The sequence below is a fragment of the Pseudochaenichthys georgianus genome, chromosome 7 (genome assembly GCF_902827115.2).
Source record: "Pseudochaenichthys georgianus chromosome 7, fPseGeo1.2, whole genome shotgun sequence".
Classification (NCBI taxonomy): domain Eukaryota; kingdom Metazoa; phylum Chordata; class Actinopteri; order Perciformes; family Channichthyidae; genus Pseudochaenichthys; species Pseudochaenichthys georgianus.
This window is the reverse complement of record NC_047509.1, coordinates 12923207-13211564: the sequence shown is the minus strand read 5'-3', so window position 1 is coordinate 13211564 and position 288358 is coordinate 12923207. Positions and strand designations below refer to the sequence as shown.

The 288358-nt window shown below is 41.6% G+C and overlaps 11 protein-coding genes across 28 annotated transcripts in view; 6 read left to right on the top strand and 5 right to left on the bottom strand.

Moving 5' to 3' along the window:
- LOC117450136 (protein bicaudal D homolog 2-like) overlaps nucleotides 1-1535 on the bottom strand; it is a 48128-nt gene extending 46593 nt beyond the window's left edge. Inside the window, 2 exon segments of the mRNA XM_034088184.1 lie at nucleotides 1005-1171; nucleotides 1174-1535. Coding sequence (XP_033944075.1) covers nucleotides 1005-1171; nucleotides 1174-1225 — 219 coding nt within the window. The 5' untranslated portion in view covers nucleotides 1226-1535.
- Nucleotides 1536-8153: 6618 nt separating this feature from the next.
- ptpdc1b (protein tyrosine phosphatase domain containing 1b) lies at nucleotides 8154-11585 on the top strand. The gene is made up of 9 exons (XM_034087745.1): nucleotides 8154-8199; nucleotides 8598-8787; nucleotides 8890-8970; nucleotides 9079-9197; nucleotides 9275-9412; nucleotides 9496-10508; nucleotides 10916-11098; nucleotides 11183-11293; nucleotides 11403-11585. The coding sequence occupies exons 1-9, from the start codon at nucleotides 8154-8156 to the stop codon at nucleotides 11541-11543; spliced, it is 2022 nt and encodes a 673-aa protein (XP_033943636.1). The 3' UTR covers nucleotides 11544-11585.
- Nucleotides 11586-11679: 94 nt separating this feature from the next.
- fbxw12 (F-box and WD repeat domain containing 12) lies at nucleotides 11680-16044 on the bottom strand. Its single transcript, XM_034088222.2, has 10 exons — nucleotides 15889-16044; nucleotides 15740-15777; nucleotides 15335-15501; nucleotides 15125-15249; nucleotides 14218-14424; nucleotides 13763-13927; nucleotides 13363-13573; nucleotides 12590-12771; nucleotides 12332-12462; nucleotides 11680-12180 (listed from the first exon to the last, which is right to left on the bottom strand). Exons 1-10 carry the CDS (start codon nucleotides 15985-15987, stop codon nucleotides 12081-12083), a joined length of 1425 nt encoding a protein of 474 aa, XP_033944113.1. The 5' UTR covers nucleotides 15988-16044; the 3' UTR covers nucleotides 11680-12080.
- A 973-nt stretch (nucleotides 16045-17017) lies between these two features.
- Nucleotides 17018-23803, top strand: LOC117449754 (protein Wnt-7a). Its single transcript, XM_034087621.2, has 4 exons — nucleotides 17018-17103; nucleotides 17760-17986; nucleotides 20557-20828; nucleotides 22844-23803. The coding sequence occupies exons 1-4, from the start codon at nucleotides 17033-17035 to the stop codon at nucleotides 23324-23326; spliced, it is 1053 nt and encodes a 350-aa protein (XP_033943512.1). The 5' UTR covers nucleotides 17018-17032; the 3' UTR covers nucleotides 23327-23803.
- A 30597-nt stretch (nucleotides 23804-54400) lies between these two features.
- LOC117449975 (fibulin-2-like) lies at nucleotides 54401-79086 on the bottom strand. The gene is made up of 17 exons (XM_034087911.1): nucleotides 78994-79086; nucleotides 75277-76729; nucleotides 68528-68642; nucleotides 67938-68067; nucleotides 65974-66175; nucleotides 64149-64367; nucleotides 63321-63431; nucleotides 62671-62772; nucleotides 61771-61902; nucleotides 59227-59364; nucleotides 58289-58429; nucleotides 57959-58087; nucleotides 57258-57383; nucleotides 56655-56771; nucleotides 56430-56558; nucleotides 55937-56060; nucleotides 54401-55579 (listed from the first exon to the last, which is right to left on the bottom strand). The coding sequence occupies exons 2-17, from the start codon at nucleotides 76625-76627 to the stop codon at nucleotides 55222-55224; spliced, it is 3624 nt and encodes a 1207-aa protein (XP_033943802.1). The 5' UTR covers nucleotides 76628-76729; nucleotides 78994-79086; the 3' UTR covers nucleotides 54401-55221.
- A 7298-nt stretch (nucleotides 79087-86384) lies between these two features.
- On the top strand, nucleotides 86385-121169 carry nup210 (nucleoporin 210). Of its 2 annotated transcripts, none has more exons than XM_034086955.1 (40): nucleotides 86385-86977; nucleotides 87351-87490; nucleotides 94020-94151; nucleotides 94762-94858; nucleotides 95107-95257; nucleotides 96398-96530; nucleotides 96736-96894; nucleotides 97122-97190; nucleotides 97303-97409; nucleotides 98879-99019; nucleotides 99152-99289; nucleotides 99480-99635; nucleotides 99928-100126; nucleotides 101030-101175; nucleotides 102511-102729; nucleotides 102968-103141; nucleotides 103353-103545; nucleotides 103845-103951; nucleotides 104337-104441; nucleotides 105182-105283; nucleotides 105465-105593; nucleotides 105838-105965; nucleotides 106047-106182; nucleotides 106270-106332; nucleotides 106801-106980; nucleotides 107069-107149; nucleotides 107288-107419; nucleotides 107685-107843; nucleotides 108161-108252; nucleotides 108359-108533; nucleotides 109131-109306; nucleotides 112614-112834; nucleotides 113582-113718; nucleotides 114446-114560; nucleotides 115606-115752; nucleotides 116978-117228; nucleotides 117725-117929; nucleotides 118643-118762; nucleotides 119307-119381; nucleotides 119988-121169. In XM_034086955.1, exons 1-40 carry the CDS (start codon nucleotides 86811-86813, stop codon nucleotides 120089-120091), a joined length of 5661 nt encoding a protein of 1886 aa, XP_033942846.1. In that variant the 5' UTR covers nucleotides 86385-86810; the 3' UTR covers nucleotides 120092-121169. The 2 variants fall into 2 exon arrangements, with proteins under 2 accessions (XP_033942846.1, XP_033942845.1); XM_034086954.1 differs by having other exon boundaries at nucleotides 118640-118762.
- Nucleotides 121170-132449: 11280 nt separating this feature from the next.
- Nucleotides 132450-237973, top strand: LOC117449601 (IQ motif and SEC7 domain-containing protein 1-like). 10 transcript variants are annotated; one of them, XM_034087365.2, is made up of 16 exons: nucleotides 132450-133047; nucleotides 161524-161553; nucleotides 169598-169705; nucleotides 223226-223505; nucleotides 223736-225015; nucleotides 225426-225587; nucleotides 225758-225880; nucleotides 226194-226360; nucleotides 226520-226659; nucleotides 228398-228427; nucleotides 229959-230084; nucleotides 230179-230278; nucleotides 230509-230670; nucleotides 231256-231432; nucleotides 233044-233093; nucleotides 234381-237973. In XM_034087365.2, the coding sequence occupies exons 1-16, from the start codon at nucleotides 132788-132790 to the stop codon at nucleotides 234897-234899; spliced, it is 3714 nt and encodes a 1237-aa protein (XP_033943256.1). In that variant the 5' UTR covers nucleotides 132450-132787; the 3' UTR covers nucleotides 234900-237973. The 10 variants fall into 10 exon arrangements, with proteins under 10 accessions (XP_033943256.1, XP_033943257.1, XP_033943264.1 ...); XM_034087366.2 differs by lacking the exon at nucleotides 161524-161553; XM_034087373.2 differs by lacking the exon at nucleotides 233044-233093 and having other exon boundaries at nucleotides 234381-234485.
- A 541-nt stretch (nucleotides 237974-238514) lies between these two features.
- Nucleotides 238515-240303, top strand: gp9 (glycoprotein IX platelet). The gene is given in 4 exon segments (XM_034087776.2): nucleotides 238515-238756; nucleotides 239076-239350; nucleotides 239353-239482; nucleotides 239484-240303. Coding segments are annotated over 3 exon segments (699 nt in total). The 5' UTR covers nucleotides 238515-238756; nucleotide 239076; the 3' UTR covers nucleotides 239779-240303.
- A 105-nt stretch (nucleotides 240304-240408) lies between these two features.
- LOC117449872 (haloacid dehalogenase-like hydrolase domain-containing 5) lies at nucleotides 240409-244354 on the bottom strand. Its single transcript, XM_034087775.2, has 8 exons — nucleotides 243965-244354; nucleotides 243099-243302; nucleotides 242852-242964; nucleotides 242661-242754; nucleotides 242519-242552; nucleotides 242255-242429; nucleotides 241943-242131; nucleotides 240409-241478 (listed from the first exon to the last, which is right to left on the bottom strand). Exons 1-8 carry the CDS (start codon nucleotides 244082-244084, stop codon nucleotides 241082-241084), a joined length of 1326 nt encoding a protein of 441 aa, XP_033943666.1. The 5' UTR covers nucleotides 244085-244354; the 3' UTR covers nucleotides 240409-241081.
- Nucleotides 244355-244988: 634 nt separating this feature from the next.
- On the bottom strand, nucleotides 244989-248829 carry cnbpa (CCHC-type zinc finger, nucleic acid binding protein a). Of its 4 annotated transcripts, XM_034087639.2 has the most exons (6): nucleotides 248723-248771; nucleotides 247637-247699; nucleotides 246761-246971; nucleotides 246485-246550; nucleotides 246069-246267; nucleotides 244989-245977 (listed from the first exon to the last, which is right to left on the bottom strand). In XM_034087639.2, exons 3-6 carry the CDS (start codon nucleotides 246966-246968, stop codon nucleotides 245860-245862), a joined length of 591 nt encoding a protein of 196 aa, XP_033943530.1. In that variant the 5' UTR covers nucleotides 246969-246971; nucleotides 247637-247699; nucleotides 248723-248771; the 3' UTR covers nucleotides 244989-245859. The 4 variants fall into 4 exon arrangements, with proteins under 4 accessions (XP_033943530.1, XP_033943529.1, XP_033943532.1 ...); XM_034087638.2 differs by lacking the exon at nucleotides 247637-247699 and having other exon boundaries at nucleotides 248723-248829; XM_034087641.2 differs by lacking the exon at nucleotides 247637-247699 and having other exon boundaries at nucleotides 244989-245941; nucleotides 248723-248829.
- Nucleotides 248830-250921: 2092 nt separating this feature from the next.
- Nucleotides 250922-263429, top strand: raf1a (Raf-1 proto-oncogene, serine/threonine kinase a). Of its 5 annotated transcripts, none has more exons than XM_034086840.2 (19): nucleotides 250922-251372; nucleotides 253675-253731; nucleotides 253817-254043; nucleotides 254153-254265; nucleotides 254389-254491; nucleotides 254588-254745; nucleotides 255211-255300; nucleotides 256983-257136; nucleotides 257532-257591; nucleotides 257802-257826; nucleotides 258462-258577; nucleotides 258857-258974; nucleotides 259123-259207; nucleotides 259372-259548; nucleotides 259634-259680; nucleotides 260899-261017; nucleotides 261131-261262; nucleotides 262068-262202; nucleotides 262303-263429. In XM_034086840.2, the coding sequence occupies exons 3-19, from the start codon at nucleotides 253843-253845 to the stop codon at nucleotides 262441-262443; spliced, it is 1974 nt and encodes a 657-aa protein (XP_033942731.1). In that variant the 5' UTR covers nucleotides 250922-251372; nucleotides 253675-253731; nucleotides 253817-253842; the 3' UTR covers nucleotides 262444-263429. The 5 variants fall into 5 exon arrangements, with proteins under 5 accessions (XP_033942731.1, XP_033942729.1, XP_033942730.1 ...); XM_034086838.2 differs by having other exon boundaries at nucleotides 257532-257651; XM_034086839.2 differs by lacking the exon at nucleotides 253675-253731 and having other exon boundaries at nucleotides 257532-257651.
- Nucleotides 263430-288358: the final 24929 nt, after the last annotated feature.

Here is a 288358-nt window from a genome sequence, read left to right as displayed (position 1 = left end):
ACTTAACAGCCATACTTTTCTCCTTCTAACTGCTGCTCAAGTGAAGAAACGTGGACACAATATGATACAACAGTAGGGAATAAGTCAGGCCACTGTCCTGAAAAAACAGACACAGGCTTTATCCGACTCTTGAGCCCAGCTTGAATCGTCACTCTTAACATTCTTTCCATTCCCAAAGGTCATAACTTGTCTGGTTTGGTTTCATCCCTCTTTTCTACCGAGCGGGAAGGTTTAAATTCAAACCTACTCCCGCCCCTTTCAAACTAAACTAGTAATTCTTGTTCACAGAAGAGGGCCGAAGCTGAGAGACACTTTGACAAGATAATATATCATACCAATCATACATTTACATGTGTTTTTTTTAATGTCAACTCTCCATGTAATGTACATTTAAAAAAGGAACTTAGACTAAACACTCTTTGACCAAGAAACAACAACATATGATGCAACTGAATGACTGATTGGTTTTGATGTTCTATATCAAGCTTGCACAGCAACGTATTGCAGATACACAGTCATTATGTATCATATAGTGTACAGTCAGTAGATACTCATGATTAAGACATAGAAGAAGTGGGGTGGAAACACTAGGCCGAGACTAGCTGAGAGTCAGACAGGAATGTCTTCAAAAGAGGCCAGAAGAGCTGTATAAATAAATAAAGGTGGCAGTGCAATGGGGGACACAGAGTAAAGAGGGGGTGGGGGTGTGGAGCAGCTGAGAGGGGAAGCATCCCCTCTTCATTTAGCAGTTTTGACCTTGTAGGATAAAAGACAGATGCCAAATATCACAGTCCCTATAGAATACTGGGATGACACTATGCAAATAAGAACATTAAATTTAAAAAGCTCAATGTAAATCTGTTCTCATGGTGACACAAATATGTATTCGCCCAAACATAAATATAAGGGTTTTAGTGTGTACGCAATGTTGATTCGTATGGCCTATACATAGAATATGGTGATTCATCTTAAGTATATTCTGTTATTTTCAAAAATCAACTAACCTCTTTGAGCTGGTCCGCCTCCTGTCTGACAGCCTCGTACTCGATCTCCAGGTCGTCGTACTGCTGCTTGAGCTGCTGCTTCTCCTCCAGCACCGCCAGCCCGTACTCAGCCGCCTGGATCTTCTCGTTCGTGGTGTCACTCAGCTCCCGGGAGAGACGCTCGACCCGGCCCGCAGCAGCAGCAGCATAGCGTCGGGGTAGCCCTTCTCTTCCACGGACATGGTCAGTACCGGTGATGATCAACCAACCAGCTGATCTACGACAAGGGGGATGCTGGGGCGTCTTCAAGCGATGTAACCTTGAAGAAGAAGCGGTTGCTTAAATTCGTCTATATTTAAATTGCATGATTGTTACGTTTGCGTTTCTCGTTGCCAGTCCTGTTTCTTTGGTCATGTAGATGACCCTGTTTAATTATCTCCGACGGGGGAGCTCGTCGTTATCTCTTAAAAGTGCTCCATCGTTGAGCTTCTGCGGTTTCTTCACCTCTCCCCGGCTCGTTGGAGCAATTGCGCCTGATCAGGAGCACCAACTGCCCAGCGCAACTGCCAAGACAGGAAAAAAGGATGTACAACTTCTGGTTCTTAATTTCAAAATAAAACCCTTGTTCGATAAAATAACGCTCCAGATTTTACTACACATGTGGTTGCGGGTTTATTGTTGCTTTGTTAAAGTAACAAAATGAAATTGAATATATTAGAGGAAGAATATATAAGTGTAATTGATAAACTATTGATTATTTTCCAAGGGTTGAAAACTTTTATTTTGAAGGCATGGACGATTAAGTTCCGGTAAATGAATGTTATCAGAACCGGCTTTTTTTTAACAGCTGAAAGGTCCGCTTGATGAAATGTGACGCACCTACGCAACCAGCTGGGATAGCTCCTACAGGGCCATAGTGTTTGTTGGGAAATGTAGTACTTCTAGTACGTGAAGCCAACTGAAAGGGTCTAGCGACGCTAGGAAAAGAACTCATCTCCCAATAGGCTTTGTTTATTTGCTTATGTGGAGCACGGAAATCCCTTTCCGAAGCGTTTGTTGGAGCTGCTGCATAGTAGTGGCCAAATGTATATCTGCTGCCATCTGTCGGAACATTCATGAAAGAATATTTTTTAAATGAATGCTGGCCACGTTATTGACACTTCTTCACAGAAGTCTTCCTATTTCAATTACATTTCTATTAGCTCCCCCCTTCACAGTCAGGTTTTATCTTCTAAATTGGTATAATTATAGGCCTATTACATATACCCCTATTTACATAATATTTAGATACCCCTATTTACATAATGCAGTGTATCCAGGGCCGGTTCTAGACATGTTGGTGTCCTAGGCGAGATTATGATTTGGTGCCCCCCACAACTCTAAACACCCATATGAAAAAGATTGGTTTACATTTTATTAATCAAATAAGTATGTGAACATAACCAATAACCTACCATAGCCAATAACACATACATGTAACTTATTTTATTTTTGTATTTATATTTTATTTATGCATATTTTTTAATATCTCCAGTTTTAAACGATATTTTTGGTTTACTGTCCTATAGTATACATTGGAATAATTTCAAACCTGTTTTTATTTATCCTAATAATTATTTATAAAGGAGTGCCTTGGAAATATTTGTTTACATAAATTGTGACCAAACCGTTTGAGACCCACTGAGATAACTTAGGCTAAAGTGAACTATCTAAACACTCAAGAGTCCTTTACCTCACTGAGCTGTAGTTATCAGCCTCAATCCAACAACAATCCGCAGTACCGATGCGCGCCCTCTTTCTCTTGCTCGCTCGAAGGCTCGCTCGCACTTTGGCTTTGAGCTGCAGGCGCCTGATAAGTCAACATCCCCCACTTTCATCACTTACAGCGCCCATAGTACAGGGCAAATTAAAAGTGTAACCGGGGTAGAAAAGGGTGTTACCATGACTTAATTATGAATGTTGTTACATCAAGGCTGAAAATTAGGATGAGCCAAACAGTCAACAAATATATTTCCCCCCCCAGATCTGGCGCCCTAGGCGACCGCCTATGCCAAAAACCGGCCCTGAGTGTATCTCACCTAGGAATCAACATCTAATAGCACTCTTTTATAGCCTACAATTTGAGGTGTCTTTTCAGGACAAGCTCCAGTGTGCTTAATACAATTAATGTTGGCCCTGGTCAAGCACAAGCTGCGTCAGTGCATGGCTTTGCTCACTTACTGCACGTGGAACAGAGCCATTGTTGATGTGATTAGTTACACCTGTGATTTTACAGCTATGACACAGGCAAAAATGTCTGCTGTGAGGGGGGGGAGAAGCTGGGAAAAAGCAAACAGACAAAATAATAACTAAACTTACAGGCTGAAAATAATTTTAATTCAAATGATAATCATATTAAGGGGAAATAAAACAAAAAAATACTTTTACTTTATTCTCAACTTGCAATTTAAAGTGAAAACTACTACGATTAACTTAGCATGTTTTGATGCATGCATCAACAATTCAGTATGTTTGTCTTAATCACATGGTTGGCTCTTGGCTCTGCAGCCCACTGTGTTTGTCACGGTGAGACTGATGAGATAAGCACGAACATGTTATGCATGGGTTTTTCGCTGTCCCCCTATATATAGTACATGTCATGCATTTAGCTTAGTAGTTTTGTGTTGACGGAACGTTTTGTCCTTGTTCCTATCTGTTACTGAGGGGGTTTTAGAATTATAGTTGATTTTGCTGTCAATGTACAGACCAATCAAAGATCTTTAGAGATGCGAGTAAGTATTATATGTCTCACAAGTTCCAAAATGCGTAATCAAAATGTTGCCTAATGTAATACATATCACTTTGATCAGTCCGCATATGATGCATGATATATGCTTTTGTGAAATTATAGTGACTATTCATAATATGGTGTCACTTAATTGACATGAATTATTAATACATTAAATTAAATGTCACTTGTTAGACGCTTTTATCCAAAGTTACTTACATACTCAATACTATGGTGTGGGCAATCCCCACAGGAGAAATTTGGGGTGAAGTGTCTTGCCCAGGGACACAACGACATGCTGACTGCAGTGGGGTTTGAACCTGTGACCCCCTAATCCAAACACCAACACACAACCCACTACACCACACGCCTCATAATAAATAACAGTTTTAGTAAGGATGAACATGCAATAATCCACACATGTAGGCAAAGATATGCATGCAAAGGGTTTCAGTTGACAGCTCTATGTTGACAGCAGCATTTTAGTATTTCAATGGGATTATTGACTTTCAGGTCTCTCCATGTAGTAGTAGACAGATCTCTCCCCTCTAACCTAACATAAACTGCTTTAGCAAAGTGCAAGATAAGCCAATCAGTTTTCATCTACTTGCTCTGTCAATTAAGTGTAACTATTTGTAGCCGTATGGTGTGAGGGGTTTAACTGTTCAGAAGTCTTCCAAACTCTCATGATAAACATACAAAATCTGTTTGAATATATTCACAACAAAAAACATACATATTATCAATCAAATGCATAGAAAAACATGTCAGAAATCTGACCAGGTCTATACCATCTTTTAACTAGAGAATGCAATTCCTGAAGAAATTGCTAGTGGGAATGCTTTATGCTGAAAAGCTGACGCTAAACTGCTATGCTGAAATGTAATGTGTAAGAAGAAAGTGAATCATTTAGATTAAAATGAAATGTGTAAGAAGAAAGTGAATAATTTAGATTGAAATGAAATGTGTAAGAAGAAAGTGAAGAATTTAGATTGAAATGATACATGAACACTGGGGGCTTGAATGTGTGATGAGAGAAGAAAAGAAAGTAAAAAGGCTTGGAAATGCAGCAGAATATTTGAACCACAAACTTCTGAACTAAGTTGATGGCGAATGATCTGTCGCCATGGCAACGGCATTTGATGACACCCCATAATACGCTTAGATGCGTTGATGGCTGCATCATTACCAAACCTATGAAGTCTTGGGCTGTTTGGAGTAATTTCACCGAAGTTATGAGAAAACCGTGTTTCAAGTCGAGCATTGTGTTGCCATGGCAACGGCATTTTGAAGAAATCTCAAAACTGTCCCGTAGATGTCTTCACGGCTGGACTGTTAGCACACTTGTGAAGTTTGATCACTTTTTGAATAGGAGTTATAGCGACATCATGTTTTATGGCGAGGGATGCGTTTCCATGGAAACGGCATATGGTGAGATCTCAGAGTTGGCGTAGAGCTGTTGAGGCATGGACCGGTGATATACAAGTGAAGATTGGGGGACGATTGGACCGTGTCCATTGGACTTATATCGACATCATGTTTTATGGCGAGGGATGCGTTTCCAGGGAAACGGCATATGGTGAGATCTCAGAGTAGGCGTAGAGCTGTTGAGGCATGGACCGGTGATATACAAGTGAAGATTGGGGGACGATTGGACCGTGTCCATTGGACTTATAGCGACATCATGTTTTATGGCGAGGGATGCGTTTCCATGGAAACGGCATATGGTGAGATCTCAGATTTGGCGTAGAGCTGTTGAGGCATGGACCGGTGATATACAAGTGAAGATTGGGGGACGATTGGACCGTGTCCATTGGACTTACAGCCTCATCGTGTTTCATGGCGAGTGGTCTGTCGCCATGGCAACGTAGGTCTCCCTTGAAAAAGAGATCTATGATCTCAATGGGACCAATCTGGTTAAATAAAGGTTTGAAATGAAATGAAATGAACGTCATTTCATGACACCCCATACTACGCTTAGATGCATTGATGGCTGCATCGTTATCAAACCTGTGAAGTTCTGGGCTGTTTGGAGTATTTTCACTGAAGCTATGAGAAAACCGTGTTTCAAGGCGAGCATTGTGTTGCCATGGCAACGGCATTTGAAGAAATCTCAAGGCTGGACTGTTGAAGTCTGCTATCTGAAGTCTGCTGCTCTGAGCATGTCAGTTGGAGTGATGACATCATCGTGTTCCATTACACGGGTGTTTATAGTTGAGCTAACGAGCTCTGTAGAGATCACAGGTTTCCATTGTTCTGAATGAGAGATGAACCTCTTACATGTGAACGTTTTGTGGAAGAACCGTAACAGATATCTGTGAAATTTCAAAACGTGAAGCATGTCAAGGAAGTTGAGTATCCGAAGTGCAATTTGTGTGTACTTTCGGGTTAATAATGTGGCCTTTTTGGCAGTTTAACTAAAGGTGTGCGGCTGCTACCATGAGGAAATATCTGCCTGAAATTACAATGGGCTTCAATGGAGGAATTTTGAAAGTTTTTGTCACTTCATGCCCTCAAGAGGCATTTTGTTGAATTATTTTTGCTTAATTATTTGTCATTTTTCAAGCTACGAGATGTTTTCCTACATTTATCATGAAAAATTATGTCCCAGGAATGTAGGGTTTGGGAATTATGGCAGTTTTAAAAAACGAAATGAATGCGAATTTCAAGCTGTCCTGCACTCTAGCTGTGACATCACGCACTCTAGTTAATGTTAAAATGTGAATAAAACCTCTAAAACAAGGTCTGAACAAATGTTAATATCTCTAAAAGTAAGAATCAGATTTAAAAGTTTTTTTACACGAATAGTGTCAGAAAGATTTTTAACATTTTAAAGTTAGAATGAGGTTTCTGAGTGAAAGTATGAATGAACAGTTAGCAGTTGAAGTCGCATGAAGATTTGTTGAAGTCTGAAGATTTCCTCCATTGACTTCAATGTTAAAAAGCTGATGTATTATGGGATGTATCTCTGGAATTATGAAAGTTATGAATGAGAAAAGTAATAGCCATCGATTCCCGACCGAGCTGAACGTTTTGATGTTTGAACGGAGTTTCTGCGATGTTCAATGCGGGAGGGCCAAAATACCGGCGGAATAATAATAAAAATGTTGTCCGTAGAAGAACAGTTAGTTGGAATGCTGTAAACAGCATTCCCACTAAATAATGGGCATTCATAGACACAATCATAGTATTTCAAAACAGACCAGCAATGTGGATATAGTATTACATATCATTTTGTTAGATGCTTTTATCCAAAGAGACACAGTACATTCAGTACTGTGGACAAACCCTACAGGAGCAATTTGGGGTGAATTGTCTTGCCCAGGGACACAACGACATGCTGACTGTAGTGGGACTTGAACTTGCTATCCCCTTATTTGAAGTCCAGCACACTAACCACAGCCGCCTGATATAGCATAAGATTTTGTTAAGGACTGGTTGCTCTCGTTTTTAACTACAGTAATAAGATTAGTAGTCTAATCCAACTAGACTCTGGAATAGCCCTACACTCCCCCCAGAGCCACAGGCAGGAGGAACCTTTTCATGGAGATTATTACAAAGCACACAGCTACCTTTCAACGCATTCTTGAGGTTAATTAATTCACATGCTTGATCTGTCATCGTTGTGGGATAGATGACTTTCTACAAAGAAGCGCACAGGATCCTTTAAGTGTCTTGGATTGCCCCACCGGGATAATCTGAGACGAATCAAATCAAGTGAGGCCAAGGGATTGACTTTCCACAGTGCGGAAAGGAGAAGACAACGTCAGCGCTGTGGAGATTGATTTCAGAAAGGTTGGAAACTGCAGCTGTGAACCATTTGTGTTTGTAGATGGTGGTTGCAAGCATCTCGTCTCACTTACTACAGGTAAATATCTCTTCTTTTTTTATCAAATGAAATGTTTTTTGTTCTATTTTTTACATAAATTAAAAGCTGATTATTTTGCACATTGGTCTTGAAGAAATTAAATAAAGGATGTACTGTGATGAGCTACTAAAACTAGCAGCTAAGAATAGCAGCTTGCCGATTATTTATATGGCTGCTTTACATTTGACTGAATACTTGACTGAATATGATTTTAAATGTTGATCTTTGATATAATGTCTAATCTAATTTGGACTAATCTAACTTCTCTTGACGTGTATAAAAACATAATGATGACTTAGGTTTATAAAGTTCAAAAATAAAACAATCCTGAGCTCTGGTAACTTATGAGATGCCTTATCCATCCTGTTATGAAACTGCTAATAGGACGGTTTTTCAGGCTTACGAGAAGGCTCTAAGCACATTTTGTGCACATGTTTACAGATGCACATGATAAAGTGTGTAATATAGCATAACTAGATCTATGTGCTTCCAGGCTCTGCTATGACTGTGGATGTGAGTCTGTGTGACTGTACATATGGCATCCCATGTAAAGACAACAGCTGGAGCTCTGATGGAATACAGTAAGTAAAACGGGTAGTTGGCCATCAATAAAATAACGTATCTGTGAATGACTATATAAAAATGGATTTCAAAAGTGCCTGTGGCTATTTTTATTGTGATGCCTGGATGATAGACTACTACTTTTATTGTGATGCCCAGATAACATACTTGCAAAGCCAAACAAGGATTAGACACCTCTTCTGGAGTTAATTATTTAGATGCTACAGACCAACCTATTTGGAGAAGTGCTGTTGAATAATATGGAAGCTGTAAGAGGATTAAAATAGTATTTAATTCAGCCGAGAAAACACTTAACTAAAGCTTCCAGTTTAACTTTGAGAGTACATTAAAAACAATAAACAGCTATCTTATAGTTATAATAATTACAATTTTGGATTTAAATTGTGTGTAATAACAGATGTCTCTTTGTTGTCTCTTCCAGTCAGAGCCCCCAGGGCAAAGTACACGATTGTAGGGGAAGCTATACGTTACGTCGTCCCTGGACATATGCAATGTTCAATAGGCTGTGGAGGTCCAGCCTGCAAATATGACAACCCAAATTACTGGAGTGATAACCAACAGGCCATAACAGGCCTCTACTCATCATGGTAAACATGTTTCTCTTTAGTAGTAGTCATAGTACAACATAATTTAATAGCTTTTGAAATGATATTTTTCCATGTTAATATAACCTTTTTCTATTGCTTTAGGATCACTGATCATCTTCTGGCAATGTCCAGACCCTCAACAGAAATCATTAAGAAGTATCACATCGTCGATCAATTCAGAAGGTATAGACAATTTTGGTTTTCAGCAGCTTCCTGGCTACGAACACACAGCACCCGAGGAGACGATAATAATGAATTTTCATGTCTCTGTTTGTGTGTGTCTGTGTCAAGGGATGGGATTAAAACAGTGATCAACCTACAGATACCTGGTGAACACGCCAGCTGCGGAAACCCTCTGGAGCCAGAGAGCGGCTTCTCATACCGCCCAGAGGTCTTCATGGAAAGCAACAGTAATTGCTCGATACAATAAATCTTGGTTCATCTGTATTGTTGCTCAGATTTAACTGCCAACATCTCACCGTTTCAGTTTATTTCTACAATTTCGGCTGGAGTGACTATGGAGTGGCCAACCTGACAATGATGCTCGACATAGTGAAGGTAATGGCCTTCGCCCTGCAGGAGGGAAAGATAGCAATCCACTGTCACGCTGGCCTCGGCAGAACAGGTATATATTCAAGGAATGCTTTAGGAAGTGTTAAGGACCGTTATTCCTATGAAATACAAGGGTTTCCTCTTTCTTCCCTGCAGGTGTGCTGATAGCATGTTTCTTGGCCTATGCTACCAGGATGACTGCTAACCAGGCTATTCTGTTTGTTCGTGCTAAACGCCCCAACTCCATCCAGACCCGAGGCCAGTTAGGATGTGTCAGAGACTTTGTCCAGTTCCTTGCCCCTTTGAGGAGTGTGTTTTCCTGTGCTGAGCCCCGATTCAACCCAGTCACCCTGTCCCAGTACCTGAACCGCCAGAGACACATATTGCATGGCCATGAGAGGAAGGAGCTGAGGCACCTGCCAAAGATCGTCCGGCTAGTGTCAAGGCTGCTGTTGGACATCGCAGAGAATCGACAAGTGATAGAGGAAGACATTCTGGTGGCCCCTGATGTTGAAGACATAGAGATGACTCTGAGCGTCATTGAGAAGATGGGCCCAGAGTATTTTTTAAAGGAACCCCGCTTACCAGGTGTGCCCACATTACCAAGGCATTTTCACGAACCACCCATTTTCTACCATCGCAAAAGTCTGAGCTACAGTGAGTCTGACTTGACACGACTCAGCTCACAGTTGCACCTTCTCACACAACCTTTAGGTCCCATGTCACGGAGCAATGTTGAAATTTATTTTTCTCCACCGGACCAGGCAATCCATATTAAAGGTTGTAAAAGCAACGTGTCTGACTTTTCACACGGCTCAACAGGCTCACTCTGGCAAATCAAGAATTCAGAAAACCAAAAAGATGGATCCCGTCTACTGCAGAAAGCCCAGCAGAGCACCATCCAGCGTACTGGGTCTGTGGGAAACAATGACTTTACCGAAAAAGGTAGCTTTTTATACAGGTGGAATAATGAGCAGAGGGACGGAGTAGTAATGAATGGGAAGAAGCCTGGAGATAAGAGAGAAGAGGAGGTATCAGAGGTGCCCTTCATCACCCTGCAGTCGGAGCTGTCCCCGGAGGCCCGGAGGCTTCTAGTGGCTCAGGCCCTGGCAGTGGACTTTTGTCTTGATGGTGGAGAAGAGCATAAGAGCAGCATCCTTGCTTGGCAGGTAACTGACAACTTGGTAGTAGTATTTTTAGAAGTGGAGGGCATGCAAAATTACGTAAATGCTACACTTCGTCCATCAAGGCTGATGTTATACTTTAATGTAAGTTCTGTCAGCGGTTCATGACAGACTACAATTCACAACAACAACAAAGGCCTTATTGCATGCACCCTAGTGTCAAATTTTTCATATTTTCAGTGACATAAATCATATTTTGAGTTCGCACTTTGATAACTTTTCTTCATAATATAAGACAAATCTCAGATGCAAACTAAATGATGCTCTAACTTTGATCGCTCTTGAGATAACATTAAAAAAGACCACGCCCACAGACATGCTATCTTTCTAAAAAGTTGCCTCAGTCACATAAAGGCAGACGGGGTCTAATACGAGTGCCTGAATGTGTGCAGGCAGAATTGAACCTGGGAGGTGGCTGGGAGAGGCTGTGCATGGAGCGGGACCCCTTCATCCTCACTGGGCTCATGTGGTCCTGGCTGGAGCAGCTCAAAGAGCCGGTCATCTCCATCCAGGAGGCCAAAGCCCTGGACCCCAACAACACTGACGCTCAAACTGTCCTCAACACACTGGACAAGGTCAGTGCTGATTCGTATTTGAAAACTAATTCCGTGGATCCTTCAAATTTACATTTGAAATATTCTTTGTTTATCTCTTCCCAGGCCTGTTTACAAACATTAACTTGCATACTAGATTGTATGGCTCATATGCAGCAGATACCAGAAGAGGTTGAAAATGCTTTCCTGAATCGTACAATCAAGGCTTTCACCTGGGTAAGATAGTCCATACACCTAACTATTTGGGATTTATTTCAGCAAATGTATTACTTTCTTGTCATTGGTTTTGTTTTAACAACTTGAGAGTTTATTTGCCTTTGAACAGATGAGAAATATCTCAGAAGATGATAGCAAAGTGTACGAGTCCATGATTGCAGTCCTAAGATGTGTCCTTGAGGACATGAGGAGAATCGCCAAAGAACAGGAAGAGATGCAAGCAATGAGTCCAACGTTTTCCTACACTTAAACATATTTACTACCAGTCATGCTGCACTGCCTGGACTTCCATGTGGACGCATGAAGGAGGAAAGGATGCTTTTGTGCCTTAAGGATTAAATGTGTAATAATAATAATAACAGCTCTTTAAATATATTTTGTTGTTTTATTTTATTTGGTCTTAGTATGAATGTACAGTAAATGGATTATTGTCATTAATGCAGTACACAATTCAGTATGTTCTTACCTCAGTAGTGAGTGGAGCTAACATATTGAAGAACAGGTGAATATATTTTGCACACATCATGCCTTTAGACCTGGTCATATCTAACAGATCCAAACGCATAGTGGAAAACATTATCAATATACCTTTACCAATGCCTTTCCCATAACATGGCGGGTGTTTCTAATCTTTAATAAGTGTTATATTCTGGTGTCTCTGAACATACACTAACCAAAGAACATCCAAATGTCTGCATATATAAAAAACAATAATAAAAGCAAATGTCACTCTTCCCAGTATCTTGTGCAAACTGCTTGTCGGCACCTTTATGTGAAGCAATGTCACTCAAGAGGTGAAAGAATATGCTTTCAAGACGTCTTTTCCGTCGGTCCCTTCTGCTGAGGCCGTGATGCTGGAGTAGTCGCAGGCGACATGCGTGAACCCTCTGGACAACAGCGCACAAAGCATAAAAGAAAGCAACAGGTTTAGGAAATTACTAATGAGGCAACATGCAAATACTCAGAAAATACTTATATTCAGGCTCTTCCGTTATTAGTAAATTGGTTGTTGTTGATGCAGCACATAGGATAATGTACCTGGACATTGTGTGAGAGCCTCCCAGTAAATGGTATTGGCTCTCTAGGGTCAACCCATGGTCTCTGTCCTTTCCCCATGTCAACACCCGTAAGGAAAGATCCTGAGATGCTGTCACCACACGAAAGCTATCCTGTAAATATAAAATACACTTTTAGTAGGCTCTTTCACACATATAGTACATTATACTGTATACAACAAAACAAAAATCAACAAGTGAAGAAATATTTATTTTGATTCCAAATATGAAAGAAACCTACCACGCTTATAGAAGAGATAGACATGGTATGCTCTTTAAAGTTAGCAATCAGGGCTCCTTTCAGAGAGTAGACATATAGCTCCTGCCCGGCTGCCAACACCAAGCAGTTACTGTCAGCGGCCTCCAGAAGGACCTTTGAGTACTGGCTGTTCAGTGTCAAAGGGAAGGACTCCACCTGCTGGACTAAAATGAGAAGACGCTCAAAATTATACCAGCACAAGCCAACAACATTTAGGAACAATCCATCTAAATACCTGTGACTGCAGATTTCAGGGATTTATTCTGAGATATTTTGTTGTCATGTACATTTTGGGGTACACACTTTCAATCCGTTTTACTGTTTAAATTCATATTTACCTACTTTTTTATAATTTATTCTACTATTTCACAATATTAGACAGTTTACACATCCAAAAAACAAACAAAAATTACTAGAAGCGTGAGGGCAGAAAGCAAGGCTTATACAGAAGTAACCCTCCCGTTAGTCATCCTGATTGCAGGATAAAGTAAAAAAGGATAATTCCGTATAACAATAATTCCACTTTCTATATGTTTTGAATCGTTTTCATAAACAGAAATAAGAAAGATACACAATGACAAATGGATCCAATCTGGCAGATTCTACACCAGCTGCTTAACAATATCTGCAGAAAATAGAGATAGATCTGCTTAGAATAATTCAAAGACTCACTACAACTTTTTAAAGGCTAAATTAAGATTCTGCATCCAATTTAAAGCCTCTGGAAGTCAATCTGCAAATATCTTAATCCTCACCCTGGATCTCGGACTTGTACTTGGTCTTTTTAATGCTGACATCGAACACAGTGAGGACTTGGTTGCTATGGAGCCCGTTGTGGTGGATGAGGGCCAGTCTCGCAGGCTGAGTGGGGATGAAGACAGCGGCCTGGCAGCCTGTGACTGGCAAAGACTGGCACAGAGGATCTTCGTCCTCAGACGGTGAGGTCAAACTCTCCGTGTAAATCACCTGCCAACAAAGCAAACACCAAAAATCTACAAAATGTGTATGTAATCGTTCATTGATCTTATATATAAACACCTATTTCCCGCTGTGTCATTCGAGCTGAGGTAATGTGGTAAAAAACAAACACATGATTGCAGAACAGAGCAGGAAACACACACAGAAAGTCAGACTGTCAAACACAACAAGAAATACCTTTGGACTTAAATCATCCTTGTCCTTGGTTCCAGCAGTGATCCATTTCTTGTCACGTGAAACTAGGAGAGTGTTGACTTTGAAAGAGTCACACACCATCACACTGGACTTTTTAGTCAAAGCTGAATCTGCTAGTGTACACACAGATCCCTGGCTGGTTCCAACCTGGAAGAGAATAAGATAAGATAAGATGGACTTTTATTAATCCCTCGTGGGGAAATTGTTTCTCTGCATTTGACCCATCCTAGTGTTAGGAGCAGTGTGCTGCCATTTTGAACGGCGCCCGGGGAGCAGTGTAGGGAACGGTGCCTTGCTCAGGGACACCTCGGTAGCACTTGGTCTTGCCGGGACTTGAACTGGTGACCTTCCAGTTCCAGAATATATAACGATGTACTAGAAACAACATACTACATCATTTATAGATTTACAAACCCAACAAATCTGAAGTTACTCACAGTCAGAAACCAGTTGTTGTTGATGTTATACTGTAGTAATGAACCGAGTGGAGAGCCAGTAGCAAAAGAGGCCCCCTCCTGGCCGCTTTCACCCTGCCAGGTCTTGATGAGGCCTGTGGAGTCTGCTGTGATCACAACTTCACGCTGTTCATCACCAATAATCGCTGTGAAAGGACTCTGAACGGGACTGCACCACAGGAGCTCACCCTGAGGGAAGAAAGCTCAGCCTCAGGCCTCTGTGAGGGAATATATTCCAGTGGCTGTAGACTTTTTTAACCAAGAAGAGGGAGCTAATTTAGAAAATCTGTTTCAGTGGGATTAGGTGAAATGCATACGTGTTTTGCCGTAGAACATGACTTTAGCACATTTCAATTAAAGTTTTGTGTAGATAAATATCTGAAAGCAGTATGATGCCCGCATTCAAACAATGTCACCAGACACTGATAAGGACTCTCAGCATGTGACACTTGACACTTGAGTTTAACATGTTTTCTGAGGCATTATCTGTAAAGTCAAACAATCAATTTAGGACAGAAAGGTACTCATAGAATTATACAGAAATCTGGATTAAACGTCTTTAAATTATGTGCCTCATAACAAGCACTTGTACAAATACTTTACAATATTGTAAAAGTCTACAAATGATTATACTGAGAAAGCAGCATGATACCTGCATTCAAACAACAGCATGTAACACCAGACACTTATTTTGAGTTTGACATGTTGTGGAGGCATTATCTGTAAAGTCAAACAATCAATTTATGACAGCAATGTACTTTGTATGTTTGGTTTCATCTTCTTTAAATGCTGTGCCTACAAACAAGCATTTCTACAGATACAATATCATACTAATTGTACAAATACTTAACAATATTATACTGGGAAGACAGGGTGAGGTGTCACTAACATTTTGGATGTCCCACGCTCGGACTGTACCATCAGTGGAGGCGCTGCACACTGTGGCACGGCTGTTCCAGAGGTCAGGACTCCGGGCTGAGTTCCCCTGCAGGTACACCAGCCCTACCACTCTGCCTGATGGACAGCATGTCAGGTGTAAACATTTAATGAGAGACTACATGAAGACATGCAATGAAGATCTCACAGAGAGACAGCATACCTGCGTGTCCTCTGAGGCTTTTGCAGGTGTAACCTCCTGACCTGCCTGTCGTCATCTTCATCTCTAAGTGGCAGCGTTGCAGGAAGTATCTCTTCCATGAGTGATTTACGTGTTCACTCCCCAGGACAGCGAGGTTACAGAAACTCCAGCGCTGCAAACACATCTTCCTGAGGGGACAACAGGATTGGACATTCAGATATGTTCACAGATCACAGGAGCATCATCTGCTTGACGTTGGAAAAGACAGAAACAAAAGTACAGACAGGCATGCAAGGCTAGTTTATTTATATAGCACCTTCACACAAGGCAATTCAAAGTGCTTTACAAAAATGAGGAGCATTAGGAAATAACATGATAAAATGGAATTTAAAAACATTCAAATCATTAACAAGCAAGACAACTCACCTCCACAACCAAGGTGTCTCTGCAGCTTCATTCCAATCCTAAAAGATACATTTGTTAAATGTTATCAAACACAAATCAGACTTTTGGGGAATAATAATAGACTGGCTTCATGGCACACGAGCTACTTCCGCAAGTTAGACACTCCTTACCTGACACACACTGGAAGCAGTAATTACATCTTCCTCAGTCAGGAATGTAAAAATATGAATAAGGCAATCCCGGATCAATGGCGGCGGATGGAGATCCATACTGATGTTATTAATTTTTCCAGCACTAGCTTTCTCCCTTCTGTGCGTCAACAACACGCAAACTACGGAAACTAAACAGGGACAATAAGGGTTGTGTTTTTCAGAACACAGCCTGAAAGGTCTTCACTGCGCCACCAGATGTCGCTATTATAAAAGGTAGATGATCCAAAGGAAAGTCCATGGAAGAGAGACGCACTAAGGGGAAGTGCGTAGCAGATGATTTATAAAACTGAATGAAGTGGATAAATTATTCTTATAGTAGCATATGAACAAAAAATCTAAACAATTATTAAACTATAATCAAGTAAACAAATGCGTATTAGATATGATCAATGTTTGATTCAACCATATGGGAACAGAGGGAAGGGAGTATAATTTGTCTAGGTTACAATGCATCTACTTTTTTTTTTTTAAGTCAGTGCCTTTTGTATTTGTTTTAAGACTGTTTATCTGCAGCTTGTGTGGAAACATATCGTTAATTTCGGTGTTAAACTGCGTAAAAGTAAGCTTATGTCCACTTTACTTTAGGCCCTGACCCACTCACTGACCAAGAAAAGCCAATCAGTCAAGGTGAATTCACAGCATAAGGTGCATGTGCGCGCACGCGTACTTGTATACTTGTGATTGCGTGTGCGCGCTAGTGCGTGTGTTGAGATTCAGCCCTGGCGGGATTCTTCAACATGCAGGGCCCCATGTCTCATGAGAACACGCCCCAGATAGATGAGCCAGATATATAGCCAGGACCTGCGGGTAGTAGAGGAACTGTGAGAAAGAGATAATCGCACTTGCTCACCCCAAGGGTTACCTGTGACACCCTCGCAATGACAACAGGGCCCAGCCATAGCGGGCCACGTAAAGGGAGTTTGGATGATACCTTAACCGGAAATTTGTAAACAGTTTTCCCGATCGTGTGCTATTTTTTGATGCTATTCGTCATTTTGGAGTCCCTTTGGAGTTACCTGGGCTGTGATCGATCGGAGACTAAGCGAAGCGAGTTACTCATCAGCTCTGCAGATCGTTGCATGAAACTGAGAGCGGGGCCGCAATGAGTCGGAGAACAAGACGCTGGATTTTAAGAGTTTTACTTTGTCTGGGAATTGTTTATTTGAAAATTGGGTGAGCTACGGTTATTTTACCTTTCATTAGTTTTTACGTTCTTATTAAACTCAAATAACTCTAATAACTGACGAATAACTATCAAACGTTTAATCATTGTTAATCCTTTTGTAGATATTTGAACTAATATTAGCTCAAAGGCAGGCAGGTGAATTTACAAACGATATATCAAAGATAAAGGGAAGAGCGTAAACCTGTCTTGGACTGATAGCAGCCGGTTTTACCATTATTTCCACACATTTTATTTCCTTCATTTCACAATTAAAGTCTGTTAAAACGCATAGTGGCATACTAATTAAGTCTTATCTGACAAATGTAATATACTTGAATTAGCAGAATTAGTTTAGTATTGCACCTTATCAAAATCATGTTATAAAATATTTTTCTAAAGTGGAAAATCATTATTTTTAATGCTATACTGCAATTATCCCAGGAAAACAGTATATTTTCAACAGTTATATATTTACATTTGAATTATGACCATGTATTTCATTAACATCACCACTATTTAGTACAAATAATTGGTGGAATGTATCTGATTTTAAAGTGTAAAGTAAACTATATAGAGTAAAAAAAAAAAATGAAACTAACAACCAAAAAAAAAGAAAAATGGTTGATGGTACTTTTTCTCAGTCATATCCATCTTCCATTCACAGTGGCTTCTCGTCGGTGGTGGCCCTAGGTGCGAGCATAATCTGTAACAAGATCCCCGGTTTGGCCCCCAGACAACGGATTATCTGCCAGAGTCGTCCCGATGCCATTATCGTCATCGGAGAGGGAGCCCAAATGGGCATCAACGAGTGTCAGTTTCAGTTCAAAAACGGGCGCTGGAACTGCTCTGCGCTTGGAGAGAGGACAGTCTTCGGAAAAGAGTTGAAAGTGGGTATGTTGCTGTCTGTTAACATTTGTTTACAGCTTGATTTTTTTTACACAACTGTATTTTATTATGCGTATGTGTGTGCGTAAATTGCGCACAGTGTTTGTATCTTGCTCTTTTGTGATTCCCCTAAAAAATGGTTAATATTTAACCAAAAAAAAATAGGGTTCCAAGGTGTATCAAGGACTTCATTATAATTACTTAATGCCCTAAAGAATATATGTTTTCCATTTGCGTTTGGGTCCATAATCTCCACCAGACAACACCCACTTCTTCACCACATAAATGATCATTTGCCCTGCATTATTGCATCCATTCAAGGAGCATCTCATAAACAGTCCGTGTCAATTACATCAGGCCTAGTTTTGCTCCAGACTTCACATTGAGAAGGGCTTTTCTACAAAAGGTATCTGAAGCCAGCACCGTAACAAAGCTTTAGTGACTGTTGGCAGCCTTCTTTTGAGCCCGGCAAAGTCTCTGGAGACTCATTTTCTCTGGTCTTTATCCTGTCTAGTGATGGGTGCTGTGGCTCTCACTGTAAGGATGTAAATCTTACCACGGGTATAAGTTACAGTGGGGCAAAGCCAAGAGGAAAGCAAGAGCTGAAAGTACTAAATTAGAGAAAAACGAAGTAGTTCAAATCAACATGCTTACTGCTGAGACAAAGGTCTTCTCCAAGGAGAGCCGGCCCGGGACAGGGGATGCTGTAATTGTGGCTGGGGTTGTGTGGCCTGTTTGTTGGCTAACTATGAACTAAAGATTAACGACTCTTAGAAATCGAGAATATCAGTAACAAAAGATAAGGTTTAATGAAATATAATTATATGATGTCTATGATACCCCTTTGGCTGCAGTCAATGTAAATAGTTTGATAACAGAGGATGCCTTGTAAAACCTTTCAGATAAAAACCTTAATAGAATTTCTGTATGTGTTAGTTCACGCCCCAAACTATTGATATAAACCAAATAAGCTAAATACCATTTCACACAATGGCCTGGACCAGCTGTGTGAGGCCATCCTGCCTGCTGCAGTTGGAAAGAAAGGATTATCTCTTTATGCTGTCAAACTGAAATAAGCAGTGTTTGACAATCTGTTCCTTGGTGGTTTTAGTCCGTCAAGACTCTTGGTTTGTGTTTCCAAGACAGGAGTTTAAGTCTACGGCTTGGACAGCCATACAAAATAGATTGGTTTCACTGATCAGATTAGCGCAGAAGGCCAATAGTTGTAAATGAATGCCATTGTTGATGCACCGGCCGAGTGGAACTGTGGGGCTTGCAATTGTTCTTGAAAGCGAAGGAGGAATGACCCGTAAAGTGACATAATCCTTATTGGTAATGCAAGGTGCATCAGCTTTGAGCCATTTTAGGCCTCAACTGTGTTTTGCTTTTGAACTTTATAGTTACACTAAGCTGTATGAGACGAGGTCCATATAAAGGGGTGCATGACTCTGCAGAGATGAAAGAGAAACAAACATGGCAGAAGAACAGTGAACTGGCACTTTGAGTTCAAATTAAACAGGTGTTTGGATTTTTAGTCCACTATCTTTTTTAATATCTTCCACCTCACATTACAAAGTCAGAAATAATTCATACCATGTCTCGCGGTGAACTCATGCACTCAGAACTGGAGGGGAAAAATTAACAACGGTGAATTCAGAACTGACAGACACACCTTCTTTTTTGGCTCGTAGCCCGTTGAGTCTATAAAAACGTCCACATAATTGATGCCTCAATATGAGATTTTCTTTTCAATGGCAAAGGCACACATTTAAGATGTTTATCAAAAACATGGCGGCTTTACACAGTCAACCTGGTGTTAGGAGGAAGGACAAAGAAGGTATGATGTTTGTCATCAGATACAAGAGGAGTTTGTTTACACGTAGATATAACGGATGTTATATTCTGGAGATTCCTGTTTGCACGATAGTAAATCACAGATCTGAAAATAAAAACAAGCTACTTGTCGATCATGGATATGAATATAACCACTGATTTTACATTGCATCAAAGGAAAACATATTGCTTTGTTTGTATTATAAGGCTCTGAAAAATATGCTTTGTAGTGTTTCTTTCTCGGCTTTTTATTTAACAAGGGTTAGAGAACTTGCTTCAGGATCTGTCTATATAAATCCTGTCAGATTAACCTTTAGTTATTTGTCGATATTTCCGTGTGCGTGTAAATGATTTGTTACCTGGACTTGGTCGAGATAACGGCAGGATGAAGATTCTGATGTCAGTGCCTTATGAGTTTACACAGAATGGGACAGTTGCTGAGCGGATCAATAGCTCTTACTTGCCGACAACCCTCTTATTCATACTGCTTTGTTGACTATACAACCAGTGGCCATTTTGGTTCATGGGCAGGACAGTTTCCAGGTCAGGTTTCAAAACACTGCAGCCCTTGAGGGATATGACAGAAAGACTGTGATGTTAGCCTACAAACAGTTAATAATTAATCTCCTGTGTCATACTTATTGGATATCACTTGAACACAGGGAGAAACATTCTTGATTTCAAAAAGTGTCAATGTATACCTGCAACATTTTATTCATCCCTCTCTTTTTCTGCTCTGCTAGGCAGTAAAGAGGCTGCGTTCACCTACGCCATCATTGCCGCAGGGGTGGCCCATGCCATCACAGCCGCCTGTACACAGGGTAACCTGAGCGACTGTAGCTGTGATAAGGAGAAGCAGGGATACTACAGTAAAAACCAAGGCTGGAAGTGGGGAGGCTGCTCGGCGGACATCAGCTACGGCCTGGGCTTCTCCAAAGTGTTTATCGACGCTCGGGAGGTCAAACAGAATGCAAGGACACTCATGAACCTCCATAATAATGAGGTGGGACGCAAGGTAAGTGATCATGAATGGTGCCTTTGTTAAACACAATGACTTTAAAGAGAGAAGAAGTAAAGACTAAATGTCATGGTGAACCAGTGGTTAAATAGTCTAAGGCTAACTGTTAAAAGTATCTGGCATGATGTGGTGTGGGCGCACCTTGCCAAACAGCGGGGGCCAAGAATGAACAAGCAGTGGAGAAAAAGGCTGCTTTTAAGGGAAGAGCTGTGTAAGTAGCAGGGTTAGATTACAACCCAGATCTCTGCACTGAAAACAGATTGACACTGTACAAAAATGCATTAGCCCAGTCCCTCCCCCCTCCTCATTCCCATGGGATTTGCTCCGTTGGGACAGTATACAGTTACCTTTATGACAATCCCCACCCAGAATTTCAGGTGCATTGTGCTTGTACATGCACCACAGGGGTGTTTACTGTTTGGTTACTATGCTTGAGCATCGGCATGTGTCTCTCCTGCTGTATAGAGGAGTGCAGCACCATGCACTCCACCTGCATACCAACTCTAATCCACAGATTTAATTCAGTTCTAGGCATACTGTAGGATCCACTTTGGATCATCACCAAGACAAATTCAATGTTAATATTCAGGGAAGTTGGCAAACTATCCGTACCTATTGTACCAAAAATGTGCATTACAACATAAAAGCAGCAAGGAAACCTGATAAGGAAAGGTTATTTTTTAAATTGTGTTGATACCATTCGATGCAGATCACAGCGGAGTGACAAAGAGACTCCAGAAAGTCTAGAGGTTAGAGATTGAGTAGAAAAATGTGCCAAACAGCTAAAGTGAGGTTGCAGTTAGTGAAGAATAAAGAAGGCGATTTTCCCAAAGTTAACTCATATCCTCTCTTTCTTTCACTATGTCTCACCGTGCCAAATAGCCTGATTCACACAACCAACACGTCCATCCCCTCACTGGCTGAAAAGCCTCCACACACACAATTGTACCCAGTAGATCATTGTCAACGTGCGTTTAGGGACCATAGATTCAAATTGGCTTATCTGGAAGGCTAAATTGCCTCCCAGGAAAAGAGATTGTACTTGCAGATTCAAACGTTGCTACTTTGTTTCCCTTCTTTTTGCTAATAAATGGCCTCTCTGTTTTGATAGCAACCCCCTCCTCCTTTATTTATGCTAATCAAAAGCAGTGACACTGAGCAGGAGTGCCGTTCACAGCTCCCTGGTCGAAGACGTCCAGACAAAGCCTGTCACAAGTGTTGGTCACAGAACAACTGATGGATTAGCGAGTTAAAGCCATGAAGTGGTTTGCTCAGGGAAAAGTCTTTTTTTGTGGTTCTGGTTCACACGTCTGTATTCAGGTTTTATTGTTACAGTTTACTTGCCAGGAACGCAAAGGCATAAATATCTCGTCAAAGCCTTTAGGGGACCATATCGCTTACCAAACTCCTGGCATTTTAGTTAAAGGAAATTGCAATTGACCTTGTTGCTAAAGAAAATTCCAGTTTCAGTCAATGGCACTTCTCATTGTCATCAGTTCAGGCTTTAGCAGTAATCCTAGTCAATCGGCGCCTTGTACAGTCACTCTTGACATTTGTGTGTTGTGTGTGGTAACTACACTCACAGAGCCTGAAATCTGATACATTATTTTGGCTTCTGTGTATATGGTATCACACAGCTATGTGGTGGGGCTGTATTTAATCCCCAACCATGGTGTATTTGTCAGTCACATTGTTATTAAGTTGTACGTTTTTCATTTGCCTTGGAGTTCAAGAGTTGAATGGGAATTGAAACACTTTGAAAATACATCAGGGGTTTAGAATATATAGCCACAGCATGCATTGTAATGTAACATTTAGAAATGTTAAATTCTAAATAAAAATGTAACATTATCATATTTATCTAGCAGATACAAATCATTATTAGTAAACTGCATGGTAAATGGTTTTAGTAATCTAATATGGCTGTTATTAAGCTATCATCAGAGTGTGTGTATCTCTCATCGCTGCAGTGTTTTTACAGTTGCATTACTAAGTTGTTTTTGCATGTCTAGGTCTTGGAGAAGAGCATGCGACTGGAATGCAAGTGTCATGGTGTCTCGGGCTCCTGCACCACCAAAACCTGCTGGACTACACTTCCCAAGTTCCGCGAGCTCGGCTACATTCTCAAGGAGAAGTATGCCCAGGCGGTGCACGTGGAGTCAATCAAAGCCAGCCGTAACAAGCGCCCTAAATTCCTCAAGATCAAAAAGCCTTACTCATACCGGAAGCCTTTGGATACAGACCTGGTGTACATAGACAAGTCACCTAACTACTGTGAGGCGGACCTGGTGTCGGGGAGCCTGGGGACACAGGGCAGGGTGTGTAACAAGACTATGATGCAGCACATCAGCGGCTGTGACCTGATGTGCTGCGGCCGAGGATACAACACACACCAGTACTCCCGCGTCTGGCAGTGCAACTGCAAGTTCCTGTGGTGCTGCTATGTCAAGTGCAACACCTGCAGCGAGAGGACAGAGGTGTACACATGCAAATGAGAATATTTATTGGACGGTGCGTGTCGTGTGTCTGATGACGTATGTGAGCGTGTAGGTTCATGTCTTTGTGTTTTCATGGACAAACTGGAACTGTTAAACTTTACAAGAAGGCTGTATAATGAGGACTTACTGTACTGTGTGTACGGTGGGCTGGAGATGGGGCGTCATGATTCTTTTGCACACAGAGCTCTTCACCCCTCTTCTTGGACTGTTGTGTTTGTTCGGGTGCCACGTTAAAAGAGTGTGACTTGACACCGTTAAGGGAAAAACTGTACCCTGGCATGTGGGACCAGGTGCTAACAGTGGGAGCCAGTGAAGCAAGATTTCAAGAATTTTAAGCTAAATGAACATTTAGGAAATGGACTTTGCCAATGCAAATGAATGATGGTGGATGTGATTGCTGGGAAGGACACGCTGCTGTGGTTCTCACACTGTGTGCAGATGAAATGACACAGCCATTGTCAGAATATTTAACATACTGTATTTAGAGAATGAAAATAATTAATATTAATTTATTCTATAAAAAAAACACTACTGATGTTGTCCATTATGGATAAAAATAACTAAATGTTGGGATTTAGTTTATTAAAGTAATCCAAGTTTGTCCATACACTTGTTAACACACTGGATTTGAAACTGCCTGGAATAAGGTTTTAGAATAATGTTGTTCCAGATGAAACTGCTGTAGGCTGCTCACATTGACCTTCTGACCCTCTCATGAGTTTGTCTTCCCTCTGTTTGCTGCTAGTCTAGAGAATCCCACTTGTTGAGGTCGAAGGCTGTACGCTCTACTGACTGTCTTCAATGGCATTGCTTACTTCAAGCTGATTTAGCTTAACAGGATTTATTCACTGATCAAAAACACAGGCACATTTTTCCATTTTTGGTAAATATTGGTTCATAGAGTATATTTTGTAAAAGCCTATTTTTATATGAATGTCTTATTTATATCTTTTGCATATTCAATGTCAAGTTCTGACTGGCACCTGTTTTTAAATCCCTGTGAAAAAAGCTGATATATGTAAGTTGGCCCCTGCTGTCACTGCCATAGTTGTATATTGTAAGTGATAGAACTTGTTTATTTGTGTCTGTGCTCAAATGTCTGTGTTTACTGCGTTTCATGACTACTACTGATGGAATACAGGAACAGAATAACACTAACAAGACATGATTTTGCTTTATTGCCTCCTCATATCTACACGTTTTATCCTGATCAACACAAAGAACATGGGAATATTTTGCCATTAAGAAAAAACATATTAATAATAATAATGCATGACACTTATATAGCGCTTTTCTAAAAACTCAAAGACGCTTTGACAGGGAATACAATTTATCATTTTTAGTTAAATTCAAAGTTGTAATGTGCTGTAAATAACTAGATTGCAATAAAAGTTACATAATGTATGACACAATTGAACATTTGGGAAGAGTAATATTAATCTTCACTTTTAATTTCCATAAACAAGGATAGCAGTTGAGCTGTTAAACTTTTATGACGTAAATGACCTTAATTGTTGTTTATGTAGGAATTAATTAACTGTTGAAGCCATTAATTACACTTTGAAAAAACAAACGTAATTGTAAATCTTTATTAATGTTAGCTTCATTGTGGTTTACATCATCACGGGATAATTATATAATCATAAAATAGGGATAATTATTCTCGAATATCAAATGGTGGCTATGGATGTAGAAAAAGGTTCTCATCCTACAAGTACAATGTGTGCAATACTGGGCCGCAGAAAGAAAGACGTCCTTTGAGAGGCGAAAGTTATTCAGGCTTAATTGAGGGTCCATCTTGCAGACTGGGAAGCAGTTGAATGTGTCAGGGGAGAAAAGTGTTTGTGCTCTAATGGTAGGGTACCAGAGTAATTGATGAGACTGGTTGAGCAGACTGTCACGGAGATGACTTGCTCAGTCGGGGGAGTGGGAGCTGTCAGGTGATAGATGACTCGCACATCTGCTTCATTCACTTCTGGGCCACTAGTTGCTACAACAACTCCAGTGCCGCAGAGAAAATGCAGGGCAGTCTCCAAGAGAGGCCGGCCGACGTGTCAGGGAAATGTTAACGATGCTAAAGCCCACAGTCGTTACAGATTCCACTCTCATCGGCCTGGAAGTGGAGAGGGAAGACGGCCCGGGGTGTTGACGGAAAACCTGCTCCCAATAATCTCCTGGGATTGACAAATGTTCCCTGTAAAATTTTCACCTGTGCAGTTTTCTTTTTTTCCATTCCCACATGAGCTTTTTCCTTGTAAAACGTCCCTTTTCTCCCCATAGAAAAAGGGAGGATCATTTAAATGTGATGCTCAAAGGATACAAGGTGTTCTTAGGTTCCACTAATGCGGATTAATCACGAGGATTTCCACCATCAAACAGTCGATGCTATCATTTAAAGCACAACACGCCTTTTTTCCCAAACAAACAATGTAGTTTAGCTACTGTCCCCGCTAATCCACCTGCAGTGTTTTCCAGTCAGGTGCGAAAACACCACCACACAGAGGCCACAGTCATTTCATCCCTATTGAGTCACAAGCATAAAATACCACCTTCTTTGATATTGCAGCCTAAGTCAGACACCCTTCAGGATCACTCAAATGCTAATTATACTCTTAGCTGTGTTTCTCCATAAACAGGACCGGGCCCATGCCAAGATGTTCAGGGGTGTAATATCCATGTTGCTGTGAAGTGGGGTTGCGTTACCCTTTGGAGTTTTGTTTATAAGAACACACACACACAGACACACAAACACACGCACTAACCCGTCACCTGCAGTGGTTGGAAATTGGTGGTAGCAGTAGATTTATGGTTGGTAGTCTGGCTCGCTCCCTGTGTTATTACTGGAGGCCTGCCACAGCTTCCCTATCTGCTCCCATGACCCGTTACATCAGGGCGGCCCAGCCGTGTGCTCCAGCCAGCAATTAGCGTCAAAGACAACAATGAGTCTTTAAACAGCAAGATCCATCCTGCTTTTCGTTTTATCATTAGATCGGCCTTGACTGCACTAGGGAACAGATTTATAACTCAAATTAAAATTGAACTGATGGTATAACCACTAAAACTATCCATGATTTATTTCCTATTCATTTAATGACCATAAACCTATTGGCATACAAAGTGTACTTCTGTGTCTGCATGACACCTTATTCAGAGAATTAAAGTTATCCATGAAACATAGATAGCATCTTGTGTTTACTTGTCCAGAGACAACTTTAAATATACCACCAATGAAGAAGGAAATGACTCATAATTTCACAGTAAAAGAGCTAAATCATACATCTTACAGGGCCTTCATTAACAGAAGGCACTGTCTGCGTGTGTGTGTGTGTCTGTGTTTGCGCGTGTACTATTCCGTTTCAACAACTTCCAACATTTCACTCAAACAAGTGGACAGCACTAAAGACAATAATTTGAAGGAGGAGGAGGGGCGAGAAAATGTGCTCCCCACTTTTTTCTCTCCCCTTCGCTCTCTCTGACCATAAATCTTCTGACACATGATTATGTCAGTCATACTTTTGTTTTTCCTCTGGTTGAGACATGCACAAGCACCTGAGCGCTGCACAGTAAATTGCAGAGCACAAGGTTGTCTTTATGTGATTCCAGAGATACTGCAAGGGTGCACAGCTCATTCATGCACTCTTAACAGAGTGCTGTTTGAGACTCTGCGATGGAAGCCAGAGATAGCAGACAATATCCACTCCCCGCAAGAGAGATCCACAACTGTTTGGCCCTCACAGGGGGCTGTCTATCTGACTTCCCATAGCCTATCTGATGTTTGCAGGTAAACACAGTGGTCAAATAGCTTCAAGGTATTGTCAGCGGCATTAAGGCAAGAACAAAGGTTGGATCAGCTCGTTGTTTTGGAGCTATTTACAATGATTTCGGTGAACATACCGGCCCGCTTAACCTGCCTTTGAAAGCTTTCGAAATATGTAATCATGAAACGGTAATGCATCTGAGAAATGGGGTAATGAGAACTTTCAGTGAGTGTGTTAAAAGCTGCCTTTGATGGTATCTTTAAATGATCTGAGCACCCCATATGATACTTTTCCTTGTTTTTGGAGTGGTTCGGAGCAGGGCTATGGTGGGCCCTCATACCTGGCCCCCTCCCTCCTCCAGAAGACGTCACCTGAGCCAAGCTTACAGTAATCCTCCGACGTCTTGGGCGTCCTGACACGGGATGTTTTGAACAAAAACACCAAACTCACTACAACCCCGTAAGACTCAGAGACGCTTAGGAAATATCACTGATCTCCATCCACGTCATGACACTCCGACAGCCCCCCTCTGCCCTGGCTGGCATCTATTTGATTTGTTTGTTTCTATTGGTTTGACAAAAACGTCAGGTTTATTATAAGCCACAGTCTTACGCTCCTCAGTTATCTCTCGATTATGAAACCATTTCCTCATAAGCGCTAGTTTTACCAAAACTTCTAAACAAGAATGGAAACAATACTGAAATCAACTCAGAACATAGCCAGGTATGCTCCTTTCCATCTGCATATTAGGCAACCAATTACCAAAAGGAATGGTGCACAAACAGGTAAACAGGTAAACACGCTGCGTGTACTTTACTGATGGTGTCATAGCTTCCAAGCTCCTGTCTCTTGGCTGAACCTGTCCAGACACGCTCCTAAATGTATCATTGCAGAAAGCTATGAAACAATTTGAGCTGATGCTGCCAGTTTAAATAACTAAACCATGTGGTCAGAGCTATTATACCATTAATCTTCTCCTCTCTCCACTCATGCTTTGCCAAGAGATGGAAACACCCTCACCCTCAACCCAAAAGAGGTAAAGAGATACCTGAAAGTACTTCTTTTGATATATATCCCACAATGCAGGTGACGAGAGTGTTTTGAACAGACCTTTTCAATCATGTTATCTTCACTTCATTCCCTGCTGCTGGATTAGCCAAAATGTAACCTTTCAAAAATATGTTATGCATAATTAAAATGTGAGTGAATAGGTCACAGCATGGTAGAAGCATGTGGTTAATTGCATACACAGATGTCATGAACTGTAATAACCACTTGTATAAAGTTTGTCTCCCTGTAAATAATAGCCAGTGTTGGCTGTAAACAAGGTAACTCTGCTGAGATGTCTGACAGGTGGTATCTTAGGTCATTCTGTTCATTCCTCTAAACACATTTTTCCATTCGTCACGTATTCCCCTACAATACTTGAACAATCACGATCAAATTCCTAATCCACCTTGAAAAAAAACCCGAAGTAATGTGCACCGAGTGACCTAGGAGTCATTCTGTGACAGTGCTAGATGATCCTACAGTTCAGGGCAGGGTCAGAGGTTTCTCTGTAGGGCAGGGGAACACAGCTGGATGCTCTGCTCTGAGGTCAGCTTCAGTGATGGTAATGAGATAAAGAATAGGACAAAAGGGAAACGGGATAAAGAGAGCGATGGAGGGGAGAGAATCTCACTTTCACTCACCCTTAATGATTTTACAGAGGCTTTATACCTACAGTGCGTTGATTTATGGTTATTGTAATGTTATATTGCTGTTGTTGTCTTTACAATACTAACAACAGGCAATACAAATGGAATTTCTTTTGGCTGGCCATTCATTACCGACTGTCTCCTCTTGGCCTAGTTAAATCCAGATTGAAAGGCTGATGGGTAGTGACTCCTTATACTGTGCCAGACAGTGACAAACACCCTGAGGGGTTTCTGGCAGGGAGTCTTTAGGTTCTTTGCTCTTTTGCAGTCAACGAAATGACCCTGCCATGCACTCACAGGATCCAGAAGAGTATCACATACAGTTGCCACAAGGTAGAAGATTATAAATATGATCCGGGCTATGATCTGATGTCACCTGCGACTCATGAAGAGGAAACAAAAGCAGTCGAAGCTTTGTCATTTGGCACAGATACCAGAGCGATCGCTTCCATAATAAATCACCGCTCTTTGAAAGGATCGGTGTCTGGTGACGGGACGAGTAGGACGAACAATGCGATGTCAGAAACTCACAGAGTTAAAGCGGTTCCTTGTACCTGATGGTTTCTACTGAGAGGAAACTGGCAGAGCAAACTGAACAAAAAGGGCCTAGTTTAAAATCGGTTTCTAATGAGTTTTCCTTATCTCAAGGAAGCTTATCAGGGGATGATGTAGGAAACTCTGAAAACTGCGAGTGATCATTTTCACTTTTGAAATCTTAATACAAGTCTTTAATAGTGTGTATTATGCTGCTAACTAGGCAACAACTTGTGTAATAGATTGTTTTTGTAACATTGACAGTATTTTAACTGTTACCTTTGACCTTTGTTAATGTAGTTTCATTGTAGGATGTTTGGAAAGGATGAGAAGGTATTCTGTCTGCGCTTGTTTGTGTTTGTTTTGGAGACGTGTGATCTGTTAAACTGTGATCGACTAGATGGCCTTGATCTGGGAGACGGAGATCGATTGCTCTTGTCTCCGCCCACATATCTGGGGTATTTTGCGGTACTTACCGGAGAATGAAACCTCTTGTCAAAATTCTTCCCTTTTATCAGGTATGTAGACAGTGGCGTAACAAGGTTGTGATTGGCCCCGGTGCAAATATTTTTTTGGGCCCCCCCCCCCCCCCAACTCAGCGTTGCTTGCTTTTTTTTTTCTCTCTCTCTCTCTCTCCACTTTCAAAATCTATTTAAAACTCATAACAAACAAACAAAATTCCCAAAGTTGTCTTGAAATTAACTAATTAATTAAATGAAACGAAAAATATAGCCTACTTATGCAAACAACATAAAACGGAGCATTATTTATTTCTACTTGAATGTCGCACTGCACCCGCTTTGCGATTATGTAGATTATCTCATTTTGAACAGCTGGACTCAAGTATTTCACAGAACCTTGTGGTCGCTCAACAAGTTCTTTCAGAACCGGATCGTAACATGCTAAAAGTTCTATCATATTGAGAAAGTTTCCACTGTTGGGCTGTCCAAGAATCTCCCTATGTCCTCTAAAAGCCAAGTTACAAGTGGCCAGAGTGATTGTAATGTTGACAATATGCTCAAGTACCTGTCTCCAGTAATTAGCAGCATTCCTTGCATTCCTCTCCATGTTTGCATCGATTCTCCTGTTTTTCTTCCACTGTTCATATATGACACACGCTCCGACATGGACGCTCCGACATGGACCTGAGATTGTGCATGTGAGTCAATCCTCGCAGACAACGCATGTCCACGCATCACTGTAGAACGGTGCACCTCGGTCTGCGAACAGCCAGCACGGCTCACAATAGGCACAGTCCAGGGTGGGGGAGTAACACAGCCATGTCCGTGGCAGTTTGATACCTGCTCTGGTAGTGGTGGTGTAATACATCTCGGAGAAACACCCGTTTCCTTGATGTGTGTCTCTGGGGAATGGGCCGATAGGCCTACATGGACCGGTTGCTATAATATAGCCTTTGATCTTGGCGTCGGGGGTCTCAATAGCGCCATAGAGTCCCCTATCGGTTGGGGGCGGGGCCCTTGCGGGAACTGTAGGACCACTGCCGGGCACAGCCAAATCCATCCTCTCCTCCTGGCTCATGGCTGGAGAAGAAGGTCGCACAGCCACGGATACAGCTTCACTTGTGGAGCTAGATGATGGTGAGACAGGTGAGCTATCATTAGCCTCCGGCTCCGGCTGCCGCTGCACGTCAACATTACCAATGTTAGCATTCGATTTCGAGGACGATGTATGACAAAAAAATCTAGTCTAAAGTCTAATTTTGTCAGTTTAGCCATTACATCTCCTTGTTCTCTCTTGTCCTTTCTCTTTTGAGTGCCATTCTTGTGTTTTGGTTTGCTGTACATTATAAATGCAAGCTATTCAATTTGTTATAATTCTGCCGATCTTACTGCTGCTATAGCTGTGTAGTACATATAACTTTGATGTTGATTAAACGGTTCGCTCGTCATGCAAGGTATCACATGACATGAAAGGGAGCAAGGTCATTGGACAGACAAATTAAAAATTAATTTAGGTTGCTAGGTTACTTTGAAGACTGCGTGAACCAGTCAATGCCATTGGGGCCCCAAAAAAAAAAATATATTAAAAAAAAAAATAAATAATAATATATATATACATTTTTATTTATGTTTTGCATGGGCCCCTGGACGGCTGTGGGCCCCGGTGCAATGCACCAGCTGCACCGTCGATAGTTACGCCACTGTATGTAGATAGTACAAAACCATAACAAATTGGACCAAACTATAACATAACATGTGTAAGGAGTGTTTTAAAGCGGTTGTGTGAAATATTGAGTGTGTTATTATTACGTTTTATCAGCTTGGGCTGATGTGTGTGATAGCCGAGAATGTGTGTAGTAACGTCTACATGGTTACATGAACAAACACTGCGTAGCGCGCATTTGCCGCCATCTTGTGTATTGTGTATGCACACAGTTATATGTAATATGTTGTCTTTATATTTAATTAAATAATTCTGTGAGGGTTCTGCTATGTTGTCAATTATATTATCTTATCAATGATATTGTGGTAATTAAGGAGTCTCATGATTGAAATACAGTGTTAATAGCCAAGTTGTATGTGCTATTGAAAGGTGTTGCATTTGTTGACTCACTCGAGTAAAGTACCGGAGAATGAAACCTAACTTTGACTCTTGTCAAAATGCTACCCTTTTATCAGGGGCGTAACACTTGCTCAATGCATGTTCATCTAAAATTAACGTTTCTCTCTTTCTTAGCTCAGTTTTGGTCTCCACCTGTGGATACATACTGTGGATTTCTTAAACTTTATGCTAAGCCAGCTGCTTGCTATGGCGATAAATAGTTGTATACGAGTCGAGAAAATGACAAAGCTCAGGCTGTCTGACAGGTTGCATGATGCATTATAACGTTTATAAATAATATGAATTCCTTGAAGAATCCAACAAATAACTTGTAAAGTACATGCTGAAGGAAAACAATTTAGCTACAATGTTTACAAGATAAATCAGTAGACGTCCTGTAACAGGTGGAGCGTTGCTGCAGGTGGCAGGCCTTCAAAGGCAGCAATGGGAGATGCCTTAAGACATCAAACAACTGAGCTGAATCAAGCTGATCTTAAAATCACGAGCACCCACAGTGTTCGTGAGTTCCAGACAGACAAACAGTCAAATCTTCTGTCTTGGTTTTAAATACAAAAGCTGCAAGGAGTATAAAAACTCCTGAGTAACCTAAGCGGACAAACAACAACTTAATATTTTTATGAGGCATCAAATGTAAAAAAAAAAGGAATGGTCTCATTTATCATCAGACAGTGAGAAATGAATATTTGCCCCCTAGAGTCAGAGACCATTATAAACAAGAGCCTGCCCCGCTGCTCATGTTGCATTGATTGGATCACAGAAGTATTCTCATAAATGTGCCCCATTTCTCCGAGTAGGAATAAAAAGGAAAACAGAGTCAGAATGTGACAGGTTCGTCTGTGCTCTAATGACAGGTTTATCTTGAAGGGAGACAGAGACAAACATTACCTCAGAGCTGCCTACTTCAGTTGCTGCTGCAGACTTGCCGCACACCTCTAAGACAGCGTCAGTTCACTGAGTCCGTACTGATCTGTCCTGGGGGAAATTCCTTTCTACTACTGTCCCTCTCTGTAACAGACTGCAGTTGTCAGCGTTTCGTCGTATGATGATATATTTGTGTATTTCCATAATGGAAAAATTCCATTATCGTGAACACACGCATGAGCAGCAAGGCTGAAAGCTTGAACTGAATCAACGAGCAGGATAAAAGATGGGGACGAGACAAGAGAACACAGAGCTCAGGTGAAACCTCGGTGGATCGGTAAAGCTATATTGTCAACAGAAGACAAAAGACCAAAAGTCCTGGATCATATCAGCTCTATCTTTTACAAAAGAACACTGTTTCCAACATAAATTCTGCTATAAGAAATAATCATCAGGGGCGACAAAACTGGCCAAACGACTGAAAGTCAAACAAGTAAAATAACCTTTAGCTTATACCAACTGGTTAGATGTACTGTACAATGTAAGAGAGACATGGTCCCTCCTTTCACAAGCTGCCTCAAAGCCAGTCAGGCAGGTTTTCTGTAACTACATGAAAAATGGCTTTGGTCCCTCCGGGGTATTTGGCCACATCAGAGACAGAAGTGTCTTTGCATGCTTATATATATATATGTGTGTGTGTGTGTGTGTGTGTGTGTATGTGTGTGTGTGTGTGTGTGTGTGTGTGTGTGTGTGTGTGTGTGTGTGTGTGTGTGTGTGTGTGTGTGTGTGTGTGTGTGTGTGTGTGTGTGTGTACCTGCGTGCGAACACTGAGGTACAGAAGAAACGGTGAGGGGTTACTATGGTCATCTTTCATTTTCTTATCTGTCTGTTTGATACCAAGGCTGGGAAGTTTTTAACAGGTTAAATCTGACATAGCAGTCAAATTGGCTGTCAGCCTTTGTTTGATACAAACTTAATCAGTCAAAGCTCAATTAAGATATCTGTCAACATCACCAATAAGACCATGTTGCAGTGTTGCACTCTGTTTCAAACTGCGTACAACTCTAAATGCCACTGGCAACACACATCCCAGTGGTTTATTCACAAAGTCTTTCATGATTTGTGTTAAATTGTGCGAGATTCCTCCCTAAATCCTAGCGATCAATCAAAACCTTTCGAAAGCAAGCCTTGGGCAACATATTCAGGAAAACCCCTGCAGTTTCAAGGTTGCGGAGGAGATGATGAAGATGGCTTAGGTGAGTACGAACCCTCCTCTCCAGGGCGAAGTTGATTAATCTAAGTTGTGTCAACAAAATCAATATTTTGTTCTGCACAAGATACAAGCTATTGCAATTCACAATATAAGCTAACTAGGCTAATCTACAGCCCAAACAGATGTCTGTGGTTTGATAGATTTGGGTGAGAGCAGAATCTGTCTGGAGCTCAGAGGCCTGCCAAATGCTTCTGTATCAACACCTCTTTTATCACCTGAAGAAAGTCATCATGCCAACTATGACAGTAATTCCATCTGAGAGGGCCACACTGACAGAGGTATCACCTCAGCATGGATGAGTAGGATTGACTGAGTGCACACATTTACATTCGGTTACATGATTTCTGAGAATGTTCCTGTATGGTGAGCACTGTCGGCCAATGTTTGGACTTCCTGAATTTATGCATTCAATAAAAAGAAGAGCAGCACATTCCTTTAGAGTTCTGTGCCAACCTGCATAACTGTATTTGTACATGGACGCTTCTTTTCATGTGTAGGAGAACAGCAATAAAAGGGCTGCCAGGTTAATCCTCCAATATTAACACCCAAGAACACAATGATTTAACATCAAAACTCCAGATGCTTGCTGCAAAAGGAAAAAGTCAATAATCTGTCTGATGACTTTAAAGTAAACACATTTTCGTACGATAAGAAAACACATGTTGTTTAACACTTGTCTGATTGTACAAACAGGCATGAAGTGTTTCTAATCATGTGGCAAAAGACAACATGTAGTGCATGGAACGTGCCAAAGTGCAGCAATGTGCTTTAAATAGCCCCAGGTGTTGAGATGAGTCGCCGTGTGCTTTGTTTTATTGGAAACTTAAGCTCCAAGGCACACAGTGTGACACAAAAGATGGATTTGGCAGCTTCTCATTACATTCACAACTGATAATCGATATGTGGTAAACACTTTTGTTTGTATATCAATGTTTATACTCTTCTCACTCGTGCAAATAGCAGAGTTTGCAAGTTTGTTTAAGACATACCTGTCACGTCGTAACTTCACCGCATGTGGTGATTCCTGCCTGTTCTTGTGTGCTGGAACGTCTTCATTTTAAAAGGGCCATCATTTAAAAGAAGAAATGCATCCAATTCAAGCCTAGAAAAAAGAACAGGTATGTTGTTAGTGAAGTCTAGCAAAGGTAAGTGCATCAGACAAGACATTTTAAATCCCAAGAACAGCCAAAATGGAAGTACATTGTCAAACAATCATGGATAGAAAACAAAACAAAACTTCCAGATAGTAGGAAACAATAAATTACATTCAGTCAGAAAGGCAGATTTATATGCAATGGCCTTTCTCACTAAATATACTTGCACAGATATAAAGCTTAATCTGGAAATAATCTATCAAATCATATTGTGTTCCAACTTTACATTCAGTCATACTATTTTTGGATTCTGGGTGTGTTTTTTGACTGACTGTATTTTCCAGAATGCCAATAACAAATCCCTCTCAGCTTTTTCCTTTGAGTACAACATGCCACAGCACAGTCCACAACTGTACTGTATGACGATTGCAGCTTGAAGAGGAAACATGCCTTTTGAAATAACAAACACTTGAAGCCAACTCATTACTTGGGTGACATTGTTTCTATCAAGGCAAGCCTCAACTCTTCATTATTACAACTCTGCCCATTGCTCACCCACAGAACATGTATTACCCTAACTCAAATACACTTAAGAGTAGACATCATGCATACCATAGCTGGTTGCCCAGGAGAGCCCAGCAGTCTGTGAGGAATGCCCTCCGCCAGCTGAAGAGATGTCAGGTGTGAAGCAACACACACATAGATTATTGCAGGTTAACAAATGCAGACTTTGATTGACACAAAATGATACCATGTGTATGTGAAGCATATTGAGCAAGACTTAGAGTCTACAGACACACAATAACCTCTTCCTGTCTTTGGTTAGAACACTGCTTTAAGCTACATGCTAACATCCTCAAGCTAACATATTCATTTTGAACATGGTAACCGGCAGAAGTTCAGTTAGAAATATGATAACAATTTTCACAATTCATTTACTCACTTCCTCTGCATGCTATATGGCAGGTTTCAACTTGACTCGACTGAAGTTGCTTGGGTTTTTTGTTGGCAAAAAGTTATTCAAAATACCTGGTCCTTTTTCTGGTATCATTCGATATGGTTCCACTAGAAGTGAGCCGATACTAAAGAGTAAAGTAAAAAACACTGCAGTCGATTGTTTGGTCAAAGAGACTAGCACGACATGGAACATCCTGCACAGACCCATCATTTTTAAATGCCAAAAAAAGGGCTGCATTTATTCTATTTCACTTGAAAAATACAGCTTCATCCTCTGGGGACCAATTATACATGTGCAATTATGTCATGGAAAACTATCCAAAACTTTCTGAAATATTTCTAGTTTGGTTCAACGTGGCAGACAGAGTGACAGAACAGCATTTCAATGTAAAGCCAAACTGCTAGCATGGCAAGATGTATGTTAATATAACAATATGTTTTTTTACATTGTTAGCTTCTAAACTCCGGAGACGTTTCTCTCTGGAGTGACTCTTATTTACACTAATTTAGTTGTCTTCATAAGCTTTTGTTTTTTGCATAACCGATTTGAGTTGGAGGGAACGTGACTGGGCGTTGAACAGTGCACACATTTACCTCAGGCCCCTGGGGCATTTAATGTGGCCCAAAGTGCAGAAGACAGAAACACAGCTGCCTTGTCATTTTATGAACGCCTCTGTTTTGTATGTTTGCTACTTTTAACTTTCCTTGACGTTTTGATTAGGGTCCGTAGGATTAATCACAACAAATGCAGTTGTTTCAACCACAAAGATCTGCATTCTCATCATGCATCTTTGAAATCATTTTGAGTCATCAGCTCCTGTGAGAACAAGTCTGAAGATAACCCATTCAGGAAGCCCATATTAGAGTCAATGAGGCAGAGTAGAGCGAAAACATAGAAACACAGCCCTGCAGGTAAAAATATGAATGTTAACAGGAAGCTTGAAACTGGTTCGATAGACTGCCTTGCAATAAAAGGAAAAGGCCACATGTTAAACAACAACAGAACAGGAAGGAAATGCACACGCATGACTTAATGTCACCTTAACCACCAGGTAAGTCACTCAGACAAACAACATTTCTTGTGTCAGAAGTCATAAATCTCACTGAGCTGTTTGCTGTTGAAAGATTTATATGCCTCACAAACAACATGGTGACTTGATTTGAAAAGCGAGGACAAACATAACATAATAAACAAAATGTTTCCAGAACTGCAACTTCAAAGCCTGACTGAGATTGACATACAGTAGATAGGCACAGTTGTATATCCATGTTTTGGCTCTCAGGAACCTTAAGGGCCACCCAACTGTTAACAAATATCATCAAGATAGATAAGCACCAAGCCAAGGTAAATAGGTCTGCATCATTGTTTTTATTTTTCTTAGTCTTTTCTTCAGATGAAACCGCCTCATGTAACTTGGTTGTAACTCACGCACAAAATCTAAAAGTATTTGATTCACATTAAGCGGGACACTGATTCTTTACAAGAGGTAGTTTTTATCAGACGACGTCAGGTAGCACCACCGCTAGGAACGAAAAGTAATATCAGCAGCCGTGTAGAACTGCAGACATGATGTTCCCATTCAAGTTAAATACAATTCATAAATTGGTTTGACATTTTTGATAAATACATACATGGGAACGCTTTAGATAACCGTACGCAACTATGCTTATTCACTTTCTTGCCAAGAGTAAGATGAGACGATTGATATCACTTAAAGTTTGTAAGATAAATATGAGGCTACAGCCGGCTTAGCACAAAGACAGCCAGCCTGGCTCTGTCCAAGCTAACCAAATTTGCGTAAAAGCACTTAAGCACATTAATTACCACGTTGTATCTTGTTAGCTTAACCTCATGTAAACAGTATCACAACGTAACATTGTCCTTTGATCAGGGCTATGTACTTCATTCACAAAGACTCCCCTTCCAACCAGAAAAACAAAAAGTCACACTATCACAAGCAGATCAGTGAGAAGCCTTTCCAGTATTTTGCTGAAAATATTCTCCAGTCAACAAGTTTCAGGTTTTGAAAATGTATTCAGGTGAAAGAAGAAAATAAGTAAAGAACCTGGTGCCCCATGCTTTGAGCTGAACTGCAGTCTTAAACTGGGTGAGACTGGCTGAGTCTGGCTGTTTAGGGTGTCTTGCATCAATGAGAGTGTCCTTTTGTTACATACTTCTGACCTTGGTCACCAACCTTTTAGCTTTCACCATGCAGCTTATTTAGTGGGATTTTGAACATGACTCAAGTTTAAGCTAATAAAAACATTCCTACGTTTTTGCTTGTGCAGCCCATCTGTTGTCTGGTCAATTACAATGTTCAGCATTTGAATGCAAGTACAATCAGGTGTTAACAGGGTTGTGAGCAGATATGCATCTGCAGGCTCTGGCCACAGTGCAGGGCTTCATTTCCACTGAATTGTTGGCTCAGAGCTGCCCTCTGTGTGCATACCTGTGCTTGTGCATGAGTCTCAGCATGTGTGTGCGCGTGTGTGTGTGTGTGTGTGTGTGTGTGTGTGTGTGTGTGTGTGTGTGTGTGTGTGTGTGTGTGTGTGTGTGTGTGTGTGTGTGTGTGTGTGTGTGTGTGTGTGTGTGTGCGCGCGCGCACGTGTGTGTGTGTGTGTGTGTGTGTGTGTGTGTGTGTGTGTGTGTGTGTGTGTGTGTGTGTGTGTGTGTGTGTGTGTGTGTGTGTGTGTGTGTGTGTGTGTGTGTGTTCCCTGCACCAAGACTTCTGCACATGGGCAGCAAAGGAAGATATGTACATCTGGTTTCAGGCTCTCTTGTATTGCTACACAATGTTCTTCTTTATGTAAACGATATAGAACATAGGTTTATTTGCTGTCGAAGGAATATTCCACTAGTTTAAGCACGGTCTTTAACTACATCTAAAATCAGCTCTTATCTTTCATCTCTCAACACGTTTTTCATACTTTCCCTTGAGCATCTAAACCTTCAAGAAATCAGCATTAAAGCCTTTACATTTCCCAAAGGTGTCATATGACATCTACCTTGTTGTAGTTGTGATTTTGATCATGGAATGCCTCCTGCTCATCTCTGATCAACTAAGTGCATACAAAAAGATGAGACTTCTCTTTTAAATCAGGCAGAAAGGAATGCACATTTACTCTCAGCTAGCCTTGGGGCCTTAGCCTGCACCTAACATGTCTTTGGAGAACAGTTGAAGACTAATGGCACCTACTGGGAGCTCCCACATGCACACAACTGTATTATACACTGCTATAATGCCTAGCTATCAAATGATCCTATGAGACTGCATTTAAATGTTATGGTATCATGTACACATTATTAAGAATTGGCCAACAGTTGTGTTAAATGTGCTAATAAAAGGGTAGACTAAGACAAATGTACCGTAATCAGGTCATTGAGAACATGAGAACAAAATAATTGATTTTTTTTATTTACTTTGCAATTGCTGTAATGTTATTGTTATAAATTACCCCATAATTAGTTATTATCTGTGAAGATTTGATTATAATCTCAGAAAATGCTGATTATTTTTTCTGGAGCTGACTTTATAATCCTTTAATGAATCTGTCCTTTCATTTTAAAGTCAAAGGAAATACCGTCATGCCCTTGTTGTGTGTTTGTGTGTGGGAGATCACATGAATGCAAGTGGAGGCATGAGGGTTTATGGACACTTTCACCAACTTTTCTAAAATATCCTCCTGCTCCTGGCTGTTTCTTGTGTCCGTTTACCAACAGAATCCTGATCCACCAAGAAGATGTCTACACATCTCAGTGATTACTTTACAGGGTCCTTTGTGGTGAACTCAGCTCTATCCAAAACATTCACAGTTCAATTGATCCTTTTGCAAAAGCTGTAAGTGAAATAGAGAAGGCACGCAGCCTTCCTGGCACTGTCACAGCTTTAGGAGCCTTCACATCTTAATCTTCCAAGGAGAAGTCAAAACTAATGATAGACTACCTTAATGAAACAATGACTAACGTTCTCAAATGTAGAATACCCTCTCTCATTAAAGACTCATAACTAAGATCCAATCCAAACACCATCTGATTCATCAACTACTAAATTATGCCAAAACAAGGGGGGAATTCACAACATCACACACAGTCAATTGAGTCACTGTTTTCATGGGAATGATTGAAATATTGAAAATAACAGGGATGCGAGTATTTATTTTCTTGTGTTCTTAGCGTCGGATCAATGATGCCACCTCTAAATGAGCTAAAGCCCTGATAACAAAGGTTGAAAGGCTCCGTCAGCTTATAGCCTTAACCTTAATAGTGGCACTGTGGGGACACAACATAGAATTAAATGTAATTATGAAAAAATGTTTCCAAGCCAAGAGGTGCCTGTGAGAGGGGAATCAGAGAAGCTGTATTCATTTCACACAGCCCCCGGCTGCAGAGAGGATATGGCAGTCCTTTTCATATTGGCAGCTGTTTGATCAGACTAACAGCGCTCCTTAGCTGAACCATAGCTGCAGGTCTGATCTAAACTCCTCATCAGATTCAAAGGAGACACCGCGTCTCCCATGCACTCCAGGCTCTTTCCATAAACACAGCTGAATTATTCCTTTTAGCGCCTTAGCTTGATACTGGCCTCCATTTTCTTTTAAAAACATAAGGTGTTTTAACAACGGACAAACCTCAACGATATGGGATAATGCTACCCACAGTTTCAGAGTGTCACCGTTATATCTGCCAGCGAGGGTGTGAAGTTTTGCTGTGAGTGCAGCTGATAGCTTGTAGATCCATTTCAGCTGATAGTCTTCTCCGTGCATTGTGGGACACAACAGGGAAAGTAGAGGGCATTCAAAAGAAAGAGAGAAAGAATTCACCAGACACTGACAGTGAATGGAGGGGCTAGCTCACATGTGTTGTGCGTTGATTATGGTTATCAGACCCATAGATGACTGATAACCGAGGTGTGGCGTTGTGTAAGTGTGTGTGTGTGTGTGTGTGTGTGTGTGTGTGTGTGTGTGTGTGTGTGTGTGTGTGTGTGTGTGTGTGTGTGTGTGTGTGTGTGTGTGTGTGTGTGTGTGTGTGTGTGTGTGTGTGTGTGTGTGTGTGTGTGTGTGTGTGTGTGTGTACCTGTGTGTACCTGTGTGTACCTGTACGATCTGACTGACTGCACAACAAAGAGTCTAACTGGATTTAGTCAAAGCTCAAACTCTGATGCAGCTGCATTCCATGAGGTTTATGATGTGAAACACCAAAGGAAAGGAAACAATGATCACATTCATGAGATGTCATTTTCTTCCACTTTTATCTAAGGAATTTGTTGGGTCCCCCCCCCCCTTTTGTTTCATAACGTAATGTGTCCACCTCATCCAAAGTGGGTCTTTGTGGAAGGCTTTGTTTTGGAAAGATTGACCTCATCATTCTCACTAATAAGGTAGTTTATCTACCTCTACAGTAGCATCTGTATGTTATACAAATTGGCTTACATTTCAGTGTGAGAGGCTCAAAGCTTAACATTTTTAGAAAAATGCAGTAAATCAATCAATCAGTCTTTTTTTAGTTAAAGTTCCCCTTGGGATTATAATCATGCTGACCTTACATCTAAAGTAACTGTAAACAAAACTTCTTCGGAAGCCGATTAAAGTCAAATGCAATTTACAAGTATGATGTGAAATGTTATGCCTGTAGTTGAATACACTTAACTTTGACTCAATTGGACACACACTATTTACATATTCGTAAAACCTGGAACTTTCAATAAGGGAGAAAGAGAACAACTTAAAACAGAAAGTGAATTTATTTTGTTGAAAATAAGACACACATTATCATTCCAAGTAGTGTATTTAAATATCTGGAGGAGAGCTTTTAATGCCCAATGACTTATGACTGAATCATCTTCACATGCTCTAACAGCTTGATCTATTTAAGGCGAAAACATGGCATAATCCTATGATCTCAGACTACAGCAAACATTGAGAGACTGTTCGGCTGGCAAATGACTAACCAAAAACAAACAATACACAAACAATGGAGGACCACAGCTCATCAAACTTGATTTATTTATTATTTTATGCACTTTGTATTGTTACGAAGACACAATTTGTTATTTGGTGAAATAACACAATTTAGGCCCTGCATAAACTCTCATGTTGGCAATGGTAGTGTCGTACAAAGCAAAGAGCAGAAAGCCACTGAAGGTTGTTCTGTGGTAATGGTCGCCCCAAACCTTTCCCCTCAGTTGTACTGAAACAACATCTCCCACTTCTAACTGCAACACTACACCATTGGATACATTGTCCTCAGCATCATTTGATCCATATGGTCACCTGAGGTAACTATAAGATCCTCGTTCATGAACATTTTCATTATCATATGTCAGAGTGCTAGATGGCCAGTAAATCTGAAGTAATACACTCCTCTTGCTGGTGCAGTGAAGTAACCTAAACACAGACAGAAAGAAAAGTCTCAACTGATAGAAGTGGAGAATTAGACCAAGTGGTTAATTTATTTTAAAAGGCCAAATACCTGTGTCTAGGTTGTAGTGGTTTCCAATGTTGGTAAATACATTTTTGTGGAGGAGTGGAGCATCTTCTTTCTCTGTGTTACCCTGACCAGATGTCAGAAGGGAGGCAGAAAAGGCCAGTTTCCTCACTGTGGCAAAGTCAAAAATACAAAATCAATTCAGAATGTGTTCTTTCTGAACACATTCTGACATATAACAACATTTTGCACAAAACACAGAGAGGAAAAAATTATTTACCTATGTTAGTATTTTGAAGTTCCTGGATGTCCATCTCTTGTCCTAAAATCACGAGCCACTCATTCATAACCATTTGCACACAAATCACATCACACATATCACAATTAATATGTCACACAAATGATAACAACAACCTTAACCTTTACCTTCCCGCTGTTGCTCCAGCTCCATGATGAGGACCCTCACTGACGGTCAGTCTTAGCTCCAGAGTGCTGAGCTCCTGCTGAGCGACTGCAAGCTCTGTAGCTTGAACTTAAGGGACATAAAAATAGAACAAAAGCACAACCATATTGTTAAGGTTTAGTCAAACTCAACAGAGAGATTGAAATACCATTCTAAAAATCCCGAATACAAATATATATAAAAATATGTATATATATATATTTATAAAACGGACAAGTCAAATCAAGCAATCTGATTGGTTCTTAGCCGTGATATACTGAGCGTATACCACGGGTAGAATTGTAAGTTACTTTTCACAACAAGTCAGTATCCCTCCGCGTCTGAGAAAAACAGTATACCGTTGGGCTGAAAAGCAAACTGCCTGCTTCGCGTCGGGCCGAACCACGCCCCTTAGCTGTGATATAATAAGCATATACCACGGCCTTCTTAAGCTATTGCTTAAATATACACAATCAACAGACACATTAAGACATAAATAAAAGCACAACAATCAATATATACAAAATAACAGTCACTTAAATATATCTTTGACAAATGTACATTAGTGCAAGACTGTCCATTTAAACCTCAATTATTCAACACAAAAATGCTGCAGATAAATGGGGTAAATACATGGCACATGCACAAAACCGTAGTATTGTGAGGTTCACACTCTGCCACACACAACAGTAGCTACATGCACAAAGTTCATAAACCTTTCACATTACCTTCCTGTTGTTTCTCCAGCTCCTCCACACGTTCCTCACTGACTGTCAGTCTTATCTGCAGACTGCTGAGCTCCTGCCACCATGTCTGAAGCACCAGCTCATTTTCACTTCCTTCAGCTTCAGTCCTGCAAAGAGAGCAGACTACCAGTAAGAAGACCAAGGAAGCCTTCATCTTGTTTGGAAATGATCGGCGTCTGTTTGCTGTCTGTAGCATAGCTGTGCACTGGATCAGCCATTTATGTGTGTATTCAAGGTCAGATGTGGCAGGTGCATGGTGATCTGCCAACGTTGTGAGAAAGCACACCTGTTGCAAGTGGTGAAAGTAGGGCGACTTACTGGTAGAGTTGTATCTTGGAGTCCTTCCATCGGTCCATAAGTCCATCTAACAGCTTTTATACCAAAAATAGTTGAACATGGTAAATACATGTAGGCTAAAAACCTAACAACAACTTCATTAATAAACCTATGGGTGAATTAACACTACTTTGACAATGTCAACATACATTTTCATATTGTGATACAATTGATATCATAATATACATTATAATCTTGAACCTAAATGTAGGATGTGTGGCACATTTGTTGTATAAAAACTTTTTTTTGTATCTGTAATTTGGGTAAATGTCGGTTTAAATGTAGTTTTCATTAACACGAACAGTTTTCAATCCCACACACAAACAGCATATTATTTTGTCATTGTTCACATTGTGTCACGGAGGAAACCAGACAGGAATCAGACTTCATTTTCTTTCTCTTGTTGTTGATGTAATCTAGAAAAATGGTTTTATGTCAGGTGAAGCTGTTTTTCAGAATTGATTTTGAAAAATCTTAAACAACTTGAGTGCAAACATCCGTACAGTTCCCTCAGCTCCCCGCAAGTCATTGTGAAGAGTTTGGGAAATGTCCCACTGCAATAAGACCATTATCTGGGCGTGTTGCTTGTGAGTCATAAGCGTGTGCATCAGTGACAAGTTAGACAATTAGCCAGAAATAACATCAAATCAAGCTGTCGTTAAAATAATATTTCTCGAAGCATATAAAGTGCAATGAATGACATGATTTATGCTGATTGCTGCTTGTGTTTATGAATACGAAGATTGAGCATCTGTCTGTCAGAATAAAACTGCGCACTGCCACACACAACAGGGTTTACACAGATAAACACACAGGCATCAATCTCTCTAACAAAACACTGCCAGTGCTCAGGTGGCGTGTGAGAGAACACAACTGAGTGTTGTCTCAGTGCAACAGCAGATAATACTGTGCTGTTTCATAATCACTCAAGAATAAAATACATAACACAATCTTTCAGAATCCTGTATTCACGCTGGTTTTTATAGATGATATTCCTGTCATAAAAAGACTTTGCTTTGGGGGTAAACACAAACAAATGTACATATTTCACAGAAGTTTTAAAGAAGAGTTTTTTCGGGAAAGAGAACACAGGGTTTCCTATCCTGCATGGTGCCGGAGGGGGCAGAGATAAAGAGAGTAATAGTTAGACTGCGGTCACATTGGTATGCAGACAGTCATGAAAGCTGTACAGTACCTGTTGCATCTTGCAAATTCATTTTGTGGAATATTGTGAAATATCACCACTTAAATTGGGAAGGCCTATTTTTTTTATCGCAATTCAAGGGATAAATGGCGAGGTTAAACTAACAGAAACGGTTTGGATTACATATTAGCTACTGGTGTACAGAGGCCTACTGATAAATCACTCACATCATCATCAAAGAGGCTAAATAAAAATATAATTATGATGTATAGATGTTGAAGATTATAAGGGACGGCTATCTTTTATTGAAAGCTTCCACATAAGCGTTTGCCCTGTATAAACTTTGCAATGCTTTTATCTTGTTGTATTCTTAGAATTACAGTATTCTTACATGTTTAAACAGGAATGTATAAGTCAACTAGCATGCATAAATGTATCCCTGGTCTCAACTGTCTACAGCCACACACCTCATGACCCTAGTGCTTCACAGCTGTGCTCTGAGCAGCATGATGCTCACAATGTTAATGCAACTGTAACTATGATAGAGAATCATAGTTACTCATCTTTAATTATTGAGCATCTGTCTGTCAGAATAAAACTGCGCACTGCCACACACAACAGGGATATTAATGTCTTTGCCATTTAATGTAATCCATTCATAGTTTTTAGGACATTTTACTCAATCCAAAAATGGCAAACTCAGAAAGGCTGACCGAAAACGTCAGATAATTAACAATTATTGAAACAAGGATTAATCATCTGGGAAACATGAATGTCAAAATGTAGTCCGAGGAAGAGGAACCGAAAGGGCAAAGAGGCCATTGACTCCCCCACTTCACACCCTTCAGCCCGATTCGGTGCCATGACGGGTGGGATCTGATTGCAGGATGGTCTCCTGTCTGTAACAAAATGATCCGTCTCTGTGTTTGTATTTGGGAAGAAGAACGGAGTTTGCGTGGTTTATAAAAAGTCACGGTAAATTTGACAAATATTGTCATTTCTACTTACCTGTCTGACCTGTTTAAACCCCACCACTATCCTCCCATTTACGGTGGAACAAAGAACAATCTGGAACAGCATCTCCTTTGCTGATACAGCATATTACATTTGAAACAGATGAATATTGAAGGATGACTAGGTCCGATGGTGTCATTCCGCGTAATAATATTTAGCTTGGTGCTTCTTAGAGCACGTACATTATTTTCAGAGTAACAGACCGGGTTTAATGCAAAAAAAATTGGGACTTTTGGGGTTATTAATAGGCTGTCCTCAACTGCTCCTCCTGCTCAATGCAATCATTTGAATGAGATGAAATCGGAAACAGACAGCTGCCAGACTGCTGCCTACTACTTAATGGGTTTTTTTAAATGTTGCACACAGAATGAGCATTTTCACAACGTTTTTTCCCGTCTGAATATTTCTGAGTAACTTCATTCTACATCTACATGGATTTAAACAACTTTGAATTGGTGAACTGACCGGATACTGACACATTTCATACTTCACAGTTTCACATATAAGTCTTATTTTTCTTATTCAGAAAATGGAAAACATAGTTTAAAGGTGTCAAAAGCCACACATGCCGAACATGTCTGGCATTACATTCTGTCAAAATGGCAGTTTACAAGCCAACGCATTATCTGTGCCTCCTCTCCCATTGGTCAGAGAAACTGTTTCCAAAGTGTCGACCTGTGATTAGGAATCTAGTAAATCTTCCCTCCCAGGGAGCCTTGGAGAAATCTTTCCTTCAGGTCAATCCACTGCTGCAGGGATGAGCCTGGCTCTCCTCTGTAGATGCCCTCTGGACTGAATCTCTAACAGAGATCTCTTCCTTTCTGACCTTCTCACAGGTCAGACAGGAGGCAAAAAGTCCATTTTAAGGGATTGGTTAAATTCTCCATGCATGCAGCTTGATCAATCCCATTCCTAAACAAGGAATATTAGGTATATGGTGCAATATCTGCTGAAGTGAGATAAGATGACACCTAAGCAGAGCTATCAGGCGCCTCGAAGTGACAGGCAACTTTACATACCTTCCTTCATTCACCTCTCAGGCAAATTCCTCTCTTGCCGTCTTTCTCTCTGCATTTCTCAACTCTTCATCTCTCTTTTTTTCCATGGAAGATAAGACAAACACGATCGCTCATTCTGTACTTCATACCCGTTGTTTGTTTTTTACGTTTAATCTTACTATTTCCTTGTGATTGCCCAGCAGGCCAAAATGTGATCCACTCAATATCTTAGCTGTAACTCAACTCATCAATTGGGTTTTTCACTGATTGAGTTCTCACAGCCAACTTTATTGTCTCATAATGTAATTGAGGTGTTCTGTCAATGATCAATCATCATACCCCATTGTCAATATAATTACTTATAATCGAAATGTTGACACATAACATCATCTACTACTATAATAACTATCCATGGTGCAGGTAATCACTCCGAAAAGAAACCAATCACAGTCCTGTGTTTCAAGATCTGACCCAGCAAATCATACAGAGCAGTTGGGTTGAGTCTGTAACACACACACACACACACACACACACACACACACACACACACACACACACACACACACACACACACACACACACACACACACACACACACACACACACACACACACACACACACACACACACACACACACACACACACACACACACACACACACACACACACACACACACACACACACACACACACACACACAAAGCTACTGTACTGTATGATGAAGGCTTGACTGCAGGTAGTTAGCTTCAGCCTAATCTAATGATGCATACTTCCCCCCGTTTATGGCAGCCAGGGAGCAGGGAGCGCTAGCCTGTGCTTGTCTGCTGCTGAGAATGCCCATTAACGCTCTTTTCCCCTCAGGTGATGACCACCTGAGCTATCAAAGACAAGCATGTCTGTATAACCACCCTCCCCCTCCTCTCCCTCTCCCACTCCATCCCGCCTTTTACTCCGACCTCCACCCAGACACATACTGTACAGTCCCTTGCATAGTAGTTGTTTTTTCCCTCCAAAAATTGCATTTAGAAACCAAACAGATCACCCATTCTAACCATGCCTCATATCCCTCTATTTCACTTCCTGTTTCAAAAGGGCTGATTTTGGGTATAAAGCTTTAAAAAAAAAAAAAAAAAGATTAGAAAAAGAGGGGCTTATGCCTGCTCATGCTGGAGATTCTACCGGCAGATACTGCCGTGATGATACGCCATATCATGGATTATCAAGGATTATCTCTGAAACAGTATGGAGCTCAAAGGCTTTCTCTCTTGCCGGTTATATCACAAGGTGAGTTCCTTTTTATTTCCTGCTTCTTCACACACATGCTCTCTCCAGTATAGGTTAGCTCTGAGTGTTAGCGATGCTAATGTAAACACCGACCTATTACATCCAAAACAGTCGGGCATTGTTTCTGATAGCAACGTTTCTGATAGTGCTGTGGGTCTGCATTGCCGATGACGTCATATCGGACGTAAATCTGGATCAGCTCCGTTGTACCCCCGTTTTTAGAGATTTGGGTACGGAGGAAAAGAGAGAGGGTTTTATTTTTCTGACGCTGCATGAGTTCCCTGACGCACCGGGGACACATATTTACGTACAAAAGACATCAAAAAGTGCATTTTTCATGATAGGTCCCCTTTAAAATGTAAGAAATGACTTAACTTCCAGACTCAACTATAAAATTCAAACACATTGTTTTACAAATATATATTAAAAAAACAGTTTGAAGAGCGTTGCAGTTTCATATTTCTTTTTAGCTTTTGAAGAAATCTCAAAGCCACGTATCATATGGATCTTTAGATTGTGATGAATCTGTTGATATGACATGTCGGACCATTTTAAGGGGAAACAGGCTCCCAAGTTGAACCGTCTTAACAATGAAGTCCAGGAGAACTCAATGATTGCTTCTTAATAACTTCTAGTATCTGATAAAAAATCCCCTTCTTAGTGAATGACTAGTACTTAAGTAGTGCTCTAGGCAGCATCAGCAGTCAGTCAGCTCATAGCGGCATTATAGAGACACATTCTTGTGCACAGGGTCGAACATAACCATTTTGCACCTGTTTTTCATTTCATTTCATTTCAAACCTTTATTTATACAGATAAATCCCGTTGAGATCATTGATCTCTTTTTCAAGGGAGACCTGCTCAAGTAGTTCCACATGAAACATAAAAACATAAATAGAACAACAAAAGGACATCATACAGCATCATCTACATAATTATCCACATAAGCAGGTACCAATAGCTTCCGATTGACTAGCATCCAACCGAGCTTTAAAAACATTTAGTGGCACCAGATTGTTCAGTTTCCATTTAATTTGCAGACTGTTCCAAGACAGAGGAGCTGCGCATCTAAAAGCTGTCTTCCCTAAGACAGTCCTAGCAGTTGGCACATTTAATAAAACCACAGCATTCGATCTCAGGCAGTAGCAACTTACAATTCTCCGTGAGATCAGGGAGCAGATATAAGATGGAAGTTTCCCTAACATGGCTTTGTATATAAAAATGTACCAGTGACTGAGCCTCCGTACAGTTAGTGAAAGCAAACCAGCCCTTGCATACAGGGTACAGTGATGGGTTAATGCTTTACAGTTTGTCACAAATCTTAGTGCACTGTGATACGCAGCATCTAACTTGACCAGGCAATTGGCAGGTGCATTCATATAGACCAGATCCCCATAGTCCAGCACAGGTAAAAAGGTCACAGTGACTAGCCTTTTCCTGGCCTCAAGCGAGAAACAGGACTTGTTTCTGAAAAATAAACCTAGCCTAACCCTCAGTTTTTTTAGCAGGTTATTGACATGAAGTTTAAAAGAGAGACAATCATCAAGCCAGATACCAAAGTATTTGTAACAGGTAACCACTTCAAGTTTTATTCCTTGCGTATTTACAATATCTAAAACAGGCTCTGATGTCTTTTTAGCTTTAGAAAAGAGCATTACCTTGGTTTTCTCAACATTTAAAAGAAGCTTTTAATGGTTTGGAGGAAACAAAGATGTATTGATTCTAGGCTTTTTCTTGTTAGTGTGTATATCCTTCTGTTCTTCCACTAACAAAACATCTACACTGGAGCAATATGGATTGAGTGCCTTGCTATCACAAACGTTTACGTCACTGCAATAAGAACATAATAATAATTGTAAAGTCTTCTTGGAGTAGAAACATTCAGTGAATGCTTTTTTAAATTAAGTAGTTTTAGATCCTTGTTCTTTTGTGTGTATATTGTTATACTAGTATGACTTCCTGGGTAGAGTTGATGTGTGATCATGTTCTTATCTGGTGACAGACTCCTCTGTGGGGAAACCCTAGGTACCACTTCCACACCGTGCACCAGGCTAGGGTCTATGTTGTGGTTAATACACAAATAGAGCAGAATAAGTTATTCTGTTGTCTTTCTGTTTTTTAACATGATACGTCATAAACCACTTTTTTTTTAAATGTAATTTATAACCAATAAGCATGTATAAACAGCAAGATCAAATTTACTATATAATAAAACCACAATTTCTATTTAAAAACATTTCTTTTTTATTCTAGCTATTTCCCCCTTTACTAATTATAACCCTTTGTATACATATGAATGTTCCAGCTAAAACATGAGTGTGTATTTAATTACCCCTTCCTCACTTACTCAACATTTTTATAAACAAAATCAGTACACTGTTTTACAAACCATTACAAAGTGTTATCTCCCCTTAAACCAGTGGTTCTCAAAGTGGGGGGGATGCAGAGGCATGACAAGGGGGGCGCGAGATACCAGGGGGGGAAATGGTTATTAAAAAAAAAAGATAAAAAAAAAAAAATCATATTTTGAAAAATTATTGATTGAAAATAATATGAATCATACAGTACTATTACGTCTGGGTCTCTGTGTTTCATTAAAGCTCGGCTCTGTGTGTGTGTGTGGAACGAGCCATTTTGTGTGCGTGCATGAGCGAGAGAGAGCACACCGGTACCGGAGACCGTAGTTGTTAGCTTCTGGTGCTAGCGAGCTACGCTAACGCATATACTGTAAGGAGTTGTTTCAACAACAAAGTGGAGGAGAGTCCTCTCCTGTCAGACTGAGAGACTGAGTGAGCTAAAGGACTCTCTCAGTGTTATCTCAGTGGGTCTCAAACGTTTTGGTCACCATTAAGGTAAACAATTATTTCCGAGGCACACGTTTATATGATCATTATAGTTATACAAAAATAAGAGAATAAATGAAAAACAGGTATGAAATACTATGACAGTAAAAAAAAGAATAAAGTTTAAAAGGGGAGTGATTTGTAAAATATCCATAAAGAAAAAGTAAATCTGTTTCCAGTTCTGTTTTATATGGGTGTTGAGAGAGGTATCTATATATCTCTTCATTTTGCTCTCAAAGTGCACCAGATTGATGCTTTTAACTTCAATATTTAAAAATCTTCCCAGGGGAGCTTGCCCCCGGACCCCCCTATGTGAGGTCCACACACCACCTATAAAAATAGCACTTTACCCCTGCTTACACCTATATGCCTCGAGCCTTCATTGTAACTGTCACACTGTGTATTTGCGTGGGGAGTGTTGCAGTAGAAAATTCCACTGTAGCGACCGGTACATTAATGGGAAACCCTAAATGTTTGAGCACCCTCTATGAAACATCAAGCTACCCCACAGCACCCCAAAATAAATCTCTGGCGCCGCCACTGAGCCTGACTATTTGTGTTGAGGGGGCCGACTTTTTTTTTCTCCAAAGGGGGGGCCTGACAGAAAAAGTTTGAGAACCACTGCCTTAAACCAAGAACATCTTTATTGTTAACATAATAAATGCAATGCACCTTTATTGCTTCACCATGCTGTTAGCTTTTTCCAAAACCATACAACAAACCATAGCATTTGCGATTAGCACTATAGCCAACGTTAGCAATTAGCTATGCAATTAACAATCAGTTAACAACATCGCTACAAAGATATAGTATGCATCAAATTGCTGGCGTTGGGAAAATGCAGGTAACCCTAATTGCAGTTAATACTTTATCTTCATTGAGCACTGAGCAGTAGCCTAAGTAGTGCTACTTTCTTCACATTGACAACAAACAAACAACACGAGATTGACTCAGTTTGAAACATTAAACCCGGCACAGAAACTGTCTTCATTTCGCTCAAAGCATCTGATGACATATGGAAATATGTTGCGTTTCAGCAAGTTTACAGTAAGCATCAGCCACCGGAAGTGAGTTCATCTGCAACATGCGCAGACGTTTTACTGAACACCTTCAACTGCTTCTCTTTTTTTAATCTTATTATTATTTTTCACCTAGAATAACAGAAGTATTTACAAAACAACTACTTTTTACAACAAACATAAGTAATACTTAGGCAAATTGAAAGGAACAAGAACAAATAAATAGTTCATTTGTATTAGAAGGGACGGCAACTACTTCTTTCAATGACTTACTGGGCTTTAATAGCCCTTTTTAAAATATACTACACTGTGTAGACAATCTTCTAGTTACAGTCAAGCATTTATAATGTTACTTAAATAATTGTAAAACATTGATTGCATTTAAATATACTAAAAGTATCAAATAATTGTCATACTTGTGCATGCATTCATGTGTTCATAACCTTATGTTGCATTTAGTAAAAGAGCAGCTTTGTATGTACTTATTTATTTTATACAATATAGCCTGCCACAGATTATCTTCAACATTTCTCTAAGAGATCAATAAACAAAAAATAATATTTATTATATGTATTATTATTAATCTGAAAAAAAAGTTAAACAACAAAACAAACAAATGTGATTCTTGATTTTCAATTGTAATGCAGTACAAAATGTAAATACTCAAGTAAAAAAGTATTAGATCAACATTTAACTTTTATTCACCACTGCCTTTATTTAATATATAGGTTACATGTAATTTACCCTCAAGATTTGTTTAAAAATTAGATGTTAGATATTTTTAGAATGTTGGAACTAGTAACAAATCATATTTTTGATATCACCTATAATACTGCAGGCCAAATAACTTGCTTTATATATCTGTCTCCTCTACTATCGAGTCCTATAACCCTCTTCCTTTACCCTGGACATTTCAACACTTCCTGTCAGTGTCCCTAAACCCATAATAGATGTGTGTATCTTCCCCTGTCTGGGATGTGTGATTCACTGTCCCTGAAACACAGCACCACCTAATCTTGAAAAGCAGATAAAGCTAATTAGAGGAAAGAGACATCAATCACAGCTCCAGGGCTCGTTATGTACTGTACCAGAGTGGCATCTCAGTCACTGGGTGTGTTTGAAGGCTTGATTCTGTCATACACACATAGCTATTATTATGAGTTAGGTCAGGAGGAACGTCTTGAAGTCGAAGAATGACGAAACTGTATTGAATGTTTCCTTGTCTCATTTTGGGAGTAACCTGCTGTTATCGTTGTTCACCTAGCATGGAGTGAAGGACTAACATTAGTGCAGAAATCCCAGAATTCACTTCTCTTTTGTTTAAATGACCTTTGACAGTACAACTAGAAAACTGGCGAGCAGCTCTTTTTGGACAAACATCATGCATTAATACAGCTGTCACAGACACACACACACCCTTTCCGATGATTACAGCAGGTCCTACAGGTTCACTGAACTCTGAGAAGGTGCAGATTATTTTAAGAAAAATGAAATCTTCCTAATTCATTTGTTTATAAAATGTTATACTTAAAATTCCTCAACCTTTTTCACAAATAATAGATTCAGTGCACCTTTCTGAATGCTTTTAAAGACTGTTCTGTTTTATAAGAAATGGAAGAAAGCCAGAAAATGAGGGTGTAGGACTGCATCTATCCTGTAGGTGGGAGTATAACTCTTTCTATGTTACTAAAGATGGAGTTTATTTCTGAAGAGTATATAAGATGTTACACATACATATAAGACTATAATAATTGTATTTCAGAAATCAAACATCATAGATTTGATTTGTCGTCATAAAATGTGTGCGTGTCAAAAAGGCGTGTGTTGAAGGATGGTGCTCATGTTGAGTTCACTAGCAAGGTGTGAACAGGTATGTAAATAGGCATGTATTTACTGTGTGACATGTCCTGACATGAGCGGATTATATACTTTATAACTTCACTGAGGAATATTGTTCACTATATAGAGTGTATGAGAAAGAATTGGTGCATCAAACAGGTCTGTCAAGTGAAAATAAAAAATAATATTCTTGTTATAAATAAAATGAGCCAATACTCACCAAACCACATTGGTATTTGTTTTATGTTTTACTAAAATACTTTGCAACTTTAAATCTAACAATACAAATAGAAACATCCATCAATAAGGTGATTGATTACAGGAGTACAAAAATACATCACAGAGTAATATACAATTATATAAGAGACAATACTTTGAAGACGAAACAATAACAGCAGCACAGGGTAAAAGAGAAATGGAAACTTTTACAAAACAAGTTCTTCTGCTTTCACCACAGGGTTATCAACCTACACATCATCATCATCATCATCATCATCATCTGATAACAGGATTATATGAGCAGAAAACTGGGATACCAGTCTCTCAGTGTGAAGAAAATAAATGGACTGAAGCTAGAAGCTAGTTATCACTTCTATGCTTTACTCACATCTGGTTTAGATAATCAAAACAATGGCAAATGGTATGATTTAAGGGCTATAATAAATATATTAATATATTTGTATCTCAGATTTTGTTATCTTGGATTGAGATTTGAATGGGTTTTGGTAAAAGTGTTTTGAATTGGTATTGCAAGCCATGAAATGACTTACATGTAGGATTGCAATAACATTTCAAGTGAGAAAAACAAAAATAAAGATAATTCGATATTATAGGGTTTCATTCCAGTTGCAGGAGCATAAAAAGACACTGATGTACAGCCTCAATTTGATTATTCCACAACACTTACAGCAATGTTTAAATATTCATTTCAACTGGACGCGGAATTAACTACTCAAACCAATCAAGACGGACAGTGGTATACTTTATGACATTGTTAAATAGTGATATGAAAAGGTCCATAGTGGCCACAGCACACCTCGAACTGTTAGAGTAAGTTGGATGTGATGAAGACGAAGATCTTGGCCTGGAAAGTGGTAAACGTCCCCTGTCTCCAAAGCTTCATCTCCACATTGATGCCCAAATCCCTCTGAGCCTCAACCTGTCGATTTAAGTACACAGCGCCTGTGTAGGCATTCAGCTTCCGGGTGCTGAAGTAGTTTTCCTCATTTCCCTCCGTGATGCTGACAATGACGTTGTCTCCAGAGTAGGCTGGGGAGGGTCCGATGCGGAAGATCTGAGCTGGAACGACGATGTTGGATTGGAAGCTGAGATAATAGTAGGTGATCCTCAGAGGAGAGTTCTGACAGTCCAGGTAGTTAGGACAGTTGATCCGCTCACAGCGCCTGCAATGGACACAGGAAAGGAAAGGCCATGTGAGGCAACTTTGATTTGTGGTGCGCTTTTCAACAACAATTCCACATGCAAAAGCTATTGTCTAGAAGCAAATATATTTGTATTAAGCAGGTTCCCAAATCCAAAGTGGAACTGATGCCATCTAATGCTGATTTCCAAGTGGTCCTGATTTACCCACAATACATTTGTTTTAGATTTTACTCCTCTCCTTTTTTATAGGAAACATTACAAAAATGGATCCTTCTTAGAACCTATACATCTTAAAAACCCCTTCAGAATGTCATCCTGCTGTCTGATCAATGATGTTTCATATTAAACATTGGTTGAAAACTAAATTCACCACTTACGTGTCAGATACTTTGCGATAGTTTGGTGGACAGTCGAAAGAAAGGCAGCGGTACGCTCCTTGGATGTTGTAGCAGGTCTCAGCCAGAGAGCAGTTATGGGCCCCTGTGGCACACTCATCGATATCTAAAACACACAATGCACAAGGGCTGGTTTACTGCCTGGAGACAAGGAAATGCGCGTTAGCCACAGCTCAATTGAACTTTGCGGAAGAGCCTCACTGCTGAAATGTGTAAGACAGTCCTTGTGGGGGAGAAACTGCTCAAGTAAAAAATTCTAATTAGCAAGACAAGATTTTTAGGCCAATAACGTTTTACAGCCTGTGTAATTACTGAACCACTGTAAAAGTACCAATTATATTTATCTGAGCATAACCTTTGCTATACACTATATGTAGAGTTAAATAGGGTGAAAGCTGTATTAAAAATGATGTACGCTTGTAATGAAGCAGCCGCAGAATATTCAGTTGGTTTCGTTTTTGAGGGGAGTATTCACCTCTGCAGGAGCGTCCATTCGCTGACATGGTGTATCCATATTCAGGACAGGCACACTGGTAACTGCCAGGAACATTCACACACTTATAGGTGCACAGGTGGCCGATGCTCTCGGTGCACTCATCGGTGTCTGGAAGAAACAGGAGAAAGGAAATCATGTGAAATTGATTCATCAGCTTGTCCAAAAACACATGTGGTATTTGTGATGTACAATAGTGTGCCCCACCGTCACAGGTGTGCCCATCCTCCTTGAGCTTGTAGCCCGTTCTGCAGTAGCACTGGTAGGAGCCGAAGATGTTGGCACACTCCTGGCTGCATGGGCTGGCCAGACACTCATTCACATCTGGAGATGAATGGTTAGAGCTCATTACTGTCACAATTCACTTGATCAAAGGATTTTCAATTGTGTTATCCTAACCTAACATATAAACACAATGTTGTTATTAAGCCAATTATGTTTTTACTGTTTTCTGCTTTAAGGCATGGTATGATATACAGTGTAACACTAAAACCCCTCATTGCTTTTCAGCAACATGCTGTACAGTGGGCAGCTCTGCTATCAGCTCAGTCTAGGAATCTGCACACACACACACACACACACACACACACACACACACACACACACACACACACACACACACACACACACACACACACACACACACACACACACACACACACACACACAGACACACACACACACGGCACACAAACAGGCATATTTTCACACACAGATTCACAAAAAACCTACAACCACATGCACCAACAAGTACACATTAATACACACGCTCTCGTACACCCTTGAAGGCAGATGTTAAAACACACACACCTTCACAGGTCTTGCCGTCGCCGGATAAGCGGAAGCCAGAGGTACAGGAGCATGCATAGGAGCCTGGGGTGTTCTCGCAGGTCTGGGCACACAGGAGGCCTTGGTAGCGCCAGCATTCATTTACATCTGAGGAGGGGAAGAAGAGGTGCCGTTGTACCTCTGTAAGTGTGGGTTGAATTTGTGTCTTTGCACCCATGTGTGCAAGTGCACCCGAGCAACCGAGCATGAGCGGGTTTGTTGCCCTGCACGACCGCCTATGCGTGTACATGCCTGTGTGTGTTTCGGTGCATGTCAAGGAGAGTGTGAGGGGACCAGCTGCCTGCTGATAGTCTAAACACTTGAGCAGAGTCCATTATTATGAAAGTCACAACACAGTGAATCACAAACAGAAGCAGCAGCAGCGGCGGCAGGGGCAGAGGCAGAGCTCTGCAGCAGGAGACGCGATCATCCCACTGGCTACTGCAGAAGCCAGCAGCAGAGCCTGGGAAACAGCAGCAGCTCCCCCCCGCAGAATAATAAACAGGAGTGGCAGAGTAGGAAGACAAAGAAGAGGGGTGGATGTACAGTGAAATGTTGAAGAGCAAGGTGTATGGCAGGAGAGAACAGAATGAACACGAAACGGAGAGATAGGAGCAAAAATCAAAGCTCTACTTTTGTTTCTCTTCAAACTTGCAAACAGCATGTAGAATGTACCAACATACCTACACACATCCTCCGGAAGGAGTCATATTGATAGCCTGTCTGGCATTCACAACGATAGGAACCGGGCAGATTGTTGCACAGCTGGCCCTCTCCACATCGATGCAGACTGCTCTGACACTCATCCACATCTACGAGACAAACATGAATGGGAGAAAGATGGAAACAATCAATACAATGACATTCAGCTGCCACCAAAAGGAATGAATAAAAGTAATTGTGTCGTATTTATTCAATCAAAATGATGTTTTTTTTGGTTTAGTCACATGTCCTCATACCTGTAAATAATATCATCAGATATATTCTTTGTGTGTGAAAACTACTAATCATACCAATACACCTGGATCCATCAGGACTGGCATGATAGCCACGGCTACATAGTATCTTCCTATGGCAAATGTAGGATCCCACTGTGTTGATGCAGTTAAATCCCAGGCTACACGGCTGGGCCGAGTTGCTGCACTCATCAATGTCTGTTAGAGAGACAGAGGGAGGCAGACGAAGATGAAGAAACACAGAAAAGGAGTGAAGACCCAAAGGCACAAAGGCAGGGAATGAGAGACCAGAGGGCAACTCTTTAACCCCACCGTGAAATCAAAGCGAACAGACATCACAGTCACATTCCCTCGGATAACTTTGTTGTGTGTGTGTCTGACATTTTCTCGATTTTCTCATTTCTCAGAGCATTACTTTTACACTCCTTTCTACAGGGGCGTCGGCTGCCTCGACATGCCCCAGTTCCTGCCCCTGGGGGCTAATTCCACAGCATCAGTTTGTTCTGGAGGAGGACAGAGGATTGGCTTTTATCCACCCCTCTGCAGCCCCTTACAGCAACCTGTCTGATCTCCTGTCTGTGTGGCATTTAACCCCTCTGTCACTGCAGCCGCGCTGATTCACCTGCATGGCGTACAACCTTGTGTCTACATGGACTATGATTCAACTCGGGGGAATTTTGTGCTTGGCCTTATTCATTAACTAATGCTTTGGAACAAGATAGAGAATCTCTAAAAACAAAAACAATACCGACTGTTACATAAAACAAGGTTGAATACCCTTATTTGCTTGTTATAGATTTAACCCTGATACAGTACTGAGTTGGATTTCCCCCCAAAACAAACACTTATTTTTCTTTATTTGAACAATTAAATGAAACCCCCTACACATTAAGCCTTCAATCACTTGCCCAGGACTGGGAACATGTCAGACCCTGCTGCAGTGATAGACATTAGCAGTTATATAATCATCCCAGTGAGAAGGTGACTCCCCTTACCTAAACAGTTGCCCTGTGCGTCCCGGTTGAAGCCCACTGGACATTGAGGTTTTGGGTTGCACCGGAACGAACCCTCGGTATTCACACACTCAAAGCCGAGCCCGCAGTTATGGCTCAGCTGCACACACTCATTGATATCTGAATAAAAGAGCATATGAAGAGTAATAAATTACGTATTGCAAATAAATCACACATCGCATGTAATTAGTTTCAGTATAATAATCCTCTACATGTGTTTACAGTGCATCGTTCCAGATACATACATGTAATGCCATATTTCTCCACTGGATGGCAATGTGGTTAAATGGCAGATTGTACAGTTACTCCCTTTTACTGCTGTTCATCCACTTTTCCCTATCAATACTCTTAAAGGGAATCGAGAGTAAAATAACTGTCTTTACTAATAACTGTATTAGTTGCAACTAAAATGGCCTGAATGTTTAATAATTCTGCCAAATAAATACATCTAGGGTTAGGGTAGAGTCAAACCAGCAGCAGTCACATGCAGTATTCCTCTTGAGCATTGCTTGAATAAATCTTGCGGTATATATTCCCAAACGGTCGTCTTACACTCCTGTCAATCAGCCTTCCACACCTGCTTCAGTAGTATGAACCAAAGCTGAAGGGAAATCCCAATCTCAAAGGAGAACTAAATGAAATGTGTGTGTCTGTGTGTCTGAGTGCCTTGTTTTGAGGTTACAGTTGACCACTGTAATTGCTGTAGAGAGGCCTAAAACAGCTCTGGCAAGCAGCCCTGCTGATACAGGGTGGGTCTCTAAACAGCAGATAGTGATTGAGCACCTTGCTCCTGTCACAAGCCCGGTGGAGTCGGCAGAAGCTGAGTGAGCCCGATACCGACAGAGACAGAGAGAGAAACGCCAGGAAGCAGGATAAATGTGATAGACTGGCCATGACCTCCCGTTTACATTTAAAACCTTGACTGTTGTTTTTCATCGTTTAAACACACTATATTCAGAGGATTGTGGTACGGTCACGACATGTGTTAGCAAGAGAAGTGATGTATTCTTAATTCCAGAATGGTTTTGGCTGAAATGCCATTAAGATGCTATGTATGGATACTTTATTTTATTTTTTTAGCAGGACATGCCCAACTATTGTTCGGTTAGTTGGTCTACCATTTTAAAATAAATAAAAATAAATTCATTCATTTATTTATTTGTTTAAAAATGTGTTATTCCCAGACCAAGAATCCTAATGACTTTTCCTCTAGCACCACCATGAGGTTGAGATGTGATTCTGAGTGACATTTCTCAACACTCGGTTGGACGGCTTGCCATGACATTCATCTTCCCCCCAGGATGAATTGTAATAACTTTGGGGATCGTCTGACCTTTCATTGGTTCCTTTCCGGTTTTGACTAAACATTTGCAAAAATAAATTATATTCCTATCAGCATCAGCTGTGTGTTGTGTTTCGTGTTAATAACCAAACGTTAGCATGCAAGCAAACCAAACTTATATGGTGGACAATATACCTTCTAAGCATCAGCAGCTTAGCAATGTTATTATAAGCATGGTGGTGATTAAGTACAGCGTCACAGAGCAGCTAGCATTGAGGTAGACTCTTGGTATTTTTTGCCTATATTTCTTCATAATTTCTCTCAATATATTTATTTAATTAAGTTAAATATAAATGTATAGATTAATACCTGGTGTTCCAGGTATACAAAAAACGGTTTTATAACATAACAAGGAGACATTTGTACGGATTAACGAAGCCAATTCTTCACCTAATATTGAGTACATTGAGTGTGAGTACAAATATGTCAATGTGGTGTTAAATATTAAACACACTGAGTTAGGGAGACAGTGAATATTGATGTAGGATTGCACAGCTAACTCATTGTCTTAATTGAGTCATTCTGTTTAAAGGTTGGAGAGGAGGACAATCCAGTTTCTCCCTCTGGAGTAACTTTAAAAAAAGGAGATAGGAAGATGAAGCTGTTTGGATAGGGTATTCTTAAAGTTCTTGTTAAATACTCTGAACATCTTGCTAGGATCTGCAGTTAGGTAAGTCTCCTTTCTTGAAAACCATCTGCAGTGGCAAAAACTCATCTTGGGGGTCCCTGTTCCTGAACACTGCGGCTGCTTTATGAAAGAGACCTCTGCACGGGTCGGGCACAATTGATGGTATGCATGGAAATAATGACACGTATTGGGGGGTTTACTATAGCATCTTAAAGTTGGATCCCACCCACAAAGTTAAGACAGGCAGCTCTCAGCTCATACTGAGAGTAGACTGCATCATATACCATAGAATTGGCTGTCTGGATGAATACTTCTTACTATCCCCCCTGTTCTGTGTGCTCAGATGTGAAATTATATGATCACTTGATTGGACCAGTGAAGAATACAAATCATTTTAAAACATTCTCTCAAGGGTTGTTCAAGTGATTGTGTGCCTGAACAATGTGCTTTCCTTATTGTGAATATGAAGTTATACAAATGCTCTCCTGCTGGTGCATATTACGACATATTCCCCATGGGTGGAAGTGAGTACATTGATGCTGATTGTTTGTTGTACCTTCACATATGTCGTTGTTGATCTGGTATCCCGCGGGACAGGAGATCGGTCTCTGACAGATATAACTCCCTGCGGTATTCCTGCAGTGCTCATCAAGCTGGCAGGCACTCGCAGACAAACACTCATTTATGTCTGTTTTTTTTTTTAAAGAAAGAAAAGACAAATGTGTCAGTGTGAAAAAAGAGAATACATAATGGAGAGACGATGGCTGGTGAGAAACAGAGATGTACAAAAATACTGAGCCGTGGTCTTTGTGTAGCAGCCATCAGTTAGAGGCAGATTAAAGAGACAGGGGAGAAAGCTATGGGGCAAGGCCACTTGGTAAAATATCCACACAATGAGAATGTATGCTGAGCTACTCTGTGTCACTGCTATAGTTTGCTTCTGTCAAGCAGGAGACAGACCATTGGTTATAGCTTAACCTAAAGATGTATCCCCAGAGAGACAGTTTAGACACATGTAGCCGATCACCTTGTGATAATAGAGATTAAGGGTACATGTGGGCTAGAATTGGTAAGATACATCCTGATAACACATGGACAATTGGAATGATGCCCATGACTGCAGTGACACTCAGTTCAGGAAAAAGATGGAAAGAAAGTCTCCCATGTATTTATTTGTTTGGTGTGCACAGTGTGATGCTTAAAGTGAAGCCGATCAGTGCTGAATCTCCTCTGCACATCTTGAGGTGCTGATTGGAGAAAAAAGCAAATCAGTTGCAGGCAGTCGTGCCAATAAACTCTCCTCAACTGGAACCAAAATCCTCTAGCTGAAAAAGTGGAATGAGGGCTGAAATTGTGGGCCATTTTTCACTTCTACGATCGCAAATAAGTCCACATGTTCCCCTGGTGTGATGTGAGAAAATGTGCTCAGCATTATAACTCGGTTTTAGTTCCTTACCCTCACAGGAGCGTCCATTGTCCATGAGGGAGTATCCTGGGAAACAGGAGCACTGTGGCCTTCCGCCCACTGAGGTGCAGTGTTGCTCACATGGGCCGTTCCCTGAGAAATGATAATGTATAGTGAGATCAAATGAAATAAACCGTACAGTACTTCTACTCCAACAGTATGCAGGGTGAAACAGAGGAGAGCTTTGTGGCTCTTGGTGGGAGAAAAAACATTATTTACTGTATAGCCATTCACTCATTTCCTTTTTCCAGGTTGATCCCTGACATGGTCATATTGTATATCCTACTTTTGGCACACCATGTGTTAGGCCTCCACCCTGGTGTCATGGAAACCAAACTCGACAAACAAAATGTGACCAAACACAGATTTTGATGTTGGGAAGTTGTGAGAATGAGTGTTCAAAGCTGAAAACAAACCAACCTTTGATGATACCATCTCACCGCTTGTGTTTGACATTTGCAGCACAATTACATTTCTTGCAAAGGGCGAGTTTGACACAATAACATCACTCTGAAGCGGCCTGTGCTGGCTTCTCCTCTCAACATATTCCACTGCATCAGGATGCATGTCTTCCATTAAGACGTGAGGATGAATGAAAGTGTTGGTTGTGTTCTGTCAGACCCCCTCATTGTGTTTCTAACCTTCACAGGGGTTGAGTGGGACAGAGGGCTGGGTGGGGGGCGGAGGTGTTGAAGTGGGCTCCACTGCCACTCTGTCATCCTCCTTCAGCCTGTTCTCCTCGTCCAGCGTCTCTGCAGGAACATGAATAATTGCCATCACTGTATTACACTGTAATCAAGAAATCCACCTCCCAATCTACTGCAGTCTTAGTTAGAGGCTTAACACTTGTGCAACTCCTACATCTTCATCCAACGATAAGAGGCTGAGGATGAAAGTTGTAAAAGCAGTGAAAGTGAGACAGGAAAAAACTTTGCCTGCAGACAAACATTTGGTTTTATTATTGAGCCTCAGCCCTGACTGTAATTTGCTGAGAGCTCTAGCATTAGTATCCTGTTGAGACAGGCTGGTGTTGGTGAAAGCCACTGTTGATTAAAGTCTGGTGCACCGCAGACAACATTACCTGGAGATCTTCCAAAACACATCCGAGTGGACCTTCAGTTTGAATGATTTTCAAATAGTAAAATATTTTTTCTTTAGCAAATAAGCATTTTGACAGCAGCAGAGGTGTGATTAGCTGAGCATTGCAGTCAGTTCAAGGGAAAGGATGTTAGTTATTTTGATTAAAAGAGCTATGATTATGCAGTATCAGGGCCTGCAGACAGGAAGGAACTCAAAGAGACCAATAATACACCGTGAACGTGTAGACAAATTACGACAAATGGGATCTTTCTGACAGGAAGGCAGACTGTAAATCATATTTAAAGAGCAAATGGCACAGTAAGTCGCTTTCCTGTATACCCTGTCTGCTCGCACCGTGGGATGATTGGTGGTGGTGGTATTCGAGTTACCTGGAGCACAAGTGAAAGTGTCCTCCTGCAGCACGTATCCTGGAAAGCACTCGCAGCGGTAAGAGCCTGGTGTGTTGACACATCTGTGGTGGCAGATGTTGCCCTCATATATCAGGCACTCATTCATGTCCTCCACCTCAACACCACCCTCCACTGCATTCTCCCCATCCTGCTCCTCATCGATGGAAAAGGCCTCTTTAGGGTACCGGCTGTCAGATACTACAGAATATGGAGAGAGGGAATACTGTTCTCACAGGCAATAACACGGTATGATATGCACATCGTAAAAAGGTTGGTGGAGTCCTCTGTTAGATTGGCTCTTAAACAAATAGCCATCCTAATGCACAAACTGTAAACCATGTAAATGTATATATAATGTCTTTTAAGGCCCTGTCACACTGTCCCGAAATTGACACCCGATGGACACACGATAAAGGAAATGTTCAAATTCGGCTGTGATCGTATCAACATCGGGCCATTCGTGAGGGCATCTTAAGCCATCGTATGACCGCCGGTGGCGTTTCTCAGGCTCCGGCAGCAACTTCATGAACGGCAACTTCGTAAGGCACTCGTGAGGGCATCTTGTCAAATCGTGTCATCTTCGTGTTATCATCGGTGCATTCACCCTCACTCTGATCGGGGCGAATGCCCGATGGCACCGAGGATAACAAGATGCCCTCACGATGGCCTTACGAAGGGCAACATTGACACACGAATTCAACACGAAAATGAACCTTCGCAAGGTCCTTCGGCAATTTTTTGGCATGCCAAAGATTTTGCCACCGCTCACGAAGTTGCTGCCGGAGCCTGAGAAACTCCACCAGCGGTCATACGAAGGCTTAAGATGCCCTCACGAATGGCCCGATGTTGATACGATCACAGCCGAATTTGAACATTTCCTTTATCGTGTGTCCATCGGGTTGTTTTATTGCACAACAAAATCATGTAAACATATTATGTAAATAACCCAATTTGTGTTACTGTGAAACTAAAAAGGATATAATATATTATTTTGAAGGAGAGTTGACAGGAAGTTGTTGTTGCTATGGAAACAACATTACGGAGAAAACGTAATATTTTCTACATATAAAGACGGAGAAAGTAAAGAACAAAGTCTGAAGATATCAGTACAGTATCATAGTACTGTAACATAATTGTTTTTGGTACTTTCGTTGCAGTTGTATGTCTTAAATGTAATGTAAATGTTGCCTTCGTGTGTGGTTCGGGGCCATCTTCGTGCGAAATTCACAATTCCATATTCGTGTGTCCATCGGGTGTCAACTTCGGGACAGTGTGACAGGGCCTTAAATAAAAACTTTGTGGGAATGAAGAATGTCTTGCTTTATTTACGATGTTTCATATGCAGCAGTGTCTAATTCAGAATGGGTTCGGCAAAATGTTTGTCATGAGGTGGAAATGAAATGTATTCTTATAAATAACCAACTAACTAACGGTACAAAAAAAAAACATCTGAATGAAAATAACCTTATCACTCTTGACCACACGCTTTTCACCTTTTAGTGGCCAAACCAAATTAGTACAAGTTTCCTAGCAACACAATCATTTATTGCAATGCCAAACAGGAAGACATGCTCTGGATCTCTTAGAATGACATCACAGGGGTGAAGTGGGTATATACTTTGTTCTGGAAATCCAACAAGGCTTAACACATCTTAATACAATGCTTATTTATAACTAAAATCATTGTCTTATTAAATAACTCATGCACCACATGCCCACAACAACATCCCCTCTGATGTGGAGCATGCAATGCATTCACATTCTGGATTGTGTGTTTGTGTGTGAAAATGTTTGTTTACGTTACCTTTTTCTGGTTGTGGAGTGGAGTTGAGGGCGGGCCTCTCTCTGACGGAGTGCCAGACGTCTTGGTTCTCCGGCCTGCTCTCCTCCCCCCCGCAGCACGTTACCAAGACGTGTCTGCAGTGGAAGCCCAGGTTCTGGTGGGCCTCACAGCGGAGCCCCTCGCGGCGGAGCTGCAGCCCCAGAGAGCAGCAGTCACAGCACTCCTAAAGGTCACACAGTCAGCCTTTACACATGTAGTCCTGGATAGAGCAGCTGCTAGACATTTAATTGAAAGATTAAGATTAAGATGGACTTTTATTAATCCCTCGTGGGGAAATTGTTTCTCTGCATTTGACCCATCCTAGTGTTAGGAGCAGTGTGCTGCCATTTTGAACGGCGCCCGGGGAGCAGTGTGGGGAACGGTGCCTTGCTCAGGGACACCTCGGTAGCACTTGGTCTTGTCGGGACTTGAACTGGTGACCTTCCAGTTGCCAAGCCAACTCCCTGAGGTCTACACTTAGTGGTCCATACTGTACAAAGGTGTCTTTTTATGCCTGCACGGCTTTAAGCTGGCCTGTCAGTTCGTTCACGTTTGTCAGGAGTTAAATATCCAACTAGCGGATTGCTTAATAATTGAGAACTGACTTAATCGATAGGGGATTAAAGACTTATCTCAACTCTTCCACCACCGCCGCTATGAGGCTTCTGATTTGTATTAACTTTCGTATCTAATTATTTTTTATTTTGTTGTTTTAAGTGAAATATCCTGACCACTTATGGATGGTTCACAACGACATTTGATACAAACAATTATGTCTCCATTAGAATAAATTGTAATTTCAGCCTGACTTAACTTAACTTCTTCTTGCAAAGGGTTTTAAAGTGGCAAGAGGTGCTCCCCATGGGGGGCTTAAACTGTTTCAGGAAAGGCTCAGTAAATGGCAGTGAAAAAATGTAAGTTTTTATGAAAAGAAGATCACATACAGTAGGATAGACTAAAGGTGTGTGATTTGGTTAAAAAGCTGTTTAAAGATACTGTAATTTGGGGGAATTTCACTGTTTCCCAAAATCAGAAACTAATAAATGCTTTCTTGGCTCAATTGTTGAGTGTCTTTAGGATCAAATAACATATCTATGATCCCATAGTCATCCAATAATTGAGCGTGACTGCACACTCTTCCTAAGCATGCATTTGCGGTGACTCTCCTCTTGCTCACAGCACTCTGTTCCTCTGTAGCTCTCTGCAAGATCACCACTTAAGAGTGCACAGGGGCAGTGACACATACAACTGAAGTAACGGCCGCTGTGATGTACTTTGGTTGTAGATGGAATAATAATACTAAATCTACAGGGGTCCAAGCACAAGGTGGTGAAAAGCAATATTTAACAGCTGTACTGCAGACTAGAGGGCTGAATGGCCCCATGCTGCTCAAGGGCCTCTGCGCAGGTGAGTAAGTATCCTTCAGCACACAGGTCAGAAAGCAAATGAGAGGCTCTGGTAATCTGAGCATACACGATGGAGTTACAGTCACCGTGACTTGACCCTCATTGACCGCCATAATAGCTTCGTGTCTACCGCTGCTACCACTTCAATTATCAGTCCGTGTTTCAGAGAGGCAAAACAAAAAACATCCGACATTTCCAACTGCTGAGTTCTGCTTTGAAGATAGTAAAGCTTTAGGCATGTGGAAAACTTCAGTTCAATTGGCCGTAAATAATTGTCTAAATTAGATAAAGTAACTGAATAACAGGGAATTGGAACCACAGCAGTTTTGCTCAGAGGAGATAGAATAAAGTTGCTCGTACACTGCAGAGAGACTCTGACTGCAGACAACACGTGTTTTTAATTCTGCTGCTGTGACTAATGCGTTCATCAATTGCTAATTTAGAAGGTATTAGGCTTAATTTGAAATGTACAATGTCCGACTTTGGACCCATTGAACTCAGCTTTCCCTTTGCAGGGAGTATCTTGTCATTGACGCTTGCCTTATAAGAATCGATTCCACATTTATCGCTGGCATCCTCTTGACACATATTTCCTGTTTTGGCAGCACTAATTCCCGCCGAACACCGACTTCCTCTCAGGGAACCTCGGCAGCACTGTTGTTGGGCAGTCCTGGCAGAGAAAAGCAGACGAAAGGACAATTAAAGAGTTTGAACGGCAACGGCTGCAATGAGTACCAAGGCTGTTCGTCGCATGATTGCTTCCACAGAGCTGACTGAACTATTATTTCAAGTTTTTATATATTTTAGTACAGATAGAAACTGAAACCGAAATCTGGATAATTTGCCAGGAGTCAAAACTCTGAGGGCCAGTCGGTGTTTCCAAAAATTAATTCATTTAAATGTAATTGATCTAGCAATAAAACCTCCAATAAAGTATGAACATTTATTTGCCATAATGTCTTTTGCACATTCAGATTATGTCCGATTACTAATCTATCTTCTAGTTCAAGTGACAAAGAGTGCAATCAATTGCCTTTTCGCAGAAGAGAATTTAAAATAATTTACAGTGTTGTATATAATTATAAGACTTAAGCTAAATGATGCGAGCAGGCGTTTAATAAAGGCCTTACCAGCAGATAGAGTGCCTATCTCTTGTGGGTGGCTCCATGTTGTTGCAGTGACCATTAGCTGAAGCCCATTTCTCTCCTGTCTCGCAGCAGGTCTTCACCAGCTCCTTGGCAGACACTATAATGAAACACAAACAACCAGTTTATCCCACTCTGTGCAGGCAGTGTTTCAGAGGAATTACTTCGAATTATGCTTACAATGTGTATTCAGCTGGAAGAGTATGGTGAACACATTTACCATCATAGATTCCCATCAGGGAGTCGCAATACAATGTGGTTACAGGATATGTGTGTAATTGATTTCATCTTTGGTGGAACACTTAGAGAGCTGGTTTTGGTGACTACTCGCTGAGAAAAGCAAGTCACATATGTGTTTTTCTTTTCAGACTCCTCAACTCTGCTCTTACTTTAATTGGCAGGGAGAAATATGTAACCCAAAACTCCATACAATTTCCTTCAAAGTAAAATGGTTCTTTTATGTTACATCCTGGCTAATCAGAGCTGGAGCAGAGTGAACAAGTAACACATTAACATTTCATTTCCAAACCGGGTCAGGAAAAATACAGAGCAAAAACACATTATCCGGTTTACAGGGGAACAAAATGTACGTGTTCCTTCAATAACAGGGCCGCGCATTCCAGCTTTGATTTGTGGCTCCTGTATAGCTGCAGAAGACACGACTCATGACTGATATGTCTTCTCAGTCAATCACACCGTACAGGACACACATGTGTGTTCAAACACGTTTCTTTTGCCATTGAGTGTTTTAACTTTGTTTAGGTCATTTAATCAAATCCTTTTGTAACTAGACTTGACCCTTGTACATTTAATGAAGTAAAAAAAAGTATATTTAGTCAAAACATTGTTATGGGAGAAAAGTGGAATGATGATTTGTCATTATCATATTAGATTTCTATACTATAAAAAACAATAAAAGAAAAAAGAACCAGACCAAAACCATCCTCTAAATATATGCTAGTGGCGCTTTGCGCATGCACACAGACACAGAGGTGCTCAATATCTACCAATGCCAAGATGTATTCAACCATAACATTTTCTGAGTATCTCTTAACACAATGTACAGCAGAGGCTAATGGGAAAGGCATGATGATGGCGCTGGATGAAGTCCGGATATGAGCAGAAATATTTTACTATTTGAAAGTCATTCAAACTGAAGGTCCACTCAGATGTGTTTTGGAAGATGTTCAGGTAATGTTGTCTGCAGTGCACCAGACGTTAATCAACAGTGGCTTTCACCAACGAAAGACAAGTCAGGGCATCACAAAAGTCAGTAGAGTGTATCCTATAGAGATCATGACAATCTGTTAAAAATGTCAAGATAATCCATCCCATATCGGCTGAGATATTTGAGTCTGGACGTGGTGGACCAAATGACAGACAGACACTGACAGACCGACATCACTAGCCAAACCGATGTGATGATGTGAACAACTTCCCAACGTTTTAATTGGTCCCTCACAGCATGGTCTGTTCCAACTTCAGCCTTACATGAGAGTGCAGGTCACACAGAGGGAGACAAGAACTCTTATTGCAATTCCTAATTTATAAAACTCTGGAAAGACATCTGAGAGTGCCTAAGGTCATTCTAACATTTCAACTTCCCCCTGCACTTTAGTTTTGTTGTAATACCTCTTCTTGATTTACCTTTACATTTAAGATCAAGGCAGCTACTCAGAATAGAACAAGTGACTGCTGCAGTGTGCGTAATTTAAAGGTTAGAAAGAGGAACATCTCAAACTTGAAAGGCAAATGACTCTACATATCAACAGTATCTGTGTCAGCTGTGCAATTAAACAAATCCCTTTGAACCTGAGTGTATATTAAAAGACAGAGAACATAATCATTCATCCTCCTCCTTTAGCGTCCTTTTCATTTTCTCCAGGTGGAATCAGTTCACCAGCCCTGAACATTGCACAAAGTTGCTCAATGTGTCTATTGAGAATGTGGGATGTTTACAAAGTCAACACATGTGGAGTTTTTCACACTGTTTACAAAGGATTTAGTGAAATAAATGACGTTGGAGGGAGATTGTGTTCCACCAAAATAACTACTAAGGGTGAAAACAATGATAAACGATTTTGGCCGAGCTATATCGGACTCTGAGTTGAACCAGATCTCTTCCTGTCTCTTTCCCAGACCTTCTAATTAAGACTTTATCGGAACTGGTTCCATTCAGCTGTACAATAATTAGCCACGTTGATTTATTTAACTTGCACAATGGACTTGAAAGGTGGCGGGGGGAGCGTCTCTCTGTTCCAGGTCTGTCATTATATATTTCCATTAGACTAGCATTGACACCAGATGCTTTGCTCTTGTCAAAATCCAAAACTGGTGACATCACACGCTTTGAAAATATGAAACTAGAATAACAACCAAAAAGGGCAACTCTCAACATGTCTGGAGGTGTCATAAAGAGGTGCACTGCCACTAATCAAGGCTCCTGTGTCCTTTTTTTTTTAACTCAACTGTGATTTATAATACAGGTGGGCTGCAGAGAACATGACCCACAATGTGAATAACAGCACATGCCAAAGGTCCATGGCATCCAAACTCATGTGGTCGAACATGTTAGGTGATTGATGCTGAAAGCTGAAGGTATGTCTGTGTATGTGTGTACTGTATGTAAGTGTGTCTACAGGCCCATGCTAAGCTTGGGAGGGAGCGACACAACGTTCTTCTCACCTTCTTCATGAGTACTTGCAGAGATATCGTGACTTTTGAAACACATAATCACTGTCCAAGAACAGCTGGATGTGACATAAGAAGGAGGTCTCTCCCGCTGTAGCCATGACTTCATTTCCAAAGTTCAGGTTTCAATTATTGACAATTTGTGTCTTAATCTCCCTGAGAATTGTGAGCCAACATTCCTGTGATCAATCTTTTTGTAGTTTTAATTCTGTTGAAAGATAGTTGATACGAGCCTTGAGGGCTTGCCTCAGTATTTAATTGTTTGATACAGTAACTTCTAATCCATTTACACCTCCTTGTGGCTGGATAACCTGAGTGGAACATTACATTTAATTGCTAGATTTATTACTGATGGTGCAATGATTTACGGCAATATAAAGGCTTGATTTAACTAAGGATGCCACAAATGTCCTTGACACACCCAAGCATTCACAATGGGATGTTTTGCAACTTTCCCGCTAGGCAACATCAGCATTTGAGATTATTTGTTGCAGAATAAGTATATTAAATGTGTTAAAACCTGTGTTTTACGTATCAACTGCAGGATAATGTCCACAGAGTTGTAATCTTAACCTGTTTCTCATTGCCTTGTAATGCTGTATTTATTCCAATGTGTGTTATTAAACAAGGGAAATGTTCTAATGTCTTGCCAGAGGAAATCCTTCCAAATCCTGATTTTGAATCTGATGTCCGAATATAACTTGAAGAATAATAAGACCTTATTGGCTGTCATTAAAAGCGCCAGTAACAGGAGCTATTTTTACTGCATTCGAAATAACTGTATCAATGAAGCATGAAGTTCAATGTCAGAGTTTTACTGTATTTAGTTTTTGGAGGAGAAATCATGAGTCTGAAAACATCTGTACACAGCTGCACTTTGCTAGTATGTTATTGACAGACATACCAAAGGCTAAGAAAGACAGATCTGTTATTGTGTTGTAATTTATCATCAATCACTCTCTACTTATGCAGTTGGTCACTTTTATGAGTGGTTTTCTGCAGTTGGAGCAGATTTTTTTTAATGTATAAGCATGGGTGACATGTGGAAGAGGCGGTTTTCGATAAGGACATGCTGCGGATGGGAGAAACGCCAGAATTCCTGGAAGTGACCTGGAAGGCACCCTAGATTAACCAGAAGGAGTAATCTTCTTAGAACTGGTCTTTGGTACAGTAGGAATTAACTCTCACACAGCTCTGGAATTCACCCTCCTTTTCAAAATGACACACACATCTGCTCAGCCCACTCACATATGCAGCATGTTGTGACAATACTGTGGATAAAATCAAGCCCTTCTTTAAAATGATTCCACCTCATTTTAGAGCCTTTTTATCAGTTTCATTAATGTATTGGTTAAATGTTATGGTTGGTGCTTGGGAAGGTAGAAAAGGGAAGTTACTGAGAAGTGAATGTGTGGAGGTGATTACTGGGAGGATTGGGAAACCAGCGGCCTCACGGGAGACGGGTAATCACACCGGCTCATGAGGGAGCAATGAGTAGCGTCTGGCAATCAAGCCACAACAGTGGTCTCATTCATCACATGGGTATTATGCCGCTCACAGGTACAACCCCCAAGAAATCCTATACCAGGTCCAGCCCGGCATCAAAAAGCCTGAACAGCCCCATCCCCCTTCTGAGCACACACTCTGTGTCTGGTTGGAACGAGAGGGTAAACGAGCAGGAGTTATTGACTGAAAGAAAAAAACATTTGTCTTGGGCTGTGTCCCAAAGCAAAGGCGGACCATTTGTAGAAAAATGGTTGTGTTCTTTCTTTTCCTCTCAAAATAATCTCCTGCTAATGGCATTGATAACAGGATTTAGTCGAGGCTCTTATCAGCTGAGTTTTTCCTGTCTGGGTTTTAACATGTCACCGCTCTGGAAATCTTCCCGAAGTCCAACGACTTTCACCAGTCAGACTGCACAGTGTCCTTCCATAAACTGAGCAGGCAGACCTGCTTAATCCAGGATTAAAAACATGTCCAACTTTGACTTTCAACTCCATACTGTAGCTATATTTCGAAACTATAATTTACAATTGTACATCTGGACTTCATCCTTATGTACTTATGGACCTTCTGGATAAGGCTTTACACACACTGTTTAAAGTTGTTAGCCAAACTTGACCTGAGTCTGTAGCTCTCCTTATCTAAATGTGTCATGACAGAAAGCAACAGACAGTTAATTTTCTAACCTATATTTTCCAACTTGATGCCAGTAAGTGAACTTGACAGGTGCCTCTGGAGTTACCTCCCACAGCAACACACCACACATGCATTCAGCCTATACTATACATACCTATGGAGGCCAGGTGCTGAAAGGAAAGAAAAGTCCTGACAGGTCTCGACAAAATTCATAGTGTTGTAAAGTAGGTTAACCACACACCTCCAGATTGCATTTTTGCCGGAACAACCACTAATAATAAGAACGAGTTGTCAGGATCCTTCCTTTAATTTGGTCTCTACAGTGAGGATAAGGATGAAATGACAAAGCTTATAAATGTCACTCCTTAATAATTTAGATAACTAGTGATACTACAATTAGGCCATAACGAATGGGGAATTATGATGTAATTAGATTTTCCCTGGCAGGAGGTGTATTAATCATAACATTTATAAAGCTGTGTTAAATCTAATTCATTAAAGCAACTGCTATGAGATTAAGATTCTGAAAATGTATTGTATCTGTGTACGTCACGTATTTTTTCTGGAATAAGATACTTTTCTCCAATTCCCCGATGAAGTGTAACCCATCTTCTTGACATCCTCGTAATCACTTCATTATCTGCTTTCCCTCCTGGTGCCTGCCGTCGATGGGCCTACATGCCCCGAAGGATGCTCATTTCATTTAATTTCAAACCTTTATTTATCCAGGTGTATCCCATTGAGATCATTCTCTTTTTCAAGGGAGACCTGCTCAAGTAGGTTCCACATGAAACATAAAACCATAAACAGAACAACAAAAAGGACATCATACAGCATCATTACAGGGATTTACAATTTACATAACTATCCACATTGTTAGGGAAATAATTGACCTAGACTCCTAGATATGACGTACAGGACCAACCCTGACGTCTGTTTATCTCCCCGAGGACATAGGCTGCTTCAGCCATAATGTTATTGTTCCCATTCTGTGACTGGTCAACACTAGGTCACAGATGGTCTTTGTTGTGGGTGCACTGGGACACTTCCTTTTTTGTTGTTTGTGGACTCCAGGGTATGACATCTTCGAGGCCATAAGTGACGGACGCAGGTAACTCAGTGTGCCCAAACTGTCTAAAGCTATCTTGTCAAAACATGTTGATTACTCTTTGTGAAACCAGTTAAATGGGCTAGCAAGAGAGAGGCGCTCCAGAATTGACGTGGCAACCCACCCGTGCAGTCTCACCGTGACTGCTGTGATTTGTGATGTGAATGCTCCGGCCGAAACTCCAAATAAATCATCAGTGGTCTGACATCAAAGCTCCCGCTCTACCTTGTCTCCTTCTTGAGTCGGTGACTCCCACTGCATTGCTACACAGAAGTTTCCTCTACAATAACTATCCACATGAACAGGTACCAACAGCTTCCGATTGAGTAGCATCCAACCGAGCTTTAAAAACATTTAGTGGCACCAGATTGCTCAGTTTCCATTTAAAAAAATGCTGATCTGTTTGAGAACATGCTGATAATCTCAATGTATACAATGAAAATGAGCCTATACTGTAAGCTTAGTATAAGTTATTTTCTTTTTTGAATAGATAGATCAATGCTATCCAAGAATACAGACTTTCCAGTGTTTTTCATGGACGACTGCCAGCTTTAATTGAGTGATTATGGATACTTCTTCAAAAGACAGGATGTGAGAGAAAGAAAAAAAGGAAGATGTCTCGTGAAAAAGTAACAACCTTTCCATGCCATTACTGGGCTATAATTCAACACACTGGGATGGACTTTAATGTATGGGTTAAAGCATTTTATGATTCAGATTTCTTTTCAATTCAACTGCCTGTAATCACGTAATTAAACAAGAGTTAGAAAAGTGTTGATTATAAATTCTAACGTACCTTCAGTGTCTCCCTCCAGGTCCTGAGGCTGGTAGTTGAGGATGGTTTGGGGTTGTCTTCGGGGCTGCTCTTCATCCTCCCTCATCCTGACTGGCACTCTGCTGGTGGGACTGAACTGTATTGTGGGAGATGAGGCCTGCTCATCTTTGCCGAGTGGCTCTTCATGCTCCACTGACACTTTGTCTTGTTCCTTATGAACTGCAGGACTGAGGTCGCCATTATTTCCCATGCGATTAGCTTGACTATGTTTGTGATGTCTGGCCCCCTTGTTTCCACGTGCTGTGTGTGTTGTGTCTTTTAAAGGGTCCTCCACTCGGTTTCTACCACTGTTATGTCTACTGTTCCTTTCACCAACTTCCTGCTGCGGACTGCGGTTCTCTGCGGTCGCTCTCTGTGTGGTGGTTGTTGTAAGCAAAGTAGATGTTTCTCTCTGAGCCCCTGTAGTGGTTGGATCCCAGTGTTGTGTGACCTCAGCCTCACTTCCTCTCTCTGAATCAGAGCTTTTTTGTGCCTCCCTCAGCTCATGTCTCCTGTCATCATACAAGCTGAATGAAGTGGAGCTTGACTCTGGTAAATGTGGCGAGGTTGTAGTAGATTCCAGTGGTTGGGCCAGGTCTTGGATGGTGGAAGACATCGACCCTGCCAATACAGAGTCATAATCGTCTCGGCCAAAACTGGGTGGGTCCTGTTTATACAGTGGTAAAGTATTTCCCAATGCCAACTTAGAAAATGGCTCTCCAGGACTTGTTTGTCTGTTGTCATGGCGGCTGCCTATGTCTCTCAAAGGGCTGTTGTTCTCAGTGGTGGTAACACGCATGTGCTTATTAGAACCATGAGGGTCACAATCCGGGTTAGGCAAACACATTAACTTTCCCCCATCATTCGGACAGTGGCAGACCTGGCACCGCTCCACCTGAAAGGAGTGCCCCGCCTCGTACTTCTGGTTGCCATGGGTGCAGCCGATTCGACGACATTGCAGACATCTATCTGCAGGTTGTAAAACATCAATGCAGTTTGGGGGGATTTCAGGGCACGGAATAAAATTGCACTCTATCTTCCCTCCTCCCGCAGGACAAGAGCATTCAGTGCTTCCGAAATCCACAAAGTAAGATTCCCCTTCTGGGACTTTCCCCCTCTGGAAGCCTGCTTGGACGCAGTCATAGTACTGGTAACCCTCACAGGTGCAGCCCTTTTGTTTACAGGTGGGACAGCAGGCATTGGTCTCTAAAACCGTTTCGATGCAGCCCTGCAGATCCTGACAGTCCACGCCTGTGCAGTCTTTCTGGCTTAGACAGATGTCCATGCACAGAATCATACAACATAAAAACAATGATGCCCTCTGAATGCTCATTTTTCCTTTAACAAGTGAAATATTTAAAGTCAGTTCTTCAAAGTAAGTGTCTCTTCAGGCTAGATTTGATTCCAGATGATGAATAGTTGTATGTCCTTAAGCCTGTGAAAGTAAACAACGGTTAATGATATATTTGCAGTGTAAAAGTTGTCTGCCGTTCAGCTTGATAACAATTAGTGTGCTATTTATTTTGGTTTGTATTCACAGTTATTATCAAAAATCACATGTGTTAACTTAATAACCTGTCTGCTATAATTTGGCCACCCGCCAAATGTACATTTTTCCACACTTGGGCACTACAGGGGTGGAAAGCTGTGGTTTATATTTGATTGCACATGGAAATTTGGCCAAATGTAAGATTGACTGAGGAGAATATGTACACAAATATACATAATAAATGTTGCCAGGATTTGAAAAAACAATGCTGAAATAACAAAACCTCCCTTCTATGACAATAGCAAAGTTTGCAATACAAAAACAGTGTGCTAATAGTTTTGTGCAGAGAACTGTTTATCCGAGTTATCTTTTTGCAGCATGTGTTAGTGCATTCTTATGAAATATTTTGCAAATACAGTCATTTGAGTCCATTGTTCATGTTTTCCTATAATAGCTGGTGGAACACAAACAGTTTCAGCAAACTGTGCTCTTGCAGGGATAACACACCCCTGATAAACCAGCACACATAACAAATTATAGGATATATTAAATATTGTAATGAATAATGTCATATAAAGGATATAATGAATGGATTTGATGAAGCTCTTCTTTGTGCGTGATACTGGCAGCGCAAACTCAGAATGTGACAGGCTTGATCCAGTGAGTAAGTGATGTGACTTCAAATCAGCACTCACATTCAGAACCAGGTGTTTTCTATTTCACTTTTCCTGTTTTTCTTCGCTGCTTTCTTTTGTGTGCAATTGCAAGAGACTTATGTGACATTTCATGCCTTAAAGTCTGGTCCAAAATCAGAGATTAACTCAGAATTGTTCTGCATGACAAACTTGTCTGAAGACATTTCCTCCTGAAGTGTTTCTGACTCATTTCAGTGGCGCACTTTCCACAGACTATTTTGTGATCACATTCTTCCCAAACTGCATGTCCTTGGAAAGGATTTCCACCAAAAGAGGAGCAGCTACAGAGGATACATGTTTACAGTTTGTTCAATAGAAACAGTCTGTGGTATTGGAAGAATGGAGCTCTTGCTGCAACATAGTATTTGCATGTAACTAGGTGTGACGTAAAATGCCTGATGCCTTTTGACCATTACAAATAAATGCAGGAACCTGGTTATTTCAAATGCATCTACCTGACTGTGCACCAATATTTTGGAAACTGATGAAAGTCCTTGTGCTGAGCAAAACATGCAGTCCTTCAATATGAACAAGTCCAGAGTCATGTTACCATGATCTAGGGGTCATCAAAGTATAAACATAACATTTGCAACTCTGTATTATTTCATAAAGCAGGCAAGAGTTGCAAAACAACACACAAGTGCACGGTTGCTCTGTTTAGAGAATCAATGATGTCTTTGTGTGCTGCTGGTACCAAATCATTTTACCAGATCTTGAAGTCTTTAACAGGCCCATGGCCCACTGCCAGTGTGTGTTTGTCTACAACATTCATTGAGAGAAAGGTACAAATGTAACACAGGTATAAAAAAAAAAAAGGCCACTGGGTGATAATGAAATATGTACACTGAGAATGAAACATCTGGTTTTGACCATAGGTTTTGACTTTAAAGACCTTAGGGCGATTTTCTGTGAATGAAAAGTAGTCTGTGTTTGCTCAGCTATCAGCTCAGGGAATGTCCTACAAAAGGATTTTAAACAGTGACTGTGAGCATTGCCATCCCAGTAGCCAAAATGTGACCTTTATCCTTTTTGCTAACTGTGACACACGTGCACACGCACATAGGCACGTGCAAAACTTTTTATGAATTTACTTATTCCTGAACCTGAACGCTAAACGTCATTTTCTAATTTGTTTAGGAATGTATTAAAGAATAACTCGATTTTTAATTGGAGAGTATAGCAACATTTAGGGTGTTCAACAAGATTCAAGCCTTAGAAATAACATATGAACGTCACAGTATAGCCACACTGTAAATAGGGAATATACCCTGGAAAAATAAAGCGATTTAAAGCGTTTATTTATTCCTTCGGGATAGGATCGTAGTACCAGGAACAGTAGATTCAGCAAACAAGAATTTGACTCTCAAGTACAAATGAAACACAATTGAAAACTATGACAGTTTTCGTCACATAACGTATGATCTAAATATCTGTCTCTGTTAACATTTGAAAATTAAGCCGCTCAATATATCAACCGGGCATTTGTATGTTTTTTAGCCATAAAAATCACGTTACCTTGCGTCTCTGACCTTGCAGCGTTGCTGTGCTCCTGAAGGAAACTTGTGCGTAAAGTTTTTGCCCCGACTCCAGTTTTGGGAGGCTGGGAGCGCCCTCGCTCCCCTCTTTTAGGGAGGGGGGGCGGGACAAACTTCTATAGAATTTCATCTCCCGAAATGCTTTCTGTTCCCTTTTCTGCGTTAAAATCATCAAAAGTACGAGAAATGACTCATGGAGAGACGTCAGTGGAAAATGTGTTGTCCACCTAAATAATTGTGATGATCTAAACAGTTTATTAGGATACTGTGTATAGGAATGATTATACATAATACATTTTTAAAAATGCCTCTGGTTTTATAATCTTGTAAGAACATGTATGCTATACTTTTTATACTTGGTATTTTGGTATATTGAACATTTTCGACACAGCTTTTCATTAGCTGCTAAATTGTTGGCTGATATGCTGTTTTCAAGCCAAAGCTAAATCAAGCTCATACAAGAATCATTAGACATCACATGATGTTCGTGATATTTGTCAACAGAGCTTTTTAGTTTAATTATGCTGCAAGGTACAGGTCTTTCCCAAACAGACTGCAGTACATATATATTTTCAGTATCTCTTCGCCTTTCTCTTGGTTTATCTTCAGGATCCCCAGTGAAGATAAATATAGACAAAAGCTGCCTCATGAATAGACTGATCAGACAGGCACACAGGCACTTGGGCCATTGATCACTTGGTTTCAGGGGTCTTCCTTGACTAATCAATGACAGAGATGAGTCAGTGGCCCCATTATTTTTCTCTTTTCATTATAATCAGATTCATGCCCAACTGCACCAGTCACACACTAGAAAGACCCCCCAGATTCGCATGAATGTCTTTCCTGATTAAATTAAATGTTAATCTCTCAACTTGTTCACAATTCAGATAAAAAAAAATGACTCTATTTTGCATATTTGTGAGAAGGGTATGGATCAAACCAACATGAATAACAATTTTCTAAAGCCTTGATGACAGAACATATTTCCTCCAAGCATGTCTACATCTATGGATGTGACCTGCATAATAACAACTGTATTGATTTATTCTGGTTCTATTTTAAATGTTATCTCAATCTATCCTTTGCCTTTAGGTCAGGCTATGTTATATAGGAGGCACACATGTGTGACGCAGGTGCACTGAACGCAAATTCAACTCATAACTGACCCACTCATATGGTCATTAGTTACCTGGACACATGAGCTTAGTGGCCCCAGGAGTGTGAGACACGTCTGCCCTGCTGTGGAGCCTAAAAAGCAACCAAGCGGTACCCATAATCTGCTTCCCCACAGAATGATAGGCAAGTACTAAAGGATATCAAATTTGACTTTCTTTCACACATGTGTCGCAAATGACAAAGATTGCATTACACACAATAGCCAAGGTCACTTGCAGTAACATGTCTGATGTAATTTACTGTACTATCTTTTGTTAAAAATAGCACTTCAGAAGTGAAATCCCTTGTGCCATTTGAACAACTATACAGGCTGCTTTCAATTCTGAACCATTTCAACAGTCTCAAAATAAAAATAAATCATCTCTGTTATAAAAATCAGCGGTCAAACAGAAATAGATCCCTAAATGCCTTTTAGGGTTGGAACATGTAAGGTCCTCTGGCCTCCAGATAGATGTCCTCATGTCGCAGGCAGGGACCAAATGGCCTTTTTTATCCCTGTGTAAAGGGTAGTTGACCTCCCGTTAGTCTGCTGGTGCCAGAAACCTCAGTCCAGTAACTGCTCTCAGCCTGTGAGATAATGTCATCTGACACGCTCTGATTTGGGAGATGTAATTGCACCCCACACTGTTGTAATTTCTCATTCATGCATGCTCGAACGGTGACTTATGCCACTACTAATTGCCCAAGCCCATTGACTGCAACCCTGCCACATAATGATGTACCTTAATAGGCACTTTCTTTGTTTCACAAAAATATTGAACTAAAGATTAAAGTTTAATACACTGTGTTTATTATTTGTTCTCTGAGCAGAGTGAAGTCATTCTTACCTCAGTGGACAATAGAATGGCTTTAATATTCTTCAGGGTTTTCATTAAATCCGATGCCAGTGATGGTGACATCATTGTCTACTTGGGCCCCAATGCAGCAGGCGTTAACGTTATCTGTCTATTGTGTGATCCATTGTCCTGATCTTCTGCTTTTGTTTAAACAGGTGGGTACAGTCTCAACGTGTTTGCTGTAGCCTTTATTAGGCTAGAGAGACAGTGTGTGGGGGGTTCTAAATTGATATATTATGCCTGGGGCCCTTCTCTGTTAATTGCAGGAGGGATTTTAAATGAAATATAATATGAAATAATTTTTTTACATTATCAAAGTAGAGGATTCAGCAAGGAATCATGCAAAAATTGCAAGAACAAGTGCATACGCATACAACGTGCCAGATGTTTAGTCCTAATCTTCTAATAGTAGTGCTTTGGTTGCAATGTACCTATGTGGTTTATGACCAATAAACACATATTCTCAAAAGTCTTTTTTACTTATGTACGCAACAATGTTCTCCAGCAACACTTCTGTGGGTCTTGAAATGAAGTGAAAGCAGGAAGTCTTTAAAGCAAACCAGCCAAAACAGGCCACTGTGGCACTGCAGGGGATACTCTCTGGGAAATTAAGACCCCAAATGTAATGTGGTGAAAGTGACTCCCCACCTGTATCTTGTAAAGACTTTCCAAGCTGTAGTTAAATGGCATGTCTGCTGTGGGGTTGCAGTTCCAGCACAACAGCTCTTGGCTAAGCTGGTAATACGTTTAGTGAAGCTAAACTAAGGCATTGAATATTTAACACATGTAATGTGGTCTGATATTACTTGAAGAGGTGGTTAAACTCATCTAATGTCATTATTTATATCAAAAGAGCTATTATTATTTTATTTTATATGAATTTAAATGATAAATTAATCTCTTTATGTGGTGTAGAAAAGTTCGTATAAATTAAATGGGGGGCACGTGAAAGCATTTAGGCCTGATTACAGCCGCATAATTTGACCGTGGTCATTAATGCATAAAGCTACAAATACAAACCCACTCAGCTGTGTCCACCTAATGCCTTCACCATGGAAATTGCAAGGGAATTTACAGCACGTAGTAAAGACTGTGTAAAGGGATTTGACACTTGAAGCACAGCTTTGTAGAACCGCCCTGTTGTACTTACTGTAGACTAACTTTATCTGGAAGTTAATATAGAAGGAAAATATAGTATTCTTTTCATTATAATTTATATACATTTTTCCCAGCATCAGATTGCTGTGAAAACTGCAGAGTCATGATCCTCTGGACATGTGTAGTATAGTCACACACAGAGTTGTTCCATCTCATCATTTAAACTAGTGCTCACTTTGTTGTCACTTTTTACACTCCTCGGAACACACATAGGCTAAGGCAAAGGCTGATTTCACTGGATAGTAACACCTTTTATTAGACCTACCTCCAGCAGTTTTTACAGTTTTTACTGTGCCTCACACCCAAGGGACCTTTAAGCTGTACTTCCAGAAACAGTCACCCTTCCAAAGCCTATTACATTTATGTTGAAAGCCGAGCCCCCAGCTGAGAACATTGCCATTGAGTAAGAGTTTAACTTAGCAACATGGCCTTCTGCACCCACTTGTTTGGACCAAGCCAGGAATGGTGGCCAAGAAAAGTTCCCGACTTCACACCAGGAAGGATGTGACTGCTGATGCATGCCAGATGAGGAGACACTAGATGGAATTTTAAAGCAGTTGCAGCCATTTGCCACATAGGAAAATATTTGATATGGGTGTTTCTGCATTATTTCAGTCTAACAGCAGAGGTGAAAGGCTTTGATGGTTTCAGGTGTGGTACACATTGCAACATCATTGCCCAATATAAAAGTGGATGGCCGTTAAATATATTTCAGATTCAGATTCCCATATTGCATTGGATATAGTTAACGGTTGCTGAGTTAAGTCTGCCAGATTTGGACTGAGGAATTCAGACAAAGATCTATCCAAGGTCCATAAACAACACTACAAGAACTTTTCAGACTGCACATGTTGTCGTCTAGACCCAAGCCTCTATGTGAAGTGCTGGAGAAGCAGAGCGTGACATTAAGGTATTGTTTTCCATGTTCTTAGACATTACATCATTGACGCCTAACATCATGCACTGCAGAGTACAAAGATGAAACGAAATGTAGGGCTGAAGCCCACACAGCTTTGCCAAAAATAATTGAAAGCTGTGATGTCTTCTCAGGGTTCACTCTCCACTGCCATCATTGTACTGAAGAAATATGCCTCGTTTTATTTCAACCCAAAATAGCCTGAAAAAGTCACACTAAGTTGAAACAGCTGTCACTACACAACGGTACCTTTGTAGTGTGAGGATACAGAACAGTACGTGTAGATTGCAGCAGTTGCAACTATATGGTTGTTGTTAGGGAAATAATTGTCCTAGACTCCTAGATATGACGTGCATGACAAACCCTGACGTCTGTTTATCTCCTTTAAGGACATAGGCTGCTTCAGCCATAATGTTATTGTTCCCATTCTGTGACCTGTCAACACTAGGTCACAGATGGTCTGTTGTTGTGGGTGCACTGGGACACTTCCTTCTTTGTTATTTGTGGACTCCAAGGTATGACACCTTCGAGGCCATAAGTGACGGACGCAAGTGACTCAGTGTGCCCAACTGTTTAAACTATCTTATCAAAATATGTTGATTACTCTGTGAAACCAGTTAAATGGGCTAACGAGAGAGAGGCGCTCCAGAATTGACGTGGCAATCCACCCGTGCAGTCAGACCGTGACTGCTGTGATTGTGATGTGAATCCTCCGGCCTTAACTCCAAATAAACCTCCAGTGTTTGACATCAAAGCTCCTGCTCTACCGTGTCTCCTTCCTGAGTCGGTGACTCCCACTGCATTGCTACACGGAAGTTTCCCTTACAGTTGTCATCAAAGACAGTCATTTGCGACACAGCACTAGCCAGTGATGGGCTTTCATTGCTAATGTATTCTGACTCAAACAATATGTCACCTCTGGCACGAAGCAGCATGTAAAACACTTCAAAACCACAGTGTATTTGCTAATCAAGCTGTGCATCTCTCTGTGTCTGGAAAAATGAGAGGCACAGACAAGGAGGAGAACATCTGTAATCACTTCAAAGCGGATGAAAGAATGGATCAGAAGTAATGCAGCCAATTTATCTCAGATTATAATTATAATAATAATAATAATAATAATAATACATTACATTTATAAAGCGTTTTCCTGGTGCTCAAAGCGCTTACAGGCAAGTAAAACAAAATAACAACAAAAGTAGAAAGTGCTAAGCTAGGAGGAATAAGGGCAATGGGTTAGTTGATTAGGAGTTGAAGGCAAGAGTGAAAAGGTGAGTTTTGAGGGATTGTTTGAATGATGTGAGAGTGTTGGCGGATCTGACGTGGCTGGGGAGGGAGTTCCAGAGTGTGGGGGTGGCTGCTGCGAAGGCCCTGTCACCCCAGGTACGGAGCTTTGTCCTGATGGACTGCAGTAGGTTAGCTTCAGCAGACCTGAGGCGACGGGTGGGGTTGTGTCGTTGGATGAGGTCACAGAGGTAGGGGGGGGGGAAGGTTGTTGAGGGCTTTGAAAGTGAAAAGTAATATTTTAAAGTCAATGCGGTGTTTGATGGGGAGCCAGTGGAGGTCATGGAGGATAGGGGTGATGTGGTTGGAGCGTCGGGTGGAGGTGAGCAAGCGGGCAGTTGAGTTTTAGACATCTTGAAGTTTTTTTAGTGTGAATGCAGGTGATCCAAGAAGTATGCTGTTGCAGTAATCCAGTCGGGATGTTATAAAGGCATGGGTCAGAGTTTCAGCAGCGGTCGATGAGAGGGAGGGTCTAATGCGGGGATGTTCTTTAAATGGAAGAATGCGTTTTTTGTGACCTGGTTGACGTGAGGGAGGAAAGTGAGGGTGGGGTCGAGGATGATGCCAAGGTTACGGATGTGAGTGGAGGGGTTGACAATGGAGCCATCGATGGTAAGATAAAAAATGTAACTAACATTCACATTCTATCTCAGGAACAATTTTAAATCCAAAAATGATCTCACACACAAACAAGAGTTGTTCACAGCATTACACTGTCACACATGTCTCATAATTATTTGCCAATATTCTTAAGCCCTTTTATGTTTTGGTAAATATTGCATTGTTGAAGAGCACTAGTGATATTTAAAAAAAAATGTTGCCATATCTTATAATAAATTATCTTTTTCTCTTTGCAGTCATCACCCTTGCATGGGTGAGGTAGCTGTCAGTGACACCTAGGGGTGAACATTTGTAGACTCCATGTTCTTGACTGAATGCTGAAGTCCCAGACAGCCAAACTCTGGGTGTACTTAAACATTGCAATGCAAGAATGACTGGCAACAAAACGTTCACATTTTTACAGTTTATTATTAAACAATACAAATACCAACAATAACTAAATCAATCAAACTTTTCACAAATGATTCAGTTACTTGTGTCAGCCAACTTCTAAATGGTCTTCTCTTCACAATTACTCACCATGCAGAGCAGACATTTCTTGCTTGGCTTGTCCTAATGTCTGTCATTTATCTTACGTGGTTGGAGTCAATGGACAGGTAGATCTATTGGCTGAGTGTCAAGGATTGACTGAACCTTTAAGTTATAACTCGAGCAAATGTAAGCAATGAATCCTATCTTTTTTACACTGTGTAAGTGAAGTGTTTAACCTAAAGGTCATTTCGATGTATGTTTTTGATGGTGTTGTATTTGATTGCTTTTGTTGTTTAAAACTCTGTCTACCACTAATTATAGTATAAGAGGGACATTATATTAGAAACAAGTAATTGTATATGACACAGCACCCCTACAAGAGCCGTAAATCTACACACACCTCTGAATCAATTAAGGGCTTTTGGGTTGGATTTTAATTGTATATGTGTGCCTATATGATGTGGTATCTAAATGGCCTTGAACCTGAATTGGAGTCAATTTACTTGTTCCCTACTACATCCCTGGAACGGATTATGCCAAATGGGGATACTATGCTTATTGAAAGCAACATTTATTTAAATAATGTATAATTCTATAATCCACACCTCTGACAGGGCGGCCATGGGGCAGTTTCACTAATAATGTAAAAGCCTTGCATGTTTAATGTTAACTTTTGTAGTTTAGTATTGCTTATTAAATAAGATACCACAAACACAACAAGCTGTTAACAAAGTGCGCCTTTTCAGGAACTATTCTAGACTATTTAGTAATCATGTCTTGCAATATGAGTTTTTTCCAATTTATTTATTTTGTATTCACTCAATTCAGGAAATAAAAACATACCCTGTACCTTTAAGAAAGAGCGTCATCCTCCATGTTGCTCACATTGTCGATGACGTCGACCCAGTACTCCCGGCATGCACACTGAAAGTCCAATTATTGCTAATGGCGCGTATTTGTATGAGTATTTTAAGCTATTGTAAAATAGTGTAAACATTAATTTAACACTGGGATTTGAAACTGGTCGCTGCGTATTTCAGGCTGTCTTCAATGATAAACAGAGCGAGGATCCTGAACTAGAGGACTGGTAACTGATCATATTCATGTGCTTTCTGTTAAATCTGACACAAACTGAAACTGAACCGGAAGACGGCGTGTGTTTGAAATAGCTTCAGTAGCGATGTTAGCTCTTCTAAACCTCCGTCCCAGAGCCACAACTTTAAAACCACTGCACCACTAGCTACATTACTGTGACGGAGGAAGTTTAGCTAGTACACAAACGTGGTGTTCATTCATTCGACCGTTGGGATCCCTGCCAATAAATCTTGGAATGTAATGGAAATGATTTCGTTAAGACTACCCGTGTCGGTTTTGTTATTATTAATAACCGTTATCCTAGTTAACGGTTCTTCAAAATTAAACATTCCCAAAGTGTTGCTACCGTTTGCCAGAAGCACGAGAATCAACTTCACGTTGGAAACTACTGAAGGTTGCTACAGATGGTGAGTAGAGTGAAGTAGAAGGGGATCTGAGGGCATGCTTTGTGAAGGAGTGTCAGATTGCACGGGGCATGTGAGGCCACATGGTTAGCTATCCTGTATACACTGTAGTCACTTCCTCACAGTGTGTGTGGGCCTTAAAAGAGCTAAACTGCTTGAATATCAATTTCTGATTTCCTCTTTTAGCTTTTCTTCTGTTTGCATATTTAAGCCATCCAGGTTTACAGGAAAGATGGAACTCCTCCCCATTATGAAAATGTATTTCCTACCTTATAATGATCATCAAGTGCAACATTGTTACTGTGAGAAATACATAACTATATGGCTTCTCCACCTATGTACATAACCTTATTGGTTTATGGTCCTATTCTTCCAGGTCTTCCACCAGACCAGAGGTGGCCTCCATCCAGGCTGTGGATGAGGAGATTGGGAGAGGCTGCTCCAGGAAGGCTGTCCTCCAGGCTCTCTCCACCCAGCACTCCAGACTGACCAGCATCATACTGGCTGAGGATGTTGGTAAATACATGGTTGCTATACAAATAATATGCAAAGCTATTTACTTCCTGTCTGCCTTCTTCTGTTAATTTATCTGAAGTCCAGTGCTCCGTCTTATAACCTATTTTTCTTTCTTTTTCTTGATCGTCCTTAGCAGCGGTCATTATAGTCCTTGACAGCGGTCTGTTCTACTGTATTAACAACGTGTCACATGTTCTGAATTGACCAATCAGAATCGAGTATACAACTAAGCCGTGTAATAAACGTTATTAAAATGGTTACTAAAAGCTAATAGTAGGTTAAGCCACGGAACATGAGTCTACTATTCCGGGTGCAACGTTAGCAAAATGGTGTATGATGAAATATGTCCCTTTTCTTTCATAATTTAATTTTGTTCCCCTTATTCTGTCTTTGCTATTGTGTAATACTTCATGACATCTGTTGCATGATGTTGCACTGGTGGACAGTCATTGATAACTTGCAGCTTTGTTTTTAAATCAGGAAAATCAGACCCATTGGCTGCACTGTACGGTGGCCCTGAAGTGCAAGACACTACAGCATTTCACAAAACACCACAGCATTTCACAAAACACCACAGCATTTCACAAAACGCCACAGCATTTCACATTGGACGGAAAGGGTATTCCTTTAGGGAGAACACTTCTTGTTTGTGATTGGACAGAGCCAGCCAGAGAAGCACTAAGGTGATTAGGGCTGTGCATCTTCACTGGTCTCACGATTCGATTACGATTATCCTGTCAACGATTCGATTCGGTTCGATATCCCGGTGCATCACGGTGCATCACGATTCATACCAATGCGTTGCATCCTCAATTTTCTATATTACTGCACATGGCTTATTTTTCATCAATGCATACATGCAGTAAATACATATGAACTTTCTTTTTATTATTTAGAAAGTGCTTCAGAAATCAATAACATAAATGTCTTGACATTAATTTATAAACCAAAATAAATGAATTGTATAGGTCTAGCCTCCATGTGTGAAGTTGTTCCATCCTCAAAAACAAAAAGCTAATGCTTCTGCAGTCAGAAGTCTTTACACTGGCTTCCTGTGTGTCAAAGAATATATTTCAAAATACTGCTGCTGGTTTATAAAGCACTGAATGGTTTAGGCCCAAAATACATTACTGACCTCCTGCTAAATGATGAACCATCCAGATCTCTCAGGTCTTCAGGGACTGGTCAGCTTTCTGTCCCCAGAGTCAGAACTAAACATGGTAAAGCAGCGTTCAGTTATTATGCTCCAAATATCTGGAACAAACTCCCAGAAACCTGCAGGTCCGCTGCAACTCTGACTACTTTTAAATCCAGGCTGAAGACTTTTCTTTTTGTCGCTGCTTTTAATTGAACTATTCATATCTTAAACTGCACTGTAACTTTTATCCATGTACTTTTTCTTGTAATGTTTAATTGAACTATTCATATTTTAGACTGCACTGTAACTTTTATCTTTTTTAATGCTTAATGTCTTTCATTTTTTTTTGTAAAGCACTTTGAATTACCTTGCGTTGAAAAGTGCTATATAAATAAACTTGCCTTGCCTTCTGCAGTCTAGCTGCAGCTTCTAGCAACGGCCTTCTGTTAAAGAAAGGACACTGAATGTCCTGAATGTGGCATCACACACAGGACTTGAGTCTGAACACAGCAGACAACAGGAGTATTTACAACAGCATATACAAACAAAAATACTGCATGTGGGTGCACACTTACATTCTCTGTTTTACTGTTACATAAATCCCATGAATGTATGAGATTAAATTAGCTTCATTATATCTCAGTGATTAAGTGAATAATAAAGTTTCTATCGGGTCACTATCAGCAGGTCACTCATTATTTTCAGGGAGGGGGCGGGGCTTGGAGGAACAGAGGAGACGGTGATCGCGGAAGCTTTTTTCCTCCTGCCTTCACAAACTTTATACACGTATATATCGTCTGGAAATTGCTAGAGGACATTCATACTTTGCAATCCAAGACTTAATTAAATCCACCAAAAACCTGACATGATTGTAACGCGATTATGTTTGAAAAACATAAATCCCTGTCTGTGTCTCTGAGCCGCAGCGACAAGGAGTGATTCAGAGCGGGTCCTTCTGCTGTTGGTTCTGGACTGGTGTTCTTGTGTTGGTGGATAAAGCAGACTGCTCCGTGTTCGGTGTTGCTGTGCCGCTGTCACGTCTGTTCCCTGATCTCTGCGTCACCGACCGATTTGATATTAAAGTGACAGAAAAAACGTTATAGTAAAGCCGCGGCCGGAAAATCAGGAAGCAACGTTACTACTCTATAACCGATTATCTTCCGTCACTGCATCGAGACTGAATCGTCCACGTCCGCATCGCAATGCATCGTAGAAACGATTATTTTCAACACCCCTAGCTGTGATTGGTTGTTTTTGCTGCCAGTCAAGAAATGACGCTTCGTGATTGGTCAACACCCGACAGCGAAATATGTCCCAACACATCAGCCGTTAGCACACACTAAGCTGATGTGCTTAGCTCACAGCTCACAGCTCCTCATATCTGTTCAGAAACTGGACAAAAGTTAAACATGTACAAACCACAGACTGTCTGTGTCATGGCGAATACAGTCGCTGCTTTATTTATGTCTGTATGAGGTTGTTGTTGTGGACGGAGCAGCTACAGGTTAGTTTAGCCTGATGGATCCGATTCTATTCAGAAAACACACATTTTAAAAGCTTTTCGCCTGCCGTCTTATCTGCAGACTTGTCAAAGCGTTAATTCATGGTTTTTACTAACCGTTATCAGTATGTAGTTACTTCGGCATCACTTTGAAACGTGTATTACAAATAAATCTCGGTAAAATATGTTCATTTTGTTGTAGTTGGTATCTCCCATAGGATTTACATGGAGATATGCCCCGCCCCCTCTCAGCGCCTCTTGTTTGAATGACAGGAGCAAACACAGCTGACAGGCACGGTGAAACTCGAGCGATTAGAGCGATGCGAATATTGGGTGGTCTACCATAGTATTTACATGGAGATAAGCCCCTTAAAAACCATGAATTAATAAAGCATTAATTCTGTGTTTGCTCCTGTCATTCAAACAAGACGCTGGAGAGGGCGCGGGCCGTATCTCCATGTAAATCCTATCGGAATCGGATCGATCAGGCTAAACTAACCTGGAGCTGCTCCGTCCACACTCACAACAACGTCATACAGACATAAATAAAGCAGCGACTGTATTCGCCATGACATAGACAGTCTGTGTTTTGTATATGTTTAACTTTTGTCCAGTTTCTGAACAGATATGAGGAGCTGTGAGCTCTGAGTGTGTGCTAACAGCTAACGGCTGATGTGTTGACCAATCACGAAGCGTCATTTCTTGACTGGCAGCAAAAACAACCAATCACAGCAGTGCTTCCAGTGTGCGAAAAAGTACACGTCCCACCGTCCGGGACGTGTTATTTACAATATCGGACAAGTAGATCTTTCAATTGACTTGTCCGGCGGACAAGTGATGTTTTTCGCCCTGATTTATTGACAAATTATTGATACATTCAGTTTACAAAAGGCAGAACTCATTCGCAAATTGTACGTGTCCGCCATTGTTCGTTTAGAAGTGTTAGTTTCGGTTCTGCTTGTCGATTCCTAAGGAAATGCATCTCGCCGCTTTCTGTACAGTTAGATGGGGGTGGGGCGGAGCGGACGGGAAGTGTAGCACAGTGGCAGGGTTGGGAAGCAAAACTCGGTTCCGAGTAGGAACAAATAACAAATGTCCGGTACCGGGATTAATAAGAGTTGTGAGGACAGGAGCCGAGGCCGAGCCCCGCGGACTGCAGCTCTCTCTCTCTCTATGCTCCGTATCAGCTGATCGCTGCACGGTTACGTTATGAAGTGAAGCAGCCTCCCTCCCTGTCTGTGTCCTCGCGCTGTCCTCACATCCCCGGACCCCCAGACTCGGAGGAGCACAGGGATGTCAGTATTGTTTATGAAGCAGGGTATAGAAAGTACATTATTGAAATGAAAATACTATTTATTTACTTTTACAAACAGTGAGCAGCTGGGCAGCTGCAGCTGTGTGTAGCAGGACATGTGTAAGCGTGCAAGCGTCTTTGAGTTGTAGAAAAGCGCTAGGCCTGTAGGCTATACATATAATGTATTATTATTATTATTAGGTTATATCCTATGTGTTGGACATGTGTGGTTGGACTGTGTCTCACAGGCAGGTTGCAGTGTAACATCAGAGGACACTGGGCCAGTTGTACTTTCTCAAACTGCACCACTTAGAACTAACTAAACAATACAGAGATTATTTTTATATAATTGTATTCAATAACTGTAAGAAATTAAACGGTATGAAGTGATTTGTAAATAGGAATACAGATTTGACTTAATGTTTTCATAAATATATTTTTCTCCCAGTTTGACTTATTTTGACCCTCTCAAAGAACCGGAATCGAGAACCGAAAATAACCGGAATCGAAAAGCAGAACCGGAATCGTTAGAATCCAAACGATACCCAACCCTATGTGTAATGCAGTAAAATCTTACCGCTCACTTACGTTGAGCGGTGTCGTAAAAACCGTGGTAAAATGTAAAATACGATGACGAAGAAGAAGATTCCAGTGGCCCCGATTTTTGTCCATTCTGGACGAGTGAAAAATGTATTCGGACAAGTACATTGCCAAACTCACTTGTCCATGGACAAGTACTCTCTAAAAACTTTTTCTCACACTGGCTTCTATGGTTGGCTCTGTCCAATCACAAACAAGAAGTGTTCCCTAAGGAATACCCTTTCCGTCCAATGTGAAATGCTGTGGCGTTTTGTGAAATGCTGTGGTGTCTTGCACTTCAGGGCCACCATAGAACTGCATACATCTTTAAAAGTATTTTTTAAACAAACCAAACAAAGTCAGACTTACTGTTCGGACTCCAATTGCTGAATAATGTGGCCAACTCGCTTCACCTTTTTTAAGTTTTCCCAAACATTACCTGATATAGTCAGTAATGCAACAGCCCACTTAGCAGCCTTTTAAAAGCCACAACATTTGACATGATTGATACCTGTAGAGTGCAGCATGCTTTGTTGCTATCAGCCTCCATTGCTATTTCCATACACTTAGTCGCCCGCAGGGGCAACGTGAGTCGCCCGCGGGGCATGTTCTGAAAATAGCTCGCCAAGCAAATCCAAATTGTAAAAAATACACAAAGCAAAAAAGGAAATGTAATTAAAAAGAATCGACCCAATGCATAAACAAAACCTCAATCATAGCGAACTCTATCTACTTACTACAACTCTATATCTATCTATCTATCATCCCTCCTCCCCCCACCCCCACAATGAATATCGACCAATCACGTTCTTGCTTGATTTGCGGGACCAGTGTTGCAGTCGGGAAGAAAAGCAATGTGGCAGCTCACCGCTTCATAAGGAGTTTGACCGTGATTTTCCTTCTGGCAGAATCTACCCAACACATCAGCCCCATTGAACAGCCTAGTCATGCCAGCCTATACCACACATGAGGGGCAGAGTTTTACTGTGTGTGTGTTGCAACTTGCATATATATTTATTGCACTTGACGCACACACACGCATGGCGTAATTTCCACTGGGGACAGGGGGGACATGTCCCCCCCCATTTTTCGAAATCCCGTCGAAATCCCACTTTACAAATATGTTTATTATTATTTTTTAACGCTAGCCGTCATCGCCACGGAGGAGCACACAGCCTCTGTGAGTGAACGAGACACAGAGAGAGAGCTAGGGAGAGCACACCTTTATCTATTTAATAGAGATTTATCTATTTAATATAGATAAAGTAAGAAATCATTCTAATGTGTACTATAGGACAGTAAAAAAAAAAAAACAGTTTAAAAGGGGAGTGATTAGTAAAATATGCATAAATAGAAAGAAAGAATGCTAACTAGGTAAGATAAGAATAAACAAGTTTAAATGATTTGTTATTGGTTGTGATCATATTCTAAAGATGTTTGGATTATTGAAAAGTATACAGCTCCCTTTCACATGAGTGTTGAGAGCTGTATACAGAAATTCATTTTGGGCTGAAAGTGCACCAGATTGATGCTTTTAACTTCAACAATTTAAAAAAAAAAAAAAAAAAAAAATCTTCCCGGGGGTGCATGCCCCCGGACCCCCCTAGAGGATGTGAGGTGTCCCCCTCAAATAAAGCAGGTTCAAATAATTAAATAGCTTACACTGTCTTTTAGTAAACACTGAAAACGGGTCCCACAGACCCAAACAGCACACAAAGGTTAAAGGTAAGCATATAATAATGTTAAAATGTGCTAAATATATACACTGCAAAAAACAAAAAAAAGAGGAGCAAAAGTAGCCCCTGGCTTGTTTTATTTTTTTGAAAGTCGCTCTCATCCTGAAAAAGGTTGGTGACCCCTGCTCTAGAAGAATTACTACTGCTATTTTAAAATTACTGTTCAAATAAGACACTTAGCCATTTCATTCTGGGCTCCTCTTGGTTTGGTGAAAGTGCAATATTATTGTCCTGTTCCATATTAACTGTGTATGTGATGTTTTGTCCCCTCAACCATGCAGTTACAGGACAGGTGCTGCGTTGTGACGCCATTGTGGACATCATCAGTGAGATCCAGATAGTGTCGACCACCAGAGAGCTTCATCTCGAGGACTCACCACTGGCACTCAAAATTCATGCACTGGACTCTGAAGGTGACATATGCTGGCTCACCACGGGATGACGTAATAGGGATGATTTAAATAATATCACCTTATGTTTAACAGCAATACTGTTATGTTATTCAATGATCCTATCCTTAAGTCCACAGCACAAAAGACCTGTCAGAGTGACGAGTGAGCTGGCTGTAGGCAGCATTTTCTTTCCCCTCAGGCTGCTACTGTGAGGTGGCTGCGTTTGTTCTGTTCAACCGGTTTCATTTAAGCCAGACACACTTAGTTCAATGAGCTGTAGCTATAGCCTGATTCTTTCTGATGATATCTCCAGGGCCTGGTGCTTTGTTTTTGTTTGCTTTGCCTTAAGAGTGCATTTTATATTCCTCGGATGAAGTAGATTGCAAAAGCACAGCAAGTTTCCCTTAATGAAATGCCTATTGGTTTGATTTTGGTTAATTCGACTGCCAGGAGCCTTAGACATTTGTGCTCAGTAGACATTATACATTTTAGCATAATGTGACCTCAGGCTTATAACACAAGTTGAAACGTCTGTGTAGACATCCTCTGCTTCTTACTAAATTGCAAATACCAATGTATTTAGATAAGAAAATTCTTAAAATGTCTTATTCTTGTCTTGTTTGTGTTGCAGGAAACACCTTCAGCACCCTTGCAGGTCTAGTGTTTGACTGGTCCTTAGTGAAGGATGTAGATGTGAATGGAATCTCTGACTCTTACAATTCATTACGGTAGGCTTTCCTGTGTTAATACAGCACTCTCTCTTTACTGAACAGACTGTTTTCAGAGTTATCAACCGACATTGACATTCTAACCTAACCATAAAACCTACAATATAGTGACCCTGTTGTTTTATCAAAGTCGTGTCAAGTTCATGTTTTACTTCTTGGTTCGTCTTCTTCTGAAATTGAATATTTCTTGAGGTCACATGCAAATGACCAAACTGAGTTTTCTAATATGTCTCTTTTCTCTTCTCAAGGGTACTTAAATTCTCAGAGTCCACCTACACTCCCCCTGCGTACATATCTGAAATGGAGCGTGTCGGGAAACAGGGCGATATTATTTTGGTGTCAGGATTGAAAACGGGACATGCTAAACTAAAGGCCAAAATACAAGAGCCATTGTACAAGGTAAGCTGTTAAGAGGATACAAAGGATCTATTTCTTGGCAGTTATAGACGGTCTAAGAAGAGTACAAAAAGTTCTAGTTAGTTCTGCCTTTAGTGTGATATAGGGATGGGTATCGTTTGAAATGTATCGATTCCGGTTCTGCTTATTGATTCCGGTTCTTATCGATTCCCCGTTTCGATTCCAAAATTGTAAAATAAAGGGGTCAAACCTTTAGATAACAACAATATCTTTATTCTTTTAAGCTTTAACTGACATTTTTACAAATAAAAAATATACATGCAATCAGAGGTTGCGCTAGACCTTTTCACTGCCCGTCATTTTGACGGACAGGATCGTAAAATTTCCATCAAAATTCAGTATTACCTGTTGGCCTTTACACTCTGGGGGGGGGGGGGGGGAGAGAGAGAGAACTGTCAACCGGGGGGGAGAGCACGTTTGTGAACTGTCAACGGGGGGGGGGGAGCACAGTCGTGAACTGTCAACGGGGGGCTCGTGAACCGTTAGCGAAACTTTGGCGCTGTTCCGAAATTGTTCTAATCCGTCAAAATGACGGACTGCTTTCATATTTTCCGAAAATATTCGGTTAACGCGACCTCTGCATGCAATACAAATGTATTGCACAATAGCTGTGCCACGGCGGTGACGGACCCATGGCGCAGATGGACCCGGTGGAATACAGGGTCTACCGCGTTTAGGAACCGTTAAGCAGAACCGAAATTGTGTATTTTGTATGGGTACCCGGCATTTTCTTATCGGTTCTCATCTGGAACCGAGTTTCGGTTCCCAACCCTAGTGTGATAGCTTATCTCCTAAGATGCACACGTCTAAAAATAGCAAAAGATTGCACTCTAGTAACGAGACCCTCCCTGCCTCTGTATATGATGACACAGCAGTAGTGACAGTTAAGCTGGTTTTCCATTTTGTTAAATAATTGTCGCCCACATTTCTTGTTATCATGCTATGCCTCTACCTGAGTTATACAATCATGAAGCTGTTGCCCAACAAAGAAGTTAATTTCAGTAATAAAATATTCAAAACTTAACCAACAGATGTATATGATTAATTTGACCACTGCAGCCAGTTTGTTAAGGCGGGAAGCTAATGTTGTGTTTTACTGTAACTACGGTAACTGTGCCACAGGATGTGGGTGCTGCGGAGGTGAAGCTGCTGATTCTAGAGAACATCCTCCTGAGCCCTGCACACGATGTCTACCTACTGGCGGGAACTTCCATCCGATACAAAGTCCTGAAGATAAGACAGGGCACGATGACAGGTCTGTTCAGTGATGAGTCAAATCCATATTTTACTATAACTTAACCTACTGTTCTGATTCTGTTTAATTTAAATATGACACAAAAATGGAGTTGAGTCATTGATTTCACTCCCTGTCACCAGATGAGTGAAGAAGCTAGGCCCTTTTTTTCAGTTTCTCGTACAGAGGAGCCAGCTTTTAAACTAATGTGTGTTTGTTCCTCCAGAGCTCTCCATGCCCTGTGATCAGTATGAACTGCACGTCCAGAACAGTGTGATCGGCACTAATGGAAACCCAGACGTCTCTGTGGCCAGTCTGGATCAAAGCACTTCCACAGTTACAGCAATTCAACTTGGACACATCAACGTGGTGCTGGATCACAAAAGTATCCTTGCTGCTCTCTGTAGCCGTTATGATGATGCTTTAATGTCATGATTTTCGCTTTCACATCTTCTGCTAATAAACTGGGAACTTGTCTTACCTGCAGCGATAAAGGTGTTTTACAATGAAACTTGTTTATCTGTTACCAGTGGAGTAGTACTAATTGGAGTAGGGTAATGCATATGTGTGCATATTGTCTATGAGTGACATTTCCTTAATAGCTATCCTCAGGCCTTCGAATGCAAGGAGTGTCTCGCCTACCCAACAGCACTCTGTATGTGGTTGAACCAGGATACCTAGGTCTGTTTCTCTCTCTTACTGTTTAAAAACATGAACTTTCTAAGAATGATTTCAAAGTTAAATTGTTTTGAAAGATGTTGCTGATCTTTATTTCTCTGTTTGATTTGCTCAGGGTTTAAAATTCAGCCAGGAGACAGCTGGGTTCTGGAAACAGGCAGAGTATATGATATCGTCATCGAAGTCTTTGATAAATCTGGCTATAAGATCTACCTCTCTGATGTAAGTATGCTTCAGTAAAACCACTGTTAAATTGTTCCAATGTTTTTCTGTCTGTGAATGCTGTATGTATTGCTAGATAATATGACATTACAGGTGAAAATCAGAAAGTGTTCTTTGACCGTGTAGCCAGTAAATCTTTCACGTATCATTATTACTACAACCTCAGTTGACCAAAGTGCTTTACAGGGAACACATATAAAATAATAAAACAATCATTAAAAACAAGATAAAAGCACAATAACTAGAAACATATAAAAACACATACAAATATCAAAATGTTATGTTCAACTAGTATTAAAAGGCAGTGCAAAACTTTAAGACTATATATAAATATATAAAATAATGTATTACATTATTGCGTCTGCATTGTAATATTATTGGATAGTGTAATAAGTTCATCATTAACTACGTCTGAAAAGTAGAAGTCTAGGGCAAATAATTGCAAGTCTCTTCAGTGTGCATGTCACAAAATGAGATGCATTGTGGGACATTTTGTTACGGTACATGTTTTTGAGTCACTATAGGTGGTGGGCGTGTCATTGGATTTGTGTGATGACATTTGCGGTTGTATCCGGTTGCTTTTACCTGCGCACTTTGTGATAGATGGAGGGGGAGTGAGGGGGAGAAGGCAATGTTTTGTTGACCGCACGCACGCATAAAAGAATATACGCATATGGATATGGACTATTTAATGTTTGCTTTGGAAATAAAAGGTCAAACGCATACTGGTGGAAAGAATGAGTTTTTGCGCATCCACAATGTTTTTCTCTCGTTTAATCGCTCGCGGCACTTTGTTTGGAATATTACTGCTGCGATACACATAATTACATAATAATTAACATATTATATTCTATCTTGCCACATGCAAGCTCTTGCGGGGCCACATACAATGAAGTCGAGGGCCGGATTTGGCCCCCGGGCCTTGAGTTTGACACCCCTGACTGAAAGACAGGACCAGCCTGAACAGCATTGTTAAAACCTGCTCCAAGATCATCGGCGTGAAACAGAGAGACTTAAATTCCTTCTGAACCAACAGATTCTGCGGAAAGCAGAGAGCATTCTGAACTCTCCAGGTCATGTTCTTTCACATGAATTTCGTCTGTTGCCATCAGGGCGTAGATATGCTCTACCTGCTCTAAAGACTAATCGCTTTTCAAAATCATTCATCCCTTCTGCACTCAAACTTTTAAATTCTTAAAAGGCTTTTAACTTGATTATTTATTTATTATTGTGAAGCTATGAACTATTTATAGTGTAAATTGGAATTATCCACATCTGTGTGTTTTCTTCCTGTATGTTCCTGCCTGTGTACATGACCTAAGCTGCTGCTCATAACCAATTGCCCCTTGCGGGATTAATACAGTTGTTGATTGATTGATTGATTGATTGATTGATTGATCCATGGAGTCCTCTCTAGAGTCATACGAATGCAGTAGTTAAACAATCTGTGTGTGTTTTGATTTTGGCAGAATGTCCGCATGAGCACTGCTTTCCCCTTGGAGTACTTTGAACACCTGGAGTCTTCTCTGAATGGATCCTATAATCGTGTCAAAGCGCTCAAAGAAGGCCTCACTCTCATTGATGCTACTCTTACAGTTGTTGTGGATGAAGTGAGTGAACTTTCTACCATTTCAGTCTGTACTTCAACAGGAGAATCATTTTTTGCATTACCCTTCTGCTCCTTTCTTTCACTCCAATAGAGCAAGCCAGATTGTTTCATGTGGCCTCTGTTCTTTTTTCAGAATGGAGGAGTCCACCCACTCGCCAACCCAGTGCACAATGAACAGGATGTAGAAATCTATAACCCCATAGTTCTTAGTCCCAGTATTTTGACATTTCCATGGCAGCCCAGGGTCGGAACTTATCAGTACACAATAAAGGTAATTATTCTCTTTCAGAATACATGAAATTCTGGTCCATGAATGGTACAACGTGTCACTCATATGACACTTTCTGTATGGCTTTCTAGCTTTTACTCTTATTCACACTCTACCATAACACTCATGGCTGCTTTTACCACTAAAGAGGTGTCATTCAGAGGCATGTGATGACTCCTTTTTCCTGCGACAGGCGACAGGAGGGAGTGGAAATTTCAGCTGGTCTTCGTCCAACACAGCTGTGGCCACAGTGACGGTGAAAGGCGTGATGACAACAGTCAGTGACATCGGCGTCAGTGTCGTTTACGCTCATGATCTACGAAACCAACTACACTTCGGGCAGATGAAGGTAAATTGGCAGAGAAAACTGTCGGATTTCTAAACAGCAAACTGCTATTTAGTAACGTTATGGCCCAAATGATAATCCTAATTACAGATTTTTTTTTCAATTTTATAGTCCATGATGTCTAATTTTCAGAAAACTCAATTATTCAATTGCACATTACACCATTTACATTTGTGTTAAACTCCATGTTGTTGTTGTTGTTGTTGTTGTTGTTGTTGTTGTTGTTGTTGTTGTTGTTGCCCAGATTTAAGCCAACAGCGTCTTTACATTGTTTTATAATCCTGTTTCCTCTCAGGTGTATGTTGTTGAGCCTGTTGCCATGGACTTCGCCCCCTGCCCCGTGGAGGCCAAGGTGGGCTCGGTCCTGGACCTCCCTCTCAGGATTTTCGGCCTGTTGGTGGAGGTGGAGAAGGAGCGCGTCATGTTGAGTGACTGCTCCCACTTTGACCTGCAGGTCGAGGAGGAGAACAACGGCATCTTCCAACTACTAAGCGGTGAGTCCTGCTCATCTGATTTGAATTAATTCATGAACACGGTAGAATAACATTTGGTTAAGGTCCCTGCCAAAGGATGCTCAATCATCACTTCTTAATGACTCTCTTTAGTGCTGTTTAGTGTTAATCAATACACGTTATGACTGATATTGACTCTTAGCTAGTGAATTTCCAATTAAACCAGAGGCATGCATGTTTTGTGTGTATTGTTTATTTAGCAATACTGGATTGAACATGCATGTGCTTGAGGCTTATACTGTACAAGGAGGTTAATTAGCTTGTTGACTTCATTTTAATTGAAATGTGTCATCTACTTACTGATATAGAGCTTTGTTGGGTCCAGTGGTGGTGCAGGAGGGGCACCCTTTGTTTTCTCTGTGGTTGTTTCAGTGATAACTGATGCAATATATAATTACTGTAATTTTGTAACTATCCATACAAATTCCCATGCAAGCATTAAGTGCTGGGAACTTTTTAATCAATTCAGTCCTCAACTGCAGTGGTAAGAATAGAGATATTAAAAATGTATGTAACTATCCGTAGACACTTAATAGTTGCCCAGCTTAATAACACCAAATACATAATACTGGTAGCGAACGTATAGCTCTGAATCCTCTCCAACTCTCTCTGAAGGATTTATACTTTTTTATGGCTTTCAGAATCTTCATTAAAACATTTATCTCTTTTAAGATCTCTGTTAGCAAGAGCTACCGTTTTTCATTTTGAAATCTTGTATTATTAATCAGAGGTGTGGGCTGGGACAGATAGCCGGATCTTTCTGTACTCCAGTGCGGTTTAAGAAAGGAAGATAAATGAGAACACCTGGGTGAACTGTTGTAGTTATTTGTTCTTTGTCATCGTATTGCATTTTCTCTCTTACTCTTCTTGGCTTCTTCAACCCAGGGAGGCTGGCTCCAGGCCAGGAGCGCTGCAGTGGGGTGACGGCCAAGGCCCTGGCCCCCGGGTACACCGTGCTCACCGTGAGCTACACCCACGGCAACGTCCATCTCAGCGCCAAGATCACTATTGCTGCTTATCTTCCTCTCAGAGTGAGTCCAAAGGCTTCATGCTACCAGGGCTCATCATAAAAGTCATTTCAGTTTGCCCTCTTAATAGATATTCTCCAGGCATCCAGAGTTACTTTTCTTGTGGGTTGTATTTATTTGTTTATTTAATTTATTGAATGCCATGAGGCATCTCTGCCCGAAGTATTTGTTGTGATTTGATTTTTATTCTTTTCATCTCAGCAATTAGCTTTTGTCCTTGAAGAAAGTCGTGCACATTCATACACGTTCATGCACACAGTCTCTCCCTATAATCAAGGCAGAAAAGAGATGATCAGCGAGTGTTAAAGATTTCTCCTCCTGGGTGTTACTCTATGAATTTTAATTATGTAACACGGATTTGTTTTCTAGGCCTAGACTCTAATAATAATTCCTTACATTTATTATAGCTCAAAGCGCTTTACAGATATTACACATATTTTTTATACATGCAATGGTCACTGTGGACAATACCCACAGGAGGTGAAGTGTCTTGCCCAAGGACACACCGGGTTTCACCCCTTGATCTGATGATCATTGCACAGCGCACTGCGCCACACCGTCCATCTTCCCGCCTCGCGGTCATCGAGGCGCTTTTACAAGTACACATTAGTATCATACATGTACTGTGGACAATACCCACCGGAGCAAATCCGGGTGAAGTGTCTTGCCCAAGGACACAACGGCCTGACGCAGTGGCGGCAGGAGCGGGTTTTGAACTGGAGTTCCCCAGCACCCCCCTTGATCTGATGATCAGATGCACAGACCACTGCGCCACCCGTCCCTAAGACTCTAGTGCTGCACAGTGACTTTAAATGTGGTAGAGTAACTCATTTGACAGTATGACCTCCTATCATTAAGCATTGTGTCACTCCTGAGCCACAGATATACTGCTGTGCTCTCCTTATATTAAGGTTATCAGAAGAGTAACATGCTCTTTGATGCACTACAGGCCATGCATTTTTTACTTTGGAAGTGAGTGGCATTCTTCAAAAATATTGCAGACGTTTTGTGATGTTTCTTCATTTCTTTTGCCCTGGCAGCTAAAGTGTGACCCAATTTATTTTCTGTGAAATGCTGAGGATTTTAGCTTCGCATTTCCCAGCCAGCAAAGTTAAGATCCTCTTAACACTAGAATAGCCAAGCAGATGCACAAAAACCTGCTTTTATTTTTTAATTCAGGGATCTTTCCTTGGTTTTAAAATGGTCCTTCCATGATCATTTGCACACGTACTTCTTACGTTATTACATGTTGGTTCTCCATTAGTTTGACATTTGTGAAAGCATTTCTTATGAGTGTCCTGCTGTAAGTTTGCATAATAACTGAATGTTGTTTGGCAGGCGATTGACCCTGTATCTGTCGCCGTGGTGACTCTGGGATCTTCTAAAGACATGTTGTTCGAGGGCGGGCCCAGGCCTTGGGTTTTAGAGCCCTCGAAGTTCTTCTGCAACCTTATAGCTGAGGACGATACCACTGTGAGCCTAACCCTGACCAGCCCCTCGTCTCACAACTATAACCAGCACTGGGTCAGAGCAACCTGCAGGGCCCTGGGAGAACAGGTGGGAACTCATAATGTCTCTATTTAATATGCACGAAGGAGCCAAATTAATTGTATGGTTCAATTTCACCCCTTTTTATTTCTTGTACCCTGACTATAAATACAATTTCTTGAAATCCCACCTTGCATTATCTACCTTATGTCCTTTCTGTATGACTGTAATGGCTCTCAGTAGTTATAGAAACAGCACCGCACTGTAGCATGTGGCCGTCGGCTTCAGTTATTATGTCATTCTTCAGGTGCTGGAGGTAATGGTGGGGAACAAGGCCAGTGTGACCAATCCTTATCCCGCTGTGGAGCCGGCAGTGGTGAAGTTTGTGTGCGCCCCCCCGTCTCGCCTCACCCTGCTCCCTGTGTACAGCAGCCCACAGCTGGACCTGACCTGCCCGCTGCTGCAGCAGAACAAACAAGTGGTGTGTATGTCGTCAACAAGCCTCACTTGATGTGTTTAGCTGCGTACATTTACTTTTTAAACCTGGTCTTTGTTTTACACTGATTACTTACCTCTTGTGAAAATATTTCAAATAATATGAACACATTTCAGGCTCCTGTAAACATAAAAGGAAGTATCTTTAGCTGACTGATTTTAATTGTTTGTTCATAATTCATTCAACACTTTTCTAGGTACCTGTTTCAAATTACCGTAATCCCATTTTGGACTTGGCTGCTTTTGATGAACAAGGAAGAAAGTTTGACAACTTCAGCTCTCTGAGCATACTGTGGGAATCGAGCATTGTGTCGCTGGCCAGCATCGAGCCCACTCTGCCCATGGAGCTGCAGCCGTTTGAAGACGGCAACAAACAGATGAAACTCCACGGTAAAGCGCTGTGACTTGACTTATTTTTTCTTGTTGTGTTTTTCCGAAAGAGTGGGTTATCGGCTAAATGTAAGTCTTTTGTTGAGACATTTGGAAAAGTAATGAGGCAAAGCTCGGAGGGAGGCTCAGGCCGAATTAAATTCTAAGACTGCGGAGGCAGACGGGGAATTATCCATTCACCTATTAGTGGGAGTACATTTTTTTTAGTTGTGTTTCCTCTCTCTGTTTTTATAGATTAGTTTAGACAAGTGTTTGGATTGTTTGTTTAATTACGTTTTGTTTGTTGTTTTCTGTTGCAGGGCGACAGACAGTGCTTGTACATCACCAAACAGGCACCGCTGCCATCACTGTGACAGCTCTGGGTTACCAGGACTTACATCTCACAGCAGCCAAAGTTCCCAGTCCAGTAAGTGACTCAACCACTAAAACATGTCCAAAAGTGTTGCACTTTCCTTCTCTCTAACAGCCAAAGCAGCTCAACGTCTATCCAAAATATCCCTAAAGTATATATACTCTTGATCAGTAAGCATTTAGCTCAAACTCAGATCAATATCGGGTGTTTTTGACTGGATCCAACTGTGATAGAAATGTTATTTATTTGATTCAATGTGTCGTTTGGAGTCGGAGTGCAGGTCTGACTTTTATCAGGGATGCTTGGTTTCCAATAAACTTCACTTTAGCTAACTCTTTTTCTATTTTAAACCCACCTTACTGTATTGGATGTTTGTATATTATTTAAGTTGTAAGCATAACACTAACTTGGTTTCAACTCTTCTTCTCTTTCTAAATAGTATGACCCTTTGACCCCAGTCTCAGCCACTCTGGAGCTGCTATTGGTGGAGGATGTGACAGTCTCTCCTGAGATGGTTACCATATACAACCATCCAGATGTGCGGGTAAGAGACGGACACACACACACTCACATACATGTCACAGGGTCCTGTCTTAGCAAGGGTGAACATGGACTCAAAACATGTTTTTCATGGCTTGTACTGAAAGTAATTTTCAATTGATATTTTTGCCATTATTCATACGTTTTTTTTGTGTGCCATTATTGATATGTTTTTTAATTACATTTTGCAGAAAAAAACTTTAAATTGCATCACCTTCGGTCACAACTGAATGAATTGAAAAGTGAATAATGATTGCTCTGGGCACCGTGATAGATTATCCCCCTCAGTGGGCCCCCCTCTCCTAATCCTGTGTGATATAACAGCGGTGTTTGGCGGGTGTGGGGGTTAAATAACAGTTAGTGACCTGTGTAAGAGGATTTTATAGTGGGAGTGTGGTCAGAGGTCCTCTTTAATGTCTTATGCAAGGCCAGATGCCTGTCAGAAAGAAATGACCGCAATATGTAATCATTTTGAGCTGTATTTCGACTCCACTTCGAGCGATAGAATTACTAACAAAGCACTTATATACTAATAAAGGACTGGCTTATCTAAAGCCAGCTGAGTAGCACTTGAAATGTTTTTGCTCTATGAAGCCTGATGTACTTTATGATTCTGTTTTCTTCAAGTTTGTATTTTGTTGGTCGAACGCACTTATTGTAAGTCGCTTTGGATAAAAGCGTCAGCTAAATGTAATGTAATGTATTACTATTTTAAGCCCTCACCATGCATGAACTGTTTTTCAGGCGAACCTGGCACTGCGAGAAGGTTCAGGCTACTTCTTTGTCAATACCAGTATGAAAGGGATCGCAAACGTGCTCTTTCAGGAGGCCCAAGGAACAGCTCAGGTAAGAACGGCCATCTAGACTGTGATGGGAATACACCATTGTTTTAACGACAAACTGTACTGTTGATTTTGACAGAGAACGCAAATGCATAACCTGACCAGGATATTGATTCAAGTACACAACTACTCCATTGAATGCAGATAAATGTGATTGTGATGTATCACTTTGATTTGCTGCACAGGTCTCTCCCATCCACCCAGGGGAGGTGAAGGTGATGGTTCATGACCTTTGTCTGGCCTTTCCAGCGCCTGCCCAGGCCACAGTGCACGTTTCTGACATCCTAGAGGTTTATGTGAGAGTGGTCGACAAGGTGAGTTTAGCACCCCATAATCCCTCATATTAGATGGCACAGCCACAGCTTGACTAGATTATTATTATCCCTATCATCAGTAACATGCGTTCCCGGAATGTCTCAATGACGTAAACACACTAAATATGGACTTTTTCTTCTAGCACTTCCCTTTGCAATTTTAATAGAAGTTGGCCTGTCGTTAAGTTTGCCCTGTGAACCAAAATGATTATTTCCCTTATGGTTTGTGTCTTCTCTATTACAGGTGGAGATTGGCAAGTCTGTGAGAGCGTATGTCAGAGTCTTGGATGATAATAAGAAGCCTTTCCCAGTCAGCTTTTTCCATTTCATGAATCTTAAACTCACGGCAGCTTCCGCAATCGTCTCTCTGAAGTGAGTAATGTGAAACTTGTTGCTTAGGATGAAGGAACTTTTAAAGGCTTCGTGTAAATGTTGAAATGTCTTTTTTTCCAGACCATTAGCGCAGGCCACAGAGGTGGATACAGCTGTTTTCGTGGTGAAAGGCGCCTCTATTGGTCAGACCACTCTGTCAGCTGTTGTTGTGGACAAAAATGGGAGGAGAATTGCATCTGCACCTCAGCAAATTGAGGTATAATTGTGTGTGCATTTCTAAAATGTTAACTCGGGCATATGTCTTCCACATGTTGTAACTTGTGTTTCTCCTTTTAACATCTAGGTGTTTCCACCGTTCAAACTCATTCCACGGAAAATGACGCTGTTAATTGGAGCAATGATGCAGGTATGTATGAAATTGATTCTTTAGCTGTGTCTGGAGGCAGCTGGCCTCAGTTTGTCTTGCCAGAAGAGTTCATCTGGTCCACAGTTTATATTCCAAAAGAGCCCTCTGCCAGAGCTCTCCTGGAACATGACGTTAGACTAATTGCTCTTGCTTTAAACATCCAGATCGCCTTTCATTTTGCCTCCGCTCATGCTTCAAAAAGAAAGCTATGACCGTCTATCCAAGAGGCCTCCTAATGGCTAAACATACAATTCAATAATAAACATGCCTTGCACATTCCTTGTGTATTTCACAAAGGATAATGCCCTTCAACAAATTACTATCAGACCTTGCTTTGATGAACGCTATTGACTAAAGCGTCAGTATTGTTAAGTTTAAACATGTAGGAGTGATGCTCATTTATTTGTTTTTTGTTTTTTCTCTCATCCAAACTCTTAATCCTCTTTGCAATGCTGCTCTCATGTATAGATCACATCAGAGGGGGGCCCTCAGCCTCAGTCCAATATCCTGTTCTCTATTTCCAATGAGGACAAAGCTTCTGTTAACGGCATGGGCCACGTGCGGGGTGTTGCCATCGGTAATGTCACCGTGACTGGACTGGTCCAAGCTGTGGATGCTGAGACGGGGAAACTTGTGGTCGTGTCTCAGGTATATCAATATGTAAACATCATGTGGACTAGTTTATCTTTCACCTGCATTTTACAATGAAAAACATAATCTCTTCTTGTGTCCACAGGATCAAGTAGAAGTGGAGGTTGTGCAATTGACAGCCATTAGAATCAGAGCACCGATAACAAGAATGAAGACGAAAACACAGGTATTTTCAAGAAGAACTACAATGTACACATGACCACAAATCAAAGAGTAACTGCTTATAGTTCGCGGCAACAATACCACATTTTGAGTACTTTTAATGCGCAATATTGTACTTAACTCATCTCCTTTCCTTTTGTAGATGCCTGTTTATGTGATGGGTCTGACCAATAGTCAAACCCCCTTCTCCTTTGCCAATGCCATACCTGGCCTCACCTTCACATGGTCCACCACCAAGAGAGACATTCTGGATGTCCAGCCAAGACACAATGAGGTACCCTGCCCTCAGGATTTTTGACGTTTCATTTGGTAATGAATACCGAGTCATTCCTATTTAAGGCTCCTGTTGTCCTCTCGATCCTTTTATCAGATGAATCTTTAAGATGTGCTGTCCCCTGCATTGCATTATGATTCAGACAGCATCTGCCTTTCCTCTGCTGTCTTGCCAGCCTGTCCCTGCTTCCTCGTCATTGTTGCCTTTTTGATTTGATTTGCTGCTGCTATTTTTGCCATTGCTACAAGCTGTCTGTCTCCTTCAGGCTAACGTGGAGCCCCAGCCGGCGCACAACTTTGGTATGATGGTGACGGGAAGAACGAGAGGGCGGACAGGGCTGAAGGTGGTGCTCAGAGTTACTGACCCGGAAGCTCTGCAGCTATTAGGACATCTACAAGAACTCACAGATGAGATCCAGATCCAGGTACAGCACTGTCAATAAACCACTGCTTTAGATATTTGTATCTGTGTCATTAGTACCCGTATTATACATATTGTTAACATAAATGTTTTAAAAGCCCCTTTTATGGACTACTTATCGTGTTCATATCCCCCTGCTGTTCCTTCATGGTGGAGATGCTGGCGTTAAAGGAAGATGCTGAGCTTTGGAGATTATATCTGAGGCTGATAAGACTGCAGCTTCAGACTGCATTAAACTATGACACGTTTCTTTTCCCGAAACATCAAAGAGCGATCAAAGCCCTTTAATAATTGGACTTTCAACGTTTTGCTTTGATCAAGGTCTATGACAAGCTACACATACTCAATCCTGAAGTAGAGACTGGGGAGCTACTGATGGCTCCGAACTCAGTCCTCAAACTACAAACTAACAGGTGAGTGCCTTTTGTCTCTTCTTGCATGTGAACAGACACTTTCATTGCAAAAAGACACACAACATAACTTGGATGAACTTAATGTGACTGTCTCTCTGTCTAATAGGGATGGTGTGGGTGCGCTCTCGTATCGGACTCTGGATAGCCCTGACCAGGCTGTTATCGCTCAAGTGGACGATAAGGGCTTCCTCTCCTCTGGCTCTCTTACTGGCATCTCCTCTCTGCTGATCACCTCCCAGGAGACCTTTGGCATCAATCAAACTCTCATCCTTGCTTTGAAGGTCAGTTTGAGAGCCACTGCATGACACAATTGTTGGCTTTGAAGGCTGCATCTTATTAACATAGAATTTCATTTCCATTACCTCTTGCGTGTAGTTATTATATAAACTGTCTGCTGCTAGGTGGTTACATGTCCAAAATACACCGTTTGATAAATGTTGTTCCAATTCAACATCAGTTTGTGATTTATGACAATGTGCCGCAGCACAGCTAAATCAACAGAAAACCTAATAGTGCCTCCCAAATGGCAGATGTTTGGAGAATTGTATTTATGGAATCCATCCTTCAGACTTAAAAGTGTGGCGGACATGGCTTAAAAGAAAGGTTTATTTTCGGTGTATATATTGCTGCCAAATTTAGGTTATAAAAAGTCCTGTGGAAGAATTTATATTACTTTGGTGATGGCATAGATTTTCATAAAGCATCTGTCATTCTGATCAATTAGCTCCCTGTTTAGCTACACCTGCTACAGGCGCTATTCTCAGTGAGGTAAGGCCACTCACTGTGTTTGTTAACAGTAGCACTGACCATGAAAATGACAGTTGACATTGTCCCTGCAGTTACTGAGTGTGACACCGGTCCTTCCCTTCATTTCTCAGGTGGTGCCTGTGTCCTATGTGCGCTTCAGTACCAGCCCAGTGCTGAACACTAACACCAGAGAGAGCCTGAAAGCCTTCCCCCTGGGCATAGTGCTCACCTTCACTGTCCACTTTCATGCCGGCACTGGAGAAGTCCTTCACAGCTCCAACTCCCACCTCACGTTCTCCACTAACAGGTAAACAGCAAACAATCTATAGATCCTTTAACACTTTTCACTATGTGGCTGTCCTTTACATAAATAATGTATGTATTTATAAACAGTGTGCCTCAAATCAAATCAAGTTTTATTTATATAGCACATTTTTAAAATGATTTTTGGTCGAGCCAAAGTGCTGTACATATAATAATTACCTTACAGTAAGGACACTATACAGTAAATACAACGGCACAGTTTGTGCAGAATATCAGTATGAGAAAACGACCTGAGAGGATGTCAAACCTCAATGAGTAGAATGCAAGCAGAGGATGAAGGAGAACATTGCAATTTGCCTAGGGCCCAGAAGTTGAAACCCCATCGTCCTGCTGATCTGGGCTAAATATAGATTTATAGAGAGAGAGGCAGAGAGAGAGAGAGGCGCAGAGGCAGAGAGAGAAGCGAAAGGCAGAGAGAGAGAGAGAGAGGCAGAGAGAGAGAGGGAGGCCTTGGTTCTCTCTCTCTCTCTCTCCGAGTTGTCCGCTCCTTCACCCTCTCACACAGCCTTGCCTGACCAAATGTCTCCCCCTATTTCAAATGATGCCTGACATGTCATGGCAACCCACTCACTACTCACCCTCTACCAGCTGAGAAATATATATTATTTGGAATGTTTTTATCAATATCTCCAGATTTGTACAAGTTTAACATTTGGAAAGATGTAGTCTTGATGAAATATTTATCATTTGAATGTATGACATTTATTTATTTTAATACCTATTTTATTCAGACCTGCGTTTGTATTAAGTGTTCTTGTAAATCAGGGGTGGGGAACCTCCGGCCCCCGGGCCGTATACGGCCCACAAGACCATTTGGTTTGGCCCTCGAGGTAATTTATAAACACACGCAAAAAATTAAAGAAATCTAGACTGCAAAATAATTAAACAAGCGAGTGCCTGTTTTTCCTGGCAACGGTCATGGTCCTTGAACACAACACGAGCCTAACGTGTCATCACGTGGTATATGTCTCGTCTGATAGGGGTGCAGTGCTGAAGGAGAGCACCAGAACGCCACTCCGGGGTTGCATTCCGATAATCCAAAAATCAGCTCCTAAGTTCTAACCCTATCGTCTATTCCTTGACCTCTGAGTGAAACGTCACGGGGTTAAGGGATAGTGGATAGGAGAATTCAAAAGGATTTAGGAGAAGAGACTGCGGTACTTTAGATAATCCGAATGCACTTTCACTATCTGACGTGTTTATGATGCGCCAGCGGACGTCATTTTGTGCGTCTGCTGCTGTGGGGGAACTATGGAAACCACAGTTTTCTATACAGCGGACTACAACATGGATGTTTAATAAGAACGACGGACTCATCTAGACAGCATTTTCTCCTCTCCTTTCGGTTAGGGAGGTCCAGCTAAAGGAGGTTATAAAGGAAGTTTGAAACCTCCTTTCCTTTCATTTGGAGAATTGGAACGGCACTTGGCTGCCACTGAGGGACTTCCGGGTCATTTCAATTGGTTAGGAAGGTTCCTAAGCTAAATGGACTATTGGAACGCAACCCTCGCTTCAAAAAAATTGCAGTACCCATAAGTCCGTAGGCTACACATGCTGCAGTTTTTGTGTGGCTGTGATCTGTTCATCTGTCATACAGTCAACAACTTTGTTGTTATTAGCATCTGTTTAGCTAGCTATGCTAACGAATATAAGAAGCTTTTTCTCCAACCAGTGAGGTAAAGGCACATCTTTATATGATCATTATAGTTATACAAAATAAGAGAATAAAGTAAACAGGTATAACATACTATATGACAGTAAAAAAAAGTTGTTAAACAAGAATACAGTTTGAAAGGGGAGTGATTTGTAACATATCCATAAAGAAATAGTAAATCTGCTTACAGCTCTGTTTCATCTGGGTGTTGAGATGTTTCCATAGATCTCTTCATGTTGCTCTCAAAGTGCACCAGATTGATGCTTTTAACTTCCATATTTAAAAAAAAATCTTCCCGGGGGAGCAAGCCCCCGGACCCCCCTAGAGGAGGTTAGGTCCCCCCCACTTAAATCATGTCCATGGATAGGAAACTAAATACATTTGCGCACATCTTGTATCCATATATTTCTGTTTGGTGGTCATGCCACAACCGTGCACGTGAATGCATGCGCGAGTCATGGCAAGATATCTGGATTAAGAAGTTGCTTTTTCTTTGCACAGCATGAAAGAAAGGGCAAATCAATGTGCTGTGATTTTTAAGCAGAGGTCAATAATGTGTACGGCCCTCGAAGGATGTTGAAAAAATTGAAATGGCCCTTGAGAGGAAAAAGGTTCCCCACCCCTGTTTTAAATCTTAAAGCTATGTTTTACTCTGGTATTTTTTGTAAATTGTGTATGTGTTTGTGAAGCGCTTTGAGTTACATTTGTGAATGAAAAGTGCTATATAAATGAAGTTTGATTTTATTTATGATATTAATCCATGCAATATATATCCCTAACAATATGTTCTATATTTAGCCAGTATTTAATACTGTTGTTTCAGACTGTGTGTATTAATATCTGTAGAGTACTAGCAGAGGTCATGGCAGGCTACGCTAGGAGTTCACAGAATTCATTTCCCGGGCTGTTCCTTCCCAACCTCATTTAAGATGGAGTTGTTTCCACCCGAGTGAGTGAAGCAAATGAATGGGAGGAGTGTTTGGCAGGAAGACACATTACTGCCCTCCTGATGAGGGGCTCCCTCACGCTATAAATTGATTCTATTACCTTGTTCTCCAGATGCTGACAGACAATATTAGGGGGGGAAAGTATAACATATGTGAGGTAAAATGGCCGGTAGCCTAAGGACTAAAAGGTCTGCTCTGTGATTAGATCCCCGGGGAGCCAATTGGATTTTTACTGGTATCTGAGGTTATCTGAGATTCTTTGGAGATGGAGGCAAAAAGCAAGACGTGGGGAAGGTTTTTTTAAATAAAAGCACTTAGAACTATCGCAAAATATAAACCAAGCAAGCTAAGTCATGTATTTATTGATTTTTCTTTCAGTAGCCAAATGTCAAATAGTATTGGCCTAATTTGAATTATTTTAATAAGGTTTATTGTAATGACCATTGGGTGGGAGACTAATTAGGGTAATTAGTCAAATAATTAAAGGGCATGAATCGATCGTTGAAGGGGACCAATGACAGGCCATCAGGTGTTGCAGTGAGATGGGAGAAATTAGATTAGATGAGGTCTTCCTGGACATACAAAAAAAATCCCATCATCTAATAAAGAACTTCTGTTTTTGAGTTGTATTAAAGGATACATTAATAAGTTGATGTATATTAATCCAACTCCTCTGTTCCGCCCTGCAGAGATGACCTGGTGCAGGTGGGGGTCGGGCCCGCTAACAACACTCTGACAGTGAGGACCATCAACGTGGGCCTCACTCTTCTTGCAGTGTGGGACAGTGAGAACGTGGGTGTGGCGGACTACGTTCCACTTCCTGTGGAGCACGCCATCCACCCAGAAGAGGCCCACAGGCTGGTGGTGGGGGACGTGGTCTGCTTCACCGCCCAGATCTCCAGCCCTGAAGGTGAGACTGCTACATGTCCTTTATGCAGCAAATGTTTAAAGGGGACCTATTATGCAAAATCCACTTGTTCATGTCTTTTCTACATCAACATGTGTCCCCTCTGCGTAAAGAGATTCTGAGAGTTTCAGGAAAAAAGATTCTTTCTATTTTTGTCCTGATCCATTTATATAAAAACCTGTCTGAAAATGAGCTGATCAGATTTTGGCGACTTTATGATGTCATAACGATTTATTGTCTTGTGTAACCATTAGCCAATAACCAACCAAGGTAACCCCCCCCACCTTATCACCTGAATCTCCTCTAGAGCACCATTGTGTTCTTTTTAACCAAATATCTCTCAGAGGGGCGTGGGGAGTGGCTCCTTATTTTCATCTAAAGTAACAGACAGAGAATCAGCACTTTTGGAACAGGGCTGAAACGGAGGGGATTATGGGTAATGCTACAATGATCTGTTTGGTATTTCAGCCAAACAATTCAGAGACATGTTTTGTATATATTATGAGACCTATAATATATTGATGAAAAACAGTATAATAGGGGACCTTTTTTAAAGGATCATAAAATAACAGTTTTCAACCAAAATAACAAAGATCAAACATTGGGAAATGTAATATTGAGTTCTGGCACTCTAAAGACGTCAGCCTACTTAATTGAATTATCCATCTTTATGTAGTTGACTTGTATTTTGTTTCATATCTGAGATAAATGGATTTGGAAATGGAACACACTGTCTTCCCTTCTCTGCAGGTGGTCACGGTACATGGAGCTCCTCGGCCAATGGCGTTCTTCAGGTGGATCCTAAAAGTGGTGCAGCAGTAGCCAGAGACTCTGGGACTGTCACTGTGTACTACGAGATACCTGGTGTTTTGAAAACCTACAGAGAGGTAGGTTATCTATTGGCAGTAAGGAGCCGCAGTGCTTCACTGACTGACTGTTTCCCTTTTGTAGTCACGACTGTGATGAATGGGCTACAAGCAATCATTTCTAATTATGCAAACAGCACACCTCTCTGGTTCCTCTATTGCTACTCTCGACATCTCTATTCTACAAATATTTTTCATCGGCTCCATTCACTCCTGTATCTATTCAGCAATACATCATGGAGACAATGAAAGTACAACAGATGTGCAGTATATCCCTCATCACCTTTTAGTACCACATTGTTTCTGTCTAATGTCTGTGCATGACATTATCGCTGTGGAGATTCTCAAACATGGTGGAGAGAGATAAGGATTAATTGTCTCTCTCGGAGTGTCAACATAATCCATCCAGTCTGATCGTGATCTGAATGTCAGCTGCTGTTTTGTATGAATATTTCCTATTGGCAGAAGAGAATTGGTGCAAGGTAATTGATCTCAAACCAAAAAGGCGTCACAAGCCAAATGTACTAAGTGAAGATGTCTTTTATCAGTGTGAGAGGAGACGTTGACAGAAGCAGCAGTAATGTTATATTGAACACTCAGATGTGTTATAATTAGTTTTGTTTCACTGTCTGGTGTGATTGATGTAAACAATTTGTTTTGGATGGAAATTGCAATGTGGTTATTCGAGGCACTCGCCTGAATCGTCTTAGGATTTAATGGCTGTTTTCTTTCTCTGTATTTTCTGTAGATAGTAGTAGAAGCATCCACCAAGACAGCTGCTGTGGCGCAGGCTACACCTGTCAGGGTCGGCAAGGAAACGAAGATCCTGCTCACAACCAGAGGGAGAGGAAACAACCTCATTGGTACTGAACTCACTCACTGAAAAATGTGTTAAAAGAACCTTTTTGGGAAATACAATAAATTAGCCTTGTGACTATTGATGAGAAGATTGATACCACTTAAAGGTGGGGTAGGTCATTTTGGAGAAACCAGTTTGAGTGCGCTAGAATTTGAAATACACAACCGGGAAAATCTGCCACTTCCTTACAGAGCCCCGCCTCCAACACACACGAACGTGCACATGACCATTTAGGGCACGAGATAAGTCTGTGCACAGATGGAAGGCTGACAGACAGGTCGGCCATCCAGTTACTTTAGCCGGGCCGGCTAAAATGATTGATTGTGCTTTTTACAATACCACGGCTTCCACAGATGACATTTGTATGCATTTATTTTATTAAGCATTTAATATATTCATTGCTATCGGGATGTTAAGAGCATTCCATGGAATATAACAAAAAGTGTTTCTGAAATAAATTACATACCCTACCTTTAAGTTACTTGGTAAATATGAAGCTATAGACCGTTAGCTTACATTACCTTTTTACTGGCTTTTCTCCAACTCCTCTTAAACTTGCTCTATCTTTTTTGTTTAATACGTGGAGGAAAAAAAAGGCCAATTTGACAAATTGCTGTTTTAATGATGTAGACTATTTTGCAATAGTGAAATGTAATTTTCAAGGATCTGACGCATAACCCAACAAAAAACACAAATTGTAGTTTTCACAATTTTTGTACAGATTAAACAAACAAGATAGAAATGTTTAATGAGAGGGATACAGAGGGGTTGAAGGAGGGTTTGTTAGCTTTGGACAGAGACAGGCTAGTTGTTTCTGCTTATGGCTATAGCTTCATGTTTGACGGTCAATTGAGTGATGTCCATCTTTTTATTGAACTCTCGCACTGTCAAAAGTCCCTTTTCTCATTTGTAACTGCCTTGCTGAAAACATAACGCTTTGAAAAATAGATCAGAGTCCTTAATGTTGATATTAGAGTTTGATTTATTAACAACGTCTGTTATTAAGCACACAGGTTTTGTATCTAATGCCAGTGTTCTCCTCCATGCAGGCACCTGTTCCCCGGCCCAGGCAGAAGCTGTTTCTCTGCTGAAGCCAGAGACCTCTGTCAGCTGCCATCTCAGCTTCAGCAGTGATGTTATTGACTTCTCTGCTAATGATGTCTTCAAAACACACACCAGCTTCGACTCCAGCATTGGTAAGGCTTTTCTGACCACAAATCACATCCATGGTCAAAGCAGCAGAAAGCCTTTCATATTCATACAAAAACTGTGAGCCGTTACAAAGCCTTTGAGAAAATGTAATCATTTTATTCAGACACAGAACATGTGGGTGTCTTTGGAGGATCCAACCCTTTATCTTTAATTTTCTGTCTGCCCTTTTACATTTAGATCAATTTTTAAAGGTTTTTATTGAAAGCGACCTCCGAGCATCTCAACTGTCAATACCGAGATAGATTTGTTTGACATTCACCCTGCTTTTTTGTAAGTTAAACTTTTCAAAAAATGCGTTTATTCTAAATCTTACCTAGGCATACCTTTTTGAATGCGAACGCTATGCAAGATCTGCCAGGAAGACACTATTTACAGGGGCGTAATCAATATCTGCATTTCCCATGGAATGAGTTTAGCAGGGACTGTAATAAAAGGTGTCCAGGTGATGTATTGAACTGACAAGACTCCCTTTTGCTTGAAAGCACTGCTCTAATTGTGTTTGGGACTTCGCTGCAGTTGTTGGCTGATCTCTGAGGGGATGGGGTGTGTGTATACAAGGCTGTATTCACTCAGCTGGATCCCACTGAGGTCCTAATGGGAGCAAGTGATGTGAAATGACCCTCTGTGACAGTTTCAGACATTAGACCCGAGCGGGGATAAAAACTGCTTTTTTACATGTCTTGCCCCTTTTTGACACCACATTGACACTGTGACGTGCATAGTTTTTCCTCCTGTCCCAAATGCACACATTGGTAGTTAGAGGAGCTCGATACAGAATCCAAAGCATACCTATATGTGATTTAAGGGTTGCTTCCACACGGTTTTCAAAATGGGAACCAGAGGGGAGGGTGTTTTGTGACAATACGACAATTCCATGGGTTGGGACTGCATTTCAGCATTACCCACCAGGCAATTAGTGATTAGTCAGTCTCACACACACACACACACACACACACAGAAACACACATATATATACTACAGTACATTGAACATTACAGTCAATGCATTGTATGAGCACCTGGCCTGGATACCAAACGCAGTCCCAGAAGCTCTGATAACAACACAAACACGGGGAAGGTGACATTCTCTGCTCTCTTACTCCACTATTTATTTACAAAACAAAATGTGTGTGTGCTGCTATATTAATTTTCTGCTGTCTGTAGAACTTTTAAGCCTGAACCAGCTTTCACCTTTTTATTCTTGCCCCAGGCTCCTATACATGTTCCATAACCTTGCAGCCAATGACGGAACAGCAGAGCCGTGTGCTCAGCATGTCCATGACCGACCTGCTGGTGGGGGCCGGCCTGGAGGGCGGGGCCTCCTCTGGGGAGCGGGTCAGCGCCCGGCTGCCCATCGAGCCCGGCCTCTACGTCGACCAGACCGAACTGCTGCTCTCCAACCTGCACCCATCAGCGGAGCTCACCGTCTACGGCCCCACGGCTGCCCTGTCCAACATGGAGGTCAGTACCTGCTGTAAAATGTGCCATTGTTACTTTTGTATGTGTAGTACGACCCTTTTATTTCTTTATTTTTTAGAACTTTACATTTTTAGTTTCAGACAATAATACAGTGCAATATATCTTTCAGTCACACTCAAATGTTCAGTTGTTCCAGCTGTATCAATACAATCCTGAATAGGTTTCAAGTATAAAACAACCAGTAACAGAGTACCTCTCCAGGGCTAAAAAAAAAAGAAAAAATCTAATAAAGATAGCCTAACTTGAATAAACAAATAATAGTAAATAAACAAAAATAATAATGATGAAGAGAGAATACAAGTGACATACAAGAGTGTTAACAATTCTTACTGTATTAGTAGATGCATTACAGGGGCCCATCGCCTCATAAATGTATTTTTTTGTAGGTGTAATAAATGTTATTTGCTCCAGGTGGTGGATAGTATGACCCTTTTTAGAACAAAGTATGTATATAAGTAACACGTCTGCACACTTTTAGGTGGTGTCTTCCTCTCCCAACATTGCTGTCCAAGACATTGAAGTACATCAGGGCTTCCCCAGTTTCTCGAAGTACACCATCAGTGCCGTGGACCCTCAGGCAGCGGTCTCTGCCTCCATCTCCATAAGCAGCCCCTCCTGCGGCCCCACGATCGTCATCCCAGTCATTCTGATTCACGTGGCTGATCACAACGCTGCCAAGCTAGGTCTGATATCCTTTCAGTGCAAATGACAACACACTGTGCCTCAAGCCACAATCTCATGTTGCTTTAAATAGACTGCATGTGTAAGGTCACGGGAACGGAAGCATGGCTGTCAAAGTTTGAAAAGTTTGAAATGTCAATCCAAGTCATTTCAATTCAATCCATGTAGTCTCATCCAAAAATAATTGTTGATAAGCTAATGTTACATTAAGTTATTAGCATTTTACAACACCAGCAATACAGCCTTGCATCTATAGTTTTAATTTCTAACTCTACATCACAATACTTCTTAGGTTGTTAGTCGTCTTGTGTGTTCAGCATTGCTTTATATGTTGTCCTCATTTTACATAAGCAAAGATATTAACAGTAGCCTCATTCACCGAGGGCTGCAGGGCATACTCTTGGCATCTTAGGAAAGTCCCAGCTGGAGTACAAGTCACAGCCTGTTGCACTTATATTACACAGAGAAGAAGTTAACCTTAGAGCAGATGATTATAAAAACATTTAAATATTCCCCATGCACACTTGTTTGTTGTTAAGTAGTATTTCTATTATCTTTAAAACATAGGCACACAGCATATTTTCTCCTACGTATTCAGATTCCACTGTTTCAGGCATCATTATCCGCGATGATTTGTTAGTGCGTCACGTGTTCCCAGCGCTCTGGAGGAGGTTTTGACAGCCTGTCATCTCAATCCTCCGCTCTCTCACAGCAGCTGCTACTCCGGTTGTGAACTTCGAGGGGAGCCACTCTCTGCACAGCTTCATAAACTCCTACCAGATGATGTTCTTCACCCTGTTCGCTCTGCTGGCCGGTACCGCCATCATCATCATCGGTGGGTCGCCTCATCACTGTGGGAAATGCTATTCTTGTAAAACTGGGGTAGTTGGAGGCACAGTAATACTATTATATTGTTTGAATACCTGGCATATTTGATAATAAGGTATTTGCTTTAAAATTAACTGTTTTTTTATTTTCATCTTCATCGTTACTTGTTGAAATGGTTTATGTGACTTGAGTGAACAAAGCTGTTGAGATTTAACTTTAGTCAAGTATTATTGATGTATATATTTTGTAATTGTTGTTTACCTCTTATTATAAGAATGGCAATTTCTGCAATTACCTTTTTATATTTAGTGTAATTCCTTTTGTACACACCTGAAAATGAACGCCTCTAACAGTGCAAGCTCTATTGGATCGGGTTGAATTCAAACATGAAGTATTGTCCCAACACGACAAGTGTGTGTTCATTCGTGGTGGCCACAGTTTGAAGCACCTAAAGCTGTGAGGAAATGGTGTGATTCCCTATAGATGTACTGATACCGAGCTCTTCAAACACTGGCATGATGTGTTTTTAAAATGTGTTTTATTCCCTTTAGTCCTGCACACGCTGTTCAGCCCGAGGGAACCAGCTTATCACCATGCTTTCATCCAGAGGACACCACCTATCTCCGGTAGGACACTATCACTGTGACACTTCCCCACTACATCTATCAAGCATATAATGACTAACGCAAACATTCAAAGGGTTATACCTAAATGTATAACATCTCTCTTTGGGTTGAAGCTGCAATACAAACGTTTGTTTAACCTCCATACCGCCACTGCTGTAAAAACTGTACTCAGAAAAGGTAGAAGAGGTGTCGGACAGCATCCAGGACACTTTTCTGGCAGTCAAAATAGATTTTCTGATGAAACGCCACCTCTCCCGGTGTAAATCGAAGCTCATTTGGATGCAATACCTAGCCAAGAAAAGCATTGTATCAGTCCCCAAGTCTTCAATTTAATGTGAATGACTACCGGTGTTTGATATCACAATTTATAGCCTGTTATCTGGCTGCTGCCGCATTTTAGGGAGAGATCTAGACATGGTACCAATACAAATTAGGCTGTACATTTGTGATTTCCTTTAAACCAAGTGGCATTTCATTTTAAAATTCTGCCATATTTGAAGGACCTTGACTGCTGCTGTAGCAACTGATTTACTCCACTTATACATTTGTGTTGTATTCTGTAATTGATGCGTTATTTACTCCGTGCTATATTTGGCCTTCTTTCAGGTTTAGACTCTCCAGCAGTGAATTCCTTTAACCGCACGATACCGAGGATGGACCCAAACAGCAGCCCCAGGTCGCGTCTTTATTCTCCAGACTACAAGTCCTGATAAAGCTTTCTGTCTGGCCTCTTTTCTTTTAAAAGTAGAACACCACAGGCCATTAATACATTTTGAATGTGCCTCTGTCCCTCAGTAACAAATGCTGCGGGATGCGAGTGCAGAATCTCAGTTTCGTACAGATGCTTAAAAAGAAACTACATTTTCAGAATAGCAGTTCAGTTAAGAGCTGCAAAACTAAAACAGCGCTGTTTTTCTTTGTGTTGAAACAGATATATATGCGTGTCTTTTTTGTGGTTTGCGTCTGATATAGCTTTTGTTACGAAACCGTCCCATGTTCAACTGACATCTTTTCATGTGTGCTTTAAAAGACAACCACTAGATGTGCTTTAAATTAGGCTTTGTTTTTTCTCACTCCGTACTTGTCTGTGACTTATTTGACATGTGAAATGTACTCGCTCAGGAGGAACCTAATTCTTGTGTGACAGAAAGCGAACTTTAACTTGAAAACATTTGATTTTATGAGCAGGACGTTGTTTTGTTGTAGCTAATACATTTTTGTGAAAATGCCGTCCACTGAAACCGTCCTATTTTTAAAGGTGATGAACCCTTAAATGTGCATAATTCCTACTGGAAAATGTTATTTCTGTTCTGGGCATTTGACTTCATTATTCAACATTACTGAGGTTTTGAGCCATAATGCATGCCGCTCCTGTGTAATTTATTAATGTGAAACAGTTTAGCATCGTTCAGTTTTTATCCCGGTGTTGCTTTAGTGCAGAAGCAATCAAATGTGACCTGGTGTCGTGTCCTGTTCAGCTGGTTTTTGCACCACCACATTTCGGAGGAGTTTAATGTAGCACTGTCGAATTGACGAGTGTGAGTTTGTTTTAAATTAGATATTTTTGTATTCATTTTTGAAGTAAAGCAATCGTATTTATGTTGGCTAGTGACATTCAGTGTTACTGTAAGAGGAGTATGTGTGAGGATCAAATGGCTTCAGTTCTGTTTTTGTGTTGCCTTACAATCATATCTGAAAAGCTTTCAGCGCATAATACAGACAAGTGTGTTTGCTTGTGTGGAAACGCTCTTACCTTTTGCTAATTAAAGTTTGTACTTTTCACGTTCAGCATGGATCTGGTTATTATTCATCAAAGACATCTATACAACTATTTTGCATGAAACATTTACAAAATAAACAGACTAATGGAAACCATCTTTCCACAACAGAATAATAAATGATAAAGTCCTACAGACAGAATATTTTCTCTTCTGAATAACTACACATGTAGATGAAGTCTGAACTAAAAACTATAGCTCTTTCTCCACTAACAAAACCGATTCTGTCACCTATCGCTACAAATTAGATTTCTGCATCACCCGTTTCATTTATCTGGTCATTAAATTCTTCCTATCCTCTTCAATATTTCATCAAGACATATTTTTTTGGGATGTTTCTTCATTTTCCCCCCTAGTTTATTGCATATAACTGAAAAAGAAAAATGTCTTCTCAGCAAAGGTGGTTCAACAGGGTTATTTTTCAAACTTATTTGCTGCAGCAGAAGAAATACAATATGTAATGCAAGGAAAGCACTGCACTATATGTAAATATAAAGTTCCTCTTCATGGGAAACTGGTAATTCTGTATATTAACAATGGCTGAGATCCCTTTTATGCCAAAGCCTGTACTCTCCACAGTCTGATGTGATAAACACAGCGGATTAGGAGGCTGTCGGTCTCCGTCTCCCTGAGGATGTGTAAAGGTCTGTGACATCTGATCAAATATCTCCCATCTGTCTGTGACGCTGCTCTGGATGCTCCCAGTCACCTAGCTCATTGGTATGCCCTCTGCAGCCGCCTGCATGTCAGCAAATGCTCCACGATCTCCAGCAGGTAAGCACAATGTGCACCACAGAATTATTTGTGAAGCAGCAGGATTTATCGTCTGCAACCGTCTGAAACGTTCATATGGGTTTTGTTAACATTTTTGTTATTTATTCTAGGGTCGTAGTTATTCATGGGTGCACATTATTTTTGTATTATAGTGCAGATTGTTCCGTTTTAAGAATAATCAGTTTCCAATTTGTGAAAAGCAGAATATGAGCACCACATTTATCAGGGCCTGTGTTCAAATGCTTGTTTTCATCTTACCATAAGTCTAAAACCTATACATATTTGATTCATGATGATATATAGCAAACAAGAGCAGAACATCTTCACATTTAAGAATCTGAACCAGCGTATTTGGCAGTTTTGCTTGTTACAGATCTAGTTCATTAATTTGTAATACAGTATTATTACTCGAGGCTAAAAACTGTAAAACGTATGTTTACAGACACATAAAACCCACAAACTTGTTCTGCTGCACATGAAAATTATTCTGAGTGGGACACGCACAGCAGCTGCTTAGTCTTTGCATTATTTCCCACATGCTCTTTATTTCTCAGGGGGGGGGGGTTAGACAGACAGAGCATCGACTCATGCCTGAGAGGTGTTTATGAGGAAGCTGAGGACGGCCAGCTGTGTAGCTCAGGCTAACGCTACAGCTACGGTTAAGGGTATCTTAAGATGTTGGGTGGCTTAGGAGGAGACCACATGTTAACTGCTGTGTTGTATTGGGTAAGGAAACACATTAAGCTGATTGGCTATCTGCTTCAGCAGCTGCTCGCAGGAGACAGAAGAAGCACAGCAGCAGCCTCACATTCATTTTGAAAAATGTACTTTCTGCTTCAGTTCAAATGTGATGATGAAATTCAAAAGTGGAAATGAACATTTGTAAATGACTCCCATGAAATGATAGTGGCACGTGGGTTTTAAACGTGACCGTGTAGTATACCTATAGCTCATTAAGGCAGTCATCCGTGTTAAGCTAGAATGACACTCAATGTATTCTCTCCATTAAGGCACACAGGTTGTATACATCCCACCTGTCAGTCTGTGGAGCTGAGAGCCATCTTGCTGCGTCCTGGGTGAAGGGAAACCGCCTCTGTTCCAGATGGCTTACCGTGATCTCAGTGGAGGGGATCAATGAGGTGGGCATCGAATGAGACCTGGCAAGAATAGTGAGGCTGCTCCCTCAGGATCAGGCCCGGTTCTACAGGGGTGCATTGCACCCTCAGTTGAGTCGTTATGCACCCTCATTTGAAAAATGAAAAGTGCAGAAAAGTGAAAAATATTACATATCTAATACAATAATAGTAATAATAATATAGTTGAAATAAAATAAATTGTAATAAATAACATTGTCTGCTGAATTTATTTGGTCAATTTAAACGGTAAGTAACGTTATTATTATGTCAGGTGACCTGTGCCGCTGCGCGTTCCTCATCTGCAAGGTGCTTACACAGCAGTCAGTGATGGACATCAGAACATGGTTAAAACAACCAGCCCTTATCGCCAGCAGGGACACTACTGCATCTACTGCAGGTAATAACAGTTCAGATCATGGGGACATTACGTTACCCGCGGCCACAGTCGTGGACCCTAACGCCCGACTCGCCGGCTTTGCCCGCCTCGCCCACGGAGGTGGAGCAGCCGTCTTCGTTGCCCCAATCACCGCCACCCCTCAGCGGCCCGCAAGTGCCAGAGGACCTCGGCAAAACAGAGCCTGCCCAGGTATATTTAAAAAAAGTACCCAACTCTTCTGTCCAGTGGGGTGAGGCGCTCATTTTGCAGCTCATGGTTTCAAAACAGAGATTGGCTGGAATATTCCTGTAAAAAAGATGCCATCTTCTGCATGTAGACATTTCAGTCTTGAAAGGGGAGTGATTTGTAAAATATCCATAAAGAAATAGTAAATCTGCTCAGTTCTGTTTCATCTGGGTGTTGAGATGTGTCCATAGATCTCTTCATGCTGCTCTCAAAGTGCACCAGATTGATGCTTTTAACTTCAATATTTAAAAATAAATCTTCCCGGGAGAGCATCCCCCGGACCCCCCTAGAGGAGGTGAGGACCCCCTAGAGGGTGTTAGGTCCACTCCCCACTTGTAAAAATAGCACTTTACCACTGCACCCTCTCTAATCTCAGCTGCACCCTGTGTCATGTTGTTCTGGAACCGGGCCTGCTCAGGATGATCAGGGCGGTGTAATAAAGGTCTTGTTAAAAAGGCGATTTCTTCGTAAGGGAAGTCAGAAGTTGCAGATTTGAGCCCAATTAATGCTTAGTTAGTTCAGTATTTGTTTAACTATGAACTGAAATGTTTTAATTGGTTATATGAGTGTTTCCTCAGGAGAAATGTCAATAGGCTGAAGACTGAAGTTCATGTTGCAGAGTTCTTATACAAAATGACACAAATGTTGATGAAAACTTAATCAAGCACCCAATCTATATTCGTACTGTTTGGATTTGTTGCGAGAGCACCACTGAGGAAACTCCCTAACGTAATTGGTTTTGGTCTTTATGACTTTAATTACGTTTCATGTAAATTTCAGAAAACAAATCAATTGCTTTATAGCCTTTAATGTTCCCTCTTGTGTGACAGTTCAGATCCATCACACATATGCACATCTATATGAGGTGATTGTTGATCTCAGCAGAAAGTATTTGGCATTCTTTGAAAATAAAAATGTTTCTACTCTGCTGGTTAAATGATTGTGGCATTTCTTCCATCACAGCTGGCAAATGTTTTGTAGGGCTGATATAAGAGCCCTTCCGAGTGGGTTTGCCTCAGTGCAATTTGACAAAAATAAATCTCTCTGGCTGGCACCCGCACTGGTACAGAACAGGCATCTGAGCAGTCAGCCAGAGGAAGAAAAAAGAGCCCAGGAGCATAATGACATGGTTTTTGTTTTGGAAGGCATTAATGGTTGCTGGCATGCCTCATCCACACAAGTCATAAGGTTCAGTACTTCCAAAACTCCTAAAGCTATTGTAAGTTGACCAATGGAGCTGCATGAACAATTTCACTAGAAAAATATAAATATGGCAGATTTTGATTTCTTTGCAATACTGCTTTTATCTCTTTCGTTCTCCTCTCTTTTTTGTCTTTAAAACACAAGGTCAGTTGAGGAACAGCAACATCAGAGCTGGAAGGGATTCAATAGCTCACCAGAGGACACTTTAGCAAGTATAAAACGATGCAGTGATGTGCATGTGGGCTCATGGTCTCCTTTCCCTGACACTCCATGGTTGGCAGTTTTGTATTGCTAAGGGCACAACACAAAGACATTAACCTTATGATGGTGTGTGCCGCTTCTGTGTTGTATACATCTCTAGAAATGAACTGAGAATTAAGCATTGCTTTTGGCAGTGTCGACATGCACCACCCTGTGACTTTTGGCTGTTAATGGCTGTGTTGTATAATTTGGGTGGCAGGTCAAGGCTCTTGCAGCGGTCCTTGGCTTCCTGCCACGTAGATTTGAAACCAGAAGCTATAGCCCATCTGTACTCCATGTCCTTAAACAGCCTCCCACAGTGGTTTGCTGCAGCTCTGCCTCCACATTAAATAACTTATCACAAATCATCCAAGTGCAGCCTTCACGTGGTGAAGCCTGCCATAAAGGTAACACCCTCAATTTCATGGATAAAGCATTCACCCTGTGTGTTTGCGCTGTGACTGCATTCAGGCATACAAAACCTCAAATCAACTTTAAAAAAAAAATCAAAAGAGAAAAGGGACCCCTATTTCATTTAATTTCAAACCTTTATTTAACCAGATTGGTCCCATTGAGATCATAGATCTCTTTTTCAAGGGAGACCTGCAGCATATAGGTTCCACATGAAACATAAAACAATAAAGGACATTATACATTATATTTACAGGATACATAGTTATAGACATTTACAAGTGCCCATTGTATCAGCAAGCATTTCATTTAGCCTAGCTTTAAAAACATGCAGAGGAATGAGATTGCTCAGTTTCAATTCTTGCTGAAGATTGTTCAAAGCAAGTGGAGCTGCGCACATAAAAGCTGAGGGAAGAGCATATGAATATTGTACGTTTTTTTACATTGTCTGACAGGAGAGAGCTCCTTATGTACGTTAGCGCGCTCTCTCTCTCTCTCTCTCTCTCTCTCTCTCTCTCTCTCTCTCTCTCTCTCTCTCTCTCTCTCGCACAAAATGCACTCGTCGTGCAACACGCACAGCCAAGCTATTACCAGTGGTGACTGGTCATTAGGGGCAGGTGCCCCACCTAGTGTCAGCAGAAAGTATTAAAAAAAATGCAAAAAAGAAATAAATATATAAAATATATTTTAAGATCATGTTTAATCACCTGATTTGTCTCTAATGCTGTTTTAGTCTGTGTTCTTCTAATTAGTGTCTACACAGTGTGTGCCTATTGAGCTGTTTAGAGCCATGTGGGACAAAACCCGATCATGCCCCTCCCTCTCACTGTCTAAGTCAGGGGTCTGCAACCTTTTTGACCAAAAGAGCCATTTTGCTCCTTTTTCAAAAAAAAATGTTTGTCTGGAGCCGCAAAACATATTTCATAGCTTGATAGCTAATAAAGTTGTATTTATTGTTATATCAGACAAAAACTACAGGTTTTTTGCATTTATTATGCTATTTATTACATATACATATAAAACTGTTAACCTCTAATAAGAAACAAAGAACTCCTATAAGGAGAATTAAAAAATAATACACAGGCCTACTTTAAAATAAATTAAACACAGCACTTGGCGAGTCCTCTGCACATTTGAAGGAAAAAAAATATAATTAAAATGGGCCCACTTTGAAATAAATAAAACATATAGCTGCACCCTAAAAAGAGTTAAAGGTAGGGTAGGTAACAATGGAGAAACCGAGCTGGTTTCTCCATTGTTCTAGCGCACTCGAGCTGAGTGCGCTAGAATTTGAAAATACACAAGCGGAAAAAATCTGCCTCTTCCTTCAGACTTCCTTACAGAGTCCCTCCTCCAACACACACGAACGCGCACATGACCAATGAGGGCACGAGATAAGTTTGTGCACAGATGGCCATCCATCGTGCTTTTTACTGCGCTACGGCTTCCAGAGATTAATTTTTGTATGTATTTATTGTCAAAGCATTTAATATATTCATTGCTATCGGGACGCTAACAGCATTCCATGGAATATAACAAAAAGTGTTTTCTGAAATAAATTACATACCCATTGAATTATGACTGAAGATCGTCAGCTGGAACAACACGTTCCTCGATACGTAAAGGCTGCAGCACCTTTGACAACTTCTCTCTATATCAAACATATCGGTAAACCAGCATCGTTCGCAGAATTAAATCCTGTGTTCCTCCGTACTTTTCTTTGATTTATCCATAGTTCGCTCATCGAGCCGGGGGTCAGGTTATTAGCCAGCAAGAAAAGGTGCTAGCACGGGACTGTAGCAGGAATTGACGCATATTTTAGTTGACCTAATTAAAACCGTTTTGTATTTTATTTATGTGTCACAGTATCACCTCAAAATACAAGATACGAAACATTTTCAACCATGCAACAAAATATAAATAGTCCTACAAATACTTTTAATTTATTTCCTTCTTATTTTTGTCTAAGCTCAAGGGAGCCAGGGCAGAGGGCTTAAAGGGCCGCATGACGCTCGAGAGCCGCGGGTTGCCGACCCCTGGTCTAGGTGAACGGTCCACACAGCGGCGTGTGCATGCGTGACTGTAAAAACTACACTGGACATGCTCAGACCATTGTCCTATTTACGCCCATTCCCAAACCGCCCCCTACACCCTACCCCTACACCCTACCCCTCCGTTTGCGCGTTCACGCGGAGGGTCCGCCATATTGAGGGCTGTTCCAAAGCAACGATGTGGAGGGGGAGTGGGCTATCAAGCCCTCAAACAGCGAGTCTGCAGCGGTGCTGACTTGAGACCTTGAGACCTGCTTGAGGGTTAGGGTTAAAACTAAAAGAGCTTTGAAACACAATGAACACACCACACTTTTCGCGGCACACGTACTTACAGCCAATCAGCTCTGAATTATGTGAGATGAGTATGGTGGGGATGGCAGCACAATGCCCCTATGGTCATTATTTTTTGCCACACACATTAAATAGGAAAATATTCTGAGCATGCGCAGTGTAGTTTTTACAGTCACCACTGACTTAGACAGTAAGAGGGAGGGGCGGATCGGGTTTTGTCCCACATGGCTCTAAACAGCTCAATAGGCACACACTGTAGACACTAATTAGAAGAACACAGACTAAAACAACAATGTACAGACAAATCAGATGATTAAACATGATCTTAAAATATATTTAATATATTTTTTAATTAATTTTTTGCATTTTTTTGTAATCATTATTTTTAATACTTTCTGCTGACACTAGGTGGGGCTGTACCTGTCCTGCCCCATAATGACCAGTCGCCACTGGTTGTTACATACAGTTACGGCATTTCCTGTTTCTGCCGGAGAGAGGGGAGGCCGTCCCAAAGCGTGCTGCTGTATTTACTCCCTCCATCTGACAGGAGGGAGCCTCGTTGAGTGGCGAGTGTGGCTACATTTTCATTTCATTTCAAACCTTTATTTATACAGATAAAATCCCATTGAGATCATTGATCTCTTTTCCAAGGGAGACCTGTTCAAGTAGTTCCACATGAAACATAAAAGCATAAACAGAACAACAAAAGGACATCATACAGCATCATTTACAAAATTATCCACATAAACAGGTATCAACAGCTTCCGATTGAGTAGCATCCAACCGAGCTTTAAAAACATGTAGTGGCACCAGATTGTTCAGTTTCCATTTAATTTGCAGACTATTCCAAGACAGAGGAGCTGCGCATCTAAAGCTGTCTTCCCTAAGACAGTCCTAGCAGTTGGCACATTTAATAAAACCACAGCATTCGATCTCAGGCAATAGCCACTTACAATTCTCCGTGAGATCAGGGAGCAGATATAAGATGGAAGTTTCCCTAGCATGGCTTTGTATATAAAAATGTACCAGTGACTGAGCCTCCGTACAGTTAGTGAAAGCAAACCAGCCCTTGCATACAGGGTACAGTGATGGGTTAATGCTTTACAGTTTGTCACAAATCTCAGTGCACTGTGATACGCAGCATCTAACTTCACCAGGCAATTGGCAGGTGCATTCATATAGACCAGATCCCCATAGTCCAGCACAGGTAAAAAGGTCATAGTGACTAGCCTTTTCCTGGCCTCAAGCGAGAAACAGGACTTGTTCCTGTAGAAGAAACCTAGCCTAACCCTCAGCTTTTTAAGCAGGTTATTGACATGAAGTTTAAAAGAGAGACAATCATCAAGCCAGATACCCAGGTATTTGTAACAGGCAACAACTTCAAGTTTTGTTTCTTGCGTAGTTACAATATCTAAAACAGGCTCTGGTGTCTTTTTTGCTTTTGAAAAGAGCATTACCTTGGTTTTATCCACATTTAAAAGAAGCTTTAATTCAGAGAACTGAGTCTGAATAATGTTAAAAACAGCCTGTAATTTAACAACAGCCTCCTTAATGGTGGGACAATACATCACAGTATCATCCGCATAAAAATGTAAAGTAGCTTCATCCACATTATCACCTACGCTGTTAATATATATGGAGAATAAAAGTGGTCCTAAAACAGAACCCTGTGGTACACCATTAGAAATGTTTAACCACTCAGAAGACAGTCCATCAAAATGAACACATTGGGACCTTTCAGAGAGGTAGTTCACAAACCACCCCACTGCAAGGCTGGATATGCCTATACTGAGTAGCCTCTGCTTTAAAATGCGATGATCAACGGTGTCAAATGCTTTGGAAAGGTCAATAAACAGAGCTGCACAACTCTGCTTATTATCTAAAATACTAGTAATGTCATTTACCACTTTCATTGTCGCAGTGATGGTGCTGTGTTTCTTTCTGAATCCTGACTGATGTTTAGACAGGATGTCATTTATACATAAAAACTCCTTTACTTGTTCACTCACAAGTCGTTCGAGCACCTTAGCCAGAACTGACAATTTAGAGATTGGCCTATAGTTATTTAAAATAGTTGCCTCCCCTCCTTTCAGTAAAGGAAAGACATAAGCAGACTTCCATACTTTTGGAATTGTATTTGTGCTGAGGGAGAGGTTAAAAAGAGAAGTAAGAGGTGGAGCAATAAAGTCTGCAGCTATCTTTAAAAAGAAAGGTTCTAAGTTGTCCGGGCCAGTCGGTTTCCTAGGATCTAGCTTAGATAAGGCTTCATGAACAACATTGACAGTAAAAGGAGTAAAACTGAAAGGGTTTTCCAGACTACATTGTTCAGAGTCACGGATTGGGGTGTTCACAGAAGCAGAGTTAGTCACAGAATTAAACATAGAACCGCAGGACACAAAATGCTCATTAAAGCAATTTAGCATAGTGGCCCTGTCCGATATAGTGCCAGATGCTGTGGTAAGGCACGGAGGTAGCTCATTACGGATCTCACTGGTTGATATCGATTTGATTGCTTTCCAAAATGTCCTAGGATTATTTAGGTTTTCTGTGGTAACTGACAAATAGTACTTCGACTTTGCACTTTTGACATTTGAAGTGAAGCTATTCCTTAGCTGCCTAAAACGCAGCCATTCTATCTCTGAGCCTGATTTCCTAGCCTTTGCCCAGGCCTTGTTTCTCTCATGAAGGAGACTAGACAGCTCAGCAGAAAACCAAGGATTGTCTCGTCCCTTTACTCTAAATTTACGCAGGGGTGCATGTCTATCAATGATCTCCATAAAACCAAGATAAAAATAAGACCATGCGGCTACAGACGGAGTTCACTCCATCACGGAGGGGTAGGGTCGAGGGAGTGGTTTGGGATTGGGCCTATGTGTGGCAAAAAAAGTATGACCATCCCATAGCATAGGGGCACGGAGCTGCCATCCCCACTATACGTCATCTCACATAATTCAGAGCTGATTGGCTGTAAGTACGTGTGCCGCGAAAAGTGTGATGTATGAAGAGGAGACGAGAGACGCGTCCTAAAACCAAGAAGTAAGCTGCGCATGGGTTCCCTCCACAAAAAAGCAATGAGATTTCTCCATAGGATTTTAGAAAATAGCTCAAAATAAGATCTGTGGGAAACGTAGGCCTACCTGTTACATAAATGCATGTTTTGTTCAGCTGGATAATATCCACATGTCTACCCTACTTTTATAATTTTCGCATCATAAATCTATCTTTATGATAGACTTTTGAAACTAGAAGATAAGGAGGACTTTTACAAAAAAGTAATAGAGATTTTTGTCCAGAAGGATAAGCAAATGGACTTCATCTTCAAGTCAAGGTAAGACCGCAATTTTATTGAAAATGGGATCTTACTAAGAGAGAACAATTCAATATTTAAATGCTAAAATTACATTTTTTGGGTATACTTTTGTTGAACTGTCTGTTTAAAATTAATCGAAGCATCAGACAAAAAAAGCTTTTGAAAATAATTTTAGATTTTGATTTAGGTCAAAATATAATATTTGTAAACCTGAAGAGTCAGTGCCTCACCAGCCATGAACCTCACTGCAGAAGCTTATATACATCTAAGTTGTTTGTGCCCCACCACTTTTGTACATATAAAAATGCCACTGGCTATGACACACAAAGACCCAGAATAACTTTTAATGCTGTATCCTATTCTTTTCGATGGCTTTATTGTATGATATGACAGATGAACAGATTGCCACTGGGCTTACAACTAAAGACACAGCTACGCAAAAAACGCAGCATGTGTACGGCTCATGTTTACGGCTCTGAGAATCTGCATTGGTACAAAGTAGCAGTGAAAACATGGGACGGAATTTCATTGATTTGGGCATTCTCACTATAAGCAAGTGGAATGGCTCATTTGATAATGAAGCACTGACACAGCGCTCTACAGAGAGCGGCGAGTCCGATGCACGGACTTTCCACATGGTAAAAGTGGGGGGGTCGAAACTAATCATTTTAAAAGGTGGGCCGGACTTGTCCCACCCTCATATAATGGCTGCGACGCCCATGGCTATAACAGATACAACTTCAGCATCAGCCTCTGTATCTCAGGCAGTGCTGCAGTTGGCTCTCTTACAGTGCACCCTTGGGACCACTGCAGCCTCTGCCACACATAGAGATGTGTTGACATGTTTGATTCACTAACCCACGCTGCTCCCTGCTATTAGGATAATTTCACTAGAGGGGGGAACAGTCTGCTGCTGTTGAAACGGCATCACATAGAGAGCATAACAACTCTGCAGGAGAGACGCAGCACCACCACCATTAAGCACAGGCGGAATATAAAGCAAAAGTTGTTCTGTTTTCAATACGAGTGTGAGAGAGGGGAGGGTGTGTGTTCGTGTGCATACATGCATGAAACACGCGCTGAAAGGACATGAGACAGTATTTTGAGTATACTGAGGGACAAACCCACCTCCCCTCATCCAGCTGCTGCAAAGCTATTGTTGCGCTCATTGCGACCCGCAGGTTCATAAAACTTGCTAACCCCGCCCACTTGACAGCCTGTTTACGAAAAGTCACGGGAGCAGCATGGAGCTAAAGGTGCCTCACACAAAATGTCATAGCGTGCTGCCAACATGGGGGAACAGGACTTCACGGAGAGCCAGCTTCGATCCTCATAATGTAGTCTGTCACATTCTGGTTGATTGATCATTTGACATTTACAGCTTGGTACGTGATTAGGATCTTTTAGTTTTGTGGGTTTAAAGGAGTTCTAAACGCGCGTACAGGGACTATGTATTTGAATGATCACCCACACGGATTTAAAACAATGGCGAGGCGTAAAAGGCGCAACCCGGTGAATTGTTGCGCTTAAGCCCGGTCTGGACTACACGGAACCATTCTGTGATACAGCAGGGAACCACAGCGGATCGACATGGAAAACCCAACCGAGAACCCTACCAGGGCTGTGGAATATTTGAAGGAGCTTAACAAGATCATCGAGACCCAGCAGGAGTTGCTGGAGAGGCAGAGGGAAAGGATCGAGGAGCTGGAGCAGCAAGTGTCCGACTTGTGCTCGGAGAACGGCTGTCTGAAGGAGCAGTACAAGCGGCACCTGGCGAATTGCAGGCTGCTGCAAGGCACCAACAGTCTGCTCACCCTGGAGGCCATAAAGGAACATATCACACAGGAAAAGTAAGACAAAACCTCGTCTGGTATTTCTTTTATTAAAGTTAAATCATCCCCGTTGAACTGCATTATCTTCATGTATTTAAAGTTAGAATAATGTACCTGAATAAAGTAATTATTGCAAAAGCAGAGCCCAACTAGTTCAGGTCCAACACTGCCAGACAGTGATCCGCAGTTGCAACTAACGTTAGTCTACTTTGGCATCAGATGCTTTTACTGATATTTGCTGATGGAAAATAGGTATTGGGATTACGCATGGTACACTTACAGAAAATGGGGTTTGTTGGACAGCATAGCTTTTACTGATCATAATTATGCAAGAGATAAACCTGTAGTTTCCCAACAGATGAATTCCCAGTAGGCCTACAGTTGATTCATGTTGCCTTTGAGAGTGTAAGCTGTATATGTCAATATGTATGGGATATTTAGCAGATACCATTCAGTTTAAGATGTGCTGTAGATGATAGACTCGTACTCAGAATCAGGTGATTTTCAGGTTCTGTAACTTCAGCATGACAGTAGTCTCAACTATGCCTTTGCTCTAGGCCTATGTGGTCTTACAAAAGGATGTCATGTGCGTGGACAGGCACATTTATCCATGATAAATGGAATACAATAGCTACAAACCTGAAAAAATGGCACATTCTTCGGATAGATCCATTATGCAATTCTGTTTGAGGGCTGGTCCTATCTGCAGGCAGTGGGTTAAGCCCCAGGCAGAGCAAAGCAGAGTAGGTAGACCAAATGTATGGAGCATTATATCAGCACTCAGAGTGCAGTAAAAAAAAACCTTGCTGTTCAGGCACATCATCAAGATAAACCTCCCTGCATAGCCCTGTGTTCACACTCTGTTGGTCATATCTCCAAATGGCTCAGCATGCAGACATTTAACTCAAGTTTTGACAGTGTGCAGATTCATTTGATCATACTTGACCTTTGTGTCCAGGAGCGTGTTGGTGTCATGAAGATCAGTGGCAGCAAATCAATACTGATGAGTCATAGACTGTGTGGCTTTGGTGGCTGATAAAACCAGACTCATCAGAAGAGGACGTACTATAACACTGACCATTTTATAAATCTCTTTCGGCACTACAGAGTATTCTGTGTTATAGTCTGTCTCTATCTCTCATTCTGTATGTTAAGTGTCTCAACACCATTTCAGTCTAGCTCTGGCAGAATGACACAGAGGTTAGCGAGGAGCCTGTGATTACCCCGATGAACCCGATGGAATATGACAGCTGTTAATCATGTAAAGTGGGGTTTATGGAGGACATTTAAGTGCAGTAAAATATGTATTTCAAGATTTGCAAAGGTAATTTAGCATGGAGAAAATTAGGTTAAATCAAGGTAATAATGAACTTTGAAAATAAACTGTCTTGCATCCATTTATTTGCCATTCGAAGAGGTCGGGTACACAGTGGCAAGAGCCATCCATAGCATCCCAAATGTCTGTTTCTTAGATTTATTTCTGGGTGTCCTGAGGGATTTCCAGTGTTACCCATAGGGATCTGTTACTATCTGCTTTTGACATACTTCCAAAGAGAGTTCTGAGCAGCTGCTCTGAGGTTAAAAAGCTCTGTTGACTTGCTTTGGACATTTATTATTTTAAGCCATTCTGGAGCAAATGAGTTAATACCCTACCTGCAAAACTAATGACATTCTTTTCAGCCTCACTGGTACTTTGCTTTGCTAATGATAAAGTGTTGGCACATTAAACTAAAATCCCGAACATGGTAAACATTTAAAAAAATAGCATGCTGATATTTAGTCTAAATAGAGTGGCTACTGTGGCAGTAAACTTTAATATTTCTTCATACTTCATTGACGAAGATTAGTTGTTCAGTATTCAGTTATTCTTGAAAATGTAATTTGTCATGTAGTTGTTATTTAAAATGTTACCATATTTAATAGTGTCAAACACCTGAAACCACCATAAGCGATCAAAAGCCTGAATAACAACACTATCCGAAAACGGCTCAAACAGAACCACTTCAGACCTTGGCTTTGTCTTCATTATCTCAGAATGAACATGACATTAGTGCAGTGGTTCTCAAAGTGGGGGGGCGCGCACCCCCTGGGGGGCGCAGAGGTATGGCAGGGGGCGCGAGAGACCAGGAGGAGAAATGGCTATAAAAAAAAAAGATTAAAAAGAAATCATAAATTGAAAAATTATTGATTAGAAAATAATATGATACAGTACTATTACGTCCGGGTTAGGGTCACATTTTGTGTGTGTGTGTGTGTGTGTGTGTGTGTGTGTGTGTGTGTGTGTGTGTGTGTGTGTGTGTGTGTGTGTGTGTGTGTGTGTGTGTGTGTGTGTGTGTGTGTGTGTGTGTGTGTGTGTGTGTGTGTGTGTGTGTGTGTGTGTGTGTGTGTGTGTGTGTGTGTGTGTGTGTGTGTGTGTGTGTGTGTGTGTGTGTGTGTGTGTGTGTGTGTGTGTGTGTGTGTGTGTGTGTGTGTGTGTGTGTGTGTGTGTGTGTGTGTGTGTGTGTGTGTGTGTGAGAGTGAGAGAGAGAGCACACACACACGAGATCGTTGTTGTTAGCTTCTGGGGCTAGCGAGCTAGGCTAAAGGATATAAGGAGTTTTTTTTCAACAACAAAGTGGAGGAGAGTCCTCTCCTGTCAGACTGAGAGACTCAGTGAGCTAAAGGACTCTCTCAGTGGGTCTCAAACGTTTTGGTCACCAATAAGGTAAACAATTATTTCCGAGGCACACATTTATAATCATTATAGTTATAAGAGAATAAATGAAAAACAGGTATGAAATACTATATGACAGTAAAACAAGAATAAAGTTTAAAAGGGTGATTTGTAAAATATCCATAAAGAAATAGTAAATCTGTTTACAGTTCTGTTTCATATGGGTGTTGAGAGATGTATCCATAGATCTCTTCATTTTGCTCTCAAAGTGCACCAGATTGATGCTTTTAACTTCAATATTTAAAAATAAATCTTCCCGGGGGAGCTTGATAAAAATAGCACTTACTGTCACACTGTGTATTTGCGTGGGGAGTGTTGCAGTAGAACATTCCACTGTAGCGCCCGGTACAATCATGGGAAACCCTAAATGTTTGAGCACCCTCTATGAAACGTCAAGCTACCCCACAGCACACCAAAATAAATATCTGGCGCCGCCACTGAGCCTGACTTGTGTTGGGGGGGCCTGACTTTTTTTTTTCTCGCCTGACAGAAAAAGTTTGAGAACCATTGCATTAGTGTAAGCAAGTCTGCTTCCAGTCTGCCGCCAGTGACATGACAATTTTGAGTTTGTCTGACATTAAGACAAACATGTTGACACAGCTCTCTTTATGCAGTCAAGCATGTCATTTTCCTCTTCACATGGTGGTTGTCACATTTGCTATGCAATCAAGACCTGAAGCAGGAACAAGCAGTTGCATAAAATAACTGCTATTAGCTTGCTAGTACGATGGAAAACCATTCGTAGCCCGTTCAGGGTCTTGAACACCATAGTTTTGCCGTAGTTTGCTATCCACAAGACAAAAGTAAACCAATTTAACAAAGTCCCTACAGCCGTCAGTCCCCTGTGAAATACATCGTTTTATAGATTGGGGAAATATTCTTATTTGCTTTCCAGCCTCAAGTTAGATGAGAAGCTGGATACCAACCACATGTCTGAATGCTAAGTATGATACTCCAGTCAGTTAGCGTAGTAAAAAGACTGAAGAGTCTTACTGTGTGTTAACACTTTTTATTACGAGTAGAATATAGTGAGGGGATAAGGGGAGTGTATGCAATAAAGCCAAATTAATTATGTTGTGTTTCTTGGAACTGCATTCACAGCCTCACAGCACTTTCTTTACACCAAGATGTCTTTCTGCTTTTGTATTCCTTTCTTGTGTGTTTTCAAGTTTTAAATCTATAACCTTTACATTCTCTCTCTGTTTAATGCATGCAGTCTGTCATATAATATGTATATAGGGATCTAAATACAATCCAGACATCTGTCAGTTTGAAGCTGTTATCTGCCTTTGCTTCCTTTTTCTGTTTAGTATGATGTATGTATGATGTATTTGTATTACAGTTATCTTGAATTCAGGTTGTGTTCTTTTTCATACTTTAAGCAAATAGTGGTACACTGTGCTGTCAGTTCTCATTTGGCACGATTCCAATGCTAACTGACCTGATAATGGAAAGAGAGGAAGGACAACAAGCAGAACATCGTACACCATGTATAACAGTCATGTTCTGTTTTAAAACAAGTGGCAGATAAAGTGTTTCTGCTACTGAATGATACATAAGATAGTTTTCTGCTATCTTGGGTTGCCTGTAAAAGCATGCTTTTCCCTGTAAGTTGTTTGTACAGTTTTTCTATCTACCCTCTCTTATGTGCAGAGAGCAGGAAATGTGATGCACATCTGATAGTGCAACCTGTGGTGCCAAGTCAACAGATTCCTCTGTGAACTCTGCAGAACCGGCTCCTGGGTAACATTGTCGGTCAGGTTTTAAGGATGTAGTATTTCTGTGCAGGTATCGAAAGTCATCCTAGTGTGTTCTGACCTATGGTGATCAATAAAGTTGTCCACCTTGTAAATTGTAACCCCAAGGCTGCTGGGTGAAGAATCTGCGAGAGGCAGTTGATTGGTTTCTCTTAATTTAGTTCACAGTGCCTTGAGTTCAACTTAAAGTTCATTCAAACGGATGGTTGGTTTTGCACTTTAGCACAAATTAGCAATCAAGGACCAGTTTTCTTCTGTTTATGGCTCCAGAGTTGCCTGCCTCGTCAGCCTTTTAGTCTAGCCATATTTTTGCTGACCCTATGCAGTTTGTTTTCAACAGTGTTCTACATTTACTTGTATCCCTTGTGCTCACTTAGGAATGAAATGACAAGTGATACAAGATTAGGTTGCACGTTTTTGAAGCACACATTAGTGATAAATGACTCTTCACGGGCGGTTAAGTCTTACTGACTTTAGGGCTTTAGCAGACTTTCAACACACACACGTATTGTATGTCTAGTCAGTGAATGTGATACGTTGTAAAATGAAACAAACAGTGAAATCCCCTAAATGTTTTTTTGTGCATTATGCAGGAGAGGCTGGTGGTTTAATCTAAGTGGATCCACGGGGATCCCGACCTGTCCACTGGGGTTTAAAGTGGAATGGTGTGCGGCGAGTGCTTTCACTTCTTATCTCGTGTTGGTGGATGCATCTGCCAGCCCACATTTAGTATTCAAACTTGTTTCCCAGGCATGGCTAGCCAACCGAGCGCAAACAATATTTGGGACGCTGATGTGATGGCTGGAGAGATAACCTCTTCAGCTGTAGTTGACAAAGAGCTGAAGTGTCATTTTCTGCACAGCTTTGTATAAAAAAAAGTGTTCCTAAATGTACTAAAACAGTATCCTTACTTTGATATTCATTGTTTGCTGAACAAATGCTGGGCAGGCATTTCCCAATACATTTTATTCAGAGTTGTATCGGCTGAGGAGGGCCGTGGTGGTTTGTGGAAGTTGAGGATTCATGCAGTTATTTAATTTAGTATAACTCCGGTGGGGAAAGAGGCTTAAGCAATCAAATATTGATGACACGTCATTGCCTACTCAAACTCTCTCCTTGTTAATAACCTAATCGAGCTAATAGGAATGTTTGAATGCTGATGAATGAACAGCAAAGCTCCTGAGTTGTTGATTCTGTGCCAGATCTCAGGCAAGATGCCGTAATGTGACAAAGAAATAAGACAAACATAAAATATAAACAAACAAACATGTAAAGTCTCATCTGCAGGCAGTGCAAAAAGTATATCCGTTTTATGTAGAGGTTTACATTCATTGCATGTATTCAGTTGCTAATAAGCTATCATTGCTTTGATGCTCAAGACTTGCAGTTAAACGTGTTTGGAAAGTGAAAGCAGCTGCAGGACTATGCAAATAAAAGATTTGGGAAGATGTGTTTTCCGTTGTTGTCTAAGCAGTGATCTGTCTTAGTATTTAGGTGATAATAATACCTGTTTCATTTCTGTTTTGAGGCTTCATTTTCACTTTATTTAAAATTGGGATGCATTTTGTTGCAGGGTTTATGCTTCCTTCATATATGTTGGATTTTCTTTTCCCTATCTTTGCTTAAGAGTAGAGCTGAAACTTTTGGTCGTATATTCAAGTTGTAAATAAACAAAATAAAAGGCAACTCTTTACATTAATTATTCAAAAAAGTGATAAGTATTTGCTGATTCCTGCTGCTCAAAAACGAGGATTTGTTGTTTTTCCTCTTCTCCCATTACTGTTAACTTATTAACATCAGGCTTTAGACCGTTGGTAAGACTTATACATTGTACATCATCATCTGAGGAGAACCTTTGATAGACAAAGGAGAGAAACATATATGGAATTAGATTTAATGACATTTTGATGACATTTTAAATAATTATTATTATTGTTGCATATGTAGATGTAAAGTAAACCTGTTAATTTACACTGCGTGTTGATCTGGATTCTTGTTGATATGTAAGGGGATTCAGTATATTTCATTCATCTCATTACAACAGTGATCTGTGTTAACATTGATGTTACACAGTACTTCCTGATGAGATGGAATAAAGCCAGAGGAGTTAATAGTCGAGAGGAGTTAATCAATAGATATTGAAGTATTTGATAGAGGTTCTTTGAGGTTTTTGATTTTGTCTTGTACGAAATTATCTCTCTAACGTCTCTGGTGTTTTATTCTTCAGCATAAATTGTTGCCTAAAGAACCTCAAGTGCCATTACTAAGTCCCCTGGATCGAGCCTGTAGACTGGAGATTGGCACGGTCATAAATAGTTCACCCCAAGCCAGTGTAATGACTTTAGCATGTGTTTTGGGACCCCTTGGCAGAAAATAATAGCATGATGGAGAAAGCTGTTTCTCGTGGCTGGCGGCATCCACTCATTTACCCAACGATCTGCTGAACAATCAGTGTGCCAAACCAAATTTACGAGCACACAAACTCCCTCTCTCCAGCATAGCCCCCTCTAATGGAATACCCCTATAGATTAATGTCCCAGCAGGGATGATTTGCATTCAGACCCACTTATACTGTAAATCTCAAGCAATGTCCAAAGACAAATGTCAACGTGCACTCAAAATCAACTGCAGGCTGCCTTTATGTGTAGTGGACTGTGCCTCCCTCTCAGTGAGCCACAGTCATGCTGGAGGGAAGCCAGGCACCGCTGACCTCTCGTTCCCTCAATCAGGGCCATTAATACAGACTTAAGGTTGGTTTGTGTCGTTTCATGTTGATGATTGTCCCATGAGAACCGGTAATGATGGCTTTAACGAGCCATGTTACCTCTATTTGATGGTGTTATACAGTAGGCCACATCAATGGTGGTCGTATTGTACAGCTTAGTGTGTTTCAGGCTAACAAATTACGGTTGCACCACTGTTTTAGATTAATTTACAGCAAAACAATCCATCTGAATTTTAATAAAATATGTTCTATGCAATTTCCAAATCATAGAAGTTGGATTTGTTAAGGACAACATATCTGTCAAAATACCAAGATAATGTGGTGCTGCAGAGATGTACAAGCTTAGTGTACAGTTAGTATTTGTTAATACTCTTTAAAAATTACACCGTGATCATGCTAAATTCATGAATCAAAATAATCATAATTTTCACAACATTAACGTAGTTTAATTTAATATTTGTTTAAATTATTATCTAAAATATAGATGTTAATTCAGATTTTAATCTAAATGAGACTTAATAGAACCCTTCTCAGTTATTGACCACTAACCGCACTATGAAGCAATGTTTTTATGAATGGCCTGTTTTGCCTGCTATCACTCACAACTAGAAGCATGTGAGACACAGTCCTGTCAATGCTTTCACTATATCACTTCTCCACAGGGGGTGTTAACGAGCCACAATATAGCAACGTGCTAGCAAAGACAGAAATAAGATTGCAAGCTAGTACACATGGATGTACAGCATGCAGGGTGTTTACCTTTACAAATGCCAGAGCTGAACACACTCCTTATGGTGAGTAACTGAATGTTAACGAAAACTTTATTTACGAAAAAAATGCACAACTCGGGTAAATCAATGTTTGTACACTAAATTAGAAGTTTAAGCTAGCAGCCTGATAGCTAGGTCTGCTGTGTGTACCACTTAAAAAACAAAGATATCAAATGTAAAACAGTGAGCTTTAGAAGTGCTGGTGGTGGCTTTTGTTACCTTTACGCAGCGTCCACACGGCGGCGTGCGTTGAAGCTTGCCGGTGGGCGTGTCTGAAACTCGACCAACAACCAATCACATGAATCTCCCGCCCCGGACGCACAAGCACGCGGTTTGATTGGCTAGAGCTTGCACTGGCATATAATTTGATTGACTGGCGCTTCCGTCGAAGCTTCAAAAGGAGAACGTTATTTTCTTTACTGGAACATATTTAACAATACAAACAACAAACATGCACGCCTGTCATCACAACGACGTGGCCTTGAAGTGAAGTTGGTAATGGCCAGCTGTGCTGCGTCTTTCTCTGTAACCTCTTTGGCGTGTTTCGTACTCATATGCGAGCGCATTGTTGAGGTTGAGCTGTGATAGACCAACGTCTTTTCGCAGAGCTTGCATTTAACTTCCTATGGACTTGTAAGTTCGAAGTAGTTCCACAAGGAGGAACTCTTTTTACCTGCCGCTTTGTTCATCTTTACGGCCCGTCCACACAGCGGCGTGCGCTGACGCTTGCCGGCGGGCGTGTCTGAAACTCGACCAACAACCAATCACATGAATCTCCCGCCCCTGACACAAGCAGCGGTTCGATTGGCTGACGCCTCGCCGAGGCGTCAAAAGTTGAACATTGCTCAACTTTTGCAGCGAGCCACGCCAGCTACGCTCCACGTCGCTTCCCACGATGCATTTCGGCTAAAAGTGACGTCACCCCATTCAAAGTGAATGGGGAAGCGTCAACGCACGCCGCTGTGTGGACGGGCCGTAAGTCGCACGTGTGAGGGAGAGGGGGGGGCGGGGTCGGTGTGTAGCGTGCTGCAGCAGCAGTCTGCTCTGGCTTCCTCCAAGTTTACAGTAAAACAAACTGGTGGTGTGACCAATGGCCATTTACAATTATTAATACTATTACTATTATTAGCATTAGTCTATATTTTGGTTGAAACTAAACCAGAAAAAGAAAAGAAAACGTAAATATAAATAAAATCGATTTTTAAAAATAATATTCGATTATGGAGACTGTAACGAATAATCGAATAATCACTGGCATCCCTAATTCAAAGTATGAGGTGTGACTTGTGCCAAAGAACGAACTCACTGAGCTCACTAACGTGTCGATCGCCGTGACTATGCGGCAAGAGAAGTAACGTGACACTCTCGTAACCACTCCTCTCGTCTGAGAAGCTACGTGACGTCTGCGTCTGAAGTTACTTTACTTTGACCAAATAACCCAGTAATGTTACAGCTACGCAGTTGCTGTTCAAGCAAGACTCTATTTCAATATAGTTTTGGTATTAAAATAATGTTACACCCCTTGTATGCCCTGAACGCAAAAACAACCACAGACAAGAATATATATATTTAAATATGTATTGTTTTATGTTTAGTTGACAAAATAGTCACTGTGCTACATTTTGCTGCACTCGAGCATACATCTGAAGACAAGAGTTGTGTCCGCCTTTGGCCTCAAGGGGGAGTATTGTATATTTATATTTTGTATAGATGTTGCAACTATACAGAGCTTTGGCAATACTATATGTAACTGAGGTCATGCTAATTGAATTGAGTATACCTTTAAGTGAGCTGTCAGGAGGAAACCAAGGTTCACCAACACATTGCACTCTACTGCTGAGAAAGGCTATACAAAGACCTGAAACGATGTGCTGCAATGTCTGTGTATTTTTGAAGAATGCAAAGTAAAGGAAGAAAGTAATAACTCGCACTGAGACATTTGAGAAACACTATCCAATGATGTATTATTTCTGTGTTACACACCATTACTGAATTACCTACAAGGACGGACAAAACAATCAATCAATCAATCAATCAATCAATCAATCAATCAATCAATCAATCAATCAATCAATCAATGTTTATTTATATAGCCCAATATCACAAATGTTACATTTGTCTCAGTGTTCTTCACAGTGTGTACAGAATATCAGTATGACAATACGACACCCTCTGTCCTTAGACCCTCACATCGTACAAGGAAAAACTTCCAAAGAATACCCAGTTTAAAGGGAAAAATGGGAGAAACCTCAGGGAGAGCAACAGAGGAGGGATCCCTCTCCCAGGACGGACAGACGTGCAATAGATGCAAATTGAAAAGATAATACATTTGCAACATAGTTAGTCCAAATGTTTGGAAATGCATGTGTGTATAATAGGAAGATGAATCCACAAGGATATCCATCCAGGACCACAGCCACGGCTCAAGATCCAGCGCTCGCGATCCAGCGCTCGCGATCCAGGACACAGGACCGCAGGATCATCCATGACTCCGGATCCCAGCGTATATAGACACCAAAAAGAAAGACATTTGGGGAAGCTGGGTTAATCGGAACATGAGAGTACACAGGTATAGACAGAGAGAAGGAAGATGTCCCCCGACAAACTAAGCCTATATCAGCAAAACTAGGGGTTGAATCTAATCAGCCCTAACTATAAGCTTTATCAAAAAGGAAGGTCTTAAGCGCACTCTTAAAAACGGATAGGGTGTCTGCCGCCCGAACACAAACTGGAAGCTGATTCCACAAATGTGGAGCTTGATAAGAAAAGGCTCTGGCTCCCATTGTACCTTTTAGAGATTCTAGGAACAACCAACAACCCTGCATTCTTGGAACGCAATGCCCTAGTAGGACAGTAGGGTATAATGAGTTCTTTAAGGTAAGATGGCGCCTGCCCATTAAGGGCTTTGTAGGCGAGAAGAAGAATTTTAAATTCTATCCTGTGTTCTATAGGGAGCCAGTGTAAGGCAGCCAGAACAGGAGTAATGTGGTCCCTTTTCCTAACTCTGGTTAGTACACGAGCCGCAGCATTTTGAATCAGCTGAAGCGACTTGACTGACTTCTTGGTACTGCCTGATAATAAAGAGTTACAATAATCCAGCCTAGAAGTAACAAATGCATGGACTAGTTTCTCTGCATCGTTTTGAGGCAAGATATGCCTGATTTTTGCAATGTTACGTAGATGGAAGTAGGCGGTCCTTGAAATTGATTTTATGTGGGCGTTAAAGGATAAAGCCTGATCAAATATAACACCAAGATTCCTTATAGTCTCACTGGAGGCCAAATTAATGCCATCCATAGTTAGTATATCTTTAGATAATTTGTTTCGTAGATTCTTCGGGCCAAGTACAATAACTTCAGTTTTGGTCGTGTTTAACATCAAAAAGTTTAAGGTCATCCACGTTTTTAAGTCCTTAAGGCAGTCTTGAATTTTATTTAGATGATTAATTTCATCAGGCTTGATTGATAAATATAGTTGAGTATCATCCGCATAACAATGAAAGTTTACAGAATGATTCCTTATAATATTGCCTAACGGAAGCATATATAATGTGAACAAAATAGGTCCGAGCACTGAGCCCTGTGGCACTCCATGGCTAACTTTGGTTTGCGTGGAAGATTCATCGTTAACACGTACAAACTGAGAGCGTTCAGATAGATAGGACCTAAACCAGCCTAAAGCAGTTCCCTGTATGCCAACTAAGTGCTCTAGTCTTTGCAATAGGATATCATGGTCGATAGTATCAAATGCAGCACTGAGATCCAGCAAAACAAGAATAGAGACAAGTCCCTTGTCTGAGGCTATTAGAATATAATTTGTGACTTTAACCAGAGCTGTCTCTGTGCTATAAAGCCAGACTGAAAATCTTCAAATAAATCATTGTTTTTTAAGTAATCACACAACTGTTTTGCGACTGCTTTCTCAAGAATTTTTGAGAGGAACGGAAGATTAGAAATAGGTCTATAGTTGGCTAAAACCTCTGGATCGAGGTTGTGCTTTTTAAGAAGCGGTTTTATCACTGCTACTTTGAATGATTGTGGAACATAGCCTGATAATAAAGACATATTCATAATATTTAATAAAGAAGTGCTAATTAATGGAAAAACTTCCTTCAACAGCTTAGTTGGAATTGGGTCTAACATGCACGTTGATGGTTTAGAAGAGAGAATCATTGAATGTAATTGTTCAAGGTTAATGGCTGAAAAGCATTCTAGTTTACTATCTAGTGTAATATTAGAACTTACGTTTCCGGGAGCTGTTGATAACACTATACTGGTCAAAGGTAAGAGGTCATTCATTTTGTTTCTAAGAGTAACAATTTTATCGTTAAAAAAGCACATAAAATCATTACTACTGAGTGCTATGGGAATAGAAGGCTCAATCGAGCTGTGGCTCTCTGTCAGCCTGGCTACAGTGCTGAAAAGAAATCTTGCATTATTCTTATTCTCATCTATTAATGAAGAGTAGTAGGCTGCTCTCGCTTTACGCAGTGCTTTCTTATATTCATTGAGAGTAATATGCCAAATCAAACGAGATTCTTCAAGTTTAGTGGAACGCCATATCCTTTCAAGTTGTCTAGACTTTTGCTTTATTTTGCGGATTTCGGCATTATGCCATGGAGCTAATCTATGTTGTTTTATTTTCTTCTTTTTCAAAGGAGCAACAGAGTCTAATTTTATTCGCAGCGCATCTATAGCACTATTAACAACATGATCAATTTGGGGTGGTGTACATTTTGTATAAGTTTCCTCCCCTACATGCAGACATGCTATCGAGTTAAGTATTGGTGGAATCTCTTCCTTAAATGTGGCTATAGCACTAACAGATAGGTTTCTGCTGCAAGAGCTTTTGACTAATGCTTTGTAGTCTCGTAATAGTACTTCAAAAGTTACTAAGAAATGGTCGGATAAAGCAGGATTATGCGGTTCGACTAATAGTTGCTCAATTTCAATACCATAAGTCAGAACAAGGTCGAGAGTGTGATTATAGCAGTGGGTTGGTTTATTTACACTCTGACAGAAACCAACAGAATCTAATATAGAGTTAAATGCGACAGTAAGACTATTATCATCGTCAACATGAATATTAAAGTCACCTACGATAATTACTTTATCTGTTTTAAGAACCAAAGTAGATAAAAACTCAGAGAATTCTGATAAGAATTCTGAATAAGGACCTGGTGCACGATACACTGTAACAAATAAGATTGGCTGCAAAGTTTTCCAGGTCGGATGCGTAAGACTAAAAACGAGGCTTTCAAAGGAGGTATAATTTAATTTTGGTTTAGTATTGATAAGTAAACTTGAGTCAAAGATTGCTGCAACTCCACCTCCTCGGCCCGTGCCTCGAGCAATATGAGTGTTGATATGGCTGGGTGGAGTGGCCTCATTTATGCTGACATATTCTTCATGTCTCAACCAAGTTTCAGTGAGACAGCATATATCAATATTATAATCTGATATTAAATCATTTACCAATATTGCTTTAGATGCTAGAGATCTTATGTTTAAGAGACCACATTTAATCTTCCTGTTTTGTTGCACTGTAGTAGTTGTTACATTTACTTTTATTAGGTTATTATGTATGACACCTCTATTAGGTTTTACCTTAAATTGTCCTTGGGCAGACACACACACCGCTAATATTGGGTATTTTATTGGGTTCGGGATTCCTATGGATGACTGCCTAGGAGAGACACACACACATGATCACACATGATTCTTTTCCAATTACATTATATTTATTTAAGTAACTAAATTGTGATATCAGTTTTATCAGTAATGTGTGTAGTGTTGTATGGGTGTTATGTGTCAGTATATCAAGCAAAGAGAGATAGAGAACATCTTGCATTTTATGCAATAAACATATTTTAATTCGAAATAGGAACCAAAAGCCAACAGGCTCAGTGACCAGAAACCGGCAAAACATGCCACAATCTTAATAAATATTGCCTGATTTGCAAGTGTATGAAATATACAGAAATGCAAAGAAAGGGGAAGTGTTAAACTCTAAACGGCAAATGCTACACAATCCCAAAAATCTGACATACATATTAATCTTAAAATAAAAGGCGATGTACTTTCCAAAAGCATGGAACTGCAATTATACAGAGCTTTGGCAATACTGTATGTAAATATGCATGCTAATAAAGCTTTGAATTGAATTAAGAGATACAATGCTTACGGAGGCGAGACGTAAGTCATTCACGCGCTAATGCACACGCACGTCATTCACACGCTTATCATATGATGGGACTTTCTAAGCTACGCCGCCGCCACGTGAGCGCGTACTTTGGGCGCGTACTTTGGGCGCACCTATGATACGTGGCCCTGACGTCTGACAACGTTGTGACGCCACCTGTATTGTACGTCAACCCATTCAAAATGGATGGAGGCGTTGGCGTACGTTGACACGTCAGTGCTCCGCTCAGTTAGCTTAGTTATCTGTTCTTTGGCACAAGTCACACCTCATATAAAAGTGAATGGGCAGAAGCGTTGAAGCTTCAACGCACGCCGCCGTGTGGACGGGCCGTTAAACTGAGCAAGCTAACTGTTTATCCTCTTTTAAAGTCTATAATGCTAAATTAAGCTAGACGGTTACTAGTGGTATCTTCCTATTTAGTGTACAGCCAATAGAGTTGTATCATTCTTGTGAACTCTGGGTAAAGAAGTGTACAAGCTTATTTCCAAACATTTTAACTTTTATTTAATTAAAACAATATGTTAGAAGACTGTAATGCAAAGCTGTGCTCTTTTTTACAATGCTAAATGCTATTTAATGCTATAATTGATACAGCACTACAAGGAACATATTACCTTGAGAAGTGAATACTCTGTTAACATAGTTAGCTTTGTTCTTTTATAACCCTTCCTCAAATGTTCTCAATTTCTCTTTTTTGGGGGCGATAGTGAGAAAATCCAACGTAATATATTCTATTTCTTCAATCTGATGCACTTTGTTTACTTTTCATACTTTTTACTTTAAACTAGCTACATCTTCAAATCTCGTTCTACTCTCTTTTATCAATTATCATAAAAAACTGTGATCAACACTAAAGCTTCACATTTTGAAGCTCCACAAGGCCAAAGCACGCCTGCTTGTTCATCCTTTATTCGTTCACAGTTGAACCAATTATCCACCCGGCAGCTGTCAAAACCAGCTGATGCAGCAGCTGAATCGAAGGCAATTTGTAGCATAGTACCTGTGGAGAGCTGTTTGAAATGCTGCCACTAGTTTTCTGCCAAGTGGGTGTGCGGTGTGTGTATATGATGTGTGTGTATATGTGTGGATCGGTGATGAGGTGGAGGCTGAGTCAACAGCTAAACACGGATGAGGCGCCACTGCTCTTAGTCATCACAGATAGATGTCCAACACGGACTTCCTCAGAGCTTGCTTGGCCTTTAACAACAAATAAGTGTACTGAAATTTCTGCAGCGTGAAGTTTCGAGTCCGTTTTAGCCTATTTTTGGGTTTAGTTTGAATGCTTATAGTTTGTATAGTGTCTTCTCTTCATTGGCTGAGTGAATGACTTGCAGTATCAACAGTTTCCTTTGCTTTCACTCTTAGGTGCTACTGTATACTTTAACCTTCATTTTTCAACTTTTGCTGCTGGTGTGCACTGCTGTCTAAGTTCTGTGTAGCCCTGGAGATTTTGAGGGCTGATCTAAATCCAAGCAATATGTTCAGGAATGAAGCAAGAGTGCACATTTTCTTGAAACCAGCCGTCTGTGTGAGACCAGGTGCTTAGAGTTAAGGTTGGAAGAAGTTAGATTTGACCTTTTCATCATGAAGAGGACCGACTTGAGGTTCAGATCTTTTTAAAAACAGAATATTGACATTTCTGATTGTATTTACATTTGAAATACTGTGAATAGAGCTTGGTAAAGTATTGCCACTAGGCTTTTTGACTTGAAATAAGCGAAAAATCAACCCAGAATGCTCCGGGCTTTAAAACAATACTGATCAGTGACAGGGTCAGTAGTTCATTTTTTTATGTCCAGTTTCTTTCATGGTGCATATCATGCTCCTTGGCATTTGTCTGAATAATACATTGGCTATTAAGGTAAAGTCAGACAAGTTTAGATTGAGAAATGAAAATGTGCAAAGCAAGAAGATGGACTTTTCTGAGTAACTATCAGAGTCATATACAAATGTGTATTTGTGTAAAGTGTGGTATTGCTGTGGCAGAGAGCCAGTCGGGGTCATGCCTCACTTGCTCCTTAGAGATACATAATTTGACAGCACCATGAGAAGCCAACCACTACAGAGGACTGGACTGCTTAGATCTGCTTAGCCAGACACATTTCTGCCTGTAATTAGCTGCTGATTAATACAGATAATTTAGGTCGCAGTAATATGAATGTCATAAGAATGTGATGCACTGAGGAGCCTAACAATTGATGAATGTCCTTCATTTATGCACTGGGCTGAGAAAGTCCTAAAAGAAGCAGACATACAGTAAAGGCACACATGTATGCACTTCATCAGAGAGGCAAGAGCAACATCTACATCAAACGCTATAACGTCCTTTAACCTGTTAAGCCCCAAGCCTGTTTTCCAGGTCTCAGGCTTGAAAATGACATTCCCAGAACAAATGACTATATCTTCCCTTCTAAAAGGGGGAAATTAATAATCTTTTTTCTCAAAGCAATGATACACCTGTGAGTTGGATGTAGAAAAGTCAGAATCAATATAGATTTGTTTTAGTTTATAGTAAATTCAGATTGAACATAGTAAAAAAAAATGAAAATTATACTGTCCGTCCAAAAACAACAACAACATTACTGATAGTGAGAACCACCCTTGAATGATGGGATAGTAGCCTAAAAGCTTTAGGAATGCAAACTATAACATATAATAACCCTGTATCAAGATTGATGCAAAACAAGTGACATTTGACCTTTTAAAAAAAAAAAAAAAAAAACACTTCTGGGGTCATTTGGGTGCATTTTCCATATCTATGGCCCCCCTCGGTCAATTGTGGTGATTGACATCTCTTTTGAACCGTTAGAGCCAATAGAATCGAAGGGGAAGTTCCTAAATCCACCTACACGTTACCAAATAAGGAGTGAGAGTGATGTGCACGCAGTTTGCACAAACCGAAAGCTATGTTACGCTCTGAAAACTGAAAAATAGGTTTATTGCTGATGGATTATCAGTAATCATTTCAAAGTGACACAGACACATTGGATTAACCTTCAGCCGCGTTTTTATCGTTGTAATGCCATTGAAGACAACTTTTGATCAGAAACAGCAAAAGGTAAGACTAAGAACCGTGTTTCCTCCGTAAAGCTACGTCGTGTGATGTCTGGGTTTGCTTCCCCTGTCACGAGTTTTGATCGCACAGTGATTATACTTATATGTCTAGAATCTTGCTAGTTAATATCTTGTTCGTGCAGATCCGATAAGTAATAAAGTATTTATACCGTGAGTTCTGTGCTAAGTGCGTTAGCATTTTCTCGCTCAGGGCTCATTTAGATGCTTCTTGTGAGACTTGTGTTTTGTTTCGGTAAAAATGGTTCATATAGTCAGTTATCTGAGTTTCTTCCCGTTAGGTGGGTATTACACATTCATAGTTTATTAAATGTTAAGAAGCCCTGAGACACAGTTTCGTGAAAAAAAGCCTGTAGCCCCGCCGGGGCCTTAACAGGTTAACTCGACTGCAGTGTTCTTTTTGGGAAAAGTGGATCTTATAATATACCAACAATAACTATGAAATACTGCAAAAGAACGTCAAGCCTCACAGTATCCCTGTGTGGAAGCTGTCAGTGCGAATGAGCGGTTATAACAGGCCACAGGTTCAAGCCATTGATCTCTTAGTGACATTGCAGTGAATTGAGGGCAGAGCCACACAATTGCAAGAAGTGCCCTTCTGTTTTTAGTAGAGGTTTGTAAATTCAGTGTGATTTATTCTTTTTCATCACAGCTTGGAGGGGTTTGTTTGCTAAAGCTTGAAGCGTTTCATGACTGTCACGGTCGCGGCTAAATGGCACAGTATTTTCAGTTAACCCAATAACTGTGTGGGTAACTTTGGAAATAACTCTGATATAAGCAGTTCAGTTAAGGACTCAGTGAATGTTCATAATGGACATCCTGCTGTTTCTTCCTGCTGTATAGTCAAGGTGGATGAAGTTAAAGCTGCAGTGTGCCCTGATTTGAAAGTAGAAGGATGTGAGATATTAGGCAAAAGGAATGTAAAATAACAAAAATAAATGTGTAATACAGTAATGTTGTGCATGCAATATGATCTCCAGTAAAGGCTTAAAAACTTTGGAAAACATGTCATCAATCATACATCTTGAACAAACTGTAATGACCTCAGATTTTATTGTGTATTTAGAAAAGGAAATAGCCACACATGCATGTTCTTTATTGCAATAGGACTAGACTTTTTCCTATCACCATAATATGGTAATGTGATGAAGTGCGCGGAGCCACTTCTTCAAAGCTTAACCCTACTCAATATGCTACAGTGAAAAACAAATAATGGGTTTATAATTACGTTGAAGCAGGTCTTTCCTGAAAGACGCGAGGGAAGCAAAACAGCTTTAGGCAAAAGTATCCAAGCCATTATGACAGCCCACATGCTGCTGTATTTGAAAGTACAGCAGTGATCATACTAAAAATAGGCTGCAAAACAGGAATGCATTGGCAACGAGAGGATGACGTGTGAATCGTTTCAGTTGTGCGGCCTACAGTGTGTGATGTTTATTTGAAGCCAGGCAGGAAGCTATGATTTAAATGAGCAGACTGGTGCACTTCTGCAGCCGTGTCCAGTTGCACTTACTCTTGGAGAAAGGCAGATTGATAAACTCTGAGTCAGCATTTTATGTGCTGGGTGTGCCCTCTGTCCGTTTCCTCCCTCACAACAGGAACCGGTCTGTCCTCATTGCAACACAGCCATAAGAGAAAATGGACACAAATGTACAACATGCAAAAGACACACACCGTTTAACAAAGTGAGTCAAAGGGCAATTTGGAGACTTTGACATGACCGTAGAGACAGCAGTGTAAGTTTAGTTTGAAGGAAGCAGCTGGTTTTAAGTCTTAATTCAGCCAACGGAGATTCCCTTTTCTGCAGGCCACCGTCGGCGAAACCAATCTCGTATTTTGGGGAGGCCTTCCTGCTGAATGATACCTCCAATGGGACTTGGCATTTCATTCATTATTTAGAAGGCATTGGGAATGCAGCTGCAACCTCAGTAGCCAATGTTTCCGTGCATTGCAGAATACAAACTGGTTTCTATCATCAGGGGGATTGATTCTGCTAGATAAGGCACTAAAATTCATGAATACAAACATGTCTAGACTGAAAGCTAATTAACACCTCTCTCTTATAACACATAGATTCTCAAAGAGCTGTTACACTTTGTCTTAACCTACTGTGGTCCAAGGTTATACTAAAAGTGTAGCAATTTAACTAAAATTCAATCAGTGCAGCTGCTAGTGGTTCAGGCTGAGCTCTATTGATTCTGTTTCACTGAAAGTGTCAACTCGTGCAAATTGCAGTACTGCAAGTATTACACATTTCATGAAAAGGAGAAGATAAATGAAGGGAAAGTACGCTTCTGTTGTCACCTGCAGCATACACTTATCAAGCCAGCGGCTGAGACATCAAGTGCATAAAGTGATGAAGTTTCACTTGAACACCAATGAATGATGACACCCCGCAGTGTGTCCATCTGTTTTCTGTACAGTCTGACGGTCTTGCAGTATGTGCCAAGCTAACAAATGTAGGCATGAACCAGATCAGGATTTATTATAAGAAGCAGTAGTAGTAGTTTATGACGATGAAAATCTTAGGTCACAGGCAGTGCAACACAATAAAAAAAATACATCTGAATGCTGTAAACTGTGTACATTTGTTGCTGAACTTAGTTGAACATGCAGAAAAAGCTGAATATTGTATTGGTTGAATGGTCTCTGTAGCTGCTTTTAGCTACAGAGACCAAGTGCATTCAGACCTAATAGTCCGTTTTCAGGTGCGCACCAGACGACAGTTCGTTACATTGTTTCATTTTTCACAAGGTTCGGTTTGCTTTCACACGGGCAAAACTCAAACGGACTATAAACTTTAAGTCATGTGCACGGAAATGCTGTTCAACCATTGGTCAGACATTAAGGGGGTAAACCATGGATGTATAATAAGAACTGGATACAGCGTGGGAGGCAGGGCCTCATTCATTCCTATGAGAATTGCTCATTAGCGCATGATGATAAAATGGCCCAACTTTTGAGAGAGTGAAACGTCACAGATTACCCGGCATGCCTGAGAAGTACCCGTATGTGTGCTCATAGCGCATGCGCAACTTTAACCAAAATGCTCGTTCACATCAAGTCAATTTGCGTACACGTAACAGCACCGTGCGCTCATGACAGCATGGTAATGGCTTGTTATTATGCAGTTAGCAGCTAGCGGCTAGCTAGTAATTATGCTAATGTACACATCAATCGTTATGTACTTATATTACGCTGTAACAGGATCTAGTGATATCCAACAGAGCTTCATTTAGCATGAAAGAATTATTGCACTATATATATATATATATATATATATATACTTATAATAATAAGTCATATTAACTTTATTTAATACAACATTTACGGTACAATATTTAATCATACAGCCCATGTAGTATGATAATGAATTATAGCAAACATGTGCAATATATCCATTACAGCTCTGTGGGATGGCAGTAAGACGATATGGGTCCATTCTTATTGTGCATCCATGGGTAAAGATAAACGCAACTCACATTGGTTTCTCAAACAGCATCTCTGTAAACTACGTGTATTCACTGAATTTCACTCTCTGCCTTTAACGGCTCGTTGTAGCTCCAATACATGTAGCTCCAGCCCCCACCCTCCCTGTGAGCACGGTGTGCTCTGATTGGTCGGGACACGTAACATGAACGTGCCGGGCAGCGCGGTCCCGTGGGTTAGATGCACCTTCATAATGCAGAGGGAAATAACTCTCAGAATAACGTTATTAGCACATTATTACAACTTGAGGAACAAATGTTTTTAATAAGGGCTATACAAGTGTTCATACTGGGTAGTTTATTTATTTAAAAAAAAATTATCCAACGATTTACAGACCACTCTTTCCCCATGTAAGTCAATGGGAAAAAGTGTTTCCGGGCCTGGCAACCAAACGGAAGTGTAGTACCGCCGTTTGGCCAGTACGAATATTTTCATCTGAGTCTGGCGCACTTCCGGGGGGCTTGGGGTAAACACGCAAATCCCAGAAATTTCTACCGGAGCCTCCGCCATGGAGCATCGGCACTTTCGGCAGGTTATTCTCATGCTGATGTTAATCTGGAGATCAACAGACTCTAGTGGCCCACGCATATGATTATATTATCTGACAACGTCCGTTAAAAAAACATTATAACACATATAATGAGAGACGTTCTGCAGTAAGGAAGGGCGTTTCACCGACGACAGGTGTTCTTACTTTTATGTAGCTCACGGAGAATTTTTACTTTACACGACACTCTTCAACACTTAATTCTGATTCACTCCTTAACTAAACAACCGCGGATGTCTTGAAAGACTCTTTCGCTAAAGATTTTTGAAGACATCCGCGTTCTTGTGACACGTAAATACTACGTGATGACTGCGTTCACACCAGCAATGAAACGCTCCAGAGTTCGCAAGCAAGCGCTCCGAGACCACCTATTTTAGCGGACCAGAGTCCGGTTGTTTAGTTCACTTCAGAGGTCTCGGATTGTGTTCACACCGACCCTAATGAACCGCACCAAGCGGCTAAACGCATCAGGGTTCGATTCAACCGGCAGGTGTGAACGCACCCGAGTGTCTTGCTGAATTTAGCGGGGAAATGATTTGAATCCAAATTGAATCCAAATTGTTACAGTTACAGTTAAAGTCCATGCATTGCATGGACTTTGTTGGAAACTTGAAAGTGAAATGTTAAACTGGAAGAGTAGGAAAAATAGTGAAGAAGCTTAATATTCAAAAGAAAAGGTTTAAAAAAAGGTATAAACAACAACATGTATAGCCTCAATGTCCTGAAATAGCTGAATAATGTAATAGTTGAATGGTTTCTGTAGCTGAAAGTAGGCTGAAGGATTTTCCAACCTAGGAGAGGTTTTCCTACATTTTTCATGAACAATTATGTCTCACGAGTGTAGGGTTTGGGAATTATGGCAAGTTTTAAAAAAGAATATGAAGGCGAATTTCAAACTGTCCTCCACTCTAGCTATGATATCACGCACTCTAGCCTTAACGAGCTGCTCAAAACACACTAATGTTACAATCTGAAGAAGGCTTCTTTACCAAGCTCCAAACTAAGTTAAATATCTCAAAAAGTGTAAAAGATGTGAAAGATCTGAAGAACAAGTTTTATAGCTGAATGTCTTGGGAATGGATCATTTTAAAGTTGGAATGAAGTCTCTATCTGAACGTATGTGGAAGGAGTAGCATTTGGCGCAAGGTGTGGATAAAAGAGGATTTGAAGGTTCCTCACATTGAGTTCCATGTGAGGAACCTGGATTTGTAGTATTTCAAAGTGCACCAGCTTGAAGTATTTTACTTTTAAATGTTCAAAATAATCTTCCCGGGGGGGCATACCCCCGGACCCCACTAGAGGGTGTGACGTCCACCCCCCAATTCAAACAAGTTCATACAATACTGAATACATTTGAAGCCATTTTGACGTATATTACCTATGTCAATACGTTTCTGTTTTTGTAGTGTATTTGTCTTTGTTAGGATTTGTCTGTTAGTATTTTTCGTGTCCTTTTCTATCTTTGGGTTTCCTATTTTATTTTGTAAAGTGTTCACCCCCGTTTCCTGCCTGTTTGCTTTCTGTCGGTTTCCCTCTCTGATTACCCAATTGTGTTCACCTGGTACCTATGTGTTTTCTCCTCCCTCCTCACCTGTCTCGTGTTTATGTGATTAGTCCTGGGTGTATTTAAGTTGTGTGTTTTCTGTCTCTCTTTGTCGGGTTGTGTTGTGTCATGACTAGTTCGTCGGTGAGTGTTCTGTTTTGTCTTTGATTATATCTTAGCCTTGAAATAAAGGAATTATTTTTACTTTAATCTGCATTTGGGTCCTACCTGCTTCCTTCGCTCCACCGTAACATTACAACCCGACCTGAAATATGGGCCCAGCAGATCCTTTTGAGCAGGAATTATTGGATTTTACGTTTTCTTTGGCTACCTGCTCTCATCAATGGATAGGAGCGGTCAGGGTTCAGCAGCGAGATGTTGCTCTGGCAGAAGCAGTCCACCTTACACTGAGGAATCAAGGTTTGGTGAAATTCTTACCTGCCAGGCTTTTGGATTACCTCACAATTTGTTTTCCCGATCCTGACAGACCCAGGTCTCCCAACTCCTGTTTTGATACCACACGCATTGGTGTGGTCCGTCTGGCGTCAGCCCCTGCTTCTCACCCAGTGTTTGCTACTGTCCAGGAGCCATTCGCTGGTACTCGTCTGGCCTTTGGAGGTCCACGGAGCCTCCAAACGGCTCCTAAAGGAAGGGGTCGCAAGGCCAGGTTGGCAGCACGAGCCCAAAGAGCCAGGGTTCCAGAACCAGTTCAGCCCCCAGCAGCCATGGTTACGGACCCAGTTCTGACCCCAGCAGCCATGGTTCCGTGCCCCAGTACCATCCCACATAGCCATGGTACCGTGCTCCAGTACCACCCCACACAGCCATGGATCCGTGTTCCGGTTCCCTGCCATGGTCCCTGCTCCGGAACCGGACTTTACAGCCATGTTTCCGGCTCCAGAACCGGACCTTTCAGCCAGGATTCTGGCTTCAATTCCGGCCCCAGTCCCGGTCCCAGCAGCCTTGGTGCCAGACCCAGATGTGGCCCCAGCTGCCACAGTCCCATCTCCAGTTCCCCCTCAAGTTCCCTCTCGAGTTCCCTCCTTTAGTCCCTCCTCTGGTCCCTCCTTTAGTCCCTCCTCGAGTCCCCTCTCTAGTTCGCCTCTCGAGTCCCCTCTCAAGTTCCCTCCTCTAGTCCCTCCTCTAGTCTCTCCTCTAGTCCCCTCTGGAGTCCCCTCTCCAGTTCCCTCCTTTAGTCCCTCCACTGGTCCCTCCTCTAGTCCCTCCTCGAGTCCCCTCTCTAGTTCGCCTCTCGAGTCCCCTCTCAAGTTCCCTTCTCTAGTCCCTCCTCTAGTCTCCCCTCTAGTCCCCTCTGGAGTCCCCTCTCCAGTTCCCTCCTCTAGTCCCTCCTCAAGTCCCCTCTCTAGTTCCCCTCTCGAGTCTCCTCTCGAGTTTCGTTCTCTAGTTCCTCCTCTGGTCCCTTCTCTAGTCCCCTCTGTAGTCCCTTCCCTAGTCCCTCCTCAGGTCACTTTCCTAGTCCCTTCTCTAGTCCCATCTAAAGTCCCTACTGAAGTGCTGTTGGAGGTCCCGCAGACTACTCTTCTGCCGGGGGTCCTGCCAACCCCAGGTCCTGTGCCGTTGGAGGTCCCGCAGACTACTCTTCTGCCGGGGGTCCTGCCAACCCCAGGTCCTGTGCCGTTGGAGGTCCCGCAGACTACTCTTCTGCCGGGGGTCCTGCCAACCCCATGTCCTGTGCCGTTGGAGGTCCCGCCGACTGCTCTCCTGCCGGGGGTCCTGCCAACCCTTTGTCCTGTCCCGTTGGGGGTCCCGCCGTCTACTCTCCTGCCGGGGATCCTGCCAGCTCCTTGTCCTGTCTCGTTGGAGGTCCCGCCGACTACTCTCCTGCCGGGGGTCCTGCCAACCCTTTGTCCTGTGCCGTTGGAGGCCCCGCCGACTGCTCTCCTGCCGGGGGTCCTGCCGGCCCTTTGTCCTGTCCCGTTGGGGGTCCCGCCGTCTGCTCTCCTGCCGGGGGTCCTGCCAACCCTTTGTCCTGTCCCGTTGGGGGTCCCGCCGACTACTCTCCTGCCGGGGGTCCTGCCAACCCTTTGTCCTGTCCCGTTGGGGGTCCCGCCGTCTACTCTCCTGCCGGGGGTCCTGCCAGCTCCTTGTCCTGTCTCGTTGGAGGTCCCGCCGACTACTTTCCTGCCGGGGGTCCTGCCAACCCTTTGTCCTGTGCCGTTGGAGGCCCCACCGACTCCTCTCCTGCCGGGGGTCCTGCCAACTCTTAGTCCTGTGCCGTTGGAGGCCCCGCCGACTACTCTCCTCCCGGGGGTCCTGCCAACCCTTTGTCCTGTCCCGTTGGGGGTCCCGCCGTCTGCTCTCCTGCCGGGGGTCCTGCCAACCCTTTGTCCTGTGCTGTTGGAAGCCCCGCCGACTGCTCTCCTGCCGGGGGTCCTGCCAATCCCGTGTCCTGGTCCTCTTCCGTGGGGGATCCTGCCGAGGCCTGTCCCACCAGCTCCGACACCGGGTCCTGCCCGGCCTCCGGCACTGTCCCGTCAGCGCCTTCCTGCCCGGCCTGCGGAGCTGTCTGGTCTTCGCCCTCGAGCCCGGCCCCCTGAGTGCAGCGGTCCTTGCCCTCGGGCCCGGCCCCCTGACTCTTCCTGCCGCTGCCTTCGCCCCTCCATGGTCTCCACCTTGGACTCTGTCTTGCCCCCGGGCCATCCGCCCGAGTCCGCCTTTTTGGACTCCGCCTTACCCCCGGGCCGTCCGCCCGAGACCCCTTCCTGGTCCTCTGCCTTGCCCCCGGGCCGTCCGCCCGAGACCCCTTCCTGGTCCTCTGCCTTGCCCCTGGGCGGTCAGTTCAGTCCCGTCCTCCTGACCCCCTCCTCCCACCCTGGTGGCTTAGTGATGCGTCCCTCCTCCGGACCCCCTCCACCCACCCTGCTTGAGTTTTTGGATTTTTGTTTTTTGTTTTGGGACGTCTGGGATCCGTCCCTTGAGGGGGGGGTACTGTTAGGATTTGTCTGTGTTAGTATTTTTCGTGTCCTTTTCTATCTTTGGGTTTCCTATTTTGTAAAGTGTTCACCCCCGTTTCCTGCCTGTTTGCTTTCTGTCGGTTTCCCTCTCTGATTACCCAATTGTGTTCACCTGGTACCTATGTGTTTTCTCCTCCCTCCTCACCTGTCTCGTGTTTATGTGATTAGTCCTGGGTGTATTTAAGTTGTGTGTTTTCTGTCTCTCTTTGTCGGGTTGTCTTGTGTCATGACTAGTTCGTCGGTGAGTGTTCTGTTTTGTCTTTGATTATATCTTAGCCTTGAAATAAAGGAATTATTTTTACTTTAATCTGCATTAAAGCACCTGCTTCCTTCGCTCCACCGTAACAGTCTTTTATAGAGATTTTTCATTTATTCTTTATAAAATCTCGCCATGGGGAGCAAATTGGCTAGAACCGGCCCTGGTACTAGGCCTCAAGACCCTTTCTTGTGCTGGCAGACACATAGAAACAAATTGGCGTGGCGCACTTGGCACGTGCACACACTAAAAAATTCCACGCGCTCCGTGCTCACATTTTGGGGGGTGGGGGTGCAGCTAAAATCTTGCCTAGGGCAGCAAATTGGTCAGGGCCGGCCCTGATGGCTCCTATAAAAAAATACCCAGACCGTGAGCATCAGGGAACCCCAATGGACTGACATATGTTTGTTTTTTTTAGGTTTTGTGTGTAAAATGTGGAGATTTGTTTAAAGTTGACTTCTCTCTAGTCTGAAGAAAGATCCGAACATTTTTAACATGGGAGTCTATTGGGAGCTAGGTGGAGTTTTTGACAAGTTTTCTTCATGCCCTCAAGAGGCATTTTGTTTAAAATGTTCGACGTAGGAGAGGTTTTCCTACGTTTTTCATGAAAAATGATGTCCAAGGAGTGTAGGGTTTGGGAATTATGGCAGGTTTAAAAAGAATTGGGGCGAATTTCAAGCACTCCTCCACTCTGTTTTGAGATCAAAGCACTCTAAGCCTTAACGAGCTGCCCAATACACACTAATGTTAAAAACTGAAGAAGGCCTCTTTACCAAGCTCCAAACTAAGTTAAATATCTCAAAGTATAAAATATATGAAATATGTGAAGAACAAGTTTTATAGCTGAAGGGCTTGTGATCATTTTAAAGTTGGAAGTATGTGGAAGGAGTAGCATTTGGCGCAAGGTGTAGGTAAAAGAGGATTTGAAGGTTCCTCCCATTGAGTTCCATGTTAAAAAAATACATTATTAGTGTGTAGAGTTAATAATAAGAAGAAAAAGAAGAAGTAGATTAAAGATTTGAAGAACTATACTGCAATGTGCAATGTACAAGTTATTGGAATATGATATATTAGATAAATAATTTCTAAGTAGCAGCCAGATTAATGTTACGGATGTTAGTAGTAGTAGTAGTAGTTAGTAGTAGTAGTAGGGCCTTTTTCCGGACGAGGAGCTGTCCAGGGTTCTGACCACTTCTTTTGTTCTCCTCTGAGGATGTTCACTTTGCATTGCCTGGTGCAAGCAGCATAACAGATATCATTCAGCAAAACAATTGTGAAATATTGTTTTGGTCCAATCATTTCTTTCAGTGATGCATTGTATACTCGGCAATCAATAGCTTCAGTAATTGCCATTGGATCTGGACTGCAGCATGTGTGTCAATGAATCTCATCCTACCACTGCATTATATTAACCCAGCTCTAGTTTTCTCCTCAACCTAACTCCACAGTGGTAATGGGGTTTGCTCTAATGAAAACACCAGCCATATCAAGTTTGTTCAGTGCTTTATGGAATTATTAAAGAAAGCTTTAAACATCTTTGTCAATATAGACCAGACCATATGAAGCAGGTGTTTAGGTAATGCAAGAGATTCTGGAGTGAAGCGATATGTACACGGGTGACAGCAAAAAAACTAAAAAGGTAACTAAGAGTGATGAGGCAGGAGGATGAACCCGACAGAGAATTAGACACAGCCTTATAAGCTATGTTTTCAAGCCAACACCAACAAAAAGCTGAACAGAACAACCCTTCGGTTGCAGCTACAGCCTTAATGATATATCAGTCACTGTTTTTCACCATGAATACCTCATTGTTTCCTCCAGGTGAGAAATGAGAAAAGGTGACTAGGAGGCTAATACATTTTCTCTGATACACCCATGCAGTAGCTTTATTGCCCCTTAGTGCTATGGTTCACTGAGCAGGCTACATTTTATTTCTCTGGTGTACAGAGTACTTTCCTTGCTCTTGGATTGCCATTTGCGTCAGTTTATTTCTAAAAGTGCCAATGAAACTGCATCACAGACATGGAGAGAACATGATGTATGCCATAATAACAATTTTCCTACAAGATATGAGAAGCACAGGTGTTACTGATGGCACTAATAATGTAACTACTAAAGAGTTTAATCAAATCCAACAGAAAGCTTTTTTTATCTGCAAAGACATTGCAACAAGCACATACACCCAGTGGAATATCAATGTCTAATTATATGAAAGTCATCTCAGTTGTAGTCACTTTTTATGATGCCAGATTGATTTGTTCCAAAGTGCTGCAGCCCTCATTGCCAGAAGTTTGCTGCTGTAATGAATTTGCTGAATCAAGGGATGGTGCTCAATGAGGCGTTTTGTTACCGTGCACGTCTTTAGCTGCACTACTGATGTACTGCAGCATTTTAGTTTTTACCTGCTCAAAAAAAATCAATGAACCAGTGTTTTTCTGTCTTCCAGGTCTGCATGTGACTCTTCCAGAATGGTCAGGTATGTCAATGTCCACCTTCATCTCCTCAGGATTGTACATCTGCCCAAGTTTCATGATTATTCTTTCATAAAACACTATTCGATCTTGTGCCTTTGATGGGAAAGGCTTTGGTGGCAACATAGTGTTATATAAGTCTTGTGAGTGGATTGTGTAAAGCCAAATATCCATCATGGTCCTAGCCCGATTGAGTGGCTTTCCTCTGTGTGGAGGATTGAGGCAGGCCTGGAGTGCCGCATGTTACTGGTGTTAGTGAAGATTACCGTGTGTAGGAAATGATGAGATGTTATGTCAGGCGTGGTCCAAGGTCACATTCCACTTGCTTTTTCGCTGTGTGAACCTTAGTGGCTGGAGATTTGTAGGGCTGTCTCTGCTGAGGTAAGATGTGGGCTGATTTAAAACTGTAACCTGAATCCATCATTGCTGTAAACACAGCTGAGAAATATGGCTTGCATGTAGAGAGTAAATGGGTTGCTGTCAGTGGTAAATGCACTCCTTATCTGCAGCTTCTCTCTTTAGGGATGCCTCGCTGTGGGATCCGTACAGCCCCTTCCTCTGCATCTGTAGATGGGCATTAAAGACCCACACAAGTCTAGTCAAGTTTAGCAGAGTGTAGCTGAGCCTGTCCCCTGTTTTACTGAAAACATTTCCAGGCCATGGCTGTTCCTTTTCTTTGGTCTTCTACTGTCTGTGTTCCCCAGGCCATTCTGCTCTAAATGTCCTATTACAAATTGGAAGCAAATCCAGCGGGCCACAGCCTGGAAAAGTGTGCCAGTCTTTGTGTTTATATCATCGCAGTAACAGTGTTTGTGCATGCGAGAGTGAGAGATGTAAAACGATGTAAACTAATCAGATTTTTAGTTTTACGGGTGTAAACTTTGAGCAGTAAACATTTGAAATTGTAATGTTTAGCATCCTTGTGTTCCTGGCTAGAAATAGTTTAGATACGTTCCTCTGGTGAAAATGCTTCTGGAAATAAGAAATGTTTTTCTTCAATAATAATCCAATCATTGATCCGTAATATAGATGATGACTTGTTGTTTAACAATGAGGAATTTTGATCTTTAAACAAAAGCTCTGTGCACAGCAAGAAATCCATTTCTCATCCATCACAGGCATTTAGCCTTACTAACTCTCAGAATAACTCCTTTCCAAGTGGCTACAAATATTTTTGAGGAAACTGATCCAAAGAAAAATAAATGTAAGTTTAAAATGTTTTTCACCTTGAAACCTGAAATATTTCTGTTGAGAGTTTGTATGCGGCTGGCACTGTTCAATGTGCTGTATACTGATAATACTCTCCTTTATACTCCAGTCGAGTGGAATGAACATTTTCCATACCTAATCAGCTGTCATAAGGCGCATTTATTGATTTGTTATCACAAAACGTTTTTTTTCCATATCTTTCTAGTTGCTGATGGTAGGATCTAAAAGTACAGCAGTGAAAATAAAAATAAATGACGAGGCTTCAGAGACAAACAATCCCATCTCCCCAAACTGATGCCTTGATGTGGTTGGAAGGCTCCCAAATGTCAGCAGCCCTCTGCATATCGTTCTTGGTTGTGAATTTGGCCACAGCTTCTAGTCTCCTCTTCCATCCAGTCTCCTCTTCATTAATATAAATCTGGAGGGCCAATACTGTTATCCTGCTGCTGTATAAGCCAGGTTCGATCTTGCACGTCTCTACCGACACATTTTCGATCATGCCGCTTGTTTGGCAGCTGCATACATGAGTTGGATCCAAAAGCCATGACATTTCTGAATTAAAGTGGTCGCAGACTTTCGCTCAGCTTTGAGCAATAGTTGCGATGGCAATGATCCTGCAGATTAGAGGAAAGCTTCAGGAGCAGCTCATCTCGCTGTGTGTCAGGAGGTCGGTGAGACTGCAGGGATGTTTTCGCCTCAAGTCAGCAATACTGGACCGAACATGTAAATTCCACTTGATGAACAATGTGTTTAATACAGGACTGGCAGTGATTATGAAACAGTTTATTAAATTATTTGTTATTGGATAATAAACGAGGGGATACTAAATTCTTGGAAAAATGAATCCATCATTGAACAGACCACATTTTTTGGCAGTAAATCAAAACGACATTTAATAATTGGACAATAAAAGAGTGTAGATTAAAAGCCTTTACAAATTAATCAGTTCAATAATAAAATAAAATAAATCTCTTGGATACATGTAACACTTTTTACAGGTGGGAATAAAGGAATTAGTTTTTTAACGTTTCAGTGCAGACCAGCAAAGTAGTTCTGTTACAAAACTCTTAAAGGTCCCATGTCATGGTCATTTCCACTGATCATAATTCCATTGTTGAGGTCTACTAGAATATATTTTCAATTTTCCAAACTCACATTGGTTTCTCAGACAGCATCTCTGTATAGTATGTGTATTCACTCTCTGTCCTACACGGCTTGTTGGAGCTCCTGACCCCCCTCCCTATGAGCCCACTGTGTTCTGATTGGTCAGCTCGCCCACTCTGTTCTGATGAGTCCACCACCGTTACAGCGGAACATCAGTGATTATGTGTTACAATGGCGTTTGTTAGCAACCGGAAAATGACACCAGTAATGACAAACAGATGAGAATGCTGCGTGGGGTCTGGGTGCCGTGTTGGCGGGACGTTGCGCGGCTCGATGCTGTGAGGAGCGGACAGTCTGAGCTCTATTACTGGTGTTGTTTCCTGGTTGCTGCGTGGGGTCTGCGAGACACAGCGAAACCCAGCCCGAGCACACACACACACACACACACACACACACACACACACACACACACACACACACACACACACACACACACACACACACACACACACACACCCGCCCGCAGCCTGGCTGTGAGTCTGTGTGTGTGCCCAGGTCGAGCCTTGCCGCGTCCCGCTGTCTCAGGCAGGCTGAGTTCAGGCTGAGAAATCCACGGAGCTGCAGCTGAGAAAAGATTTTGTGTGTGTGTGTCTGCGGAAGTCTGCCGATTGGTCAATTTGGACCGTCAATTTGGACCGTTACGTCACTAATACCCAAGAAGACAAAAATGGAAAAAGAAAAATCTCCAACGAGGCGTTCAGGGGCAGCATAGACAGGTCTTTTCTGTGTTAGAGTTTTATTCGCTACAGGGTGTACTTTGAGGGTTTATGACTCTGCACACCGTTTACATGCATAAACCCCTTCATAACACAAGGGGACGGGTAATAACCAGAAAAGCATGACATGGGACCTTTAACATTTTAAAGAAAACCGGTTCATTGCTGTATAAGAATTTCTACATAATAGGCAGATTTGTTTTAATTTGTCCTCTCTACATGATATAACGGATCATTCTCCAACACCGTGTTATGCAGTTAATTATGGAAGCAAAGAAAGGTCTCAAGAATTTGAATTTAATAAGCTAGGTGTTTAATGCCTGCCACTGAATTCCTAATGTTAACAATTCAAGAGAATGTATTGCAATGTAGTTTGAAGCCACCTCTTTTACATTGGCACCATAGTTTCTCCACACTGATTGAGCTCCACTACACTCCTCCCTAAAGACAAAGTGCAGTAAACACGTTCCGTATGCTGCTGCCTCTAATGCTTTCCCCATAGATATAGTATAAGTATCTCAGTGTAAATATTCAGGAGCATCTCTTTAAAGTGAATCAGCAGCCAGTTTGAAATCACTGTGACCATTTCTGAGAATCAGTCACATGATTTCTCTTGGCTCTGCTTTCCCTTTTGTATCAGAGCTCAAAGCTGTTTGAAATCACTAGCACTGCCAACACTCTGCTGACAACACACAGCAGACTTACAGTCACTTACATCTCTTACCCCGTTAATATGCCACACCACGACACAAGTCAGCCTGGCTGTTTAAAATGTTGTGTGTTACATGGCTTGGTAGATTTCATTACCTTTAATAATGGAAGAGCCGGTGAACTTGGCACAGGCGCTATAAATAAATAAGACCTGCTCCTGACGGACTCCTTTACACTGGTTTGATAGAAGTGTGTGTGGAGAGAGATTGGCCCTGACGGTGATGAGGGGATTATTCTCATACACACTCCCTGGTTAATGAGAGGGGAATAACAACATGGGGTGTTTAATTGGTGCTGTTCTGTAATCAGAATGGACGGCTTCATTCAGATGTGATTAGAATCTGGGTGAGATGAGCAGGCTGGCTCTCAGTGACCTGCTTTTATTGGATTGTTCTTCAGTGAGTGTCTGATGATAAGATGTTCTCCTCTCGACACCCTGATGCACTTTCATGCTGCCCCCATTCATAAACCCAGACTAGCACAGGACCAAGTCCTTCAGTGGAGGACTAGCCCGACACTTTAAAGCACCAATTGCAATTAGAGGACAAGATGAGAGTGCTCTTCTAGCCTATTATTGAACTTGTGCTTTTGTTATTTATACCTGTTTACTTGTGCCCGGGGAGCTGGCTTATTGTGATGGGTTGGAACTGTTTTAATTTGTAGTGTCTGAGAACAGAAGCTAATTGAAATTTAAAATTGTATTTGCTGGAACGACATATCCGTGACTGGGACTTCTCAGCGGTGCGCATTCTGTCTGTTCATGCCTCACTGGCGGCGACAGACGAGCGTTGAGACCAGGCTTGGATTTTCGTCATTTTAGGGGCAAGGCCATTTGGCCTTTGGTGTCACACGTTTTTTCTGGGCGCAAAGGCAATCTTCGTAATATCTATCAAACTATAGATCCTACACATCCACTGGACGTGAATTCTAAAAGTACACTATACACTTCTCGCTAGAAATCTAATCAAAAAGCATTTTAATGGCCAAACTATTCTACAATTTAGGATTTTCCAGAGAGGGTTATTTGTGAATAAACAGGAGCATGTTGTTTCTTACACGACCACTAGAGGTGCTACACTTTAAAACGTGGCTATGGGTCGTAATCTAAGGTGTTTAAACAATCGACCTATTTGGTCGTTTTTTGTAGGAGGACAGGCTGAAATCTTTATATACAGTCTCTGAGTAAACACAGCTGACAGCCGTGGTGAAACTCCAGCTGTTAGAGCGATGAGAATATTCGCATCGCGTCCGTTGTGAACGCAGCATAATGCAGTCCAGAAACCACTTTCTGACGCTTTTAAAGCAACTTCGAGATGTTAACCGTATCAGGGGCACACAGGCCATGGTGGCCGTAAGACGTACAATTATTTTCGGGGCTTCACGGCCAGACCGAGGGGCAATGACATGGCCGCCGGTGAACATCCTACCCTGGTTGAGACATTATGTTTCTGGGCTGTCCCTCTGTTGCATTCTCATCAACACGTTCTCAGAAACGCCTAGAGGGAATTACTTCTAATTTAGAACAAATGTTTTCTGGGCATCAAGTATGAACTGACTACAATTTGTTGATCAAAGATAAAGGTCACTGGGACGTCACAAACGATTTTGGCCATCATTTAAGAATGAATACACTCTTTATGATACGTTTACACAAATGTTCAAAAGTAAACAATTGGGGACAGCCATGGATGAAATGCATCTTCACTGGTTGGCCAAAGCATAGACTGTGAGGCGATAGTTCTTGCTCTATTGAGCAGGTTTGTTCAGAAACAAACAAATGCCCGAGTAGGTTTCCGGAGGGCTGCAGTAGAGTGAGTTACTGGAGGCATCTGGAGCGAAGCCTCGACGGGGTCTGCTGCTTTTATTTCCCTGTAATGTAATTCTCCACAGAGTGTTAGGGAAACGGAGAGGCGGCGATTATAAAGCCCCCTCTCCCCCCCCACCCTCATTGTAGAGATGACAATGAGGAGAATAAAGCTTCGCTGGGCTGTTGTGCAGGTCAACATCACTCACAAAGTGTGTGCCTCAAAACAACACCAGTAAGCAAAGTGTTCCCAATCAATTTAAACAGTAATTCATCTTGCTGTGGAATTTAATGTCAAAGATTTTGTGGGTTCATTTACAAAGCCGAATAAATTGCCTAAGGAATTAACATTAATGGGAGCAAAGAGACTGCACTCTTCCAACTTCTTTTGCTTCTAACAGATGAGGCTTCCACTGAAATAGCGATGGAGCTGCAGTTTTCTATCTGCAGGCATGTATTTTCTCTAAAACCACACAATGTGTGGACTTAACTGTGCTTAATGTTGTCAGAAATATAACCCAGAAAGAACAGTAGGTGTCAGGGCAGCTGAACTGATCTCAGTCTGCAGGGAGGAGAGGCGACCAGGCTGTGCTTTAAGGCCGGTCTATCCCTCTTCAGTGCCACACAAACACATCGTCTTCTCTCCGTCGCCATCGCTTGTTGCCATGGAGAGCGATGCTCATCTTCGACATCAAGCCTGCTTGTGTTTGTCCATGTGTGAGTCCATTTTGACTGAGCAAACTGGATTTCAGGTCTTAATCAGGCATTGTTCTAAAAAGCCTTTTCTCAGGAGCAATTAAACAAACCACAGCATGTGTGTGTTGAGGGTTTGTAAGAAAGAAAGCCAATCAAATACATTGTTTTTTGAGTCTAGTCCCGGGGTGTGAGCTTCCACTTTTATGAATTGTTGGTGTTTGTGCATCAGTCATTGCACTGACAGGTCTGAGTGTTCGGCTCTGCAGCACTGTCACAGGAACTATTAGAAGATAGAAAGAAAAGTCTGATTTATTTCACAGCTCTCCACCAGAGCAGAACATTAGCATTTTTTAAATTAATAATTCATTTCACAGAAACGGCAGCAACCATGACGCAATTAGCTGTGATATTACTCCGGGTCTCAGTGTAGGATTTTCATTCATAACATTAGAACAAGCCGTGTTTAAGGACAGAGGATGATTGTATATTTTGTTACAAATTGCATGTCAGGGAATTAATGTTGTATGTGGATGATATGCTTTCACTGGACTGGTCTTTGAGCAATTATTCCTTTTACACAATGTACATGTTTTTTTCTAAATCAAATTAGCTACGGCTATCATTAAAGGCATGACAGCTTTTTACACTGAGCCAGATGTCGGCTTAATGTTTCTGATGAAGACGTCACACGCTGAGAGAGATGGGTATTCTGTTGGTTTTTGACTGCCAGTTGTATGCCTGAACGTGCCGGGTCTGTCTCTCAGTGAACAGATGAGAGGGAAACGCCTCCGTGGTAATGGCATCCAGTGGAAAGAAAGGAGACATGTCTGAAATGATCAGTAGAGGACCATAACTGCTTTAACTGCAGTTCACTGAGCCTCACAGACAAACAACTACAAAGAGATCATTCCCCATGAAACCTTTTCTTCTCTTTTTTTCTTTTTATTGTGACATGTTCACATTTTCACCATTAATGTGATCATTTTGTTTTCCCCTGTTGTTCAATGCCAACAATAGATAGAACAGGTATCTGACAAAGTGAAGTATATAGTATTATTCAATCTATGATACAATTGTATTGTACAATATATTCTATAATAGGATTCAGATAAACAAAGTCCTTCAGATTATGACAAAGATGTTCCAAACCATATAAAGTACCGCTGCAAAGTGCACTTTATTGTACTAGCAATGCATCCTAAGTACTTTAAGAAGACATCAAAAATAGCACTAAAAAATCTATCAAAAGGAGTCCATAATATGAAATGTATGAGTTGCAGTCATTGGGCAAAACTATGCACACACTGATCTTGTCTTTTAAAGTTGTATATTTTAGTATTGCACAAACGTAACTTAGCTCTGTTTTCATTTTGTAATATTTGTGATATTGTGTGCCGTGGTGTGCCTTCTGGTTTTTATGAGTTTGATACCAATCCGGTTTCAAACACTCTATTTTGTCATTTTCCTGTGAGGACTGCAGTGATACTAAGAGGAAGATGCAATACAGAATTCCATATAACCCGGTTTGCTCAATGACAGAAACATGATGTACTGCTGTTCTAAAATAGTCTGTGAAAAATGAAGTACACGAGGTACAAATATGAAAGTCACAAACTCCCTGTGGAAACCCTCTGAGGGAAAATGGATGATTTGAATGCAGAGCAGTCATATACAATTTAAAGGTTTCTTTTGCATCTGCCCTTCCATGTCAGCACTCTGAGATGTGTGTTTCGTTTGCCCCCCCTGTAGGAGACATGCCTCCTTTCCGGTCGAAGTCCACGAAAACCCCGGGAGGCCGGTGTCTACAGGCTGCAGAAGAGTCGCCCCCTGCCGCAAATGGAAGTCTGCTTCCTTTGGGTACAGTAAGATGTTATTTTTTTAATGAATACATGGGTAATGTTTGTTGTTTCCAGCACCAAGGCAGAGCAGTATTTCTCCTGTCTTACTCTCTCCCTGTTAATGTCTGAAAGTCATCACAGTTCATATCGATCAGTGGCGTTTCTATATGTACAAAAGTGGTGGGGCACAAATAATAATATTATTTTCAAAAGCTTTTTTTGTCTGATGCTTCAATTACTTTTAAACAGACAGTTCAACAGAAGGATACCCAAAAAAATGTAATTTTATCATTTAAATATTGAATTGTTCTCTCTTAGTAAGATCCCATGTTCAATAAAATTGCAGTCTTACCTTGACTTGAAGATTAAGTCCATTTGCCTATCCCTCTGGACAAAAATCTCTATTACTTTTTTGTAAAAGTCCTCCTTATCTTCTTGTAGTTTAAAAAGTCTATCATAAATCTAATCTCATCAATAGATTTTTGATTCGAAAATGATAAAAGTAGGGTAGACATGTGGATATTATCCGGCTGAACAAAACGTACATTTATTTAACAGCTACGTTTCCCACAGATCTTACTTTGAGCTATTTTCTAAAATCCTATGGAGAAATCTCGTTGCTTTTTTGTGGAGGGAAGCCATGCGCAGCTTACTTCCTGGTTTTAGGACGCCTCACTGCAGCTCTCTCTCCTCCTCTTCACACACCACACTTTTCGCGGCACACGTACTTACAGCCAATCAGCTCTGAATTATGTGAGATGACGTATGGTGGGGATGGCAGCACTTTGCCCCTCTGGTCATTATTTTTTGCCACACACATTAAATAGGAAAATACTCTGAGCATGCGCAGTGTAGTTTTTGCAGTCACCGTTCACTTAGACAGTCAGAGGGAGGGGCAGGATCAGGTTTTGTCCCACATGGCTCTAAACAGCTCAATAGGCACACACTGTAGACACTAATTAGAAGAACACATACTAAAACAGCAATGTACAGACGAATCAGATGATTAGACATGATCTTAAAATATATTTTATATATTTTTTAATTTATTTTTTGCATTTTGTTGTAATAATTATTTTAATACTTTCTGCTGACACTAGGTGGGGCTGTGCCTGCCCCTAATGACCAGTCGCCACTGATATCGATGCCCCAGTAATTAGCCTTTCTGTGGCAGATAAATCGGTCCTGACAGCTTGAAAGCGTCGCTGTGCCCTAATGTTTGAGTCTTTGCAGCTGTTCTCCAGTCAGCAGTTTCAGTGCTGCTGGTCCTGATGTGCACAATGAACTCTAGTTACCAATGCACTGTGGGAGGAGATCATTATGTTAGGGCTTAATGAATGGTGATGCCTGAGTACATGAGCTTTCATCGCTGCTCAGCCATTAGCCTGTGCAGAGACTTCTACAAAAACAAGAGAGTGCTGCATCAGTGGGACAGACTGAGGGGGCTTCAAAAAAAACACAGAGTTTCAAAAACGCCTCCTAGTGCTGTGTTTCATCATCAAAAAGCAATGTGAGCCTAATCCATAGCCCACTTTTGATTCATGTTCAGCCCAAAAATTGCATGGTGGGACAGTGCTCAAGAGCCGTGTTCAGACGTCTTTTGATGAGTAGGAACATCTGTGGGTTGTTTTTAGACTTTGGTAATGCCGCAGAAAGGAGGAACTATTTCTCGCTGATTAACACCTCACACATTTTCTCTGATTGTCCCCATGTGATTGTTGCTCTGTAAGTAATCTTCAAGCACAGCTGAAGGCTAATAAGTTTAATGGATCATGACTGTAAACAAGATGAAGGCTGTGATCGGAGGTTGATTGTTTTCCTCTCCAGCTCAGCAGCATTGTTTGCTTGTGTTCGGGCTCACACAGGCCATTTTGAAATGATGACAGCCAAACACCCCGTAATTTGAACTTTGCTGATTTATATCAGGTGATTGCTTTAATGTTTCCCCAGATATGAGAGATGGATTCTATTGTGTATTTTTTTTTTATTCTGTCGTAGACAATGTAGTCCTTCTCATTTGTGTCAATGAATGTGAGTGGGCGGCTCAAACTCTGAATGTGTGCCCGAGACACATTTTTCAAACCTCACTGCACACTCACAAGAAATGTCAAATGACAGTAGAGACAGTATGAATACTGTATAAATCAAGCTGAAAACAACATTTATCGCAAAGGCCTTGCTCTGTCATGGTTGACTTGTTGTTATGAATGATTTCGTTCAGACAGGAACATCACGTTACATGAAGTGACAAAGGTCCTGGGCCAGATCTGAATCCAGGATGTTGCAGTTGTCTGTAGAGCAGTGAGTCACATGTTATCTGGGAAGGAATGTGAACAAAATAGCTGGGTAATCACTCTCCATTGCAGCAGTGCGTCTGTGTGAGGCTCTCAGTGAGTGATTTATCTTCGTCGTATATTCTATGTGTTTGTGGGGCATTAGAGGAAAGAGAGGAAGTGAAATATTAATTATACAGTGGGGCAAAAAGTATTTAGTCAGCCACCAATTGTGCAAGTTCTCCCACTTAAAAAGATGAGAGAGGCCTGTACTTTTCATCCGAGGTACACTTCAACTATGAGGGACAGAATGGGGGGAAAGAATCCAGGAAATCACATTGTAGGATTTTTAATGAATTAATTGGTAAATTCCTCGGTAAAATAAGTATTTGGTCACCTACAAACAAACAAGATCTCTGGCTCTCACAGACCTGTAACTTCTTCTTTAAGAGCCTCCTCTGTCCTCCACTTGTTAATTGTATTAATGGCACCTGTTTGAACTCGTTATCAGTATAAAAGACACCTGTCCACAACCTCAAACAGTCACACTCCAAACTCCACTATGGCCAAGACCAAAGAGCTGTCAAAGGACACCAGAAACTAAATTGTAGACCTGCACCAGGCTGGGAAGACTGAATCTGCAATAGGTAAGCAGCTTAGTGTGAAGAAATCAACTGTGGGAGCAATTATTAGAAAATGGAAGACATACAAGACCACTGATAATCTCCCTCGATCTGGGGCTCCACGCAAGATCTCACCCGTGGGGTCAAAATGATCACAAGAACAGTGAGCAAAAATCCCAGAACCATACGGGGGGACCTAGTCAATGACCTGCAGAGAGCTGGGACCAAAGTAACAAAGGCTAGACCCTTCATAAAAACGCGGGCAAAAATCCTTGATTATGCGATCAAACATGCGGGGTTTTATGTGATTTTATGCGGTGAAATTGCGGGAAGTTGCGAAATATGCGGAAAGTTGCTAAATATGCGGAAAAAATAAATATTGGGCTGTCTTATTTATTCTCTCACACACACACAACCTGCCACTAACGTTAAACCCCTTTACTATTCAATTAAACATATTCAATGTTTATTTATTGTAAAAGCAATTGGGCTATTTTAATCACACTCTCTCTCTCTCACACACACACACACACACACACACACACACACACACACACACACACACACACACACACTTCTCCGCCTCATTCTGTTTTCATTTACTCGTTCGTTATCTGACCAGCTTCAATCCTGTAGGCTTCTCACCTCGTTTCTTGTAGCCCTCGAAAGCGTTTTGGAGGTTGTTGCCTCGGTGAACGTGAGTTGTTTGGCTTTCTTGTCCGCAGAAAGCATTTTTGAATGAATCAAAGTGTGTCGTCACCGTCGATGTTCTCTTATGCTCCAACACAGTTGCACGGGGTGCAGAATAGTTTCCCCCCACTTTCGTGCAAGACATCGGGGTACTGCTTTGCCCGGTCTTTAGCAGAAATGTTCGTCGGTAAATGAGATGGATTAGATTTTTTCATCTTGGTGTTTTCTCTCTCGTGTGAGTTTCACACATTCACTCTACGGTGTTGTTTACCTTCTGTGATGCGCGAGCTGATGACGTTGCGTCATCATCATCATCACTTCATGTCAAGACGAGTTAACTTTTTTTTTTCTCAACTTTGTGTGGAAAAATGCTGGGATTATGCGGCCTTTTAATCTGCGCCATTTTGCTGATTATGCGGTAAATTCTGCGATCGCAGAATCGTGTTTTTCTGGAGGGTCTAAAAGGCTACCATCAGTAACACACTACGCCGCCAGGGACTCAAATCCTGCAGTGCCAGACATGTCCCCCTGCTTAAGCCAGTACATTTCCAGGCCCGTCTGAAGTTTGCTAGAGAGCATTTAGATGATCCAGAAGAGGATTGGGAGAATGTCATATGGTCAGATGAAACCAAAATAGAACTTTTTGGTAAAAACTCAACTAGACGTGTTTGGAGGAGAAAGATTGCTGAGTTGCATCCAAAGAACACCATACCTACTGTGAAACATGGGGGTGGAAACATCATGCTTTGGGGCTGTTTTTCTGCAAAGGGACCAGGACGACTGATCCGTGTAAAGGAAAGAATGAATGGGGCCATGTATCGTGAGATTTTGAGTGACAACCTCCTTCCATCAGCAAGGGCATTGAAGATGAAACGTGGCTGGGTCTTTCAGCATGACAATGATCCCAAACACACCGCCCGGGCAACGAAGGTGTTGCTTCGTAAGAAGCATTTCAAGGTCCTGGAGTGGCCTAGCCAGTCTCCAGATCTCAACCCCATAGAAAATCTTTGGAGGGAGTTGAAAGTCCGTGTTGCTCAGCGACAGCCCCAAAACATCACTGCTCTAGAGGAGATCTGCATGGAGGAATGGGCCAAAATACCAGCAACAGTGTGTGAAAACCTTGTGAAGACTTACAGAAAACGTTTGACCTCTGTCATTGCCAACAAAGGGTATATAACAAAGTATTGAGATGAACTTTTGTTATTGACCAAATACTTATTTTCCACCATAATGTGCAAATAAATTCTTTAAAAATCAGACAATGTGATTTTCTGGATTTTTTTTTTTCTCATGTTGTCTCTCATAGTTGAGGTATACCTAGGATGACAATTACAGGCCTCTCATCTTTTTAAGTGGGAGAACTTACACAATTGGTGGCTGACTAAATACTTTTTTGCCCCACTGTATATCCATGTGTGAGCTGCTGTGCTGAGCCCTCCGCTGAATCCATTCCACTTGTTTTAGATGTTTTGAGTTATCATATTGGAAAAGTTTGAAGAAAACTTTAATTATAGGAAATGTTTGTAGTGGTAGCGTTATGCAGCAGAAAAACAACGCTCCTAATACCAGAGCTGGATCTCTGGGGGCCACCGATCAACTCAGAGCGGCTTCTAGACCGTAATAGCAGAAAATTACCCCAGGGATCTTTTTTGAATTGTGTTTTTCTTTCTCTCTTCACTATGTACATTTTCTTTCATGCAGTCTTCCTCTTTTCTCTCTGCCTCCTGACCTGACGACAAAGCAATCCCATGCATTTGATCAGATGTACAATAGAGATGCACAGACAATGTAACAGCTTAGATGGGATAGCTTATTTCCAAAGCCTGAGTGTGCATATTTGAGTCAATATAGTTAACTAATGATGTAGTCCTTGGAGCGCTTGTTGCGGTGATTCTGCCACTTACCCTGCTAAGATGATCAGCAGGAGCAGCGTAGAAAATAAATGACAACCAAAAGCCCACAAACTGTTCAAATGGACTGTTTTCACTTTAATACCACCCGAGTGTAACACATCTAAATGCTCGGAGCAAAACAGGAAACTTCTCACACGGTTTTGTGTTTGCAGGTTTTTTTGTGTGAAATATATAGAAGACATATGGTATATGGACCTGTTGCACTTGCAGAAAAGAGATACTAAAATTAAAACGTTTTTAGCAGGCTTTTTATCAAACGCAAACTTGATTAAGGCAGATTTTAGTGATTGCATAACACGTATTTAGCTTAATTGAAGGTGCAACTAATGAGGATTTTGGAAGACAGTTAATATGTTCCGATATATAAATGTAATGTTTTATCTAAGCAAGACAAAAACATAATGGGAAATGTCCATCACGTTGTGAGCCTTAAAGCAAAAGATATTAAAAATAATAATACACAGAAGCATCACATCTTTATATTCCTGACACTGAAATCAGGGATCTTTTTACTTCCTGCTTTATTAAACAACTTTAACAAAAAACAAAGTTGCTGATTTAATTAAATAAAATCTTCTGTCTATCCTCTAATTTATTTACAGACTATTTGTTCTAGCTCTTTTAATTTACCAAATTGTATTCCTGGTCGGGGTGATAATTAAAAAACTGGGGAGGAAATTCAATTAGCGGTGTGATTCAAGAACCTGGACAGCAAGATGTGACCTCAACGATTTCCGACATGTGCGCGTATCACCAAGTTAGATTACTGGGTGAATATCTGAACCAGAGGTGGTAGATCACCGGACCTCCCAGAATAACCGCCAGTCGCCCTCCTCAATGTGTTTCATGTCTTCCACTCTTGACTTTCCCGTACTGCTCAATGTCAATCAGCAGCTGGCCATAAAGCCTGGGGAGAAAGTATAGCCAATTTAAATGTAAAGCATAAAAGAGCCAAATGTGAAGTGTTTGAAGTAAAATAAAAAAGGTGAATTACTTTAAGATATGAACTATAAATTAGATTATTTCAAGTTTCCATTAGCTGTAAAAATGGCTTGAATGCCATTATAAGTAAAAGAGGTCAAAATGGCCTTTTGATCTTTAACGCTTTATTTAACTTAATTTGAATATAGAAACTGAAGTAGAGTAGAAAGTACAGCACGGATAAATGCTGACAAATAGTTAAACATCAAAGTCAACAAAATCATTTAAATGTGCTTATACTGTAAAGTTTCAAATACATATCTGACAAGACAAAGACCTACGTTTTGTGATTTGTCAGTAAATAATTTCTCTCCAATATTTCAGCCAATACTCACTTATCGCAAATATATGAATATCAATGTAGTTGTCAGCCAATAAGTACATTTATAGGAATGCCACATTGTCTTCAGGTGATTAGGAAACAATGTCAATTATTTTAATCACTAGACACATTCATGTTGTCAACTGTTAAATGTCACATAAGCGCCTTGGTCACAATTTCTGATGGATTAGTAACTTGATTAGTATTTCGGTTTGAAATGATTTTCATAATTTATCAATCTAAATATCGATATAAGTATAAGTTCCAAAACTTCAGTATTACTGGCGCTGTATAGTCGATACATTTGTTCAGTTTCAATACAATAAAAAACTAAAAGCCGGAAAGGGTCCGGATGATACAAAGTTGTTGAGGCCCTGGGTGAGTTTGCTGTAAGTTGGAGAGCACCCCTCTTCTTGTGAGGCTGCTTTTGCTCCTTACTGAACATAATGTCAACATTACGATCCATTATGAAGTCTGCAAAGTTTATTTTGTGCTCCAGCCTTTCAGTATTGCCCCCGTGTCCTCATCTGTAATGATCCCTCCCACTTATATCTTCTTCCATACTGCTGCAGAGCGGTCCATTATGAAAGAAAACCCCATTGTGAAAAATATTGCCTTTTGTGGAGACTGTGATGTGCCCACCTGCTCGTATTGTCTTCCCGTGACTGTTGTGTGGTCAGAGTGCTCTGCAGCAGTGAGAGGTGGAAGCAAGAAGTGTGTTTACTGTATGTCACAGTGAAAGTGGAGCAGTCAGCCGAGCCAATAGGGATGCAGGATTGCTGCTTATTGCGGGACAGGATAATTGCTCTGTACGGTTTACTGAGGAGGGAAGGTTCTGAATTGATCTCAACGCATGTGGCTGCAACTTGAAAGGAAACGGTACAAAAGCAGCGGATTATAAATTATATGACCATATCTGACGTAGGAATATAGATGACCTCATCAATAGAGGGGGGGGGAAACGACTTTCTCCGTGGCAGTTCCTCAGTGCCATGGAGAGAAAGCATGTTTTAACTGATTGGAGGATTTCCTGCTGCTGTATTCATGGTCTGCAGCTGCCTTCCAGTTCAGTCCTGTCCAGAGGGAAGACCTCTCTTCACCCACCAAGCCCCGCTCAAGGCTGAATGAATGCTTTTTAAAACCCAAGATGCTCCCCTCTCCCTTTTGATTCCTTTTTTCTCTCAGATATTCTCTTTTTTCTTCCACCCCATTAAAAAAACATCTGCTTCTCTTTCTTCTTCCACCCTCTCTCACTCGGTGTATCTAATTGTGCCTATCCTGTTCTGTCTCTTGATTAGATTATTTGATTAGATTTATTTCGAATGTGTAAAACAATAATACAAAAATGTAACATGAGAATTAATATACAATACAAAATTAAGTAGTGTCAAATTGATATACAAAAATATTACTGATTCTAAATTATGTATAAACAAATAATCTACTTAATTAAACTTCCGAAAAGGGGTGGGAAGAAGTTTACACTTATTTAATCTCACCCCTTTTCCCAAAAACTAAATTATTATTTTGTTAAAGAAAGAAATGCATTTGTTATTGAAAAACAACACAATAAATAAACAGATACATAACAGAGGTAAATGATATTCAAGAAAAGATAAAAATAACAAACCAAATAAATATATGAACTGCAAACACCTAGTTATAATTAAACAACGTCAATGAAATGAAAGAAACACATCTTGATGGATAGATTCAGGCGGGGGCTCTACAGAGGTACACGTGACGCTGTGCGGTCAGGGTGAAGTGTAAATCTTTCTGTAAGAGTTTACGTCCCTCTTTTAAAACTCCCATGGTACTACCTAAAGGTCGTCAAGCGGATATTATTGCAATGCTTCGTTTATTTGTGGTCTCGACTCTGATTTGACGTCTCAACATTTGCACAGATCTGGACCAGGAGCTCCATCGGATGTATAAATAATTCAGTTGCTTTATGATATTCATTATGGTGAATGACTATTTCACAACAGAACCTGTGATTATCTCCCAGCCCTCTAATGATACCACTGCAGAGCCTATTGATTCCTGCAATAGCTTCATAGGATCACAGACCCCCCGGCCTGCCTGCTGCAAACAGTGTTATTTGCTGACGATTGGACGGTGTAAGGCAGCTCATGAGGCTATGTTTCAGCCGCGGGGGGGATATGGTGAACGAGTGACACAGGCGGTAGAGAAGGAGAAGTATTACCATGTGTATGTTCATGAACTCTGCATTGTATCAGCTGTTGTGCTTATTTAACGCCGCATTCTCTCTGTAAGGCCTTGATCATATCGGAGGTCATTTGGGCTTAACGGCACAGTAAACATTTATTAAATGTGGCAGCAAACAGGCCTTGGGAAATGAAGGAGCGCTTGTTGTGCTTGAGAGTTAGTGTCTTTAAAAGTGTGTTTAAAAAAATTAATTAAAAAACAGCCATGAAAGAACCTTCCACTTCCTATAACATTCTACCAGTTGTTTGAATTCTTTCTTTATTGCCCGTTTTTATTTACTGTTGTTAGTATTGTAACGTTTTGATTTCACCAGATGGGGAGTCACAGCAGCACAATGATTTAATGGGCCTGTTAAACAGAGCCCACTTCCGTAATGTGTCTGAACTCATGGGAACGCGCTCGGTTTGTCTTTGAAGTCCCCAGCTTCTGTTTCGTCATCACATTCTCTAAGAGTTAATTACAGGATCTTTGCTGCGCTGGATCACTGGAAACACAGTTTACACTCTGCCCATGTGGCTTATTATAAGTTGCTTTGACTCTGAGTAACAAAGGAGAGTTTAAGGCTCTTTCTGCCATGTGCCTTTCACTTCACTCTGCTCTGCTGTTGATCCTTTTGGCTGAGGGGGAGATGTGTGTGTGTTTTCATGTGTATCTGTTCTGTTCTGTGTGTCTGTCTTCATTGTTTTGCATTCAGCAAAGCCACACATAAACTATTTTAAAGGATCATAACACAATACAATAAATGCTGGCCAGCATTCAGTCGTAGCAGTCTTGGCAGTGTCTCACATGGATACGAGTCCTTGTGATATTTAAACACTTCATTTAAATTGGTGCTGCACCAAAATGTCGCTGATAATCTCCGACTCAGAGTTTTAACAAAAAAAACGTTCTACATTTATAAGTAAGTCAGGAAAGTTTGAATTGTCACAATCAGTTCTTGAAATATGGCTTAAATAAAATAAAAAAAAACTCTTTATTTTGATTATTTTATTGGCCAAATTTAAATAATGATCCTTCTTTACACAGGAGTTCATCACATAACAACCTTTTGTTCACAATAGGTACAATAATGTACACACATGTTATGCATTAATACACAGTAAGGTTTTTTGACAGATTTTTCAAATAATTTCACACTTGAAACGGTGCTTCCCTGGGCTTTCAGCAATTCACCTGTCACAAGTAAATCGTATGAACAGACACACACACACACACACACACACACACACACACACACACACACACACATACAGAGACTCCTTCTATTTAAGTTTGATATGGAAAAATACAGGTGATGATGAATTGTGATCACGTGACATTTTTAAGGGCTGCTTGTATGGCGACTTGTGAAGATGTTACCTAGCACTTTGTCTTCTTCTGATAATCTTCTGTTCGCTCTGTTCTGTTTTTTTCTCAAAGGCGAGAGTTGTAGAACATTGTGGACGCACACGATTATGTTGATTTGGTATCAAGCCATAATAACCAAAATGTACTGTCACAGCGCGATCATTGCAACGGACACTCATAATGTCAGCAGCAGTCATTTGGCCGTGACATTATATGTGATGGGTCTTCACTGAAGACATGGAACACTTGATAAATATGAATTACTATTTCTTTCAGCACAAGAACAAGCCGCTTCATTATAACAAAATATGTAACTCTGTTATAACTCAGAGAGGCAGAAGTTTTTTCTTTTATCAGTCAAGGAAGAACAAGCACATTGTGCCTGCAGTTAATGCGTCTCTTCAGCAGTAATGAAAAGACACCCACCTGTCTAGTGACAGCGCACAGGTGTTACATTTCAAGTTAAAAATAATGTATGACTGATCAGTGTGATTTTAAAAGCCTCTGGTGATACAAGTGCAATCGATCCACCTCAAGCCTCCCTTCTTCTTAACCAATGATTTTCTCTCTCTGTATTCCCCATTTCCACTTCCCTGGTAAATTAGATGTAGTGAGAGATTAGTGATACTGTGGGAGTCTCTCACATAGCTTATCTTTTCATCAGCTCCATGCCACAGTAATATCAAGCAAAGAGTCCTCCGTGCGCTTTAGATTCATCTCCCGGTCTGATAGGAGGCTTTTGCAATTCCATAACTCTGTTTCGCTGCTCAGATTGAGCAGGGGGGGGGCTTTGTTGGGATGAGGTGAGAGAGCGAGGCATACTTTCCCCAGGTAATAAAACTGGAGAGCCTGATCGCTTGTTCTCAGCTGCTTTTTCAGCTCTATTTCTCAAGTGGAGGGATTTGTCTGTGTATATGCAACAAGATATTACTGGTGCCGCTGCTGAATTGTGTTTGCGATGAGATCTCCTGCGAGTGAGGAGTAGAATGTGCAGATGACAGAGGGATTAGATTCTGAGGGTGGATTTTTGTTTTCCCCTTCCTGGGTCATACAAAATGAGACATGAAGGAACAGCACGACCTGATCAAGGAGCTCTGGACTAGCTTTCCATTATGACTCTGTGATATTGCATATTTATGGCCTAATGAATACTTAATCCCCATTCTAATTGGCCTTTGATTTAAGATCTTGTACCAGGCTGGCTCTGTAAAGCCCCCAGACTCAACTGAATTGTAGCCTTTGTTTTCTGTCTGCTGTATTTCTACTCTTGTGTTCCTGCTTCCTTTCCCTCCTTTCCCCATGTACACACTTTCAACCACATTCCCTGCTTTCACAGATCCTCCTCTGTAAATCAGATCACTGCCTCTCCTCCTCCTTAATCACCTCATTCCCACTTGTTGATGCTGTGTTAGTCAACAGGGGCCATTGTGTAGATTATGAAGAAGGTATAAGTAGTATAAGGTATAATAGTAACTTCAATACATTGTGTATGAGGGACAGGCGGCATTTTGTATATATTTGTAAGTATATTTTGCTGATGACACATCATTCATTTTTCTTAAAGTGGACCTATCATGCTATATTTGAATAATATATTGTAGGGCCATACCTATATAAAACATGTCTGCAAAGTTTTTTTTTCAAAATACCAAACAAATCATGCATTTTAGCCATGCCTCATTTCGCTCTATTTGCTCTTTTCCAGCCCTGTTTTTGCAAGGGCTGAATCTGAGAAGTCTTCTTCGCTGCTTTTGTGGCAGACTACAGCGCCACCTACAGGCCTGGCATATGTACTACAATGTCTCCAGTGCTTTCGAACAGCAATGGCCGTGGCTGTCTCCTCCTGATAGGTGGAGAGTTGCATAGGCGGAGCTCCTCGTTCCTGACGTCAGAGAATTTTCAAATCTGGATCAGTCTGTATCAGATCCGTTGCAGCCCCGTTTTTTAGAGATTTGGGTATGGAGGAAAAGAGAGAGGGTTGTGTTTTCTGACACTTAGTGAGTTCCCTGACACACCGGGGACACATATTCATGTATAAAAGACGTACAAAAGTGCATTTTGCATGATAGGTCCCCTTTAAGTAAGATTTAAATGCATTACTTTTATTTGTATTTTTTTATTTCAGGTAAAGGATCTGCACACCTTCACGGTACACATCATGTGTACTGTATGTTTTCGTGCGAGTGCAGAGTGTTAGTGTTGCTATAACTTCACATCAATATGACTGACAGCAGCTTTTCACGTAAGCGTAAACTTCTGCAGTAGCAGTCAGAGCCTCAGCAGATATCCTGGGGGTCAAGTGATGGCTCTGTGTGTACTTCAGTCAGGAGCAGAGAGACAGCTCTTTGTTTGGCCCGCTATGAAAAGCTCGTCTGTCTTCCTCCTCTGATGTTCTCAGGCTTGCGGCCAAGTCTGTGAAAGAAGGAGCTTTAGCACAGCGCTGTGCCCTCTGCCAGAGAGCAACCGCTGAGCTGCGTTGTTGTTACATGGAAACCACAGCAGAGAAACCAAGCTTCTCCTCTTCAGCACAGGGTGGAGGTCACTATCTCTGGGGAGTCCAGTTGTTCCAGCTGTTGACACTAATTGGAGAGGTTAAGAAAATGTTTTTGTGGAACGTAAAGTTTATGCAGTAGGTGTATTTTAAGTGAGTCAAACCTAAACAGAACAATGCTGAAATCACTAGATAACATTGGCTGTGATGAAAAGGAATAGGAAAGAAAATATGTTGTTGAATCCACATATGTTTAACTAATGTTGCTAAATGAGGCATGTGCTCTCCCTCCCTTGGTCTGTCACATGTGCCTAACTATAATCCTCCTGGGGGGAATGTTTTCAGTCATATTGATCCCATCAGGCTGCAGTAAGTCATACAAGGAGGGGATGCACTGCCATCTTGTGGTGTGCAGCTCTCAGTGCTTTAGTCAATGTCAGTTTTCTCCCACTTGTCTCTCTCTTTGACTCTCTCTCTCTCCCGTTCTGATGTGTTTTGAAGTGGGCTGGAAGCTCTTGAGAAGAGACGGGACCCCCACTGAGCAGCTCAGCCGAGGACGATATAATGCTTCCTCATGTTGTGAACAGACAGTTCCTCCAGTACTGTTGTTCTTACATATAGTGTAGACGGATACATACGCGGCACAGTAACACTACAGTTTGTACTTTTTAAGATTTACTAGAGGATAAACAGGGTGTACTGTGATAGGAAGAAGTACTACATCAGTTTTGGAAATTTCAAGTGTACAGAACTTGCTGTTTTGTGACCTCCAGCAGTTGTTTATCTCTGTTATCTGTCTTTATATCAGCTAAGGCCACTCAGCAGAGAACAGCAGCCGATTCAGCGAGAAACGAGCGATGTCAGGACATTCTGTGATTTTCCATTTTAGCTGATCAACTCATGAGGCTTTTTTATGGTTTTCTCATTTGTAGCATGATGCATTCAAAACTGCAACAACTGAACAAGGGAAACATTATTTGGTGTAAGACAGAGTTGCATCTAATGATTTTTTTCACCATCAATCAATATTGTTGTCAATTAACCAGTCTTACATTGTAATGCTTTCCAAACCCCAACATAATCATATAAACAGCAAACATTACATATGACAAACAAAGTAGTTGCTGAACAAAACATTTTGTTTTATTGAATATTTAATTCAGCTCTACTTTAAAAAAATGAGCGAATCTCAATGTGTCTTCTTTTCAGTTTATCATTTTAAAGCGTTTTTAGTTTTTAATTGATAAAACTGTGGTTGAGAGATTTGGGGTGAAAAGAGGCTGTGACATGCAGCAAAAGATTTCACATTAGGTGATTATAAGCTCTCCACTTGTAATTAGGTTGGAACTCATCATCATCATTTCCTGTGACACTAAAAGCCTTCTCGGTGTGTGTTAATGTGCATTCTCTTTGTGTGTGCATTCAATGCATCTGTGCTTCTGAGTGCTGCTCAGAATCCTACAGCCATAGTCCAACAGCACACATTATACCAAGGGCCAGCTGGTTTAAAGGAGCCATATGGTGACAGAGGAGCGGGGAGGTTGGCACAAGAAAGCCAACGTATGCAAGATTTGTATCTTTATATGAACAAGCCTTGATGTGTGGAGGGTCACCCAAGGCCAGAAATATAAATATATATTACAATAACTGCATCCTGTGTGTGCGCTTGATTGTGTTTGTGTGTGGAGTCTGTGCTTCTGCGTTGAAGAGTGCATTGCTGAAACCATGAATATAAGGTTATTAGTCAATCTGAAAGTGTGTGTGTGTGTGTGTGTGTGTGTGTGTGTGTGTGTGTGTGTGTGTGTGTGTGTGTGTGTGTGTGTGTGTGTGTGTGTGTGTGTGTGTGTGTGTGTGTGTGTGTGTGTGTGTGTGTGTGTGTGTGTGTGTGTGTGTGTGTGTGTGTGTGTGTGTGTGTGTGTGTGTGTGTGTGTGTGTGTGTGTGTGTGTGTGTGTGTGTGTGTGTGTGTGTGTGTGTGTGTGTGTGTGTGTGTGTGTGTGTGTGTGTGTGTGTGTGTGTGTGTGTGTGTGTGTGTGTGTGTGTGTGTGTGTGTGTGTGTGTGTGTGTGTGTGTGTGTGTGTGTGTGTGTGTGTGTGTGTGAGAGAGAGAGATGGGGACAAATTGGAGGTCCCCATGAGGGGAATCATTCATTTTAGGGTGAAGACTTGGTTAGGATTAGGGTTAGGCATGTTATGGTTAAGGTTAGGATAAGTCTCCAGGAAATGCATATAAGTCAATGTAATGTCCCCTGAAGTGATGTATACATGGTGTGTGTGTGTGTGTACGCGCCTGGACTACAAACACATTTTGCTCAGGGTTTGCAGATACCGTACACCGTGAGTCCTGTGAAAGCCCCCTCCCCCCACAACCTTTAACCAAGCGTGCACATACATATATACAGACACAGAGAATTTGGTCAACTGTCAAACTGGAGGTTAAATTACACGCCAAGCTTTGGTTGAAGTGTGTTTTGAATTGTATCGGACGAGCTCACTGAAGAACTGTCTCTGCAGGGCTTTTGTATGTGGCATTTCTAGTTCATTCAGCTCATTTCTAGGCAGTGCTAGCAAGGACTGAGAATGATAACTAGTCTACTTGTTAGGGGCTGCAATATCTTCTGCTTCCCACAATTTAAATGTTGAAATGAGAAGTAAATTGCATTAAAACCGTTGCCTTGGCCTTTTAAATGGCTAAAAGTGGCGCAAAAGGAAAGCTCATTTAGTGCCCACAAATGCAAAAGGGTTTGTCCTCTGAGGAAACCAACGATGTTCTGCTCTGGATGTGTGAATGTGAGCAGTTTTAGTGAAATGATATACAGTGTTTCCACTCTGCACCGAGAGCTGACACAAACAAGCCCACAAACAGTCACGCACACACAGATGGCTCAGTGACAAGAGCACGTCAGCGCTGGAGTGATCAGCACTCGTGCTGGGTAATTACAGAGCACACAGCCAGTGTAATTGAAGTGAGATGACGCACACCTACAATTAGCCACTACACACGTTCATTGAGAAAAAGATAAAGGTCTGATGGTACTAGTCACCTTGGCGTTAATACTCAATACATCGACAGCGCTGTGTGCTGTCGGGTCTGCCCGGGGTGAAACACATCCTCCCCTGGAGATTGTAAGCCATCAGCCCTGAGTTTCTGTCTTCAGCCCACTGTGTGTGTGCCTGTTTGTTTGGAGCTTTATTATGTCCTGATGAGAGCTTGTCTCCATAGACAATCTCCTGCCTGCCTTCCATCATGCTTTGGATGCTGTTACCTGGTGAAACTGTTCACAAGACTACCATCTGTGTCCTAACAGCAGCACAGTGTACTGTATCTGTAAACCATCTTGAGTTTGCAGACCATATCTATTATTTCCCAGAATGAAGATGACATCTTGCAGCCTTCTTCTGCTCAATATTTCACACTTCCTCTCTGCTTTTGGCATCACTTGTACATGATGCAATTTCTGTGCAAGCCATATACTTTCTATTTCTCTTTGTGGGAATGGTGGAAAGGTAGTCGTTAACTCAAAAATGATCTATTTAAGTTTTTCAATTGCTTCCATTATCTCCTCTGTCTAAGTTCTGTAGTGTTTCTTTTTTCTGCAGACATAATTAACCACAGTCAGCAACTCATCATCTTTACCTTTTTGCACCAATCCTCACTGGACTGGAAAGCGCTTTTGTTTGGAAAGACACTACAGAGAAAAGTGCATTGATTTCAGAAGAGAGATGGATGGAGATGGAGGGTAGGGGGGGCGAATATATGAGAAGAAGAGATATGGGAAAAGAGAGAGGGAGTGAAAACAAAATGGGAGGGAGGGGAGAGAAGGCATGTTAATGAGCCCTACCTCTGACACATCCTCCTGTTTCTATGGAGACCAAGGAGCCAATCCTGTGGCCCTGCTGAGGACTGTACTACTCAGGACAGATAAGAGGGTGGAGAGAGGCGTACGCAGATGCTTCTCTGTGTTTATGAAAGGCAGCGTAATCTCCAGAAGCTCTGCTGCAGGTCGTCTCCTCGTGCTTTTTATTTAGGAGTGCCCCCCCCCCCCCAGGCACTGACTCCAGTACAGACTTACCCTTCATCCTCTGCTTTAACACAGAGGCTTTACATCAGTTCCTAACAGACAGCTCCTTTAGCTTCTTGGCTCAATGACAACCCTCCCTCCACCCTTCCTCCTCCATCAGCAGCCACCCCCCCCCACCAGCCGCCAGCCTCTTGGACGCTCCTCGTTACATCACACACACCGCTCTCTAGCTGCCTTGTGTTTGTGACTGGGAGGGAGAGGGGAGAGTGTATGTGAGTGAGCCCGTGTGCGCACGCTGTCTCAATCACGCAGTCCCATTGACCAGCATACAGGATGGACAAACCCAGCGTGTGGCGCGCCGTGGTGAGCAGCACGGACCCCAGGCGGGCGCGAGACCCCGGGTCCCAGTCAAGCAGACCGGGCTCCGCCATGGGTTACAGACTCTACGACATGTGAGTAGCATGTTCAGTATCAATGCCATCAGATAGGACGACAGGCGTAGGAGTAGCTCCCATTCATGGAGACAGCAGTGGAGTGGGTGTGAGTGGAGGAAAACACGGTGTCTGCCTCTCCGGTGTCTATGCTGACTCACCTATGGCATCCGGACCTCGCTCTGTCCGCTCATGTTCCCTTCCCATGTCCTGAGTAAACAACGTCTCTCTCCAGGGGAGGGGCGGCAAACGTTTGTATGTGTGGATGAGATGCAAACATGTCACAATGAATTATACTGTGTGGCTTGATGCAAAAGCTTGAAACCTGAGTGCTGTTTTGTGTTTTCTCACCATTCTGACTGAAATCACAACAGAGGCATGTGAGTGATGGTTTTGGAGCCCCGGGCGGCTGAGGAAATAACTACTTTCTCGATGATGCTGTGACAGCTCTTACTGGGCACACACGCTCCTTGCAGCTTCTGCCGTGTGTGTGTGTGTGTGTGTGTGTGTGTGTGTGTGTGTGTGTGTGTGTGTGTGTGTGTGTGTGTGTGTGTGTGTGTGTGTGTGTGTGTGTGTGTGTGTGTGTGTGTGTGTGTGTGTGTGTGTGTGTGTGTGTGTGTGTGTGTGTGTGTGTGTGTGTGTGTGTGTGTGTGTGTGTGTGTGTGAAATGCGGCTGAGTCTGAGGTGTTATTTTTGGGATAGCGATACAGTCTCCGTGGAAAGCTTGCGTCCACTCTTCTGTAAATCATATGTCAGATCTGAGGGGATGACAAAAAATAAAAACATTAGATTGTGTTTTTATGCTAGGGTTTGTACTTTTGGTATCCTTTCTGAACACATTATTTTCCCACAGCTTCAGTATTTAGCTGAATAAGCATTCCGTTACATTATTTCTCTGCAAAGGCACATTTATGTTTTCTTTGCTGTAATGTGTGTAGCTTGCATCCCATCAGACCCTCAGATTCCTCTAGAGCCCCGTAAGTGTAACCGTGCATGTGAACACTGGAATTTTCCACACATGTTCTTGTCAGCTGGTGCATAATGTCGAACTGAATTACCCTGTCATGTAGTGATCTATGTACCATACATGGGGATCAGTCATCATAATGAAAATGACACCTTCACTGGTCTCGACGGAGTCCTTCACAGACGAAGTGCCCCCGCCATCCACTGGCTTCAATCACTGTCTTGTTTCCATGTTTACGGCGCACATGAATGCACAAATACATTCTTCAGATTGCTAAGTTTCTTTACTGTACCACTCATCAATCTTTTGCGAATATCTCAGCCTGTTAGAGGCTGGTTTCTTTCCTCCCTATTTCCTTTCAGATTAAGACCAAAGGAAGCTTTAACCACACAGTCACATGACCAGGCCCTTGAGGCAGTGCTCAGGAAAGTGTGGTGCCGATGACTTTGTGACACTGAATTTTTCGGAGACAGAGGACATGTGCTGAAGATTGACATCAATGCGTTGGTTTGACTGTCTGTCAAACAGTCTGAGTCTCACAATGCTTGACAATACTCCTTTTAATGAGGAGCTGCAGCCGGACTGTTCTGTTGTAAATGTCATTTCATCGCTGACAGGCCGCATTCCCTCTGGACTGCTAATGCTGGAAGGCCACGAGGAGGATAACCTGGATTTAACCAAAGACTTTTTGGTCTTTTAGGACAGGGTTCCCAAACTTTTCAGCCCTGGCGACCGCTGTCAACGGGGGGGGGGGGGTGCGCTAGTGGATTGTCAAAGGGGGGATTCTACAGATGGCCAGTCCGCCCCTGCAGAATGTCTACTATGCACACGTTAATAATTTAAAAATATTGGATCAAAAAAGTATACATTTTAAATGTGTAATCATCTCGCGACCCCTACTTTAGGAACCCCTGTTTTAGGATACTACACTTCACTGCTCTGGCCTCAAGGGATGTACAGATTGCCCTGGGTAGAATATCATAAAATACAGAAAGATATGTGAAGTATATTTTGTAGCACAGTAGAACAAACGTGTGTGCCCTGAAATGCAGGCATAGCAGATATAAGACACAATTACATTTATGATCATTTTTCAAACCAGGTCCGTTAATGCCATGTGTTAAAGTAGTTGACATTAAAGTAACGTTGTTTACTGTCAACTACTTTAACACATGGCATTAACGTGCAGGGTACTGGTGCAGAGCAATGTAAGGCAAAACTACACTGCCGGGATAGATACTGCACACATGTTGTGTTTTGTGTAATAATACACGTAATGAAACCATATTAATGATGCTAGATCCACAGCCCTTGCCTGAGGTGTTATGACATGGATATCTAAACTCCTGCATCAGTGTTGCTGCCCAGCGTCATTATTCAGCAGTTGTTTAGCTGGCTTGTGAATGAAATAGGAATGACTTTCTAATATTTAGCTATTTTGAGTCATTCCAGATTATGTTAAAAATATGTTTTGTAGTTGCGATTTGTACAACTTTTCTTCTCAAACCAAATGCTTTCTGTAATCCCATTGTCCGTGACATTACCATCCAGGAGGTTTGATCTTTGTGCATGGATTACTTTCTGGTATTCATAATCTCTTTCCTGTCCTCGGCACACTGAATATATAAAATTGCATACGGACAAGGTGACTAATAAACAACAATGGGCTGTACCCTTCATTGAGATAATGTCATGCGTGCTCAGAGGGCATTCATGCCATAAAGCCATTACAGCAGGAATGCCAATTTCCCATTATTGGCTGAGAGATTTTTAATGTGATGCCCCTGTTCAAGTGACGCCAGCACTGATGAGAAAAAGAGAGTGCGTCACGGAGCTGTAAGGCACTGACAGCACATTCCTTTACTTTGAGCCTCTGACAGCGCCGTGTGCTAGGTCTCCAGACTGAGAAACACAACTTGCAGCATAGCTCTGATTATGCCTCTGCCGGAGACAGCAACTGTACGATGCATGTGCGTATTGCATGAGACAACATCTGCAATACAATGCATCACATTGCCAGCACATGGGCTGGCACAGAGCGTGCTGTCAGTTCATATAGCATCAGTGGACGGGGGCATGACTTAACAGAGCTGGAAGTGAGTCACTAGTTAAAACGGGGATACATGCTGTATGTATGTGCAGGCCTGTCAGCGTAATAACCCTCTGATAGCCACAGTGATTGTCCACCGCCATAAGTGACTGCTGCCATCCTGTAAAATGGACATGATGATAGCCGTTATGGTCATTATTCCTTTAGTCATTATACCAAGGAATGTAAAGCTTATTTATCGATCATCTGTTTGACCTCTTCTTCTTGGTTTTGACAGATAGCGAGGCATTCACATCTTAAGATTAATTAATAATCTTCTGACACAGTAGTAGAGCATAATGAATCATGGATGGATGAGAATGAATAGTGTCAAAAATCACAGAGGATCAGTACTCCAAGTCAAGCTTGTACCATTTCCCCTGCGAAAGCTACATTTTGGCCAAAATAGCACACACTTGGCTCAGGTTTGGCCAGCTGAAAGGCTGTCATTTGCACACTAAAACCAGAGCAGCTGGACATCTGGAGGCTGGCGTTGAGCTTTTAGTGGTGGAGTTTGCAGCTGGAGCTGTGTCAGCCATGTGTAAGGATTATCATACCAACGAAGGCTGCTGGGCTCTCACGGGCACATCTCGGTGGGTAAAAGTTCCCTCAGGGGAGTAGCCAGTGATGCATCCGTGGTTTGCAACAGCCCATAATAAGCTCCTGCCTTTGCCAACAGCAACGTCAGAAGCGACCGCACAGAGGAGAGTTGGGTGCATCAGAAGCGTCCCCAGAACATTTTGTTCCCCTGACAAAAATAAAAACAGATATAGGGTATATGTTTATCAACAACAGTGTTGCATAATAACCGTACCAAGATACCCTTGAGCATGCTATCTTGCATATTGATTCATTTTTCCATTGTTTACTGTTTCATAATAGCTTTAAGCCATTTCTACAGAGAGCATACGACTGACTCATAGTCATACAGCATATTCTCTCTAGACATGTTTTTCACTCTCATGACTGTGAAATATCCGTGAGTGCAGTCTTTGCTTACTTCATAGACATGTTAATCCTATCATGGATTTGAAGTGGTGAATCATACCAACGTGTTAACATAGCCTCAGTTATAAGCTTTCATCCATTATCATGTATGTGATTATCAAAGATGACACAACCATCTATTTTTCTGTGGTAGACTTTCGTGGTGTGGTTTTGAATGAGCCTGCTGTGGTCTGCCTCTATGTACCCTCCTGACAGTGGGGACGGTGCTTCTCATCAGTTCTGTTACTGGCCTCAGGTTAAGGAAGACATTCAGGATAGCTGGCAGACTGCTGGATCCACCTTCAACCACCCACAGAGGATTTCCCCCTCCGCCCCTTTTTAGTTCTCTTTTACCGTTTGTCTGTGCCCGGGCTTTCTGCTTCAATACCACGCTAAAGGTGGAGAAGGGAGTCTTCTGTTATTATGGATCCCTCCCCTCCTCCATTTTGTTATTCTCTCTCTCTCTCTCTTCCTGATTTGTCTTAACACCCTCCTTCTTCTTGTATTCTATTCTGTCTTTCTTCCATGTCCACTTTTCTTCTGCATGGCTGATTCAGGCTAGAGGCTAAACAGCTGTACTGTACTATCTGCATGATGCCAGGGTTATGCAAACTGAGCAGTTGCTTTCACATAAGATCATTTCCCCAAAGGACGTCTGTAAAATGACATGAAAACGATACTATGTACCCTGTAGTATAAACTAAACATTAAACATAGGCACATATACTCTTGAGCTTTAGGGCCTCCCTCTTTGCCAGTAATAGCATTTCCCCGCGGGCCGCAGCAATTGGGTTTTTATCCCAAACAGAAGAGGAGGCCCGACTGAAGACACATCAGCGAAGCCATATTCAAAGACATACACACTATACATCTACAGCATTAATCACCCTGATCATGGTTTAAGCTGCGTTTCCTATGCAGACAAGATACAAAGTGTTAAGTAGATGATAAAGGCATGTTGTTTTTGTGTGACGAGCTTGAAGCTGGCTACTCTCGATATCTGGTCTGCCTCATATTGAATGCTTCGCTCATGTGGTATGAATAAGAATTAATGGATTTCCTTTGTGTTGTGGTGGTATGCTCGGAGTGAATCAGCATGCCTGTCGGACTCCTCATTCCTCCGATCACATCAGCAGCTCATTGGCTCCTTCCGCTGCAGCATGCATACTCCAATCGGCCACCAGGGGGTGAACTTTTCTAACACATCCTTTCAGACAGGCTGTCCTTCACACAGACAAAATGAGCTTGTGTCCTTCTGATGATTTCCTCATCAGTTATTTTTGATGGCTCTCATTCTATGATATATGATGGTTATTGTATTTTTTTCTATATCTTTCTTTGTCCCCTTTTGGATGGATCTGTTGGTAGAAAGGCCTAACAAAACAGACGCATGGTTAGGGATGAGGATTATGTCCAATCAGGTTCTTTGTGGCCAAGACAGCCATCTTTCAAACAAGTCAATTTTATGGATCACCAATGATTGCAATTGACTTGCATGTCCTTAATAAGCTGTGACATTATCCATGTTCTTATGCATTAATTGCTTACTGAGTTTTGCACAAGCTGAGTAGGACTCCCGGTCCACTCATTCGATACCTGTTTGACACCTTCACACACACCATGATAGCAGATCGTTTTCTCTGTCATTATTGACTGGCCATCTCCTGCTCAGAAGAGGTCATAGTAAAACCCTCAAGGCAGCGTATCAGTGATTGACTGAAGTCCCTGCCCTGTAATGCTTGGTATCACCCTGCATCAGTGTGATACTGTGAGATGCATCATCAGCAACATGGAGACAATGGGAGCTTTTCAAATGAGGTCATTTATTGCGACCGATGGCTGAGCAGATATGATTGCCTGTCTTTAACAGCCCTTTGATCTTTGGAACAGTGTCCATTCATATTGATCCTCGCCATAGCTGCGATTGAGTGCTTCTATTCAGAAAACCGAAATGTCTGTAATATTTTGATGTCCTCAATATACATTTTGCACATATTATTGACTTCCAAACATATGCTATTTGTAGCTTTATGTGACCTGTTTACAAATTGACATTGACTCTGACCTCTGCAGAGATGCCAAGATTGCTTTTCAGGGTTTCTACTTTCATCGGTCGATATGTTTACATTTTACAACTGGCCAGCGTCAGTCCAACAACAATCGTCAAAATATTAGCGTGGATACATTTTACCCCTGTCAAACACTGACACATTCTGAGGGCCTGCACATGTTCCCTCATAGACGGGTAAGGTTTAGGCCCACACTGGGATAAGTGGAAAGAATGCTCATTTTACTCTGACCTTTTAAACCACACGCAAAACATGTTAACCACACACACGCCAAAGCATGCCAGTAAGCAATAATGACATCTGCTTATTCAATTATATCCTGTTGTTTAAACACTTGCTCAGCTCGTCATCTAGAAAACAAAAAACAGCCATATCATGAGAGCTGAATGAGAGCCCCCCGTGTTTTATGCCGGATTGTTCTGCAATAATCGCTCCTTTCTGCCTTTGACAAACTGTAGTGTGTTCTGACACAGTGGGGTTTCCACTCACACTCACCACCAGTGAAGGACAACCAGACATGAGTTAGAAAAAGGGAACTATAAAGGGTTCTCCGTGTGGCATGAACCACATGAGGAAATCACTGATGAACAACAGACATACTGTAATTTGGAAAAAGTGAGAAAAATATTTGAATTGCAGTCCCTGACCTTTTGACCGCTGCCTTAATTGCTGTTGGTGGATTTATCTCCAGCTGGACCCTTTTATGACTTAATATTATCTGATAAACTGCTCTGAATGTGTCTTTCCTTCCAACAAATGATATTAACGATGATATGATATGAGTGCAGACATTTAAACTGGAAGATAATCACACTTGTTATGTGTGAAATGTTAACCCGCTGAAAGCTATGTGTCACCGATGAAGATTGAGATGGCAAAGATTGAAGAAAACTCTGTCAGTGTGCGGTCATTTTCTGTGAGAAGTATTTAAATCAGGAGGCCGGAGTTGTGACAAAAGGCTGATTAATTCCTTAGTGTGCCTGCTGTTCACACTGGTTCTCAGTATAGCCTTTGTGCTGCTCTGGCCTCTCTATATGTTGGCTTGGGAAAACAGAGGAAGCCCACATTGTGCCAGGAGGTGTGTGAAAAGAGTCATGTGGAGATCACTTGTCAGACGAAACCGATCTCACTATACCAATTAGTGTATTGCCGAGTAAACACACAAACATTAATGCATGTTTGTTTATTTGTGCGTTTGTGTTTGCATATAATTCTGCTTGTTGGTGTAAATATGCAGTATTGTGTGTGTGTGTGTGTGTGTGTGTGTGTGTGTGTGTGTGTGTGTGTGTGTGTGTGTGTGTGTGTGTGTGTGTGTGTGTGTGTGTGTGTGTGTGTGTGTGTGTGTGTGTGTGTGTGTGTGTGTGTGTGTGTGTGTGTGTGTGTGTGTGTGTGTGTGTGTGTGTGTGTGTGTGTGTGTGTGTGTGTGTGTGTGTGTGTGTGTGTGTGTGTGTGTGTGTGTGTGTGTGTGTGTGTGTGTGTGTGTGTGTGTGTGTGTGTGTGTGTGTGTGTGTGTGTGTGTGTGTGTGTGTGTGTGTGTGTGTGTGTGTGTGTGTGTGTGTGTGTGTGGACTCTGACAGTGGCTGAATATTGATGAGAGGCCCTTCCACACCCCTTTCCCATGACGGCTGGGACTGGGTGGCACAGCAGCGCGGCACTGCGTCTCCGGCAGAGAAAGAACAACACTGTGCTTGTGTTCAAGTGCAAAACCCTCATTCACAAGAATAGAGAGCAACCGTCTGTGTGTCCATTACTTATAGCTCTGCTGAGCATGGTAGCACATTTGGACACGCTTTAATGAAGACACACTCTTCTTTCATCCAGGTGAAACCTACTGCCCCTCTTATACGCAGAAGTTCAATTTCACCGCATTCTTTGGCATACCTCTGCATATCTGCCTTTAATTCACTTCATGTATCACTCCACTGGCAACAACTGAGCATTAGCTCAAGCAATTTGTGTGCAATTGTGTTTTCTGTAATGCTTCACTGACCTTGATGAGTTGAGTAAAGCAGCATTTCCTTCCCCTTACCTGACACTAAAACAAACATGAGAGCACTTGAGGCTCATATTTATTTTAGCAAAGCATGTGTATAAAACTCATGTGGTCATACAACATTGCAGCGCCCCCTCCCCGCTGAAAAGCGACCAATGGTATGCGGCTCTGCAAGGCTTCCATTTGAAGCTTCAGTAGTACGGTAGTGTTGCCCGGCAACCGTAACCGGCACATTTCTGGGAGGTCCTGTGTGGATGGCAGCAGCGGGGAGAGGGAGAGAGCAAGAGGCAGAGGATCAGGAGAAGGGGACAGAGATAGGAGGAGGGTTTGACTGAGGGAAGGAGGAGAAGGGTGATGTGAGGCTGAAGAAAGAGTGAGAGAGAAGACCCGGTTTCTCGCCTCATCAGAAAGTTTGTTCTTGCAGCAGAGGGGGAGGAGGGGGAGGAGGGGGAGGCCATTGATGATCCTCCTGCCTGATTCAAACGGGGATGAGCGACTTCTGGATGCTGCCTCCTTGTATCTGTCCTCCACATTCCAGTACCTGTGCCTGCTGGAGCGGTGCAGAGCTTCTTCTGTAGCCATGATGTCTCCGAGGACCCGGGACTGACGCTCTGTGTTTAGGGACCGGCACAGGGGACACCCTGACCCACCTGGATAGGAGCTAAAAGAGAGCGCTTATTCAGGGAGGTGGATCCTGAGCTTTAACATTCGGTCCAAACCAGCCCTGTGGAGGGTTCCTGAAAGGCCTGGCTTCCTGGGTTGGTGAGGACTGAGTCCAGGAATTATGTGGTTGGTCTGGGCGGGTTAAAAAAAACAGGCTGTCATCCGGTGGCAGCGGCGAGGCTGGAGCTCCAGAGAGAGGACAGATCTGTCGTCCACGCCAGGGACTCACTGGCTGAAGAAATGAGCATGGTCCTCCGCCTGTGGGGCTCTTTAATGCTGCTGGATCCCACTGCTCTTCTGCCCTGCTGATCGCCTGAGCTCAGGATGTGGAAGTTCAAAGCGTTTTGCCTGGATTACTGGCATGTGCTCTGTTTGCACCCACACAACAACTTTTACAAGAGGTATGTTTAAAAATGGCTGCTTCCTGCACTCATGCTTTGATTTGTTCTCGTACTTCTTGTTTTTGGTGCAACTTGTAACTGTCCTAGAGTGCTTCATGATGTTGCTGTCTGTGTTGAAGAGCTCCCAACATTAAGTGAATCAATAGGACTCTAGGATTTCCTCATCAAAGCGTGGCTGATTGATGGAGAAACTGTTGTCGTGCTCTCTCGCTGACATGCTGGCAGACTGAGAGAGACGTTACTCAGGAGCATGCAAGCTGGATAATCGATTTCTCAGAGCGAACCAGGTTACGACTGTTCTTTTGTGGAAGCAATTGGTTGAGTAACTGAGGGCTTGGAATGATCTTGTTTGTGTCTGTTAGTGTTGGCACTGCGGGAAAGCGCAGTGAGCTGGCTGAATGAATTCATCCGTGTCCCACTGGGAGCTCTGCTCTGTCACCTTTCACCTACTGCCTTATCTGCGCCCGATTGCTCAGTCTAGCTCTGCATCTGGCATCAAGGTTGGCAAACAAATCCATTTTTTATGAATGTATAATGTGCTTTGTGATTTGTTTCACCACAACATGTCAATCATGTAATCAGATTTGATTGTCCTTGGGTGACACTTCAGACTGTCACAGTAGTGAATCAGAGGATGCGAGATCTGTAACAGCTTGAACATTATGGGTTTTTATTTTTCTATCGTAGATTAGAGGTTTAAATTATGTTTTTGGCTGCTCCCAGGTATTTTAAAAAGGTGCACACTCCTCTCTCACAATGTGTCAATTACTCACCCCACCCCCCTTCTGCCATGCTGAGACGATTACAACTATGAAAAGCTCTCCTGTGTTTTACTGCCTTTCACGACACATGTCTAATGCTCCACATTACAAACACAGACTATCACTCAAACTGAGGTGCACATTGAGCCGTTTTGCCCGACACAACCACTTTATATGAATGCATTTTCCACAGTAAAGGTGCTTTAATGTTGAGGTGTTCTTCACTTTTAGTTCTGTAATGTCACATGTGTATTTCTACAATTTCAGCTTCAAAGGACCGTAATTCCTTCAAAGGACTGTAATTCCTCCGAAATTGTTATCTCACTGTTATTCAACACAATTAAGATCCCCGGTTTTGCAGTTGCACAGACAAGATCTAAAATTTTTTCCATTTCCCTCCTGCTACACTAATAACATCTAACCAGGGATGTTTGCCGGAGTTTCCTTCATGCGCATCCCGTCGTGCAGATGTTTGATGTCTAAATCAGAAGCGTGAAGACACTGATCCGTACCTGTGAAACTCAGCTGTCACATCTCCATATGCTAATTCATTCACACATATAAACACACTTTTTGTCATAAGCATTAGTATTCTGAAGGTGAGCAGACAGTATGTCTGTGATTCATTAATAATGCATCACCGATTTAGCTGGCAACTCTTCTTTGAACGTAGGCTTCAGGGAACCCCCCCAGCTGTTGGTCCTACCTCAACACTCAATGCCTATGCTATTTTTAGTCAGATTCTTTTCTTTTTTGGTTGCTATGTGCAGCATTTGAAATCCAACTTCAGAGGGCATGTTGTCTGCTGAGTTTAAAATAGATTAAACCAACTAACTGCTGCTAATAGCCTGTTATAGATTGTGATTCAGTGGTCTTTGGCATTATTGAGCAAGATAGTTCAACAACAACTGAATGTGTCTAAATTTTTTTTTTTTTTTTTTTTTTTTTTTTTTTAATAGAAGGACCATGCATACAAAAACATTAATCTCAGCAAAGAGAAGAGATGCAATATGCCAGATTATAGCTCATTTCCATCTGTGATCCTCAGACAGGTTCATAACAATCAATAAACAAATAATAACATTGCATGATCTCTATCAAGTTACTGGAACATCCTGGTCATTGGGTGTAACTCATTACACGCTCTGGCCAGTGTAACATAGTCAGATTGTATCCCAGGACTGAGACTGTTTTGTCAAAGCATGGTCAGCGTATAGTAAGTGAAAACAGCCTCTCCCAGCTGCTGAACTGGGGTTCACCCTCCTCCTGCGCGGCCTTCCCATTGAGAGCAGTGTGGTTGTTGGACATGTGCCCAAGTATTACCATACACACGGGGACCGAACACTCTATGGCTCTTTCTATCTCTCCTTCTATCACTCTGTTTGTCTCTCTCTCCTACAGTCACTTCCACATCAGACACTAAACATAGGCCCTGCCCATCACCATTGGGGAGCAGCAGATGAGTGAAAGATTGCATTGGACGGCACAAAAAGGAAGGGGTGTCTGCAGAGAGTAGAGAGAGGACTGGTGTGCGGTTCCTTGTGGGTGGAGAGCTTTTGTTAAGAAGACGAATGGTTTTTCTTCTGCTATACGTACTGGGCCTTTACCTTACTTGGTCATCAGGCAGCTTGCGAGAGCAGCAACTCTGAGCCCAACATTAACTCTGGGCAGGGAGAACTCGAAAAGGCACAGACAGAGTAACTTTAGCAGCGAAAGAAAGATTCTTTTCTGTGGGTTTTCAATGGAAAGTGAAGGATGTGGGGTGTAATTAGTGGTCAACAAGGGAGTGAGCACAGGCTGTTCTTCTGGTGGCTCTTTTAGGGGAATTTCCCCTGCAGTTTAGTGTTTTTAAAACTTTTTTTAAAACTTCCCTTTAGTGCCATGCGCACTTTTTTTGGGCATGTCTGATGCCTCCGGTGATGTCACTGCCATGTGGAATGCGATGTGGAAGTACTGCATAACCAGCCGAACTATAAGGTAGGAGACCATCTGCCACTGAGCAGCGTGGAGGGCAGCGGCCCGCAGCATAAGTGGTGGTTGTCTTTCCGACTGACCGCAGCAGTCTGTGCAGATATTTCTGACGTTCAAATTATCAAATAACATTCCTCTCTATAGGCTCAAGCTCCATGGTTTCCTTTCCAGAACCACATTAATATTATCACTGGCACACAGCTGTAAAAGGCAGACAGTGAACAGTAAAGACATTTTCAAGGTCTTTGAGGGCACTCTACTTTATCAAGGACGTGTTTTCAATAATGAAGGTTTAAGAATAATCTTGCCAATTCTTTTTTTCATATCTTTTAAGCCTTATTATGCCTTAACTTTGTCTAAGCAGTGAAGTGAAAGTATAAATGTCCTCTGCCTGATTCAGACTTCTCTCTGAATGAATACAGAGACCAGCACAGAGATTACCATTATTCTGTATAACATAGAAAATACTTTATTGCTTCCATCGTGATGGGATTATCTGATTGATTGACATTTTTCTGTCACACATTCCTGTTACATCCACCTGTCATTCTGATCATGTAGCCTGCAGGGAAACTCAAAAGTACTCGGTTTGTTCACTAGCTCTTCTGTTACTCACATACCATCCACCTTTCAAAACATTTATTTTATGTTAATAAGTTATTTCAGATTTCTGTGGGCAAGCAAAGCAAATACAGAGGGTTCTACCGGTCATCCACCCAAACATACCGTAAATAAATAACTCTGAACATTGAATATATGATGATATTAAATTGCCATTTTAAAATGTGCCAAATACAAAAATATATTTATTATAGATATACAAAATAATAAGCAAATATATTATTTTTTTACATGGAAAATAAATCTACAATCTGTGGACAAATAAGTGTTGGGTATATTTCAATAAATCAGGAAAAACCTAATTGTATTTCAGCTTATGGTAACAACGTTTTAAAGTTTAAATAAGTCATAAGTCTGGCAGACATCTGTTCAGGAGTCGTTAGGAACAAAAACAGTTTTTCCCTAAATAAAAATTAAACTGCCAAAATAAGGTCCTCCTTTCCGGTCCAGTCAATACATTTCCTGGGTGGACATCAAGTAAGGAAACAAACAAACAAAAAATATTTGTGAACCAGCGGTGGTAAACATCCTAAAGGGGGTTCATGGTAACCCGCTCCATGGCAAAGAGAATAAAGTCACCGTAGGCCATTCATGACTGAGACAGGAATCCAGCAGCAGTGTGACAGGAGACACCGAGGAACATCTGATACGACTCTGCTTCTGTGTCAGAGAGTACGACGACAACATTACTTATTTAACGTGTGCCGATCTGGAGCTGGTTGTTAGTGCGTCCTCGTCCCATAGTGGGTATCCATGGAAAGGAGCACAGGAGGAAGCTCTGTAGAGACTCATCTAAATGAACTGGGATGTTAAACACCGCCTGACAGAGCTGCTCTGCTTCATACTAGGTAAATAGCTCCAACAACATGATTTAACTCTGGGAAACATTAGCTCAGATAGGTGTTGGCCTGAACTAAACCAAGAGCGCTGGAGAGTTGGTGACTCAACGTCATGCTTGTAGCTTATAAATTGAGAGCAGGCGCTGACCCCTTTGCTGGTCCCCTGATTTGCTACGCTGGCTTTATGACAAGTTGGGCCTTTTTTTCACTGTTTGTAATGGAAAAGTAGCAACCTGCCAACGCGAGCTTGCAGTTCCACTGTGGTGAGTGAGAAAATACTCTCCAGGGTGGAAAAGCTGAGACGTGTCTAGGATGGAAGCAGTTTTCTGGTCAGAAATGTCAGGATAATGGAGATCTCAAGTTGCAGTTAACCTTGAAAAGTGTGCTGTTTTTCTTGCCTTGCAATTGGCGCTGAATAGATTCAATGCATAGTTATGTTTCTTTTCAGAGGTGGTCTGCAGTCACACAGACAGGGGCCAAGTCCAAGTGTATACATGCATACGCAATGCACATTTCTGCTGCCTTATTTATTTTACTCGTACTTGTCGGAATGCGCGTGCAGTGGAAAATAGATTTACACTCCAACAATAAGTATCCTCAGGCTGTAGTCTGGTCTCCACAGTAAGGTATAGATGTTTTTTATCAGTGCCCATGACCATACAAAAAAGCTCCTATGTGTTTATGCTTCGGTTGACAGTGTCTCGGAATTATAATCAGAATACCTTTTATTTATCCCTGGGGAAATTAGGTTTCTCCGTCTGAGGTTTATTTCACATCTATAACACTTTATATGCACAGTTTCTTTGTGATCCATGCTTAGGTTGCAGTCAGTGTCCAAACCTCTGAATAATTGACACATGGTTCCACCAGAGGGACATCAGCATTGTGTGGGGAGAACTGTTTTCCTAGTCTTCACCTTTATATGACTTAATATCACCTTTTATGAGCGCCAGTTTTCTGTTATAGCCTGGCCTTCTTTGCTGAAAGGACATGTGATCATGACAGTAATATATGGCCATAAGGGACAGGCTTGAGAATAAACTACTGTCTCTCTGTCTCTTCCCCTCCTATTGCTGCAGGGCGGCACCATGATGGAGAATACATTTGGGAACATTGCCTCTGCTGCTGTATCTATTCTACACTGCTCATGTTAAGCTGTACAGCTTTTTGAAATTCTAATCACAGGAGGAAGCCAGTTTGTTTACTCTAATGCTGGAGAATGCCAACATCTAGAGAGCGCTTCTCGTGTTCAGGGGGTTTCACTGAGGTGTCTGATGACGAGAATGCATACAGTACCATTTCAAATGCATATGCTTAGGAAGATTGTTTCTCTGATGTCTCTTAGTCTTCCTTCTTGTTCACACTATATGTATGATTACAGCATGGCAAAAATATGTGTTGCCCTGCTATGCATTGTGTGATGAGTGTGTGGGGGGGGGGGGTTGTAGGAGCACAGATGGACACACAGGCACTCTGTCTATGTGGCTTTTCGGCTGTAACTCTACTTTTGATGACATATTCCTTTGCATCTCTTCACAACACCCGGCTGGAGAATAATGAGGGTGTGTGCTGCATTAACTTATGTAATGGCGAGCGTGAGGAGGGGTGGGATGGGGGGCGAGTGAAGGAGGAGGGGGAGAATAGAAGCGTGATGAGCTCATGCTGCTGCACTGCAGCTCTTATATACACACTCTGCACCTTGTGGTTGTTGTACACACTCTTGCATATACACACATGCATATTTAAATGTGTCTGCAATACTCAGTGTATTGATTGATTGATATACACATTTGTACGCACATACACAAAAAATGTGTGTTTTGCTTCAGAATCCGAAGCATGGGATGCATGGTCTTTGAAAATCAATCTCTCCGCGCTATGAATGGGAATCAGTGGCTTTAACTGTGCTGTGTCTGCACCTCTGTAGGTACAGCTGTGAACAAGCTGAGCCTCTGGAGCTCAGGTTGGTAATTGCTGTTAATCCACCAACTCTATTCAGTGATAATGCAGACCCTCATTATCCAGAGTGTGTTTTGATTTATGTCAGGAATGAGCGAGGTGGGGTCGGGTCAGAGGGTGGGGACTGGGGGAGTTGATAATAGCACGACAGTGCATTTACTCCATAAAACAGAGTGGTCCCTTTGGGGGCTTTCAGCTCGTCTCAGCCTACGAGGATAAATGGATAAATATTGCTCTTGGAAAAACATTATCATTGTCCAAGATACTCGATGCCAATACGACGGATAACTTGAAGTAAGAGGGGGACAGGTGTCTGTAAACTCTGTGGCTCTTTTAATTAAGGCTCATTAAAGAATTTCACATTTTCTGATCAATAAATATTTGATCACGACCTAGAACATTCTTTATGCATTGCGTTGGCCCATTGCTCGTGTAATAAGCACCTGTCCCTGCACGACAGCAACATAATCATGCCGTCAGGAGGCTGTGTCTGGTAAACAGTCATTACAGTGAAATGTTTATCCTGATTGGACTAATTACTCTGAGCTGTGTGTAAATGCAGGACTTTGTTTTTGCACGAACATAGACGTCTATCTTTTCTGATGAGATGGACAGTTTGTTTTTTGAGACTTTGCTGTTGCCTTGACAACTGGCCTTAGAGATCAGTGCACGTGCATGTAATTGTGATAAATCCTGCTTTCAATCTAGAGGCAGCGTCCACAGAGACACTTCTGATGCACCGTAGTCTCATGACTTTCTGCTCAGTGACATCATTCAACAAAGGTTCAATCATACCATACAGATGTTGTGTCTGTATTGATTTGATTCCTTAGTCTGAAAACAATTGACAATAGAAAACTAATCACAGGTTCACAGGATTTGAATTATAGATATTTTCCAGTAATTCCGTTTTAAAAGTATTACCATTTTTAAAGTAGGAAAGCTTGGGTTTTAGGCCAGACTGAGGGAATTGAAGAGTCATTTCTGATAAATGAGACGAAGAGATAAAACCTGTCTCCTGTCACAGACTCCAACATGTCAGCCTGCAGTTTAAATGAGCTCCCTCAGGAACTAAAGAATAATTCCTCTCCCTCACTATTCGAAGCCCATTACAGATGTTCTCCCTTTTTAAAACAGTAACCGTCACACCGCTGCTCTACTTTACATCAACTGGGCCCCTCTTGATGAAGATGAGTGGGAGACTTTTGATCCGCCATGTATCCCTAAACCCTAATCAGTCTCAGAAAAGCGTTGACTGTACACCAGCGCCATCTGTTGGAGGAGAGACTTCGGGACAGAGAGTCTCAGTGTGTGGATTCACTAAGGCTTTGACTGCATTAGTCATAAAGAAAATAGTCTGCCTTAATGGCCCTTCAGTCAATATATCAAAGTGCTCTGCTGTGAGTGAGTCAGGGGCAGAGAGAGCTAAGTAATTAAACAATTGGAGATATTTTAAGTCAAATAAATGAGCAGTTCTAAATGCCACAGTGAGCCATGGTGGAGCAGAGAGAAGAGGAATGGAGGCAGATGGGGGATCGTGTCTGGAGTCCCACGGTGGCTGCAGTCTTGAAGCCGGTCTCTCTGGCTTTCCTCCCACTTGGATGCTTCTGAGATGTACTGCCAAGGTTTGCTTAACAGACCTGATGTACAAATGATTGTACAGCTAAAGTATAATGCACGATTAAAATGATGCACGACAGAAGTAGACGAATGACAAATCTGTATTTCTATCCTGGCATATTCTTGCAAAAATACGTAGAGCAACAATGAACACAAGTATATATCTTTTAAATCACACGAAGCCACACAACTGGATTTGTTCAGAGAATTTGTTCCTTGTGAGTATTGACATGTTTCAATCCGCTCTGGTCAGCTGGACAGAACTAGCATGAGCCGGATACAAAGTGAGAGGACGCATGTGTTATCTCAGACAGTGTTACTTATATATAGTGTCAGCTCTCCTGATTAGATGTTACACCTGGTTCTGAGTGTCAAACTCAAACCTTTATTGTTTGAAAATGTAAATAAGAATAATATTCAGATCACTCTTCAGATATAAAGAGACTGTGAGATGACTTGTTATCTAAGCACATTTTGGCTTGTCTGTCTGTCTGAGGATGTGTTCTGGCTGAGAGCTCAGATTTCCCCTTCGGCAACACCATGAGTCCTGAAGAGAGGGGGGAGAGAAAACAATCGGTGACCTTGCAGAGCTGCAACACGCAGGCTCTGTACGTGTCCCCGCTGAACCATGGACATCAACACAGCAGCTGAATAAATGACCACAGACCGCCGGGTGGAGGCATGTTGTTGGGGTGAGAAGGAGAGGACAGCTGATGGTGGGAAGAGAGAGAGATAGATTGAAAGAAAGAGTGAGGCTGTGAGGCGCACAGCTGAGGGAGGGGGCGGGTGCTCTGTGTGAGGAGAACCTCCTCTTTCCATTGGCGTTTAGGGGAATGTGCTGATTAGTAGAGAGTAAATCAGTCCGATGGAGGTTCCCAGTCTCTGACAGCCTTCCAGCAGCCACGGTCACCTTACCTCTCAGTAGTCATTTGTCACCAGAGCCTCGTTCTCGTGTTAAGGGCCGACCCGGGGACAGATGTGTGGAGGTAGGTGGGCTCAACTCTGAAGGTGTGTGCGTGTGTTCGATCTCTCTGGCTGTGAAGTGCAGGTTCTGTGACGGAGACAGCAGCTGTTCACATTGTCAGACCCCGCAGGAGTGTGGAGAGCTGCGGGTGCATGCATGAGAGTGGGGGTGACAGGATTTGGCACAGAATAACCAACATCTTTTGATAATTGATTGTCATTTATCAAGCAAAAAATGCAAAACATTCCCTTTTTACGGTTTCTCAAATCTTCTGCTTTTGTCTGTTTTCTATCACTGCCAACAAAATGTTGTTTTTGTCTTTTAGTCAGTTGATTGGTTACATCTTTAACAAGCATCACTTTGGGGAAATTGTGGATTTCTTAATATTTTCTGACGGCTGTAGACTTAACAATTACTCACTTAATCTAAAAAATAATCAAGAGGAAGTTAATTTGCACTCCTGCGTGAAAGTTGAACCGAATAAAAGGATATGTGAATGTGTGGGTATGGAAAGTACGTAGCGTAGAGCCGTGGATGCTCGTACACTGGGGTGCCAACGGCGCTGCTCTGTCATCTGATGTCACTCTCACGCTGATGTACAGTGCCAGCACGGAGTTGTTTGTTTAATGTTCCTGAACTGTATACTTAATGTTTTATTTTCCTGCTGATACAAAACCACTTTTTGGCCCTTTAACCCTCCGCTTCTCTTCTGTGTATGTGCCTCTGCCCTAACCCCCATTTCCCATCCTCACATGTTTCTCTCGCAGCACATTCCTGCTGATTGTCCTGCTCATGTCAAGCATCCTGTTGACACCTTTTCAATGAAACATATAGCCGGACCTCTGATGATCAGGTTCTGCAATTGTTCATGATGTGCGCGGTCCAGCAGGAGCTGCTCTCATTAGCCCTGCTCACAGAATGGATGAGAGAGGCCATCATTAAAGCCTATTAGATGCACAGAGCGTGAGACAGCTTTACCTCATCAGGCACGCTGTGAGAACACAGAGCTGCACTGTGCTCAATGTATGCATGCTTCTATTGCTTTGCTCCTTATCACATGCAACTACTCACCCCTTTCCTCTCTCTGTCCTCCCTTCATTCCTCGTATATCACCCCCGCCCCTATCTCCTCTGTTCTGTGTTTACACTCCATCAAGTCACACGTGTTGTTATCTTGTTGTCCTGGTGCAGGATGTTGCTGAGTTACGTTTTATGCGATGGCAAATCAAAATCAAAATTCCCCTCTGGGATCATTAGGCCGAGTGCAGCAGCGATGAATCTCGATTCCTTTTTTTATTACACCGAATCCTTCCGTGTTTCATCATTAAATGCAAAGTAAGCGCACACAAAATGGCAAACTGGCTTTTCTGGGCCCACTGCTCATTATTCTGTATCGAGACCAGCTGAGAAAGCTCTAAAGTAAGGTCTCCGTGCTGCTTAAAGTTGATGCTGAGGAGCAAGCATCTTAACCCGATACTGAACAGATGTTTATGCGCTTTGAGGGCCAGCGCACGATAAAGTATACCTGTCACACTCACACTGAACCTCCTGTGCAACTCAAAGTAGGGACTATGGCAGAGCTCAGAACAGATTATACAAGGAACAGGATCCCATCCTGTTATCAGGGTTTTCTTTCAGGATGTTATTTTGTTGCTGACTCACCGTGTCCCTCTCTTTAAACCGGCTCCTTCCAGCTGTCACCGCGACATCTTTGTAGTGCGCTCTACAATTTACTGGTTAAAGTTTAAGTGAGGCAATTGACCTTTACACAGTGGAGTTGCTGAACAGGTGGGACAGGAACATATCTGGAGACTGTGTGGCCTTCAGGGTCTGCTTGTACACGGAGGTCTGGAGGTAGTTCACTAATAGCTATGAGGCTAGAGAACCAAAGAGTTTTACAGAATGCCTTTTTTAATATCAAATGTATTTAGGTAACTCAATAGTTTCAGATTCTTTAGGCAACACAAGTCAGAATCAATGTTATAATATTTACAATGAATACTACAACATTGTGAAAGGGGTCGCTTGAAATGATGGACCCACCGATCATTCTCACCACGCTGCAGTTCCCTGCAGCTCTCTTCTTTTCAGTCTCTCTCAGCTCATGGTGGTTTTATGGCCGACTCTCATCAGCACCGTTTCCCGCAGCAGGAGGAAGCTGTTTTTATTGGATAAGTTTCACAAACACACAGCAAGATACTTCTCGATTACCGACGGGCAGAAAGATAGTGAAGATATTGGATTCGCATTTCGCGGATCTGATATTTTTGATTTAGTTTTTAAAGGAGAGCTTAACAGAGCTTAAAAAAGAGAATAAACAGTAGAAACACATTGAATAGGTTCATGTTTGAAGAAGCAACAGTTTGCTAACAAGGTTGTCATATCAACCATATCGGTGTTAATAAGATATGAGTGTGTTTACAGTTAGAGAAGCTAAAAGTGAATGCAGGTTTATCATCCAAGATCTAAACCTCAAATGACATTGAAGTAACCAATGTGTGTGAAGAGATATGTAAGAAACGGTACGCAGTGCAGGCAATTTATCTCAATGACTACCTGATTTTGTGTGACCTTTTAACAAACTTGAACTGGGTAGTTAAGTACAAATAAACCTATATGGCTTTACTGTTCAATTAATTAATTAATCCAATACTTGGATCGCTTCACAGTTTACATTTGTCCTTTTGTAAAGTTATATTTGTACCTGTATCCTTTTCGTACCTAAGGTCACACGGTAAAATGTAAACTCTACTGCAGATGTGAGACTAAGGTCAGCATCACATAATCTGCAGTAAAGGGTGTGTGAGCCGGTGTCAGACTGCCCTTTCCCTCGACAACGTATTCCTTTTCTTTCGTCTGTCATCCAATATATCAAATGTGGGGAAAATGTAAGTGAACTCCCGGTATTCAAACTGTAGCCGTGCTGTTGAAGCAGCTTGAGAAAATAGACTCCACCAAAAGAGAAAACATTCTCATATGGCTCGTGTTGATTTTAATGTCAATCATAGATTACCGTGTGGGTGTGAGAATGACTCTCTCGTGATACAGCCTCCTGCTTCTGATTGAACCCTGAGGCTGTTAGGGAAGTTCCAATGATTACAATGACAGTCCTCATTAATCCAAGAGTCCCAAACCAGCAAGTTAAAACGCGTCTCCCGGCCGCACCCTTCGGTTGTCACTGAAACGTGTAGTATCCCAGAAACCAGGAGGTAGAGAAACATCCTCTCTTTCCCCTCTGATGTTTCCACATCCTTGTACAAGCCCATTTATTTTGGATGTGTGTCTCGCATGGAAAACCAAGAATAAGTCACGCATTAGTGGAAGAAAACAGAAGTGCCAGTATGTTAGTGCCTTTTCTCGCACTGCCACATCGCCTAATTTAAAAAGTGACATATCCTCACGTGATTAAAATGTGTGAAACAATGCATAACTGCACAAAGGAGCAGTTTATTATACTGTGGCTCGGGGAGTCGGGACAGAGGCCTCTAAGTAATTGAAGGGCCACTGATCGATGTGCCCTGCAGCCTGCAGAGACCTGGCCTGTGCTTTTAGTCGATAAAACAGTGAGCTTTATGGAGCGTACATCAAACCTCCAAGGATACAGCCAAGGTAACAGATTTACTCTCCGTTTCAAATCTATTCCTCCGTAATGACATACATTTTTCTTTTATAAATTGTGAGACTCCTCTGATCCGCGCTGGTGTGTTGTCTTAACGTTGATGCATGGTACGGCTGTCTGGCTCTTCTGTAGCCCACTCCTGTAGGACTTGTATCCTTATTGAGTTTCATTGTGCGCTAGAAACCTTCCAATAAGCTCCGGCTGTTTTGTGAATTAAATGCACGCCGAACGACATTAGTCTCTGTCAGGTGGTTTGTCATAGAGATGGGGAATTAATCCATATTCCCCTTTATAACCCCTCTTTTTCATACAAATGCCTTGGCAGTGTCTCAAGCCCCTTACGGGAGGCATTGAGAGAAATGAAACAATAAACATGGCGCTGTGTAACCCCTCCTGAAGGGGTTGTTATCATGAATCTGACTCTGCTTGTTATTCTCAGAGTGTCTCTCTCGCTCTGGAAAGCCAGTCTTCATGTCCTACCCAGCCTGTCTCAATGTTGAAACATAAGACCTGCTGACTTGCACCCACCAGGTCTTGTGGAAATGTGGTATGAATGGAACTTGCACACTCAGGATATCTCGTTCCCCTGGAATATGTCAACATGAATCCTTTTCTCAGCAGTCTCGTGACCCGCACAAAAGGTTTCCTGAGAAAAAAGGACTGTAGATCGATGATGAATGCGTTACCGTTGTGCTTTTGTTCTGTGATTGATTGCTTCCCGGTTGTCTGTGTTACTTAAACAAACTGATCATCAGTAGTTTGTCTTCCTTTTTTAATTTCTACCCACAGCTTTTGTCTCATGTTCACCCTCCCTAACACATTGCTGTGCATGTCAAGTGAAGATATGCACAAGAGAGATGGGAAGCATTCATTATTTCTTTTTTAATCTGCTTTCTCTGTTGATGTGCTTTGAACTGTGGCTTTCAATTAATACTTAAATACAAGATTCATTGTTGTTGTTGGAAGATCTCCTCACATGTAAGCCGATCCCTTCTCATGTTTATCTCTGATGACCTGGTCCGCTCTGTTTTCTGCTCCAGTCAGGATTTCCTTTAAAGAAATGGGATCCTGACACAGCAGTTTCATTATTGGTCTTTGTGCCAGAGACTAAAAGTTAAATGAAAAAGTTTAAATTGGATGAACTCCAATCTTTTTTTAAATAGCTGTAGCTAGATGTGAGAAATATGTTCGCTGTTAAACCTTTGTAGTCTATGTTAAAGTTGATTGAAATGACTTAAATCACACCCAAGCTACAAATCAGGTTTATCTCTACAGTAATGGCTTCTCTGTGGCATCTCTTGTGTTGCAATTTATGATGTGAATATTATATCTTCAGGTGACTTAACAGCATTTGCACACCAGATCATTATCCTCATAGCTGCATCTGTATTCGGTCGTCAAATCTTTGGGCACTTTCTGCTAAAATAACATTATGCTTCCTGAATTATTCTATCACTGTCAGCCTAATGAGGGCCATTAAAATGAAAAACGTTTTGTACTTGCACTTCAAAGTGGAACAGAACCTGAAACATCCTTTAGGCTCGGAATAATGACTTAAAAAGAAGACAAATATTGTTCAGCAGCCTGACATATCGACACATGTCATGGCCATCACTACACGGTAACCCCTGTTGTCCAGCGACTGTGTTTTCCCTAATCGGAGACTGGGAAGGCGCGATGGAACAGGCTTGAGAAAGGCTGCCTTTATACACGCTCCCAACACAAACAATGGGCCGTGCCAGTGAAGATGGCCGAGCCGGGAGCTGCTCCTCGAGGCTCAATAGCCGCAGTGTGTCTGCCGTGATGCCACAGAGGCACAGTCCAGGGCCGAGGAAAAGCAAAGCGAGACAAACTCTGCTAAAGTGATTATACAGCTGCGAGTGGTAGCGGAATGTAAGCCATCACAGTCGGACTATTATCGGAATGCAGAGGTTTTCATCCGTGTTTCCTCCCTTTATCTGTTTTTCTTCAACGTTAATCCTCTATCCGTGTGGGCCTATTATGTAGCTGGTTGTATTCTATGAATCAATATAGCTGATGTTGAATCACTTATTAAAGTAAGTCATCAGTTCAAAACTTTCCGTGCACTAATCATGTCTGTTTGCCTCCTAGGAACGTATTTATACCACAATCGGCTCTGAACCACAACACTATTACACGCCTGACAGCTAATGAAGCCTTGTGAGTGATTTGAATGATTGAGCAACACAACATAGTCTTCAAGATCATCAGCTGTTTATCTGATCACTGGTGCAGTTGGCAATGAATGGAATCTGATTGAAGAAGCAGTTATTGTTGTTAGCACCTCCTGTCAATTTACCCACTTCAATAATGTCATTCAGCTCATGGCTTTAAATTGATTGCATTGGCAAGCGAACAAACAAACACATGCACGGGCAAAATACACAAACACACACACAAATAATGATTTTAGGAACACGTCTGGTATATATCAAGTGAGAAATGTCGTTTTTATTATCAGGGATTATGCTGACGGATGGTTCTTGGAAATCAGTCTTGGAATCAGTCCTGCAGAGAGACCTGATATTTACAGTGTTTGGCTCATGTTGTACAAATTGGGATGGTGTTTGATGATTGATTTGCCACCCTGTGCTATTGTGCAGGGAGGAATGTAGGGGCTATGGGGATATGTGGGGCTTCAAAATGACGTAGAGTTGACGGAGACATCTTCATTTTTGTATTTTATAATGTGCAAATGTATTTTATGTGCTCAGTGATTTGAGAAAAATGTGAGTACAAAATATCCAAGTGGGAACAATGCACATATTTGCATTCTTACATCATAATTACATTACATTAAATGTCACTTGTTAGACGCTTTTATCCAAAGTGACTTACATACTCAATACTGTGGGCAATCCCCACAGGAGCAATTTGGGGTGAAGTGTCTTGCCCAGGGACACAACGACATGCTGACTGCAGTGGGGTTTGAACCTGTGACCTCCTGATCCGAATACCAACTCACAACCCACTGCACCACACACGCCACACACCCCTCCATTATATATAGTTGCCATTACAATTAAATCGAATAAAATGTGCTATTTTCTATAATGAGGAAAATAGTCTAGTGACCGTCTTTGCTGTGCCACATTTACCCAACACATAGTGCATGTGGACCACAGGACTTTCTCTGTGTGACTTGAGACAGGTGTGAGTCTGTCACTGCCTTAAATAGATTATTGCACCAACCTCCAGATGTCCCCACCCAACAACTGCCATCCAGAAAAAGCTGGTCTTATTACATCCTGGTGCTTTTGAATAACCCAGCCACCCTCCCGATTGGAATCATGAAAAACACGTCTGACCTCAGTACTCTTGAATTACATCACTGCCACATGTCTGCCCTCAGGCCTAGTGTACATCAAGCGTGTAGTATCGTCTCTAACCAATGGGTGGCACTGTCCCTCTTGAGAGCCCACTGTGGAAAGGATCTCATCATGTAAAGGCTCTGTCGGGCCTGTTTTGTCGCTCTTGTCTGCGGTATCACGCTCCTGTATCCATCATGACTACCTTGGGTATTTATACCCGCTGCGGCTTTTTGTCACATTTACAGTGAGGGCTGCTCTTAGCACTAACCACAGGAGACACCAATCTAAGTCTTGCACTGTTTTCCATCTGACCTCAAAATGTTACAGGGTCTTTGAAAAGCGCTGCACATCGATCTTCCTCAGAGGAACAGATAATGAGATTAAATCAGCCGGGTATTCAGTGGCCAATCTCTAGTGATAATGTGCATTCTTCTTCTTCTTCTTGTTCTTCACAGCATTGTTCCTCTCCCTCACTGAGTGTTTACCAGAGTGTGCCGCCTCACATGGGTCTATTTTTAGCACGCGGGAATAGTGCTGTAGTGTGTTTCTGTGCTGGGGTGGGGCTACGGTGAAGAGCTTCAGAGAATTACGGTATCTGGTAATGGAGTGAACTGAAAGGAAAACATTGTAAATGGACAAACGGGGCCTGCTTCTAATAATGGTAACAGTGCACAATACACAACCAGAGAGAGAGGGAAAGAGAGAGAGAAAATATGCAGTCCTGTATTTTCCATGGTTCCATGAAATGTATGTGTTTACAGAAAGGAGTACAGTTTTTGGGCAATTAAGAGTCTCCACCCCACCTGATTTTTGGAATGTGAGAGGAAACCCACGCAAACACTGAGATAATGAGAAAAGGCTCCACCCAAAAAAAGACAGAGGACCAAACTTGGATCCTTCTTTCTTTGTGTGAGCTGCACAGCTGCTATTTTAGTAGTGGCTGTTGGTAGAGCTGGGGTTTGTTTGGATTTTTTTTATACTAATGCAAAAATATTACCTGGGCTTTTGATACAGATGCAATGCTCATAGATTTATAAATCTATCAAATAAAATTGGGAGAGTGACTTCATGGCCATTACAGACATGAAAGTCACTTTTCTACAATCTTCTTTTCTAAATCTCGACATAAACGCAAGTAACTCTATATCCCCAATAGGTTCAAACTATTCGATTGAATAATAAGTGAATAAACCTTCAGTCCTGACATCATAGCCAGTCCTAGTGGAGGGAAAAGTCAATATTTAGGCTGTTAGAACTTGGGCAAAACAACATTTAGTTCCTTCGAAATAATGTTTTGATGACACACAACTAATCTCAGAAGTCATCTCCTGCAGTTCAGCCTCCAGTTTCCATGTCTTTGAATGAACAGATTGTTTCTATCTCGATTGGAATTGATGTATGAACAGAAGAAAAGAGAAAAGCCTCTCAGACATCGCTTGCCACTGATGATCTTTGATCATTCCCACAGGATCCCACGGGCAACACATCTGCTCCGTCTTTGCTGCCAGGATGTGATGAGCAGAGGCAGCATATCCTTTAATTACTCTCCTTTCAGCTCTATTTATACATCTGCTGCCAGTTCTCTCTTGTGCAAAAGAAATCTTTGTTTTTGAGACGTTCATAGACAAAATGTGTTTCTTCTTTGTTTCTTTTTTCCTCGAAAACAAAGTCCTCTGTGTTCACAAAGCTCTCCCGCACCACTACTTCTCATTAAGTATGCTGTTGTATCAAACTATGACATCAGCTGGTAATTGTTTCCAGACCAGGCAAGGGCCCAGTTTTCATTTTTTTATTTTCCGTTTCTTAGCGCAGGTCTCAGTCACTCAGAATCCATCAGAAGCAGATAATGAGGAACGGTCCATGATGTCATGGAGGCAGAGCACGTAGCGCCAAAGTCTTGTGACCAAGTTTCCAGGAAGCTATCACTTTCCTCTTTCTTTTCCTCTGCTGTCTTTTCTCAGTCTCTCTGCAAAGGGAACACACATTCAGTTTTCCAGGTACTACATCTGTGGGAAGGCACCAGATTAAGGTCTTTTTGTAAAGCTGACCTGCGGATGCCTCTTTGGCCTTGTCCCATGTGTAATGTATCTAACTTTCCTAACACTAAAACAAGAAGGAAGAGGAAAGGAAGGGAGGGTAGTGCAACTGGAGGGGAGGGGTGATAGAGAAAGAGCTGAAATGCAGAGAGACCATATGTATTGAGTTGAAGAAATGGCGTTTTATGAGCGGAGAGTGGGCCTCTGCTTGGAATTCACAATGACATCATGCAGGGCAGAGCCGTGCAGCCAGGATTCAGGAGATGGAGTGAGCTTAGACGAATAGACAGGACCGTAAGAGTGGAGGAGGCAGACAGAGTTACACAGCCTCCTGAAGTTTGTGCACACTTTTACAGCTCAGCTTAACCTGGAATTCATCGAATGATCATTTCAGCTACTCTCTCCTCAATGCTTGAACTGATGCTGCCCTTGAGCCTCATGCTGAAACAATCACGACGGCACAAGCCTGCATTCAAAATGAGACCATGATATTACTTCATATCTCATTACCAAATAAATAAAGTCTAGTTAGCCACTCCCTGTGGTCCGCCAACAAAAGAAAGCCTTCACCGGGGCTAATATCTAAGACCATGATCACATTTTGTGCTCTAAATAGCGGCCTCCATCTGCGTCTCTTGGGAGGTACACAATGGGAAATGATTGAATAATGTGCATTACAGCTTTATTAAAAAAGCACCCTAGATTGGTTTTGCTCAATCTTTTTTGTTTACTGGCACTTCGGAATACATTTATTTCGGTAAGCGTTATAAGATTGCGTGATAGGGGAGATCTGTAAGTTGAGTGGAGTATCTGCAGCGCCACAAGGCCGTAGCAGCTGTAGTCACCAGAGTACAGGGCCAAGGTCTCACACTGAAATAGATCAGTTGGCCCGTTACTGTGTGTCTGCCTTTCTGCACATAATCATCCTGCCCGAGTCACACATTGCAAATAAGTCTGTGCACAAATACCGCCTGTGATCCATAGCACATGTTAAGAAAAGCACACTTTTTCCTCTTGGCTCGGCTTTGTCCCTCCTTCTTTCATTTGAAGTCTCAGATGAAAACAATCCAGAGAAGGTGATCATTTTATAGGGATGCAGACTTTTAATTATAGGACATCAACATCTCCCTCCAGAGACGTGTGTGTGTGTGTGTGTGTGTGTGTGTGTGTGTGTGTGTGTGTGTGTGTGTGTGTGTGTGTGTGTGTGTGTGTGTGTGTGTGTGTGTGTGTGTGTGTGTGTGTGTGTGTGTGTGTGTGTGTGTGTGTGTGTGTGTGTGTGTGTGTGTGTGTGTGTGTGTGTGTGTGTGTGTGTGTGTGTGTGTGTGTGTGTGTGTGTGTGTGTGTGTGTGTGTGTGTGTGTGTGTGTGTGTGTGTGTGTGTGTGTGTGTGCGCGTGTGTGTGTGGAGGTGATTGGTGTCCCTGTAAACTGACTCCATGTGGGAGCCATTCTCCACTGTTTCCTGTGCCTGTTGTCATTAGGTAGAAAATACCTCTGACTTGGGGGCAGTTTACCCCAACCCCCTCCTCTCAGAGGGGTGATTAGTCACTGGCCTGTCTCAACAGCACTGTGAAGTCCAGAGAGGAGGCACAGTCTGCTGCGAGCCTGAAGCTGGACGGAAGTCCCTGCCAGCTTTGAAATGATGGTGCACGATGGGTGATATTTTATCAGTGTGACGTTCATTCAATTAAACGATGCTCATTTAAAAGTAGAGAACTTCGACTCTTGTGTGATGTTCTGCAGCAGAGAGACGCAGAATCCTCTCTTGTGCTTTCCTTAGTGCACGTCATAACAGTCACTTCTCAACCCTGAAAGCATCTATTAATAGAGGTGCTCTCTTGTATTGGCTATCTCTGCCCACCAAGTCATTTTCCATGCAAGAAAAGGGTAACAAAATGTACCTCTGACATTCAAAAACTCCCAACTCCTGTCACTATCTTCAGCCTTCATGCCACGCCTCCTCATACTTTGTTCTTCCACCAGCTTCTCCAACTGGATCAAGCTGTCACTCATTCCCACCATGCTTACTCTTTGTGCGCCTCGCTTTCTCTCTCATTCCCAACCCTCGCTGTCTCCTTTTTCACGGTTTCACATTCTCTGATAACATGCCTGAAAACATGTGATTTCATATTCCTCAAGCCTTGCTAAAGTGTCATTTGTGCAGCCTCTCCATGCATGGCTAGTCTTGTGCAGGAGGCATCTCATCCCTCTTTCTTCTTTCTACCCAGCTACAGAGCAAGCATGCTCACACACCCCCTTCCCTGCATCCCGCCCCCTTCCATACTGCTCAGGGCCTTGGCAAAAACCCACACTCCCGTCTCCCAGCCTCCGCCCCCCTTATACTCCTACCAGCCCGGCACACACAGGACAGAGAGGAAGAAAGAGAAAAAGAAGGAGCTCCGTTTGCCTGTCACAGAATACAGACTGCCACTTAGCACTGACCATGTACGCCTACCATCCATAAGGAGCTGCTTTCCCCAGGCAGAGAAATGGGAACGTCTGCAAGAAGTAGGCAGCTACAAGCTATAGCAGATGGCAGTTTTGAAATGTATCCGTCTGTTTGAGGAGAAACCTTTTAGTCAGTAATGGGAACTGGTGAGGGGGACTGTTAATGTTTGGATTACATCGTTTTGTGAGTGCCGGCCAGCATGTGGTGTTTGCAGTGTAACTCAGAGAAGAACCAGTCGCTGATGGAACTGGAGCTGAATGGCTGGTAAGAATAATGGGAGACTGAAAAAAAAAGTGTGTGTGTGTGTGTGTGTGTGTGTGTGTGTGTGTGTGTGTGTGTGTGTGTGTGTGTGTGTGTGTGTGTGTGTGTGTGTGTGTGTGTGTGTGTGTGTGTGTGTGTGTGTGTGTGTGTGTGTGTGTGTGTGTGTGTGTGTGTGTGTGTGTGTGTGTGTGTGTGTGTGTGTGTGTGTGTGTGTGTGTGTGTGTGTGTGTGTGTGTGTGTGTGTGTGTGTGTGTGTGTGTGTGTGTGTGTGTGTGTGTGTGTGTGTGTGTGTGTGTCATTGGTTGAGGTTACACCAAGCTGCTAGAGCCCATAAAGCTTTGTTTATTAAACAGCGGCGAGACAGCGTGCGACTGTGTATCTTGCGAAAAGAGCTCAGATAACATGTTGCGTTAACCTGCTCCTTTTGTGCATTCACATAATCCACTCTTATAGATGACTGGAGCAATGTGAAGCTTCACGCTAAGTCACAAAGATCATGAATTTTAATGCGGGTCTGCCATTTCAATTTTGACTCACTCAAAGTGGAAAACAGATCCTGTCACCTCTGAGTCACTGAATGAGTGTGCTGGTGTTTAGTCTTTCTGTACAGAATCCATCTGTGAGTTGGATCAAACAGCCCCCCCCCCCCTGCTCGACTGAAGGGCATTCCTGTGGTGTGTCGTGGCCCTCCCGCTCGCTGGCTGTGACTGTGTGCTTTTTCATTGCTGGTTCTTCAAGGGCAGGTGCTGAGTGTAGTTTAATTATTCATTACAGGCTGATAATGACAGCGGCTGTGTTGTTGTTGTTGTTGTTGTTGTTGTTGTTGTTGTATGAGTCTTGACAGGAAGGAGGAGACAGAATGAGGCCCGGTAGATATCGAGGGAATAGTATTGATTTCTGATTGCTTCAACCAGCATGTACGAGGATGACATCAACAAACCACTCTTCACACTTGGAGCGGAGTATGTTGTTTTAATTGGCCCGTCTGTGCTCGTACCGCTCAATAATCAGCAGGCTTTATGTTGAAAAATCTCTTTCACATCACATTGTTACCGAAGCTAATTATTCTCGATATGTTGTGAGTTCAGTTGTCAAAGATAACAGCTTAATTGTGCTCGGGCATTACTTTGCTTTTTAAAGTGTAAAAGCCAGAGAGAAGTTTTAATTAGGGCAGAGGAAATCCATTCAGTAATCAACTGTACATGATACATTCAAGTTTATACAAGACTGGTGGTTCAGCCAAGGTCTTAAGTCTCTCAAACTGTAGTATAAAACGTACAGTAGTTATCAGCCACGAGTGTTATGAGGCTCCAATTGACTGTATACCGTCGGCTGCAAACTCTCAAGAGTGAAACTGTCAGTCTGCTGGCCAGCGCAGCTTACAAGTTTGCAGCTGTGTGGTAATAAAATCCCCAACCTGCTCCTCGTTGTCTAGTTATAGTCGTCAAAAGTCATCCATTAGTGTGGTGATTGCTGCTCAAATGACAGTGAAATGACTGTTTATTGGCAGCTTCACTTTTCATGCTGGACTTCATTAACATGTTACTGCGTGGTCTCTTAACCCCCTTTACCTGCTAAATCTATTTCCTATCTCTCCACTGTTGTGAGGTCTGGTGCGTGCATCTGTATTTATGAGCTCTCTGAGCTGCTTGTGAAGAGACGGAGGGCCACAGGTCCTCTGTGCAACTGGAGTAGTGTAACACGTTTAATTACAAAGGTCAGTTCACTGAATGTTTACATACATGCATCAAAACAGAATTGTCACTTAAAGTTGTTTTATTTTAACCCTGCTGTGAAGGGATCAGATTTCCATCACCATTTGCAGTTTGCAGCAAAGATAAGCCTCAGCAGGCAGGTCAGACCTCCTAAGCAACCATGATGCTATTGATATTGAATATTGCCAATACGGGGTGGTATAGTATGTATGTCCCGCAACATTACCGTTTAATTATATGAGGTAACTAAAGCTTGTTGGGGTATTTTTTCCCCAACAAGCTCAGCCTTTAGGAAACCATGTGATCTGTATTTGTGGAAAAAAGTTAGATTGTGATCACTTATTTATAGAGGAGTGCTTCACATGTGCGCCACAATATCATAATCAAAAGAATACAGACTAAAGAATATTAAAAACACCAGAAAGTAGAAATAAATAAGAAATAAAACAAAGGCATATCTAAGTAGTTGGGTACTTAGATGACTGTTGTGCTGAAAACCCCTTTGCCCGTGGAAAGAATGTATCAATGAACATATAGCACAATGCTCATTTGAATGGCTTTTGGGTTCACAATTCAATTAAGCCTTCTTATGCCGTAAAGAGCCTGTCAAACACCAATCAGAAGCTGATTGAAAAAACATGGCGAGTACAAAGCCGTTTGTAGATTTCTCCGTCTTCCTGGGGACTTGTTTGGGAGTTTTGTTAGTTCCACACTGCAGCCCTCTCTTCCTCCGTAGCTCCAGCCTGCACTGCATTAGCTTTCTTCTATTCCCAGAACTCCTGTAGATGTGACTCCTCTCCTCCGGGATGGAGGAATGTTTCTCCCTCAGGTCCGACTGATGGAATGGGTTGAGGCCTGTTTGTTCAGGATGTGTTGAGAGGGAAGGAGGAGAGAGAGAGATGGTTGACCCCCCTCAATTCACCCCCCAAATCCCTGGATCCCATGGCTGAAAATCACTGCCAGCTGAGCTGACATGCTTATCCATGCCGACATCAGACTTAACGAGGGCTCCTGCTGGATAAAGAGCCAGACTGAGCTTCAGACACTTTCAAGCAGTCGTTGCTTTTGTTGTGGGATCATATTTCAATGAGGGTACTGTGACTAACAGGAAGTAGTCCTTGGAGAACCATCATTGCTGCATCCTTCCACAATGGTTCTACCATCCTCATACATTATGAATACGACATGTTAATATAAACCGTAACATAGCGGAACCATGTGGAGTCACTTCTCTTGAATAATGTCATGCAACTTCCTGCTCTGCTATAAATCAGTCCCTCTTTTACTTCAACATCAGTTGCAACATCAGCTTTTAAAATGCTGCAATCTCTCCCTTCCCTTTTTCCCGCCGTCATGAGCGACTGACCTCGCTCTGTGGAGCATTCAATGACCTCAGAGCAGAAAGTACTGCAGCACTTATTCCCACTCTCTTTCCTCTGTACACCCACAATCACACACACGCTCAGTCTGTAAAAAGTAGAGCAGAAAGAACAAAATGGAAGCAAAGATGCTGGCCCCATTGGGGAAAGGCAAAGCCCGAACTACAGTTATAGATTTGTCTTTGTTCCTTGAGTGCTTTTAGAGGTTACAGAGTGAGATAGCAAACCCCAGATGGGTACCATAGTAGCTCTTAAAAGCATCTTGTAGTTTATTGTATTTTCAGTTATTTAACGTATAATTAATCCCAACAGTTACATTGTCATTAAACATAATTGAAAAATGTATTTCTGTTCGTTAATACTTTCACAATTAGTCAAAACAATAGAAAGGCAATTACTCCTAACAAAATAGCACAGAAGAAAACAACAGAACATAATGCAACTAAGAGTCCACAGCCATGCTTGCAGCTAAAAAAAGGACACAGCAGCATACTCATAACAATGCTAACATGCTGATGTTAAGCTGTTATAATGTTTATCATCTTCGTTTAGTATGCTAGCATGCTAACGTTTGCTAATTAGCACCAAACACAAAGTGCAGCTAAGGCTGAAAGTGTTTATATCTGCAGGTAGATTAATTGACCTGATTACAATCCATTTGCCACATAAATGTTTATCATATTGTTTTGACTTCAGCTCCAGTGAACATATTTTATATTTGTACCTTGGTTTCATAAATGTGCCCCCCTAAGTAGAACAAATATATATGCAGGCTTTTCTTATAAATAACAATGTCCTGCTGTGCCCAAAACGTATTATCATCATCACTTTATCCAGGTCAGTAATCAAACTTAATTAAAACAACAAATCACCAGTGGCTGTGCTGTTGCTGTGACAGCACGGAGGGTGTCACTTAAAACACCAGGGATTCATCCCAATGGCGATTATGAAATAAAATCAGATTTTCAATGTGCAGTGCAAGTGTTTTCTGTTGGTCCAGCAGGATCAGGAAGTTCTTTTTTTAGCCCTGGTGCTGCGTGCTGGCTAACGATTCAACATAGTGTGTACCTATTGCCCCGAGAGAGCAGTTAGCATTTATTCCCCGTGAAGTTTCCCTGCGTCACGAGGGCCTTGGATGACCCTAGATGGGTCAGGAGGAACATTTTCAGAACTCAATCTGTTGCAGCATTCGGTAAAAGTGAACACACGTGCAATTTAAGGACCTGATAATATTTCCAGTTGCATCCAAACACCATCTAGCCTGTTGTAATAAGACTAAATATTTTCTGAATTATACCATAGACAAGTATGTGGTAGTTTGACCGCTGCAGCAGGACAACATTTTTTAATATTTCACAATCAAATATTTGGTTGAAAAGCAGAAGTGCCTTTCTTCTTGTTATCAAAGTGTATGAGTCGTTTTCACTTACAGTAAGCTTTAGATTTAGATTTACCTTGTAGTCTGTTACACTTTCTCTCTGACAATGATCAGAAAAGGACAAGTTGTGGTTGAGAATTATATTCAAATTTACAAAATAATAATTATTTGTTGATGCAGGCAACATGACTGAATCTGCTATTTCTCTGAGGCTTTTAGTAATCATAGGCTATTGTGAACTATGAATGACCGTCTTTTGTAACCATTTTGTTGGTTTGCTGTCCCTGGGTTACAAATCCGTAAATGTGGTTTCAGTCAAACGTTATTAATGTAGTCACAAAAAGTATTCACATATACATCTGCTGTTTGAACCTTTGACCATATTCACTTCCCCATTTTCCCTTTGGTTGATGTATGCTGGCAGGCTTTTGTTGCTGAATGTTTATTTGAGGCTGTCTAATGAAGGAAGTGGATTGTGTACACAGCATGGGTGTGTCGAGTCACAGTTCAAACACATTAGACTGCCAGCGCACAGTCAATTCACTGTCCCTCGGAGGAGAAGAAACGTTACTTACTGTAATGTTAGTTATTGAGCAGATGGACATCAAATACGACCACATTTTCGAAGGGACAGCTAAGGTTGTATTTGCTCTGTCATTCTACTCTAATCTGGACTTTGTAACGCGTATTGGAACAGTGTGCTGTCTCTGAGTCTGCAGCACACATGATGTAACTCTTGTTGGTCACTGATTGGCTCTTCAGGTGGGATAAGCTTTAGTTTCCTGGAGGAGCCTGTGTACTCTGGACTTCACTTGACTGAAAGAATGGTGGACAAGATATGGAGGAAGAGTTGGCAATTTATAGAAAATAGACGGTCTTTTCGCAAGTCGTCTTGTAGTTTGGCCGAATGTAAGAGTGAGTGAGTATCCTCCTTCTTTTTTTCATATTGTTTGGGTAAGAGGTAATCCGACAAGGACAACGAATGACTGTTAGATTGTTTACGTGGCATTTTCATTTGTGATTGAAGCACAGGCAGACCTATGGCAGGTTACACATTTTCTAAAGTAATTTTTGCAGAGTTGTGTATCAGCATTAGGCAGGTAACAGCTGAGTGAACTGTGGGTTTTATTGTTATCATAAAGTTGTAGAATCAGCAGTCTTTTACACACACTCTTCAGTTCACTTCTGTGTTTCCATTTGTGTTTATTCCGTACCGGAGACTGGAATACTGATTTTAAGACGTTCTTTTATTAAAGGTCCCATGTCATGGCCATTTCTACTGATCATAATTCCATTGTTGAGGTCTATTAGAATAGATTTATATTTGTCAATGTCCCAAACTCACATTGGTTTCTCATACAGCATCTCTGTATAGTATGTGTATTCACTCTGTGTCCTAAACGCCTTGTTGGAGCTCCTGCCCCCCCCCCCCCCCCTATGAGCCCACTGTGCTCTGATCTGTGTTTGTGTTACAATGTTTGTTAGCAACCAGAAAATGACACCAGCAATGACAAAAAGATGAGAATGCTGCGTGGGGTCTGGGTGCCGTGTTGGCGGGACGTAGCAGGGCTCGCTGCTGCGAGGAGCGGACAGTGTGAGCTGGATTACTGGTGTTGTTTCCTGGCTGCTGCGTGGGGTCTGCGAGACACAGCGAAACCCAGCCCGAGCACACACACCCGCAGCCTCCCCGCGTCCCGCCGGCTGAGAAATCCGCGGAGCTGCAGCTGAGAAAAGATTGAGTGTGTGTGTGTGAGGAAGTCCAAACGTAACAGCTCCACGCACCTAACGTCACTGCACCCAATACGTCACTGTACCCAGGAAGAAAAAGAAAAATCTCCAACGAGGCGTTCTGGAGCAGCATCGACAGGTCTTTTCTGTGTTTGAGTTTTATTCGCTACAGGGTGTACTTTGAGGGTTTGTGACTGGGGTAATAACCGGAAAACCATGACATGGGACCTTTAAAACTTAAGCCATAAATCCTTGAAGTTAAACTACTTCTGTTCTGACATTTTAAAAGATGAATTAGGAAGACGGCTGCACTTAACCTGATAATGCTTCTTCAATTCTAACTCAAAAGATATATTCTAATTATCTTATATTTCTTACAAGAAGTTACAATCTCGAACCATCTCTTTGCTCTCTCATTGCAGTGTGGAAGGGGATGGACGGCCCAATGAGAGTGGCCATTCCCTGGATGGTGGAGCCAGCTATGGCCAGGGCCCGGTGACTCACGGCTCAGCCATCAGCCCCGACCGATTTGACAGCCCGCTTTACAGCCACGGTGTCCAGCCTGGCCCTCAAAGACCCCGTCGAGCCAAACTCCAGCACTCGCAGTCCATCATCCGTAAGCAGGCTGAGGAGGAGGCCATCAAGCGTTCCCGCTCGCTCTCTGAGAGCTATGAGCTCTCTGCTGACCTCCAGGATAAACAGGTACTCCAAAGTAGCCTGGCTTAATAGTTTGCTTGGGGATTATTCAAAGGTCAAAGGTATTACTATTCAAGAATTAAAAAAAAATCACCTGTGTGAGATTGTTTTTGGTGGAAATAAAGCAGGAATGCTAATTATCAGTGACCTTCGGGAGGATATTTGTGGTTAGAAAAGGTAAATGAAATATTCAACAGGTGGCCCGGTTTGACAGCTAATGTACTCTCTTTCTGTAGGTGGAGATGCTGGAGCGAAAATATGGTGGACGATTCATAACTCGGCATGCGGCCCGCACCATCCAGACAGCCTTCCGCCAGTATCAGATGAACAAGAACTTTGAACGTCTCAGGAGCTCTATGTCTGAGAACCGCATGTCCAGACGCATCGTTCTCTCCAACATGAGGATGCAGCTCTCGTTTGAGGGTCCTGAGAAAGTGCACAGCTCCTACTTTGAAGGAAGGCAGGTTTCCATGACGGAGGATGGCGCCCCACTGTCCATGGTGCAGTCTGAACGCGGAGATATAGAGGTACACCAGCAGGCCAACATGGCGCCTCACCCAACCCCACAGGGTGACCTGACAGATGCCATCACGGAGCTGGAGGACGCCTTTTCCCGGCAGGTCAAATCTCTGGCCGAGTCGATTGATGATGCTCTAAACTGTCGCAGCCTTCAGGGCGACGAGGGTCCCGACCCAGAGGCTGTGGGCTGCTCTAAGGTGGAGAGGGAAGGGCAGTATCAGGTGAAGTCCCACCGCAGGGAAGCTGGACGAATGCATGATGAAACATTGGCATCCTATAATGATGTCACTCTGTTCATCGATGAGGAGGACATGAATCCTTCTATGGCTCGGTCGAGGTCGGGGGACCAACCCTCCAGCACAGAATCAGACTTGCGGTTGCGGTCAGTCAACTCCTCACAGGAATACTGGCCTATTGACCCCAAAGATGAGGGTCGTGACACAGACACGAGCTGCCGCAGCACTCCTTCTCTTGAGTGCCAAGAGCAGCGCCTCAGAATGGACCATCTTCCCTTGTTGACCATTGAACCTCCTAGTGACAGCTCAGTTGAGCTCAGTGACCGGTCTGACCGTGGATCTGTCAAACGGCCGCCTGTGTACGAGCCGCACGGCCACATCGTGACGTCCTCCCAGGCGAGCCCCAAACATATTTCCCACGGACCCCCGCCACGAGCTTCCCCCCGTGATGAAGACCCACCGCTGCGCCATCGCCACCGTCAGCTGGAAGGACACTTAGCTATAAACGGCTCAGCCAACAGGCAGAGCAAGTCTGAATCCGACTTCTCCGATGGGGATAACGACAGCATCAATAGCACATCCAACTCTAACGACACCATCAACTGCAGCTCCGAGTCGTCGTCGAGAGACAGCCTACGAGAGCAGACGCTCAGCAAGCAGACGTACCACAAAGAGACTCGCAACAGCTGGGACTCGCCCATCTTCAGTAATGATGTTATTCGAAAGAGACACTACCGCATCGGCTTGAATCTCTTCAACAAGTAGGTACTCGGCTCTGATGGAGCGGGCGCTTGACCAGGGATTGCAGTGATTAAGGGTGTAGCAAATAGAGATGATGTTAGAAAAGCCTCTTGGAAAAGAATTCCCTCTCTGTGTGTTGCACTTTAAACTGTAATCATTTGTATTAAATCAAAGGTAAAGATATTTAGAGAGATATTTGAAGGAAAACAATAAATAAGACAATATCTTTTTATTGTAGTATATGAATATATTGTAGCAACATTTCTTTGAGATTCTTTTAATATGATATAACTTTGTAGTGAGAATATCAAATGTCTTAAGAGTAATATTGGACTTTCTCCAAACTAATATTACAAAATAAGCAGACTCTTCACTCAAGTTTTGTTTATCTGCACCTAAATGTATGATATATGATATTGTTATTTATCAGGAAGCCAGAAAAGGGCATCCAGTACTTGACTGAGAGGGGGTTTATCCCCGACACACCGGTTGGTGTGGCTCACTTCCTGCTGCAGAGGAAGGGGCTCAGCAGGCAGATGATTGGAGAATTTCTCGGAAATCGACAGAAACAGTTCAACAGAGATGTTTTGGAGTGAGTATTATGTACATGTATGGTGTGAGCAAAGGAAACTGAACATGTGTTAGAAGAAGATTTGTGTAAATGTAATGCAGTCCAGGATCCTTTTCCACATGCACGCTCAAACAAAACCCTGTCAAATATAAATCATTTGTTTAGAGTAATATTTCTGCCTTGTGTGCCAGCTGTGTGGTGGATGAAATGGACTTCCAGAGCATGGAGCTGGACGAGGCTCTCAGGAAATTTCAGAACCACATCCGTGTTCAGGGTGAGGCCCAGAAGGTGGAGCGGCTCATCGAAGCCTTCAGGTTAGATCGCACACTGACACACAGCGTTCAAACACAGCGGGATCATGTGACAGTGGAAAGGCAGGAGATATAACACTGATGCTCTTTTCATACTCACACACCCATAACATTTCTTTTTGAGAAGTCATTGCTGCTGCGTTTCCTCACAGCTGTTGGCACATAAAGAGAACTAGCACTCACATCACTTCTGTTTTCTTCCAGCCGTGGGGAACATATTTCCTCACTATGAGCACAACAGTGTGTATGTGTTGTAATCTCAGTTTGGTTGTATGTGGAAATGAGTTCAAATGTTCTCCTGTCTCGTTTTCTCTAGCCAGCGCTACTGCATCTGTAACCCCACTGTGGTGCGACAGTTCAGGAACCCTGACACCATTTTCATCCTCGCTTTTGCCATCATCCTCCTCAACACTGACATGTACAGCCCCAATGTCAAGCCCGAGAGGAAGATGAAGATGGAGGACTTCATCAAGAATTTAAGAGGTTGTAAAAACCAAGGCTTGATACGATAACACAAAAGTACACTATTTGTGAGCTAAATATATATACTGATATTTTCAAATGTACTTCTTGAACAATACAAGCTTAGACATGGACGAGTTGAGATATTTGCTATCCTTACTTTCCTTATCTGTGTGCCAGGTGTGGATGATGGAGAGGATATCCCCAGGGAGACTCTGGTCGGCATCTATGAGAGGATCCGTAAGCGAGAGCTCAAGACCAACGAAGACCACGTCTCGCAGGTGCAGAAGGTGGAGAAGCTCATAGTGGGAAAGAAACCAGTAAGTACTTCATTATCTACCCAACCAAGTTCAATAAACAATATTATAATTTTCAAGTCATGAAAATATTCTGTGTGGCAACTTTGGCCTACAAGATGTAGACTATTCTTATATCAGTACTAAGTTGTATCAGCCATAAATGACGTCCAATGAGTAAAAGTCACATTTTGTCCTCATTTACTGACTCCCAAATGTACAGAGCTAAAGTCATACGAGGAACAAGGAGATTTAGAAAACATGTTGTACCTTTGGGTATTGTTGTGTGAGTCATATGTCTGGGCTTAGACCTTCACGCTCTGATTTGAACACACAAAGCCCTTGAGAGATGTCACCCAGTGCTGCAGTCTGCAGACAGATGAGCGCTTTCTGCCACCGCAGCACATTATAGTTCTTAGGAGAAGCAGTGGGTAATTTGGCGACATATATTAAAATAATCCATCAAATCATTATTGGGTTTATTTTATGTATGAATATATTCAACCAGAGATATTATCAAATGTAGTTCTGACTGTATTATCAAAATGTAGCAGCATTTCTGCATTATTCTGCGGGCAATGATGTCTCATTTATGCGTGAAAGTCAAACGTGTGATTAACCTCTGCAGCTTCAGGAAGAGGCTTGTCTTGCACAGAGGACTTTGTTGCAGTCAGTTTCCATCGGGGTGAAATCTGTTGTTGCTCTGCCAGTAATAATTGCACACATTGAGAAATGATCCCACGTCACCGTTTAGCTGCTGAATTAAAAGCTCTGGAGGACTCTCTGTAAAACACTTAAAGGTGGGGTATGGCATTTATTTCAGAAACACTTTTTGTTATATTCCATGGAATGCTCTTAAAGGTGGAGTAGGTAAGTTTCAGAAACCGGCTCGAGATACATTTTTTGTTATATTCCATGGAATGCTCTTAACATCCCGATAGCAATGAATATCTTAAGTGCTTTGACAAAAAATCCATACAAAAATGTCATCTGTAGAAGCCGTAATACTGTAAAAAGTACAATTGGATGGCCTACTTGCCTGTCAGCCTTCCATCGGGGCACAAACGTATCTCGTGCCCTCATTGGTCATGTGCGCGTTCGTGTGTGTTGGAGGAGGGGCTCTATAAGGAAGTGGCAGATTTTCTCCGGTTGTGTATTTTCAAATTCTAGCGATCTCGAGCCGGTTTCTCAAACTTACCTACCCCACCTTTAACATCCCGATAGCAATGAATATATTAAATGCTTTGACAAAATATACATTACAAAAATTAATCTCTGGAAGCCTTAGCGCTGTAAAAAGCACGACCAATCATCTGAGCCGGCCCGGCTAAAATAACTGGATGGCCTACCTGCCTGTCAGCCTTCCCTCTGTGCACAAACTTCTCGTGCCCTCATTGGCCATGTGTGCGTTTGTGTGTGTTGGAGGAGGGGCTCTGAGAGGAAGTGGCATTTAAACCACATTGGAGTTCCTCTCAATACTAATCAGGTCCACTAGAGTGGGCTGCTAGGGGAGGTTCTGTTTTCATTCCAACATCATTACAGACTCCCTGGAGCCTGGCAGCAGAGAAAGATCGCCACCCTTTATACACCACCCAAGAGGTGCATCTTCATCACCACTGTAATATGCTATAGGTGCACTTTCTGCAGGGGCAAGTCCCTATATGGGCTCATTATTAAGCAAGACAAGTTACAGTTTTAAGGTTATCAGAAGCAACAGTGTTAATAATCCCAACATAACATCTCCTTTGTTTTCTATTTTTAGATTGGATCCCTCCACCACGGCCTGGGATGTGTAAGTAGGCTAAATATCCATAAATCATACGATACTTGATCATTTTTCTTTCCTTATTTTACCGTGTGGGCGGGCACCATTTCCTCTCTCTGTCCCTGCATGTTGCAGTTAATGCTCTTCATACAGGTAGTTTAAGAGTCAGATTACAGAGACGTTTGCCCCCTGCAGCATATCATCTGTCATTGCTGCACCCTAGAGACAGCGTCAACATCATAAATTGTGGGTGGCATTGAGCTGCAGTGTTTACAGATTCTGTGCTCAGCAGTGCACCACGGCTGGGTGCATGCCACTCCATGCCTCTCAGAATATACTGTTGATCCCCCAATAATATGAATATTAGTAGTTATCATGATAGTTATGGTATGAGATATCCGCTAATTGTGCACTTGAACCAGTACATACTTTTTTATTACAGCATAGCTAGAAAATAGTTTTTTGTAGACATGTTTTCTTGTATGTAAGGACTCAAGGTTCAGATTTACAGTTACAGGTTACATCAATGCATAAAATAATCTATGTAAAAATGAAGTTCAACATAGGATCAATTCTTACACTTCATACTATGTAACTAGTTAAATCCACCGGTGAAACAAACCTGATATGTTTTAAAATGATGACACACAAAACATTGAAATTGTTTTTATTTATTTGGATTTCGATAAGTTAGGACTTAAAAAAACATACACTTTTACTGGAATCTATTTTTAAAAGCACAGCATACAGGATAAGTATTTCAAGCGAGCTATATTTTGTTTCCTAAGTAATTCCTCACGGTGTCAGCGTAGTAATACATGCCAAAAGGTCCGGACGGCAGAAAATAGACTCGTGAGGAGACGCCTTCCTGCTTCAATGCAGACTATTTTTGTATTTGAGGACACCTGATCCTCTTGTATTGCTAACATAATAAATCATACGTAGTAACAGGTTATCCAGCTTGAAACATCACCCCAGTATTCAATGGCATGGCAACAGTTTGCCATGATCTTAATATTTTAAAGGATAGTTTGAAGGATATATATATTTTAGTTTTTGTTATGTTAAATTAATCCAACGAAATGACCAAAGGTGCTGGAGGTGCTCTTAGATTTCACTACAGTATTAAATGTTCAGAGCCCCAGGTTAATTCAGTAAATATATAAATACTTATTTTAATACCTTCAATTTTTTAAGAAAGCTAATACATCTCTTCAAACAATAAACTACAGTCCAGTTGATTCATAGTTTTCATAGGAACATGCCCGTTTTATTTGACTATGCATTTGTAGCTTGTGGGTAATGGACTTTTTTTGGACAAAACAAGTTATTTAAAGACTTAAACTCGATGAATAATGATCTGATTATTAAATGATACAGCCTTAAGGAGCAGTATAAAAAATGTGCCTTCTATATGAATGCTGTTAACAATGCAAACACTACGTTGGCTACATTTAAGTTCAATTCCAGTCAGGGAGAGAGGAGACTTCTGTTCCTTGTTATAGTGTGGACTGAGGGCATAATGACCTCTGAAGTGCTGGTATCTGTGCTCCTTTAGGTGCTGTCACTGCCCCATCGCCGGCTGGTGTGTTACTGCCGCCTGTTTGAAGTGCCAGATCCCAACAAGCTGCAGAAGCTGGGCCTGCATCAGCGGGAGATCTTCCTGTTCAATGACCTCCTAGTGGTATAAGACCTCTGCTTTCTTCTTCTCTCCCCTTTTATCTTCCCTCCTGTCTCTTTAGAACAGCATTTCAAATATTCTCTTTGCATGTTTCCAGGTAACCAAGATTTTCCAGAAAAAGAAGAACTCAGTGACGTACAGCTTCAGACAGTCCTTCTCTCTGTATGGGATGCAAGTGATTCTGTTTGACAATCAGTGTAAGTAGTCATTTACTTTTATACTGTTTTTATCCGCGTGTCGAGCCATCAGTGTTTACATCGCAGTTTTCATTCAGCTCGGTAACACTTCCCATTACAGGTCAAACCAATGGGCTGTGACATTGTTTGTGCTTTCCAAACCTCAGACAGATTCACCCATTGTGTTTTAACTTGCTTTTGATCAATGGCCCACATATAAAAGTCTTTCCCTCTCTCTTCCGTTGCCCCAGATTACCCAAATGGAATCAGACTTACATCAGCGATACCAGGTGCTGACATCAAAGTCCTCATCAACTTTAATGCGCCCAACCCCCAAGACCGCAAGAAGTTCACAGACGACCTACGAGAGTCCATTGCTGAGGTCCAGGAAATGGAGAAATACAGAATAGAGTGTGAGTTGCCTTTCCCCCTCCCATCCCCCCTCTTGCTCTGTCTCGCTCCAGCTGTGTGAAGTAGAAACAGGCATGGTCCTCATTACTCAACTACGGCTCTTTATGAGGGAGAATGTTTACAGAGTTCACAGGATGGCTAACAGAAGGGAGAGCTTTTTTTCTACGCATTCAAAAACCAGAAATGATGTAGGGAACAGAGCCTTCTTCATTGCTGCCCCCTCCCTCTGGTACTCACTACCACAACATATCAGAAACCGCACTGACCTCCCCACCTGACACTTTTCAGACTTGTTTTTAATGTGTGATTAATGTTGTGTCCTTGTGCTAAATGTTGTCTTATTAGCTCGATTTTAATTGGACTATTTATCATAGTTATTGATAGTTGTTCACCTCTGTTAAATTCGTTGAGCACCTGATACAGAGCTTGATAAATAAAGGGTGTTATTATTAATATTATTAAATCAATAGAGTTTCTGAAAGCAACGGGTGGATGAATGCATCACAGAGAAGGTATCATTTCCTGGCCAGAGTAAAAAGTAAAACCAGTCCCGCTTACATCAGTGTTTCCGTGGCTTCTTTCCACAGCCGAGCTGGAGAAGCAGAAAGGAGTGGTGAGGCCCAGCATGTCGCAGAGCTCCGGTCTGAAGAAGGAATCTGGAAACGGGAACATGAACCGTGCCAGTCTGGACGACACCTACGCCATGGGTGAGGGCCTGAAGAGGAGCGCCCTCAGCAGCTCGCTGCGAGACCTCTCCGAAGCAGGTACAGCCAAAACATCTTTGTTTTACCAGCCAGTACTTTAGTGAAAGGTACTATCCTTCTCTCACCTCTCTATGGTCAAATCAAGGGGATGAAAAATAGCAAAATGTTGTTTCATGGCACCATATGTTTATTTAAGAGTTATCCCCTTTAAATCGCTTTACAACTCATTCATGATTGGATACTTTGACTTAAGGGGTGCTCCACCTTTTTGACAATTCAAAGATTGAATACAGACCTATTTGAGTGAAAGTACTTGTGTAAACATTATTATTTTGTCTAAGATGTGTCTTCTCAGTGATGAATGAAATTGACAGGCAGTTCTCATCCCTGATCATGTGGACGAGTTTATTTTCGGAACATTTCCATTCATGTTTTTTATCGTTACTTTTGTTTAACCTTGCACTTTTACACAAAGTTTGTTTCCTTCAAAGACATCTCATGATAATCTTATGTTGTGTTTGATTCGAACATCATATGCCATTTCCTCTCATGTATATTTGTGAACCAAACAAAGAGCTCGGTGTGTACAATTCTTAAATAGCAAGGAGATCGACATGTAATTCAAGTCTTGGCGGTAACAGTCATTTCACACCCATGAATTTCAGTGTTTAGTGCAGCCGCTCTGTCTCTGAAGCAAGAATGCATTTCATTCATTACAGATAGCAGCTATGTGAAGTTATCGGGTGATTAACTTGATAACAAAATGAAATCCAGTCAGGGGTCTGCCTCACTGTTGGTAATACGAAACGCTTTGTTCTAATGATCACTAACTCAATGTGAAATGATAGGTCAGTGAAGAGATCTGTAGAAGTCCCTCCGGTCTCCTGTGTTTTCAGATGCAGGATGTGGCATGTTAGCGGGGTCATTTTTGTTGAGTGTTTTCTTTTTCCTTTCTTGCCATACCCCCATTCCATGTGTATTTACTGTGTTATTTCCATACACATCAGGTACTTTCCTGTTTATGTGTGATTATTGGTCATGTATCATTGGCTGAGTGTGCCTAACAACGGCAAAAGTGCTCTGTTCGCCCTCAGACCTGTATATGCCTGTACATCCCATGTGCAACAACCACTGTATTGCTTTTGATGTGTCTCCTCCTCCGTGACTGTCACTGACACTGGCTCTAGCCAACCTTCGGCCAACCCTAAGAAAATCGACATCTTGTGACAACATTACCAAACACGTTGTTATATTTGTGAAAAATCTGGAACATTCTGATTTAGAAATAAACCCTGTTCATTTACTAAATAGCCTGCTAACTTAAACATACACTTTAAGCTTTTAGACTTGATGAGTCCATATTTGTTGACATTTATAGAAAAGTTTTTGAAATTTAAAGCAGTTCAAAATGCGTTTAAAAAGTAAAAATACTTAAGCCAGCTTTAGTCTTCAGCCTGTTTAAAGATATGCCTTCACTAAATAGCTTGCCACAGTGCCACCTGTCACCCCACCACCCTGAACGCGCTCCCCCCTTCCCGCCCATATTTGGACCTTACTCACAGTCACAATCCACTGCACTGCCCCCTTCGGGACGGGTGGGCGGCCTAAACGTCTGTAGTCGATCCAGGAGTGTGTCGATCTCTAATCTGTGGTATTGCATGTCTCGGGCAGGCAAGCGGGGGCGTCGCAGCAGTGCAGGATCACTAGACAGCAATATGGAAGTAAGTTGGAAGCAGCTGGTATCCAAGCTACTCTCTATGTGATGATGTGCACTGTGAAAACACACCATTTATTTTTGGTCTTACACCTTCTTTGCTTCATAGACTCAGTCCATTTGTTTGGATCATTTATTTGTCTTCCTGGGATGCCTTATAACCTGCTTGCCTCAGTTAGTGTGCATGCATGGGTTGCCTGCGTCTGATCCTGCCCCTTTTTTGGAAGCCAGAGATCTCCTGTGTTGGTCATGTTATATGACCAATATTCACCTTATCTTCGAACAAGCATGACTCTACTAATCCCTCCTCTGATCCCTCCCTTTGTCGCCTGTGTCTGTCTTTCATTCAATCCCATCCAAGCGGTTTTCATTTGGTTCTTCTTCCCTGTGGCAGGGTGGTAGCTATGTGAGACTCTAGGAAACTGTTCATCTCCTGCAGCCCCTCTTAATGGTCAGGTCTTTCTTTTCCCCTTTTTTACAATTTCTTTTAAATTCTGTAAGGTTCAGGGAGGGATGAGGCCTTCATAGCCAGAAGTCTACTGATGGGCTTCACTGGGACTTATAAAGATGTGGATTTCATTCATTCATATTTCCCTCATTTCATGTGTCCATGAGTTCATGTGTTGGGTTGAAGTCTGGGACCCTGAAAATGTCATTCCGCTTTCAAAGATGCCATGTGGTGTTTCTCTAGTCTTAGACGTAGCATGTGCCAAAGGAAAAGCTTGTCTTTAGGAGAATTCACACCTGGATAGTCAGCAGTGTTGGACCTGGGAAAAGGAGGAAAAGTGAAGTCTGCACACAAGAGCTTAGTTCCTCCTGCCTCCTGACTTCTAGTTGAATGCTAACGTGTGGATGCTGGGATTGCCTGTCACATCCTCTGCATGTGGGAACTATTATAACAAGTTGCATGTGTGACTCTAAGAGGGTTTGGCACACTGACTGCAATGACGATGAAATGTTGTCTTTTCTACCCCTGTTAATGACTTTATTGATGCTGCTAATGGAATTTATCTAATTACTCTTGTTCCAGATTGACTGTTTCAAGCCAGTTAGCTCCTTTACAGCCCAGCTCCTTTGAAAATAGGCTCCCTTCATCTTGAAGCTGAAATATTCCTGCTGCCTACCATGAAAACTTTTTTTGAGTTTCTCATCTGCATGCCCTATAACATTTTGCTACTTGTTTATCTAAAAAGAGAAAACTGTGAAGTCATCCTGCTAATACCCTGTAGCTGTAGTTTAGAAGCACTACACGGTGTCTGACGGCCATGCTGTTACCTTTCTTTCCCGCCTGCAGGGCTCCATCATTAGCAGTCCTCACACACGGCGGAGAGCCACCACGCCACACGAGGGCGACCCCCGCGGCCCCCCCTCCATCCCCAACTCGACTTCCATCCTCGGGTCGTTCTTTGGCAGCAAGCGAGGCAAACCGTCATCGCTGAGCCACGCCCCTTACCCCGCCCCCGGCCAACCCACTCTCATTTCCCACAAGCCCCACCCCACCAACCTGCATCACACAGCACAGACGGCACACACAGTGCAGCTCCACTCTCCCCACTCCCAGTACTGCCAAGTCCCCCAGAACCCCCCGCCGTACAACCACCACCACCACTACCAACCGCCCCCCCACACGCAGCACCACCAGCACCCGGGATACACCTCACACCAACCCCCCCCTCAACAGCACAGCCACTACAGCCAGCATTCCCATCACGCCTCACACTCCCAGCATGCCCCTCACCACCACAGTCAGCAGGTGGGTTCGGCGCCTGGCGGACCCAAACCTAAACACAGTGGCATCAGCACCGTAGTGTGATGCTCCTAACGCAGAGAGGAGGAGCGAGGAGGAACTTTATGAAGAAGGGACAATTGCTAACACCAAAGGGACTGACAGCAGAACTCTATGGCCTGTCCACTGTGTTTAACCGCTGCTGTGAACCAATCACACGCAGGCACCTTTTTCACCTCCAGCTCTAAATAATATGCAGGATGGAAATCGGACTCACACGTTCCACCAGGGGCCTTTTACAAGTTTGCCTGATCATGGGCTTGGCCCTATCAGGGTTTTTGTGGGGGGGAGACACACACACACACACACACACACACACACACACCGCCCGGCCGTGACGGCTGCAGAGAGAATGCGTTCTCTCACCAAGCCGCTCCCCACTGCTTCATTCCTACAATAACCGGTCTTACCTTCACATAATCAGGAGGAAAGGTGTGGCTGACTGTTTTCTCTGTCACAACGATGGCATCATTTCTTGTGCACAGCCTTTCAGAAGTCAACTTACAACTCTTTGGTTTTCAGATCCTACCATCATATGAATGCAATGTGTCGTTGCCTCGCGTAGAGCTCATGCGTAGTGAAGATATAATCATTTCATACTAACTTAAATCAAAGGACAGGTAAACTGCTGAGCCGACCGTCTCAGTCATTGTAGTTCTAGTGCTGTATTTACTGTAGATGACAGCTATATGTGTTGTCTCCTAGCTCTCATAAATAAATGTGCCAATTATTAATGCATAATCTATTTAGTCAAGACTTCATGTACAGTATATTGTGCGTTAAGTAATTTGTAAGATTATACTTACAATTATTATTATCTGCAAAAATGAATTTTATCAGTATTATACTGACTCTGGGGTGACAGGATGAAGATCTGAAAGGAGTGAACTCAGTCGGCCTATAATCTGAATTTTGCCTTTCAAATGGATCAGACGGAGCCTCTGGAAGGCAGCTGTTGCATATGGGCCTCGAAACACTGAGGTCACAAAGCAGACTTTTCCTGTCAACTCCTGAATGATAAACTGGGCTGGTTGGTTGTTTTAATCTCAGTTTACGACTCATACTGTGGCTGCTTAAACTGTAGAAAGTAACAAAGATTGAAAATACATTTTAAATACCCTCGTGGCTCAGTTCAAATGTTACAAAAGGACCCGTAGAATGCGTTGAACATGACAAGTCTGTTGCCTTTAAAATATGTGACAGCTGCTCTCCCGACTCTTAAATTCTAAAACAGAAACACGTTTGAAATCTTCTTTTGCCTTGTTTAGTATATTTTCTTTATTTGCCAACGACGTTTGGTGAGTGAATAAAATCAGTTCCTACATAGTGAAGTATTTTTTTCATCTTTTTCTATCATATGTGCAATATATTTGTACTGATTTTGTACATTAACAACAAGCAAGGTGTCCCTCCAATTTGTGCGTTTTTTCCCGTGTTGCGTTATTATTTATTTATATTTGTTTTGACCCCTGTCAGAGTCTTTCTCAGTAAATTAATGTGTGGCTGTCCTCGTGGTCGTATGAGAGGTACAGACTTGGAGTTCAGTGGAATGTCTAGTAAGTGATTTTTGCATGTAATGTTATTAATGTGAGGCTATCCTCTGCACATTGTATAACGAATCAGTGTTACCATAGCAAGTTTAAGTGCAATCATGTTCAGAAAATGCAGACTTGTACTGAGAGTGGAAGTCTGTTATCTTGTTGTCCAGGACGAGATTCAGGTGAAAAAAATATATCTTTTTTCATTTGAGAATATATAAATACTTACTTACACAGTTCACAGTGGAAAGAGGAATGTGTGTATATATTTTAATAAAAGGAAAATGCTTCTCTTTGGGCTGAACAGAAATATTTTGCTGGATAAGCACATATGAAAGAACACTTTCATTTTTTTCAGGAATTGCAGTTATGATATACAAAATGCAAACTGAACAAAGGAACTGGGTATATGTAAAGAATAACTTTCTACATTCTACAAATAAGAGTCTATTCTAGTGTGTAAATTAGTGACAGTAAACAGTTTGTCCCAATATTCAGGTTGTAAATGTATTTTAACATTCACAAAGAAGACCATTGCCATAAGTCAGGCTTATTCTCACACATTTCTCCTCATGTGAATTAACAAGGACGTTCAGATGACACACATATCACATACGAGACATTAATGATCAGTTGAATGTGTCTTTCCATGGATTTTGTATTTTTTTGCTATGATTCTGAAATCTTGGGATGATGTAAAAACCGAGGAACCTGTTTATTTTGGTGTGTGTTGTAGTGCTTCAAATGTCTCCAGTCATTCTTTGTGAGAAAGTACCCCAACAATGCACTGCATGGATCATCATGTGTCCTATTCACTGTGAGCTGATGGGGAAGAAATCAGCCTATACATTTTGGTTTTGATTTATTTAGATTTTCCTGATGTTGACGTGTTCTTGTTGCTCTATGTTAAGCTGGTAGTTATGAAGCTCGGCATGCATTTCATCAGCAAAAAGCCATTGTGTAAATTACAAACAAAAGGAACATTGCACTTCTGTTGCTGAGGGCTTTCATCGTGTAAATATGGGATTCTGGTGTGCAAACCGATGAACTGCTTGTATGGATGGTTTATCTTTAATGAAGGGACCAAGATGGGGGTTGAATCAGCTGTACATAGTGTGTATATGATCAGTACTCTATTCTGAGATCTGCAGTTAAGATCCGGATGTATACACATCACCTCATAGATGGATTAGGGGGTGATATATGAACATATCGATTGTCTCTGCCTCCAGTGAACAGACATGTGCTGTATAACTCAAAAACAGACTGTTAGGAAGTTTGCTGCCATTTCACATCCAGCTCTCTTTTCATACAAACAACCCCCAACACACACACACACACACACACACACACACACACGCGCGTACAAAAACACACATCCTGCTGCAAGCTGTTCAGTCTGGCGTGAGACACATTTAAAAAGAAAAAAGACAAGAATGGCCTCATTTATATGTGCATTCTGTTTGTACAGTGAGTAGTGAGTCCGTAAGACCCCAGTTATTGTAAAACTTCAACTGTGACAATGTTGAGAACGCAAAATAAACGAATATATGACTTATGGTACGCATGTGTTGTTTTTGCTCTCCAGTGTGTATAAAGTAGAAAAACTGTCACTGCGAATCAAAGGGAAATTAAACTCTTTTTCTTCTTTAATGCATTTTGCAAAGGAGCCTTATCTTTAGGCTCCAGTATCTTCCACTTCCAGGCTCCATCATTACTTTCCATGTCCAAGTGTTGCAGCATTTCCACTAGAGGGCATACATTAAAGTGCTTTAAAATCATGTGGAAATGTGTGCCATAACACCTCCTATTGGTGAATCATGTGCTGGCCACACAGTTCCTCATAGGATCAGCCAGTGGAAATAACCTTTCAAACTCGGCTGTGGAAGTGTGACATTATCTTTTGGATAGACCTCCTTTCTGCTTTGCAGCCTACAATTCCATCATGAAACATTTTCTCTTTGGCGTCAAGCTCATTTAATATTTGGCTTTCAAAATATACTTTTAAATTCACATAAAGCTGTACTTGGTCCCAGCTGTGTTCTGGAGTATAATGCCCTCTTAGCCCTCATCACTGCAGTGGATGTCAGTCACAAACATTGTGTGGATGAGCTTAAGATAGCCTCCGCCACTAGTTAATAGATAAACTCTTATCTCCTCTAAGCAGATGGGGCTCCTTCACAGTGCATGCGGCATAATCGTGCAGTGTTATTGGTGCGTTCCTCACACTGACGTCGCTCTGTATCGGCTGTGCAACAAAGGGACTAGAACAATGAACAGATAATTATATTTTAAGGATGACTGGCACCGCAGGAGGTAAGTTCCAAGTTGGCTGGACTATAAAAGGTGTGTATTTGTTGTGTAACTTAAGAAAACAAGGAATGTATCATTCACTTTGTCATTTGCCTGTATCTCTTCATTACAAATATGTATATATTTAATTTCACCTAACAGATGTAATCAGTTTTGACATAAACAATAAATCCAGATTCTGAAGAAACGTTATCTTGTTCTAATACACATCTTAATTATCACTTTTTTATTTAGGATTCTCCAATATAACAGCTGGCTTAGTGCTGCACTCTAGGAATCCTCCCTGCTCCTATTATTATCTCAACTGGAAATGACAGTGAAAGTATTGGAATAATCTTTCCCTTTCCAACAGGATGCTCTGCAGTTTAATCTTAGCTGTCTTCCTGGTCTGGGCCACATCAAGCGCACACACCACTGGTCGGCCCTGCCTGTGTTCAGCTCTCCTTCCTGAGGGTCTGCAGGTCAACTGCAGCTCTTTAGACCTGGTGGAGCTGCCCACTCTGCCCTCAGACACCACAGAGCTCCATGTTCAGGACAACCGGCTCACCTCAGTGTCTCCCAGCCATTTTGACAGACTGGTTGCTCTGAAAAAGGTCTCACTTTCAGGAAACCCCTTCCACCGCGACTGTGGATCCAATACCTGAGGAGCTGGTTGCTGAGGAACAGGGCCGTTGTCTTAAAGGAGCCGACATGTGCCGGCCCAGACTCTGTGGTTCAGAAAGCCACCACTGAACTCAGCGATGAATACTTCTCCTCCTGTCTGTACTGATAGTACTTATAACACTGTGATTGGAGTGGTGCTATGCTTCCTCATTCTTCTGCTTCTGTGGAGCTTGAGACTAGCAAAAACGTCCAGCTTCACACTGTCCATTTGTGAGAGACATTTAGGATTGGAGGCCGACTCTTTGCGCTCACTGAGGCCTAAACACAGGAGGAGGCTACACACTGCACCACTGGAGGTCACTGTGGATTCTCTCATTTGTGCGGGGGAGTTACTGCCACAAGTACAGGATGTGTTGCACAAGAAGCACACTATAAAGATAAAGGCTACCTGAGGGACCTACTATAATGGAATTTCTGAAACACTAGAGGAGAATAGAGTTGACGGAAGCATAACGACTGTCTTTGTTTGTTGCAATAAAGTTGTTTTAATGCTGAACGGCCACAGCCATTCTGAGACTTCTTCTAGGTAACTGATTTTTATTTCTGTAACCTAAATCTAGTTTACTTATAAAAGCAGGGAAGGCTAAAAATAAAAATATGACTTACCCATTTAAAAAAGTGTCTTTGGTACACTGCAAGTAATTACATGTGCTTATTTAATTTAGTGTCTCAAAAATGAGACACTAAATTAGAGATATAAGAGTAATGAGGACTATTTTGCCCTCTGAATGTATTATACTCATCAGTCTATGTATGTTATATTTGCTTTACAACTGATCTCACGACATGACTCAATACTGAGCTAGTTGAGCATGTATGACAGTGTATATCTTGTAGAAAAAACAATACTGCGCTAACTGAGAATGATCATTGTCTTGATTACTTGTGATAGGTTGTTGGTCGTTTTTGATTGGATCAGAGACAGTATGCATAACATGTGTAACTATTCCATGTATTTTCTTACAGTAAGGTATTCCCAATGAGTGCAAACACTGTAAATGATCAGATATGGAGCGGGACAGTTGTTGATTCGTATTGGAGTTTAATCTTAATACATTTCCAGGTAGCTTTTGTTTCTGGATATAGAATATTCGACATTATAATAAACAGGTTATGGCAGGAAGGTATGGTAACAGTCAACAAAGATGATGTGTGCAAATACTGGTCTCAACTAGAGAGAACAAATACAGACATTTCTATTGGAGGACAATACTGCAAATCAAACAGTACAGTACATGTATTAATCTCATATACATGCATAGATTTTCCAAGGGTAAATAAATGTCTTAAAATGGAATAATAAAAATTCACCTTCAGAATAAAGGTAAACCGTTATCTGAATATGCTTCTTAAAAACACTGTTAAATTCTTGTAATAAATATAGGATGATTTCAGGAAGGAATTTTCAATTATCTACAACGTAACTATCATCTAAAAAAATACTTTGTAGGGTCAAATAAGGCAGTTCCTTAAATTGTTCCTTAATCCAAACAAGTAATTTAAGTCAAAAATAATATAAAAAAGCAGTTGACAGTAACACTTACATTGTGAACTTGTCTAAAGTTGTTCTTAATGTTGACAGTTAAGAAGAGGACCCATATTTTGTCAATGCCCTGTTGATATGTCCACAGTGTTAGGCTCCTCCAGGTTTATATGTTATGTCATATAACCCAGTTTACTCATAGGACCTCAACTCTACTGAGGCACAAACTTCTCCAGATCAAAGATTCGTTCAACAGCGTCCGCCACATCATGCACGATGCAGTCTGGCTCCACCAGCGCGGGGTCGAACCTGAAGTCCCGGTGCCCGTGGAACACAGTCTCTTTGATGCAGTGGCTGGAATCAGGCGGGACCTCTTCGTTGGGGTTGTAGACCCCCGTGCAGACCAGGACAGACTTACAGGAAGTGGCAGAGGGCAACGCCAGCTCGCTCTCCCAATGATTGTGGCTCTCCTCCACCTGGGGCAGAGCGGTGATGGACCCTGTGGCGGAGACCATCTTAGCAACGGCTTTAGCGTTCTTCCTAGCAACTCTCTCGTCCAGGTAGCGGTTGTATAGGTTGGCGCCATAGATGTCAGTCATTAGGTTATCGCTAAGAGGGCAGAGAGGGAAGAGATCAGGAAATAGCCAGAATACATTCGAGAAGTTTCTCTGCTGCTCCACCGACAAAAACAACGCTGGAACAACAAAACAGGAACATTCGTGACAAAAAGTTGAAGTGAAATTTGCAAGCTCTGAAAGAAAGGTGTGATATGTTGAGTTAACTATAATGCTTGCGGGCAGTTGAAAGAGAAGAGTTGTGGTAATTAAGCAACTCCTCAGCCTTTTAGTTTGTTAAAATTGCAAACTGAAGTTATAAAGGGAGCACAAACCCTTTCAATAACTGGTATTCTAAGTCAGGTGGCAGGTTTTAGTATCCTTGTTACTACTTTCTGCCTTCTGTCATTACTTAGATGTACATTTGTGTTCAGACTGTGAAAATGTGTGGTTGCTTTCTTAGTATATTGCATATGCTTTTACTAAATGTGCATTACAGACAAAGACATGGTGTCTTACCCTATAGCATAAAGTGAAGTGACGGGGAGTTTCCATTGCCTCTCCATGGCCTGGCTTCTGATGAGGTACTCTGCAAAGTGGTATGTCAACTCACTGGGTTTTCCCATGAGCGCCTCGTACTTCAGGTCTTTGCCGGTTATCTTCTTGTAAATGTTCTCCAGGCACACAAGAAATGTCCCATGGCCAAACCTGAGTGAAATGGGATCATGGGAAGCAGAGGGGTATATTTACATTTGGAATCTTTAAAGACTGTGTTTTCCTTGTCAATGTTATTATATTAAATATTTGTATTTTTGTGACCGCACTGGTTACCGGGGAGAATGTGCCTCAGCCATCCACATGAGGTCCATGTTGCAGGCCAGCAGGGGGAGGTGAGGCATCTGTTGGGATTGGTGAACATTGCTGAGGTTACCTTTGGTCAATAAAATATCAATTATCAGCTGCAGGTGTGTCTCCCATCGAATCGGCTCCCCAAACAGAATCACAGCTGGAAATAAAAGACAAACATTAGATCCCTTTGATATAAATGATAATTAGAATACAGGCCGAGAGCTAATAAGTGGTACATGTCCTCACCTTCAACCATGGGAAGATTGCCAACAGGATTGGACTGTAATGAAAGAAGAGAAGCTTAACATGTGCTGCTGTTTATGACTAAATAGGCGTGTAATATTTCTACTATCGTCATCTATTTCTGCAAAAGATTTCAATATCTTACCGGCAGTTTGGGTCTCCTGTTGTGATCCACCATGTCCATCAATGGGAATGATTCCCTCAGCATATCAACACTGACAACATTATTAAAGCCCACACTAAAGACAGAGTTAAGGACAATGACGAGTAATATGCTAGCCTTATTAGTCAATGAATAGTAAGCAAAAAACACAACAAAGCACAATTCCAGGATACTGTTTTGCAATTTCCAGGACCGGCCCCTGTCCTGACACCAGCACACACTTGTCATGAAACTTTGTAAACATCCTCAAGGGACTGTGAGACATGACGACCTGATCTTGGGTAATCTGGGAATAGAGTAGGTGTGAGAAGAGGTTAATAGAAGTGATAGGGGACAACCAGAATTTAGTTTTGGAGTATTTATTCTAGACAGAACAAACATGTAGCTAGAGCAATGTCTCTCAACACTTGGATAACTCACAGCTACTCCCAGGATGTGAGAGAGCTGGTCTGCTTTTGTTTGTCGCAGGCAGTTCCCTGCATTTGTGACAAAGACAACGGGCACCACAAATTTTCCCTGAGAGTCGACCAACTTCTCGAATGCCTTTTTTGCAGCAGGGATTGGCATCCTTCCCCGAACCAGCACGCCATCTATGTCAAACAACAGCCCAAATCTTGGCTGTGGCTGAAGAAAGAAAGAACAGCAACATATTTTTCAGCCAAAGAGCAAGCAATGAATCCAACAAGTGCAGCCTTATTTATTTTACACATAGGAATAGCCACAAAATCAGGATAAAGAACAGAATTGGGATGAAATTATTAATTACATTTGTAATATATATAGGCCTATCATGTGGCTAAAAATGGCAAATTAACCATTTATAACCCTGTACAAGATGTAAAATGCTCTTTTTCTACATAAATGTGAAATGATTTGAATGTACTTTTGATAATGTCTTTCGATATTGTTCTACATATCAGTGTAATTTTACTATTAGGGACTGATTTTAGTATGCCATAGCGCTACATATGGGAGGGGGGGGTTAAAACTTTAACAGATAATCTGAAAATGATCTAGATGTATATGTAAACAAATGTTTTCCTCAATGTGTTTGCGGTCACTGGGGCTGAAACAAAACTAACTGTGAACACCGTGGTGTATCTACGCTAGGTTTTTCCTCATGCGGAAACAAACAGTAAGCTACATCTGTTGTTATCCCCGCAGACCCTGTTATTCCATCGCAACGACGATTTGATACAACAAAAACTGAAACGAATACAAAGTAAATCGCTTTTTCAACAACGCATTGTTTAGCCTAAAAGTCGCAGCAACAGCTCCAACCGTACCTTGCTGTTTGACTGAGTTCCGCAAAACCCGCACCGAGAACCGACAATCCCAGCTTTGCGTCTGACTTGACGGTTACTCGAAGAGCACAGGCCCCGGTAAAACGACAGGAGTCCCCTCATCTCTTTTGTTTAGCACCGGGTTTTAAAAGAGAAACTGTATGTAATTGAAAAACGACCCGGCATGAAGGATAAGAGCCGGCTGGTTCGGGCCGCGCTGGCTGCTCGGCTTGTTTTCGTCCTCGGATGTTTTCTTGCCTATGATTTGACTCGGCGAGACTTGATGACGTCATATGAGGAGGGTATTTTTCCTGCATCTCTGGCGGAAGGAGATGTGGAGCTTCTGCTGCATCTGAAACACTGCAACCCCCGCTGCCATTTTAGACATCGAGGTGGAGCTTTCAGTTTCTTCCACGCACAAGCATGTCGATGAATAACAGGAGACGGCTGCAGAAACACGAGCTCATTGATCCGCATGGTCCATGTTTTATGAATATATATTTAATGGTCATTCTTTGTTCGCACACCACGAAGACAACCGAAGCTAAATATCTTATTCACCATTTCATTCGGCTTCACTTGTACAACACATAACTGTAACGACATGCGCAAAGTCACATGCAGCTGTCTCCCAATACATGTGTCTCAGGGCGGCTACATTTGCTGCAGAGAACCTCGAGGAATTTGCCTGTGAAAGCTGACGCGCGCTGTGAAGATATCCCTGCACCCCTTTTCCATTTTTACTCAACAGGCTCTGTAAATGGAACACATGTAATGGATGCAGAGAAAATAGGAAAAAAATGTGGCCGGATATTTGAACTCTAATTCTGCAGATGGCTTGCCAATTAGGTGCAGTGCCAACATGCTTGAGGACTAAATAAATGATGATCCTTTGTGTGACACGCATTTTTGCAGAATGCATGAGATAAGTAAGCAAGTAGGTATTGATTTAAAAATGTAGACATTTAAAAAATATAATAGAATCTGTTAAGGCAAGACATTTGAAATCAAGTAGTCAGACAAGACCTCCCCGTGCTCCTCCAGCTTTATTGATAGTTTAAAATTACATTTCTATTTTCTAGGACTTCAGTTGCACTTTCCTTCCGACTTAAAAACTGAGTACAAGCAAATGGTATTTATACAGTAGTCTAAGTGATATTGTACAAAAATAACATTTTGATTTCTGTGAAAACATTTTTTCATTCCCAAATAACTCCTAATTCTGCTGTTCTTACTTACAACTGTTCATGTTGTTAAATTTTGCCAAGGTAAAAAAAAAATTCCAAAGCCATTTATAAAGGAAAAGTCTACCTTGGACTACCAAGTGATATTGAAATTGTAAACAGATTTTCTATAAAAGAACACGTTTCTTTTAATACCTCCAAAACGTTTATATCGTAGCAATATAACATGTAGTTTGTTATCGCCCGCTTAGCTGCTTGAAGGGCTGAAATGCATCATGTTATGAACAGTTTCCATGTCATTACCCTCTTGGCCAACTCAAATCCCACTAAAACAAACCAAAATAACCTTACATGGAAGTTCAGTTTCCATTTACTCCCTTCTTCTATCTCATATTACTGAGGCTTACTTTCACAAGCTCAAAGGTCCTATAGATTCTCATATGTTTAGTCCCATTTATTCATCTCTGATAACCAGTGGCTTGGAAAGGGGGTTCTTTTACAAAGCATTATACATAACACCGCTACCGAACTAAAACATTTTTGTATTGAATGCAGAAAGATTTTTTTCACCCCTTTCATTGTATTACATGTCGAGAGGCTCACTGGCCTGGGACTAGCCTCTGTTAGCCAAGCTTTGGCCAGTGAAGAGGATTCAGAGAAAATAATACAACCAACCATCAATCTGAAAAAAGGAGGGGCAACAGAGGGCACTGATTATGCGCAGTTTTCTTCGGGGCAATCTTTTGCCAGGTGGCCCGCCTTTCCGCAGTTGTAGCAGTTAGTCTCACTGGCTTTACTGCAATGCACAGCAACGTGGCCAATGTCGCCACACCTAGAAGTGACACAAATCGTTAGCTTATTCAATTAGGACAACTTATTTTAGAGTAAACTTAAGTAACTAAAGAAGTCTGGACTTAACTCACCTGTAACATTTCACCTTATCACAAAGTTTCTGGATGTGACCAAACCCACCGCAGGAGTAGCACTTCTGGTCGTTGGCATGCTCACAGTCACGGGCCATGTGGCCTGGTTTGTTGCAGTTGTAGCACAGCTGCTCCCTCTCCTTTTTGGGCTCCTTGCAATCCCGGGAAATGTGGCCACTCCTGTGGCAGTTGTAGCATGCTGAAAAAGGGGGGGGAATAGTTTATTTACAAATCCATTACCGTTGCAAGAAAAGTTTTGTCCTATATAAAAAGGTTAAGTTGTATGGATACTTTACTGTTGTGTGAAGCGTGGTAATCAAAATTGTTATAACTTCGGTGACTGTGGTGTAAGAGAACACCACTTCAAACCAACTAACTAGAACTGAAATGGAAGAATTTAGAACTGCAATGCACACCATCCTCAGTTTGGTCACAGTCCCTGGCCATGTGTCCTTGGTCCCCACACCGATAACAGAACATCTCTGTAATGAAAGACAGTTTGGTATACAAAGATGAAAAAAAGACAATGTTTACATTTATTGCTTGAACTCCACAAATGAGTGTTTCATTGGGAATGCTGTACAAAAACCATAACCCCACAAAACAGCCGTAGGTGAATAACATGTCTTTAGTGTAAAATAATATGAGTTAGAGTGATAATGATCCTATACTAGGTGTGGCCTAGATAGTACCCTTGCCTCGTCCTCGACCCCTGCCGCCACTGCCACCACGTCCACGTGTGCCACCGCCGCCACGACCACCTTCGCCACGACCACCTTCACCACCGCCGCCGCCGCCACCACCGCCACCACCACCACCACTTTGACCAGTGGGGCAATGCTTGGCCCAGTGCCCGGAGCGGCCACACTGGTAGCAATCGTTGCTGTTGCTCATGTCCATTACCTAAACAAAAACATGCCATTAGTGATCCAAATTCAGTGTGAAAATACATCATTTACAAGCCCCTTTGAATTCACACAGAGTCTACACTGAGCACGCCAACACTATTGCACATGAAATATTAGCTTTTGACAGGAAATAATTGGTAGGATATATAAGGGGGATATGAATGCATTTTTGCCTAAACGAAGCTTAGAAGATGACCCCTAGTATGCCGTTGATCCCTGAAACATTACTCTAGTCATTAGTGGCAAAACTTGTTTCAACTACTTACAAACAGATTTACTAAAACATGTGCTGGAGCTCTACTTCACAGATATTTAGCTATGGCATATGTGGCTTGGAAACCTGTTTGTCAATACATATTACAAGTAATAAAAGCTATAGACACTATACATTGACAGCTGTTGCTGATTATATGGGGGGGGGGTTAAAGGGGCAGCTAGTATAGACATCGTGTCATGTCGTCAAGAATGCCCTTATTCACACATTTGAACATGATACTACACAACTTAGACACAAGGTCTGCAGGAGTCAGACTACCATAATGACTAACAGGGGGATCTAATCTATGATGATACAAAAAGGGGGTAAAGTACATTATTCAGCTGGTGTCTATCATAATTGGCCGTCAAACTACAACTAAGTTAACTACTAAGCTAACTTACATGATTTTCTCAATGGAATTATGTTGGGATCGCCATAGGCCAAACTTCTGTTTGCTGACGGTGCTAAAGACATGAAGTCGGGAAGAATGTGAGTTAATGAGTAATCAAGCTAATCCTAATGAGTATCCAAATGATGGTTTTGTTTGAAAAAAAAATGTGGTCGATGGAATTTAAATCACCTTTGAATAAGATTGCAAAGGTGAACTTGTTGCTTTAATTTTGTATAATGGTCACTCATATGCCCCAAGGGCCTCAACTCGTGTCTTACATAATACTAATTCATTAAATAGTAAATGAAATGTGTTTTTCCTGTAGCATCATAAAGGCTCGTTTCATTCGTAATACAGTTTTTTTAAGTTAAGATTATTACACGGTTTTAAACGCCAGACTACTAACGTCACAGAAACGGCCATGAAAGCATGTCGTGGGTTGCGTGCTAAATTGGAATGCTAGCACCAGAGGGCAGTCCCATCCCATCGTGTTGTGATGAGCATCTGTTAAATTAGCAAACTCGAAGGCTAATTCTGCGTAAAAAATAACTTTTAAGACTGTATTGACCGTGATTCCTGGCTGAAACTGAATCAAATGCCAAAGGTTGAAGCTACGCTAACGCTGGCCTAGTCACGTTGACTTTTCTGCGTAACGTTACTCGCGAGACAGTGGTGCGGCTGCTGGTTAGCACATGTTAGCACAGACCACCTCACGACCACGACCAAAAAGCACGGTTCAGTCGACGACCAAGCTTATTTGTAGAGTAAGAAAGACGTGGGTCGACCCCTATTGCAAAATAGATTTGCCATATATTGTTTCCGATAGATATTAAAGTAAATACAGCATAAAAACTACATTTCCCGCGCCGGGCGCACACACCAAAGTCGTTGTTAGGAGCTAACGTTAGCAGGCCGGAGCGAGAACCCGATGCACCGTTATTCAAACCAAACAAAACCCGTGCGTTTTTACAAAATAAACTGGACTAAACGTCCGATTTCTCTGCAATTCTTCATTTTAACACGGTGTCGTTTTTCAGATCTACACGAATGTCATTTACGTTGATTAAATCATTTGTAGTGCTGTTTTATTGCTTACCTCGCTGGCTACCTTAGCTCTGTCAGTGTTTACGCCTCCTTCTTTGCGCTACATGCGGTGCGAACAGGAGTTCCTGAATTGTCATTCACAGTATCCAGTAGAAACCTGCACTCTCATTGGTCACATACTCTAAAAGCAACCAATCAAACACGAGGAAGTCTGGACACCGCCTCTGTGAATAAGCCAATCGCGGATAGAGAATGGTCCCCTTTCCCTAAACTGACTGGTCTTGTTTTTCCAACTTCTTAAAACATTGAGGAATGTTAAAGCCTTATTATAAGCAATATACTTATAGTAAAAATGGCACTACTACTTCTACAAAAACAACTACTACTAATCATTTAAATAATAATATTAATAATATAATCATTGATAATAGTTTCAGAAAATATGAAAAGTTAAGTAATTAATTAAATGACAGTACCTGGACATGTCTCAAAATAAGCTTCTTTTTTAAAATACAGAATTAGTGCAATAACCAGTGTATCTGATTCTAAATAAACACTGCCACTGTTATTTGTGTTAATAATAAAGGAAATAATAAGATGTCTATGAAAAACATTCTTTGATTTCTTCACTTCTCCCAAAGTTTAATTAAAAGAAAACAGAATGAAATTGAAGTAGATCTTAAACAATATTGTATACCAAACAGCTTATTTGTGTCTCAAACAAGAAGGGTCTATATCAGAGTTACTAAATGAAAGTCCAAGGAGTCCTGATTGCATCATATTTTGAATACAAGTGAGCTGATAGAGATAACAATCCATGGGAGCAGCAAGCATCTCAGCTAACTGGCCTGAGTGCTCAGTCGGATCAATAAGTGGGAAAGATGCATTCAGCTCAGTCTTAAGGTGGCTTTCACTGTAAAGCTTTGTCATAGCAATTATTATTTGCTGTGGTCTTTATTCTGCAGCTCACAACATTAAACACAAAGCAGGGGAAATATCACATCCTTTGCGGCATCATTTTAAATTTAATAGGATATGTTTTACCATAATATCCAGCAATGACTGACATACAGTAATACTGTTGCATGTGGGGTGGAGTACCTTAAAACGCTCAATGACAAAGCCCTGCCCTCATCTTCACTGAAACAGTGTTTGGCATTTCTGTTATTTGTCAGAGGGAACATCTGTTAGAAAATTGAATTTTTTAGAAAAGTAGAGTACATTGTAAAGTAAAGAGGATATAATTTAACATGGGTTTGTGATTTGGATTTCTGAAGTCTGCTGCTGTTTTATGGAAACAATGTATGCTGAAACCTAAGACATATTTACCAGGATGTTGATAAGGCTGTTTTATTCTCAGATGTCAACTCCATCTGGCTGAAAGGACCTATGAGCCATTTGTAATCCGGGTACCTCAGGGGACCCACACCGGGATGCTACGGAGATGATGAACACATGGTGAGTGTAAAGGGTACGGTTTGGTAATGTTAGTGTTTCTGGGTTTGGTATGTCATTGGCTAACAAAAGCTGTAGTTTAAAGTCTGTTTTTTTGTTGAACATAATGGACCAAGAGTCTCTTTAAATAAAGCTGCTGATGATGATGTTTTAATGTATTAAGCCATTCATATCCAACAAATTAAAGAATGATGAACCTTTATCAATTTAAAAAATATGTATTCACCTTTAAAACTAGGTTGAATACTTTTCTATAACCTACATGCCATACTTCAAATGGACTCTTTATTGTCTTTTTGACCAGATATGTAAAATGTAGCATGACTGTCATGAATTTCAGGAAGGCTCCAAAGAAATCCAAGGAAACGCTGCACTGTCCCTTTGTATCCAGATGGTGGTGCACTTGAAGTTAATAATGGATTACTCCCTTACTCCAAACCGGTAGTGGTTAGATTTTTTGCTTTTCAAAAGATACTGTTGCAACTTGTATTTTAACAAAAGTGCACGAAAAACCATATTATTGTTTCACATGCATTAGGCTTTGCAAAAACCCCACAACAACAACAACAACAACAAAAAGACAGCAGGAGCTCATTTGCAACGTAGTGGCTACCCAATATGACTTTAACTATAGTATATTATGTATAGTATGACCTTGTATAAAGACCCTAATACTATACAAATATGCAGTTTATTTTTAATAACCAAAACAGCGGTTTGAACAAAGTGGGAGGGATTCAATTGTGCTATAGTTGCGCAGTGTGAGTGATGCTTGCAACTCTTGTTATGACTGCAAGGTCCTGTTTCAATCACTGGCGTCAGACGGACGCACGACACCAACTCAAACCTGTTCACCTCCTCCTGAACAACGTAAATATTGATTGAAAAGCAAGGACGTGCCGAGCAACTAATGGGAGTTTTAATTTGAAAGTGCTTCACGGGACTTTAACAGTATCCCTCGTCGTGTCACTTTGAGGGTCCGACGGATTTTTTCGCTTTTACCACGACTGGGATATACAACTTTTCCTCTTATTATATTTTGTGGCTCGTAAAAGCGACAAGCCTATGACCTTCACGTCCAACAATATTGCAACATTTACCGGATACAAGGTTATTAGATACAACTTTACGGTTTTAAGAAGTTCGACTTTTTCCCTTTTCTTTGAATGCGTTGCAAATATGATGATGTCACCGACGCCACTTTTTCCTGAAGTTATGGCGGAGCACAACTTCTCTAACTTCTCTTGGTAAGCACACATAGGCTACTGGCTCTTAGCATGGCTACTCTTTTGAATTGGGTTTGAAATGTTAACTACAACTGTAAAACTGCTTCTCCTTAGGACACATGACCACGACATGCATCGCTTGAACAAGTGAAATTTGAATGGAGGGTGAATGTGCAGTGAAGTTTAACGATAGAGTTTGCCGCTGAGGGCCTTCAGGCAATTTCACAGCAATAACTGGATCTACCAGGCCTTATAAAAACACACGTAGCTACTAATAGCTTCTGTGGTTGTGTAGCCTAAATCATGCACGCCTTTCAGTGGTAGGCGTAGTTTACTAGTATGTTTAGTAAGTTTGGATTTATTGGAACTCAATTGAAGCCGTTCAAAAGTCACTTTAGCGAGCCTCTCTACACAACTCTCCTGAAATCAGAGGTGGAAGAAGTACTCAGATATTGTACTTCAGTAAAAGTAGAACTACCACAGCGTAGGAAAACTCTGTTACAAGTAAAAGTCCTACATTCAAAATGTTACTCAAGTAAAAGTACAAAAGTGTTAGCATCAAAATGTACCAGAAGTAAAAGTAGGCTACTCATTATGCAGATTGGCCTTTTCCAGATTGATATATAACATGTTTTGGTTATAATTATTGTGTTTATCAAAGCTGGTAAGGGTGAAGTTTACTTTTTATACTGTAGGGTAGCTTGTGAATTTACCCCATGTGTAACCAAAGTCATTGTTAATGGTTGTTTATATTTCACATCATTAATCAAAATCTTCAAAGTAACTACATGTATTAAATACATGTAGTGTATAAGTAAATAGAGTAAAAGTACACTATTTACCTCTGATCTGTAGTGGAGCAGATACAAAGTAGCAACAAAAAAGTAATACTCAGGTAAAGTGCAAGTGTCTTAACTCCAGTACTTGAGTAAATGTACTTAGTTACTTTGCACCACTGCTCAAGATGTGCTGACATTGATCTTACCTATGACTTTAAAGACGAAGTCATAGAAACTCTGCTGTGGATGCAACCATTGTGCTGTTATTTTATAGCTGACTGTGCTATGTAGACTGACCTGTTATGTAGAACAGATCTAAGCAGAGAGGAGTAAAGTCTAGACTTCACTGTTGATACACATTGTTATGGATGGATCGCAGTGCTTGCTTTGAACACGATTCCTGTATCATGTTAGGAAGAGTGGAAGAATTACAGTCTTCCAAGTTCTTGATTTTCTGACACACTGGTGTGTCTGCTGTGACAGGTAACCACTAACTGCAGTAAATCATCTCCTCAGTGTTAACAGGTCTTTGTTTGGGACACACCAGAGATAATTAGGAGTTTTGCTGAGTAAAAGTATAGACAATTAAAACGAAGATCAATAATCAGTGTCACTTCTGGATATACAAGTTGAACTAACTCTTTGTATTGAAATCAAAGTGAAAGAGGGATCACATTTGTTTGAGGATGGGTAGGTCCAACTTAATTTTTTTTCTTTTCTTCAAGTCACTGAGTAGTTGACAAAGAACAAATTGGTTTGGAAGAAGCACATATTTCTTTGTTTAGTTAACCAGTTTTTTTTAAATTATTCATTCTCTTTGTATAATAATAGTCCTAATGTGTGAAACTTGTATGATCCAAACTATTAAGTTTTAGTTTTCTTTTGCTGCCTGACCATGCAGAAAGAAAGAGTCTGTTGAAAGCATATGTAAATAACACGACTGACCTCTGTGGTGGCCTGAGATTCTCCTGGTCTGAGTGGATTAGTTTGTCTACATAGCTCTGCTGCTCCACCTACAATGAAAGGGAAAGGACAATGGCTAGTTTAATCCTAAAAAAGCACATGTGGTATTCCTTAAACTACTACTATAGTGTGATATAGTGTGGGTTGAGAGTTTAATAAGCACATTGGACCACTAAACTGGTCCGACCGACACATTCGCTTGACTTTTCTCTCACGTTTCTGATAGGGTTTGCTACTAAGCTACAGATATAACCCAGTACAACGCTTTCATTGCATTGTCCTATGAGAGGTTTGATTGCATTCTGAGAGATAAGGTTATGAGATTAGATCAAACAAGTTCTCGATACATTAACACATCTTTGTTCTGTCACATTTTTCTGTCTGTGATACCACAGCTGCTTTTTCAGTGGTAAACAAAATGCCACAATTGAAGCTACATAGCGTGTTTGATATTCTAGAGATAGATTTAGGTTGAGACTATGCATTTAACCACTTGTACATCCTCAGAAAGATTGCCTGGCAAATTTAACTTAAATACTTTTCATGGTGGAAAATCATTTACCCTCTATTTAAATCTGCAGACTACTCTTTTACACTTCAACACTGCGTCTGCACACCACCAATATCCTCCCAAAGAAGTAAGAGAACTAATGTAATATTGATTAGACTTTGCTTTGAAGCCCTTGCACTGCTTATACTGTATGTGGTTTTCTTTTTTTTCAGACCATTGAGTGCACTTGGCTTTACTAATGGAGCACCTTCAGGGAGCGTGGAAGACCCTGAGCAACGGCTTCGGAATGAAGGACTCGGCGTTTGAGGGCCCGTGCCTTTCCCCCACCATGGTCCAGGGCTTTCCCTACCAGCGCCGCTCCTCGGACGACAGCAAGATCCCAGACTCCAAGACTAGCAGCACTATCCGTGTCTACCTCCCGAACCAGCAGCGCACCGTGGTGAGTCGCTTTTTCCTGCTGGAAAAAGATGGCATACAAGGCTGATGAAATACTGATGTACAGTTACTTACAAGAATATGGAAGAGTTAACCTTTTTTTCTCCCCTCAGGTAAACGTGCGACCAGGTATGACTTTGTACAATTGCCTGATTAAAGCACTAAAGGTGCGAGGTCTGCAGCCTCAGTGCTGCGCTGTCTTCAGGCTGCAACCAGGAGAGAGGAGGTGAGCTCAGGACTGTTTGAAACATCAGAGATTGAACTAAACACATTATTTCCTGCTAATGTTATTTAGCTTGCTTTGATATCCCCTCATCCCTCTAAAGCTTTTTGTTGTTTTGTTTAAAAGTAAAAAATTACGAATGGATTGGCACACCGATTCTTCCTCCCTGATTGGAGAAGAGCTACAGGTGGAGGTTTTAGATCATGTTCCATTGACCACACATAATTTTGTGAGTATCTGAAGTATTTTCTTTAAGCTTACACTTAATTCAGTTCATAGTATCACTGCTGAAGTAATACATGTGTATTTTCTTTGTCATTTTCAGGTTCGGAAAACATATCTGAAACTAGCGTTCTGTGATATTTGCCAGAAGTTTCTGTTGAACGGTTTCCGCTGCCAAACATGCGGCTACAAATTCCATGAGCATTGCAGCACCAAAGTGCCCACGATGTGTGTGGACTGGAGTAACATCAGACAACTCCTGTAAGTGTCTTCAATAGCACATTCTGTAACACTACATTATGATGAATCATTATAGAAATATAACTGACAGACATACTTGCCATCGTAGAGCCACGCTTTCTTTTAGCTTAAGCTTATAATGTACTTACATTTTGAATCTAATCAAAGCTGAGGTTGGATTCATAGTGCATGAGAAATAGTGTTGAGATAAAAAAGAGAAAGCATGTTCTGCTGATACTACAGGTCTCCTGATTAAGCTCCTATATATGGATTGCGTACTCACACTGAGAATAGAAGCTTATTAGTGTTATTTTGCATGCAGGCTGCAGGACTGATAGTTATCATTTTTAGGATCCATATCATTGACAGTGGCGAGATAAAGCCTTTCACCCGGCAACCATTGTATTCTTTAGCAGTCGGCTGTTATTTGATTAAACTCTGACACATTCCCACGCACTGAGGGTCTTTATCGCTGTCGATCTTCAGGTTGTGTCCGACACCTGGCGACAGCAGCGGCCCGTCCCTGCCCTCGCTCACGTCCCGGCGAATGAGAGAATCCTTGACACGGTTTCCAAGGTCAGACAACACTTTTATCTCTGATCGATCCACAACCCACACTCATTGGGTTTAAGATAAATACTCAAATCTACTGTAGCTTTGCCCTCAAGATGGAGTTTTTCCCATTTTTAGGTGCAAATAAAGGACATTTTTGTCCAAATGTATGCTTACATTCAGTTAGGGCTGCTCAATTAATCATATTTTAATCGCAATTATGATTATGGCTTGCAACGAATACGAAAACAACGTAATCAAAATAAAAGGATTTTTATTATTACCTTTTTTTTTTTTGTATTGTTTTTTCAGTTGAATTATACTTAAAGTTCAGGGTAATCAACTGTTAAAAACATACTGTTCAAATTTGTTTTCTCCAATAAATTGATGTTTTCAAAGTAAATGGATAATCGTTTTTAATAATCGTGATATCAATTATTGACCCAAATAATCGAGATTATGATTTTTGCCATAATCGAGCTGCCCTACATTCAGTGTTGCTGAAGCGCATTGTGTGTATCATTGCTCTACCAAATTAGTCTAATGTATTTTCTTTCACATAAAACAGTTGAAAGTTTTTCAAACCCGGCATTGTTTACTTGCTCACAGTCTTCCTCTTTGCTGCATATCGCAACGTCTAACATAAGGAACATGTAACGCATCAAGTGCTTCCTTGTACACAACATGAACAAAACGGGGACCCTGACAAAGAACCAAGTGTTGAACAATGGCGTATTTAGGCAGCTGTGAACATGATCATTTCCTGTTTTTTGCAAATCAGTTTTTATTGTAATGTGTAAGGAACCTAATCTGAATTGAATTAAATCCTATTTCTAATGACGTCCTCCGCTTTAAGAGGTTTTAGCAGTCCAAGAGCTGATGTAATGAGAGGCGTGAAAAGAGCCTGTTGTTTCAGCAGCATTTAAAATGGTGAAAAAGCACTCTAAGCTGCCAAATTAGCGCTCGCAGAGTATCAAGTTGTTCCATGCAGAGCGATCTCAAATACTCTTTGGAAACATAGTCCCGTGCTGCCAGAAGGGGGATTGTTCTTAAAGAGAGCAGTGCATGGTTGTAATTGTGATTTAATATGATCTCTATGATTATATACGTCGTTCACTCTTCATCGGCCCATTTTAAACCGCAGCTACAGTCCAGCTGTTAATAATCCAGTAACAGGAACACTCTTGTTCATATGTTTTTGGATATTTGAACTGGATCAGGTTTTGTGCGTTTTTAAAGTGAACATCTCAAGTCAGACTAACATTTGGTTTGTTAGCTGATTTACATATTGGGCTGGTGAGCTTTGTCCTCAGCTGAGCCAATACGGATATTGGCAAACATCAAGGGCAAAATAGCTCTACTTTGTCAAGTGAGCCGAACATGGGGAAGGCCAAAGTAAAACTACTTCACCACAGTGTGCTTTACCATTTGTGTTTTCCCCCCATAGTATTATGCATGCGTAGTAGCAGTTTGTTGACGACACAACCTCAACATATGATGCTTGACTGGGGGGAAATAAAAACGAAACCTGAAAGCCACTGCATCAACCACCACCACACCCACGGCCGTCCAGATTATAAAGAAGTCACTGAATTCACTGTTTGCTCAAATGTCATTGGTGCATGTCATTTTGAAGCAGTGACAAGAGACGTAGACGAACAATAGCGGCTCTGTGGTAATATTTGGTCCTCGTCCACCTTTTACAGCTCGGCCCACCGATATTCCACCCCTCATGCCTTCAACTACACCGCGCCTTGCACGCCCGCTGGCGGCTGGCTCTCCCAGAGGCAGCGCTCCACCTCCACACCCAACGTCCACATGGTTAGCACTACCCTGCCTGTAGACTGCAGCATGATTGAGGTAACTACACACCACCCTCTTGGGTACTCCTGTAGGTTGTAGCCACTCCTAAAATATCTCCTGCCCTCCTGCGTACATCTCAGGCATTCCAACTATCTGCGCCTTGCTTCTTTCTACCTCTTATCTGTGTTAAGTGATTCACCTCAATAGGGTTGAGCCTGTTTTATGTTATCTTAAAATGTGCCACACTTGACTGCCCCCTGTTCACGTCTAGTTTCTGCATTTTTCACTCATGTTCTTGCATAATCAGCTCTATATTTATTTCCTCTATATTCTGTTCAGGTAGTAACTGAGAACTATTATTTTCCTCGCTCCTTCCTTACTTTGCTTTACTCTGTCCCTTTTCCCCCCTGTCTTCACTTGCCTGTTGTATTGTGTGCCCTGCTGGGGAGTAGCTAGACTGCCTGAATACGTCCCCCAGCTCCTGGTGCCATAGATTCTGGCTGAAGAGGAAAGTAGGTATTGTGCACTTCTCCCAGTCTTTTGTTGAGGCCTCATCCGAGAGACCAGAAAAGGTTAGAAAGCGGTGCGTCTGTGTGCAGTCTGAATTGCATGCATTGCAAACGGACTATCTGCATTCATATCTCAGTACGGAAGTCAAACCATGAGTGACTGCACGGCATGTTGCTCACTGTGTTTACTGACACCATTTCTTTTGTCTCTAGGATGCAATGCGTGATCATGACTCGTGTAAGTACCCGCTCTACTTTTCTCCTGTTGGGTACTTTTTTGTGTTGCATCACACTTCCTCCTTACACTGTCAACTCAAATCTCCCCCTTTTGATTGTGCATTCATTTGAAACAAGTGTAATAATTCAAAAATTGTTCTGTTTCTTGACTGCCTGGCTGTCTCTGTTTACCACCAAATTGGGACATTTCTCATCAAAGCATTAATAATATTTAATAGACGTAAAAACATAGCGTAACACTACAGGTGGTAGGATGGTCATACAAGATTAATTTGTATGTGATTAACCATCAAACAAGGAAAAAAGGCTCTCCAGACATTGTAATTAATCTTAATACACCATTTTTACATTCATTCATATCAACAAATGTGTCACCTATTTATTTTATCATTGGCTGTCTTAGCTCCCTTTTGTTGAGCCTGATGGAAGCATGAAGGAGGAGGATAGGACAGGAGTCAACATTGGCCTTTTTCTATTGTTGTGGGCATATAGATCACTCTTGTATCGCATTTTATGAAATCTTAAATATCCAACACTATATAAATGTCATCCTCCGTGTAGATTCAGTAGTAAAGGATTTTGAAGCAGCCTCAATCGTGAATCCATACTTAATCACCTTTTTCTCTAATCTTGAAGCGGGTAGTTCCCCCAGCCAGAGCCCCACAGGCTGGTCCCAGCCTCCGTCCAAAGCCCCCGCCCCCAACCAGCGAGAGAGGGCACCGTCCTTCAACACTCAGGAGAAAAATAAAATTGTAAGTCCGATGCATGGTGTGTTTGTATGCCGGTGTAGAAGTAGTTAATGACATTTACTATCAAAACACTTTCAAAGTAGTTTTTTAAGAAGAGTACTTTGCTGCATTCCTCTAGTGAGTAAAACAATCCTGCAGCCATTTATTTCCTGCTTGTATGCTGTATATAAATAGAAAATTCTTTCAGACCAGTTATGGAGAACAGTGTCAGTTGATAACTGGTTTGATTGATTGGTTATGAGTCTCCCATAAATTGCTCCTTCTTGATTTCTGTTCCTCCAGAGGCCTCGGGACAAGCGGGACTCTAGTTACTACTGGGAGATCGAGGCCAGCGAGGTCTATCTGAACAACCGCATCGGTTCTGGCTCATTTGGAACCGTGTACAAAGGGAAATGGCATGGTAGGAATGTATTTCAGATGGGGCAGGGCACTTTCACTTGTCCGTACTACACTTAACAATTTAAAAAGATTCACCTGTGCCCATAAGGATTTTCATATGGGCTCACAGGGGATCATGGGGATCTGAGCAGAGTGTCTCTTTGTTGTAGGTGATGTAGCTGTGAAGATATTAAAGGTGACCAACCCAACACCGGAGCAGTTTCAGGCATTCAGAAATGAAGTGGCAGTCCTGAGGTAAAGGTTATACATCAATACATTTACACAACAACCCTTTTTAAAGCTAGGTTTTTCAGCTGTTTAAAAAAAAAAATATATATAATAGCTGAAATCCTTCAATTTCACCGCAAAATGTTATGTTCTCTCCAATGTGTCGTTTCCTCTTCCTTTCTACCTCACAGGAAAACACGACATGTCAACATCCTGTTGTTCATGGGCTACATGACGAAGGACAACCTGGCCATAGTGACCCAGTGGTGTGAGGGCAGCAGTCTCTACAAACACCTTCACGTCCTGGAGACCAACTTCAAGATAATCCAGCTCATCGACATCGCCAGGCAGACGGCTCAGGGCATGGAGTAAGTCCTGACAAATGGATCTTTCCTGATTTACAAAATTAAAAGAAACCAAAATATCATTAAAAGAATTCTCTCTCATTTTCAGCTATCTGCATGCAAAGAACATCATTCATCGTGACATGAAGTCCAACAGTATCCTTTCTATTAGCCGTGTGTGCTTTGTGTGAAAGATAAAAGCACTTCATGCACTTTAACCAGTTAAGCCCCAAGCCTGTTTTTCAGGTCTCAGGCTCAAAAATGACATTCCCAGAACAAATGACCATATCTTCAAAATTAATAATCTTTTTTCTCAAAGCAATGACACACCTGTGAGTTGGATATATAAAAGTCAGAATCAGAATAGATGTTTTTATTTTAAAGTAAATTCAGATTGAACATACATAGTAAAGAAATGTAAATTATAGTTTCCGTCCAAAAAAACAACAATTACTTATAGTGAAAACCATGCACCCTTGAATGATGGGATGGTAGACAAAAAGCTTTAGGAGTCCAAACTATAACATAGAAGTACTCTGTATCAAGATTGATGCAAAACAAGTGACGTGACCTTTTTAGAGAAGTTTAGAAAAAGAAATCCACCTCTGGGGTCATGTGGGTGTAATTGCCATATCTCTGGAACCCATCTGTCGATTTTGGTGATTGACACCTCTTTTGAACCGTTAGAGCCAATAGAATCGAGGGGAAGTTCCTAAATCCATCTAAACATTACCATTGGTGAATGAGAGTGATGCACAGCCAGCATGCCCAAAACCGGAAGCTCCGTCACACTATATAGAAAACCGTTTATTGACACAAATGTCATGATGGATTATCAGTAATCATTTCAAAGTGACAGAGACATTGGACTGACCTTCAGCAGCGTGTATATGCGTTGTAATGCCCTTGAACACAACTTTTGATCAGAAAACAGCAAAGGTAAGAGGTATTTGCCGTTTTGTCCCCGTAAAGTGAAGTTGTGTGTTGTCTTTACTGGCTTACGCTGCCGTGAGTTTTGGTCGCACAGTGATGAAACTCATACCATTGGAATCTCAGCTTTCATATGATATATAGTTTGTGTAGATTGCATGAAGTATGAAATATTGCTACCGTGAGTTATGTGCCAAGTGCTTGAGCACTCTTTCGCTTAGTGCTAATTCAGAGGCTTGGCGTTAGAGTTGTGTTTTGTTTAGGTAAAAATGGTTCATATCGTCAGTTAGCTGAGTCTCTTCCCGTTAAGTGGGTATGACACATTAATAGGTTGTTAAATGTTAAGAAGCCCTGAGACACAGTTTCGTGAAAATGGTGTAACAGGTTAATCCTCATGGTGGTCAGGATGTGTGCTTCAGCTGTGATTCCTTGACAGCGGTGTAGACATCTTCTTGCATGAAGGGCTCACGGTGAAAATCGGGGACTTTGGTCTGGCCACAGTGAAGGCCAGATGGAGCGGCTCGCATCAGGTGGAGCAGCCCTCTGGGTCCATTCTGTGGATGGTCAGTACCACAGCCTTCCTTTCACTGAAGCAATGAAGACAACTGCTGTGAGACTCTGTTCATGTGAGACACAACAGCAGATCTAAAGAAATGTGTGTTCATTGTGTCCACAGGCTCCTGAGGTTATCCGGATGCAGGATAACAACCCCTACAGCTTCCAGTCTGATGTCTATTCCTATGGAATTGTTCTCTTTGAGATCCTGACGGGAGAGCTCCCTTACTCCCTGATAGCAACAAGAGATCAGGTAAAGTCTCATCAGTTACACGTTTCATATTGTGTGGTCAAGTGGCAATAGTTTAGTGTTACAAAAGGTCCTATAGCTGAGACACTTTTGCCTAAACTTTTAAGTTGGGTTACAAGTTTGGTCATGTAAAATAGAGCTGTAACCCACAGGCAGTCAAGCTCTAGTCCTCGCCTGTGTCCCAGTGTCAGTCAGCGAGCCGGGGCCAGAAGGTGGTGGACAGACACTGGGTCGCTGTCTGGAGGGGGGTTATGGAGCTGGCTTAAGTCCCATCGTGGAACAGAGGCGGCCTTCCTGGAGCCACTGGCCTAATTTTAGACCCCGTAACACAACTCTGCCCGTGTGTTTGAAAAGCGGTGCATGGGAGTGAAAATGTGTGTCTGTGGTTTTTCGTCCTCCCGCAGGCCACGAGACCAAGTCTGGATCGTGTCTGGCTCCTTGTTCAGTTCAGTTTATTGCATTTGTATTCAAAATAGGATAAAGTCGCTGTACAAAGTGTGCCCACAAGTGCTGTTATGATCCACTTCTGACTGGCAAGCACATGGAGTACTGCCATCACCCATTATCTAAGCAGCATCAAGCACTCATGCCTCCACAAAAGCTCCCGTGTTTTAGATGCTTGTCACCTTTTTACTCTCTGGGTATTTTTTAAACGTATCCCTGAGATGATCTGCTGATTGATCAGGTGCCTCCTGGTGTGGCACTGACTTGGGTCATGAGTTGAACTCTTAAATGTTTACAAATGGGATCCATGTTCAAAACACTCCCTCAGTCTGATCTGTCTGTGACCCCCCCCCCCCCCTCTCAGATTATCTTCATGGTGGGAAGAGGCTACCTGTCCCCAGACCTCAGTAAGCTCTACAAGAGCTGCCCCAAAGCCATGAAAAGGTTGGTGGCCGACTGCATCAAGAAGTCCAAGGACGAGAGGCCGCTCTTCCCACAGGTGAAGTACTCTCTAATTAAAGACTTCTAGTGGGATAAAGACTGTTTTGTATAATTATTATTAAAAAAATTCTTTTCCATGTTATGCTTCTTTTTAATAGATTTTGTCCTCCATTGAGCTTCTCCAGCACGCCCTACCTAAGATAAACCGCAGTGCCTCAGAACCGTCCCTGCACAGAGCCTCTCACACTGAGGATATCAATGCCTGTACTCTGACCTCCACCAGACTGCCTGATTTCTAGAGTTTCAGACAGCCCTGCCTCCTCTCCTTACACTTACCCCTCCACCTTCTCTTTCAAATTATCCAGAACAGTCCAAATGCTAAGTATGCCCAAATGCTATACACACAGATGCGAATGTAAGCCTACAAATGTACATACAATCATATATAAACCCTGATCTAATCAATACAATATGTGAGTAAGAGAGGAGAAGGAAGTGGATCTGAAGGAAGATGGATTGCAGTGGGAAGAACACATGAAGAAGCTGGCTTAAGATGGTGCCTTGATTATCGCTGCACGTATTAAGAAGTATGCAGAGGCTCCACGGTGACAATTTGTAAATAAGTGCACGCACAGCTACCTAAGACGACGATAAATGGACACTGAAGGAAACGCAAGAGGAAGACAGATGTTTCTCTCTGGATTTGGGTTCTGTGATGTGAAGCACAGCCTTCTGTCTGACCGCGCTGGTTTCTGATGAAGAGGAATTTAAAGCTAAGATGCCTTAAGAGGAAACAAAGCCTGGACTAAGATCCTGCACAATTCACCTCCTCTTGTCATCACAAAGCCGTTGGAGGTAGTCCATTTAGTTGCACAATAGTAGTTTATTTTGCATTGTCTTAAAGGATAATGGTGTAGAAATGGGAAATTGTTTTTCTTTTTTTATTGTCTTTTTTGGGGGGTCATTTGAGAACTATCAGCCTGTCGGACAGCGAGCATGAGTGATGACGGTAAAATGGAATTTGCACACACTAGCAAAAGCAATGGTTATTTCCTAACCGTATACATATGGCTTCATAGATCTGTAGATACACACACATTCTTATCAGTCCTCACCATGGGAAGGTTATCATGAGCTGGACATGTGGCGGTTGTCTTAAATGTTTTAAATGATTGGAAACTAATTAGTATTTGTTGTCTTTCGATGTCTCTTTCAGGAGGTTAAACGTTTTTTGTGTCCTTGGATTCGATATTTTAATAAAATTAAGTTAATTTCCTTTGCCAAATATGTGTTTGTTAAATGTTGTACTTATTATTAAGGGGAACAAATGTAATTAGACCACACACTGTACGTTATATGACCAGCATTTGAAGCAGGTGACATTTGATCAGATTTGTACGGCCTCCTCTCTCGTTCACTCACACTAAAGTCCCACACATGTGCAAGACTTTGTGGTGGGGTGAAATGTTTGCATTAGCAGTGGCAACGTGGTGTAACCTCACAGGGGATCCAGTGCATACACCATTATACATACACCAGGGGATTCCTCCATTGGCTGATGCTTCTGTGTACGACACAGCCATTGGCAGGCTCTGTGGAACAACAATCATTTAGCAAGGGAGGGACGTGCTGTGGAAAAAGAGGACAGTTATATTTTGTTTTAGGGTAAACATGCAACGTGTAGTTCCTGCTGGGCAAGGGCGTGCACATTTATAGTAAATATGGGCATAATTTAATATGTGAACTAAATTAGAAATGGATTATTTTGAATTTAAATGTATGCCAAGGGTGTAAAAACACATTTCTTGAGTGACACGTCACAGGTTACAATAGTGCAGATGTCATCAAAAGTGGAGCAATGAAATAAGAGCAAAGTCATCAACTGACCGCTGGTCTTCTATTTTTAAGACGGTTTTGCTGTATGTGTTTATCTGTTCTATTTCTGCTTTCTGACAAGCCACACAGGCACACAGTCATACACCCCTGCCTGGCCTACAAATAGCTCCATCTAGTGGCTGTTCCTTCAGGGTGTGTCGGCCTTCTTCACACACTACTTGCAGGAATAGTGGTAAGTAAAAAGTACCAAGACAACAATGCAAAAATATGCCATTATCAGCAAAAATATGGCATTCAAACCCATTGTTAAAATGACAAGGAGCCTGAACTACCTCATTCTTTTTAAAAGTAATACTTGTGTAAGGAAACACAGGCTAATCATCAGGTTATCCATATGCACTGATGAGTCATGTGTAGGCAGAACGTGCACAGTGCTGACCAGTCTCTGCTGTCAGGAACAACAAGAGGATAAGTACAGAAAGGCATCATACTAGTAAAATAACAAACTCAAAATGTTGAGGTTATCATTAGAATTGTGGGTTAAATGATCGTTGTTTTTACAAATATAAGACAAATACACACTCACTTCACAATGTGTTTTCTTTGTTGAAATCATTTAAATGGTTGACATTTACTGTGCAGAGTATGCAGGGTTTGTGCTATGTAAGTACGTTTTGAGTGTCATGTGGACATTTGAAGCCCTCCGGTGCACATAATGTACAAGGAGAATACATATGTCTTAAAAACACAATATTTGTAATTGGTACAGCACACCAGGTCTGTTAACTTGACAGTAATTGCATATCTTGAGGGATCCTTGTGTACTCTCAGTCAAGGTAGCTTGGTTGTGGAAAAAAAGCATTTACAGATCTGGTGGGATGTTGTAACACTGTCACCAGTTGGCTGATTCAGTATAACTAAAAAGGCAAAACATCCAAAGCAATAAAGCAGAACAAATAATATCATAATGAAGTGCACCTTTAGGGATATTTTTCTATTTGGAAGAAGCGTTATCAAGAGAATAATAAACCCGATTGACAAATACGCTTTGGTAAGTAATGAATGTGCTAAATGAGGTTTCCGTCATATCATTTGTTACGGTCATGCAATGCTTGAAAGAAATGTTAATAACATTGTATTATATTTTATGAGCCAGAACTTCGTTTGTTGCTTCGTCTAACCTCATACACTTAGATTTAAATCACAAAAGAAACTGTTCACATTCACAGGAAACTTCATTCAGGGATTGCCTTTTCGGGTTAAAGCGAGGACTGACGAAACATAATCTAGGTCCAGTTGTGGAAACATTTAGATTGTTTCTGCCTGTCAGACCAAAGGCACTGAGACAAGAGAATTGTGACTCTATATCTGCAGAGAGAGTCAGGATATTCACTCAGTAGCGATTCTATTACAGTACTATTATTACTGTAGGTATTCATGTTTAATCTTGTAATGTTCACTGGTTCTGGCAAAATTGAATCCTTAAGCCATTCAATGAGACAGTCAGTAGCAAACATAATACCCAAGGCCCAAAATACAGGCAAGCTGGATGAGAACAGCCAGATCAGGTAAATACAGGCTAGAATACGCTGGAGAGTTTGGTAGAAGCAGCCAAGACAATCTGGCAGCAGCTAAAAGAGGATGGTATAAATTCTGAAGGATAAAAAGGGACTGAGCTGCAGGTGAGGAGTGGGGCTGGGGAAATGAGGTGAGGGGAATAAGTTGAAGGCAGGATCTGAAATGACAGGGAAAACAAACTAAGAGATGGTGCATTGTGTAATGGATCAAATGCAAACCAATCTAAATTTGATGTGTTTTTCTTACACTGTCTTTGAAGAGTTTCTGAAAGTATGCCACCCTCATGTATCTGATATGACAATGACAAACAAATTGAAAACATCCAAATATCATTTAGTCGAGTACAACAGTATATTAAGCTAGGATCTCATTCAAAACAACAATTTACACTTATTTACACTTATTGTGAGTATTTGTGGATTCATTTTCAGAAAAGCGGTTACAGCCTTGAGGTTCAGCTTTGGAGCAGGCCTTTGTGAAATAAATCCTTGTTGGGCCTTTAATTTGAGCAAAAGATAAATGTTGACAGAGTGGTGAGTGCAATTTAAATGTACTTTTGCATGTTTTGATGAATGTTTTAATATACTTATCTGACTCAAAGAGTCAGATAACTTAGATTTAACACTTAGATTTAAATCACAAAATAAACTGTTCACATTCACAGGAAACTTCATTCAGGGATTGCCTTTTCGGTTTAAAACGAGGACTGACGAAACATAATCTAGGTCCAGTTGTGGAAACATTTAGATTGTTTCTGCCTGTCAGACCAAAGGCACTGAGACAAGAGAATTGTGACTCTATATCTGCAGAGAGAAGTATAGACAGAGAGAAGGAAGAAGTAAGATGTCCCCTGACAAACTAATCCTATATCAGCAAAACTAGGGGCTGAATCTAATCAGCCCTAACTATATAAGCTTTATCAAAAAGGAAGGTCTTAAGCGCACTCTTAAAAACGGATAGGGTGTCTGCCGCCCGAACACAAACTGGAAGCTGATTCCACAAATGTGGAGCTTGATAAGAAAAGGCTCTGGCTCCCATTCTACTTTTAGAGACTCTAGGAACAACCAACAACCCTGCATTCTTGGAAAGCAATGCCCTAGTACAGTGGTTCTCAAACTTTTTCTGTCAGGCCCCCCCTTTGGAGAAAAAAAAAAGTCGGGCCCCCCCCCAACACAAATAGTCAGGCTCAGAGATTTCTTTTGGGGGTGCTGTGGGGTAGCTTGACGTTTTATAGAGGGTGCTCAAACATTTAGGGTTTCCCATTAATGTACCGGTCGCTACAGTGGAATTTTCTACTGCAACACTCCCCACGCATATACACAGTGCGACTGTTACAATGAAGGCTCGATAATCAGCTCACGGCATATAGGTGTAAGCAGGGGTCAAGTGCTATTTTTACAGGTGGTGTGGGGACCTCACATAGGGGGGTCCGGGGCAAGCTCCCCCGGGAAGATTTATTTTTAAATATTGAAGTTAAATGCATCAATCTGGTGCACTTTGAGAGCAAAATGAAGAGATCTATGGATACATCTCTCAACACTCATATGAAACAGAACTGTAAACAGATTTACTTTTTCTTTATGGATATTTTACAAATCACCCTTTTAAACTTTATTATTTTTTTACTGTCATATCTGTTTTTCATTTATTCTCCTTATATCTGTTAGTGTAGCTCGCTAGCACCAGAAGCTAACAACAACGATCTCCAGTACCGGTCTGCTCTCTCTCTCGCTCGCGCACACAAAATGGCTCGTTCCACACACACACACAGAGCCAAGCTTTAATGAAACACAGAGACCCAGACGTAATAGTACTGCATCATATTATTTTCGAATCAATAATTATTCAAATTATGATTCGCGCCCCCCACTTTGAGAACCACTGCCCTAGTAGTAGGGTATAATGAGTTATTTAAGGTAAGATGGCGCCTGCCCATTAAGGGCTTTGTAGGCGAGAAGAAGAATTTTAAATTCTATCCTGTGTTCTATATGGAGCCAGTGTAAGGCAGCCAGAACAGGAGTAATGTGGTCCCTTTTCCTAACTCTGGTTAGTACACGAGCTGCAGCATTTTGAATCAGCTGAAGCGACTTGACTGACTTCTTGGTACTCCCTGATAATAAGGAGTTACAATAGTCCAGCCTTGAAGTAACAAATGCATGGACTAGTTTCTCTGCATCGTTTTGAGGCAAGATATGCCTGATTTTTGCGATGTTACGTAGATGGAAGTAGGCGGTCCTTGAAATTGATTTTATGTGGGCGTGATAAAATATAACACCAAGATTCCTTACAGTCTCACTGGAGGCCAAATTAATGCCATCCATAGTTAGTATATCTTTAGATAATTTGTTTTCGTAGATTCTTCGGGCCAAGTACAATAACTTCAGTTTTGGTCGTGTTTAACATCAAAAAGTTTAAGGTCATCCACGTTTTTAAGTCCTTAAGGCAGTCTTGAATTTTATTTAGATGATTAATTTCATCAGGCTTGATTGATATAGTCGAGTATCATCCGCATAACAATGAAAGTTTACAGAATGATTCCTTATAATATTGCCTAACGGAAGCATATATAATGTGAACAAAATAGGTCCGAGCACTGAACCCTGTGGCACTCCATGGCTAACTTTGGTTTGCGTGGAAGATTCATCGTTAACACGTACAAACTGAGAGCGTTCAGATAGATAGGACCTAAACCAGCCTAAAGCAGTTCCCTGTATGCCAACTAAGTGCTCTAGTCTTTGCAATAGGATATCATGGTCGATAGTATCAAATGCAGCACTGAGATCGAGCAAGACAAGAATAGAGACAAGTCCCTTGTCTGAGGCTATTAGAATGTCATTTGTGACTTTAACCAGAGCTGTCTCTGTGCTATGATGTGTTCTAAAGTCAGACTGAAAATCTTCAAATAAATCATTGTTTTTTAAGTAATCCCACAGCTGTTTTGCGACCGCTTTCTCAAGAATTTTTGAGAGGAACGGAAGATTAGAAATAGGTCTATAGTTGGCTAAAACCTCTGGATCGAGGTTGTGCTTTTTAAGAAGCGGTTTGATCACTGCTACTTTGAATGATTGTGGAACATAGCCTGATAATAAAGACATATTCATAATATTTAATAAAGAAGTGCTAATTAATGGAAAAACTTCCTTCAACAGCTTTGTTGGAATTGGGTCTAACATGCACGTTGATGGTTTAGAAGAGAGAATCATTGAATTTAATTATTCAGGGTTAATGGCTGAAAAGCATTCTAGTTTACTATCTAGTGCAGGGCTATTCAACTGGCGGCCCGCGGGCCAAATCCGGCCCCCGGGTGATATTTACTGGCCCTTTGAGTATAATGTTGAAAAGTAAAAAAAAAAAAAAAAAAGTTGAATTTCTATTTTATTTTTTTAGCACTACACCCTGCAATGTGTGTGAAAGACAATAGACTTTACAGCATGTTTTTTGAAGTTGCGTTGGTGTTTGTGTGTTGGTTGTTGACGGCAGTGTGTGCCCCCCCTTGGTAAATGATTTCCCCCCCATTCGATTTGTTCTAGAGCCGACCCTGAATCTATAGGCCCTGACTGCAGCACACGGAATGGGGCGTGGTCAGATGTGGGCGGGGCTGGACGTCCGATGGGCGGGGTGTATGGATATCCTGATGAGAAACAGCATCATCAGCTGGACAACTACAAGAAGTACAAATTCAAATCTGCACTCGACTAAATATAATTTAAAAACTAAATATAAAAACTTCATACTAATTAAATGCATGAATGTATTTAAGTATACCTTTTTATACCACATGTGCAATGTGGTATAAAAAGTCATATTTTCTATATTAGTGTATTTAAGTTTATTATTAATTGATTATTCATTTAGTCAGTTCTGTGCATACTCATATCTAGTCCATATATTTCAAATGATACATTGCACTGCATTTCATAGAATGATAGAAAAAGCTTTTATTATTTACAACATTTATCATATAACAGAACAATCATTAAGATAACAGAACCGAAAAAGCAAATACAGTAAATATGAAAAAAACAAACCAAGTATATTAAAAAAAAATCTATACAACAGTGAAAGGTTTTGCTGATGAAACATTCAACCGCGCTCTTAAAAACAGGCATGAACCTTAAGGTTTTCTTTATCAATGCACTGCTCAAAAAACATTAAATAGTCTGACTCAAATTTGAACCTGAACATAAATGCTGTGCTGCCTGGGGATGCTCCAAGCGCTCAGAGAAAGGAGTATGAATGTAAGGTTTCCCCACTGACACAGAGAGGAGGAAAGAATGGCTGGCTCAAGTCAGCAGGAGCAATTTAACTATCACAAAAGACAACAACAGCAACAACATATGTGAGGTAATCATATTTTTCACAAAACGAAGACCACACCATTGGGAAGCTTAACGTCTGTTTAATACAAATAAGGAACAGGGAGAGGCTTGCAGAGCTCTGGGAGTTGAGACTCAGGTGCAGGGTGAGGGTCTCATTGCAGGTCTTTAGGCTCCATTGAATCCCCCTGGGGTTCTTGTGCTGAAAGAGGGAGACAGGAGAAAGGGTTAGATACATCTAGCAACCTAGAGGATGGGAAATGGCTGACCTATTTTAAACGTACCTTGTGTTTTCACTCTCACTTAAGTCCCTCTCCCTTGCCATCAATCCAACATCAGCTGAGTTGCAACATAATACAGACAGGTAATAATCAACAGAATCACAAAGACATAATATGACTCTGCTAAAAACACTCACCCATAAATTACGTTTTTGTTTACTGTTTGGAAGTCTCAAATATCCACTCTAAATCCATATCGATAGCGATGTATCACAAAAATAGCTCTCTTCCTTATTATTGTGTAACGTATTATACTAGCTTGAACTCCAAAATGGATATCCTCATTTCAGCACCTCCACCCACTACAAGCACACGCCCCAATGTTATATTTAACTAATATGTAACTCCCTCCACCCCGTATAAAAGCACGTTAAGAAGCCCCTTTTCTCTAATTCCACAACGTTGGAGGAAATAACATTAAGAGAACGGATTAATAGGCTGTTCGTGGTTAACGTGTGTTGCTAACTTTATCCGGCATTCTAGCCTAATCTGTTATCTGTAAACATTAAATATACTGATTGAAGGGATAATCCACTAACATCCTTTAATACACATGTGTAGTTAATTTGATTCAGATGTTCTGATAATATCCGCAATATAAATCTTTAAACGTCTTCTTATCTTTAAAAGTCCATCACGAACGGTCTATTATGCTACAACTCTACTGCGCTGCTAGCCGCAGATCCTCTCAATAGTTTCCCGGAAGTGCTCCGCGATCCGCCATTGCTGTAAAAAACTGGTCCATTGGAGTGAACGGAGATGTCGGAACTCTTCTCTGGGCGGGGTCGGACATCCAACCCCGCCTTTTATCCGACCCCGCCCCATTCCGCGTTCCACAGCGAGGACATTCTCCCCTGAATTAGTGTTTATCGGTGTGTAAAGAGTACAACTTGAGAAGGCATTTTAAGACAGCTCACGCCAACTTTGACGCCACTTTTCCAGCGGGCTCTGATGCTCGCCGCCAGAAGATTTTGGGGCTAACTTCGTGCTATGACCATTGACGTAGCTCCCTGTTTCGGGCTTGCACTGACCAAGAGAGAGCTACCGCAGCGTCCCTACGAGTGGCCTGGATATTAGGCAAAAAGAAAAGGCCTTTCACGGATGCAGAGACAGTCAAAGCAGTGTGTGAAAAAGTACACGTCCCACCGTCCGGGACGGACAAGTAGATCTTTCAATTGACTTGTCCGGCGGACAAGTTAAGTTTTTCGGCCTGATTTATTGACAAATTATTGATACGTTCAGTTTACAAAAGGCAGAACTCATTCGCAAATTGTACGTGTCCGCCATTGTTCGTTTAGAAGTGTTAGTTTCGGTTCTGCTTGTCGATTCCTAAGGAAATGCATCTCGCGCTTTCTGTACAGTTATGGCCCGTCTACACTACAGGCATCAAAAAATCTTGAAGCTGGGCGTGTCTGAGGCTTGGCGATTTCTAGCGCCCAAGGCGACCAACAACCAATCAGGAATCTCCCGCCCGCCCCCCGCACGCCCCCCGTGCATACAATGCAAAAAAAAGCCCGCTACTTCTCCACTATTGCCAAAATGGATGCCGGTTTTGTAGCAAGGGTAGCGTTGGTTTATGCAATGTCTCGCAGGAGGCCACATATTGTGCGTCGCTGTTGGGTACATCCGATACTCAGAAAACGTCTGCAACGGGGGGAATACCACGTTCTTGTCCAAGAGCTCCGCCTGGATGGTGTACTGTTTCAGCAATACTTCAGGATGAGCAAAGACGTGTTCGACGAGTTGCTGGGGAAAGTCGGTCCACTGATTGCAAAGGCACCCGTATGCGCTTGTCAATCGGACCCGCCGAGCGACTCGCCACCTGCCTACGGTACGTTTTGTGTATTTCTACTTCTTTAATATGACTCTGCATATAAAGAGAGAGAATGCATGCAATGGATGAATGAAGTCTGTGATTTAGTTCAGATGAATGACATTAATTAAGATAGCTAGGTAAACACAGTATTGCTCCCCTGTGTGTGTCTGTGGTGTGTGTGTGTGTGTGTGTGTGTGTGTGTGTGTGTGTGTGTGTGTGTGTGTGTGTGTGTGTGTGTGGTCTGTGGTATGTGTGTGTGTCTCTGTGGTGTGTGTGTCTGTGGTCTGTGTGTGTGTCTGTGGGGGTGTGTGTGGGTATGTGGTCTGTGTGTGTCTGTGGTATGTCTGGGTCTGTGTGTGTGTGCGTGGGTCTGTGGTCTGTGTGTGTGTCTGTGGTATGTGTGGGTATGTGTGTGTGTCTGTGGTGTGTGTGTAGCACAGTGGCAGGGTTGGGAAGCAAAACTCGGTTCCGAGTAGGAACAAATAACAATTGTCCGGTACCGGGATTAATAAGAGTTGTGAGGACAGGAGGCGAAGCCGAGCCCCGCGACTGCAGCTCTCTCTATGCTCTGTATCAGCTGATCGCTGCACGGTGCAGCTGAGCTCAGCTGAGCTCAGCGTCTCTTTCTCTCTTTCTACACACAGCAGATCCGCTGCCCGTTTAACAGCCTCATCTTTGTCAAACTTTCTTATGTTCTTTCTCTAACACGTAATGAAGGTTATTAAGCGTTTTAACTCCTGTGTTGTTAATATTGACCGCCATTTCCTTTATGAAGTAAAGCAGCCTCCCCGTCTGTGTCCTCGCGCTGTCCTCACATCCCCGGACCCCCAGACTCGGAGGAGCACAGGGATGTCAGTATTGTTTATGAAGCAGGGTATAGAAAGTACATTATTGAAATGAAAATACTATTTATTTACTTTTACAAACAGTGAGCAGCTGGGCAGCTGCAGCATGTGTATTGCAGGACATGTGTAAGCGTGCAAGCGTCTTTGAGTTGTAGAAAAGCGCTAGGCCTATAGGCTACATCTAATGTGTCATTATTATTATTAGGTTATGTATGTCCTATGTGTTGGACATGTGTGGTTGGACTCTGTCTCACAGGCAGGTTGCAGTGTAACATCAGAGGAGACTAGGCCAATTGTACATTCTCAAACTGCACCACTTAGAACTAACTAAACAATGCAGAGATTATTTTTATATAATTGTATTCAATAACCGTAAGAAATTCAACAGTATGAAGTTATTTGTAAATAGGAATACAGATTTGACTTAATGTTTTCATAAATATATTTTTCTCCCAGTTTGTTATGGGACTTATTTTTACCCTCTCAAAGAACCGGAATCGAGAACCAAAAATAACCGGAATCGAAAAGCAGAACCGGAATCGTTAAAATCCAAACGATACCAACCCTTTGTGTGATGCAGTAAAATCTTACCGTTCACTTACGTTGAGCGGTGTCGTAAAAACCGTGGGAAAATGTAAAATACGATGACGAAGAAGAAGATTCCAGTGGCCCCAATTTTTGTCCATTCTGGACAAGTGAAAAATGTATTCGCACAAGTAAATTGCCCAACTCACTTGTCCATGGACAAGTACTCTCTAAAAACTTTTTCTCACACTGCAAAGAGCTTGCATCAATTGAGGAAGTGGTTGCAGATGAGAAAATCAGAAAAAGCGTTATTGACTCAATTAAGAACATTCCGATTTCTGACACGTCAACATCAAGGAGAGTGGAGACCCTTGCATCGGACGTTTTTGAGATTCTCTTGGACAAACTGTGAAAGGCGGAGGTTATGTCGCTAGCTATTAGTAGTTATACAAATGCCATGTTCGTCTCATTAGTATGCATGGTATGTGACAGGTCGCCCCGCCCCTTTTTGGCATTTTTGACCGGACGTCCCACCTCTTTTGAGCGGAAGTCCCGCCCTGCTTGCCCGGAAGTCCCGCCCTGCTTGCCCGGAAGTCCCGCCTCTTTTGCCCGGAAGTCCCGCCTCTTGTAACCGGAAGTCCCACCCCGTTCGACCGGAAGTCCCGCCCCATTCGACCGGATGTCCCGCCCCCACTTCCGGCGGATGTCCCGCCCCCGCTTCCGGTTTACAAAATAAAAATTAAATAAAAATAAAAAAAAATGAGAAAAATAAAATGCCGTTGTTTCAATCAATTAGTATTCATAGGATATATGTCCCGCCTCCTAACCACTTCCTGTGTGGTTAATCCTGTATACAGTATTGAATGTAACTTACAAATACTTGCAAATAACATGAAATTAATCAAAAGTAAAGCATCTAAAAAAAAAACATATATTTTTAAAAAAGTCAGCCTCTCTGTTTTTGCGAACAGGACATGAGGGGAGAAAACATATGGTGGCCGAGGGGAGGGGGAACACACACACACACACACACACACACACACACACACACACACACACACACACACACACACACACACACACACACACACACACACACACACACACACACACACACACACACACACACACACACACACACACACACACACACACACACACACACACACACACACACACACACACACACACACTTTCCCCGCCCCTCACCCCTCTCCCTTTAGAGGCTGTTTAAATAAAAAGCCAGCGTCTTTGGTCACTCTTCAATATTTTTCAAGTCGAGAGAAAATGGCCAAGAGACGTCTTGATATGAGTTTAATCAGCGAGACACCGGTGACAACTTACAGCCATCCGTTGGGTGCTCCAATCAAGAAACGAATGCAGTTTGTATGCCGGGTTCAGACGCCTACAGCCGAAGAACTTCACGAAGAATGGATTCTAAAAAATGGCGATGTTTGGGGTTATATATTCAACTATATGGCTAATGAACTGCATTTTTACAATCTGAAGAATGGAGAAACGTATGGACCTCGTAGTGTTAAAGCGACACTGACCTCAACAGATTGGGCTGTGTTAACTCTGGTGTCTTCGGGTTAGGGTTAGGGTTAGGGTTAGGGTTACCCTAACCCTAACCCTAACCCTAACCCTGGGGACCTCACATAGGGGGGTCCGGGGCAAGCTCCCCCGGGAAGATTTATTTTTAAATATTGAAGTTAAATGCATCAATCTGGTGCACTTTGAGAGCAAAATGAAGAGATCTATGGATACATCTCTCAACACTCATATGAAACAGAACTGTAAACAGATTTACTTTTTCTTTATGGATATTTTACAAATCACCCTTTTAAACTTTATTATTTTTTTACTGTCATATAGTATTTCATATCTGTTTTTCATTTATTCTCCTTATATCTGTTAGTGTAGCTCGCTAGCACCAGAAGCTAACAACAACGATCTCCAGTACCGGTCCGCTCTCTCTCTCGCTCGCGCACACAAAATGGCTCGTTCCACACACACACACAGAGCCAAGCTTTAATGAAACACAGAGACCCAGACGTAATAGTACTGCATCATATTATTTTCGAATCAATAATTATTCAAATTATGATTCGCGCCCCCCACTTTGAGAACCACTGCCCTAGTAGTAGGGTATAATGAGTTATTTAAGGTAAGATGGCGCCTGCCCATTAAGGGCTTTGTAGGCGAGAAGAAGAATTTTAAATTCTATCCTGTGTTCTATATGGAGCCAGTGTAAGGCAGCCAGAACAGGAGTAATGTGGTCCCTTTTCCTAACTCTGGTTAGTACACGAGCTGCAGCATTTTGAATCAGCTGAAGCGACTTGACTGACTTCTTGGTACTCCCTGATAATAAGGAGTTACAATAGTCCAGCCTTGAAGTAACAAATGCATGGACTAGTTTCTCTGCATCGTTTTGAGGCAAGATATGCCTGATTTTTGCGATGTTACGTAGATGGAAGTAGGCGGTCCTTGAAATTGATTTTATGTGGGCGTGATAAAATATAACACCAAGATTCCTTACAGTCTCACTGGAGGCCAAATTAATGCCATCCATAGTTAGTATATCTTTAGATAATTTGTTTTCGTAGATTCTTCGGGCCAAGTACAATAACTTCAGTTTTGGTCGTGTTTAACATCAAACAGTTTAAGGTCATCCACGTTTTTAAGTCCTTAAGGCAGTCTTGAATTTTATTTAGATGATTAATTTCATCAGGCTTGATTGATATAGTCGAGTATCATCCGCATAACAATGAAAGTTTACAGAATGATTCCTTATAATATTGCCTAACGGAAGCATATATAATGTGAACAAAATAGGTCCGAGCACTGAACCCTGTGGCACTCCATGGCTAACTTTGGTTTGCGTGGAAGATTCATCGTTAACACGTACAAACTGAGAGCGTTCAGATAGATAGGACCTAAACCAGCCTAAAGCAGTTCCCTGTATGCCAACTAAGTGCTCTAGTCTTTGCAATAGGATATCATGGTCGATAGTATCAAATGCAGCACTGAGATCGAGCAAGACAAGAATAGAGACAAGTCCCTTGTCTGAGGCTATTAGAATGTCATTTGTGACTTTAACCAGAGCTGTCTCTGTGCTATGATGTGTTCTAAAGTCAGACTGAAAATCTTCAAATAAATCATTGTTTTTTAAGTAATCCCACAGCTGTTTTGCGACCGCTTTCTCAAGAATTTTTGAGAGGAACGGAAGATTAGAAATAGGTCTATAGTTGGCTAAAACCTCTGGATCGAGGTTGTGCTTTTTAAGAAGCGGTTTGATCACTGCTACTTTGAATGATTGTGGAACATAGCCTGATAATAAAGACATATTCATAATATTTAATAAAGAAGTGCTAATTAATGGAAAAACTTCCTTCAACAGCTTTGTTGGAATTGGGTCTAACATGCACGTTGATGGTTTAGAAGAGAGAATCATTGAATTTAATTATTCAGGGTTAATGGCTGAAAAGCATTCTAGTTTACTATCTAGTGCAGGGCTATTCAACTGGCGGCCCGCGGGCCAAATCCGGCCCCCGGGTGATATTTACTGGCCCTTTGAGTATAATGTTGAAAAGTAAAAAAAAAAAAAAAAAAGTTGAATTTCTATTTTATTTTTTTAGCACTACACCCTGCAATGTGTGTGAAAGACAATAGACTTTACAGCATGTTTTTTGAAGTTGCGTTGGTGTTTGTGTGTTGGTTGTTGACGGCAGTGTGTGCCCCCCCTTGGTAAATGATTTCCCCCCCATTCGATTTGTTCTAGAGCCGACCCTGAATCTATAGGCCCTGACTGCAGCACACGGAATGGGGCGTGGTCAGATGTGGGCGGGGCTGGACGTCCGATGGGCGGGGTGTATGGATATCCTGATGAGAAACAGCATCATCAGCTGGACAACTACAAGAAGTACAAATTCAAATCTGCACTCGACTAAATATAATTTAAAAACTAAATATAAAAACTTCATACTAATTAAATGCATGAATGTATTTAAGTATACCTTTTTATACCACATGTGCAATGTGGTATAAAAAGTCATATTTTCTATATTAGTGTATTTAAGTTTATTATTAATTGATTATTCATTTAGTCAGTTCTGTGCATACTCATATCTAGTCCATATATTTCAAATGATACATTGCACTGCATTTCATAGAATGATAGAAAAAGCTTTTATTATTTACAACATTTATCATATAACAGAACAATCATTAAGATAACAGAACCGAAAAAGCAAATACAGTAAATATGAAAAAAACAAACCAAGTATATTAAAAAAAAATCTATACAACAGTGAAAGGTTTTGCTGATGAAACATTCAACCGCGCTCTTAAAAACAGGCATGAACCTTAAGGTTTTCTTTATCAATGCACTGCTCAAAAAACATTAAATAGTCTGACTCAAATTTGAACCTGAACATAAATGCTGTGCTGCCTGGGGATGCTCCAAGCGCTCAGAGAAAGGAGTATGAATGTAAGGTTTCCCCACTGACACAGAGAGGAGGAAAGAATGGCTGGCTCAAGTCAGCAGGAGCAATTTAACTATCACAAAAGACAACAACAGCAACAACATATGTGAGGTAATCATATTTTTCACAAAACGAAGACCACACCATTGGGAAGCTTAACGTCTGTTTAATACAAATAAGGAACAGGGAGAGGCTTGCAGAGCTCTGGGAGTTGAGACTCAGGTGCAGGGTGAGGGTCTCATTGCAGGTCTTTAGGCTCCATTGAATCCCCCTGGGGTTCTTGTGCTGAAAGAGGGAGACAGGAGAAAGGGTTAGATACATCTAGCAACCTAGAGGATGGGAAATGGCTGACCTATTTTAAACGTACCTTGTGTTTTCACTCTCACTTAAGTCCCTCTCCCTTGCCATCAATCCAACATCAGCTGAGTTGCAACATAATACAGACAGGTAATAATCAACAGAATCACAAAGACATAATATGACTCTGCTAAAAACACTCACCCATAAATTACGTTTTTGTTTACTGTTTGGAAGTCTCAAATATCCACTCTAAATCCATATCGATAGCGATGTATCACAAAAATAGCTCTCTTCCTTATTATTGTGTAACGTATTATACTAGCTTGAACTCCAAAATGGATATCCTCATTTCAGCACCTCCACCCACTACAAGCACACGCCCCAATGTTATATTTAACTAATATGTAACTCCCTCCACCCCGTATAAAAGCACGTTAAGAAGCCCCTTTTCTCTAATTCCACAACGTTGGAGGAAATAACATTAAGAGAACGGATTAATAGGCTGTTCGTGGTTAACGTGTGTTGCTAACTTTATCCGGCATTCTAGCCTAATCTGTTATCTGTAAACATTAAATATACTGATTGAAGGGATAATCCACTAACATCCTTTAATACACATGTGTAGTTAATTTGATTCAGATGTTCTGATAATATCCGCAATATAAATCTTTAAACGTCTTCTTACCTTTAAAAGTCCATCACGAACGGTCTATTATGCTACAACTCTACTGCGCTGCTAGCCGCAGATCCTCTCAATAGTTTCCCGGAAGTGCTCCGCGATCCGCCATTGCTGTAAAAAACTGGTCCATTGGAGTGAACGGAGATGTCGGAACTCTTCTCTGGGCGGGGTCGGACATCCAACCCCGCCTTTTATCCGACCCCGCCCCATTCCGTGTTCCACAGCGAGGACATTCTCCCCTGAATTAGTGTTTATCGGTGTGTAAAGAGTACAACTTGAGAAGGCATTTTAAGACAGCTCACGCCAACTTTGACGCCACTTTTCCAGCGGGCTCTGATGCTCGCCGCCAGAAGATTTTGGGGCTAACTTCGTGCTATGACCATTGACGTAGCTCCCTGTTTCGGGCTTGCACTGACCAAGAGAGAGCTACCGCAGCGTCCCTACGAGTGGCCTGGATATTAGGCAAAAAGAAAAGGCCTTTCACGGATGCAGAGACAGTCAAAGCAGTGTGTGAAAAAGTACACGTCCCACCGTCCGGGACGGACAAGTAGATCTTTCAATTGACTTGTCCGGCGGACAAGTTAAGTTTTTCGGCCTGATTTATTGACAAATTATTGATACGTTCAGTTTACAAAAGGCAGAACTCATTCGCAAATTGTACGTGTCCGCCATTGTTCGTTTAGAAGTGTTAGTTTCGGTTCTGCTTGTCGATTCCTAAGGAAATGCATCTCGCGCTTTCTGTACAGTTATGGCCCGTCTACACTACAGGCATCAAAAAATCTTGAAGCTGGGCGTGTCTGAGGCTTGGCGATTTCTAGCGCCCAAGGCGACCAACAACCAATCAGGAATCTCCCGCCCGCCCCCCGCACGCCCCCCGTGCATACAATGCAAAAAAAAGCCCGCTACTTCTCCACTATTGCCAAAATGGATGCCGGTTTTGTAGCAAGGGTAGCGTTGGTTTATGCAATGTCTCGCAGGAGGCCACATATTGTGCGTCGCTGTTGGGTACATCCGATACTCAGAAAACGTCTGCAACGGGGGGAATACCACGTTCTTGTCCAAGAGCTCCGCCTGGATGGTGTACTGTTTCAGCAATACTTCAGGATGAGCAAAGACGTGTTCGACGAGTTGCTGGGGAAAGTCGGTCCACTGATTGCAAAGGCACCCGTATGCGCTTGTCAATCGGACCCGCCGAGCGACTCGCCACCTGCCTACGGTACGTTTTGTGTATTTCTACTTCTTTAATATGACTCTGCATATAAAGAGAGAGAATGCATGCAATGGATGAATGAAGTCTGTGATTTAGTTCAGATGAATGACATTAATTAAGATAGCTAGGTAAACACAGTATTGCTCCCCTGTGTGTGTCTGTGGTGTGTGTGTGTGTGTGTGTGTGTGTGTGTGTGTGTGTGTGTGTGTGTGTGTGTGTGTGTGTGTGTGTGGTCTGTGGTATGTGTGTGTGTCTCTGTGGTGTGTGTGTCTGTGGTCTGTGTGTGTGTCTGTGGGGGTGTGTGTGGGTATGTGGTCTGTGTGTGTCTGTGGTATGTCTGGGTCTGTGTGTGTGTGCGTGGGTCTGTGGTCTGTGTGTGTGTCTGTGGTATGTGTGGGTATGTGTGTGTGTCTGTGGTGTGTGTGTAGCACAGTGGCAGGGTTGGGAAGCAAAACTCGGTTCCGAGTAGGAACAAATAACAATTGTCCGGTACCGGGATTAATAAGAGTTGTGAGGACAGGAGGCGAAGCCGAGCCCCGCGACTGCAGCTCTCTCTATGCTCTGTATCAGCTGATCGCTGCACGGTGCAGCTGAGCTCAGCGTCTCTTTCTCTCTTTCTACACACAGCAGATCCGCTGCCCGTTTAACAGCCTCATCTTTGTCAAACTTTCTTATGTTCTTTCTCTAACACGTAATGAAGGTTATTAAGCGTTTTAACTCCTGTGTTGTTAATATTGACCGCCATTTCCTTTATGAAGTAAAGTAGCCTCCCCGTCTGTGTCCTCGCGCTGTCCTCACATCCCCGGACCCCCAGACTCGGAGGAGCACAGGGATGTCAGTATTGTTTATGAAGCAGGGTATAGAAAGTACATTATTGAAATGAAAATACTATTTATTTACTTTTACAAACAGTGAGCAGCTGGGCAGCTGCAGCATGTGTATTGCAGGACATGTGTAAGCGTGCAAGCGTCTTTGAGTTGTAGAAAAGCGCTAGGCCTATAGGCTACATCTAATGTGTCATTATTATTATTAGGTTATGTATGTCCTATGTGTTGGACATGTGTGGTTGGACTCTGTCTCACAGGCAGGTTGCAGTGTAACATCAGAGGAGACTAGGCCAATTGTACATTCTCAAACTGCACCACTTAGAACTAACTAAACAATGCAGAGATTATTTTTATATAATTGTATTCAATAACCGTAAGAAATTCAACAGTATGAAGTTATTTGTAAATAGGAATACAGATGCCGTTGTTTCAATCAATTAGTATGCATAGGATATATGTCCCGCCTCCTAACCACTTCCTGTGTGGTTAATCCTGTATACAGTATTGAATGTAACTTACAAATACTTGCAAATAACATGAAATTAATCAAAAGTAAAGCATCTAAAAAAAAAACATATATTTTTAAAAAAGTCAGCCTCTCTGTTTTTGCGAACAGGACATGAGGGGAGAAAACATATGGTGGCCGAGGGGAGGGGGAACACACACACACACACACACACACACACACACACACACACACACACACACACACACACACACACACGCACACACACACACACACACACACACACACACACACACACACACACACACACACACACACACACACACACACACACACACACACACACACACACACACACACACACACACACACACACACACACACACACACACACTTTCCCCGCCCCTCACCCCTCTCCCTTTAGAGGCTGTTTAAATAAAAAGCCAGCGTCTTTGGTCACTCTTCAATATTTTTCAAGTCGAGAGAAAATGGCCAAGAGACGTCTTGATATGAGTTTAATCAGCGAGACACCGGTGACAACTTACAGCCATCCGTTGGGTGCTCCAATCAAGAAACGAATGCAGTTTGTATGCCGGGTTCAGACGCCTACAGCCGAAGAACTTCACGAAGAATGGATTCTAAAAAATGGCGATGTTTGGGGTTATATATTCAACCATATGGCTAATGAACTGCATTTTTACAATCTGAAGAATGGAGAAACGTATGGACCTCGTAGTGTTAAAGCGACACTGACCTCAACAGATTGGGCTGTGTTAACTCTGGTGTCTTCCCGAGATCTACACGCAACCATTGTATCGGAAGAAGTAGTGCATCAAGAAACCATCGTGGAACCAGAGGTGTACAAGATATTTGCAAAGAAAAGCAAAGAAACACAAACAGCATGCGAGATTAAAGAAGAGTTTGCATCGTTACCCCTCAATGTGGAGGAAGAAGAAGGAGATATTCCCACACAGCCAGAAGGGAGAAGAGTCCTGACAAGCACCGTCTGGGAAACTAAAAGCGGACCCTCTGGGCGTTGGTATTACCGCTCAAGCCGTTTGGTGACGTTGGGTAAGGACCCCTCTGATGATTTTGTTTTGGAGTATTTTAATTCTACCTGCGGGGTATTTCAAACGTCCTTGAGGGTGCCTCTGACTGCATGGCTGGAAATGATTGATGGAAAAGCTACAAAGCTTAAAGAACTTTTTAAACAGAGTCAGACATCGATGGACATTATACTGGTGAAAAAGACCCTCACGTTTGCAGAGGACTCCGCCCCCCAGTCAACATAACAAGTCCCACCCACCTCAGCAGATCATTTAAAAAGTAAGGACCCCGCAAGGACATTTTTAGAGAGCAGCAACCATGGATCTGAGAAAAACCAAGTCTCTCCCCACGACCTGCAGCCTGGATCAAACGCCTACAGGACCGCCATCCTCACCAAACAATTTGGACACCAGATCTCGACAACTATATGGCGGGTATTGATATCACGGGGTGGCTGGATATGCCTCAACCTCCATCTACTCCACCCGAGTCTCCAGAGGAATCAACAGCAGTAGGCATTGATTCGCCATGCTTTCCTTGTGCTCCCGAGGGTGATGCTACAGAACGTGTTAGGACATCGGCATTCCTGAATACGGTAAAAGCAGTTGTAGTTCATCTGTTGGATAGAGTCGTGTACCTTTACAGAAAGGAAACATGTAACGGATGTCAAGTCGATCACCCCAGTCAGATGCAGCACGAGTGTTTATTCCCTACCGGTGAATACTATCTGGATCGAAACTATGATGAAGTGGTAAAGAGACTATGGACCGTTCGTTTCATTCCAGCCATTCGGGACGCTCTGCACCAGAACCACCTTCATGTGTCGGAGAGGAGAGTCTTTGGAGCTACCGAGGCGATTCTGTACAACCTCAGAAACACCAGACTCTTTGAGGCTAAAATCGAGAAGCTGAAGAACTGAAGATTACAAGAGCAGCTTGGGCCTTCTGGCAGCATTAGGAAGAGTTTTTATTTATTTTTGATACTTTTTCGTTAAAGTATGTTTTATTTTAATTTTACTTGATATAGTGTGTCCTTCCTTTTATTATTCTCTGCTTGGAGAAATGTTGTATATACATATCAATAAAATGCATTGTAAGAAAAAACTGTTGTACTCATTACCTCATCGGGCTGTAACAGGAAACATGTCTGAGAAACGTGTTATACATAGGGTGTATTACACTCCATCTAATCCAGGGAGTTTAGGAGGTGTGGATAAACTCCATAGAGCTGTACAGAATGAAATGGGTAAACAAATAAATGTAGAGAAATTCAGAGAATATTTATCTGAGCAGGACGCATATACTTTGCACAAGCCGGCTAGGGTGCATTTTGTAAGAAACAGAGTTTTCGTACTCAGACCGCTGCAGCAATTTCAAGCAGATCTCTGCGATATGCAAAAAAGCTGCTGCCAAAATGAACTTTAAGGAGGGCGAACTTGTAAGGATATCCAAATTGAGAGGGGTATTTGATAAAAAATATGAGCAGAGTTATACTGACGAACTATTTACGGTGTCTGAAGGCTTACCTCGGCAGCCACCTGTTTACAAGCTCAAAGATTATGATGGAGAAGAGATCAAGGGGACTTTTTATGAGAAAGAGTTACAAAAAGTGAAGATAGCCAATGACAAGGCTTTTCAAGTCGAGAAAATTCTAAAAAGGCGTGTGGTGAGAGGGAAAAAACAAATGTTTGTATCTTGGCATAATTGGCCCGAAAAATTCAACAGCTGGATTGATGCAGACGAAATCAAAGATGTATAAAAACAAACGGAATCAACGCTCAGTCCTTCATTACAGCCATGGCAAAATTATTTCAGGTCACTATGGTTTTATTAGGAAAACAAACATATAATACAAATGGGTTAGGGGTTACATGTAATCATCGTGGACTTAATAGTCTAACAAAATACTTTTATCTGAATACATTTGTTCTTTTTAAGAGCACTTTTTGAAATTATTTATTAATTATTTCAGTGGAACAATCCAGTTTTTGTTAACATCAACGCTTTCTTCTCTTTTTCTTGTGTTACTAAGATACTTTTAGACACACTCTGGTGAATGCAACACTTGTTCAGATAAACAAGGTTTTTTATTTTCTGATAAACTTACATATTTTAGTTATTTTATGTTACCAAGATACTTTGAGATACACCCTGATGTACACAACACTTAACAAAGGGTATAATATGAAGTACTTGGTAAGGAAGGGGTTTTTCTTTAACGGTGCAAAACTTTAGAACAGGGTAAAATATTCATTAAATTGTATTGAATTGAGTTTTCTTTTTTGATTTTCAACATACTATTTGTACACAATGACTTTTCCATATTTCTGACATTCTATTCTTTTCTGACTTTTTTTCTGTAGAATCTTGACAAAACTATTACTTGTTCTTAAATGATGACCTATTGCTGGAGATGAGATGAAAAAGCTACAACGCTTAAAGAACTTTTTTTCTAAAAACTCTCAATTCTATAATTGACTACCACCATTCAACGCAATAATCCCCACCCTACACTCAGCAAATCATCTAAAACGAAGGTCCTCGCTAAGACGACCGTTGTAAACGAGCCATGGAGCAGAGACAAGCCAAGACTCTCCCCGCGAGTTGCAGCCAGGAACAGACTACTGGACTACCATCAACACCACCAAGGGGGAATCCCGAATCTTGCAATACTACTGCTGCTGCTGATTTTGCTCCTTGGGCCAAAACGTCTCTGTTTATGGACACAGTGAAAGCGGTGTTGGTTGATATTGTGGAGAGGGTGATACATCGGTACAGCGAAGAAATATGCAACGGATGCCGAGTCAGTCACCCTGGCCAGAGGCAACACGATTTTCTGAATGACATGTCCGATTTTTACTTCAGAAACAATTACAACGCGTTAATGAAAAGACTCTGGCTCACCGACTTCATTACTGAGATCGACCAGAGTCTTAATGATAAAGACATTTTCACGGATGATTGGAGGATCCAAGGCGCTTCGGAGGCTTTTCTTCACAATCTCAAAAATTGCAGACGCCTCAAGGAGAGACTTGAAAAGATCCATGCCGAGTTGGATGGAGAATAAGAAGACTAACAACCAGCAGTTGGATGGAGAAGCCAGGGACTTGTTCGATACATTGACTTTTTTCTTTAAGTAAAATAAAAATGGGAAACTACTTTGCAAAACGCTCTGTATATATTGATCATAATGTAGTCATTACCCGTTTAATAAGTGTGGTGATGAGGACGATTGAAAACAGAACGAGTAGTGACCCCTGTGTAAAAAGAATGGCCGAAGTTTGTAAACTGGAAGACATTTTGGATATCGTTCGTTCTGGCAGTACTATTCCGGGTCATTGGGAAACGATTGTAAACGAAACATTTAAAGTGGTCCTGGAATCTTAATTTCCCGAAACATTCTGTAACATTATCTCAGAAATGAAACAAACATCAAAAGTGTATCATGTGCTCTCATTGTATGCTCTGTTTGTAGATGTAATGCATCTGTGTGTTGAAAACAGCATACACGTGAATATTTTGACTGAAGTGAAAAAACTCCATCACGATATCTCCAGTAATATGGGGAATGCTAAGCTGGAGACTGTCCTGGGGGTGCTACAATCAGTATAACTATTGATTTTGTGTGTGAAAAAAATAAAAAAAGTGTTTTTTTACATCTAAAAACTGTTGTCATCATTATAGCAAGGGGAGCGTGTCTGATACATGTGTATTACAGTCCTTCTTGTTGTGTTTTTCAGTGTTTTCTGTGTGTCTGTACACACAAAGCACACTTCATTATCTACTTTTCAGCTTTTTTAAAAAGAACAGTGTATCTTTCGGTAACTTTCTCAGAGAATTTAAGCATAAATCTGTCAAATGTTCAAAACAGCCTTGTTTCACTGAAATACCCTCAAAATGACAAACTGCCATTAAGAGTCAGAATCCTAACCAAATCTCCTCAAACAGAGTACTTTCTGCAGATGAAGCCTCCCACTCAACGCAATATGTCCCACCCACTCAGCAAATCATATAAAACTAAGGACGACCGTTAAAAACTAGCCATGGATCTGAGAAAAACCAAGTCTGATGTAGCCTGCCCTTATTATCACCAGGATAACGGATATGGGCTTAATGACTGGATGTTACAAAGTAGGGGAGAGGATGTCCCCGAAGAAGAGCTCTCCTCTATATCATATCCATGTAAGGTCTTTAGGACAAAAGAGGACCATGATAACATGACATATGAAGAATATCTTTCTTTAAAAGATGGTATTATAGATAACCTTTATAGAAACAGTATATCTCATGCCACTCGCCAAGATCGCAAACGACAATTAACAGAAAAGAATAGAAAAAGTAAAGAAAAACGAAGTAAAAGCAACATGAAAAGGAGAAGAAAAATGCATAATGCGAATGAAAAGAAAAGGGACCATAGGACGGAAAACTAAAAAGACAAAAAGAAGGAAGGTGAAAAGAAAAGACTGCTGCGAATGTGTTGAACAAATACCAAAAGCAATGTCAAAAAAATTGTCTTCAAAAGCTTTGTCTATGTCGTCACACGTTTTGGCGTATCCTTCGCTGTAATGACAACCAACACTAGAATAGAGATCCTCCAACAGTCTTTTAATACATATTCTGGAAGTCGCCAATTTGGGCAATTCCACAGTATCGCGCTTTTTCTCTCATTATACTGAAGCAAAGTTCTGCCATTGCTTTTGGTATTTGTTCAACACATTCGCAGCAGTCGGTTAGCGGGAGATGATCTATAAGATTATTATGATCCGGTAATGGCTCTACAACACCATCCTCTAGTTTAAATGTCTTCACTTTGTTTCTTTTTCTTTTCACCTTCCTTCTTTTTGTCTTTTTAGTTTTCCGTCCTATGGTCCCTTTTCTTTTCATTCGCATTATGCGTTTGCTTTTAATTTTTCTTCTCCTTGTCATGTTGCTTTTTCTTCGTTTTTCTTTACTTTTTCTATTCTTTTCTGTTAATTGTCGTTTGCGATCTTGGCGAGTGGCATGAGATATACTGTTTCTATAAAGGTTATCTATAATACCATCTTTTAAAGAAAGATATTCTTCATATGTCATGTTATCATGGTCCTCTTTTGTCCTAAAGACCTTACATGGATATGATATAGAGGAGAGCTCTTCTTCGGGAACATCCTCTCCCCTACTTTGTAACATCCAGTCATTAAGCCCATATCCGTTATCCTGGTGATAATAAGGGCAGGCTACATCAGACTTGGTTTTTCTCAGATCCATGGCTAGTTTTTAACGGTCGTCCTTAGTTTTATATGATTTGCTGAGTGGGTGGGACATATTGCGTTGAGTGGGAGGCTTCATCTGTAGAAAGTACTCTGTTTGAGGATTGGTGGTTAGGATTCTGACTCTTAATGGCAGTTTGTCATTTTGAGGGTATTTCAGTGAAACAAGGCTGTTTTGAACATTTGACAGATTTATGCTTAAATTCTCTGAGAAAGTTACCGAAAGATACACTTTTCTTTTTAAAAAAGCCGAAAAGTAGATAATGAAGTGTGCTTTGTGTGTACAGACTAGTGTTGTCACGATACCAACATTTTGGTTTCGATACCGATACCAAGTCAAGAATTGCGATTCCGATTCTTTTTCGATACTTTTCTTAAAAAAAGGGAAACAGGGAAAAAAACAGTCTTAAATATTGTCACTGATTGTCACCATCAGGTATGAAAAAGGTGACAAGGATCCGAGCCCCCGACCCCACGGAATATCGGCTTTACAATTAGGAATAACAGATGATTTTAACAGCCAGAACAACTAAAGCAGCAGGTAATAATAACAGAAACGCCAAAGAGTCACATCTAATATAAATATATATAAAAGCATTTATTTTAATTGTGTAGCAGTGAGTTTAACATTTTGGCAGCACTGTTGAGCATTTTGAAAATGTATTTTCATGCCTCTGTGCAAGGCTTAGTCTTTCTATCTTTATAGCCACTGGTGTAAAGTAACTAAGTCCATAAACTCAAGTACTACTTGGGTAC

Bases quoted from the DNA above. Each gene is read 5' to 3' on its own strand.
- LOC117449975 (XM_034087911.1), bottom strand. From the start codon at position 76,627: ATGAGCATTCAGAGGGCATCATTGTTTTTATGTTGTATGATTCTGTGC. The intron at 64,368-65,973 runs GTAACGTAAACA...CATATTCTGTAG, and splicing joins CACTCCACAACCAGAAAAAG to TATCTGACAGCCGGTACCCT. The intron at 55,580-55,936 runs GTAAGTGGTGAA...TGTCCATTGCAG, and splicing joins TATCGCAAAGTATCTGACAC to GCGCTGTGAGCGGATCAACT.
- nup210 (XM_034086954.1), top strand. From the start codon at position 86,811: ATGGAAATGATTTCGTTAAGACTACCCGTGTCGGTTTTGTTATTATTA. The intron at 97,410-98,878 runs GTAAGTATGCTT...TGATTTTGGCAG, and splicing joins ATAAGATCTACCTCTCTGAT to AATGTCCGCATGAGCACTGC. The intron at 107,150-107,287 runs GTATTTTCAAGA...TTCCTTTTGTAG, and splicing joins GAATGAAGACGAAAACACAG to ATGCCTGTTTATGTGATGGG.
- LOC117449601 (XM_034087365.2), top strand. From the start codon at position 132,788: ATGGAAAACCCAACCGAGAACCCTACCAGGGCTGTGGAATATTTGAAG. The intron at 223,506-223,735 runs GTACTCCAAAGT...CTCTTTCTGTAG, and splicing joins CTGACCTCCAGGATAAACAG to GTGGAGATGCTGGAGCGAAA. The intron at 225,016-225,425 runs GTAGGTACTCGG...GTTATTTATCAG, and splicing joins GGCTTGAATCTCTTCAACAA to GAAGCCAGAAAAGGGCATCC.
- LOC117449754 (XM_034087621.2), top strand. From the start codon at position 17,033: ATGAGTCGGAGAACAAGACGCTGGATTTTAAGAGTTTTACTTTGTCTG. The intron at 17,104-17,759 runs GTGAGCTACGGT...TTCCATTCACAG, and splicing joins ATTGTTTATTTGAAAATTGG to TGGCTTCTCGTCGGTGGTGG. The intron at 20,829-22,843 runs GTAAGTGATCAT...TTGCATGTCTAG, and splicing joins ATAATGAGGTGGGACGCAAG to GTCTTGGAGAAGAGCATGCG.
- fbxw12 (XM_034088222.2), bottom strand. From the start codon at position 15,987: ATGGATCTCCATCCGCCGCCATTGATCCGGGATTGCCTTATTCATATT. The intron at 15,502-15,739 runs GTGAGTTGTCTT...TTGTCCCCTCAG, and splicing joins GAGACACCTTGGTTGTGGAG to GAAGATGTGTTTGCAGCGCT. The intron at 14,425-15,124 runs GTTAGTGACACC...TTCTTCCCTCAG, and splicing joins GAGCGTGGGACATCCAAAAT to GGTGAGCTCCTGTGGTGCAG.
- raf1a (XM_034086839.2), top strand. From the start codon at position 253,843: ATGGAGCACCTTCAGGGAGCGTGGAAGACCCTGAGCAACGGCTTCGGA. The intron at 254,266-254,388 runs GTGAGCTCAGGA...TTTGTTTAAAAG, and splicing joins CTGCAACCAGGAGAGAGGAG to TAAAAAATTACGAATGGATT. The intron at 258,578-258,856 runs GTAAGTCCGATG...CTGTTCCTCCAG, and splicing joins CTCAGGAGAAAAATAAAATT to AGGCCTCGGGACAAGCGGGA.
- LOC117449872 (XM_034087775.2), bottom strand. From the start codon at position 244,084: ATGAGGGGACTCCTGTCGTTTTACCGGGGCCTGTGCTCTTCGAGTAAC. The intron at 243,303-243,964 runs GTACGGTTGGAG...TTCTTTCTTCAG, and splicing joins GAACTCAGTCAAACAGCAAG to CCACAGCCAAGATTTGGGCT. The intron at 242,755-242,851 runs GTATCCTGGAAT...CTCTGTCTTTAG, and splicing joins GTCCTGGAAATTGCAAAACA to TGTGGGCTTTAATAATGTTG.
- cnbpa (XM_034087638.2), bottom strand. From the start codon at position 246,968: ATGGACATGAGCAACAGCAACGATTGCTACCAGTGTGGCCGCTCCGGG. The intron at 246,551-246,760 runs GTACTATCTAGG...CTTTCATTACAG, and splicing joins GGGTCGAGGACGAGGCAAGG to AGATGTTCTGTTATCGGTGT. The intron at 245,978-246,068 runs GTGAGTTAAGTC...TGTCACTTCTAG, and splicing joins GATAAGGTGAAATGTTACAG to GTGTGGCGACATTGGCCACG.
- ptpdc1b (XM_034087745.1), top strand. From the start codon at position 8,154: ATGGCATCCCATGTAAAGACAACAGCTGGAGCTCTGATGGAATACA. The intron at 9,198-9,274 runs GTAATTGCTCGA...TCACCGTTTCAG, and splicing joins GGTCTTCATGGAAAGCAACA to TTTATTTCTACAATTTCGGC. The intron at 11,294-11,402 runs GTAAGATAGTCC...GCCTTTGAACAG, and splicing joins CAATCAAGGCTTTCACCTGG to ATGAGAAATATCTCAGAAGA.